The following is a 220,753-nucleotide window of genomic DNA, read 5'->3' on the forward strand; positions in this document are numbered from 1 at the left end:
AAGTTTCCCTTTCACCTATCAGTTCCTCAATGTATTCTCTAAAAAAGTCTCGCAAGGAAACTCCTCTTTGTCACCAAGAAATTCATTGAACTTTGTCCAATCCGTTTTCCTAGGATTCCGTTATTGTATTACAGACTGTTCGCCCACAATAGGCAGACTAAATTCTAAGTAACGGTGATTTAACAGTGAGACTTTATTTAACACAACTTTGGAGTGCAGACTGTTAGGTCAATTATTTCACTTCTTTTTGGCCCCACGAACATAGGGGTGAAACTTACATGCTCCAGGTTAATTTGACTAAGTTTCATGTTTGTAGACATAAGCGTAGTCTAAACCACCGCTAACTGGAAAGTCTGCTGCGTTCCATGTGGATCTCAGCTTGTTCTTACCTTGCGCCGAAAGTTGCGCTTTCTTGGGTCTAACTTCTCTGAATACCGCCACACTTGGTGTGTAGCATGGCCCATGTCCTCATTCCCAAGAAACTTTGCCTTCTTTCACAGTGCCTTCCGTTATCGTCGGTTGGGAGGTTAACGATGTCGGGGCTGTATGGATCTGTTTCCACATATCAGAATTAGACCAGCTGCGTCCACATCACCAACTTTCCTTTCTTCCGCTTTTCCTGGTAGTGGCGAAGGAGAAGGCTCTGACAGACAAGCCTGCAGTCCCTTCTTTTTTGCGGCTGAAGTTTCCTTCAACCGAGCCTTCCTCCCCCGTTTTTTGGAAGAGTTAGGTAACAGTGTTATCGGCAGGTCGGCCGCAGTCAGGTTTCCAATTCCTCTCATTAGGGGAGTTGCTGTACTATCCTTTCTGGCCGATCGCGCCGTAGACACCGGGCTTAGGTTTTCCATTGAAGTGGAAAGCCTGTCTTCCACAGATCTGGTGAGACTTCCAAAATCCGTGCCTCGGCCACGACCTGATTTCTCAAATTCGCGGGTGGATTCGAAGTCTATGACTTCTTACCGTTTGGAGAATTATAATCCTTTGTTTCCAACTTCATGTGTTTTTGGACACCCTTAATCTAGTAGTAAAGTACCACAGGCTCCCTTACCACCACAAGGTGTTGTCCGAGGGGGAGGAACAGCATCCCATTAATAGCCCTATTAGTGTTTTCGTGTTCCGCTGGCGTCGCTTCTTAAAGGACAAAATGCCGCTCTTGAGGCCCCGGGCTCCTTCACAAAGTTTTTTGTCTGTCAGCAGAAATTCAAATTTCTGCATTCTGTTGTCTGAATCCTTGAATTTCACCCCTTAAAGTAAACTTGACAGAGCATGACTAGATACCAAATACTGGCCTCATTACCCTGCCCCAGTGCCCAAATCAAGTCAAGTTTCAGCAACAACTGATGGTAACTCCACACCAACTGACTTGATGTAGCCTTGCTATTTAGTACTGATAACGCTGTTCGACTGTAGGAGCGGAGTTGAGTGAGACCCCGCCATTTTTTTGTCGGAAATATTCTTCTGCTGCCAATGAAATTGCAGACCAGTTTAGTATGTGATCAGTGGATGATAGGTAGGAATTTCAACATGGATGCATGGCCGTATGATTGGAGCCGAAATGTATCGTTAGCTGCTTTCCGTTTTTCCTTGAAATGAATGTACATGGAGGGGGGAAGCAGGGGTAGATTTAGGATACTTTAGCAGCCAACGTACTGTTCATTACTCCAGAACCGTGATCGGTTAGTCGACATATCGGTGTCCTAATTTCGATGGTTTACCTCCCCATTTCTCTTAGCTGAGGGCTTGCTGATTTGCTACAAATGGTATTTGGGATCTCTTTCTTTTAAGTTCACCCGTCCTCCTTCCGACCTTGTAACATGCGGGTAAGGACTATTCCTCCAAGCAGAAGAGAAATCAGATTGGCTATCAATGCACTCAAACGGAGTAAAGTCACTGGGCTTGACAATCTCTCATACGGAAATTTTGTGAATCCGAGATCTTTCCAGTGAGTGGAAGAAAAGAATGATCGTTAAGATTCTAAAGAAGGGGATTCATTTTTAATTCTAAAGAAGGGGGCACGTCTCGAGTGTGACTATTAGAGGAGTATGTGCGTTAAACTGAAAATTAACACTAATAAATCGAAGCTCCTCAGTCTGGCGGGTCATCGCCCTCGCCTATCTAAATTAATGGGTAGAGCATCGAAGGCATCGATCAATTTGTATATCAAGGAAGTGCGGCAGAAAGCAGACTTTCGCACCGAACTGGATGTAGGCCGACACATTAAAAGCGCTATATCCGCCTTCGCTGCCTTGTCTAAAATCTAGATGTGCGATTACCTTAACATAAAGATCAAGTTAAGACCGATCCATGCTAGTGTTCTTTCTATATTCTTATCTGGGAACAACACCATAAGCCTTCGTGAACACATGCCTGCATCGTATCATCGGAGTCTGCTGGCCTGATCCTTTTATAAACTAACTTGGTCGGTGCACAGGCCTGTGACTCATGCGTGATGTGATCAGAAAGCGAAAGTGACAATGGATAGGTCACATATTAAGGAGGGGAGCTTTGCTAGCTATGCATGCAGTGGAGTCTACTCTCCCAAGATGGCCGACGAGTGGGTCTTCCCAAGATCATTGACGCAGAACAAAAGAGGAGGAGTGCGGGCGTTTCGGGAAGATATGGGGTAGCTGAAGGGCATTTCAGATAACCGCGAGCGATGGCGCGTAGATGTGATTGACGCCCAACCATATACCCCATGAAGAGACCAATGGCAGCCATATATATATATATAGGGAAATTGTCACATTTTTATCGAAAAACATATCAATTAAAAAGATATAAAACCTGTTTAATCAAAGCATTTCTCCTTCCAGATAGTGGACTTATTTCAGAACCATCACTAAATCAGCACTCCCTCGACCCTGAATCAAAAATTACACTTGGTCCACTTTCACCTGGACGACTATCTCCGAACATCTTTCTCAACTTAAACATTGACCACTTAGGAATGGATCGTAATAATTTGACCTTAGAATGGTCAAGTTTTCCACCGACACATCCGCAAACGCTTCAACATCCTTCACAACAGATGCAATCGCATCAACAATCCCAGGACCAGAGCCTTCCTCAGAGTCAGATGAGTGGTCCAAATAGCTTAAACTTGGATAGTTCACCTTCTTCTTACGATGAAATAAAATTTCTGAATGTGGATCAGTTCAGCATGGACAACTTTAAACCTGATGGCATCCTCAACCTGGACCAGAGCATCCTGGATGAAAAACAACAGAGCCTAAGCTTGGATATGCCTTCCTTTTCCTTATCTGAGCCACCGAAGACACCGCCTCTGATGGATCTTGATAAGCCAATTATTAATATTAATGTTTCGGGAATTCTTGACTTAGATGATAAATTTTAGTAAAAATAGTTATTTACGATACGCAATCTTAGTTAGTAATTATTTTTTAGATTATTTTTATGTTATAAATGAAACACTCAAAGGTTTTGTTGCAATTGGAATGATTCAGTTACCATTGTTATGGTTTGCCGCAATATTGTTGTTTCTTCTAGTGAAATTGATATAGAAGCAAATTCCCTAACATATCCTTAATAAATTGTGCAATAATCAGTTATTAGCAGATATTATTTGAATAATAGATTGACGAATGTGTTTAATTGTGAACTCCCCTTTCTCCACTTTTGTGGAAAAGTCAAATAAGTGAATTTGTTTTGAACATGTTTATGTGATTCTGTCATATCGAATTAAATGGATACAGATAAAATAAAGTGAAGAATAAATTTATTAAATATAATATTGGATCGTTTCCTATGAAATGAATAACAATTCAATATGTAAACAGGACATATTTTTTGTTCGAAAGAGAGAAGAGAAAGTTGAGGCTATTTTGGCCTACTCTAGACCAAAAACGATATGGGATATGGCGCATTATTTTGGAGCAGTCAACTACTTCAGAGTGCCCATTGCGTCTACTGCTCAAGTTCAGGCATCATTGAACGATCAACTCGAAGGTGCGGAAAAGCGTGACAATTGAAAAATCGTTTGGTCTCCTAGAATCCTTTGAGTCTTCGAGGCAAGCATCGGCCGACGCTACAAACTTCAGTCGACACCGCTTGAACCACAATTGGCGGTTCGTTGGAGCAGTTAATCGACGGGAAAGCTATCCTCTAGGGTTCTTTTCTAGGAAATGACCCTCGGCAGAGCAGATCCTATTTGCCTCAAGCGCTTCGAGGTCGTCCACAATCCTATGAATTCCAATGTCTTGCCAGGTGTTCGCAAAGATGCACTTCGATGGTCGTTCGAGTGCGTTCCGTGTCAGAGGTCAAAATCCGCAGGTATACTCGTAACCAACCTCTTCACATTGAGGTTCTGGAGACATGTTTCAACCATACATACCTGGATATCATAGCGGAGTCCTTAGTGAAGAAATACAGATACTACTAGATAGATTTACGAGGAGACCACGGTTGCAGTAGCGTTCTTCTTTGAGTGGATAACTTTATTTGGGACACTTCTCACGATCACAACGGATCAAAGCCAGCAGTTCGAGTCAGCAGTTTTTACTTCCTTATCAAAACTGATTGGTGCAGAAAGGATTCGCACAACGCCACACCACCCAGAATCAAATGGAATGATAGTGTGCTACCACGGCCCTTTTTGTGGTATTAGACGCCATGGACTCAAATCCTACCAATTGTCCTTCTAGATCTCAGAAAACCGTACAAAGAGAATATCAAAGCTTCGCCTCCCTAACTCTTGCTAGGCACCTCTGTAAGAGTACCAGAAGAATTCTTCGTCCATCTAGACCTTCCAACATCGTCGAGATCTTTCCATTTCCATTCTATTTTCCAACAATTCCGGGTGTTGCAGGCGAGTGCAACAATACATGCGCATCCCCGTCGTGGAACCCTTGCTAGTACCCCTTGACACAGGTCTACACAGAGTATTTAGAAGGATGGACGACCACGGCAACTTCATCGACATCGAAGACAAACCTTCTCCAGTTTCAACAAAGTTGCTAGTTGCAGACTACGTGGCCGCTGGTTACCCCGTGCATCAACCAAAGGCAAACATCAGGCCAATTAACAAGGTTCATTTCCAGCTGCCCAAGCCTGTTTTACTTTACAAGTGGTTGATTTAAAAAGTTTACTGAGGGCAAATTCACCCTATCGAGTGAGCCACGTAGCCGACCTGGGACTTAAGTGGAGTGCGCTGAAGGGTACTGTGGAATCGGAGCCCAGGCAAAACATCCTTATGTTACCACTGGCGTTTGATTTTATTTTCTATTTCTATTTCTTGTCCCTACAATGTGGTCAATACCTGTTAGCTTCATTTTGGCTTCCTCGGTACTTTTACCTGTGGTAAGGGTAGTAGACATTTTACACTGATGGTAATAATTACAACCGTTCTCCTTGCGCGCTCCGCTTTTCCAAGTTCCGCTTGTATACGTTTGATTGCGGAGTTCACCGTACGCCAGTTTCTCTCTGATTTCAGCATTTCCCTGACGATTTTCTGCGGGCTTATGCTGATTTTCAGAGAGTCTTCCAGGCTCCACCTCTCTGAGCAAAATCGTGGACAGCGGAACATATCACACATATCACACATTCAAGACAAAAGGAAGAATCATCCAACCTGAATTGGTGCAGATGCTTCCTATAACCATATGCCCTGACAGGAGATATGGCAGATGGTAGGTAATCTCACTGTGTCGGCGCTGAATCCACTCCTCAATACGGGGAATCAAAGTGTGTGTCTAGCGACCCCTCTGCGAGTCATCCAACCGTTGCTGCCACTTTTTCATCGACTCTCGCCTTGCTTCCTTTCAGTATTTTTTATCCTTTTAAGGTGGATTTATTCTCCTTTTCTGGTACAGACAGCGTGCCTCACTTGCCAAAATATCCGTCGGGACCACTAAGCGCACTACGGCTTCCCCCAAAATAATGTCACGTATAATAGTGTAGAGCGAGCCACTCCGGCAAAAAGTAATTTGCGACTGTATCTTGGACCTCCAATGTTAGGTATTTGACGTTTTCTGACATGCATAGTCCAGGTGTCCTTTGAAATTGATTTTAGCGTCACTTATCACCCCTCGGTTATTGATAACTGAGAGATTAGATATCTGTCTGCTATTTGTAGTCTAGCTAAAAATTGATAAACAAGTAGCTTCCGCGTCTCGAGCCAGCTTCAAAACTTCAAAACAAAATGGATCGTTGAGTGGACTTGTCGAAATCAAAATTGCCGCTCCGATAGTCCATCCTTATATTCTATGATAGGGAGGAGTCTATTGTAGATGGCCCTTTTGAGCACCTTTCCTACCGTGTCGATAAGGCAAATCGGACGCATGACGATGGATGTCCTGCTTGCTTATTGAGCTTCGGGAGCAAAACTAGTTTTTGCCTCTACCACGAAGCGAGGAAAACTCCTTCTATCATGCATGTCTCAAACACGCTGATAAACCAGTCGGGTCTGGCCTTAACGGCAAGTTTAAGAGCTCTATTGGGAACAGCATCCAGACCGGGTGCTTTGTTATCACCAATTCTCCGGCAAATTTACGTAAGTTCCTCCTCAGTTACCGCAGGTATGGTGTAGGCGTCCAGTCCTCGCTTGTGTTGTTTGCGCTCCCCTTTATCCGGGGGAGGAGCGCCGTCACGATATCGAGCAGAAGATGCGGACAGGTCAATTGTGGTGTTCGCCCTCTCATCTTCTTCATAACTATCCTGTACGCTGTTCCCCAGGGGCTTTGGTCTGCCTCTGTGCAAAGTTCCTTGAAGCATTCTCGCTTGCTGGTCCATAATCCTATAAATCGTTGGCAGATCCCCCTAGCTCGAAAACACGCAGCCCGCAACTCTACGATCTCTTCTTTCCACCAATAGTTTGACGCCACAGCCTCGAGCAGGATACGACCCCCGATGTTCGTAGTTTGACTACCCCAATCCACAACCCACCTGCTATGATCTTGGGGTCTCGACTTCTTGCATCCAAGACCAGCATTCCTAGCACTCCCTCAAATTCTGCTATCGTCGCGCTTTATGGAGTATAACAACTGTATATGTAGATACCAGCTATTTTTACCCTATCATATTGCCGCGTTGCCAGTTATATTTCTACTTCAGGCACCACTCTCATTGCTGCGATAAGGCTCGCTGATTAACATAAGGCAGCTTCGATTCCCTTCTCATAGATGACGTGGGAAAGTAGGTCAGTTCCAGATCGGATTTGACCTTCTTGAGGGTATCGGCATATGTCATATCACCTTTTTTCGAGATGATAATCAATCCAGGGCGTAATCTTCTTTTACGTGTCGCATTTTTCTTTCCGCCAACCTTAATCCATGCTTCCTTAGTTCCCTTTTGGGGCTTTACTTCCCTTGGGTCGATTGGAGGGGGATTTTGTCCCGCTCCCGATTCGAAAGAATCGTTCGCACCCTCTCTACTTTTCTTTTCAAGCTTATAGCCCTTCTGTTTTTGATGGCCTGGTGCACATTGTATTTAATTCGGGCAACTCTATTATTTTCCCTCCGAGTAGGGCAAGCGATGATTCGTCTGTATTATGACACTGCTTCTTTGCTTGCTTTTCTCACTGGGCACTTCCGTATTTATTAATCTTCCGGGAGCTTCCCTGATTTCCTTCCTTCACCAACGTTGATTTCGGGGGAGATAGCAAGAGTGTCGAGCTTCTCCTAAATGGATCAAGCACTAGATCTTGCGACTCCGTCTGTGTGTCTGTTCGTTTCTCCCTTTGCCTGTCCGTCTGTCTGTCACAGGCATAGAGATAGAGATATCATACCGGCGGCAGATTCGCGGTCTGCAAGGAGGAAGTTTGCAGGTAATTTGGAATTCAAAAAGAAGTTTAATACATATATGTTTTTCAACCTGGAGAAGAACTCAAGAGGCACTTATGGCATCAGGATACTTACCGGGAGACAACACCCGGATTCCACCGGAACTAGTCGTTAGCTAGGCGAACTTCTGCGAGAAGAAGGCTCTATCACTTATTCTCAGCTACGATACCAACGGTCACCATGAGGTCTGGCGAAGCAGCGATATTAATCGAAGAGATGGATACCTTCTGGAATTGATCCTCAGAAATAAGATGATGTAGGGAACACCCAAACATTCGTGACCAGCATCAAACAAGAGGTATTAGACTAACTCTAGGGAACTCTAGGGAATACGGAAGAGACGCTTGGTCAGGAATTTGAAGGTGTTGGATGAGCCTTCTACCACAGAATAATCAAGTTCAACATTGAGGTCTACTCAGAAGTAAATAAAATAATAAGGAATCCCAGGAGAACAGACTGGGACTCCTATATAACACACCCGAGCCACAACATGGCTCATCTACAGGTTTCATCAGAGATACAAAAGGGCACTGACGGCGTATAGTAGCGCGACCAAAAAAACGAGACAGCTTCAAGGAATTCTGTGAAGGAATAGAACAAGCCACAGAGGCATCCAGGCTGTAGCTAAAGACAAGGCAATATCTTGTCTTGGGATATATACCAAGGTCATGGAGACAGGCAAGTGTGATCTTTATTCCGAAACCAGGTAAAAAGGATCCTTTTCATCCTAAATCTTTCAGACCAATTTGCCTGACATCGATTGTACTTAAGTCGGTGGAGAAGATTATTGACAAGAACTAACGTTCTAATACGCAATTCCCTACATTCAAGTCAGCACGTTTACCGACAGGCCAACCGAAACTGCTCTGTATCAGGTGACGGATTTATTACAGGATGCCATAGAAACAAAAGAAATAGCACTGTTTGCGTTTTGGGACAGCAATGGAGCATCCCATTATGCGATAACGCACGCAGAGATACGAGATGCCCTAATTCGCAAAGGAGTGGGAAATATCTGGCCTTCTGGATGGACAGAATGTAGAGAGTAGAGAGTAGGCAAATAGAAGTCCCGACAGGTCCAAACTCTATTGTCATGAACACTACTCAAGGTTGCCTACAAGGTCGAGTATTATCACCATTAAGGTGGAGCATAGTAGTTGATGAACACTTAGGAGAGCTAACAGACACTGGAATACAGGTCTAGGGTTACGCGGGCGATATTTTTTTAATCTGTTAGGGCAAAGAGTAACTGGTGCGGAAAGGCTGGGCTGCGCATAAATCCAGCTAAGGCCAATATAATACCATTCACTAGGAAGCACAAGCTTGATCGCCTAAGAACCATTGGATTATATGGCATTAAGGTGAAACGAATAACAGAAGGCAAATATTTGGGAATCGCACTCGATCAAAACTGGTTCTGGAAAACCCATGTTAAAAACATATGTCGAAAAACCAGAAGTGTTCTAATGACTTGCAGATCCGTACCAGAGGAAAAATGGAGATGCGCCCCGCAAAATGCTGCTGCTAAATATACAGTGAAATGGTAAGGCCAATGATTACCTATCGGGGCAGACAGAACGGAACTCAGCACAAAAGCCAGGGAGTTACACAAACTTCAAAGATTGGCTTGCGTGTGTATCAGCGGGGCAATGAGAACCTACCCAGCCTTGTATTTAGAGGTCCTTCTGGGATTGATTGAATGCGGGCAAGGAAGGCGATCTTCTGTACCTCCGAGAGCACCAGTGAGGCGGGAATTTACCCAATTCGAAGGAAAATTGATATTCTTTCTAGGCGGCATCCCGAATTACTGATATCAAGGGATAACATGGCAATGAGGTTTCAGTTCGATAAGATGTTTGAAAAACGTTAGAGCAACAGGGCAAACTTGGAGAGCATGACAATGACATACGGCGTAAACCAGCAATTGGTACACTGGTACACTGACTGATCCCTTACGGCAAAGGGAGCAGACGCTGAGGTCAATGATCCAAGGAAAGTGCACTTTGAACCAATGGGAAAGCAAACTAGCATATTTCAATCGGAAATAAAATCCATAGGTAGACGTGCTTCCTTCAACCTAAAAAGGAACTATATGAGGGAAAACATTGCTGTTCTAACCGACAGCCAAGCGGCTATCGAGGCACTTAGGTCTTATCAAGGGAAATTCCAAACTGGTATGGAAATTCCATAACAGGTTGAATCCACTCGGCTCGCTCAATAACGTCTGGCTACTCTGGTTTCCAGGCCTCATTTAATTAGAGGGCAATCAAGCAGCGGACGAGCTGGACAGGAAAGGAGTAGCTGTGCTGCTATACGAACCAGAGTCATTCTGCGGAGTTGGAAATGAATTCGTGGCTACAACATTGAAAAATGAAGAGCAACGACTAATGGAACTTTATTGGGCGAACTTATCAGAAATGGAACAGTCCAGGGTGCTCATGGAAGGATACGAGCATAAGCCTCGGAAGATTGATTAAACCTTACTAAGAAGAGCCACTGGATCACAGTGGGAATGCTAACTGGTTACTGCAGGCTAAACTATCACTTGGAAAAGCCTGGGATATCTACGGACACTGTCTTCCGAAGACTCTCTGTCGAAGAGTGATGAAACCTAGGACGCAGTGTGACGAGATATCATTGTGGCTAGTGGGGATACAAAAGGTAATTTTCAATTCGGGAGTCTTGATTCTATACAATTTATCCACCTGGACGAAATCTATGATTGAGAAAAATCGTGGCCCCAATTGAATGAGCCGACCCTGTAAAGACAGCCGACTTTCTTCCAGGAAACAAAACTTTAAAATAGCTTTCAAACTTTTCATTTCAAATATCAACTTTATTAGAGCATTATCTTCCCCATGAGTAATCATTTTCTCCCAAACTGATAAGACATGAGGTACACCATGTTCAATGTAATTTTCTTCGAAGCTTAATCTAAAAATTTTTCGAAAATTATTTATGTTCCTTAGTACCTACTCTTTCAGGAAAATTTGTTCATGGCTGGTTGCCTACCTGTCTGTCACAGGCACTTTCCTCAGAAACGGTAATCAATGGTCGATAAGTCGGCAGATTCTGACGTGTTGAATAGCGAGATCGCCCTACCATGCTCCAAGTCGCCCGCAGTATAATTTTCAAGTTGACTAGTGCAAGCCGTGAGACACTGTGGTGTATGGTCTGAATCTGTTGAAGAAATCTGTTTATTTTTTACCAGTGCGCCATTGTTTTCATTGATCCTCTTAGAACGGGCTGAGAATGCCGAAAAGACAGATCCTTTTGTTGACGTCATCCTTATATGAAGACGGGACCCACTTGGAGCATGTGCGACCCTACATCGAAAAAATTCTCACAAAGTGATTGCTTGTTTATTACTAGAAATTGACCTCATTATTATTTAATCCACTGCGACTGTGTAGTGAAACTGCAAATAAGACACATTTTTTACAAAATTTGTTAGGATTAATCGATGCCATAAATTAATGGCTTTCAACATGACAAAGTCTCTTGATAAAGTTGTGGTTAGAGCGCTGGGCTGTGATAGCGAAAGATAGCGGTTCAAATCTCACTGGTGGCAGAGGAATTTGGTTATCGTGACTGAATGTCGAATACCAGTCGACTCAACTGCAAATGAGTAGCGAAGTCAAATCAGGGTAATAATCTCAAGCGAGCGCAATGCTGACTATATTATCGTTGTAATGTACCCTTAAGCTGGAACTATAATTTTCGTATCATAGTGTCAAAATTTTAACGAACGTAAATTAGACATCTGCCAGAACTCATTCTCGTCCATAATTGCATTGATTCGTTTGAATGTTTGACATCTCACTCCTCACTTGCTTACACGACTTCGCAAAAACGAATTTCGAATGACATTTCCTGTGACATCTGCTTGACATTTCCTATGCTGAATTCGGTTGTTACCGAATTTTCTGTATTTAAACGGAGTTTAATGAAACTCTCGCAGGGAAACATTTTACGATGTACATCCAATATAGGCAGTTCTCATTGAAAGATTTCAAGTACGTTGCCGCATATGCTTATTATAGTTCCAGCTTTACGGTCTTGAATGAGGTGCTCTAATACACTTCCAAGGCTCTGATCCAATATGGATTGTTGCACGAACGATTATTATTATTAAAAACCTATTTTGGATAGAGTCACGAAGCTCTCAAGTGACCATCCAGTGCTGGACGGAATCGTAATCATAATTATGATTATTATCGGGAAGTGGGCATGATATAATCGTAATCATAGGTCATGATTATGGCGACTGTAATCACAAACAGTGCCAGTAAAAATGATAAAATTCACCGTTTTCCAAGAAATCGTAAAGTAATACATATGACGAATTCGAGAAATTGTATTTGGCTGAGATGATCGGATGGAACTATGGAACTAATAATGGTTATGGAGCTGGTGGTTAACACCTTTGCTCCCCTTGCCTGTGGGGCGGTTTGCCTAGCTCGTTTTGATTTGACATTGTTCTTTTTAGTTAGTTAGGGTTCTTAAGTCTGGTTGAATCGTTTCCAGGACCTCTTTCTCGCTTTCGACAGGATCTACTTTGACAATAGGAAGGCTAGCGGTATTCGCATTTTCTGGGAAAAGGTTCGTCACAATCACGTCTAGCAAGTTAGGGCAAGTAATTGATGGGGAGCGTTTGCCTTTGATTTTACACATAGCTGTTTTGTAGGCACCGCCCCAGGGGTCCCAATCAGCTTCCTTACACAGCCGGTTGAAGTTTTCGCTTCTACTTCTTACTATAGCCAAATGCAATTTTTTCCTCGCCTCATTTGTCATGTAGCTTCTCATATCTTGGTCGGTTTCTGTTTCATTGACTGCGTCTCCTCTCCTTGAGGCAGGCCCTGCGGCATTCTTCAATTTCAGGGTTCCACAAGAAGTTCGGTATTCGTTTCTGGAAACCAATACACCGTGACATGGACGCATCACATGCTCGTCGTAACTTTTCGTCAATCAGTCTGATCATTTGATTTTGTTTCTAGCGTTATGTTTTGCAGCAGGAATTCTTTGAAAGTTTCCTCGTCAAATTTATTGACCGTCCATTTTACAGCTGCCTTTGATTTTAGGGTGATGCTCGCTTTCATCCATCACTAGTCTCTCCACCACTAATTGGAACTCCTCTCTCGTAAGACTTGGTGTCGCGTAGCAGCTGTTAATGGATATACCACTTACCATTACTTGCATGAAGCTACTCTCGAAAATCTTCATTGTTCCTTCTATGGCACCATTTCCACGTGATCATATTGCCGTTTTTCCGCTTTTATCCGCAACCCAAATTGTACGGTGTAGATCCCTGTACTGTTCCCAGACAATGGCGACGTCAATTTTACTTTCAATTATCGTCTGAGAGAGCAGGTCCTGAGCTTCTTGACAATGGTTCAAATCTAATTGTAAGAACCTCATTTGCGCATAGTGTTGATTGCTGGTTTAAACACCATGTGTCCAAACTCTAGACACCTAAAGCATCTTTTCAGCGAAATCTGATCTCGTAGACGGTAGACGACCCAACTGATCGATAAAGTGTGAATGTCTAGAAGTAACATGCGAGGAAACTCATTAGCAGCGGGAAAATCAAAATTGGATGGATACTATACAGGGTACGAATGTGGATAGTCCCCACTAGCTGCTGCAGGTGTTTGTACTATGGCCACACGTCAGCAACTTGCATGGGACCGAACATGAGGACAGCATGCCGGAAATGCGGCCAGATAGGTCACCAAACGAAGACCTGCAATGAAAACGGAAGTTGCGTTTTCTGCAGGGGTCGTGGCGCGTCTGGTGAGGGCGTCGCACACACTGCAGGTACGAGACGGTGTCCGATCTTTAGGGCGAAACTGGAAAGGCTAGGGCGCGAATGGAGTGATTTGCATTTTACAGATTAACATGCACCGGAGGGCAACCGCTCACCAGTTGCTAGCGCAGTTCGCTACGGAGGTAAAGGCTGATCTAGTGCTAATCAGTGAGCAATACCGAAACAGGGACCCGGCTTCATGGCATCTCGGTTTATCGGGTACCGCTGCCATCTGGGTTCGGGACGACGTTCAACTTCGCTTTGTCTGGATTCGGTGTTTAGGGATAACAGTTTTTACCTCTGGAGGACACCATTTCAGGCACGGACGGGCAAATCCTAGGGTCCTTGAATAGGGCATGCTTTAGCCAGACTTCAGAGGAAATGGTGGCGAGAACCAGGCTTCTAGTTTTGAACACCGGATCCACGGCAACGTTTCGGCGCCCCGCGAAGGCATCATCGGTGGACGAGTAGCGAGTTCTAGAAGACTTCTCGACAAGTGATCACCAGTACATCGCGTTCGAAGTGGTTGACGCTACCTCACCTCTCACGCTACCTCAACGCACCCTTACTGAGTGGCAACTTTCTTAGGAAAATGAGCCAAGAGGCAGATGGGCTACGCGGCTCATCAACAATTTAGAGCCATGGCTGAACCGAACGCACGGTGAGATTGATTACTTTCTTATCCAACTTCTATGCGGGCATGGAGGTTTCCAGTCTTACCTGACAGAATTAGGAATTCGCGATCTCCTGATTTTAGTTCTGCAATGGAATGGCGGACGACGGTGAACACATACAAACACATGGGAGTTCTCTCTAGATAACATTGTCAAAGAAATGCTGAAGAGTGCTGAAGAAAATTGAACTCGACCGGCGAAGGGACCAGATGGCAAGGGGTTCCCTGAATTAACAACTCCCTTCCTCTCCTCCCCCTCCTGTTGGTGAAAGGGATTGCCTGACTTGAAGGCTCTCAAAACCGGGAGAGCGGGAGAGTTTGCCCCAAGTAATGTGTCAAACGATTCCAGGCTAGTTCTCTTATGACAGGGAAGTCTTTAGTTGGTAGTTTGACAGCGTACTGTTACAGGAGTCCAATACTGTGTGCGAAAACGCATCCACCTAACCTACCCCCCCCCCCCTCCTTAAAAAAAACAAAGAAATGAACGTCTATCATAGCCACAAAATATCAGTCTCCTGAACTGACGGTATACCTAGTTGGGACCGTAGAGCTTGCAAATTTCCTCCTTCGCAGGAATCTCGTCTATGTCCTTACATTCAATGATTACTTGATTTCTACTCGATTTGACTTTTGCCGTTTCCCCCGGTGGTGGCTCAATTTTCTTCTGTCGGTCTTTTGATTTTCCCCTGGTTTAAATTCAAGCAGCAAGTTGCCTTTCTATAGTCGTCTTATCCGGTTCACACTTTCACCTAGATCCGCCAACGAGGAGTCAGTCTTGACTTTGCGCAGAATGTCGGCGTATGAAATATCGGATTTTTTTTGTTAAGAAAAACGTATCGCGTCGGTTTCTTTTCTGCAGTTTCCTCCTGTGTTCAGCTTTAGTCCAAGTGGAACCTTCATGCTCTTAGCGTCTTTTGCCGCGGGAACTGCTTTACCTGGAGGTCGCAGCCGAAACTCCCTGGATTCAGCTGGGGGCAGAGTGCTGTATCGGGGCGATACTTGAAACCTGCTTCACTTCCCTTGCTACGCTGAGCAATGAGTATTGAACGTGCCCCAATCTAGCAAAATTCCGAATAGGGGAAATTTCTCTTGTTTGAAAACGTCGTGAAAAAAGTCTATACTGGGTTGTTCAATAAGAAACAAAATTTTATGGTTTGAAATACGCTTTATTATTCAGTATAGTCTCCGCGAACATTAATACACTTGTTCCAACGGAATTCCAATTTATGAATTCCATCCCTGAAGTGAAAATCTGGGAGCGCTGCAAAATACGCTTCCACAACTGTTATGATCTCATCATCATCAAGTCGCTAGGGGCCAAATTTGGTGGATACGGTGGATGCTCCAAAATTCGAACCTGAATTCATGGATTGTCAAAATGCTCTTGTGTCCTGAGAAAAAATAATTTTTTTTCTTCTGCAAATTGGTTTTTTTTTATTTTTTTCTTCAGCTGGTCTAAAAGGTTACAATAATATTCAGAATTTATTGTTTTATCTGTTTGCAAGTAATCCACAAACAAAATTCCTTTCGCATCCCAAAAACTGATGCTAACTCCTTCTTGGTCGATTTCTGAACACGAACTTGTTTCGGAGCCGATGAAGAAGGTTCACATCACTCTTTAGCCTCTTGTTTTGATTCAAGATCATGGTGATAGACCCAAGTCTCATCCATAGTGATGAATCGACGCACAAAATCCATATTATCCTTTCGAAAAAGCTCTAAATGTTCCTCAGAAAGTTGCATTCAAATGTGTTTTTGTTTCATTGTTAGTGAGTGCGGCACCCTTTGTGCACACAGCTTTCTGGAACCCAATACTTCAGTCAAAATATTGCTTATACTGTTCAATGAGATGCCTAGGGTTTCTTCTAAATCTCTTTCATTCATTCCGTGGTTTTCCAATACGATATCCTCTATTTTTTCTACGATTTCTAGAGTTGTTGCTGTTTTTGGAAGTCCTTTACGTAGATCGTCTTCAAGGTTTGTGCGACCACGTTTAAATTCAGCAATCCAACTTTCTACTGTACTAATTGAAGGCGAAGAGTCCATATACACTTTCAAAATTCTTTCGTGAATTTCCTTTGCTTTTAAACCTTCCAAAAATAAAAATTTAATGATTGCACGATACTTGATTTTTCCATTGTAAACAAATATTGTGACATATCGATACTAAATGGCTTGTAAACAAAGAATGAATTGACAGATTGAAATGAAACTCCCCATATGTTCATATGAAGGGTGTACCAGCTTAACAAAAAAAATTTTGGCTAGTAGCAACGCCCTCTCTTATCGAACTGCAAAATTTATTAAACAACCTGGTACAAGGGATCAAATTAAATCTCAAATGATACCCCTTCATCAAAGGATTATTCATTCAAATTACTGGCAACAATATTACAATACACCATTTATTTTCAGGAACAACGTCAAACGGGTGCTTTTCATTCCTTATGCATTAGCAAATTGTGATTACGATGAATACACCGAAAAAGTTGAAACCATCTTTGGAAAATGGGGTTTCCATGTAGACGGAATACACAAGTCACCAGATCAAATTGCAGCAGTTAAAAAAGCCCAAGCGATATTTATAGGTGAGGGGAATACGGCTTTGCTGCTACTGCAACTTTACGATGAAGAGATAGTTAAGGCAATTCGTAGACGAATCATAGATGATGGGATTCCCTATATTGGAAGTAGCGTTAGTCCCAACGTTACAGTATGTTCTTCCCAAACGGCGAATGCGATGGGAGTTGTTTGCCCAGGACCATTCGATGCACTGAAACTGGTACCATTTCTTATCAATCCACATTATCTAGAGCCAAATGCTAATTTAATTGATCGCCGTGAGACATTTGAGGTAAGAATCCTTGAGGCTTTGATGGTCAATGAACGTCCGTGTTTAGCACTGCGGGAGGGCGCTTGCTTAGTTATCGAAAGAAAAAATGCAACTTTATTTGGACCTGCTAATGCGATATTATTTAGAAAGTATGTAGTATATCTTTATTAAAGAACGTTAATGCTTGGACCAACTAAAAATATTTTTTTTTACAGAGGGGAAGAACCAACTGAATTTCCACCTGGGACGAATTTTGGATTTTTATTTGACGAATGTAAAGATGTGGCGGTGCCAATTTCGAAATTTTACAGCTGAATAGCCAAATTCATGCAGTCAAGGAGATCAGAACGTTTTTCCGCTGTTCTTTTTTTTTTTAATAAGAAAAGATATTTTTAATTCACCTGTCATCGCAACGGACAAAATTTTATAAATAAATAAAGTTAATAAAGTTGAAAGTTATTTAACCATAGAAGCTCAATCTAGGACATTTTTACCTATACGCAAACAAATATTTGCTCTCTTTCGCAAACTTCTTTCGATTTCCGTGATTGATCGAACCAAGTTAGTACCCGCCAAGAGCTTATGGGAGACGGCCATGTTTGCTTGGTAATAATAATCGTTGGCGCAACAATTCAATTGGATCAGGGCCTTGAAGTGTGTTAGAGCACTTCATTCAAGACCGTAATGGTACATTACAGGATTACAGTACCATGTAGGAGATAATGTGGTCAGCATTGTACTCGCCTGAGACTATTACTGATTTGACAGCTCACAGCTGGGTCGACTGGTATCCGACGTCAAATCACGATACAAATCCCATTGCCATCAGTGAGATTTGAACCGCGACCTTCCGTACGACAGCTTTGTGCTCTAATCACTCAGCTATCCAGACACACCGGTAAGTGCCTCCATATTGTAAATATCGTAATGCTGTAGGACAATTTGACCTATGTTAGGCTACTTGTAACTTTTGCGCTTGTTATAATTATTCACTCTCGATCAGACCGTGGCAGAGTTTGGATATGCAAAATACTAGTGAGATCTTCCCTTGTGTTTTAATCATCACCTCCATTGCCGAGTGGAGTCTGTGCGTAGTAACGGTCCTCGGTCATGGTTCTTTGAGCGGGATTTTTGTTGGCGGAATTTGCATGAGATTGCGAAATACCTGTAAGTTCCTAAAGTTTTTTTCTTGCAAAATTGTTGATCCTTTTGTTTTTTTTTCATTAAATTATCATTTGACGAATTTGGGTGCTTTCTGAATGTATAAGGGAATTCGTTCCTCAGGAGAAGGTGTGCCTCTTCTTTCTTGTTTGTCTCCCTGTGTGCTTACCGCAGGTTAAAACTACCAGTGTGAAAACTATATGAAAGGGAATGTAACGGACCTGTCTGGTGTCGGATCCTGCACTTGGCAACGGTGAAAATTTCAATTTGGTAACGGCCTAACTAATAGTAAGAAAAGAGAAGAGATCGCTGCGAAATGCGTATGTGTCCCCGGCGCCTCGTCCTCAAAACAAAGTGCCCAAAACGTGTTCCCACATGATGACCCTGGTCCAAAGGAAAGAGCACCCTGCATGCAAGCAATGTGAATCTCTCAATGACAAGATAACCAGCCTGGCTGAAAACGTGTTCCAGGTAGCTTGTGGAAAACTTGGCTAAAACAATTTTTGACCCCCATCAGCGGAAACGCGCCTGCAAAGGCCCCAGAAAAGAATTTGTACGATAAAAACACCAAATACAGACAGTATTCGGTTTCAATGGACCGAATCCAGACAAATCAGGACAAAAGGATCCGTTAGACCTATACACGCACGCAGAAGCCCTCAACATGTCGTCCGAGCGGCCCCCAATTGAACGTCACCTCGCCACCGAAACAGCTGTTCGTGTCAAGGCTAGCGTACTCCACTACGCCCGACGAAATTCTGGCCTATATCAGAAGCAAAAGCAACTCAACTTTGTCACCTCTTTCCTGTGTGAAGCTGACGAAGGATGGCTCTCCTCACCGAGTGATAGCTTCCTTCAAAGTGACATATCCCCATGACTTCGATGCTATCGTCCAATCCTGCTTTTGGCCACAGGGGGTCTTCGTTAAGCCTTATCAGAGGTCTAAGATTCGCGAAAATTTCCGGCTCGCCCGCCTGCCTCGCCGAACTTGAATGATTCCAATAACTATACGCTATTTTATCAAAATGTAAGGGGCCTAAGGACCAAGCTGTCGGATTTCAAACTGTCTGCCTTAGCATTCCAACATCATGTCATCTGCATTTCTGAAACCTGGCTGGATGACACGAATTTAGATTCTGAGCTCCTCGAAGGTTACTCTGTCTTTCGTTGTGACAGAGACTGCGTTGCGCTTGGCAAGACAACTGGCGGAGGTGCCCTAATAGCTGTTAAGTCCCCTCTCCGTGCCGAAATCATCTTTTCCTCCTCCTCCTCCTCCTACGATTCTGTTACCATACGTGTCCTTCCGCCAAACGTATGTCCCTTTATCATATCGTGTGTATATTGTCGCTGCCTAAGCCCGCCTTCTCTGTACGAGGATTTCTTCGACAGATTATCAGAGGCCCTAATCGTTTTGTTTCCCTTACTTCCTTTCATCCTCTGTGGTGACTTTAATCTTCCTATGCTCTCCTGGCCCGTTACACCTGGCCTTCCCTCCCTCCCTAATAACTCGACCCACCCTTCCCTTCCTCTATCCACTTTCATGTACACCTGTGGGGCCCTTCAATTTAACCTTTCCAGAAATCACTTAGATCGCACTCTTGACCTTGTCCTCTCTAACCTTCCTGTACGTTATCTTTCCCAATCCCTTCATGCTCCGTCTTACGTTGCCCCTGACGCCCATCATCCTGGTCTCGAGTTCGATGTTCAGATATCCCGACTCCATTCTCCTGTCGCTCGCAAGCCTACCAAGTTCAACTTCGAAGGTCTGAACTCAGCCCTGGCGTCAATCAACTGGGTCCCCCTGCTCTCTCCATTTACATGTGACCAAGCACTCAACACTTTCTATACCATTTTATCTGATCTTCTTCCTTGGTACGTTCCCTCCTCTCCTAAGTGCTTAAGCTCTAACCCCGTCTGGTTCACCACTGAAATTCACAAAAAACTACGTCAAAAACAGACTGCGAGAAAGAAGTTCCTGTCTTCTAGAAACGTTGCTGACTTAGTTTTTTTTCAAATCCCTTCGTTCCTCGCTCAAATCTTTAATACGTAAGTCGAGACACGAATATTTGTCCAGCGTGGAAGACTCATTAAAGCGCGGAAATCTGAAACCTTTCTGGTCCCACATTCGCAACTCCCGCTGCCCTGCCCAGTTATCCCCTCCGTCCATCCCCCCAACGATCTTGTGATTTACTCTGCCGCTACTTTTCGTCAGTCTATGTTCCTCCTCCTTCCTCCGAATCCCTCCCGACAGTAGATGTAGCCTGCCCCGCATCGCCTACCATTCCCCTACTTACCCCTATCCTTATCGAAGACCTCATTAGCGAACTTGATGCCAAGGTCGGACCTGGCTGCGATGGTCTTCCAAATCTCTTTTTGCTCAAAACTGGTAAGTCCATCTCCCTTCCCCTATCTCTTATTTTCAACAAAAGCCTTGAAGAGAATCATTTTCCCAGCTTGTGGAAAGAGGCTCTCATTATCCCCATTCACAAAAGTGGCGATCGTTCGCTTGCCGAGAATTACTGTCCCATTTCCCTCCTCTCCTCCTGTTCCAAAATTATGGAAAGATATGTCAGCGACTGGTTGTCCGCCCACTTTGGCCATCACACAGTGAAGGAACAGCACGGCTTCGTTAAACGTAGGTCCACTGCCTCCAACCTGCTTGACTTTACCAACTTTGTCGCCAAATGTCTAAATTCACGGCAAGAAGTGCATACCATTTACACTGACTTCGCGAAAGCCTTCGACACTGTAAATCACAAGATACTTCTATCCAAACTCTCGTCCCTAAACGTTCCCATACCACTTGTTTTATGGCTTGCCTCTTACCTTTCCAACCGATCCTGCCGCGTCTCTTTTAACGGCTGCACTTCCCGCTCCTTCTCCCCCTCTTCTGGCGTCCCACAGGGGTCTATTCTGGGTCCTTTGTTATTTTTATTTTTTATTAACAACCTTCCTCCCCTCCTTACTTGTCCCTGTTTGCTCTATGCAGACGACCTTAAGCTGTTTTCCGCTATATCGTCGCCTATGGACTGTGTTTCCCTTCAGAATAACCTGGACACTCTGGTTCGTTGGTGCTCGACTAATGGTTTAGCGCTAAACGTCAGAAAGTGTCACTCTATGTGCTACTCCCTAAAATCCTCACCCACTTCCTTCTCCTACTCGCTTAACGGACATTCCTTATCCTGCTTAAATTCCACTCAAGACCTCGGAGTCACTTTCGATAATAAGCTCCGCTTTGACACCCATTGCCTCGATGTCATCAATCGAGCAGCAAAATTGTCAGGCTTTATTCTTCGCTCCTCCTCTGATTTTGACTCCATCCAACCCTCCTTAGCTCTCTTCAATTCCCTCGTAAGGGACACCCTCGAGTATTGCTCCGTGATCTGGTCACCCACTCGTAACTGTGATTGTCTTGCCCTTGAAAATGTGCAACGTAAATTCACCCGTTCTCTCTTCTTTAAAAAGAGCTTCCCTCGTGTGGATTATCCCTCCCGCCTCCGCTTTCTAAACCTTCCCTTCCTACAACAGCGTAGATCCTATCTGGATCTATGCACATTCTTTAAACTTTCCTCGGGCCTGATGGACTGCTCCGCCGCTGACGAGATCACCTGCCGTCCTGCGTCTTATAACACATGTAAAGCAGATATTTCAACGTGCCCTTCGCGGAGCTCGAAGTCTATTTTCATTCCCCGATTCCCAGGCTTTGCCGAAATTATAATGCAAAACAGCTTGGTCCTTTTAACTTCCCTACTTTAAGCAGTTTTAAACGTAGGATAAGGTTTTTGCTTTCTCCTCCTCCTCCTGAGGACAATAATTAATTGGAATTCTATCTGTTTGTTGCCCGTTAATTAAATAAATAAACTACAGCAAAGATGTTGTCAACGCCAAACCTGAGAGTTTCGTGAGAGTGTCGGTATTTTTCAAAACGGCGCAAGCTGCTAACCGCTTTATAACGAGAAGAGAGAATCATTCAAGCCCCAGAGTCCAACGTAAAAGTAACCAAAACTCAGACTTTCACAAGAACTGACAGTGAAAATAAGGTCAAAGTACCCACGAGCATTGTAAAATAACCTTCCTGAGAGAATCGCTGCCAGTTTCAGTTATAACTGAGAAAACCTATTTCAAAGTAAGTCCTTTTGAAATGAGGGAAACGCTGTGCTACAACTGTGGGCATTCAAGACATATTGCTAAGATGTGTGAAGCATCCAATAGTAAATGCTTAAACTGTGGGTCGTCCGAAGATTGCCATAGTGCAGCCTGCACAAAAAAAAATGTATCTTATGTGGAAGCCTGGAACATAATGCAAGGAACACGACCGACGCCATGCAGGTCTTGTTGGGTGTTCCTCCTCTTGATCTGGAGGTAGTCTGGCATGCCATGGCCTACAGGATCAGGAGGGGCGTATCTTTGCTGCAAACAGACTTAGTTAGTGCTGATCAGGCGGAGGGACTAGGACCGCTTGCTGTCAAAAAGCTATTGAACGAGAGTGTAACATCTAAGTGGCAGCTTAGATGGAATGAATGTGGGAAAGGTCGGGTCACGTATGAGTAGGTTAGAAACGTGTCTGCCAGAGAAAGTTCCGTCGTGGATTTCGGGCTTGAGATGGGCTTCCTCATGACGGGGCATGGTAGCTTGAATGAGTTTCTCTTCAAGCGGAACTTTGCCCCCAGTCAGGGTTGTGTTCTATGTGGTGCAGACTCAAAGGACTGGTTACATGTCCTCTGTGTCTTTTTTTTTTTTTTTTTTTTTTTATGGATGGAGGTGGAAATCTTAGAAAGACATTGCCGCGCCAGGTTGCAGCAGCGTGTGGGATTCTCACCCACTAAAACCGCCCCCACTTTCTCCTTTTTCCTTCCCCGCGGGACCGCCGCAAAGCATTACTTCCGTTCTTCGCGTCCTCCTTGCGCGCTCCGCCCTTTCAAGTTCTTCTTGTATTCGTTTGATGGCGGTGTTCACCGCACACCAGTTTCCCTCCGATTTCAACATTTCCCCGACGATGTTCTGCAGGCTTAGAGTGGTTTTCAGGGAGTCTTCCAGACTCCTCCTTTCTGAGAGAAATCGTGAACAGTGGAACATAACATGCTCCGGGTCCTCAGGTGTGCAACCACATTCAGGACACAAGGGAGAGTCATCCAGCCTGAATTGGTGCAGGTACTTCCTGTAACCGCCATGTCCTGACAAGAATTGCGTCAGATGGTAGTTAATCTCACCGTGTCTTCGCTGGATCCACTCTTCAATACGGGGAATCAAAGTATGGGTCCAGTGATCCCTCTGCGAGTCATCCCACCGTTTCTGCCACTTCTCCAGCGACTCTCGCCTTGCCGCCTTTCGGCATTCTGCATCCTTTTCAAGAGGATTCATTTTCCTTGTCTCGTACAGGCAGCGTGTCTCACTTGCCAGAATGTCTATCGGGATCATTCCCGCAATAACACACGCTGCCTCGCCTGATATTGTTCTGAAGGCGCTGCACACCCTTAGCGCCACTAAGCGGTAAGTCATATTCACTCTCCTACGATTACTCTCACACGCTAGTGCTTCCTCCCAAACTGGTGCCGCGTATAATAGTGTGGAGCGAACCACTCCGGCCACAAGTAATCTGCGACTGTACCTTGGACCTCCAATGTTAGGCATCATCAGCGCTAATGATACGCTGGTATTTGCCGCTTTCTCACAAGCATAGTCCAGATGTCCCTTGAAATTGATTTTAGTGTCAATTATCACCCCTAGGTATTTGATAACCGGCTTCGAAGTGATGACGTGACCACCAACGCAAATATTAACCGTATTCCTCTTCCTACGATTGGTAATCAAGACCGCCTCCGTCTTTTGTTCCGCAAGGTCAAGCTGAACCATCTCCAGCCACGCTTTTATGGTGCTAATGGTTTCATTAGCGTACATTTCAACGTCTTCAGGTTCTCTCGCGACGACAACCACAGCTAGATCATCTGCGAAACCGATTATCGTGACCTCCTTTGGCACAGGAAGGACAAGGACCCCATTGTACATGACGTTCCACAGGAGAGGACCCAACACTGAGCCCTGTGGTACTCCTGCGGTGACGGTGTACTGATTGGATCCCTCATCCGTGTCGTACCACAGTGTCCTCTCCAAAAGGTATCTGTTGAGGAGCTTAGTCAAGTAACTAGGGACACCCGTTTTAGTTAGTGAACTTTTTATCCACTCCCAGCTTGCGGAATTGAACGCATTTTTGATGTCCAACGTCACTACGGCACAGCATTTTTTAGACGACATCGCGTCTCGAGCCAGCTTCAAAACAACGTCTACGGCGTCGATCGTTGAGTGGGCTTGACGAAATCCAAATTGTCGTTCCGATAGTCCATCCTTGTATTCGATGATAGGGAGCAGTCTGTTGTAGATGACCCTTTCGAGCATCTTTCCTGCCGTGTCGATAAGGCAAATCGGTCGGTATGATGATGGGTGTCCTGGGTGTTTATTCGGCTTCGGGAGCAAAACTAGTTTTTGCCTCTTCCGCCGGTCGAGGAAAACTCCTTCTATCATACATGTTTCAAACACGCTGATAAACCAGTCGGGTCTGGTCTTAACAGCGAGTTTAAGGGCTCTATTGGGAACAGCATCCAGACCGGGTGCTTTGTTGTCACCAATTCTCCGGCAAATTTGCGTAAGTTCCTCCTCAGTTACCGCAGGTATGGTGTAGACGTCGAGTGCTCGCTTGTGTTGTTTGCGCTCCCCTTTATCCGGAGGGAACAGCGCCGTCACGATATCGAGCAGAAGATGCGGGCAGGTCAATTGTGGTGTTCGCCCTCTCATTTTCTTCATAACTATCCTGTACGCTGTTCCCCAGGGGCTTTGGTCTGCCTCTGTGCAAAGCTCCTTGAAGCATTCTCGCTTGCTGGTCCGTATAGCCTGCTTAAGCTTACCTCGAAGGTTCACATATGCTAGCCGTTTCTCGTCGAAGTCTGGTCTTGCTTTAGATCGTTGGCAGATCCTTCTAGCACGAAAACATGCATCCCGTAACACCGCGATCTCTTCATTCCACCAATAGTTTGAGCGCCTTTTTGCGAGAACTCGTCCCCTCGGCATAGCAGCGTCGCATGCTCTTGTTATGAGTCCCATCATTTGCTCTACCTTTTCCGTAGGCGCACCACCGGGACTTTGGCCTCCCAATAGCATCTCTATGAATGCATCCTCCACAAGCCCTTTCACGGACCAGCCCCGGTTTCCAACCTCACGGGAACACGTATCGACGCATGGCCCATATTCGATCCGGAGGAAAATCGCCTGGTGGTCGCTGTGAGTATAATGCTCACTGACAAACCATGTCATTCTCCTCGCCAATGTGGTACTCACATATGTCAGATCGACTATTGAGCCCGACCCTGTCCCACGAAAAGTGGAAACGTTTCCCGTGTTGGCAAGCACCAAATCTAGCTCCGCGAAAGCCTCGAGCAGGATACGGCCCCTGGCGTTCGTAGTGCGACTGCCCCAATCAACGGCCCACGCGTTGAAATCACCAGCTATGATCTTAGGGTTTCGACTTCTTGCATCCGAGACTAGCGTACCTAGCAATCCTTCGAATTCTGTTATCGTCGCGCTTGGTGGAGCATAGCAACTATATATATAGATACCAGTTATTTTTGCCCTGACGAATCCAACTTGTCCATCCATCAGTGTCCGAATGGCTCAAGTGGTTAGAGCGCTGGGCTGTCGTAGCGGAAAGTCGCGGTTCAAATCTCGCTGGGGGCAGAGGAATTTGTTATCGTGATTGGATGTCGGACACCAGTCGACTCAGCTGTGAATGAGTACCTGAGTCAAATCAGGGTAATAATCTCGGGCGAGCGCAATGCTGACCACATTGCCTCCCACAGTGTACTGTGGTGTACCGTTACGGTCTTGAATGAAGTGCTCTAACACACTTCAAGGCCTTGATCCAATATGGATTGTTGCGCCAACGATTATTATTAATCCAACTTCTGGAAACTCCATCACTTCTTGAATGGCCTGATTTCCACACGCCCATATTGCCGCCTTGCTAGTTTTGTCTGCAACCGCAGCACCGCTCTTATTGTTGCGATAGGGCTCGCTGATTATGGCAGCTTCGATTCCCTTCTCATAGATGGTCTGCGAGAGAAGGTCTTGCGCTGCCTCGCAGTGGTTGAGGTTGATTTGTATCAACCTCATTTTTTTACTGCATTCAAGGCTCGCCTAAACACTGGGCATCTGCTGCTGCCTGCAACGTGCCGACAGTCGACGCCCTTTTTCTCTTTGCAGAGCATGCATTCAGGCTCAGCCTTGCATTCCCTGAACATATGGCCTTCTCTCCCACATTTTCTGCAACATTTTGACCTGTCACAGTCACCGGTGCATTTCGCCGCTATGTGGCCGAATTCCAGGCATCTAAAGCAGCGCTTAAGGGATACCTGCTCCCTGAGTCGGCAAACGACCCAACCCATTTTTACTTTCCCCGCCGCCAGCAGTTTGAACGCTGCTTCAGTTGATAAGCTTATGGTTGCCGTTTGCGTGCCTCCGTGTGCCTTCCTCAGTCCCCTGATTGCGGAATCTTGCAAGCCAAGTGGTCCGAACTACTTTTCTAAGGCGTCACGGATATCCTCCTTGGTCGTGATTTCGTCAATGTCCTTACATTCTATGACAAGCTCCTGCTTTCTGGCCCGTACTTGAGCTTCTTCTCCTAAGGACTTCTCCACCTTGCCGAGGAAATTTTCCACCGTTTTGCCCGGAGACTTCTTCAGCTCCAGCATCAAGTCTCCTTTCTGGGAGCGTCTGATTCGGCTGACGTTTTCTCCAAGGTCCATCAGCTCAGGATCGGATTTGACCTTCCTAAGGATATCGGCGTAAGTCATATCCCCTTTTTGGAGATGATGATTAATTCGGGCCGTAATCTTCTTTTCTGCGTCGTATTTTTCCTTCCGCCAACCTTGGTCCATGCTTCCTTGGTCCCTTTTGAAGGCTTTGCCTCCCTTGGGTCAATTGGAGCCGGCGCGGCAGTTTCCACGATGTTGGTAACTTTGTTTCCCTTGCCTTTTGCTGGTGAGAGGCCTTTTTGCCTTTTCGCGTCCTGTGAGGATCCGAAAGAATCGTTCGCGCACTCTCTACTCCTCTTTTCAAGTTTACCGCCTTTTGGATTTTGAGGGGGTGTCACTTGTGTTGCCTGGGTGACGCTTGATTTCTTCGAGGCGTTTTTTTCTTCCTTGGCACCATTGTATAGTACCCGAATGGTACGGACCATGTTTTTGATGGCCTAGTGCACGTTGTGTTTGTCCTTAATAAATTCAGACAACTCTACTATTTTACCTCCGAGTAGGGCAAACGATGATTCTTTCGGACTCTGACATAGTTCCTCCGCTTGGTTTTCACATTGGGCGCTTACGTACTTATTAGCCTTCCGAGAGCTTCCCTGATTTCCTTCCTTCATCAAGGTTTATTTCGGAGGAGATCGCACTATCGTCGAGCTTCTCTTAAATGGATCAACCACTAAGTCCTGCGACATGTTTCGACCAGGTGTAGTTATCCCGCTATGGGCTAATAACTGACCAGTTTGTGCCCCATCTTTTCTTGCGTTTTGAACAGGCGTTCTCGGGAGTGATGTACTCCTTTTAAATGCCTCTTTCTCCAGGCTACTTGTAGTATTTGATGCAACGGTGGCCAAGTAATCCACCACCGAGGCACTGCAGTCGAGGGATATCGACGGCCGGGAGCCTGCTTGCCCACTCCCAAAAGCCGCCGGTACTGGTGTTAGTGCGTGTTTGGTGTTAGTGTTATCTTGTGATGTCCTTTATGTTGTATTGTACGCAGAGCGGTAGTTAACTGGTGAAAGGTTTCGTTGCGGTTCTCCGCTTCGGGCTGATTCCAATTAACCCGTTGGGGAGTGCCGTCCCGACGTATTCGAGGAGGGCGATCACACCCGAGTCTGCAAGGGACTCATTTGAAGTGGCTCTTGCCACGAAGCCTCCCCGGAGGTTATTTGGTACCATGGGAACCGGAGTGGCCTTCTGAGAGCATATGCTCCAGGAGAATTTTCTGGGGCTCTGATTGTGGTCCCAAAATCAATCCGTGTCCGAAGAGGACCGTGGGGTTATGCCTACACGGCAGGTACTCATATTAAACCCCCAGGACTTTCATGATGAAGCGGGTAAGTCGCTTCCGAAATATATATTTATATTTAAAACCGAAAATTGTAGTTTGGAGGAAACTACCCCTTGTCTATTAACTATACATGTTTACAATAAATGGTAAAAATGTAAAAAAGTACTAAGAACTATCACGGAAAAAGTAAAGGAATTGTAGATACGGATTCCGCAAATACTAGTATTTCGGGAACAACTTCTTCGATTCCATGAAGAAATAGTGAAAAATGTTTAGTCAAGAACGGGAGTTTCTTTCGTTGTGCTTTTCATTTGCTCAAAATACACGCTATGTTCCACTATTTCCAAGCACTAGTGTTCATCATCATGCATTCATTAGAACGTGAGTATCTGCAAGATTCCCCCAATTATTCTAGTTAGCCTAAATCCACGGACCGGCTCCTCATTGGGTAGGTCATTAACCGACATAAATTATAAAGCTTGTCTCAATTGGAATATTGGCAGTTTCTGTAGGAAAGCTCACACTTGAATACGCGAGACATAGGAGCCATTTAATGACGTCAATGATCGACAAGTCGACAGCTCTGACGGGCTGAATAGCGAGACCGCTCCACCATGCCCCAAGTCGCCCACAGTAGAATTTTCAAGTTGGCTAGTGCAGGTCGTGGAGCCACTGCTTCGTCGGAATCTGTTCGAGAGACGCGTCTGAAGTTCAGTGACGTTAACCAAGAACCCAGAGGGGAATCTGTTTATTTTTTATCAGTGCACCATTGTTTCCTCTAGAACGGGCTGAGGATGCCGAAGAGACAGGTCCTTTTGTCGTCGTCCTCCCTGTACAAGGACGGGAGCTACTTGGAGCATGTGCGACCCTACATCGAAAAACTTCTCACAAAGTAATTGCTTATTTATTACAATGAATTGGCCTCATTATGACTTAATCTATTGTATCAATAGCGATAAGCGGCTCGGCGACTGTGTAGTGAAGCTGGAATGAGTGTTTCCTTGGGCATATTGGAACCAAGACGCTTCTGTTACTAAGTTTGCTAGGATTAATCGATGGCATAAATCAATCGCTTCAGCATTACAAAGTCCCTTGATAAAGTCATTTGTGCACGAGGTTCCGAGCGTGCAACACCTCAGTGAGGCGTATTGGCCCCCTGCCACGTTATTATGTTTAATGCCCAGATCACTGCGTTTTGTGCTGAAATGGGCGGTAAAGTTTACTCTTCACTTATCAAGTTCTTGGGAATATAAATAATTCGATACAGAATATTTGCTGAGAAGCCCTAAGCAATGGAATTTTCACCAGCAACAGGTCAAATTGCATTATAATATGTGGACTGAAAAGTTCTTGCATTTTAATTTTAAACTTTTAAATTAATTACCTTCTAATTACGGCGGCGAATCTTATTAGTTTGGAAGGGCAGTTACCTGAATCTGTGTTTAATAATAGCGTCCCATCTTCTCTCGAAATTTCTAAACTTTCCCAAGGGCCCAAGGTTGTCATTCGGTTTGCATGACAGAAGAGCTCAAGAATTTCCCGTTGAATGATATGACCTTCTTCGACTGTGCTGCGCTGCAACTGATGATCTTATGCACGACTTTTGTTTCCGGACACTACTTACCGCTTCCTTGATGTGTTCGTTGAATCTAATCATTATCAGGCGTTTAGTCTGTCCCATATAAATCTTATTGGAATCGCTGCGCGTTATTCGGTAGATACCGCTTTTTCCTCCACTGCCAAAGGCTTCTTGACGCTTTCCAATAAATTCCGCTAGTTGAAACTTTTTTTCCAATTCCTGATGTTGTTGAATAGGTAGGAATACGGGAAACTTAGCCCCCTCGTGGTGACTTCCTTATGCTGCGACAATGATGTTGCATAGGCATGCCTATTGTGTTGCTTGATTTTTCTTACGATCAGCTTCTCAATAGTCACACATTCTTAATAGTGGTGTCAATAATATGCTGTCGTTCCTCATTGAAGCCGTAATCCGAAAGAGGGTATGTGATCAGTCGATGAATTATGCAATTATAGGCTACCATTCTTTGGGAAAATGTGTGGTGTGAAGTTGCTGGTATCGTTCTTTCCGTTGCTGTTAGCTTACGGTATATTTCGACCTCAAGCTTCCCACTAGACTTGACGACATTCAGGTGTAGGAAGGGTGGAGCAATATCCTTTTCTACCTCTAGTGTAAACTCAATTTTATAATGAATCTTGTTTATGGAGGAGATGACCTTATCAATATCGTCTCTTCTAACAACCGCAGATACGTCGTCCAGATACCTAAACCTAAAGGCATTATTCCCCTCGACTCAATTTCTTCTTCGATTAATGACATGAACCTTTCAGTGAGTAACAGCGATAGGGGGTTCCCTATCGGTACCTCCGAAATAGTTTTGTAGAATCTGTCCCGAAACGTAAAATAGTTTTCATTCATGCAGAGCCTGGCAAGGTTTGAATAAATTCGAACTTTTCTTCTCCATTCTGGGCCAGGTCCAAACTGGCTCAGTCATCTTTCGAGTCCGAAAATTGACTCTTTCACTAGGGTGTTGGGAAACAAGGTCTTCACGTCGAAAGTTACAATAACCTCGTCCCCACTCATCCTCTCAATGCCTTGCAGCTTCTGTTTTAGTTCTTGGGAGTTTATTGAATACTTACTGCGCGTCGTCCCAAGGGTCTGACACTCATAGATCAACCACTTGGCGATGTTGTATATCGGTGAGTTTAAATCGGCAATGATTTGTTGCATTTCGTCCCTCTCCTTGTGGATGTTCGGTTGACATCTGATTCTTGGAATTAATTTTAGGCTGGAATACAAGTGGCAGACGAAAATCTAATATATTTTTCTTCTCTCCTTTCTTTTAAATATCCAAAAATATAAGGTAGTGGTTCATTGCACTCAACTCCCCCGTCTAACGGAATATTCCAGATTTGCTTTGTACTGAAGAACGATGTCATTGACATGGTCATAACATATTTGGCCCCAGTTGTAAAAACAGTCAGAATGGTTGTTCGACGATGATTGTAAACTAGCAGGGGTATAGAAGACTGTTGCATAGGCGGCAATGCTGCTCTCTGAAAGAACACTGAGAAGCAGCTTCATAGGCAGAAAAAGGAGGCCTGGGAGAACCAACAGGTCTATGAACTGGAAACGTACAAGGAGCAGCCGCAACAGTTGCAGAAGTTTTACCAAAAAGTCAGAACGTCGAGACAAAGAGGGAAACCTTGTATTTTAATGAGCTTTTCATGAATCAGAATATCGAAGAGTTCTGAGTCCCGCCAAATGAAGACGAAAGACTTATGCTGCCACCACCAGCCATGGAAGAAACAATCCGTGCAATTCATATTACGAAAGAGGTTTCACTCTAGACAAATCGTCAACAGGCTGGATTTTGACGCTGCGAAAAGCGATGGAAAAATTGTTGGAACCTGTTCATCAGGTGCACTATCTTTTCATTGGCTTCAAGACAGTCTATGATAGCCTATGTTAGACTCCCGCAACGGTAATCCGCCAGACTATCGACTAAACACCTCCCCCATCGTCAGATTGCTAGCCTGGAATTATTTGCCATATTACTTCTGGCTAGCCCCGAACTATCCTGCCTTGTGGAGCCTTCAGATCAGGGAATTCCTTTCACCGAAGAGAGGAAGAGGAAGGGAACTGTTAGTGCAAGGAACTCTCTGGCATCTGCTCCCTCCACCGGTCGAACTCTATCTTCTTTGCAACGAGAAGAAGCCGAACGTAATGCCCAACACGACTCCACCTGTCAGCGCTCCTCGACAATGTTGTCAGGAGAGAGATCCTCTGTAATTAAATAGAGCATCTGACGAATCTCATCCCATCTTCCACAAGAAAAAAAGATGTGATGGGCATCGTCCACAGCTTCATTGCAAAACACACAATCTGGAAAGGCACCATTCCAAAACGTATACGATAAAACTGAAAACCTCCATACCCATTTAGGAGCTGGGTAAGGAAATAGTCAGTCTCCCCATGTTTCCGATTCAGTCACACCCCTAAGCTGCTAATGAGTCGCACAATCCATTTGCCTCTAGTCTCATTTTGTCAAGAGAGAGTTGCCACTAATCTAGTGTACGTTGCCGTTTTTCATGGACAGCCACCTGCCTTGATTCTTTTCCCTTGCGGTTGCATATGGGTTTATGCTCCTTAGCAACACAGCCGGTTCAGAGACAGTGCGGTAGGCAGATTCTACTCGCAAAGCTCCCTGTCTTAGTACTTTTGCAAGACGCTTACGATATACCTTCTTGCCAAGAGCGTCAGCCCATACCTCTGCGCCGTAGAGGAGAACAGATTACAATGAAGTTGTCAGGAGACGTCGCCTGCTAAACATAGGGCCCCTAACATTTACCATTAGCCGACTTAAGGCTGAAAGTTCAGCTGTAGCCTTATCCGCTGCAGCTTTGACCTGCTCGAAAACGTTCATCTTGAATCAAGAGTCAGTCCAAGGTACTTTACCGTCAGTTTTGACTTGATTGTCGACTGGCCGATCGATATGAGATGCAGGGTCGGAATTCTCTTTTTAGTCACAATGACTTTTCGGTTTTTTCCTGTGCAAAGTTAAAACCGTGAGCAGTCATCCATCCGCTTACCCGTCGCATCAATGCGCCTGGTCGATAGTGCGTTAAAAAAAAACAAAACATCATCTATATAACCGACCAGGCATGACTCTTTTGGTATGTCAAATCTGAGCAGACTATCATGGGAAGCGTTGCAGGGGTTCGGCCCTAAGATGGATCCCTGCGCTACCGCCGATGTGACCTCCATTCTCCTCTGATCCTCTAGCGTCTTATAGGGGGCCCTTCCTCAGATAATCCCTTAATATCCGCAAGAGATATTTCGGTACGTGTTAAGTATTGTCTAGTGTGCCTAAAATATCTTTCCATCTTACGGAATTAGAGGCATTTCTGACGTTAACCGTTATGAGGAACACCGCCCGTCGAGTTCGGCAGCTGTGTGCCTGCGCTCGATGAACGGCATCCACGACTTACATGACACCATCAACCTCCTCACTCTAAAGCCAAACTGCCGCGGGGATAAGTCTCTGGTAACCCATGTCGCTTCAGCAAGTCTCTGATGAGCTTTTCGCGCAGCAGCAGTGTTAAGTATACAAAGTCGTTGGTATCAAGACGGCGACTTAGGATCGCCTTTCCCTTTGCTGATCAGTGCAAGCTTCGCCACCTTTCACTGAGTAGTAGGTCGGGTCGATTTTGGAGCCTCAGTTTGTATACCTCTGCTGAGATGCCATCGGGTCCTGGTGCCTTCTTGTTTTTCGTAGAGAGGACTGCCTGCTCCAATTCTTTTATAGAGAAAAGTGGGCAGTGCTCGGTGCTTTCCGCACAGCCGTCATCATCCTATACGGGGTGCGCAGGAAATAGTGCCCGTGCAATGCGGTCAATCTGCCCGCCCTTAAGTGAACAGGATTTTCGCAAGGTCCCGATTTTTCGGGTTACCAGCTTGTAACCGAGACATGGCAGTAGCGAGCTTTGTTCCTGTTTATTATGCTGCGGAGTCTTCTTTTGGCTAATCTGTACTCTGTGATTATGGTACATGCCTTCGCTCGGTCGTTTAGGCCTTACGTCAAGTGACGGTGTTTGTGGCACTCCTTCCTCTCTGCTCTGCAGTTTCTGCCATCCACCAATACATAGAAGACTTGCCACGTCTCGGTGTCCTCCTGGGTAGGCCGGCGTTATCAGGTCCTGGCCTATGACAGCATGGCCAGGATAAAAACGCGCAGTCATGAGAGAATTCGCTATGCTGGCTAAATTAACAAGACTGACCCAGATTAATGTGTGAGGCTAGTTAAAGAATCAGGATCACTTTCGAAACCAGTCATTATTAAAAACGGTCTAACCTGACTCCGGAAAATATTATTCGCCACATCATGAGGAGGATTGTAAAGGAGTTCATTGAAATTTGTCGAATCTATTTTCCTAGGATTCTGTCTTCATATTACAGTATGCCTGCCAAAGGTCAGATTCCAAGTGATCTGAGAGTGGGAGTCCGTCTAACATCCGCACAGCCTCTAAACAACTGGAACAACTTTGAAGTGCAGATTGTTAGGTCAATCATTTAACTTCTTCTTGGCTCCACTAACATAGGCGTGCATCCTACGTTAGTGGTCATCAGACCAGTTGATCAAATAGCTTCTCTCCTCTAGGATTACATTTGTTACTCCCCCAATAAATATGTTGAGCATTCGAATTACAACTCATTATGAGTTCAAGGTCACTTGATTTTACATACACTTCCAGGTCCCTAAATTCTTACGTCAGCGGAGGACATAAAGAATCGTAGCAAGCAAACAGAGGCAACCATGACTTTTCTCCTCTCGTCATTAACCTGGTATTGTAAGACGTCCTGGGAACAGAGTAGTTGCCTCTAATAATTTTGATATCAGGACGCAGACTCTCGATCTTGAGGATCTCTTATCGAAGAAGATTCTAGCCCCCTTTACTAATCGAATACCATAGATTTGGCTCTTAAACTGGCTGTGTCCAGTGTGGCTCTCACCAGGGTAACTAGCATGTTCTCATCTTCCGTTGTCCATCCAATTTCTCTGGATATCGTTACTCTTGGAGGTGACTTCTTTTGCAGTTTCTTCCGCTGTCGTCGGCTGTAAGCTCCCAGGTTCACGGTGCCCGGATCGGTTACCATATACTGGCATTGGACCAGTTGCGTTCACATCACCAACTTTCCTTTGTTCCGTTTTTCGTGATAGGGGAGGGATAGAAGCTTCTGACAGGCAGGATTTTGCTTGTAATCCCCTCTCTTTTACGGCTGAGGTTTCCCTCCACCAAGCCTTCCTCCCTTGTTTTTTGGGGACATTTACCCAAAGGTGCCATTAACAGGCTGTAATCAGGTTTCCAGTTCTTATAGTTATGCGAGTTACTCTATCCTCCTTGCTGATGTGCCGTAGGTACTAAGTGGAAGCTTTCCACAGATTTCTCCGTAGAGGAATCTTGTAAGGCCTCTAAACCGTGCCTCGGCCGCGACTTGCTTGCTCAATGAGGTTATATGTAGATGTAATTGTGAACCATATCAATGGCTACTTGGTCAATGCCTTAGATTATCAGTAGATAAGTATGTGAAAATCGTATTTATAATAAATTCTATTTATAAGAAAAAAGTGAATAACTTTGGCTTACCTGTTCGATTATTTTTAAATAATCTTTAATAACTCATTCGAAACCTTGGTCAAGATGAAAACAAGATAAAAGGAAAACCAGAGGGAAGGGGGACAGGAATGTTTAAGGAATGTTGATAACATAAATAATAGAGTCTATAAATATCATAAAAATTTACAATTTTTTGTTTTCAGTTATCGAAAATTTATTAGATATTGAAAAAATTTGATGAAGGGCAATATACATGTAATCATTTGGAGATCTTGATATTGTCAGTGTTTAACACCCAATACGGTACGAAAACAAAGAAATAATTCTAGGATTTGAGAGATATAAACAGTGAAAGATTGACTGCACTTTGCTCCGAATGTATTCTTCTTCTTCAGCCTCTGTCCAGTTCACAAGTGGATTCGTCTTGATGGATTGCCATTTTGTTCTGTCAGAGGCCTGATCTGGATGCAATTGCGAAGCGTTCAAATCCCCATCCACCGTGTCAAACCGCCGTTGTTTCGGGTGGGCTTTTAATCGTTTCCCATCGACTTCAATGTTTAGACCAATCTTGATACCCCACATGACTATATTTGGTGAAAAAAACTACTTTTGCATGTACGGAGACCTCCCTCTCCTTAAATTCGACATAGAATGACGTAACTCACTGTACGCGTGAGCGTTCACAGCTCCTACCTTTCCCCCCAATTTAGTGTCAATCGCTATAATCTTTTCCGAAAAATGAGTGTGCCAGACAGACAGATAGATGTATGGTTAGCCGATCCCGCAGGTGGGGCGGTTTTGTGGGCATGTGGGGACTAAGCCATACAGGAATGTATGATTCAGTCCACCAATGGGTTCGTATGGGAAAGCATAGACGGCATATACGTCTACAGCTGCTATACCCCCAGTAACGGCGAAAGAAGTACTGGAGATTTGCGGTAGGCTGGGAGACAACAAAGCGCCCGACCTCGACGGCATACCAAACAAAGCCCTTAAGCTGGCTGTTAAATCGAGGCCACACATATTCGTAGAGTTGTTCGTAGCATGCTTGGCGGATGGGATCTTTTCCGACACATGGAAAAAACAGAGGTTAGTATTGTCGCCTAAACCTGGTAAGCCTTCTTCCTACAGACCTATATGTCTATTGGACGCTATGGGGAAAATGTTGGAGCGAACAATCTACAATAAATTGCTCCCGGCTGTAGAAAGTCTGGGAGGTTTATCAGACCGATAATTTGACTTTCGTACGGCCAGCTCGTCAACGCCATCTGACTGGAAACCAAAGAATACATTGTCTCTTCGGGTGTTCCACAGGGCTCTGTTCTGGGATCGCTATTATGGAATATCATATTTAATGATGTCCTCAACGTCCCAGTTGCCAGGCCACGATAGTGAGCTACGCCGATGACATAGCGGTGATTGTTTTGCAAAAGATCTGGCGGATGTGGAATTATATTCATCCGGAGCAATCACGGCTATAAAGAAGTGGTTGAAAGATTGCAGGTATTGCACTCGAGGAGGATAAAACAGAGGCGGTGCTTATCACGAAGCGGGGTAAGGAAACCACTGTCCGTAACAGAATGGGGAAGCATATCACCACTTCAAATGATGGTAGATGCGAGGCTGAATTTCAAGCAGCACTTACAAAAGGTTTGCACCGAGGTGTCCATGGCCCTGGTAAAGATGATGCCAAATGTTAGGGGCCGCTGATGCACTCGTAGACTGATTATAGCTAGAGGGGTGCGCTCTATACTGCTTTACGCAGAGCCAATTTGATCAACTGCATTGCATACGGCATGCAATGCTCAAAAAATGAGCGCGGTTTATAGAAAGACCGCCTTAAGAGTGTGCTGTGGTTATAGAACCATTTTGTTTTTCCCTAGTTGAGGAGCGATGAATACTATCAAGTACTGCTTGCTGCTCATATCGGTAAACCAGACATGTTCCCGTGATCAACCCATGCTTGCATGCAAGGTTTTGATGAATCACCTTACATGCAGCATTATGCCTGTTCGTGTATTGCACCGGTGCCATTACAGTGCAGCTTTTTTTTTTTTTTTTTTTTTTTTTTTTTTTTTTTTTTTTTATGGATGGAGGTGGAAATCTTAGAAAGACGCTGCTGCGCCAGGTTGCAGCAGTGTGTGGGATTCACACCCACTAAAACCACCCCCACTCTTCCGCCCCTCCCCGCGGGACCACCGTGAAGTATTACTTCGCGGGGGAGGCTCTGGTTCGCTATACCAGCTCGTCCATGTCACGTCTCCGTCGCGCCGCCTTCCGAGCTCGATCCAACTCCAGGAGTTTTGCCTGCACCACGGCTACTGCCTCATTTACCGCCATCCAGTTTTCCTCCGACTTCAACATCTCTTCCACCAGGTTGGAGGGCTTGATGTCCGCCCCTAAGATGCTGTTCAACCTCCTTTTCTGCTGTAGAAATCTGGGACAATAGAACATAACGTGCTCCGGGTCCTCGAGTGTAGCACCGCATTCAGGACAGTTGGGAGACTCGTCCAACTCGAAGCGATGCAAGTACTTCCTATAGCCACCGTGTCCCGTAAGGAACTGTGTCAGGTGGTAATTCAATTCTCCGTGCTTTCGGTTAACCCATTTCTCGATGCACGGGATCAATGTATGGGTCCACCTGCCCTTGTCGGAGTTATCCCATCGTTGTTGCCACTTGCCACACAACTCTCTCCTGATGGCTTTTCGGAAATCCGCATTCACCTCGGCTGGATTTGCCTTCCGTTTTTCGTAGAGCCAGTGTGCCTCGCTCGCTAGAAGATCTATAGGGATCATTCCTGCGATAACACACACTGCCTCCGTCGACGCCGTCCTAAATGCGCTGCACACCCTTAGCGCAATTGGCCGGTATGCCGAACATATCTTCCTCCGGTTGACCGCGTGGTTCAACGCTCCCGCCCAGACAGGGGCCGCGTATAGCAGGATCGACCTCACCACTCCCGCGATGAGTAGCCTGCGACTATACTTCGGCCCTCCCACGTTAGGCATCATCCTTGCAAGGGATGAGCTGGCATTTGCTGCCTTTTCTCGCGCATAATCCAAGTGTCCCTTGAAACTCAGCTTGGCATCGATCATCACCCCCAGGTATTTGACAACCGATTTTGAGACGACCTCACGATTACCAACCTGGATGGTAACCGTGTTGTTCTTCCTACGGTTGGTAATGAGGACCGCCTCCGTCTTTTCGTCCGCCAGGTCCAGCTTGGCCATTCGTAACCATGACTTGATGGTATGAATGGCTTCATTTGCATAAAGCTCCACGTCCTCGGGATGCTTTGCAATTGCAATTACCGCCAAGTCGTCCGCAAAACCAATCAGCGTTGTCTCCTCCGGCACGCTAAGGCCAAGCACTCCGTCGTACATTATGTTCCACAGCAGCGGTCCCAATACAGAACCTTGAGGCACACCTGCTGTCACAATGTACTCCTTCGGCCCGTCGTCCGTCTCGTACCAGAGAAGTCTATCCGAAAAGTAACTCTCGATGAGCCGAGCCAAGTAGCTAGGAACACCCAGTTTGGCCAAAACGCCCTTAATCCAGCCCCAGTTGGCTGAGTTAAAAGCATTTTTGACGTCCAGCGTCACCAGAGCACAGCATTTGCCCATGGCCATCGCATTTCGAGCCAATTCCACGACCTTTGCTACTGCATCGACCGTAGAACGGGCTCGCCGAAACCCATATTGCCGCTCTGAAAGACCACCCGCAAGCTCGATGAACGGGAGCAGCCTGTTGTATATCACCCTCTCCAACATCTTCCCCATGGTGTCTAAGAGACAAATAGGGCGATATGAAGAGGGCACGCCGGGTGGTTTTCGAGGCTTCGGTAGCAACACCAGTTTCTGCCTCTTCCACTGGGCGGGAAACACTCCTTCCGCCATGCACGATTCGAATGTGCTTGCGAACCACCTTGGTCTGGCCTTGACCGCCACCTTCAGAGCCCTGTTCGGAATTCCGTCCAATCCCGGAGCCTTGCTGTCCCCAATACGTCTGCAGATTTCCCAAAGTTCCTCTTCGGTAACATCAGGGATCGAGAAGACGTCCTGCTGAGCTGCCAGTTGGGGTTCTCTTTCGTCCTGCTCCTGCTGCGGGAAAAGAGTTGCAATTATTTGCAACAAGAGCCGTGGGCATGTCACCTGAGGTGATTTTCGCCCGCGGATCTTCTTCATTACAATTTGGTAGGCTGTACCCCACGGATTCGTATTAGCCTCCATGCAGAGCTTCTGGTAGCATTCCCGCTTGCTTCTCCGAATGGCCTTCTTAAGGTTGCTTCGCAGATCCCTGTATTCTTCCTCACGCTCCTGGTGCTCCGGCCTTCCTCTTGTCCTGTGGGAAAGTCTCCTCGCTCGGAGACAAGAGGATCTCAAGGCAGCGATCTCCGTGTTCCACCAGTAGTTTGGCCTCTTGCCGTGGTGCAAACGTCGTCGTGGCATCGTAGCGTCGCATGCTTCGGTTACACGCTGAGACAGCTGTGTGACCCTTTCCACCGCTGTTCCATCCGGATCATGGGCTCCCTCCAATGCGGCCAGGAATATCTCCTCGTCGAAAGCTCCGATAGACCAGCCAACCGCCTTAGCCTTTCCACCTCCAGAGCGTCGTTGACTGCTTCCCCGGTTCCCAATGTGGAGGAAGATGGCCTGGTGGTCACTGTGGGTGTAGTGCTCACTCACTTGCCAAGCCATCCCCCTCACCAGTGAAGTGCTAACAAATGTCAGGTCAACGATCGAACCCGACCCTCTTCCTCGAAAGGTGGGCACGCATCCAACGTTGGCCAGCACGATGTCCAGCTCCGCAAATGACTCCAACAGAATTTGACCTCTGGTGTTCGTCGATCGGCTTCCCCAGTCCAGGGCCCACGCGTTGAAATCGCCCGCAATGATTTTAGGGCTGCGGTCTCTAGCATCCAACACCAGACTGTCTAACATCTCCTCATATTGTGCTAAGGTTGCACTAGGAGGAGCGTAGCAGCTGTAAATATGGACACCGTTGACCTTCGTCCTTATAAAACCGGCTGCCGGGGGGGCCATGACTTCCTGAATGGCCTGTCTTCCGCACGCCCAGATTGCGGCGTTGCCAGACGCATCCACCGCCCAAGTCGCACCGCCGTAGTTTCTGTATGGCTCGCAAATAACCGCGACATCGACATTCGACTCTCGAATGGTTTGCGAGAGCAGGTCCTGAGCTGCCTCACAGTGATTGAGATTGATTTGTATCAATCTCATTTTCCTGTGCGGTTCAGCTCCCTCCTATATACCGGACATCTGCTGCTTCCCGCAATATGCCGGCCGTCCACGCCCTCTTTCCCACTGCATAACATACACCGTGGATCTCCGGTGCAATCTTTGATGAGGTGGCCCTCTTCCCCACACTTCCTGCAACTCCTCGACCTATCATGCTGGCTAGTGCATGCCGCCGCAAAATGGCCGAAATCGAGGCATCTGAAGCATCTTTTTAGAGAGATTTGTTCCCTGAGCCTGCACACGACCCAACCTACTCTTACCTTGCCCGCGGTAATCAACTTAATAGCTGATTCCGCCGGCAAACTAATAATAGCGGTCTGTGTGCCACCATATGCCTTCTTCATCCTTTTTATGGCACTCTGGTCTATATCGCCGAGGTTGAACTGCTGCTTTAGCGCAGCACAGATGTCCTCCCGTGAGGTGACTTCATCTAGGTCCTTGCACTCAACCACTATCTCCTGTTTCCGAGCTCTTACCTCAGCTTCCTCTCCAAGTACACTTTCCACCTTCCCGCGGAAGTTATCGGCCGACTTGTCGGCGGATTTACTTAACTCCAGCATCAGATCCCCTTTCTGTGTTCGCCTAATACGGCTCACATTATCCCCCAAATCCTTCAATTCCGGGTCTGACTTCACCTTTCGCAGAATGTCGGCATAGGACATATTTCCCTTCTTGGAAATAATTATTATTTCCGGGCGGAGCTTCTTTTTGTCCTTTTTCCTCTTGTTGCTCACCTTAGTCCATTGTTCGGGCCTCCGGGCGTTGGTTTCTTCCACTTTTGTAGGTGTTGTGGCTGCAATCGTGAGATTACCGACTTTAGCGGGTACTCTCGCCGACTCCGCCTTCTTTGGTGAAGAGGCTTTTTTCTTCTTCGGGGCTTGCTGTGGTCCAAGAGGCTCGCTGGTACCGTCTCTAGCCCGTTTTCCTGTCTTCCCGCCTGCTTTATCACGGGGAGGCGTCACCTGCGTTTCCCTTGTGACCTTGCCAACTGACGCTTGGGAATTCTTTTCTTCGAGTGCCCTGATATAAGACAATTTAATGCCTCTTATCAAGGCTCGAATATTTTGATGGATATTCCGCCTCTCCTTGATGAACTCACACAGTTCATTTATTCGTTCCCCAAGTGTAACGAACGCCATTCCGGTATGTTCTCGTTTGCTTTCGCGCCTTGCGCCACAAGGAATGATCTCGATTAAGGGACTATTCGTATTTCTTTCAGAGTCCCGCGACGAATCTCGACTACCAAAAAGAACCATTGTTCTCGGTGGTGATCTCCCAAGCTTCGAACTCCTCCTAAAGGGATCCGGTGTGGACCTAATTTCCAATCCACCATTATCTCTTGTAGCATTAGATGCCACAGTAGCCAAGTTTCCCACTACTGAGGCACTGCGGTCGTTGGATATCGACGGCCGGGAGCCCGCTTGCTCACTCCCAAAAACCGCCGGCACTGGGTTTCCGAAGCCCTGCACCGTAAAAAAACTACTTTTCTCCTCTTCCATATTTGGTTTAATTTCTGGGTGTCCTTCCCATAGCCAATTTTTATCCACGGGTGGGCGTTTACTTCCCACCTACCCGGCCTGCGCATAAGCATGCCCATACACGCACATCTCCGGATGCGTGCATATGCATGCCCATGACACATTCGCCGAGCATTCCCTTATCCGCACGAAGGGACGCGCCTGATGGGAGATTTGGCAACTCCGCACAGGATTACAGTGCAGCTAGAAATGATCCAAATGGTCCAATGTCTCTAACGCCAAACCACACATTCTGCACTGGTCGTTCTCCAACCCCTCTTTCATTATGAGCTTTTTATATGCTCGGGTGGCGATCACGCCTTCCTGAATGGCACACATAAATCCCTCGTTTTCAGCAAAGAGCTCCCCAGCACACAGCCATCTGTTCGACAAATGCAAATAGATAAATGGCTGCCAAAAACAATTCACATGTTTACCGCGCATTGCCTTCGACTTCCATCCATCTATCCGCTCTCGGTCTGACTTCACCCCACTCCGAGGGTTGAAAGATCGATCCTTCAAGCTAAGTGCTTTCAAACGGTCGCATGCAAGGGACTCGCCTGCTCCTTGCTGTAAAAATAAGCGCGCAGCGAGTCGACTTGGCGATGATGTTGTGCCGCCACGTGAACCACGCCCCTACCTCCGATGTCACGATGGAGGTTCATCCGCTCCACGATAGAGTTTGGATGATGCATTCGGAATTTGGACTTTCCTGAGAAATACGATTTAAGTACCAGCTTTATACGTAGCAGGAATTCGAATAGTAGAGCATCCTTCATATCATCAACTCGAGTATGGGTTGCTTGGAAAATTCCTAGGTATTTGTAGAAGTCTGTCTCGGTCATAGCTTGGATGTGGAGGTTATCAATGCTATGTCCGGCATGCGGCTCGTGATGACCTATCCAAATTCCATCCGAACATCACGGCTGAACATGTCCACTATTCGTAGCAGACTTTTAAGGTGGTCGTCAGTACCAGCATACAGCTTGATGTCATCTAAGTACATCAAGTGTGTCAGCTCGCACTTAGCACGTAGGCTATATTTTATTGCAAAACCATGCCCTCTAGCATTATTCAGTAGCCAAGACTAAAAAAAATTCCCCTGGAGGATGGGCCTCCGTATATAGACATGTTCTGAAGCGTTAGCATCCTCAGATGTACGCAGTGATAAGGGGATATGCCACCCTTCCATGACTGTCGCCAAAAACTTTATTAGTTTTGATCGATTGCCATCGATTAGCCAGGTATACGGGGCGCTGTCGAAAGCCTTGGGATAATCGATATAGCAACTAAAGAGGTTTCTTTGGCTTCAAGTCGCTTGTCCTACCACTACCTAGTCAATAATGAGTTGCTCTTTGCAACCCCTTGACCCAATTCGGCAGTCCTTCTGCTCCTCGGGCAGAATGTTGTTGGTCTTAAGTTGCCCATTGACCCTTCTACTAATAATGGATTTTATGAATTTGTAGAGGGTAAGCGGTCTTGTGTCTGCGGGGTCCTGCACCGTGTCCTTTTTAGGGATAATGAAGCTAATTCCCGCAGTAAGGAAGGGTGGAAATTCTTCCGGCCGACTAATGACCTGATTTATGCTGCGTGCCAACAGACTGTGTATATTGGTATATTTCTTATATCAGAAATTCTGCACTCAAACCAGACCAGGGCCCCTCCAGTTTTTCGAGTTGTTTATGGCTCTTCGGTAACATTCCCAAATTTATACCGGGCGTATTGGCATGGCGGGTGCCTTCGGCGGTGATTCATTCAGTGTGCTGGGCGGGTAACCCCCAAAGTCCTAATATTCTTTCGCTTCCGTCATCGAAAACCGTGCTGTGTGGACGCTTTGTTAGGATTCGTTGAGTGATCTAAAAAAACTTCGCTGGTTCCTCGCGTAAGTTGCATTGTGGACACGTCCGGAGTGATTTTCGCCATACCGTCGTAACCGATTGCATATGACAGAAATTTTCTGCTTTAGTGTGTCCAAAATTTCAACTACGGGGACGGCATAGTTCCTGTAAACCTTCTGCACTTTATTTCTCACCCGTCTGCCGGCATTACCAGTGCTGATCTGAATCAGTCTAGCAATGTCCTGCCTTAGTGAGAGCCTGGGAATACCTGGTCTATGCAAAGGATCCATTCCCGAGAATTCTATACACGCTCTTTGGAATTCGTCACGAACCTCAGCTGGACAGTGGAGAAGAGTGCTTCGGGGAGTACTGAAACTGTTGCCTGTAGTGCGGCGTGAAGTTGCTGCTGCCGCCGCCTCTGCCCCCAACGACTTTTGGTCACCAGTTTTCGCGATGACCTCAAGTCGAACATGCGAAACAGCTGCAACATGCGGAGCAATGCTCCTGGTCGTCGTGGCAGCTAGGCGTCGAACCGCCCCACGACTAGCGGTTTCGACGCCGTGCTATTTATTACGGGAGCCGGATCCAGTCACCAAGTCAAACGACTACCGCCGGTTATCCGTATGGACTTCAAGTTTCTCCTTCTTCCCGTTAAATGGATTTGCATTTTATACCTAACTGCCAAGTGTGGGGATAGGTTCCTCAGTGAGTAATCTGCAAGACTGCAAAGTTCCTGCACTTTCCTCACCTACACCTTGAGACCCTGCGGTAGCGTACAGCATTCAGACTGAAGCTATGCATCTTTCCTCCTTTCCCAACCGGGCTTTGGAGTGGCTACATCGGAATTAGGATTATTTTAATATTATTTTTTATGAAAATATTGCGCTTGTCATCTATTTGTTAAAAGGATACTAATTAAGAGCGCGACACACAATCCCCTCTAACATATTTGATTGCCATTTAACCAAGTGTTTAGAGGGTCAAATTAAAACTAAAATGATGACCCTTCATCAAAGGATTATTCATTCAAACTACTTAAATAAACCATTTACTATATTTTCAGGAACAACGCCAAACACGTTCTCTTCATCCCTTATGCTTTGGCCAGTGGTGACCACGATGGATATACGAAAAAAGTTGAAACCATCCTTGGAAAATGGGGTTTCCAAGTAGACGGAATACACAAGTCACCAGATCAAATTGCATCAATTAAAAAAGCCCAAGCAATATTCATTGGTGGCGGCAATACGTTTTTGCTGCTAAAACATCTTTACGATAAGAAATTAGTCGAGGCAATCCGTAGTCGAATCATAGATGATGGCATTCCCTATATTGGAAGCAGTGCTGGAACCAATGTTGCAGCACGTTCCATCCAAACGACGAATGACATGCCAATTATTTGTCCAGGATCGTTTGATGCATTGAAACTTGTACCATTTCATATCAATCCACACTATCTAGACCCAGACACTAACTCAACTCATCGCGGTGAGACACGTGAGGAGAGAATCCTTGAGTTCCTGATGGTCAATGAACGTCCGTGTTTAGCACTGCGGGAAGGTACCTGCTTAATTATCGAAGGAAAAGATGCAACTTTAGTTGGACCTGCTAATGCGATATTATTTAGAAAGTATGTATCTTTATTAAGGAACGTTAATATCTAAATCAATAAAAAAAATCTTTTTTACAGAGGAAAAGAACCAACCGAATTTCCACCTGGAACGAATTTTGGATTCTTATTTGACGAATGTAAAGACTAGATCATTTCAGTATTGAATGGTGGAATAAAGTTAACAAAGCGATTCAATATACTCCACATTGTATTATTAATTTCAGTGATAGTGATGCCCTATCATGCGTTCTCTTTAACCTCGCCCTTGAGAAAGTGATCCGTGATGCTGAGGTAAATGCAAGACATACGATCCTCTTTAAGTCCACCCAACTACTGGCCTATGCTGACGATATCGACATCATGGGAAGAACCACCCGAGACGTACAAACTACCTTCATCCAGATCGAGCAGGCGGAAATCGGCGCGAGATCTTGGGCTGCACATAAATGAAGGCAACACAAAATATATGGTGGCAACGTCAGCACCGAAAACCAACCGACCAACAACATCAAACCGCACTGGTCAAACGGGAAGAATAAAGATAGGAGAATACAACTTTGAGACCGTTGATAATTTCTCCTATCTAGGGTCGAAAATCATAACCGATAACAGCTACGATGATGAAATTCACGCACGGTTGTTGTCAGCCAACAGAGCCTATTTCAGCTTACAAAAACTGTTCCGCTCTTATGGTACAAGACAATGATCTTGCCAGTCCTCATATATTCCTCGGAGACTTGGGTTCTTAGCAAGAAGAATTGCGAACTCCTGGGCGCGTTCGAGAGAAGAATCCTCTGAAGAATTTTTGGCCCCTTACATGAGGATGGACAATTCCGTAGTCTACATAACGACGAAATCTATGAGCGATACCATGTCAGGTTGTGGGTAAAATCAGGCTCAATAGGTTACGGTGGGTGGGTCACTTAATCCGTACGGATGAGAATGATCTAGCTCGGAAAGTCTATAAGGGCAATATCTTTGGTAGAAAAAAAAGACGAGGCAGACCCTGCTTGAAATGGAGCGATGGCATAGGTCAGGACGCCAGACAGCTTTTAGGGATATCGAATTGGTGGACCTCGGCGCAAAACCGGGATGTCTGGAGCTCCTTATTAAGGCAGGCCTAGACCGGATACCGGTTGTTGCACCATTGATGATGATGATGCCTAGGCATACAAAACCGGTTGCTTTTCGGCCCACTCGAAATCAATTAACATCAGAAACAACTGTTACGCAAGATTATGATTCGCGAAAGAGCACGTTGAATGTTCGACCACCGTATATTATGGTTCAACTAATCAAAAATCATGTTGTTTTCAACAGAAGAATTTCGTTATATTCGACTACCTTTTGGTGAAGGTGAGGACGTGAAACACCAAGTCCCGCGTTCGAACATGGTGGTGGATCTATTATGGAGGGTCTTGTTTCTTCGTGATATAGGTTTTACAAAAAACCTTACTACAATCGATTCACTGTCTGTTTGTCTGTCTATCTATCGGTAACACTCACTTTTCTCCAAAACAGCTATGCCAATTCAAACGCATACAGTGAGTGGTGTAAATTTACGTGTACTTTAAAGGGAGACTGCCTATACATGGAAAGAGGGATGTACAATTTTTTTTTCACCGTATATAATCATGTGAACCACTGAAAGGCCCCGATGAGTACTTTACGCATCTAATTCTATATAAGGTATGCTACAAAATCATATACCAGGTGTACAAGCTTAAATCCGCTGTTCGCTTACAGATGGCATCAGTGAGTGTATGAAACTGCTATGAGCATGCCATATTTTTTTTAGTACGACATTTGTCAACAATTGTCAGTTCATATCATCATCAATTTCATGCAAAAGCATATTTTTTCTCTTCAATAATCATGTCCCGTTTTATTCCCGAAAAAAAGCATTAGCGGGAAGCTCTACTTTTTTGCTTCAATTTGAAGAAATCAATCATAAGCTTGTGGAGGCCTACGGCGACAATGCTCTATCGGAAACAATGTACCGAAACTGGTTCCGCCGATTCAAAGATAGCGATTTCGATCTGAGCGACAAGGAGCCTGAAAATTGGCCCAGGAAAGTTAAGGACCACGAATTGAAATGCTTTCCAAGCAATCAGGTGTTTCTCAACAAACCGTTTTCCATGCGCCTACATGCAATGGATAAGGAAAATGGGTGCCGGTGAATTGAACGATAGGCAGATGCCAAAACTTTCTTTGTTAACAGCTGACCGTGCCGTATTTTTGGGATACGCTAAGCTGATACTACTACAAACAAATAACTTGGTTGGCGCAATGTCTGGTACCCGGGGATAGGTCGCACATTAAGTAGGGACGACAATCACGTTACTGGCTAAGCCATGCAGTGGAATCCGCTCTCCCAAGAGCGTTGGTGCTCAGAGATGGCGGCGAAGAAGATGGGGCGGCAACCCTATCGGCCAAACCAAAACCAAGTGACCGAGGAGAACCTCCATAGTGGTGGCACCGGGAGACGCTGTAATCACTTTGGTATGCTGGCCGTGATTCAGTAGGCGAATGCTCCAAAGGCCTAATCAGGGCGATCAGACCCGAGTCTGCACGGGGACTCATCTGAAGTGGCAAATTGGTCACGAAACCTTACCAGGGGTATACTGGTATCATGGGAACCGGGAAAGCCCCTGGACTCACATACTTCGGGTGAACTCCTGTTGTATGTGAGGACAGCTCGGTTATTTGCAGTTGGCCCCCTAGTGGGAGTTTCATGGTGGCTGTGGTTGTGCTCAAGCAAGAAGAGACCTTCGGACCTCGACGTGGTGTTACGTATCAACACGGGTGCCGTACTCCATAGTTCGGTAGAAATTTAGGTAATTCTTGCATCCACCAGTATGAATGCTAAGCCATGCACTTGGTATAGATTGGTACCGTTGTTGCTTGGCTCAGCGGGGCTATGATTGTGGTCACAAAATCAATCCGTGTCTTAAGAGGACCGTAGGATTAAGTCTCACGACAGGTACCTACGTTAAACACCATGGACTTAACTTCCAAGATCGTTGGAGATTGGGTTACTCGAAGAGTACTTGCGCGGAACAATAGAAGAGGAGCGCGGGCATTCCGGAAGGTCGTGGGGGGAGCTAAATCGCATTTCAGATAACCGCGAACGATAGCGCCTAGGTCTGGTTGATGTGCTGTACCCCATGAAGGAACAAATGGCAGCCATATAATACCTCAGTAATTTTTTTCGGTTTTCAGTACTTTTTTAGATGGACTTGTTGTGTGCTTGCTTGTTTTTACTGTGAAATGGCTTTTTAAGATAAACTTGCGCAATGATGTTAACCAAGACACAAAAAGACGAACTTCTGAAAGTATAGCCAGTGATGGTGGTGTCCAACTTTCAAGAAACTTGGCTTAAGTATTACCAATAACAAATTCATCATGAACATCACTACGATTCCAACCTGGAAGAAGGCTTCGCAGGTAGCCCCCTTCCTTCTAAATGAATTTTACCCCTAATAATTCCTTGTGATGCTCCACCTATCCAGAGTGTACGTGGACGGGCAGTTACCCTTCAAGATCAAGACCGACGCTTATCTAGCCTAAGACCCCCGCACTTGAACAGATGACGGCCAGTCTCCCTCCAAGGGAGGACCCGCTTTTACCTTGGTTTAGTACCCCAAACTCAGACCATACTGGTTAGTGGCACGGAGGAACGGCGTTCCAGGGGAAGCCCAAAGGAGCGGGGACGATTGGAGCGACATATGCTGCATCTACTCCGGGAAAACATCGGGCGGGTCGGAAACACGTGTTTGAGATAATCTTTGGGTGTGCTCTATGTAAATCATTAAGTATTCTGAGCAAGTTATCTTGTAAATTCCGCTCTATTTTGTTTTTTATTTTGGCTCCTTGGTAGATTGTAGTTTAGTAGTTTGCTCATCAGGTGTGGCTATTATATGGTTCCCTTTTTTTGTCTTCTCTCCTTGTTTAGTAGTGTTATGACCATCCTGTGGCCCATTACATTGAACCCTGTTATTTTCTGGTAGAAATCAAGGGTTACCAGTGGCATACGGTCTGTTGAGTACTTGTCGCTTTCGGTCATATTCTGTGAAAAGTGGAGGAATCTTTTGAAAAACTTTAAGCGCTCATATCTCCGCTAATATTGAGAATTTCGAGAAAAGGAGCTTAATTCGTGATCACTAGTATAACAGGAGGAGATTTAGACCTTGAAAATCGTATATGGGTTGAGGGGCCTATGTGGTGGGAAAATGGCCGAAAAGTGGAGGAATCTTTCTTCTATCTTTTTGGATTATCTTAAAGTCCAGGATGGGAAGTTCCCTTTCCTTTTCCGCTTCCATTAACTGTATGTTCCTGTGTGCCTTGTTTCATTTTTGAAGAACCTCATCTATCTTCAAGCACTTGCTTTGCGGTTGCTCGGCTCTAGCTAAAGTCAGGCTATGGACACTGGGTAAATCATTCTTTGGGGACCTCAGAGAGATTTCTAGCTGCAAGGTGAGAGAGCTGCTCTCCTTCGTGGATGCTACGGGCTGGCTCTGAAGATCTGAGCCGACTGGACTCTGCCTCTCTGCTCTCATAACAGCAGTCACGGTCTCAGGAGTTTGTGGCATCGAAACGGCGAACCACAGCGCTAATTGTGCTGCTCGGCGCGGCCACTGATACCTACCTAGCATTGATGCTGGATCAATTAACGTTCTTATGCGATTTTTGTCCCGTTGGTAACTAGCCACGGAATTAAAACTCAATTCAAGTCGGAATATAAAATTATATACAAATATATTTTCTCGTTTTAGTATTAATTCCATTCACAACATTTCCTTTTCTCTTAAACATACAAATGAAGCACTACCTGATAAAATGTCAACTAACCTGAATCATTAGGAATGACCAACGAATAATAGCCGCCCTTAATTAATGACAATAGTATTTGGCAATAAACAGTGTAACAATTTCAGTTCTTCGATTCACGATAGCAATACGTTAACTATCAGCTAAACAATTTTACAAAAATGACATAGAAAGGAACTTTAGAAAAATAAATAAATAGGCAAATAAAAAACACTAACAATCGATGATGATGGAGAGTTAAAACAAATATAACTCGCTTGCTTGCAGCAGTCAAAAGTAACCATTCAATTTCTATACAAATGAAATGGTTGTATTAACATTTTAATATTCATAATTAAAAAAAATAGTTGCCTTAACAGTAGTTGAGCATTATTTATATCAATTGACTGTATCACTTATTTTGTCTCTAAACCTAATGATAGCGTCACCAATTTGTTTTCTAGAGGCTAAATGAATGCAGTTCTCATTCGTTCTTCTTAAACTATCATCACCATTGAATTCATGTAAGGGACACTTGGGTATCATGGCATCTTTATTCTCGAAATATCTCCGGATTGCTTCTCCGAATCGAAGATTCGGCTCCACGGCACGTAAAATGTGAACAGGAAGCTGTGCCGCTACGAACATGTCTAGTACGTTGTTGATGTTTTTGTCGGATCTGTGTTGTAAACTGTCGATGTCGTTGTCGTTACGTACAATTGGAATTATACTTTCGAGTTTCTTTCGAGCTTTAATTGGGAAGAGGAGATAAGTTTTGAGCTTTGTCTGATAATATATGTGGATACCATACCTTCAACATAATCACGACTGTAGAAAGAAACTACGTCATAGTTTGTGCTATCGAAATAGCCAGCAGCTTGGCTTACATCACAGTTATCGCACTCTTTGCAGAAATGCGCAAAGTTACAGGGATACATCATAAAACCGATTGGTGAGTAAATTTGAAATCCTTGAATTGTATTCATTCGAACCTGAAAAAATAAGGGAAAATATTTAAAACTTTCAGAGCCATCATTCGTAAACATACATGCAATGTATACATTTTCTTCGAAAAATCGATACATACATCATATCAAAATTGAGTTTACTGATCATGATTGCTGTTAGTTCTTTTTACTGAGCCATGAACCGCATATGGCTTTGCAAGAGAAAGTGTAGTGTCCGCGTCTGTGCGACAGGTGCGTGTGTGTGTGTGTGTCTGGTGGGGGAGAAGCTACAGCTTCTGGGCACTCAGGCCCATTGTACTCGCCACCCCCGTCTAACGCAATATTCCGGATTCGTTAACGTATCGCAGGATTTCCGCTAGTGGATGTGATACTACCCGTCGCAATTGGAGAACATCGGCACCAAAGATCTGATGCCTGATGCGTCCATAGGCGGGGCATTCACATAGGAAATGCTCCGTGAATTCCGCTTCCTCATTACAGGAGGGACCCGTATCATCTTCGGTAATTCCTATTCTGAACATATGCCCAACTAGTGAATTATGGCCTGTCAGAATGCCCACAATACACCTGCAGGTCCTCCTGCTTTTCGACAGGATAAACTTTGCGGTACGTATGTTGGGTTCTGGCAGGAAAAGTTTGGTGTGTCGAGCAGCATTTAGACTCTGCCACCTGTCATTATGGGAAACTTGTTCCCAGTTTTTGAAAACAGATTTAGCCAATGCTACTGATGCCCCAATTGCTGGCTCCGGTCCCGGCATAGGGGAGATTGACCCCTCTTTCGCTAAAGCGTCCGAGATTTCATTTCCCTCTATGCCACAGTGACCAGGTACCCAGAGTAGTTCCACCGTATTGAATCTAGACATAGAGTTCAAACGGTTTCTGCATTCCTGAAAGATTTTCGAGGTGATCAAAGGACTGCTCAATGCCCTCAGTGCAGCTTGACTGTCACTGCAGATTGCGATGCCCCTGCCCTTCAACTGCTCGTCAATCACCCCGTTTGCCACTCTTAGGATCGCATAAACTTCGGCTTGAAAAACCGTTGCATATTGTCCCAAAGGCAAAGCCCACTTCTCGTTTTTATTCGAGAGGTAGACTCCGGCTCCAGAACCCTCTTCTGTTTTTGAGCCATTGGTGTAGAAGACTTTCGTATATCCCGCCACGCATTCCTCTGGGTCTTCCCAGTCCTCTCTACGCTTCAGGGTAACTACATATCTTCTACCAAACAGATGTATGGTGACACGAGAATCGGAAGGCATTGTAAGAATTGGATTTAGTCCTCCCAGTAACTCTTCCAATGCTCTGTGCCCCCCACATCCGTTGTTTTCCCATAGATCTAATCCAATTAGCCTATGAGCTGCTCTCATTGCAGTGCTTTGAATAAATATATCCGGCGGCTGCAAATTGAGTAGTGCATTCAGAGCTGCGCCGAATGTCGTGCTCATGGCACCAATGATATCCAGACAAACAGTTCTTTGCAGTGCGTCTAGTTTACGGTGAAAACCTTTTTGTCTCACCTTAACCCACCAGACTACGGATGCATATACGAACATCGGCCTAATGATGGCAACGTATATCCACATTACCACATGAGGCCTGAGTCCCTATGTCGAGGCAAAGGTCCGTCTACACAGCCCATAAGCTGTGAGAGCTCGTTTCATCTTTACCTCTACATGTTTGTTCCAAAGAAGTTTTTTATCTAGAGTGACCCCCAGATATTTCACTTCTTCGGAGAGTTGAAGGGTAGTACCCCTCATCTCAGGGAGGCAAAGTCCATCCAGTTTTCTCCTTTTTGTGAATAAAACCATTGTGCTTTTATTTGGATTAACTGACAAACCATGTCTAAGGCACCAGCTGTCTATCAAATCAACGGCACGCTGTATATTCCTACACACCGTTCCAAGATCCCGATCAACAACAAGTACAGCCACGTCATCAGCATAAGCTTGAGCGTGTATTGGCAAATTTTGCACTTCGCATAGCAGTGAGTCGATCAGCATACTCCACAGAAGCGGCGAAAGCACACCTCCTTGGGGGCAGCCCCTCGTTGCTTCCGTAGTCAGGTAGCGATTGACCCCTACCTCAGCGCACAGCAATCTTTGCGTTAGCATAGCATGGATCCACTTAATTAAAGCATCATCAACACCATGCGCTCTGGCGGCATCACAAAGTTTTTGAAAGGCGCACAGTCAAAAGCCCCTTCAATGTCCACGAACACCCCCATCGCGTACTCAACATTCAAAGTTGCATCCTCTATCTTTGTGACCAAAGAATGAAGAGCAGACTCACAGGACTTTCCACGTTGGTAAGCATGTTGGTTTTCACTAAGTGGGTGTGACCTAAGTGCGTTTCCACGAATGTGACGCTCCACCAGTCTCTCCAAACCTTTCAGCAAGAATGAAGTCAAGCTGATCTGTCTGAAGTTCTTTGGATTAGAATAGTCATCTTTCCCAGGTTTCGGTATGAAAACTACCTTAACCTGTTGCCAAGAAGAAGACACGTAGCCCAGAGCAAGACATCCTCGAAAAATATTTCTTAGAGGTCACTCTAAATGCTCCATACCCTCCTTTAGCATTGCCGGATAGATGCCATCCATGCCAGGTGCTTCGAAATGTTCAAAGGACAGTATGGCAGCTCTCACCTTTTCATGGGTAACAACCGCTTTCGCAGTGTTCCAGTTCCCCTTGCAACACTTGCGTGTTGAAGGGGTTGCAAGAACTGTCAACTCTCCCCCTACCACTTCTCTCACCCGTTCTCCCGGGTGGTGTACTTCCAGGAGGGTCTGTACTGAGTCCAGTCTGGAGCTCGTGAAAGTACCGTCGGGTTTTCTAAGAGAATCCAACTTGGCCGACTCATCCTTTTTGAGGACTCTGCACAGCCTTGAAGTCTCCCTTTCGCCTTCCAGTTCCTCACAGTACGCTCTAAAGGAGTTTCGTTTCGAGCACCTCACGAGCCTCTTATATTCACGTTGTGAGTTCCTGAAATTTAACCAGTCTTCGTTCTTGTTACTTTTGCAAGCACGATTTAGAAGTGAGCGATGCGACAGGTGCAGTCTTTCCTTCGCCGTTTTCAGAGACAACCAAAAAGCGAATGCATCCGCTGATATACAATATTCTCCTCTTTTCTTGTCCTTATATATTTTTGGTTCAAGAGCCATGGGTTCGTTTTAACAGAATCTGTGATATTGGATCAGTCAAGGGGGCTAGGATCTTCTTCGACGAAAGATCTTCGAGACCGAGGGCCTGCGTTCTGATGTCAAAAATTAGAGGCAACCACGCTGCGACAATTCTGTTCCCTCTGGGCCTCTCCAGTTCTTCGAGCTGTTTATGGCTTGACGAACTTCCTCTTCGGTAACATCCGCAAAATTCATGCCAAGTGTATTGGCATGAAGGGTGCCTTCGGCGGTGATCCAGTCAGCATACTCAACATGCTGGGCGGATAACCCCCAAAGACCACCCCAATACTCTTTCGCTTCCGTCATTGAAAACTATACTGTCTGGACGCTCTGTTGGGATTCGTTGAGAGAACTGAAAAAGTTCCGCTGGTTCCTCGCGTATGTTGCATTCTGGGCACGTCTGGAATAACTTTCGCCATACCGTCGTAACCGAATGCTTATGACAGAAAGTTTCTGCTTTAGTCTGTCCAGAATTTTAACTAAGGGTGTCTCACTGGGGATGACATAGTTCCGGTAAACTCTCTGCACTTTATTCTTCACCCGTCTGGTGGCATTGCCAGTGCTGATCTGAATCAGTCTAGCAATGTCCTGTCTTAGTGAGTCCCGCCGACGTTTCAGATGAATGGTGAATCTCTTTGTTATTATTATTATATTCTTTACCCATATACAACAACACCTGCAACGTGTCTGCTTGTGACTATACGAGGTCTGATCAAAAAGTTCCAGGACTTTTCAAATTGCGTTAACGTTGCCAGCTGGTTCAACACTCATTTTTTAGCGGGAACTTTCTTGAATAATCTCCAATTTGTTTTGTTACTCTAACCTTTTCCAAACTGATTGTTCATTTGTTTTAGTAAAATGTGTTTTTCGTGTTCGCCGTTTTTTTTTTCATGGACGTGAAGGAGGAGCAATGTGTTTGCGTGAAATTATTCGTTAAATTGGACAAATCGTTGATGGAAACTTTTCAAATGCTGCAGCAAGTCTTTGATGATGAAGTTATGAGTCGTCCACCGCATCACCATTGGTTTAAATGGTTCAAGGAAGACAGAACATCAACGGAACATAACCCTCGTTCAGGAAGGTCTGAAACCTCAATTGACGACTTTCATGTCGCCAAATTGAATATCTTTGTGCATTCCAATTGTCGTTTGACGATTTGAGAGATGGTAGATGAGTGCGACATCTTATTTGGGTCATATCAAGAGATTTTGATCCAGAAATTGGAGATTCCGCGACAAATGACTGACAGAGGATCAAAAAGCGCATCGCCTAGAGGTTTGTCAGGAGCTCTTCGAAATGACCAATGCTAATGGAAACTTTTTGAAAATCATCATTGCATGTGATGAGTTTTGGGTTTATTGCTACGACGTGGACCAACCAAGGTGCAGTCATCTTAGTGGAAGTCAAAAAATTCACCAAGACCAAAAAAGCTCACCAGGTAAGATCAATCGTTAACTTCATGCTCACTGGTTTCTTCGATTCGAAGGGTGTCATTCACCATGAATTTCTCTAACAATGTAAGACAATCAATCGTTATCGATACCTCCAAACACTGACAACTTTACGCGAAAGGAATTGTCGGAAGAGACCAAAGTTGTGGGCAACAGGGGAGTGGTTTTTCCACCACAAGTTTATTTGTCAAAAGCTTGATGACAACGCTTCTCCATTCTCCCCCTATTCTCCTGACCTGATTCCTTGTCGCTTCTGGCTGGTTCCAAAACTTAATCATCCAATGAAAGGACAACGATTTCAGACGATAAAGGAGATCAAGGAAAAAACGCACGCTGCAACAACTGAAAACCATGCATGAAATAGAGTTTTCCAGATACATGAAACAGTGGAAACACTGGTGGGAGATGTGCATTCGCTCCCAAGGGTAGTATTTTGAAGGGGATAAATTAGAACGCGGGCCGCGCAGAGACCTACCAAGAACTCCCTCGATCGGAGAAGCGACTTCACACACGGAACAAGGAAACCTAAGAGAAACAACAGGTTTTTTTGAACTCGAAAAGTACAGGAAGCAACCGCACTAGGCGCGAAAGTTTTACCAACAAGTCAGCAGGACGAAGCCTTATACACGTCAATGTTCATCTTGCCGAGACTAAGAGGGAAATCTGATTTCCGACAGAATGGACATATCAGAGCGATGGATTGAGTACTTTGATGAACTACTGAACAACCAGAACACCGGCGATTTGGAGGTCCCGCCAACCGAAGACGACGGACAAATACTGCCACCACTAAGTATAGAAGAAACAGTCCGTGCAATTTATCAGCTTAAAAATCATAAGTCGCCAGGAGCCGATGGAATTACAGTCGAACTGGCTAAATATGGAGGCGATTAATTGCACCAAGTGGTTCATCAATTTGTTCTCAAGGTGTGGGACAACGAATCAATGCCTGACGACTGGCAACGAGGCGTTATCTGTCTCATACATAAAAAGGGGGATATCACGTAGTGCAGCAATTATAGATGTATCACGTTGCTGAGTACCATCTACAAGATATTCTCCGCTATCTTGCTAGACTGGATAGCCCCATACGCCCAGAACATCATTGGCCCATACCAAAGAGGCTTCACTCCAGGCAAATCAGCAACAGATCAGATTTTCTCTCTGTGGCAAGCGATGGGCAAACTGTTGGAATATGGACAACAGTTGCACCATCTATTCATCGACTTTAAAGCCGCCTATGATAGTATAGCCAGGGTAAAACTGTACACGACCATGAGAGAATTCAATATCCCGATGAAATTGATAAGACTGGCTAGGCTGACCCTGACCAATGTGCGAGGCCAGATTAAAGCAGCAGGATCACTCTCAAGACCATTCGACATCAACAACGGTCTACGACAAGGGGATGCCCTATCATGCGTCCTCTTCAACCTGGCCCTCGAGAAAGTGATCCGTGATGCTGAGGTAAATGCAAGAGGTACGATCCTCTTCAAGTCCACCCAACTACTGGCCTATGCTGACGATATCGACATCATGGGAAGAACCACCCGAGATGTACAAACTGCCTTCATCCAGATCGAGCAGGCGGTAATTGGCGCGAAATCTTGGGCTGCACATCAATGAAGGCAAGACAAAATATATGGTGGCAACTTCAGCACCGAAGACGAATCAACCAACAACATCAAACCGCACTGGCCAAACACGAAGAAGAATAAGGATAAGAGAATACAACTTTGAGACCGTTGCCAATTTCTCCTATCTAGGGTCGAAAATTACAACCGATAACAGCTACGATGATGAAATCCGCGCACGGTTGTTGTCAGCCAACAGAGCCTATTTCAGCTTACAAAGACTGTTCCGTTCGAAACGTCTCACCATAGGATCGAAGCTCTGACTGTACAAGACTATGATCTTGCCAGTCGTCATGTATTCCTCGGAAACTTTGGTTTTTAGCAAGAAAAATTGCGAACTCGTGGCCGCGTTCGAGAGAAGAATCCTCCGAATGATTTTTGGCCCCCTACATGAGGATGGACGATTCCGTAGCTTACATAACAACGAAGTCTGTGAGCGATACCACGACCGTCTGTTTGAGGATAAAATCCGGTTCAATAGGTTGCGGTGGGCTGATCACTTAATGTATGGATGAGTATAATCCAGCCTGAAAAGTATATAAGGACAATATCTATGGTAGAAAGAGAAGACGAGGCAGACGCTGCCTAAGATGGAGTGATGGCGTAGGCCAGGACGCCAGACAGCTTTAGGGATATCGAATTGGTGGACCTCGGCGCAAAACCGGAATGTCTGGAGTTCCTTATTAAGGCAGGCCTAGACCGGATACCGGTTGTTGCGCCGTTGATGATGATGAAGACCGGCTAATTGGAGGAGTAGCTGATGAACTGAACCAGGTCGTCATTCTATAAGTGAGTATCGCAGCGTAAAGTGATTTCTTCAACGAGTGTTCGGAAAGTGAGGGAAATGATTCATATTCAAGTCTTAAATTTGTAAGCGATTATCGGAAGGAAATTGTCAATTACAAAATCGTAAGTTTGTACTGTATAAATGAAAAATAATTTTCATTTCGCTGTGTTGCATTTCAGTTTCATTTTTATAGCCGGTGATTGGGGAACATCAGATGTGATCTGAGGGAGGCCGCTGGGAGGGATTACGTGTGCTACGATTCTATGTGTCAGTATTGACTTCTTTGTTTTTTGTTAATTTTTCTGGTAATGGAAAGAGCTCGGCGTACGGAATTTAGCGGAAATTAAAAGTAAAAAGTTTGCTTAATTCTTCCACACTCGAGAGTGTACAGCTAGGAGAGATTGTGCTTCGCTTGCTTGTGTGATGTGCTGTTCCGTGGCCAGGACAATCCGGCCTCGACTTCGTCCAGGCCCAAGACAGGTAGATTCGTCGAAAGCTTATTTTCAATTTGTTGCTAATCCAATCATGTGTATTTACTTAGGACGGACACAAGTAGTGCAACCAAGCTACCTGCGAGTACTCAACGAATCCCCGCCGCACCGCGTGAATAGGCCCTGAGATATTGGCACCCTTAGATGAGGGCACTGATAAGATGATATGCCACCCTTCCGTGACTGTCGTCAAAAATTTTATTAGTTTCGGGTCAACGCGATATCGATTCAGATATAGGATATCGATTACCCAGGTATGCGGTACGCTGTCGAAACCCTTGGCATAATCGATATAGCAACTAAAGAGTTTTCTTTGGCCTCTAGTTGCTTGTACTACAACTACCGAGTCGATAATGAGTTACCCTTTGCAACCGCTTGAACCGACTCGCCGGCCCTTCTGCTCCTCGTGGTTGGTCTCGAGGTGGGCATTGACCATTCCACTAATGATAGACGTTATGAATTTGTAGAGGGTTGGTAAACAAGTAGTCGATCTTGTGTCTGCGGAATCCTGTACCTTGTCCTTTTTAGAGATAAGGAATATAATTCCCGCAGTGAGGAAGGGTGGAAATTCTTCCGGCCGACTAATGACCTGATTTATGCTATGTGCCAATCGACTGTGTATACTGGTAAATTTCTTACACCAGAGATTCTGCACCCGATCCAGACCAGGGGCCATCCAGTTCTTCGAGTTGTTTATGGCTCTTCTTCGGTAACTTGCGCAATATATACATGCCAGGCGTAGTGGCATGGCGGGTGCCTTCGGCGGTGAGCCATTCAACATGCCGGGCGGAAAATGCAAGCCAATATTCTCTCGCTTCCGTCATCGAAAACTGCACTGTCTGCAGTGACTTTCGCCATACCGTCGTAATCGATTGCATATGACAGAAAGTTTCTGCTTTAGTGTGCACAGTTTCTGCAAAGTCTCTGCGCTTTATTTTTCACCCGTCTGCTGGCATTTCCAGAGCTGAATTGAGTCAGCCTAGCATTGTTCTGCTTTTGTGAGTTCCGCCGACGTTCTCTTCGGTCACTCAAACCAATAACGCGAAAGCGAATCTTCTGAGCATGCAATCTGACAACCGGAACTATACGACAATAGACAAGTGATTGTAGTTGCAGCAGCGACATATCAGCACACAGTCGGGACGCAATATTATCATTGATTTGAGATAGAATTCTCGAAGTTACTGGAGATGCATAAAGACCCGGTCGATGCAAAGGATCCATCTCTGAGAATTCTGTATATGCTCTTTGGGATTCATCCCGAAACTCAGCGGAGATTTCAACTAGATGGTGAAGGAGAATGCATCGGCGAGTACCTGCAATGCAGTGTGGTGTTGTTGCCGCCTCTGCTCCCAACGACTCTGGGTCACCAGTCACCTCGATGACCTCAAGTCGAACACGTTCCTGATGATGGCCGGAATTTTGTCGCTACAAGTAATAAAGCGGTACTAATCGGGGACTCGCTGCACAGCAACGTGCGCGAATTGCGGGAAACGTTCGCGAATCTCTGGTGCAACAAGGGGCGGTAAGATGTTATACCTGCCCTCGCCGCTATCTCATAGTAGGAGCGGATGATAAAGAGGTTCATTTCTTCAGTCCACTTCATCCGCTGCTAAAATGGTCGCCACAGATTGTGGCCAAACAGCTGCAGTAGGCGGAGCAATGCCCTGGTCATCGTGGTGGCTAGACGTCGAAACGCTCACAATTAGCGGCTTCGACGCCGCGCTGCTCATTACGGGAGTCCGACCCAGTCACCAAGTCGAAGTTGAACCAAGACGACTCCTAAGTTTTACCATGAATTTTAACTATAATAGTTAACTCACTTTCAGGACCCCCTTCTTCTCTCCGCCCCCTTAACCGCGCGGTCAAACCGTCGTTTTTTAAGGGTTTGTGTAAAAAAAACCTTATTAAAATCGGATTACTGTCTGTCTGTCCGTCTGTCTGTCACACGAATTTTCTCGAAGACGATTGTAGCGGTTGACACCAAATTTGGTGGAAGGGTGGGAACTGTGAACGCTCACGCGTATAGTGAGTTCATAATTCTACGCCGAATTTATCGGCGGGTCCCCATACATGCAAAAGGGGGTGTAAATTTTGTTTTCATCAAATATAGTCATCAATAGTATTTTGTTTTCATCAAATATAGTCATCAATAGTATCAAATGAAATAGTGTCAAATGTTTATAGGGATCGAAGTGCTCAAAACACCACCCCACATTCCTGAAGTTGGTTAGCACAGAGGCGTGCAAATATGTACATGTCGATAGAGAACTTTGATGGAGCTTCAATGTTTGTTGGCGGACCTTCACGGTCAATTTCGCCATTTTTAAGGTTTTGTGTAAAACAAAACCTTATTAGAATCGAGACGGTGTCTGTCTGTCTGTCTGTCACATCCGATTTATTCGGAAACGGCTGGACCGATTGTCACGAAAATTGATGAGAGTAGGTAATCTGTTGTTCCCTTTACATGCAGTAAGTGGCGCCATTTTGTATTAAATTTAAGGGGGGGCTCCCCATACATGTGAATGGAGGGTGCAAATTTTTTTTCACAGAATGTAGCTATGTGGGGTATCAAATGAAAGGTCTCAATTAGTACTTTTCGAAACTGGTTCAATATTTGATATTGGGTGAAACAGGGGAGTGAGGGTTCAAAATATGACCCCCAAAAAGTGTAACAGGTCTCGTTCTCAGAACCTATCCAACCGAAAAATCTGAAAAAAATCTCAATAGTGCATCTCTACGAAATTTTGTAGCTGTATACGGGTAGAAAAATGTGCGTTGAAATTTCTTAGATAAGATGAACACAAAACCTTTATACCCGAAGCACGAGCTTCCGGTATTCCGACTTGTTTTTTACTAAGCCATGGACCGCATATGGCTTTGCAAGAGAAAGTGTAGTGTCCGCGTCTGTGCGACAGGTGCAGTCTTTCCTTCGCCGTTTTCAGAGACAACCAAAAAGGGAATGCATCCGCTAATATACAATATTCTCTTCTTTTCTTGTCCTTATATATTTTTGGTTCAAGAGCCATGGGTTCGTTTTAACAGAATCTGTGGTATTGGATTAGTCAAGGGGGCTAGGACCTTCTTCGACGAAAAATCTTCGACACCGAGGGCCTGCGTTCTGATGTCGAAAATTAGAGGCAACCACGCTGAGACAATTCTGTTCCCAGGACCTTGTTGTGATCAACTTGCAATACCAGGTTAATGGTAAGAGGAGAAACGTTATAGTTGCCCCCTGCCTACTTCCCCTATAATTCTCTAGGCATTACACCGACGCAAGAACTAAGGGATCTGGTAGTGTATGCAGAATCAAGTGGCCTTGAACTTTTAATAGGTTGTGATACGAACGCCCAGCATATTAGTTGGGGCAGTAGCAAATGGAATTCTAGAGGAGAGATGGTGTTTGATTTTATCACTTCAGCTGGTTTGATGACCGCGAACGTAGGGTCATGGGGCCAAGAAGAGGTGAAGTAATTGACCTAACAATCTGCACTTCAAAGTTGTTATAGTTGAAGTCTCACTCTCAAATCACCGCTACTTGGAATTTAGTCTAACTATTGCAGGCGAACAGCCTGTAATACAAAGACGGAATCCTAGGAAAATGGATTGGACGAAGTTCAATGAACTTCTTGGCGACAAAGTTCCTAGGTTACTAAGGACTCCTTTGGCGATAGAAGATCAATTGAAAATTCTGAATTGGCCACTTTTAAAGTGCTTTGAAGAGGCTTGTCCTATTTCCCGAGGCCAACGTGGTAAAACGATTCCATGGTGGAACCGAGAACTGCAGAGACTCAGGAAATCAACCAGACTTCTGAATCGTGCTTCCAAAAGCAATAAAGATGAAGACTGGCTAAACTTCCGAAACTCACAGCGTGAATATAAGAAGCTCGTAAAACGCTCGGAACGAGACTCTTTTATAGCATACTGTGAGGAACTGGCAGGTGAGAGAGAAACTTCCAGTCCTTAATAAGGATGAGTCGGCCAAGTTGGACTCTCTAAGAAAACTGGATGGTACTTTCACGAACTCCAGAGTTGAGTCTATACAGACTCTCGTGGAAATACACCACCCGAGAGAACAGCTCTCAGAAGTGGGAAGAACTGAATTGGCAGTTTCTGCAAACCATTCAACACGAAGGTGGATTGGGACACTGCGAGAGCGGTTGTTACCAATGAAAAAGCGAGAGTTGCTATACTATCATTTGAACACTTCAAAGCACCTGGCATGGATGACATCTACCAAGCGATGCTAGAGGAGGATATAGAGCACTTAGAGCAACTTCTAAGAAATATTTTTCGAGAATGTCTTGCTCTGGCAGAAGGTAAAGTTAGTCTTCATACCAAAGCCTGGGAAAGATGACTATTCAAAGAACTTCAGGCAAATCAACTTAACGTCATTTTCATTGAATGTCTGGAGAGACTGGTTCAGCGTCAAATTCACGAGAAGGCGTTAAAGCCCTAAATGAAAACATGCTTACCAACGTGAAAAGTCCTGTGAGTCTGCTCTTCATTCTTTGGTTTCAAAGATAGAGGATGCAACTCTGAAGGGTGAGTACGCGATGAGGGTGTTCGTGGACATTTAAGGGGCTTTTGACTGTGTGCCCTTCCAAAAGTTCTGTGATGCCGCCAGAGAGCATGGTTTTGACGAAACTCTAATAAAGTGGATCTACGCTATGCTAACGCAGAGATTGTTGTGTACTGAAGTGGGTGTTGATCGCTACTTAACAACGGCAGTGTGCTGTATAAATGAAAAATAATTCTCAGTTTGCTGGGTTGCAATTTCAGTTTCATTTTTAAAGCCGATGATTGGGGAACATCAGATGTGATCTGAGGAAGGCCATTGAAAGGGATTGCGTGCGCTACGATTTCATGTGTCAGTATTGACCTCGTCTTTTTTTTGCTTTTTAGCGGAAATTAAAAGTAAAAAGTTCGCTTAGTTCTTCCACACTAGCGAGTGTGCAGCTGGAAAAGGTTGTGTGTGATCTTCTGTTGCGTACTCAGGATCATCAAATACTTGGGCGTGGTGGTAGACAGGAAGCTCAGCTATAAGCAACACGTACACTATGTTTGTGATAAATCATCCACTGCTAGTATGGCCCTGGCGAGGATGATGCCGAACGTAGGAGTGCCACGGCATACCTCTAGGTTAGTTATAGCCAGGGTGGTCACCTCAATCATGCTCTATGCGACCCCAGTTTGGAGGGAGGCATTGCGGAACTCAGTTAACACTAACAAACTGAGTGCAGTCTACAGAAGGACAGCCCTGAGGGTATGCTCTGCCTTCAGGACTGTCTCGGATGATGCAGCATTCGTCATCTCTGGAATGGTGCCGATTGATATCTTGGCAGATGAGATGGCGAATATATACAATGCGAAGCCAATCTCTTCTTTATCGCAGAGGAAGAACGCTGAGAGGGAGAGATCCATAAATAGATGGCAAGAGCGTTGGGAACGCTCGGGAAAGGGTCGGTGGACTCACAGGCTCATTCCTGCCATCAACGAATGGTTGGAGAGCCGACACGATGAGATTAATTATAATCTCACCCAGTTTCTCACGGGGCATGGAGGATATTGCCAATACCTGTACAGGTTTAAATTGGAGACCTCACCCGACTGTCCAAATTGCGAAGGAGTCCCAGAGAACCCAGAGCATGTATTCTTCCACTGTCCTAGATTTGTGGAAGAAAGGAGGAATCTACAGGAGACTCTAGGAGAGGTGCTGGTACCAGAAAATCTGGTGCCGAAAATGGTAGCACATCAACAAAATTGGGATGCGGTCAACTCCATGATCGCATCTATCCAAACCGAAGTGCGAAAGGCAGAGGAGAGGAGAAGAGCGCGGTCGCAAAAGCCGCGTATAGTAGAAATGTGACTACGCTAGAATGAGCTGACTTCGGCCCGTGATGTAATACCTAATGGTGGTTCCGCGGGGCAGGGAGGGAATCGGGGGGTTGATTTTAGTGGGTAAAAATCCCACACGTTGGCGTGTCCAGACCAGTGTCTTTTGAAGATTTCCACCTCCTGAAAAAAAAAAAACAATCCGCCCGTGGCTTCGTCCAGGACCAAGACGGGTAGGTGTTCGACGAAAGCTTATCTTCAATTTATTCCTAATCCAATCATGTCTATTTACTTAGGACAGATACAAGTAGTGAAACCAAACTACCTACCTAAAGGTTAGTCCCGCTAACCCCATGCAACTATGTTGCTAGTTAGACTGTTTCGCGTCCGCCATGACCCGGAACGGAAGCATCCTACGAGAGTGTAACCACAGCGTGTCAGATTGAAATTTCCAAATCGAATTATTAACAAGTTTAGATGGATTCAAGATTTATTTTTTTTTCTCTCATTTGATTACTGAACATTTCCCATTCGCAAGTTGTAGAGATCACCAGAGCTCTGAATGATGTATTTATTTTACATTTTTATTATTTACTTTTTTTTCCCGGAATGATTCCTTTTATTTTATGACTTATCACAATTTCGGCGGATCGCGGATTCTACCTAATACTAGCACTAAGTGCCATGCATTTGGGCTCGGACGATCCTACCTATTTAAAAAATAAAGGGGGCGCTGGTGGTAGGTTAGTGGGAGAATCCGTCGAAAACACTCCACAACATCGAGCACGTATGCAGGTGTATTTCTGCATGGTTTGAACCAGACTGTGTGAGAGTCCCAGGACATCAATGGAAGTCGTGAATTGCTACCTATTATGGGAAGTACAACGACGGCAAATTTCTTTAATTTCCCAAGCCGGTGGCTCATAGTTCACCTTCTTCTCCACGTATTTCCGATTGATGTTGCTCGATGCCATTATGAGATCACCCAACGAATCCCAATAGAGCGTCCAGATAGTTGTTTTCGGTAATAGAAGCGAAAGAAATTGGGGGTTGTCCGCCCAGTATGCTTAGTGAATTACCTACCGCCTTGTCACTACGCCTGTCATGAATTTTGCGAGTGCTACCGAAGAGGAGGTTCGACGAGCCATAAACAGCTCGAAGAACTCAAGGGGTCCAGGTTTGGATCGGGTGCAGAATTTCTGTGTTTAAACCAGTGCCAGTATCTACATAGCATAAATCAGGTCATTAATCTACCGGAAGAATTTCCACCCTTCCTCACTGCGGGAATTACCTACCTTGGCCTTAAAAAGGGCATGATGCAGGGCGCCACAGATACAAGACCGATCATTTGCTTACCAACCCGCTACAAATTCATAACGTTCATTATTAGTGGAAGGATCAATGCACGAGACCAACAACATTCTGTTCGAGGATCAGAAGGGCTGTCGAATCGGTTCAGAGGTTGCAAAGAATAACTAATTATCACCTCGGTAGTTGTAGGACAAGCAACTACAGGCCAAAGAAACCTCTTTAGTTGCTATATCGATTATGCCAAGGCTTTCCGACAGCATACCGCATACCTGGCTAATCGATGTCCTACATCTGTATCGCCTTGATCCGAAACTAATAAAATTTTTGGCGACAGTCATGGAAGGGTGGAATACCATCTTATCAGTGCGCTCATCTAAGGGTGCCAATATCTCAGAGTCAATTCAATTAAAGGGAGGCATCTTCCAGGGGCCGACTAGCAATAACGTGAAAACGAATCTTTTGACAGTGCAATTTAACACAATACACAAGTGATTGAATTTTCAGCAGCAACAGATTAGGACACATTGATTTGAGATAGAATTCTTGGAATTTCTGGAGATGCATAAAGACTGAGAATACCTGGTCTATGCAAAAGATCCATTTCCGAAAATTCTATGCACGCTCTTTAGAACTCGTCCTGAACCTCAGCGGAGACTCCTCAGATGCCTGCAGTGCGGCATGGTGTTGTTGATGGCGCCGCCTCTGCTCCCAACGACCCTAAGTCACCAGTTTCCGTGATAAGCTCAAGTGGAACACGTTTCCTGATGACGGCCGGGATTGTGTCGCTGCGAGTAATGGAGGGGTTGCACAGTCGTGTGCGCGTATTGTGAGAAGCGCTCGACGAATCTCTGGTACAACAAGGGACAATAAAGTGTTATACCTGCCTCGCCGTTATTTCGTAGTAGGAGCGGATGATAAAGAGGTTCATATGCTCAGTCCATTTCATCTGCCGCCTACGCGAACCTGCTGAAGTAGTCGCCACAGATTGTGACGGAACAGCTGTAGCAGGATAAGCGATACTCCCAGTCATTGTGGTGCCTAGACGTCAAACCGCCCCACGATTAGCGGTTTCGACGCCGTGCTGCCCTTTAGAGGAGCCCGGCCAGTCACCAAGTCAGACGACTCTAGCCGGGTATCTGTATTGGACCTCAAATTTCTCCGTCTCCTCATTTTGGGGTTTCGATTTTATACCAACGGCTAGTTGTGGTGATAGTGTGGCGCGGCAGGATTCGCAGCATTCGAAATTTATTTCGAATGTTACGAATGCGAACGAAGTTCCGGGATCAGTCGCCGAAACCCCTAGGTTTCATCTGGGGGCGGAGTGATGTGGCGAATGTTTGCGACTTATTTACTCAATCTTGGTGACAGTCTGCTGCTTGGCCTGGTGGGCTTGCAAGACAGCCACGGCTTCATCTACTTTGGCCTTCAGCGACGAAAGATCCTCCAACATGTGCAAAAGTTCGGCATTCTCGATCTCCAAAAGCATTCCAGTGATCTTGCCAGCCATATTTGGATGCATACGTTCAATCAGTGGGAACAATTGTTCGCCGAGGATTTGCTTCTGATCGGCTTGCGAGGCGTTTGCTAACAAACTTGCAATCAATGGTTCTGGACCTTTAGGATGCAATGGTTGCGACTATGGCTGATTCTGGACCGTTTGCACTGGTGGATTGCGCATGTTTGATGTCCTATTATATTCTCGCGTTTTCTTCTCATGTAGAGTTCAAAAGCGTCAAATTTAATACAAAATTGTCCCAAGGACAAATGCAATCACATCAACACGGAAAATGTTAGATAAATTCGAACAGATTCAAGTGAAATCCGAACTCTCTGCGCTATAAAAAATCAACAATGAGCCCCCGATCTTGTTTGAAAATTGACGATAAGTCTTAGATTGACGGTGAAAGTTTAGGGCAAGCCCAGCCCGAAAGACGGGGGCGGATAGCTTCTGAGAATTTTTGAAAACTACGAAATTGAATGGCGAGCGCGCGTAAGGCTATGAGGGACGAACAACGGCGACTGCGACAGTTGAGAAATTGGCACCGCAGTGACGGCAAAAACATTCGATTAATAAGTGCATTATGCTTGTCTCTGTGTAGTATTTAACGTTTGTCAGCTCGCGTGACGACCTCTCTCTCAACCTGATACAATTATTTTTTCTTTCTTGTTGGTTTTTAATATAATTCATTTCCAATTTATTATTTTTTATATGAAACAAAGAATGTTTTGAAACTGTTACGAAATATGTTTGAATTTAATTGGTTTCCCGGTTCTGCCTTGCTGCATCGATTGCTTTGATTTCGTCCAGAGAGATATTGAGAGAGAAATATTTAGGATCCGTGTGGAAGGGCGACAGATTGGCGACGCAAATAGGAAAGCACGTTCTTGAAATTGAAATCCTTATCCAGTAATTTTGTTGACAAATTTTAACTTGGGGCGGCTTCAACTACTGGCGGGAGGGTGGTTAGCAGCCCTTTTGATGCTAAACACCCTCCGACCCTTCATATATTGCACACTTTTTACAAAATTCACAATCCCAACTGGATAACAAATGATACACACGCGGGGACGCTACTCGAGGAACCTACTTTTTTGTTACTGAAATCCATAGAGAAAAATTGAAAAAAAAAACTGAATAAAAAACGAAAATGTAATTCAAAAAATTGAAAAAAATTTATTCCTGATGACAAATGCAATGTTTTTTTGAAAATGCATCAGATGAAAATAATCTTGGAAAAAGGCGGAAAATTTGAATTCGCAAAACTTTTAGAGAAACAACGGGAGCTTCAGAAGATCCTTGCTTAGATCCTGGTTTTAAACGCCAACGGACTACTGCATACCACCCGCAATCCAATGGGATGCTAGAACGTTGGCACCGGACGCTGAAAGCCGCAATTATGGCACGTGACGATCCGTCCTGGTCCAAAGTCTTGCCTCTCGTCCTACTCGGCCTACGTACAACTCGACGAGAGGAATTTGCTGCCAGCCCCGCAGAGCTGGTATACGGGGAGAACCCAAGACTCCCAAGCGATCCGGTCTTCCACAAGAGATCGGGTCTCACGGAGTCGGGGTTGGTGCGTCTGCTGAGGGACAATCTCCGACGCATCAAAGCGCCACCACCCACTCGACACTCGTCCGTACCTGCTTGTTCGCCCAAGGAACTGGACACATGCACGCACGTGCTGATCAGGACGGATGCCGTCCGGAAGCCGCTGCAGCCTCCATATGAGGGCCCGTACCGCGTTCTCGAGCGGGGAGAACATTTCTTCCAGCTCGAGATCGGTGGACGCAAAAAACCCCTAGGTTTCATCTGGGGGCGGAGTGATGTGGCGCGGCAGGATTCGCAGCATTCGAAATTTATTTCGAATGTTGCGAATGCGAACGAATAGATGGCGCGGATCTATCCACTTTGCGGAGCTCGCCACGGGAGTGGAGGACCGGCGAGAAAAGTGTGCCATGAGTTAGGGGCAGAAAACAAACACATGAAGCGAGACCTTCTTCTGCCTCTAACGAGCATACAGTCACAGTCACACAAATTATTTAATAAAGTCACACAAATTATTTAAAAAAGTCTAATGGTTAAATATATCGAGTATTGATTGTAAAAACCCAGTCTATGTTCCGGTGTACCTAAAAGTGTGGTTTGCAAAGAAATTAATATTAAAGTTAAAATAGCTTCCTCAGTGAGTAATCTACAAGACTGACGCTTTCTTCTCCTACCCCCTGAGACGCGCTGAGTACTTACTTTTATTTTGTTTATGCCATTTTATAATATTTTCACTTGAATATTTTCTTTTCCTTTTTTTCCTGTTCTGTTATTTTTTTATCGAATGACTATTTTATTATTTATTAATGAATATAAGTTTTATTAAGAATTTTACATAATTATCTCGTCAATTTGAAGACTCCTTCTTCCCTCCGCACCCTTAACCGGGCGATCGAGCCGTGTTTTATTTAGTTTTATTTTCAAGTTTACCTTGCCAAATACCAAACCTAGGTGCACGCGAATTCCCGTGTTTTAGTTTATTTTTCTGGATCGGACCCACGCTTTAGAAAGAACATGTGAATTTTGTGCAATGACACGAGAGGGATTGAAGTACTCAAGGGACCAACTCACATTCCTGAGCCTGGCTAACACAGAGGCGTGCAAGTACGCGTCAACGGAGCACTTTGATGGAGCTTCAATATTTGTGAGGGACCTTCACGGTCAATTTCGCTATCTTTTTAGGTTTTTTGGGATAGCCATCCTCTCTTGGTCGTCTCCGGTCACTTAGGATGGTCTTTTGACCATCGACGAAACATTTTTGTCATTACACGATTTATCATCGTTGAATTATAAGAAGAAATCACATCCTCACATTCTGTAACATGTGAAAGGCTTTACATTCATATTAAACTCATGTAAAGGGGCACCATCGAGTTCATATTTCTAAAGCATTTAATCAAATTTGTGCTACTTTAATAGACACTTGCACAATATCGAATAACGCAACACATCTCTACACAACAATACCAAATCCATTGTATTCTGAATTCAACCTAATATCCAATTCTGTTCGACGGACTACGAAAGAGGGATTACATGACTCTTCAACTTACCCTATTGAGAAAATCAGCTTTAATTGACATCGAGTTCGATCCTAACATAACGAGACTATCCAATCCGATTTTACGCAATGCAAGGTCGATGACGGCTAAACTGAGTATTTGATTTTTTCCATACATAGAGTTTATCATAATATCATCTGCTTCAGGACGTTGGCTATATATAGCCGGTAATCGGATGGACACCCAGGCAATTCGAGAGCCATCAGCTTTAAACTTTTTGGAGAGCTCCAATGCTAAATTTTTCAAATCATTGAATTTATCCTCATTTCCTTTGCTTGGAGAGTCCAATCCGTAAAGGAATATCTGAAAGGGGAAATATTTTAGTGTGTTGAAATAAGAAGTTTGTGACGATTAGGGTACATTACCATCATTAGAAAGGTATTGTCCTGGTTCTCCATACAAATCCTTTCATATCGTTTCACAAATTCCAAAGACTCTGAAACTTGATGCTCAAATATGGGCAACAGAATAGCTACCCGCGTACTTTCAGTAACATAAGGCGATGGGACGATTTCTACTCGGCCGAGAGGTTTAACAACTTCAAAACTGAAAGTTGAACGTACATTTTACAAAAATCAAAAGTGTCAAATGAGGGAGTGAACTACCTTTTAATTTCTGCTTGATTCTTCTTTGTATCTATGAACTGCAAATGTAGCTGATAGTCCATGCCCCGGGTCGGGTCGAATCTTTTGTAAGCAGTGTGCAGTGTATCGAATTTCAAGTCGGGGTACTTATATTTGGCATATGTTAAACTTTTATTCAATATCTTCCGAAAATCTTCATAATCTATTCGAGATAATGGTGTGACAACAGATTTATAGTTTGGCATGAAAATATGTGTTAAGTTTATGTAATTCCATGGAAGAAGATCATGCCGAGTTTCTGGTTTGCTGGCGGTTGGCACCCCCAAAGGCCAACGAATCTCCAAAATGTTATTCGATACTGTTCCATTGGAAATGCCATATGTACTTCGCTCCAGCAATAGGCTTTGGTTTTTCAATGAATCAAGATTGATCTGAAAAGGAAAATACGGAATTTATTATTTAAATAAAATATTTTCAATTCGATTTTTAAATTGAATATTTTTAATTGAAATAATAAATAATTGAGCAAAATGTCAAGATCGTTGAGGGCTGAAAAGATATTGATTGAATTCAAAGACTCTTCGAATTTGTGCGATTTTCTTTTCTTTTGATCAGTGAATACCTTTCAATGATATTATATTTTGTTCTCCATTTATTTGCCGAATAACCAAGGATAATTGACTAATTATAGAATCAAATAGCAATTGAGCACTCCATAATTACTTCCAAGTTCAACTGATACTTAACATACAACCATTTGGCTAACATCTAAACAAAAAACAGACAAGAACGTACTCTTGCTTGAAATAGGTCAGACCAATAAATCCGTCTTCATAACAGCAAATACCAATGTTACGTTCATCTACAAATATAGACGAGATCAAGCCTTCAACTATGAACTAAATTTAATCTTTAATACGTGTGTATACTTATCACCCTTCTAGTGGTAAATTAAACACTTTCATGGAAAAGTGCGGGATTATATTTTATCCAGAATTATATAAACTCACAGGCAGGGAGGCGAAAAAAGCGCTGGCCTATTTCTAGCAATAAAGCGCTTTTATGGTTTCCTTATTTTTCGGCCTTGAATTTTGTACTTTAAATTGGAAGAGCACTTTTTTCGAAAATACAAAATTATATTGCGACGGAATCATGAAACCGCTTGTACATTACAACAAAAAATATTTTCCCCATCTGGAATAATAATAATAATAAAGCCGGTCCCAAGCCCGGTTGTGAAAGGAGAAGGGATGGATAGCTTCAGGCTGTACGCCACCGCAGCGTCTCAGGGGGTAGGTGAGGCAAGTGCAGGAACTTTGCAGTCTTGCAGATTACTCACTAACGAAGCTATCTCAACACCTGGCAGCTAGGGATAAAATGCACCACTAAAAATGAGAAGAAGGAGAAATTTAAGGTCCGGTACGGATAACCGGCGGGAGTCGTCTGACTTGGTGACTGGGTCGGGCTCTCGTAATGGACAGCACGGCGTTGAAACCGCTAGTCGTGGGGCGGTTCGACGTCTAGGCGCCACGACGACCAGGAGCACAGCTCCGCCTGCTGCAGCTGTTTCGCCACAATCTGTGGCGATCACTTCAGCAGGTTCGCGTAGGAAGCGGATGAAATGGACTGAAGAAATGAACCTCTTCATCATCCGCTCCTACTTCGAAATAACGGCGGAGGCGGGTACAACATCTTACCGCCCCTTGTTGCACCAGAGATTCGTCGAGCGTTTCCCGCAATTCGCGCACGTGACTGTGCAGCGAGTCGCAGACCAGTACCGCTTTATTACTCGCAGCGACACAATCCCGGCCACCATCAGGGAACGTGTTCGACTTGAAGTCATCGGGGAAACTGGTGACCGAGAGTCGATGGGGGCAGAGGCGGCGGCATCAACAACACCACGCCGCACTGCAGGCAACAGGTTCAGTACTCGCCGAAGCACTCTTCTCGACCGTCCAGCTGAGGTTTCCGCTGAGGTTCGGGACGAATTCCAAAGAGCGTGTATAGAATTCTCGGATATGGATCCTTTGCATAGACCAGGCATTCCCAGGCTCTATGCATCTCCAGCAACTCCGGGAATTCTATCTCAAATCAATGAGATTGCATCTCGACTGTGTGCTGATATGTCGCTGCTGCAACTACAATCACTTGTGTATTGTGGTGCAGTTGCGGCTATCAGATTGCACGGTCAGAAGATTCGCTTTCGTGTTATTGGTTTGAGTGACAAAAGAAATCCACCATGGAAAATTCGTTTGGAACGTCGGCGGGACTCACTAAGGCAGGACATTGCTAGACTGATTCAGATCAGCACTGACAATGCCAGCCGACGGGTGAGAAATAAAGTGCAGAGGGTTTACCGGAACTATGCCATCTCCTGTGAGACACCCGTAGTTGAAATTCTGGACACACTAAAACAGAAACTTTCTGTCATATGTAGTCGGTTACGACGGTATGGCGAAAGTTATTCCAGACGTGTCCAGAATGCAACATACGCGAGGAACCAGCGGAGCTTTTTCAGATCTCTCAACGAATCCCAACAGAGAGCCCAGACAATACAGTTCTCGGTGACGGAAGCGAAAGAGTATTGGGGTGGACTTTGGGGGTTACCTGCCCAGCATGCTGAGTGGATCACCGCCGCAGGCACCCGCCATGTCAATACACCTGGCATCAATTTCGCGGATGTTACCGAAGAGGAAGTTCGACGAGCCATAAACAGCTCGAAGAACTGGAGGGGCCCAGGTCTGGATCGGGTGCAGAATTTCTGGTATAAGAAATTTACCAGTGTACACAGTCGGTTGGCACGCAGTATAAATGGGGTCATGAGTCGGCCGGAGGAATTTCCACCTTTCCTCACTGCGGGGAGGAGGGAGGATTACCTACCTGATCCCTAAGAAGGACACGGTGCAGGACCCCGCAGACACAAGACCGATCACTTGCTTACCATCCCTCTACAAATTCATCACGCCCATTATTAGTGGAAGGATCAATGCGCACCTCGAGACCAACAACATTCTGTCCGAGGAGCAGAAGGGCTGCCGAGTTGGGTCAAGGGGTTGCAAAGAGCAACTCATTATCGACTCGGTAGTTGTAGGACAAGCAACTAGAGGCCAAAGAAACCTCTTCAGTTGCTATATCGATTATGCCAAGGCTTTTGATAGCGTTCCGCATACCTGGCTAATCGACATCCTACATCTGTATCGCATTGATCCGAAACTAATAAAGTTTTTGGTGACACTCATGGAAGGGTGGCATACCACCTTATCAGTCCGTACATCTGAGGGTACTAATACTTCAGAGCCCATCCGTATACGGAGGGGCATCTTCCAGGGGGATTCGTTGAGTCGTTCGTTTCGTTGGTTTTGTATGGCACTGAACCCCCTTTCATGGCTACTGAATGATGCTAGAGGGCATGGTTTTGCAATAAAGTATGGCCTACGTGCTAAGTGCGAACTGACACACTTGATGTACCTAGATGACATCAAGCTGTATGCTGGTACTGACAACCATCTTAGAAGTCTGTTGCAAATAATAGACATGTTTAGCCATGATATTCGGATGGAGTTTGGATTAGACAAGTGTCGAATCCAAGCCATCCGCAAAGGTCATCACGAGCCGCATGCCGGACATAGCATTGGTGACCTCCACATCGAAGCTATGACCGAGACAGACTTCCACAAGTACCTAGGAATTCTGCAAGGAACCCATGCTCGAGTTGGTGATCTGAAAGAAGCTCTGCTGTCCGAATTCCTGCGACGTGTAAAGCTGTTGCTGAAATCGCTTCTCTCGGGGAAGAATAAAATGAGCGCGTTGAATGTATTCGCTATCCCTTCACTCGCTTATGCATTCGGAATATTGCCGTGGACGAAGACCGACCTGGAAAACGTCCAGCGGCGGATACGGACAACTATGTCCAAATTCCGAATGCATCACCCAAAGTCTGCCGTGGAGCGGATGAACCTGCCTCGTGACATCGGAGGTAGGGGCGTGGTTGACGTGGCGGCACAACATCATCGCCAAGCCGACTCGCTGCGCGCTTATTTTTACAGCAAATAGCAGGCGAGTCCCTTGCATGCGGCTGTCTGTAAGGCAGACTGTGGACTGACTCCACTTAACTTGAAGGATTGATTTTTCAATCCTCTGAGTGGGGTGAAGTCGGACCAAGAGCGGATCGATGAATGGAAGTCAAAGGCAATGCACGGTAAACACGTGAATTGTCTTTGGCAGCCATTTGTCGATTTGCATCTGTCGAACAGATGGCTGTGTGCTGGGGAGCTCTTTGCTGAGACGGAGGGGTTCATGTGTGCCATTCAGGATGGCGTGGTCGTCACCCGAGCTTATAAAAAGCTCATCATGAAAGAACGGGTGGAGAACGACCAGTGCAGAATGTGTGGTTCGGCTTTAGAGACGTTGGACCATCTCATTTCTGGCTGTACTGTTATGGCACCGGTGCAATACATCACCAGGCATAATGCTGTATGTAAGGTTATCCATCAAAACCTTGCATATAAGCATGGGCTGATCACGGGAACATGTCCGGTTTACCGATATGAGCCGCAAGCAGTACTTGATAGTTCTGCTTACAGCATGTATTGGGACCGGTAAGTTCTGAGTGATCGCCATACCGCACACAACAAGCCTGACGTACTGTTAGTTGACAAGACGGGTCGCTGCGCGTATATTATTGATGGTGCTATCCCCCATAATAGCAACATTGAACGGAAATACGTGGAGAAGAAGGTGAACTATGAGCCATTGGCTCGGGAAATCAAAGAAATTTGGCGTCTCGAGCGGGTGGTTGTAGTTCCCATAATATTGTCAGCTACAGGTATTGTACCTAAATCCCTCACGGCTTCCCTTGATGTCCTGGGACTTTCACACAGTCTGGTTCAAACCATGCAGAAGTACACCATTCTGCATACGTGCTCGATGTTGCGGGGAGTACTCGACGGATTCTCCCACTGACCTACCACCGGTCACCACCACCAGCGCCCCTTTAGTTTTTATGTAGGTAGGATCGTCCGAGCCTAAATGCTTGGCACTTAGTGCTAGTATTAGGTAAAATCCGGCATCTGCCGAGATTGTGATAACTCGGAAATAATAATAATAATCGTTGGCGCAACAATCCATATTGGATCAGGGCCTTGAAGTGTGTTAGGGCACTTCATTCAAGACAGGATTTATTTATTTATTTAATAAGGACAATACACACAATACAAATTCTTTATTAAATATTGGCCTCAGAGGGAGGAGCAAGTGAATGTCTTATTTTACGCTTAAAACTAGAGAAGGAAATAGAGTCCAAGGACCCAAGCTGTAGGGCGTTGTAGGATCGGCATAGCCTCGGGATCGGAGAGTGGAAGTAAATCTCAAGCTCCGCGAAGGGTCCATCAAAAAGTCCGCACTAAATGTGTTATGAGACGAGCCGATACGGAAAGTAATATCCGAGTTGGCAGAGCAGCCCATCAGACAATTGCAGAGTTTGAAAAGAGTACACATATCAGGGAAGATACGGGAGGGAAGTCTAGTAATGAAAATTTAGAGAGGAGAATGTTATGGTCAACGGTATGAAAGGTTTTGAAGAAATCGGTGTAAATAGCATGTACAAAGTTAGCAAAGACCAGAAGGTTTGAAGCCGTAGATCTATATTTTACGAAACCATGCTGCTCTTTGACAATGACTGGTGACCGAAGTGCACGGTTCCCCAGTCGTTGACGTATCTTTCCAGGATTTCGGAGCAAGAGAAGAGAAATGGGGCGGTAGTTCACAGTAAGAGAAGCGTCTCCGCTCTTGAGGATAGGGATGATAAGGGCCTCTTTCCAGAGATGGGAAAAGTAGCAATTTCCAAGCCTTTTGTTGTAGATTATACTCAGGGGGAGGGAAATGTGTTTTCTACAGTTAAGGAGGAAGTGGTTAGGAAGCGCATCGAGGCCAGGTCCGACATTGGGGTCAAGATTACCAATGAAAAACTCAACCAAGGAAGGCGTAAGGTAAGGAATGGCCGGAGATTCGGAACAGTATGCAGTTATGAGAGGTGCAGAGGGTGGAGGGCTCGAGGGAGAAAATACTGAAGAGAAGGTCGCAGGATTGTGGTGGGAAGTTGCTAGTGGAGCCAGCAAAACTGATAGAAGAAGAGAGAGATTGAATGGGATTATGAGAGTTGCGAGTATGAGACCAAAAGGGTTTTATGTTACCGCGGGCAAGGGTGGCTTCGACGCTCAATATGTACCTTTTACGCACTATTCTAACCATTGACCTCACAGTAGAGTGTATAGCCTTAAAATGAGCAAGGTCGGCGTCATTCTTAGAAGCCCGACACTTCTTCCGTAGTGTATGTTTCAGACGAATGTTAATAAGAATTTCGTTGTGAATCCAGTTGGGTACGAACATAGGCAGGGAGGGGGAGAAGGGACATAACAGAAGAGGAAATTGGGCAGGATATTGTAAAAAGTGTTTAGAGCTTGATCACACGATGAGTTGTTTAATATATATATCCAGTTGAAAGACGTTAAAGCTGAGTTCAGACCGTCAAAATTGGCTTTGCGGAAGTTGAACTTAGTAGAATTACGCTTGGCTTTGGGTTTTGAACGAGGGAGCTCTGCTTCAAATTCAACCGCGGGGTGGTGAGCGTCAGTTTTGAAGTTTTGAAGAGCAACACAGTCAAAAGGGAAGCCAGAGGAGGAGAAGACAAGTTTGGCGGGAAGTGTATCTTTTATTGCAATTAGTTCCTGCCACAGTGGAAAATGGAGTACCTTTAATGAGCTCGGAGTTTAATATGGCATCGTCCAGCCAGGTTTCGGAGATACAGATGGCATGATGTTGCTGAGCCAGCCTAGATACTAACGTTTTGATAAAACGGACGGACAGTAAACATGGATCCAGTTTTATAGCTCGGCGAGACAAGCGAGTTGCGCCGAAATTTACCCGCAAATTGGGGCGCTTGTATGGCTTGATGAATACACCTTCAGGCCAGAAAGAAGGGTTGCCGAGGACGTCAACTTCGTGTGGATAATTCACCTTGAAAGATGCAATCACCCGGTCGGTGTTATTCTCTTTTGTCAGTTTGACGCAGGACAGAGGAGAAAGTAAACCAGCTTTGCTCTTTATATACACTAGAACATCGGTCGTAGAAGTTGCGTACGCTAGCCTGGAGATAAAGAGCTGTTTAGGACGCCACCTCTAGCTTGGGGCCACTGGTATGGGTGGATGAAGCGCCAGGATAAATGGCAGCGGCGGGAAGTGGAGCTTCGTTGGCGACAGGAACGATGTCGAAAAGTGGAGCGATTGGGCCGATTCGTGACTTGCTGAGGTGGCTACGGATTTTGTCCCGTTATAGGCGCGATGGAGCGAGACAGGATCGACAGGAGTGGAAACAAACCTGATGTAGGGAGGGATTGCAGACGAAATCAACTCAGATTGAGAGGCCTGGTGCATAGACTAATAATAGTGGAGAGAGAACCCCTCCCTGTGGGCAGCCTCTAAGACATCCTGCTTAAATAAATTAGCAGCGGTTCCACGCTGTCTTGCCGCATCACAAATCTAACAAGCAGCTGAATCAGGCTTTAGAGCTCGGTCGAGGAGCACTCTTGTCGTTCTCCTCCGTTTCGCCAAATCCGGTGTGTGATGTTTTACCCTTCTTTGACATCATGAGTGAGCCTTTGAAAGCTTTTCTCATGGTGGTATGATCATCCGGATGGTTTTCCCAGTTTCAGCAATGAATTTGATGCGTCTTTGATGGATCGTAACTCATGGATCAGGGCGTTGAAGTGTGTTAGAACACTTCATTCAAGACTGTAACGATACACTACAATACAGTGTAGGAGGCAATGTGGTCAGCATTGCGTTCGCCCGTGATTATTGTCCTGATTTGACTCAGATACTCATTCATAGCTGAGTCGACTGGTGTCCAACATCCAGTCACGATAGCAAATTCCCTGCCACTAATGAGATAAAGTCGAGATAAAACTCTTTTAGAGTTGTTTTTTAATATAATCAATTCTGCTGCAAAAAGTGTTAAAAAAGGATCAGGAAATGTGATTCTTTAGATGGGATAGATTGTTATCATCTTTTGCTTTTACCTATATACCTTATATTGTGTAAAAAAAAAAAAAACTACTAAAATCGGTTTACTGTCTGTCTGTCTGCAATTCGCATTTTGGAGATGATTGTGGCAATTGATGCTAAATTTGGTGCAGAGGTGGGAACTGTGAACGCTCACGCAAAAAGTGAGTTACTTCATTGTGCGTTGAATTTAAGCGAACGTCCCTCCGTCCAACATGCTAAAGGGGGAGTGTAAATTTTTTTCACCAAATATAGTCATGTGGGGTATCAAATAAAAGGTATCGGTTAGTACTTTCCGAAGCCGGTCTCAGCTTTGACATTTGTTGGAAAGGTGGGGAGCGCGGGGGGTTGAAAGTGATCATTTCTTTCACAGATCCATTCTCGGAAAATACCCAAACGTTCTGTACGTTGGAAAAAGGACAATTTTTCAATTTTTTTTTGTATAAGATATGGGTAATGCGTATTAAATGAAAATATCGCTATATTATAAAATAACATGTTAAGAATATTTGCTGAAAATTTCCGCGAAAAATATTAAAATTTAAATCGTTGGTAGCAAATCTCCCGAGACATCTCCAAAAAAACATGGATCGCTGCATTGTCCTGCCTAAAGCCGATAGACTATCATCAAAAATCGCCGAAAATTGTGTGTTTTTCTTTAATCCTTGATATATAGTTTTTAACCTGCTTATTCAGAATAATTTTATATAGTATCGTCCTCATGAATGATAGAGATCCCATCTGCAGGCAAGTGTTCAGATCAGATTTGATTAAACATTGTTCCAAATCGGTTCAATTATGTTAAATTTAGATAGACATAAGCTTCGATCTGCTATGAAAATCGATCACAATAGATTCAAGATGAACTTTAAAGAGTATTTTTAGTTTTATTCGAGCTTATTCAATTGATTAATGAACTGGTAATTTTATTGAGGGGATTTTAATATAGTTTGCGAATGAATTGATGTTGAATATCGAACAGAATGTTATTAATTGAAAGACATACGAGTATGAATTCAAAGATTGTCATTTGATCTCTAACCTCCTTAAAGACAGAAGTAGAAAGTGGAACAAGGCCATTTACATTAACTAGGCGAGAAGCATTGCTTTTCCAAACAGATTGAATGAATCCTGTAGATTTCATAGTTTTGCGTGAAGTTAAAAGGACCTTAAACCTTATACATCCAGATTCAATTTACTCATCATATGGTATCCAGGCTGCTGCCTTAATCAATCAATTTTTGAAGGTTTTATGTAAAACACAACCTGATTAAAATAGGTTTACTATCTGTCTGTCTGTCTGTCACGCGCATTTTTATAATTAACGACTATAGCGGTTGACACCAAATTTGGTGGAAAGGGACTGTGAACCCCCACGCATACAGTGAGCTACATCATTCTACGTCAAATTCAAAGGGGGTGGGGGTGTTTTTTTTTCACCAAATATAGTCATGTTGGGTATCAAATGAAAGGTCTCGATTAGTTATTTTTGAAGCCGGTCTCAGTTTTGATATTTGTTGGAAAGGTTTGGTACCGATATCTGCCCAAATACAGCTAATAATAGTATATTACCATAATTTTTAAGGTTTTGTTTGCAAAACAAAAAATCGATTCAATGTCTGTCTGTCTGTCCATCTGTTTGTTTGTCTGTCACACGCACTTTGCTCAGAAACGGCTACACCGGTTGACACGAAATTTGGTGAGCAGATGGGAATTGTGAACGCCCAGACATGCAATGAATATATTTAAAAGGGGGGTGTAGAATTTTTTTCACCGAATATAGTCATCTTGGGTATCAAATGAAAGGTCTCGATTAGCACTTTTCGAGGCTCACACCTGGCCCCATCGGATTATCACCTCTTTGCCTCTTTGGGCCACGCACTTTCTGAGAAGCGTTTCGATTTGCGGAAATGGCTCACTGAGTGGTTCACCTCTAAAGACAGCCAATTCTACTGGCGTGGTATTCACAAATTACCAGAAAGGTGGAAACAAAGTGTAGAAAGCGATGGGAAATATTTTGAATAAAATAACTATTACGGTTCCCTTGGAATTATGTATTTTATTCTCAACAAAAAACCGGAAATTAATTAGGAGTACACCAAAGCCTCGAGATTCCATCAGGCATTCGATACAGCCAAATGGCGAAACCGATCATGAAGAGCCGACCCCGCTTGTGAACGGAAAAAAGGCTGAAGGAAAGGAAGAAAATTGGAAATTGATCGGCAACATTGAAATTGGGAACCACAAATAAAATATAAAAAAAATTGTGTTAACTAATTACTCATCCACCGTAAATTGTGTGGACAATCCAAACCGGTCAATGATCAGTTGACCAATTTAGTCATACGAGGGGGACCCATAAGTTCCGGGAATTACACTGTTGTGGGGAAGGAGAGTGGGGGACCCTATTGTTTGACCACATGTCCGTTAGTGTTACGCCACCTGCGTCAGTGTGTGAAGTTGTGTCGCTGTGAGTGCATCGGTTTGCCTGTGAGATTTTTTTTAGTAAAACAACTTTTTACATTTCGGTGAAAACGTAATGGCAGATTGGCTGTGAAATTTTGTTTTCTGTTGGGGAAATCGGGCGCGGAAACTATTGTAATGCTTAAGACTGCTTATGGGGATGCTGCCTTAAGTAAAACCAGAGTTTACGATTGGTTTTCACGTTTTAAAAATGGAGAAATGTCTATTGAAGACCAACTTCGTTCAGGACGCCCCTCAATGTCAAGAACTGATGAAAACGTCGACAAAATCAATGCCCTCGTTCGTGAAGAATGTCGCCGAACCATTGATCAATTCTGTGAGATGTCGGAAATGTCATGGAGTTCAATTCAGAGAATTTTATTCGAAGATTAGCACATGAGAAGGGTTGCAGCCAGATTCGTCCCGCGCTTTCTCACAGACGAGCAAAGGGAGCGTCGACTTCAGGCATGTTTTGAGCTTCAAAATCAGCTCGAAGAGGGCTCTGAATTTTTTCCAAGGTGATTACTGGTGATGAATCGTGGTGCTTTAAAAGTTAAGAACAACAATGTTCACTGTTACAACACTTCATTTTATTTTATTAAAAACAATGGAACTGCAATGCTTCAACAAAAGGTGAATTTCATAAAAACTTTTTATAGAATCCTTCCACTATATCCAAGGACATAACTGGTGCTCGTTATTTTTATTAATCTAATTGATATAATCACGTCTTGTCTCTCTTTCCGTATTTACTTTTTTTTCATTTACATCTGACATTTCTCGTCACCTATTCTGCTCTTCACTCTTGTAGCTAGGTCTGAACTGAGCGGAGAGCGCCGATGACGTCATCTGTCCGCTGGTATTCGCAACATTCGAAATAAATTTCGCATGCCGCGAATCCTGCCGCGCCACATCACTCTGCCCCCAGATGAAACCGATGGGTTTCAGCGACCGAAGCCGGAACTGCATTCCCCATCAGTCCTTGAAGCGAACGCGCCGTTGTTTAGGGGTGCACTTGGGCTTCAGCCTGGACAAGGAGACCGCCTTTTTGTGTCCACCGATCTCGAGCTGGAAAAAATGTTCTCCCCGCTCGAGAACGCGGTATGGGGGTTCATAAGGAGGCTGCAGCGGCTTCCGGACGGCATCCGTCCTGTGTGTACACGTGTCCAGTTCCTTGGGCGCACAGACAGATGCGGACGAGTGTTGGGTGGGAGGAGTGGCCTTGATGCGTCGGAGATTGTCTCTCAGCAGACGCACCAACCCCGACTCTGGGAGACCCGATCGCATCAACCGCCTCCTCAGCAGACGCCGCCATTTGCTTTATTTAATTTATTATTTATAATTTCATTGAAATTTTTCTAAAGGTGGTAAGAATAAATTTCGAATGCTGCGAATCCTGCCGCGCCAGAGTGCTATGGATACAACCCCGAAACAAGGCAGCAATCAAGCCAGTGGAAGACAGCTGGCTCTCCTCGTCCCAAAAAAGCTCGCCAAGTGAAGTCAAACATCAAGACAATAAATTGTTTAGGATAAGTGAGGGATCCTAAGTCCAGAACCACTTGTTGTTGGACCGCACCAAATGGAGAGCAATTTACTCCCACGTCTGTTTGGTCCGCGGATCCCTCGTTTGGGGCATGGCACCCGAGCATTACAAAAATTATAGGACAAACGGTTTCGTCCAGGGCAGAGGCAACTTTTCAGACGCTGCCTCACCTCTGCCCTGGGAGCAGCGTGACCGTGAGTGGCATCAGATGGAAAACGCTCCTTTATATATTCAGGAAAACACGCCATAATAATAATTCGCACCCTTGGGAGCAGCGCGACCGTGAGTGGCATCAGATGGAAAACGCTCCTTTATATATTCAGAAAAACACGCCATAATAATAATTCGCACCCTTGGCGTGTTTTCCTGAATATATAAAGGAGCGTTTTCCATCTGATGCCACTCACGGTCACGCTGCTCCCAGGGCAGAGGTGAGGCAGCGTCTGAAGAGTTGCCTCTGCCCTGGACGAAACCGTTTGTCCTACAATTTTTTTTTTTATCAAGACAATGCTCATTTGTTTCTTCGATTGCAGAGGTGTTGTGCACGCGGAGTTCGTTCCCCCGGGTCAAACTGTCAACCGGAAGTTCTACTTGGAGGTTTTGAAAAGATTGAGAGAGAGTATCCGGAAGAAAAAGACAGATCTTTGGCGCACAGGCGACTAGTTCTTCCATCATGACAACGCCGGCGCGCCCACACCGCCCTTTCCGTGAAGCAATTTTTGACCAAAAACGGCATGAAACCGATTGTCCACTCCCCCATACTCACCGGATCTAGCCCCCTGTGACTTCGTTTTGTTCCCCAGACTCAAAAGGAGTATGAAAGGAAAGCTGTTCGAGAAACGCTTCAAATACAATGTTCGAAAAATGCGTTCTTTGAAAATACTGGGACCGGACTTCTTTCGAGATTCAACCAAACTCACGGTTGGGTGAGAACGAGATGGTATAATAAACAAAACGAAAGATTAGTGTTAATTGATTAATTTTATTGCCCGCACAAAGCAGGATGAGAAGAAAAGAAACGAAAAAACGAAACGAGAACGTGAAAATAGTAAAAAAGCGAATTGCGCGTGAAAGATGATAATAAACGTCAAGCGGAGATGTAGACAAAGAACCGCTGTAAATCTACACAAACAGTCAGCGCTGACGCAGAGATGAGATGAGATGAGAAGCGGTAGATTTGAACAAAAGCGTTTTGCCACTGTGGAGGAGGTAAAACCCAAATTACTGGAAGGCTTAAAGCACATCCCGATGAATGAATTTAAAAAATGTCTTGAACAATGGAATAATTGTTTGGAGAAGTGTGTTGTAGTCAAAGGCGAATACTTTGAAGGTGATCAAAATTTGGCGTAAAAATATTGAGAAATAAAGAAATTATGACGAAATTTCCCGTTTTTTTTTTTTTGGGTCCCCCCTCGTATATTCTCTACAGAAAACTCTTTCCCAATTCTAATCTAATTCTGAAGAAAATGAAGTTTTGTTGAATTACTATTGACAAACCAACACTTTGCAACTGATAGATTAAATATCTCATTATTTCCACCAAAAGATACATAATTCAGATTGAACGAAATATGAGTGTGATTTCACGCAAGCATTGCAACGTTAGGTGTGTATGTAACATTTCTAAATTAAAAGGTTTACTTACTCTTGAAAAATGTGCATGCAGTGTATAAAAGTCGTCGACATTAGTAACTGGATATAATATAACAGCATCACGAAAATTTGCTTCCCTCGTTAGCACGTTTAGATCTTTAAATAATTTTGTATTTTCCAGCTTATATGATGGAATTTTTACAGCCTGTGAAAAGAAAAAAGTTTGTTAGAAGAGTAGACTATGGACCAACTGGGCAAGTAGTTCTGCTTTCAAATCTTATTCTATATTAGAAGATATTTATAGCCATTAATCATTCAAGTTGTTAGGTAGAATACTACCTCTGCATTTCTCTGTATGCACCACAGCCGTAGCATGCGCTTGAGGTACACCAATTAAAGTGGTCAAGATTTTGGTCTGATCTGATACTGAAGAAACTAATATAACAAACGAGGGGCTGTAGAATAGCATACCATATTGTACGTGTACTATATTATGGCATTAATTAACAATATTCCTACTGGCAGTCTTACTATCAACAACCTAAATAAATTTTGTACCAATCCCCTCGCTATTAGCGGAAGAATGTTCGAAAGTAAAGATGCTATCTTCAGGAAACTTTTAAGAATTGTTCTACGTCACTTTGAACATAGCGCCAGCTCATGTTATCCCAGATACCGTGGCGTTCTTAATTGTTACATGTTCAGATGATCACCATCCATATGAACTTGAGGCTTTTGTCTTTAGTTTTTGCCATCAAAAGTCTGAAATCTTGCAAGCCAGAAACTGAAAGATTTAAGTTAACACAATATTCAGATATTCATTAGGTTCCTCTGGTTTTCGTACGCGCTCTCGGAATAAGATAAGTTACTCAAAGTCATTATAAATCTTAATTCTTTCAAAGGAGAGCTTCAGATTGCCGCAACATCTGCGAATACTTTTCATCATTTAGATGCGAATTTTGGAACTGTAGAATATTTATTCAGGAACGCCTCTGAATTTATTGAAGCTTTTCAATAACTACTTTAATTGGACAAAATTGATCGAACACGATGGTGGTTGCTTTCCGCGGGAATATCTAATTTTGTGCAGACTGATTGTCTTAAACTGTTTGCTGAGAGCTTTTCATATGAGGTTGATGACCTATAACGAAAGTTGCTGATGCTATTCTGTACGCAAATTGACAATTTTGCATAAATGATCTGTTTATTAACGTTGAATTGCTTTTACAATCCGTTTACTGTCGAAGTTGATGCACGTGTTAGAACTTAATATGCATACCTGCTTATTGTTGGCTTCGAGTTACAGATGTCCCAGGCTAGACAGTATGTAATTGTTAACAACCTGCATTGTTATGTATATGCGCCTTTGCAGCATACCAACATTCGATATGTGAGGTACAAAAAGTTCTCAATTAGATAAATGGTTGTCATGGAAAACTCTCAGCCGATCCTAGAAGAAATTAACATTGAAAAAGTGATAGTTGTCCTTCAAACATTTTGAACTCAGGCCTCATATCGAGTGGGGGTGGAAGTTGATAGTTGACTTCAAGTAATTCACTTATCAATATCTTTCAAACACTTCAGAAAAGTTGCAGTTCTTTTTCTGTTTTCTGGGTGTTGGGTGATAGGCAGCCGATGGAAGGTTTAACTGTTTAAAGGTGCAATCGTTATCAAGTAGGCGCTAACATACCGCTGATATTTAAGCCGATTATTTTTTTAGATCACAGCTTAATAAACAGAAAGTGCTATTGCAGCGGTTTGGAAACCATCGCAGAATGGCTAAACAGTGTGGCGGCATATCCGAGACAAGAACCATCGACTGCATTGCCGACATTGAGAACACCTCCGCCAGCGCACTGAACTGCCCCCGATACATCTGGCGGCCGGGCACGAGGCCTAAAGTTTCAGAGTCAGCATCCAAACCAGTGTTTAACTTTGGGAGCATATCAACCACTTAACCAAGTGAAACTACAACCACCACTCCTGCAATTTCGGCTGCCTCCTCAAGCAGTGGCTTTAGTTTATCTACACATCCAAAAGCTACTTTTGGATCCACACAACCAAGCGTAGGACTTATTTTTTCCTCATATCCGGCGCCTGCAGTAGTCAACCCGACAGTTTCCGTGACAACATCAACAGCTCCGATGTCTGCTGGTGGATTCACCTTTGGCTGACAAAATACTGTCGCTGACAAAGTCGTTTCTGTTCCAACCTTCACATCAACCGGCGACAACTAGGCAACGACCAACACAAATCATCAATTTAATTAGCCAGTACCATTATATGATATTGTTCAATCAAAATTTAAAATATTTAGTAAATGTGTAAATAAAAGTGTACAATCGCTGCAAGAGCTGATGCGAGTTTTTTGAAAGAGAAAGGTTCCGTTCTGGTCTCCACTCGGGTTGCCCTCAGTGTGACTGTGTTGTTTCATTGCTTCGGAGGGGCGTGATTAAATCCCTTTTTTATTTTTTCCCTCTCCTGTTTTTTCGATTTTCGCTCAGGCCATCTGGTTCCGCTCTGGTGTTCAACCTCCGCTTCGCTCACTAGCGCTACATGTCTCGTGAAGACAAAACCGTGGGAGACGCTATCCCCCAGTGGCAGCGGTCGCAGTTAGGGTGTCCCTTTTTGACGGAGAAATCCGGCGGCACGGTTCCGCCAATTGGAGGCACAATTTGCTGCTGCAGGCGTCACAACGGTTGTTACGCGTTTTAATCACGCACTCATCATTCTTCACGAAGGAAACCATCGAACTAGCCGCGGGCGTGTTGGAACACGACTACTACGACCGGCTAAAGGAGCAGTTCATACGGCGGTTCTCAGTGAGTGAGGAAGAAAAGCTGAATCCCTTGTTGACCGAGCTGACACTGAGAGACTCTACCTCCAGCCAGCTACTTCAAGAATTGAGGGAGCTGGGTGGGGATAAGGTCGGCCGACAAAGTCCACGAGGCGTATGAGCGCCCCGTAGTCGCGGAAGTCTCTAGAGACACACGTCGACACGTAGAAGATCTTAAGTCAATGGTAACTACACATGCGCACGCAGTTACCAAGCACATCGGCATCCTCATCAGCCCTGACAATTTGTTGGTACCACCCTAAATTCGGATTTCAAGCGACGACAGAATACAATACCAACACATTTATCAAGTCGGGAAACCGGAAGCTGGGCACCTCAGGTATGAAAGGTTTTGTGTATTTCTTTTATAAAGACATTTAAGTGTGCATTTGTCCCATTAGTACGTAGCACGTAATAGATGCATATATTATGTGAGAATATCCACTTTCAGTCTTGAATTTGCAAAGAAACGACAACTTTGACCTTTTATAACTTTGTTAGCAATAGTGCGATTTCCACCAAACTCAGGTAAGATCATGCTCTATGTTATATCCTACATTGTTGCAAAATTTCGTGGTGCTAGAATGAATTTAGGGGGGCGGTCTTCGAACCAATTACTAAAAATTATAGTGATATACTATTTATTTGAGCAGATATCGGTATGTAGTGTATTTCGAAGCCTAGGCACCATATAGTGGCAGCTTCTTGATTTTTTTCAAATTGTTGGGTTGGGCAGGGGGGTGGGTTGCTTGAAAATGGGTCCGTTAAAGAAATGATCACTTTCGACCCCCCACACTCCCTGCCTCTCCAACAAATATCAAAACAGGCTTTGGAAAGTACCAACCAAGACCTTTCATTTGATACCCCACATGACTATACTTGGCGAAAAAATAATTTACACCCCCCTTTTGCATATTTGGGGCCCCTCTTAACTTCAATGTGGAATTATGTAACTTCACAGCGTTCACAGTTCCCACCTTTCCAATTTGGTGCGAATCGCCACAACCGTCTCTGAGAAAAATGCGTGCAACGGACAGACAGACAGTAAACCGATTTTAATAAGGTTTTGTTTTACACAAAACCCTAAAAACTAGACTCGCTGGGTGCCTCGGTGGCGGCAACTCGAAGCGCAGAACCACGTCACCTTACAACTTGCGACCCTCTGAGTAGACATTGCTTTCTGGTCGACACGGGCGCGGAGGTGTCGGTTCTCCCCGTACCCCGTCCAAACACGTTAAAATCGCAAAACTTGCGACTAGCTGCTGCGAACTCCTCTCCCATCTGCACTTACAGTTACAGGCGGGTGGTCTCGGATTGCACCGAACGTTCTCGTGGCCATTCGTTTTGACGGACATTAGCAACCCCATTTTAGCCGCAAACTTCCTGTGTCACATTGGCTGTTGCTAGACTTGCAGAAGGAAGCCTCAATAGATCCCAAAACCTTTTTAAAGTCGTCAGGAAAAAATACACTTGCGGAAACGACATCCTTTCCATTGTTTTGAAGTAGTTTCTCCCAGCCGATTAAGCACAATGTGATCTTCTCAAAGGTGCGTCCCCTATCACCACAGAGGCTAGTTGTTGTAAAGAAAGAATTCGATGATATCAGCTGTTGGTCATCTCCCCTCTATATGGTCCCTAAGCCAAACGGCGAATGGAGGTCTTGCGGAGATTACAGGCGTCTGAATGCTGTGACAATTCCCAACCCTACCCACTCATCCATGACTTTGTGCATTCATTGATAAACTGCCGTGTTTTTAGGACCTCGGATCTAGGTCCGACGTGCCACTAAATCCCTAGACTTTTAGACTCCCGAAGACATATCGAAAACGGCTATCTGCACCCCTCTCGAATTCTTTGAGTTTACCAGGATGACATTTGGCTTGTACAACGCTGCGCAGACATTTCAGAGATTCATCCACTTTGTCCTACGAAACTTAAACTTCTGTTTTGTCTACATGGATGATGTTTCCGTCGCCTTTTCCTCGGAATCTGAGCATTTGGACCATTTCGAGTGCATGTGTCAACGTCTCGTTGAGACTGGGCTCGTTCTTAACTCGTCACCTCTGACAGAATTCAACCAGACCCAGACAAGGTTGAAGTGATCAAAGACTTTTCCTTGCCAACCACGGTGGAGGATCTGCGAAGATTCTCAGGCATATTAAACTTCTATTGTCGTTTCCTGCCCAAGGCCGTTCATCGCCAAGCGATTCCCAACGTTTACTTGTCTAGGCCCAAAATGGAAGACACCCGCGAGGTTGCGCCGTCCAGCCGTTTGAAACTATCAAACAACATCTTGTTGACCTTACACTACTGGCATTTCCTCAGCCAGATGCATCTCTAGCCGTATTGTCGATGCCTCAGACACAGCGATAGGCGCCGTACTTCACCAACAGTGGACCAAACCTGGCAATCGTTGAGCTTCAGCAGAGCTCAGCGTAATTACAGAGCCTTCTATCGTCAGTTACTCACCCCCATTATATACTTCCGCTTCCCTCTTGAGGGCAGGCCGTGCACCGTGTTCACGGAGTACAAGCCCCTTATTTTTGCACTTAAACAAAACTTCAGCAACTGAGCTTCATGAGCCAGTTTACTTCCGACATTTAATACGTGCCTGGAAAAGACAACGTCGTTGCGGCAGCATTGTCACGAATCTCGAAGGCCACAGTCCCCGCTGCGGTCGATTGTACGGCAATCGCCGAGGCACAAAAAGATGACGCAGAACTTTAGAGCCTGACATATTGTCCTGGAGTATGCACAACTTGCCGAGATAAATATTCCTAACCAACGAATAAGGATAAGGATAAAGGTTTGATTTTGCAGGATTAGTCCAGCCACTAACGCAGAAATTGTGGTATTGCCTCCAAAAACTTCCAATAAACATGGATTAACGTGAAAATTTGGGATAAAATTCGTCTAACTTTCTACTTTAAAAGTTATGTGTATATGCTTATGGGAAAACATACCTGCAACCGGTTCAGGAAACTTATTTCATTTATGTCATTTATTTGTGTTACTAATCTTTCGTATAATAAACCCCCTTCAAAGTGTCTGCGCCTCTAGTGGAGAGTTAGTGCCCACCTTATCATAATCTCTCATATTTTGAAGCGTTTATATATATACGTATTGATAAAGAGGGAAATCTGATTTCCGACAGAATGGGCATATTGGAGCGATGGGTTGAGTACTTTGATGAACTATTGAGCAACCAGAATATCGGCGAGTTGGAGGTCCCGATGATGGACAAATACTACCACCACCAAGTATAGGAGAAACAGTCCGTGCAATTCATCGGCTTAAAAATCATAAGTCGTCAGGAGCCGATGGAATTACAGCCGAATGGAGTTAAATATGGAGGCGACCAGTTATCTATAAAATATTCTCCGCTAGACCGGTACCCATACGCCAGAACATCATTGGCCTATACCAAAGAGGTTTCACTCCAGGCAAATCTGCAACAGATTTTCTCTCTGCGGCAAGCGATGGAAAAACTGTTGGAATATGGGCACCAGTTGCACCATCTTTTCATCAACTTTAAAGCCGCCTATGATAGCATAGCCAGGGTAAAACTATACACGGCCATGAGAGAATTCGGTATCCCGACGAAATTGGTAAGATTGACTAGGCTGACCCTGACCAATGTGCGAGGCCAGATAAAAGCAGCAGGATCACTCTCAAGACCATTCGATATCAACAACGGTCTACGACAAAGGGATGCCCTATCATGCGTCCTCTTTAAGGGGGTCACCCCATATGAAGTCCATTTTTTTTCGCTTTTTGTAGAAATTTTTTGTGAAAAACTGGACAAAGATACAAATATGAATTTTTCACAATATATTTATTAATATCTTGAGTATGCCTAAGAATTTTTCCAGCCCGATAGCTTAGTTCATTATTGAAATACAAGGCAATTTAGACACCCATCTCCAAAAAAGGTGTTTTTCTGCTGCCACGCCAGAGGGCGCTGTGATCATCTTAAGGAAAAAAAACAGTCCGCAACTGGGATTATTAAAAAATATTAAAAGCTAAATTTTTGGCGGCGTTTTGAACTTTTTTTGTGATTTTGATGTTTTTTTAAGACCACTTTAATGAATAAAAAAAAAACTACCCAATGAATCGCAATTATCATATAATAGTTTGCGGGCCGTAGAAATATGTTTTGAATAAGTGGTGAAAATTTCAAAGAATTTCGTTGGATAGATTTTAGGCTATGGTGGCAACAGATTTTCAATATGCAGTTTTGAGAAAAACGCATTTAAAAATTAGAATGCGATTTTCAATCATAAAATCTTAACTGACCATTAAACTGCTATATCTAGTCCATAAACCCTAGCTTTCTTGAAGAAACACATGTAAAGCCTTGGCTTGAATTGTTATGATTTTGGCGAAGTCATTCGAACGTCATTTGAACCGATAAATACATACTTTATTACGGCGATCGACATAAACCTGGCAAATGACATTTTACCTGTTTAACACTGTAATTTCCGAACGACTCCGAATATCAAAAAACACTTTGAACATCTAGATACAATTAATGTTAGAAAAATTGATTCCTCGGATTCGACACACGGGATAACACCCTTAAAGTAGAGAAGTTAAAAGGATCAAGCTGTTGTGAGTCGTAATAAAGGTGTGTAAAGGTGTAATCGTTATCAAATAGGTGCTAATATACCGCCGATATTTAAGGCGGTTAATTTTTTCAGACGACAGTTGAATGGACTGAAGGTGCTATTGCAGCGGCCTGAGGACAATAGTGGAATGACTGAATGGGTGGAGCGAAGATCGAATGCGGGTGTATAAATATTTGATGTATTTCTAGTTATTCCAAAGTCAATGGATCAATGATTTAGGGAGTTTGAGCTATGTGAGATTGGTTCGAGCAAATATCAAATTCACTGTTTTTCTACCATGAGTAACAAGGTATTGTCCTTGAGTATGCGCAACTTGCCAGAATAAATTTTCCCAAAGAAGAAAAAGGGAATGGATAAAGGTCTGATTTCGCAGTACTAATCCAGTTACTGACGCTGACGCGGTATTACATCCAAAATCTCCTGTCAACAAGGATTTACATGAAAATTTGAGAATAAACTTATCTAACCCTCTACTCACATTAGGAGGTTTTCAGAATCAACTTTTTTAATTACATAGAACGTTAACTTAGCTATGCCAGAATATGCTGCAAAAATTTAAAACATAATTGGTCTTCCTTTAGCTTTTATGAGCGCCCAGGATGTGATTGATTATGATTTTGTGTTCATCTTATGTGAGGAACTTTCTATGCACGATTTTCCATTCGTATAAAAAAATGGAAAATATTCTTTCATTAATCGCTAAACTGGAAATATATATATATCTGCACATATATCAAACCTAAGCGTCTCAAATCAGTAGGGTGCCATGAATTACGTAGTCAGACCTGCAACATAGTTTTGTGAACTGTGGCACGTTTCGAAGCACCTGAAACAGTCATCGCCCAGGCCACCCCTGGATAGGGTTTTGCTATAGGCCGACAACTTACCTATCTAGAAACTACTCCATGTCAAGAGACCTGGAACATTTGCCTTGGACGACCACCAAGCAAACGTCTAATGGATTATTCTTTTGCATCATGGAATGTACGCTCAATGAGCAAACCAGGGGCCGTCAAAGTCTTCCTTCAGCAGGTCAAGGTTTACAAATTGAGTATAATTGCAGTCCAGGAAACAAACTGGATTGGTAGCGAAATAAGCGATATGAATTCGCACACAATATTCAAAAGTGGAAAACCGTCGGATCACAAGGAGTTTGGAGTTGTATTTATAATGAGCAAACAGCTTAAGCCGTACGTCATCAACTTCAAACATATCAACGAAAAGTTGTGTGCGATTCGTATCAGGACTCGTTTTTTCAACCACTGGCTCATCAATGTGTACGGAAGATGCAGTGAAAAACGAGTTTTATGCATGCTTGGAGAAACTGTTTGGCTCACTTTCAACAAACGATGACAAAATACTGTTGGTGGATTTCAATGCGAAAATTGGAAACGAAAGCCGACATCAAGGAACCATTTGAGTGAACAGCTTCCATAAGAAGTGCAATCATAACGGTCGGTGCGATTAATTGATTTTGCCAGCAGTAGAAATCTTGTCGTAAGCTCCACATGTTTCCCGCACCGGCGCGTTCACAAACAAACCTGGAAATCACCGGCGCGTATACCGTCAATCAAATTGACCACGTCTTCATTGGTAAAAGATGGGCGTCCAGTGTATTGGATTCACGGTTTTATCGAGGAACAAACTGCGATTCAGAACATCGCTTAGTGAAGGCAACATATCGGTGCAGAATCTCTTGAGTGCACCAATCGGGAATCAACTCTACCAAAATCCTCACAGCTGATGAACTCCTGAACGATGCTACAGCACAGGCATATATAGCCGCCCTGGAGGAAAAGCTATCACCTATGCTACACGACATCAGCAGCACATAGGTTCTTGGGAGAACTGTGGGATACAAATCCTGGCGAACGCGAATTTGACTGGTCTGACGATGAATGCAGAATATTACTCCATGCAAAGAACCAAGCCCTACAGACAATATATCCAACGTGCAACCACAGCCAAAAAAGAAAATTATAACGAGCTACACCGAATTTCAAATAGAATAACTAGAAGTATGAAACGATGGTCAAATTTGTATAGATTCCAGGGCGAAACGTGGATTGGGACCCACGATGGAGCATGCAACCTGGGAAATGCTTGCTGAACCAACACCAACAGCTCTGCTACCAAACCTTACCTCACCTCAACGGTTACTACTGGGAGCTCTTTCTTACACCATATATTATAGCGGCCATCCAGTAAACCATGTGCTCGGAGTAGGTTTCTTAGTCAGCCAAAAAATGAAATCTGCTGTTATCGGCTTTGGAAATATAAGCGAAAGGCTATGCACTCTGCGTTTGTGAGGTAAGTTTAGAAATATAAGCCTCATAAACGTTCACGCCCCTACAGAGGAGACTGCAGAGTCGGAGAAGGATACCTTCTACGGGGCAGTAGAACGAACCCTCGAAGCCTGTCCCAGATATGATATCAAAATCATACTTGGGCATTTTAACAGCCAAGTAGGAACGAAGCCCGTATTCAGGCGATACGTTGGCTCCCATAGCTTACATAGGGATACCAATGATAACGGACTGCGGATTATTCAGTTAGCAGTGTCACACGAAATGATTGTTGAATGTGCCTGGTTTGCGCGTAAAGCGGTCCACAAACAAACGTGGGCCTCTCCATCCGGGACCACTTTCAACCAAATTGACCACGTGTTGATCGAACTCCGCCACCTCTCAGCCTTGATGAATGTCAGAACATATAGGGGGGGGGGGGGGGGGGGGGGGGCAATATAGACTCGGATCACTATCTCGTTGGCATGGTGCTCCGAACTCGAATAACAACACCACCCAGAATCCCCTCTGACAATCAGATGAGGGTTAACATTGAAGCCATCCACAACACAGCCCTCCGCAATACCTATAAAGGGAAATGGATGTCGCAATAACCGCAGTCAACAGAGATCCTGAAGATGAAGCATCAACAAATGATCTTCATAATCACCTGAAAAAGATTATCATAAATACGACCACAAACATACTTGGCCCCAGCCGCAAAAAGAGTCGCAACGGCTGGTTTGGTTTGACGATGAATGTAAGTTACCAACGAAACGGAAGAATGCTGCATACGCAGTAATGTTGCATTCGCAAAAAACGCAGGCACGTATAGACTTATCACGAACTCCGCCGAGCGGAGAAGTGACTTCACAGACGAAAAAAGGAAGCCTTGGAGAACCAACAGGTCTGTGAACTCGACAAGTACAGGGACCAACCGCACCAGGCGCGCAAGTTTTACCAATAAGTCAGCAGGATGAAGCCTTATATTCCTCAATCCTCATCCTGCCGAGACAAAGAGAGAAATCTGATTTCCGATAGAATGAACATATTAGAGCGATGGGTTGAGTACTTTGATGAGCTACTGAACAATCAGAACATCGGCGAGTTGGAGGTCCCGCCAATTGAAGACGACGGACAAACACTGCCACCACCAAGTTTAGGAGATCATCGACTTAAAAATCATAAGTCGCCAGGAGCCGATGGAATTACAACCGAAATGGTTAAATATGGAGGCGACAAATTACACCAAGTGGTTCATCAACTTATGCTCAAGGTGTGGGACAGCGAATCAATGCCTGACGACTGGCAAAGAGGCATTTTCTGTCTCATATATGAAAAGAGAGATAACACACAGTGCAGCAATTAAAGAAGTATCACGTTACTGAGTACAATCTATAAGATATTCTCCGTTATCGTCCTAAGCCGGATAGACCCATACGCCCAGAACATCATTGGCCTTTACCAAAGAGGCTTCACTCCAGGCAAATCAGAAACAGATCATATTTTTTCTCTGCGGCAAGCGATGGAAAAACTGTTGGAATATGGACATCTGTTGCACCATCTCTTCATCGACTTTAAAGCCGCCTATGACAGCATCCTCTTTACGTCCACCCAACTACTAGCCTATGCTGACGATATCGACATCATGGGAAGAACCACCCGAGACGTAAAAACTGCCTTCATCCAGATCGAGCAGGCGGCAACTGGCGCGAGATCCTTGGGCTGCACATCAATGAAGGCAAAACAAAATATATGGTGGCAACGTCAGCACCAAAAACCAACCAACCATCAACATCAAACCGCACTGGTCAAATGGGAAAAATAAAGATAGGAGAATACAACTTTGAGACCGTTGATAATTTCTCCTATCTAGGGTCGAAAATCACAACCGATAACAGCTACGATGATGAAATCCGCCCACGGTTTTTGGCAGCCAACAGAGCCTATTTCAGCTTACAAAGACTGTTCCGCTCGAAACGTCTCACCATAGGGTCAAAGCTCTTACTGTACAAGACAATGGTCTTGCCAGTCCTCATGTATTCCTCGGAAACTTGGGTTCTTAGAAAGAAAAATTGCGAACTCTTGGCCGCGTTCGAGAGAAGAATCCTTCGAAGAATTTTTGGCCCCCTACATGAGGATGGACGATTCTGTAGCCTACATAACGACAAAATCTATGAGCGATACCATGACCGTCAGGTTGTGGATAAAATCCGACTGAATAGGTTACGGTGGGCGGGTCACTTAATCCGTATGGATGAAGATGATCCCACCCGTATGGTAGGAAAAGAAGACGAGGCAGACCCTGCGTAAGATGGAGCGATGGCGTGGGCCAGGACGCCAGACAGCTTTTAGGGATATCGAATTGGTGGACCTCGGCGCAAAACCGGGATGTCTGGAGTTCCTTATTAAGGCAGGCCTAGACCGGATACCGGTTGTTGCGCCGTTGATGATGATGATAAGTTCATCCTAGCACCACGATCTTGCAGTAATATAGACTATTATATAGAACATGATCCTACTAAGTTTGGTGGAAATCGCACTATTGCTAACAAAGTTATAATAGGTCAAATTGCAAATTAAATATGAATGTCAATATCACCCGAAAGTGGATACTCTCACATAGTATAAGCATATATTACGTGCTATGTACTAATGGGGCAAATGCACACTCAAATGCCTTTATATATATAAGAAACACACAAACCCTTTTATACCTGAAGCGTCTAGCTTCCAGTTGCCTAACTTGTTTTATGTTATTTTCAGGTTTAACTCGCGCGTCTTTATTGCGTTAGATGCACACGAATCCCCATGGTTGAATATTTTTCAGGATCCCACGCACCGGCAAGGATACGCGAATTTTTGCGAAATGATACGTGAAGGATCGAAGTTTTCGAACAACCTCCCCGCATTCCTGAGCCTGGCTAGCACACCAATTATTTAGGCTTTTGGGATAGCTCTCCACCCTTGGTCTTCTCCGGCTACTAAGGATGGTCGTTTGACCAAAGAATATTCTATTTTGTTAGCTAACTGCACTTTATATTTCTTCATGAATCAGCGCAGCTTGAATGAAATGACGTTCTATAACAGTGATGGACTTATCAATAAACAACTCAAATCTAAAAATTGACCGCAATTTCGTTCTGTCTGTCGTCATCCATGATTCTGAGTACTGACCAACTATAAAAGACAATGAATGGCGCCCCGCTGTGAAAGGAGATGAAAATGTCGCGTTCGACCAGTGACGTAACACACCATGATCGTATGCGAAATTAGGTAATCCACAATCGATATGGGTTGAACCGACCGTGAAGAGGCGTCATGGATAATATGGATTGGGAAACTCACTTGCCAAGATTAGCCTCAACGTCGAAGTCGATTGGAAATTATCAAACTCAGTCTCTGTCTAAAGCGACATCCTGTCTTTTTGAACGTCCGTCACAAGGATCATATCCAAAACTTGTTTGTCTATAGTAAGTGACTCCTTAAAATTAGTGCGGTGTGTCATCAAATAGAGGGGGTACCCAGAACCACTTAGTCCTCAATCTTTAATGAATTTATTTTGAATTGTCATTCGAAATTTGGATGGAGTAAATTTTTATTTTAAAGTGATTATGTTCAAGTATTCACTGACCACATTTTTTGGTTAATCTTCAATCGTTTGTTGAAATTCAAAGGACGCGCAAGTGCATTATCACATTTATAATATTTTTGTGTGTTTGTTGAATCAAACGATATTCATTCACGTCATTTGCACTAGAGCTTTTACTCCTACTGCGAAATCTATTAATAACTCTTCATATGTTTGGTTTATCCTCTTTAATTTTCCTCGTTATACATGTTACCTGCATTGAATTAATTATTTTCTCTGAGCCGCTGTCAAGAGAGGTAGGTGATTACTTCATGCTTCGTTCGACACCAGCTGCTAGCATTCTGTTGTCATGTCTTCCAATGCTACTACCAAATTAGTAACGACATTGTCGTCATTCTGCCAATTTTCGATAGAAGTAAGAAAGAAAATTAAAAGACGGTGATGCTTGGCGTTGAGGTTCGTTCTGATGATATCCCTGATCATACCAACGAACATTTTTCTGAATTTCTGTGGTGGCATCTAGATAACTTGGTCTTCTTAAAAAGTAACGTTGAAGTAATAGCAGATTTTCCGGTACAGCTTGCTGGTCGGTTTCAGTTGCATAGTGATAAGGCGGACAAATTAAAAATTTCAAAAACTTCGTAAATCAATTTCTTTCATTGTTAAGTGACATCAAAGGCTGATTCAAATTCCAAAAGTTGCTACCCAGTAGATAAAAACGTCGGTCCATTGCCAATAAAATCAACACCTAATTTTATTGACCGATTAGCTTCGCATGCTGAAATTTAAATGTCTGATTAAAGTACTCATGGCGCATGCAATCGGCCACACACGCTTTGCATACACCATCTATTATTTCGGATTAATTTTGCTTTCATAAAATCCCCATTCGTTTGTAAGCTCATAAATTTGCACTGTTCTTTGGAATCAGTGACTTTAATTTCTTCACAGGAATATTGATTAGTCGAGGCCGAGTTCGCCCCTGCTTTTGATCAATGCAATTCCATATTGGAAAAGCCTCCAAGCGAATGCCGAACATATCAATGGAGGATTTATTTTTGAGCAAGTCTGGCAGATAACACGTGATTGAAAGCGATAGTGGGAATATAAAAATAAATTTTTAGAAAAAATCGGTCGAAAGCTTCCTTCGGCGGCAACTGACGTCAAAACCCGCAGCAGATAGCAGAATATCTTAACTAAAACTTATTTCCTACATTTGTTTGCGTTATTCACTGGATAATTAGAATTCTATATAATTATTATCTTCCTATGCTGTTCGATATAAGCACATATATAAGATACTCCTGAAGCAGATTGGGTATCTACATTACGCGCCACACTATTACCAGTACCCACTCATACGATTTATGTACTTTGGAGCACTGAATCTGATTCACATTCAGACTTATCGCGAATTCAATGTAGATTCGTTCGTTGCTCACCAAAAATTAGATTAGCGTCAATTAGAAAAGCACATGTTATCAGATCTTAGTGCATTATCTTAGCCCCATGCTGCAGAGTACTTGACAGCAATCTAATTACCCTTCAGATTTTAGAGATGTGCAAACAGAGTGAAGCATTGGCGGTGATGACTTCAAAAAGACAAATTAATCGTTTATCTTTGAGACTGCAGTGGAACAGTTGTGTGTAAATGTCCGCCCAGTTGGAGAGCGTAACTTTTATGAAAAGTAAATAAGATACTAGCAATTCACGGACTTACAAACAGATAACAGCAGATAAAATTGCAGTGGACTTATAAGATCTATTTTCAACAATAAAGCTATTATAGTTGCATGCAACCCTTGTGCAAACAGCTAAGATTCACAAACACTTTATTCCAAAACTGAAGAAGGAAATGGTTCATCGGAACGGAAATAGATAAATCACCTACGAAACTCTCTTATATCAATGATAAATCGAGATGCGAAATCAGAGGTTCAAGATTCTCAGATCTGTATCTGAAATGCAAGAAATATAAAACAAGTATGGAAGTGGATCCCGAAATACATGGTGTTGATAGTAGGAATGATACATAATCACCACGAATGGATGTGGGAGTAAAGATACTGAGTTCTTGGGTGTTGGTGCATCTCAACACGTTTCATTCTGAGATAAAGATAAGTTCTCCATAAAAATCGAGCTGCATAGGTAGGTTCCGTAATGTTACTATGCGAACTTGTAATGACAAACTCAGAATAGTTGTTTAGGATATGCGGGATCCTAAGTCCACATCCACATGATGGGGGACCGGACCAAATGAATGCTTGAGTGCTATGCCCCAAACTAAGGATCCATGGACTATAAAACGTGGGATTAAGTGGCTCCTCATTTGATCCAGTCCACCATCATGTGGATGTGGACTTAGGACCCGCATATCCTAAAGTCTAGCTTAGACTAAAACAACTGGCGTTTTAGTCCAATATAATTCGCAACCTTGTCGTGTTTTTGCGATGATACAAGGGAGCGTTTTTCCACCTGTTGGCACTTTCGGTCACGCTGCTCCCAGGGCAGAGGTGAGGCAGCGTCTGATGAGTTGCCTCTGCCCTGGATGAAACCGTCAGTCATTTTTTGGTTTTTTAAACTCAGGATAGTTGATTGTTGTGTTCAGAGGACTCTTCACCCCCACATTCCCGAGGCATTGGCCAGCATAGAGGCAAACAAGCACATGTCGACGGAACACTTCGATGGAGCTTCAATATTTGTGGGCAGACCTTCACGACCAATTTGGCCGTCTTTTTATATTGTCCAATCCTCGCTGCATAGTATGCCCATCTTATCCAAATCACATAACACTAATACTCGGCTGGATGTAACCATATCCCTCATGCTTTAACTTCAATAGCTTGGCCCTATGCAGAACAACTGTGTCCCCACGTTAGGCGCCAACTGTGTTACGATAAAAGTACGGCGTTGCATCCCATTGGCACCAATACCCTTAACAAGTTTGCCAGTCGTGAACATCGACTGCGTGAGATAACATGTGGAACCATGCGGCACCTGCTGGAGCTAACCCGAATGCTAGCAGTTCGACGAAATGAAGGCCAATGAGAAGGCCAGAGATTTTATCACGTGTCTTCAATAGTCAAAAAAACTGAACAGACCCGGGGTAAACTATTCTAATAGAGACGTGAAGTCTCGAGGCGGGTTGATACCACCGAAAATTTCAATCTCAACTAATGACTGAACGCCTACTCATCGTCAGAGAACTAGCCTTCCGTTTATCATATTACTTCGGGCTAATCTCCGAAATCTCCCGCGTTGCGGAGCTTTCAAATCAGGAAATTCCTTTCACCAACGGGAGGGGAAAGGAAGAAGGGAACTGTCAGTTCAAGGAACACCCTGCCATCCGGCTGCTCCACCGGTCAAACTCTATCTTCTTTGCAACGAGAAGGACTCCGACGCGAAGGTTACGTCTTGAATGCTTCCCTCGCAGTTTGGGCGCCGGAACGTTGGTGTGGATCCGGTGTTGGACGGAGATGGACGGGGAAGTACTAGCCTTGGTCCAATTCTGACACCTACGCGCCGATAGGTCCCCGTCTTCCTTTCCTCTTCATCAGTGGCCAGATGACATTGCGGCCCTGCGGCGGCCCATCCCAACTTAAACGTTTGCCCCATGCCGCTTCAAATATAAAGAGGGGAACCCTATGTACATGGGACAACTTACGCTTTCCTAGGGATGGCTAAAGCAAAAACACCTTAGGTTCGATAGTTCCATTCTTCCCAGCAAACAATTGCCATTTGAAATGTTGTTCACTACCATTCTTTTTGTATCTTAATCCAACATCTATTTACTGCTAGTGTTTTATGAGTGGACATATTTTACGATTAGGAAGATAGTTCCGTAGATCTTATTACACTTTAGAAAAACTTAGCGATTAACTTATTAGAATCTTATTACTAGAAATATTTGCTTTTTGTTTTTATAGAGCCAAGAACTAATAAAACTAAGTAAAATACAATTGATGATGTCCAATCAAACAAAGCTCCTGGCCTGGACGGAGTGATGAATAGGGCGTTTATGCTTGCCGTGAAATCCAGATCGGACTTGCTAGCTGAGCTGTTCGAAGAGTACATATTCGAGGGGATATTTCATCTGGCTAAGTCTGGTAAACCTCCAGCTGAACCATCCTCACCTATATGTTTTCTGGAACCTTCCGGGAAAATGTTAGAAATGGTAATCTATAATGGATTACACCCTCTTTTTGAGAGCCAAGGAGGCCTTTTTGATCGACAGTTTGGATTCCGTAAAGCCAGATTAATTATTGATACCATGGCTTGACCGAAGCTGCAATTCATGGAAAGGGTGGTACTAGCAAATATTGCGTTGTAGTAACACTAAATGTGAAGAATGCATTCAGTTTGGCCAGGCCAATTGGAATCCCTAGCGAAGATTGGTGTTCCCGCCTATCTTGCGGCTATCGATGGCCCCAGGAGTACGTTGCTTCAACGGGTGTCCGCAGGGCTCCATATTAGACCCTCTACTGTGGAACATTATGTACAACGATATATTTAATCTCGGGAGGAAGCTAGGGTGGTGCTAACGACATAGCACCGGTTGTTGTCGCAAAGCCTCTCGAAGATGCTGAGTTATATCCAGGCGAGGCAATCAGTGATGTAAAGAGTTGGCTAGAGAGTTCTGGTCTGACACTTGCGGAGAAAAAAATGGAAGCGCTTTTCATCACAAAGCGCCAGAAGAGAAATTACGCCTGTTTATGAATCGGGAATCATATCATCACTTTTAAGCCGACCATCAAATACTCGGAAGTGATGATAGACAGAAAGCTCAATTATAAGCAACAGGTGCAGTATGTTTGCGACAAATCACCCACTGGCCCTGACAAAAATGGTACCGAAAGTGGGAGCTCAACAGTATACCTCTATACTAGGGTAGTAAGCTCAATCATCAGATGTCAGTTAAATTAAATGCTGTCTACAGTGGGACACCCCTAAGGTATGGTCTGCCTTCAGGACCGTGTCAGATGATCCAGCGTTCGTCATATCGGAGCTGATGCCGATTAACATCTTGGCAGATGAGATGGCGAAAATATACAATGCGAAGCCAACCTCTCCCTTATCGCAGCCGAAGAACGCTGAGAGGGAAAGATCCGTAAATAAATGGCAAGAGCGGTGGGAACGCTCAGGAAGGGGTCGCTGGACTCACAGAATCAGCCCTGCCATTAAGAGTGGTTGGAGAGATCGCACGATGAAATTAATTGTAATCTTGCCCAGTTTCTCACGGGGCGCGAAGGTTATCGTCAGTAAATGCACAGATTTAAACTGAACATCTCTCCCGATTGTCCAAATTACGATGGAGTCCCAGAGCATGTATTCTCCCACTGTCCAAGAGAGGAGAAATCTAGGGGCGACTCTAGGAGAGATGCTGGTACCAGAAAATCTGGTGCCGAGAATGGTAGCACATCAAGAGGATTGGGATCCGGTCAACTGCATGATCACTTCTATCCAGAACAAACTGTGAAAGACAGAGGAGAGGAGTAAGCGCGGTTACATACGCCGCGTAGAGAAGAAGAGTAACGAAGTTAGAGTGACCTGACTCCACCTCGTGATGTAATACCTTTTGGTGATTCCGGAGGCAGGGGAGAGTCGGAGGTGGTTAAGAAGAAGCCCACAGACTGGCGTGTCCCGATCAGGAGGAAGGACTTCTAGTCAGTAAACAACTCAACAGTATTCTCGACGAATAAATCACGAAGGCTAAATTAGCGGTGGCAAAAGTTCAACAATATTCCATCTTCGATTCGCTCCTATAACTCATGCTCATCTACAATGCAATCTGCAAACGAACCCAGTTTAATTTGAATGAGTGGAACTGATATTCTAATTCTGCAAAGAAATCTTGCTCTGGCGGACTGAGTAGATTATGTGCAACTTGATTGGCCTAAAATCATTTGTTTTCTGGAATTGGATTATTGTACGAGCAATCAACATTTGACACAGAATAATTAAAAATTAACGCTTGTTCTTTATAGGACGTATTTCCGTTAAAAATTCCATTTTTAAAATCAAGTTGAATAGGAGAAAGAGCTACTGCTGCCAATAATCATATCCAGACCAAATGATGTCAATGATACTAGCGTTCATTCAACAATTCATTCTAATTTTAAATGCTATAAATTCTGTTGCTCTGTACATTCCAACAATAACAGAGTGGATTGAGAATTCGCATTCTTTTTATTTTCAGCGTGGTCGTTTACAATTGGTTTGTGGTCGATTACACAAGCAGAATCGAGCCCACCTTTAACGAGAAACTTCTGTTTCAACATGGTTGCTAATGTGATATTCTGTAAAGTCTTCAAGTGCAGCAAATAAGAGCATTATCGCGAGTGTTTCAAAAATGGGGAAAGGAAACATTTAGATTCAACGAATCGCTCGACTCAACAATTCACTTTAACTTATTCCATGCAAGCAATTTGGCTCCGTTGCCTGCAAGACGCCGTGACGTTAAATTGCACATTCTAGTATGCAATCAGCGTCATTCGATCAAAATATGATATTCTTGTAACAATTTGTAGCCACAACCGCAAAACTCCCTGTGTGCATCTATGCGTAGATTTCGTGTAAAAAATAGAACATTCACTCATCCGTGCGGGTTTTGTGTTTATCTCATCACTTCCTCCGTTCCGGATTAACGTTAAAACTTTTCAAACTCAGTTGATTCATAACCAAAAGCTGGCTACCATTGTAACAAAACACCCGCATGTACTTCACATTTGTGCATTCCTTGCAAAGTAATTGAAAGAGCAATATCGCCCATAAATTAGTTTGTAAGTCATATCCGACACATGTATGTATGTACGGCCGTTAATAAATGGACTCGTGTATCATCACTCCGGAGCGATATGGACGATAGTTGAGAATAATTCATTCATAAATCCAACGTAGTCTTTGCACGTTTTACGGCATAAATAGAACTTGAGATTATTTAATATTCCTCCAAGTTTTCATGATCAATGTGCTTATAATTGGGTTGACGCGTGGTACGTGACTTAATTGATAGAACGGCAAATCTAGTACCAATCTTGAATTGAATTATCGCCTCCTCCTAAATGAATGTGGATTGATTTTCATGTACTTTGCTTTGCGAGATAACCAATGAACAACATAAAAAATCTTACACCTGAAAATAATTAATAAAGATTCAATTTGTCGCGTGTATCGAACAGTTGCGTTATCGATAAAGTCTACTTATCAAATTTGCAAGGTTTTCTTAAAGACAAAGAGGAGAAAGGGGGGGTTTCCCTTTGACTATTTTGACCTATTATAACATTGTTAGTCATAGTACAATTTTCACCAAACTTGGTAGGATCAAGCTCTATATTATAGGCTGTAGCTAGAATGAACTTAAGGGGGGTCTGCAGCCAGTTACTGAAAGTTATAGCAATATACTATTATTAATTTTATTTGAAGGGATATCGGCATGGAAAGCATTTCGGAGCCTAGCCACCATATATGTTAGTGGTGGCCTCCTGATTTTTTTTTTCAGATTTATCGGTTGGGCAGTTTCTGAGAATGGCCCCGTTAAATCAATGATCACTTTCCACTCGCCAACTCCCCGCCTTTCCAACAAATGTCAAAACTAAGACCAGCTTTGGAAAGTACTAATCGAGACTTTTCATTTGATGTCCCACATGCCTATATTCGGTGCCTTCGAGCCCTTTTGCATTTTGCAATTCAACGCAACAGGATGTAACTCACTGTAAGTGTGAGCGCTCACAGTTACCATCTTTCTACCAAATTTGGTGTCAATCGCTATAACCGTCTCTGAGAAAAATGCGGGTGAGTGACAGACAGACAGACAGACGGACAGGCAGACAGACGGACAGACCTGTGAGGAGTTGCCAGATCTCCCATCAGGCGCGACCCCAGGTGGCGGATAGGGGCATACCTATTGATGTGTAAATATGTGTTCATGCACTTTTCTTTTCTGACTGTGTATGGGCTAGTGTTTGCTCATCTCTGGTGCGCGGACCAAAATGGCTATGGGAAGGATACCCAGAACATAAAACCACCATGGAAGACGAGAGGAGGAGTAAACTTACGGTGCAGGGGCTCGGAACCCCAGTACCGGCGGCTTCTGGGAGTGAACAAGCGGGCTCCCGGTCGTCGATATCCCTCGCCCGCAGTGCCTCGGTGGTGGACAACTTGGCCACCTTGGCATATAATGTTACAAGTGATTTGGATCTGGAGAAGGAAGTGTTCAAACGAAGTACGACCTTACCGAGAACACCAATAACAAGACCAAACAAAGATGAACTGAAGGCAAATTCTTGGACGATAAAAACCGTGATAACACCCACCAACAGCAGGAGGTGCTCCAGGAACAAGGAAGAGACCCATTCAAAAGAAGTTCATCAACAATGCCAAAGACGATGAAGGACAAAGTACAGGCAAGGTCAATAAACGCCAAAAGTGAAGGACCGTGTAAAAGGGGTAACCCTGGCGGGACTTATAGGGAACAGAGTCCCGATCTGGAGGAATTACCCTTCACCCAGCTTGGGGCAAAAATAGTTGAGCTGTCCGAGTTTATCAAAGACAAGCACAACGTGCACCAAGCCATAAAGAATATGGTGAGGGCTATTAGAGTGCTCTACAAGAGATCACAGATGGAGGAAAAGAATAATAAGGACACGCCGAACCCCGCTGTACCAACAATATCACAAGCGACCCAAGTGATGCCTAACCGTACTACCATCGAATTCCAGCGAAATAAGCGAGTACGTGAAAAAGAGGGGGATCCTGTAAATAATCAGCAGGCGCCTAAGAGAAAAAAAGGCGGACAGGACATCCTGAAAACCAACACCAACAGGTCAGAAGGAGGAGACCGTACAGCGAATCTAGGAAACTCGACCAGCGTTGCGAAGCCCAAGACCAGCGAAAACGATGGATGGACTAAAGTTACCAACAAAAAAGCGGAACGCAAAGCAAAAGTGCGAACTCGTCCAGATGTAATTGTTATCTCCAATAAGGGAAATCTGTCCTACGCGGAGATACTCAAAAAGGTCAAAGCGGATCCCGACCTAAAAGATCTGAGCGGAAATGTAAACCGAATCCGAAGAACCCAGAAAGGGGATCTCATGTTCGAGCTAAAAAGATCCAGTGTGGGCAAAACTGATGACTTTCGCACTCAAGTGAAAAACTCGCTTGGGGAGAAAGCCGCAGTGCGTGCCCAAAAACATGAGATCTATATACAATGTAAGGATCTCGATGAAGTAACATCGAAAGAAGAAATTTGTACTGCTCTGAAGGAGCAATTCAAGTTGAAAGAACTCACCCAGGAGTCAGTTGTGGGCTTGCGAAAAGCCTATGGTGGTACTCAAACGGCCACAATACGAGTACCAGCGGAGGCAGCACAGATGTTGTTGGCTGCCGGAAGGGTTCGGATTGGATCAGTTGTCTGCCGTTTAAGGGAACAAATTTCACTGAAGAGGTGCTTTAACTGCCTTATGTTTGGGCACTTCGCGAAGGCATGCACCAGCAGCATTGATCGATCCGATCGATGCAGAAGGTGTGGGGAGAAAGGACATATTGCCAGAGAGTGCAATAGGGACCCCAAATGCCTATTGTGCGAAGTAAAAGAGGGACAGGATAACCGTCATATTGCCGGAAGTGGTAAACGTCCGGAATTTAGGAAGGCGCTCACTGCAATAAGAAAATGAGGTTTATCCAAATAAACCTCAATCATTGCAGGGTCGCTCAGGATTTACTTGAGCAGGCCACGTTCGAATCTGAGATGGAAATCGCCATCATAACCGAACCGTATAGACACCACCGTCACGGTAGCATATGGGTTAAAGATTCGACTGGTGAAGCGGCGATATGGACTTGCGGTCGACAGGCCATACAATGTACTGCAAGTCAGGCAGGCAGTGGCTTCGTGTGGGCGAAAATAAGTGGTGTATATGTATACAGCTGCTACGCCCCGCCAAGTTTTACACTGTCTGAATTCAAGCAAATGCTTGATAATCTTGTTCTCGACGCGAGGGGACGTAGTCCAAAGGTGATTACTGGTGATTTCAATGCTTGGGCCTTAGAGTGGGGTAGTAGGGAATCAAATGCTAGGGGGCGCAGTTTATTAGAAGCTTTTGCGCAGATGGACATAATTTTGGCTAACGAAGGTGCTGTAAACACCTTCCAGAAAGGGGGGTCAGGTTCGGTTGACCTTTGTCAGACCTTCGCTGGCGCGTGGTATGTCCTGGTGCGTCAGTGAACGCTACACCCACAGCGATCACCAGGCAATCTTCTTTGAGACATGTGTCGAGACACAGGCCAAAAAGCTATCATGCCCGAAACCGAGAAAGATTTCAGGCTGGTCTGCAAAATCTTTGGATGAGGAGACCTTCATACAGGTGTGGTTAGATCAGCCTGATAAAGCAGGCACCTCTACGGAAAGAGCCGTCCATCTGGCTCAATGCATTGCCAAAGCGTGTGACGCGTCCATGCCTAGAAGGTGTTCATTCCCCAGTAGAAGACCAAACTACTGGTGGAATGATGAACTGACCGGCCTTCGATCAGCCTGCCATCGAGCCAGAAGAGTGACTCAGAGGGCGGTAGGTAGAGTCGAACAGGGGCAAAAAGAGCGCGCCTATAAGGCAGCCCGCAAAACCCTCAAGCTCGCCATCCAGCGAAGCAAGAGGAAATGCTTTAAGGAGCTCTGCTCAGAAGCGGACGTAAACCCGTGTGGGAGTGCCTACAGAATCGTGATGGGACGATTCAGAGGCCGTTCATATCCGCAGATCACGTGCCCCACCCTCTTGTTAAAAATCATCCAGGGGTTATTCCCCCAGCAAGAGGAGAGCACCGACACATTCCAACCACCTCTGAATGTGGCGGCAACTGCGCCAGCCATCAGAGACGAGCTGTTGGATATCTGCGGTAGAATAGGAGACAATAAAGCGCCGGGTCTGGACGGAGTACCGAATAAGGCCCTTAAGCTTGCCGTGAAATCCAGACCGGACATGTTCGCTGAGTTGTTTGAAGTGTGTATGTCCGAGGGGATATTTCCAGTGGCATGGAAGCGGCAGAAGTTGGTACTTCTGCCTAAACCAGGTAAACCTCCAGGTGAACCATTCTCATATCGACCCATATGTCTCCTGGACACGGTGGGGAAAATGCTAGAGTGGGTAATTTACAATAGATTACTCCCGGTTGTTGAGAGCCAAGGCGGCCTTTCGGATAGGCAGTACGGGTTCCATAAAGCCAGATCAACCGTTGAACCCATCAAATTGGTTACTGGCTTGGCCGAAGATGCAATTCACGGAAAGGGTAGTACCAGCAAATATTGCGTGGTAGTAACCCTGGATGTGAAAAATGCATTCAATTCGGCCAATTGGAATCTAATACGGAAATCTTTAGCGAAGGTTGGTATTCCCGCCTATCTCGCTGCTATCGCCGATAGCTATTTAACTGAAAGGAGGCTCTGGTATGACACCGATTACGGACCCCAGGAGTACGTTGTTTACGCGGGAGTCCAGCAGGACTCCGTATTGGGCCCACTACTGTGGAACATCATGTACAACGATGTATTTAATCTTCCCCTTCCAGGGGAAGCCACAGCAGTGGGTTACGCTGACTACATAGTGCTGGTTGTTGTCGCAAAGCATCTCGAAGATGCTGAGTTATACTCAAGTGAGGCAATCGGTGCTGTTAAAAGTTGGCTAAAGAGCTCTGGTCTGACACTTGCGGAGGAAAAAACGGAAGCGGTCCTCATCACTAAGCGCCGGAAGAGAAATTACGCCTGTATTAGAATCGGGAATCATGTCATCACTTCCAAGCCGACCATCAAATACTTGGGAGTGGTGATAGACAGGAAGCTTAGCTATAAGCAACATGTGCGGTATGTTTGCGACAAATCATCCACTGCAAGTATGGCCCTGGCAAGGATGATGCCGAACATTGGAGGGCCACGGCATACCTCTAGGTTGCTTATAGCCAGGGTGGTGACCTCGATCATGCTCTATGCAACCCCAGTTTGGAGGGAGGCGTTGTGGATGTCAGGGAATGCTACCAAACTGAGTTCAGTCTACAGGAGGACAGCCCTGAGGGTATGCTCTGCCTTCAGGACTGTCTCAGATGATGCAGCATTCGTCATCTCTGGAATGATGCCGATTGACATCTTGGCAAATGAGATGGCGAACATATACAATGCAAAGCCAACCTCTTCCTCATCGCGGACGAAGAAGACTGAAAGGGAGAGATCCATAAATAGATGGCAAGAGCGGTGGGAACGCTCGGGAAAGGGCCGGTGGACGCACAGGCTCATTCCTGCCATCAAGGAGTGGTTGGAGAGACGACACAGTGAGATTAATTATAATCTCACCCAGTTTCTCACGGGACATGGAGGATATCTCCAATATCTTCACAGGTTTCACGATTGTCCAAATTGCAATTGAGTCCCAGAGGACCCAGAGCATGTATTCTTCCACTGTCCGAGATTTGTGGAAGAAAGGAGGAATCTAGAGGAGACTCTAGGGGAGGTGCTGGTACCAGAAAATCTGGTGCCGAAAATGCTAGCACATCAAGAGAATTGGGATGCGGTAAACTCCATGATCGCATCTATCCAAAATAAACTGCGAAAAGCAGAGGAGAGGAGAAAAACGCGGTCACATGTGCCTCGTATAGAAGAAAGGTGACAAAGCTAGAGTGAGCTGACTCCGCCCCGTGATGTAATACCTTATGGTGGTTCCGCGGGGCAGGGAGGGAGTCGGGGGTGGTTTTAGTGGGTAAAAATCCCACACGCTGGTGTGTCCAGACCAGTGTCTTTTTGAAGATTTCCACCTCCTCAACACAAAAGAAAGGCAAACAGACGGACAGGCAGACAGACGGGCAGACAGACAGACAGTAAACCGATTTTAATAACGTTTTGTGTTTACACAAAACCTTAATAAAGAACGTACGGGAGTGGGAGCTAAAAATATGACCCTCAAAAAGTGCAAAAGGTCTCGTTATCAGAACCTATCCAATATTAAATCTGAAAAAAAATCACACTGATGTATCTAAACGAAATCTAGGCCTCAAAAGACATCCTTTCACGATATACGATATTTACACAAATAAAGTTAATAATAGTATATTAGCATGTTTTAGAAATTTAGCCGGAAACCCCCCTTTTTTGGGAGTAGGGTAGGTGAATGCGTTTACGTACAGAGTGTTATACTCCGGTAATAGTACGCTGTCGGACTACTAACTGTCATCAGAGAACTAGCCTCGAACCGTTTGACGCATTACTTCGGGCTAGCCCTCCCACTCTCCCGGCTTTGGGAGCCTTAAAGTCAGGGAATTCCTTTCACCAACGGGAGGGGAGGGGAGGAAGGGAGTTGCCAGTTCAGCGAACCCTTTCTCGTCCGATTCCTCCGCCGGTTAGGATGTAGCGGCTTTACAGCGGTAACAAGTTGTCAACCAATAGTATGATTTCATGCAGCGGAGATTTGGCACCGCATAGAAGTTACCGACCATGGCAATTTCATTTTCTTGTACACTTTGTGAATGCAAGTCCTGAGTCCTTTGCGTGGAACAAAACCTTATTAAAATCGATCTAACGTCTGTCTGTCTATCGCACCCGATTTACTCGGAAACCGCTGAACCAATTGTTACGGAATTTGGTGATAAAATGTGGTTTCTAAATCCCTTTACATACAGCAAGTGATGCCATTTTGTGCTAAGTTTGAGGGAGCCTCCCCATACATGCAAAACTGGGGTGTAATTTTTTTTTCACGGAGTATGGCCATGTGGGGTATCAAATGGAAGGGCTCGATTAGTGCTTTTAGAAACTGAGCTTATATCTGATATTGCGTGCAACATAGACGAGCGCGGGCTCAAAATGTGTGCCCTAAAAAAAAAAGAAACAGATCTCGTTCTCAAAACCTATTGAGTCTGGAAAAATTCACAGTGATGTATCTATAGAGAATCTAGGATCCAACATATACCCCGTTCCAATATCTGCACAAATAAAGTTAATAATAGTATATTAACATATTTTAGAAATTTACCCAAAATACACCCTTAGCTGTATCCTGGAAGAACAAAATTTATTGATATAAATGTATGTAAATTTAATGCACTCTAAAGAAGCGAGCCTACTGGGAGCGACACGAAATGACACGATGGTTTTGCTAAAGGCCACTGGGAATTACACGACACGACAGTTTTGCTAACACCCAAAGATTTTGTGTGAAACATACATTTGTCTGACGCAAAGCCGTCCCACCTCTCGCAAGAGAAAAAGGTGTGTTTAGCGTCGTCCGCCACTTCATTGCAAAAAACACAATCAGGAGATCGCGCTTTCCCAATCCTGTGCAAGTAAGACTGAAAACTTCCATGCCCGCTTAGAAGTTGGGTAAGGAAGAAATATTAGCGAAAAAGCAAGGATAACCTAGTCATGCAGTGAGTTGTAACAAATGCAGTTGGTCTTATGAATGAATAAAATAAACGAAACAAATAATCTGGTGCTATTGTCATTCTGTTACAACGATGAATCACGGACGCTTCCTTCAGGAGAGAAAACAATGCTGCTATCCGTTCATGTAATTAAAACATTTCGATCGATAGCACCCCGCTCGCCTAAATCTTGGTCTGAATAATCAACACTGTCACTCCTTCCTGAATCATAACGGTCGACTTCAGCGGTAGCAATTTCGTCTGCAATTCGTTTATAAGTATTTTCGTCTTCAAAAAGTCAAAGTCAAAAATTCAACCCAGTCGTCTCGTAATATTTTTGTTTGTTTGTCCCAATGTTTTTTTATTGAAAAATATACAAAAATGTTTCATAAAATATTCGTCCAAAAATATCATGAAAATATTGGCGCCCAAAATATCAGACAAGATGGCGATACTAATATATTGATTTCTACAACAAAACGCTGCTGAAAACGTATATGTAAAACAGATACAGTATACATATAATGCACATAATTATTAAGGGCCTTTTACTTGGTGGTCCTGAAAAAAGGTATTTAAGGTTACTTGACAAAATACATAGAAAGAAGTCGGAAAATCGGAAGCTCGACACTTCAGCATGGTAGATTTTCTGTTTACTTTGTGAGGATATTTGAGTACAAAACTGCTCCATTTGCGTCGGGCTGTTCGCTTTAGTGTGATTTTGATGTTCATTGTTTTGGATTGCCAAAAATTTGTAAAACAGGGAAAGGGTAAGTAAGTAAGCAAAAGTAATTTTGAGGCTCAATTTTTTTGGAATGGGTAGTTTCTGAGAATGGGGCCGCAAAATAAGTAATCATTTTCCAGTTTCGGAGAATACTAACCGAAATCTTTCATTTGATACCCCACTTGACTATATTTGGGGAAAAAAAGTTTTGCATGTATGTGGACCTCCTTACCCACGGCATACGAAGGGATTCACATTTCCCACCCTTCTACCAAATTTCGTATCAATGGAGATAGCAGTTTCGGAAAAATAGTGTGTCACAGACAGACAGGCATCTCACTCGAAAAGAAAGGCCGCGCAGAAACAGGAAATGCAAAAACTTTTATACTACGACTTCAACAATGCGTAATATCAGAGAAAATCCACCGCCGGAAAACCTGCCGAAAATTGAAAATGTCCACGACCCTCGTCAAAAAGGAGAAAAATCCAAAATGGTCGCATTTCTGTGGGCGATATCTCGTTCGAAAGGGGATACGGCCAAGAATCAGGAGATGCAAGAATTTTTTCATTACAACGCCGGAAACGCGGCAAGTTCACCGCGGGAGAGCCTGGAAAAAATCGAAGGAAATTCAAAATTTCCACGACTCCCGCGCATCGTAAAAATGGATAAAAATAGAAAATCGTCCAATTTCTGTGGGCGATATTTCGTCCGGAAGAAGATGCGCTCCAGAATCAGGAAATGTAAGATTTTTTTCACTACGACGTCGGAAAGGCAAAATATCGCGGAAAATTCACCGCCGGAGAGCCTGGTGAAAATCGAAGGAAATTGGAAAAGTTCACGACGACAACGGTCGTCAAAATGACCAAAAATCCATAATCGTCGGATTTCTGTGGGCGATATCTCGCTCGAAAGGGGAAGCGGCCCAGAATCAGGAAATGCAAGAACTTTTTCACTACAACGCCGGAAACGCAAGATATCGCGGAAAATCCTCCGCCGGAGAGCGTGGCCAAAATCTAAGAAAATTGAAGATATCCACGACCCTCGAGTCGTCAAAATCACCAAAAAACCCGAAATCGTCGGAATTCTGTGGACGGTATCTGACTCGAAAGGGAAGGCGGCCCAGAATCAGGAAATGCAAGAACTTTTCCACTACGACGTCGGAAACGCGAGATATCGCGGAAAATTTATCGCCGGAGAGCTTGATGAATATCGAAGAAAATTGAAATTTTCGATGACCCTTGGGAAGAAAGAAAATTTCCACAACCCTGGGTCGTCAAAATGAGCAAAAATGGAAAATAGCCGGATTTATGTGGGCGATATCTCATTCGAAAGAGAAGGCGGCCAGGAATCAAGAAATGCAAGAACTTTTTCTATACAACGCCGGAAACCCAAGATATCGCGGAAAATCCTCCACCGGAGCGCCTGGTGAAAATCGAAACTTTCCACGACCCTCGAGTCGTAAAAATAGGCAACAATCTAAAGTCGTCGGATTTCTGTAGGCGTCATTTCGTTCGGATGGAGAGACGGCCCGGAATCAGGAAAAGCAAGAATCTTTCCTCTACGACGTCGGAAACGCAAGATATCGTGGAAAATTCACCCCAGGAGAGCCTGGTGAAAATCGAAGAAAATTGAAAATTTCCACGACCCTCGTTAAAATGAACAAAAATCCAAAATCGTCGCATTTCTGTGGGCGATATCTCGTTTGAAAGAGGAGGCGGCCCAGAATCAGGAAATACAAGAACTTTTACACTACGGCATCGGGAACGAGAGATATCGTGGAACATCCATAGCAGGAAAACTTGCTGAAAATCGACGAACATTCAAAATTCTCGCGATCCTCGGATCATAAAAATAGCCAAAAATGCAAAATCGTCAGATTTTCATGAGCGATATCTCATTCGAAAGGAAAGTCGGCCCAGAATCAGGAAATGCAATAATTTTTACACTACGAAGTCGCGAAGGCGAGATATCGCAGGAAATCCACCGCCTGAAGCCGGGTGGAAATCGAAGAAAATTGAAAATTTACACCACCCCCGGGTCGTCAAAATGACCAAAAATCCAAAATCGTCCGATTTCTATGAGTGATATCTCGTTCGGAAGGAGAGGCGGTCCAGAATCAGCAATTGCAAGAACTTTTTCACTATAACGCCGGAAACGGAAGATATCGCGGAAAATTCAGCGCCGGAGAGCCCGGTGAAAATCGAAGGAAATTGAAAATTTCAACAACCCACGAGTCGGAAAAATAGGCAAGCCTCCAAAATCGTCGGATTTCCTTGGGCGATATCTCGCTTGAAAGGGCAGGTGGCCCAATATCAGACAATGCAAGAAATTTTACAATGCAACGTTGGCACGGCGATATCGCGGAAAATCCACCGTCGCAGGATCTGGTGGAAATCGAAGAAAATTGGAAGTTTCCGGGAACCTCGGGTCTTCCGGGTCTTTCTTAAGAGTGCTTTGAAGTTTTTATGACTAACATTTCTAGCTGATGAAAAGTGAGCGAATAAAGTTTCAACTCCCTTAAAAAAAGTGCTGAACAGATTGACTCACTTTGCGAAGGGTGTATTTGTGAGAAAACAGGTTGAAATCTTGATTTTCAATTTATTATACTGCTTCCATTCCACAGTCCTGCCATAACAAATTTTTAGGTTCCTCGTATTACCGTCTAGTAGCTTGTATCTATAATGCATGATGCTATTTGAAACAACCAAAGCTAACCAAGAACCAGCTCAGAGACACGAATCAACAATTTCAAGCTTAGAGCACAAAATACAGCAATTATACATAATTATAATTAAAAGTGAACTAACACGAAAGAGCTGCCTCTAAGCAATTTAATTTAAAAAAAAAATGCTTTTAAGGAAAAGTAAGTAAAGTAATTTTCATCTCGATATATGTGTTAGTCAAGTTCGAAACCGCGAACATCAACTATAAAAACATTTAATGTAAAAGATTCACAAGGTCACTTAGTGTTCGCTGCACAACAGATCAAAGTTCCGCACATATTCAATGATAGTGACACAAATCTAACGTAGAAATGAAAATTGCCTGCAAAGTGCAGAAAGTGTGTATCTTTCTGTTATTCTGACACAGATTTCTCAAATCCGCAAATTGAAACTGTGTTGAAGCCGAGAACCGAGCGTTTTGATCTGCTACACATATGACTTGTGTACCTACATAAATTGAATTAACACAATTGACAATATGAAAACCGCAAGCATTTAATCTTCACGTAAAGTGCTAAAAAGAATTGGTTTTCACGTAACACTCTCAGAGCCATATTCTGCTTTATTGCACACACTATCGCCAACAAAGTATCTAGAAGTGAAAGATAGTTACTTTAGTGGGAAAACGCATTACTTTTCCTATGCAATTTGGTTTAACCTGCTAAGATAATTTCTAGTGAAATTCTGAGAGATTCATGTTGGAGATATTTCGGCACCAGAACAATTCAGAGATGCCTTGATGTCAGGTATTGATAAACTTTTTCGACTTTTAGCGGAACAAGTGTTAATTTTAGCAGTTTTCGTCTATTGGGTGGCTTCCCAGAGCAGTATCACATCGATTTCATATTGCTATCATTTTATTAGTTGTGAAATAGAATCTTTTCAGCAGGTTGAACACAAGCCAGAACTGTCATACTTGAAACTCAGAAAATGTTAGGCGATTACAATTTGTGGTTTGTGGTCTGCGAAATGGCGTAATTATTATTTGATAAGCTTATATAGAATCCAAGAGGTGACATCCAAAAACTCGAAAAAGTTCCCTTTTAGTAATTTAACCTTTTTGTTCTTAATTTTATGAACGAACTCTTTACTTGTCTCAATCTAGACTAGTTGCGTCAACTATATAATCAACTGTGTACGCGGCCGGTCAATGCGTCAGCACAGGCGAATTCACCACCACCGCCCCCAGCTGAAACCGTGCGGGTTCAGCAGAGCAACCCAACCACGTGATCCCGCCAGTGGGGTCACTCGAATGTCGAGCGGCTTCCGAAGAGCGTCCATCCGAATGAGGTCTGTGAGCACGTCCCGAGGTTTCTAGGGGTGTCGACCACCGTTGTCGTGTGTCGGGAAGGTGGAGTCGGCCGCAGCTTCGAAACCGTGTCTCTGAGCGACGCAGATGCCATAGAGTTCTTTAAAGGAATTCCATTAAACTTTCCCGGATTGCCTTCCGCAGTTCTCATCGACTAGTTTTGTACCTTGCCTTCCTCTGTGCAATTTCCTGCTCATCATTTGCGCCTTGGCAGTTTCTTCTCTCTTGCAGGCATATGGCACGCAGTCGTCTAATTTCGTCATTCCACCACGGTTTCGGTAATCTGTGAGCGTTATTTCTGCGCCTTAGCATAGAGGCATCACAGAGTGCGACTATGTTTCTGTTGTTGTGGAACTATTCCCAAATATCTCAGTGAACATTTCCACGTTAAACATCTTTGAACTCCACTACTTCGTTCGACATGACTTTATTTTTTTGGATGCTCCATTCTCCTGTTCTCCACTGCACTACACTTTTTGAGTCAAGAGTCAACCCGAGCGGTAAAGTACCTCGGGTTGGCTCTTGACTCAAAGATGAGCTTTTCTGAGCAAATCCAAGCAGCAGCGAACAAGGCTCCGGCTGGAGTTTCGGCGTTAAGTAGGCTAATGGCAAACATTGGGGGTCCTACGTCTAGTAGGCGACGTCTCCTGATGAGCTCAACGCAGTCTGCCCTGCTCTACGGCGCAGAAGTATGGGCTGGCGCTCTTAACAAGGAGGTATATCGTAGACGCCTCGCGCAAGTACAAAGACGGGGAGCTTTACGGGTGGCGTCTGCGTACCGCTCAGTCTCTGAATCGGCCGTGATGGTGATCGCGGGAGTTATCCCCGTTGCCCTTCTTGCTAGGGAACGTCAGGCCATATACAAGCGCAAGGGAGATGAGCCAAGGGAGGTGGTTGCTCGCGAAGAACGGCAACACACTCTAGACCAGTGGCAGCTCTCTTGGCAAAATGAAACTAGAAGCAGATGGACTTCGCGGCTCATCGGCAACTTAGGTGCGTGGCTGAATCGGAAGCATGGTGAGACTGACTATTTCCTTACCCAATTTTTAAGTGGGCATGGAAATTTTCAGTCTTACATGCACAAGATTGGAAAGGCGCGTTCTCCGCATTGTGTGTTTTGCAATGGAGTTGTGGACGATGCCCACCACACTTTTTTTTCTTGTGGAAGGTGGGATGGCGTTCGTCAGCAGCTCTATTTAAACACAGAGGATCTCTCTCCAGACAACATTGTGGAAGAGATGCTGAGGACTGCTGACAGGTGGAATCGTGTTGCCCATTACGTTCGGGCCCTTCTCGTTGCTAAGAAGATAGAACTCGACCGGTGGAGGAGTCGGATGGCAGGGGGTTCCTTGAACTGACAGTTCCCTTCCTCCTCTCCCCTCCCGTTGGTGAAAGGAATTCCCTGATTTGAAGGCTCCGCAAGGCGGGAGAGTTCGGGGGCTGGCCCGAAGTAATGTGACAAACGGTTCCAGGCTAGCTCTCTGACGATGGGGAGGTGTTTAGTTGGTAGTAGTCCGACGACGTACCGAATCGGGAGTCCAACACTGTGTGCGTAAATGTATACACCTACCCTACCCCAAAAAAAAAAAAAAAAAAAAACTGCACTACACACAAACCTGATGGTCGCTATGTGTTTAGTGTTCACTAACTCGCCAAGTAATGTCCCTCATCAAGGCACTGCTTAAAAAGATGCCACTACCGCTGAACCCATCCTCCCTTTCGGGAAAGTATAGGTACTTCCGATATTAGCAAGAACAATGTCTAGCAAGGAAAACTTCCAGCAATATGAGTCCTCTGTTGTTAGAAACCTTGCTTCTCCATTCGATACACCATGCGTTCAAGTCTCCCGCGATGACATTGGGGATCGTACATCTGCGTCTAACGCCATTTCATCTAACATTCGCTTGTTGCACTTTGGGGAACGTAGCAACTATAGAGATGAACACCGTTAATTTTAGCTCTTCGTGATAATTACGGCTGGTACACCAAAGCGGGGGGATTCACTCTCGACAGAGGGTCTCGGTACATGATTGCGGAGTAATGTCAGTCAGAGATATTGCTTCAGGCCACCGCGTACCCCTGTCGATGATTGTCAGGCAATATTTGTACCCGTGCGAGTCAGTAATTGTTGAGGATCGCTTGGTGATGAGCGGCCTTGAGCAAGAAACGGGCTAATCATATGGCCGAGAAAATTTACGTGATTCGGTAGAAATCTGCATTTTTCAACGTTTAGAACAAGTGCGGTCTCAAGGAGACATTGCAAAATCCACTCGAGATGGTCCAAGTGCTCAGATTCGGACGAAGAAGCGGCCAAAACATCATCGTCAAGTCTGCGCGGCGTTGCACCTGCCGAAAGTCATCCTAGTGAACTCGAAGAGTCCGAAAGGTACACAGACACCCGTTTTCAGAATGTCTTCGGGAGCGATAGGGATTTGGCGCCTTGATCAGATCCAAGGTCGTAAGTGCGTGCCCGAAATCATAGATGAGTGGAGTGGGGTATCGGTCGGGAATTGTCTGAGCATTCAGACGCCTGTAATCTCCGGCTGGCCGCCATTCGCCATTTGACCTAGCCACCAAATTAAGTGGAGAGGACCAACAACTATTGGAAGGTCTGCAAATAACTTGTTTCATTAAATCCCCGAACTCTTACCTTGCAACAGCTAGCTTCCGGGGTGATAGAGGACGCACCTTTGAGAAGATTGGGGAGCCGGTAGTGTTGATGTGGTGCTGCACATCGTGATTAACCGGCTGGAAGAAACTACTTTCAATAGTGATATTGCGGTATTTTCGGAGGAGTGTGCGAATGCGATGGTCGCCCTCGAGAATAATTAAAAGATTGCCGTTTGTGCAGGTGGAAATTTTCCCATATTTGCTGGTGGGAGAGGAGCTCGCTGACAGCTAGTCGTAGGTTCTGCGGTCGGAGAACCGACATCTCAGCGCCCGTGTCGACCAGAAAACAACGCCTGCTCAGGGGATCGAAAATTTTAAGGCGACGTGGTACTGCGCTTCGAGTAGCCGTCTCCGAGGCACCCAGCGAACCTAGTTTCTTGTTTCATTAAAAGTGCATCCGGTGGTACATTTAGTTACTTGAACTCCTGATTTACGGTGATATCAGCAAATCGTCGAGGCCGATGAGGGTCCAGGTCGTGCGACTACCTGAACGCCCCTTTCGGGAAGCAGAGCTTGACCGTGATTGGGATCGAGATCTACCCCCCGAACGCAAAGTACCTACCGTCGCTGTGAGCTTGGTAACCGAGTCTGCAAGTCTTGTCTTTGAGCTCGTCAACCCCCCGAGCCGCGTCTCGGGAAACCTCCCCGACCGCGGGGCGTAGGTGCACTTCGTGTTCTTTGTCAGCCGTGGTGGACAACGCCCCCAACGACCCCGAGTTCGCGCAGGCCAAGATGGCGCGAGTGAGCCGTTGTAGCAAGAGGGACTTCAGCAACTCAGAATCGACCTTATTCCCACCCAGCTGCTTCATTTCACGAAGCCACTAGGTACGGTCACGTAGCGTCAGCTCATTCAGCAAGTGAATAAGCTTCGCTTCCTCACTTAATGAAAGTCGCCGTATCAGCTTCTCCTTTAGACGGATGTAGGAGCAGTCCTCCAGCACGTTTGTGATGAGTCCAATGATCTCCTCGTCGAGACCGAGGAAGGCGCGGCTGAAACGCGTGGCGTCCGTTGTGCCGCCAGCCAGCGCAAACTGCGCATTCAATTGGCAGAACCACGCCGTCGAATTACGCCGCCAAAAGAGGTTCACCCTGATCGACACCGCTGCCAACGAGTTCCGCCCATCGCTGTTTTTTCTTCACGCGACATGATTAATTAATAAGAGAGAGAGAGCGGAGCAGAGGCGGAACACCGGAATGGAAAAACAGAAGAAAAGGGTCTAGTGGATTTGCCACTGCCGGTATCTTGATTCGCGAATACTAGGGGGCGACTGGCGTTAGTTGAATTAAGACGGTCTCAGCTTTCTGATGATACAATTTTTTCCGTAAGTTGATCAGCCATTGTAGCTTCTAAGGTGCTTGCAGGACTCTTTAGAAATCGCCAAACTTCTACTCCGCTTGAGCAGGATCCCAACCAACGATCAAGAATGCTATCTGGATTCGAATACAACTATGATACAAACAAGAGTAGTAATATCTGCTAGAGGCTTTAAGTAGCTGATCTGTACCTTTACCCTATTTGAATGATTTTTAGATTTAGGAGAAATAATTAGCACCTGCGTAGAAATGGGAGTGTGGTGACTATTAGATATTTTATCTATAATCGGATTTCATTGCCTTGACTAGCGGAATTAGCAAGAGCTATGTCTAGAACCGAGCCCGATTGATTAGGCATAGACGTTGGAATTTTTTTTTGAGAATTGCGCATCAACTTGATGACGGACCGGACCAAATGGAGAGCAACTTACTCCCTCTTTTTTTGCTCCACGGACAATAGAGGACCGAATTGAGGGTCTGGCCATAGTTGAGCAGCTCATAGTGGATGACTCCCTTCCAATCCCACCAAACACACAGCAAAACCTTCCTGGCCGTCAATCCGGGCTTGGCGATGGTTTGGGCCGGGTCGCCGTGCTTCGAACACGATCTTTTTCGCTTGAGATTTTCGTACGTGATCCACTTTTCATCACCAGTCACCATCCGCTTCAAAAATGGGTCGAATTCGTTCCGTTTCAGCAGTGCATCGCAGGCGTTGATTCGGTCCAAGAGATTTTTTCCGTCAACTCGTGTGGCACCCAAACATCCAGCTTTTAATAGTTGTTAGTTAGCTTAAGTACTGAGGAAGAGAGTAAGTGGCTCTCGAAGTACGTACTTACTAACTATTAAAATATATTGCAGTAGGAGGAAGCTACCTAGTTTTATTTTTATCCAACTTTTGTTGGAATCCAATCTTCTGCAAATGGTCCCGAACGATTTTTTGGTCCTTACCCAGTTTCTGGCCAATCGAGCGAATGCTCACATGCCGGTCTACTTGGATGATTTCGACGTTTTTATCGGTTCCTACGATGATTGGCCTACCAGTACGGGGTGTGACATCCACTACACCAGAACGAAATCGATCAAACCAACGCTGTGCTGTGCGAACCGTTACAGTATCGGACCCACAAACTTTACAAATTTTTTTGGCCGCCTTCGTTGCATTTTTACCTCTCAGGTAGTAAAAATGTAAAATATGACGAATTTCTTGTTTGATGGACTCCATCTTTGACGCACTATAACTTGGGACTGAAACGTACGATCATAAAACTGTCAAAGAGACACCTGTAGCCCAGATTTTCGTCTTCAAATCGTCGTATAGTATGACCCGATGCGATAAGTACAACACAAAATATGTTGAAGTGTCGCCATCTATTGACAAAATACAACATTACTTTTTCCTCAACCTAATATTAGCAGCCAAATCATTTTCAGTTCCTCAGACTACTGTATAAAGGAAAGTCAAGACTTAATCTATGAGTGTAAAGATTCCCCTAGGTCCAAAGCGGTATGTTTTTACGGAAGACGAAATAAAGGAACTGTGTGGCTATGTATTAGAAATGGAGAGTCGATGTTACGCATTAACAACCAAAGATCTAAAGGCCTTAGCTTCAATCTAGCAAATGGAAAAGTAAACCCCATCCGTTTAACACTCAAAAACAAGAAGCTAGCAAAGACTGGATTTAAGGTTTCTTGAAAGGGCACCCTGAGTTGGCAATAAGAAAACCCGAGAGCACTTCAGTTGCGCGCGCTGGTGGTTTCAACAGAGAAGTTGTTGATCAATTTTACAATTTCTTGGGTGGCATCTATGACGAACACCACCCGACGTCAGACCGCATCTATAACTGCGACCAAACTGGTATTTCAGTTTTACCCAAAACAAAATAAAATAGCATAACGAAACGAGATCGAAAACAAGTAGGGGCCTTAACTTTTGCAGGAATAGGTGCAGCTTCAGCGCCAGTGGGCAATATACGCCCCCTAAGATGGTGTTCCCTAGAAAGAGGATGGGCCCTTAGTTAATACTCAACGTAGCCCCTGGAAATTCAATGGGGCCACAATAGATTGATTTTTTTGGCTTCTACTAGATGATCATAGCACCCACACAAAAAATATTGACTAAATAAATGAAGTTCGGTTTCACGGGGTTATAATATTATGTTTGCCCCGCATACTACTCACCGTCTTCAGGTCGCTAATATAAAAAACATTATGAAACCATTGAGTGATATTATGATCGCCAAATTATGGTCTGACTTCGTAGTAATCTAGGGATGGTTGTTATAATGCGGTAAATTGCGTAAATTTTTGGAAAAACCTTCGTAGAAACATGTACCATGGCTAGAGATGTGAATGGCTTCAGACAATGCGGAATTTGGCCTTATGATCCAACGGTTTTCTGGGGAAGCGACTTTGCTCCTTCCTTGATGACCAATATCCCCCCACTCAACCATTAACCACAGCAACTGCAGCAATAAACAACGAATCTGCTACTGCTAGAGCGTCATCTGAACTTACAATGTCGAATATAACACAGACACGATCAGTGAACCGGCGTCAGCGGTTTCAGCTTTCCATAATGTCGTTATTATGTTCTGGGTGACCTAGCAAAATAGCGTCTTCAGTTGGGGGAACCTTCCACTCGCCTATATTTTGGTTGCTGAGCTACTCAACCTATATTTCCAATATGCCCATTCTGTCGGAAATCAGATTTCTCTCTTTGTCTCGGCAGGGTGAGCATCAAGATGTGTAAGACTTCATCCTGGTGACTTGCTGGTGAAACTTCCGTGCTTGGTGCGGCTGCTCCTTGTACTTTCCGAGTTCACAGATTTGTTGGTTCTCCCAAGCTTCCTTTTTCCGTCTGTGAAGTCGTCTCTGCGCGTGCCCGCGCGGTGTGCAGCATTCTTCCCTTTCGTTGCTAACTTACATTCATCGTCAAACCAACCGTTCCGACTCATTTTGCAGCTGGGACCAAGTATGTTTGGCGCCGTTCTTCGCGTTTATTGCGGCATCCATTTCCTTCTTATAGGTGTTTCGGAGGATTGTGTTGTCGATGGCTTCAGTGTTAACTCTCACCTGATTGTCAGAGGGGATTCTGGGTGGTGTTGTAATTCGAGCTTGGAGCACCATGCCAACGAGATAGTCATACGAGTCTATATTGGCCCCCCTATATGTTCTGACATTCATCAAGGCTGAGAGGTGGCGGCGTTCGATCAACATGTGGTCAATTTGGTTGAAAGTGGTCCCGTCTGGAGAGGCCCACATATGTTTGTGGACCACTTTCCGCGCAAACCAGGTACTTTCAACAACCATTTCGTGTGACCCTGCTAATTGAATAGTCCGCAGTCCGTTATCATTTGTTTTTTCGTGTAAGCTATGGGAGCCAACGTATCACCTGAATACGGACTCCTTCCCTACTTGGCTGTTAAAATCCCCAAGTATGATTTTGATATCATATCTGGGACAGGCTTCTAGGTTTCGTTCTACTGCCTCGTAGAAGGTATCCTTCTCCGACTCTGCAGTCTCCTCTGTAGGGGCGTGAACGTTTATGAGGCTTATATTTCTAAACTTGCCTCGCAAGCGCAGAGTGCATAGCCGTTCGCTTATGTTTTCAAAGCCGTTCAACACGTAGTCAATTTGGTTGAAAGTGGTCCTGTCTGGAGAGGACCGCTTTCCGCGCAAACCAGGTACTTCCAACAACCATTTCGTATGACACTGAGTAATCCGCAGTCATTTATATTTTTATATAAGCTAGGGAGACAACAAATTGCCCGAATACGATCTCCGTCCCTAATTGGCTGTTAAAATCCGCAAGTATGATTTTGATATCATATCTGGAACAGGCTTCGAGGGTTCGTTCCAGTGCCTCGTAGAAGGTATCCTTCTCCGGCTCTGCAGTCTCCTCTATAGGGACGTGAATGTTAATGAGGCCTATATTTCAAAATTTGCCTTGCAAGTGCAGAGTGCATAGCCGTTTGACTATGTTTTCAAAGCCGATTACAGCAGGTTTCATTTTTTGACTGACTAAGAAACCTACTCCGAGCACATGATTTCCTGGATGGCCACTGTGTAGTGGCTCTTCTCCAGGCAACCGGTCTCTATTGAACGCATCTCCTGCAGCGCTGTTATATCAGCCCTATATTGGGACAGGGTATCGGCTCCATCTCTGTACAGGGAGCACACGTTCCATAAGAAAATGCGTAAATCGTTATTCCGTTTTCGTTGCCGGGTTCCTCGTTGCGTTATCAATCCAGTCCGAGGCGCCTTTTATGGCTTCCTAACAAGTTGTTTTCCGTGTAGGGTTGTCAGCCTTACTTAACCCTCAACCTGGAGGACCACTTGGTACAATTTGTCCCGTTTTTAGGCGCGGGAGACTTGCCTTCATCCTTCTTCGTCTGCACATTTTCGTTAAGAAAGAGCTCTCACTTGATGGTGGAAATACGTTGGTGTTGGTGTTGGTTTAGCAGGCGTTTCCCAGGTTTTATGCCTAGACCAGACATCGTTGGGGGTTGATGATGATCACTTGCATTTCATTCTTTGCAGAATCGAGAATTTGGCAAGTATTGCAAAAAATGGCGGCCTGGTCTGATTATGCTTCAGGTTAAAGTTGCATAATTAGGCAAGTCCTCACACGACCTCCGCGTGGTGGCCGCTGGAAACCGTCTTCGGGCGGGCCAAGAGTGTGTAGGGCCGGGCTGGGAGTAGACTCATCCAACTGACGAGGATCTGCTTGTCTGCTGGTCATGTGTTAGGGGCAAGTAGATCTGGCGGGGGGATGGACTGAAGCAACAGCCCGGGGATCGTCCTCCCTGCACCGGAGAAGGTGCTAATAGGACCCCAAGCCAAGGTGGAACAGCATACGCCGAGGGCTGCGTGCCCAATGGGGAGCTTGGTCTTAAGTATGCGAACTCTGAATACCTTGGGCACCTTCAGTTTCAAATAAGACCCTTACCCTGGTGGCCGGGCCAGCCAGGGTGGACATTCTTCCCGGACTACTCGTGGGACCAAGACATGGACTCAATTAATAAAAAAACCAAAGCGACGATAGAAGAGGAGGCGATGATGCCAGGCGCATCATCGGAGGACGAGCTGCTAGCCTCCAGCCAGGAGACAGTGGCCGTCGAGAGCAGTACACTCGGTGCCAGCCGTAGCACCGTTGTGCTGAAACCAACCGCAGGGACCTCCCGGAGCGAGGCGTCAGACGGACTAGTGGCTTCCAGCCTGGAACCCACTGCCGTCAGGCTGGGTGTAGCGAGTACCAGACATAGTACTCCTGACCCGAAGCCCTCAACGTCGGGGGATCCCTCGAAAGCGAAAACCGACAAGAATGCCGGTCGCCGGGAACCGGCTAAGAAGCGAAGGTCCACGGGTGTCCTGCTCAAGAGCCAGTACCAGAAGGCCATGCATATTCTCGGCAAGATTGCCAAGAATAAGGAGGCCGGTACTGTCGACGAGCGGGATGAAAAAGACCTCGCTAAATACCAGGCGATTGTTGATGAATACAACAGCAAACGCCGGGCTGACGAGCAGAAGGCGAAGCCCATCGCTCTAAAACGCAACCGATCTCAAGACGAGGTCGAACAAGATAAGAAGCGGAGCAGAGTGGGCAAGAGCGCAGACGCCAAGCAACATACGGAGGAAATTGTACAGCAACCGTCAGCCGGCGGGCCACGTACTGCGAAGCCCTTCAGCGATGTGGCCAGGAGTCACTTACGTGTGGCGCTGGCGGATGGCAATTCTGCTAGCGGCAAACTAACGCTGGAGGTGTGGACCAGTGTTGAGGCTAGGCTGTCGGGCATGGTCTATGAACATCTCGTGGAAACCGGAGGCAAACACCCGGGGCTCACTCCCCACTTTGATTCATCTCAGGTGGTCCGTGGGTTCCACGTAATAGCTTGCATGGACCAGTTCTCTAAGGACTTTCTCGGCTCGTACGTCGCTAAGATCAGCGACGCTTGGGAGGGCGTTAAGCTCAAGATTATACCTTACGACGAGATTCCCAGGAGACCGGTCGCTCGCATTTGGTTGCCGAAGATCCGCATGGAGAAGGACAAGCTGGTCCATTTCCTGCGCCTTCACAACCCCGGGATCCCCATGGACGACTGGGTTGTTATAAAGGAGGAGGAACCTCAGATAAACAGCCAGCCCGTTCTACTCCGCATAAACGAGGAGTGCCTGGAGCCACTAAAAAAGGCTGATTATAAAGTGTGGTTCGGAGTCAGGAATGCCAAAGTAAAAGTGTTCCGCTCTGCAAAACCGGACGATGACCTTGACCCAATCGACGCCGCCAACGAGCTGTTGGAGGAGATGACGATCGACGGTCCGACGGGGGCTGACAAACCCCCCACGCAAGCAGATCATGCTGAGGGTAACGCAGATAAATCTGCAGCACTCGAAGTGTGCCTCGGCTAATCTGCTCGTCTTTCTCTTAGAGGAAGACATCGACATCGCATTAATACAGGAGCCCTGGGTCGGAAGCGACCGAACCATCAAAGGGCTCCAAAGCAAATATTTTAATTTATTCCACAGCACCGGAGACGCTGATCAGGCTAAACCTAGAGCATGTATTCTTGCGAGGAAGAGTCTGCACGCTTTCCTGTGCCCGGACCTGAGCTCCAGTGACCTAGTTGTTGTCAGGTGGGGGCAGAGAACGTGTATATTTCCTCGGCGTACATGGCTCACGACCGATCAGCTCCGCCACAAGAACTACAACATCTGACGAACACCATAACACCAAAGAAAGCCAACCTGCTGATAGGCTGCGACGCAAATGCAAGGCATACGCTTTGGGGCAGCTCCGAAATCAACGAAAGAGGTGAGTCATTCTTTGATTTTATTATTACTTCAAATCTATCGGTGTGTAACAGGGGCAGTACACCAACCTTTCATTTCCCCTGCTCGGAGAACTGTGACGGTTGGGAGGAGGTCCTTGATATCACCCTAATAACCGACAACGGGATTCTTAGGGTGGAGGACTGGAGAGTGTCTGACCAGAGATCCTTCTCTGACCACAGTTGGATACTCTTCAGTCTAGATCTCGCCGCAGAGGTCTCCAAGCCCTTTAGAGACCCCAGGAGGATCGACTGGAGAAAGTTTGGTCAGGTAATTAAGAACAAACTCTCCGGTGCGCAAATTGGTAGGATTGGCACGACAGACGAACTGCAGTCAAAGGTCGGGGCTCTGGAGAAGGCTTTTGATACCGCCTTCAAAGTCTCGTGCCCTGCTAAGTACAGCAAAAAGACCCTGCCACCGTGGTGGAACGAAGATCTCTCTAGTCTCAGGAAACTGACCAGAGAAATCTTCAACATCTGCTACAGGCAAAAATACTGGCAGCCATACAAGGACTGCCTGAAGAAGTACAAGTCGGCTATCAGGACCGCCAAGAGGCGGTCTTGGCTAGACTATTGTCAGAACATTGAAAGCACTAGTGAATCCGCGAGGCTCAATAAGATTCTGTCCAAGGAACATAAGAGTCCATCCTTCCTTGAAAAGTCGGAAGGCTCCTGGACGGAATCTTCTAGTGAAACCTTGGAGCTGCTGGTGCAAACGCACTTTCCCTCCAGCGAAGAGGAATGTGAGTCAGAACCTCGCTTGGAGGGTTTGCGGCAACCCCAGCTGTGTGAGATTATCAAATCGGTAATTACCGGGGATAGGATCGGCTGGGCTATAAACACCTTCTCCGCATACAAATCTCCAGGCCCAGATGGCATAATGCCAGTCATGTTACAGAAGCAGCAAGAAAGGGTTGTGCCGTGGCTTGTTGAGATTTACCGAAGCTGCATCACTTTAGGATACGTACCGCAGTCCTGGAGGCGCGCACGGGTGGTTTTCATACCGAAAGCGGGCAGGCGAGGTCATGAGTCCGCGAAGGACTTTCGGCCAATCAGCCTGACCTCTTTCGTGCTGAAGACCCTAGAACGCGTCCTGGACATTCACTTAAGGACGATTATGGAGAGAACGCCTTTCTCTAAGTCCCAGCATGCCTACCTCAAAGGAAAATCCACAGAAACCGCCCTCCACGAGGTAATTGGCACGGTTGAGCGGTCGCTGCAGTACAAGCAGTATACCCTTGCTGCCTTCTTGGATATAGAAGGAGCTTTCAACAACGTCAGTACCAACGCCATCAAGGAAGCCTTGACCGGTATTGGACTGGAGGGGTATCTCACGCATTGGATTATATCCATGCTGAGTACCAGGATAATCCAGTCCGATCTGGGAGGCAACCACTTGACCAGAGCTGTGAACAGAGGCACTCCCCAGGGTGGTGGGTACGTACATTGGACAGCAGCGGGGTGAAGGTGGTGGCGTATGCCGACGACTTGGTGATATTAGTATCAGGGATGTTTCTGTCCATTATGAGCGACATCATGGAAGGAGCGTTGCGAAAGGTGTGCCTGTGGGCCGCAAGATGCGGACTCAGCATAAACCCAACCAAAACGCAACTGATGCTATTCACCACCAAGACAAGGATACCTGAATTCCATCTACCACGGCTGAATGAACAAAGATTGGTCCTTTCCTGTAATGTAAAGTATCTGGGTGTAATCCTGGATCCTAAGCTAAATTGGAGATTGAACATAGAACTGAGGGTTAAGAAGGCCTGTATAGCCTTCTATGCCTGTAAGAGAACCTTTGCAAAGAAATGGGGTCTCCGGCCGAGGATGGTTCTCTGGATGTACACCGCTGTAGTGCGTCCGATCCTGACGTACGGATCCATTGTATGGTGCCAGGCTTTGAAGAAGAAATACAATAGAACGAAGCCTAATAGAATTCAAAGAACCGCGTGTGCAGGTGCTACGGGGGCTCTGCAGTCCTGCCCGGCAGATGCTCTCAATGTACTCCTGCATCTCCTCCCCCTTGACCTCCACATCAAATATGTTGCAGCGTGCAGTGCCGTCAGACTACGTGAGTCCGGATGTTGGACAGCGAAGTCCTACGGCCACAGCAACATTCTAGATGAAATACCTCGAGAAATCTGGGCATCCCCCACGGACTATGTCACACGCAAGCTGAACTTCACGAGAAACTTTGCTGTGGACCTTCCAACCAGGGCAAAGTGGAAGACCGGCGGCGTGTTGCAAGACTATGACATGGTATTCTTTACGGACGGATCAAAGATGGCTTATGGAGTCGGCGCGGGGGTTTTCTCGAATACACACGGTGTATCCAAGTCGTATGGTCTCCCAGGTTTCGCCAGTGTATTCCAGGCGGAAGTACTGGCGATATTGGAAGTCTGTCGATGGCTGGAGCGTGATTCGAGCCCCAAGCGTAACATAGCCATTCTGACCGACAGCCAAGCGGCCATCAAGGCCTTGTGCTCAACGACGACATCTTCCCGGTTGGTGGGGCAGTGCAGAGACACGCTCAACCATCTGGGCGGCACGCTCAAGATCACTCTCCTCTGGGTTCCCGGGCATAGGAACATAGAGAGGAATGAGCGGGCTGACGGATTGGCCAGGCAAGGCTCTGCTCTTGGCAGTCCCTCAGGGAATACAGTCGGTGTTCCACTGGCGGCTGTCGGGGGCCGAGTCTACTCGCACTACCTAGCAGCCGCGGGCCTGAGATGGCGAAGGCTTACAAGCTGTGCCAAATCAAGGAGAATTTGGCCCACTTACAACATAGCCCGATCACGAGAGCTCCTGTGTCAGACGCGTGCAAATGCATTCAAGATTACGGCGGTCTGTACGGGCAATGGCCCATAGGGGACCATGTCGCTAGGCTCGGCTTACCCTACAACTCGCATTGCCGAAGCTGCGGAGAAGGAAGGGAAACCCTCATGCATTTTCTCTGCGATTGCCCGGCTCTGGCTCGAGTCAGGCTGCGGACACTGGATAAACCATTCTTTGGGGACCTCAGTGAGATTTCTAGCTGCAGGGTCGGAGAGCTGCTTTCCTTCGTGAATGCTACGGACTGGCTCTGAAGATCCGAGCCAGCTGGACTCTGCTTTCCTGTTCCTATAACAACAGTCACGGTCTTAGGAGTTTGTGGCATCAAACCGGCGCACCAAAGCGCTAATTGGGCTCCTCGGAGCGGCCACTGATACCTACCTACCTACCCATTGCAAAAAATGCACTACTTAAAATTAATTTGTCACCAAAGTTTCAAATAAGATTCTTTTCAGTTAAGCATGAAAAACGCTGGTAGGAAAGACCTTCAATTGAAGCCATTAAATCATTTTCCAAGAATATCTTAGTTACGTTCACTCGCCGAAAGCACAAAAAACCTCATTGAACACATAAAAAGTAACGATTTCAACCATAAAATCTCCCATTAGCCATATGCTTTCCTCATATTCCTAAAATATATTCTTGGGGGTCTATTTCACATGTTGCAAACTCATATTTCTGCGAACTCACCTGAAACTGATCTTGGCATTCGACAATCTTGCTGGAATATTTGACGCATTTTCCAATGTTCACACTGTGAAAATTCGTGACGGCATTTCGCACGCACCAATCTAAATTTGACCGGATCTTGCGAATTACACTACTACTCAGCAGGATTCCAGCATCTAAATCACAATAATTTCGATCATTCTCTATTCCGAAACCATCCAAATCGACATTATCACACCTACGCCCCATATACACATCAAACGTACTACTTATATGATATAGGAGCGTTTTCAATCTACGCGCATCTACATACACTGTATCAGGCACAATATAAAAATAATCATATTCGTCCAGATAATTATCTGCAATGTATTTGAGTATATGAAATGGTCGAAGATTTTCGCGAGTGTCTGTAAATCCGACAATGTTTTTTAACTTGAAATTCGACTTGACGTTGTCAGCATTTATGAAAAATTTTATTTTATTTACTAAATGTGCAGAAGTACGATTGAAGGCAGTCGCTAGTGTATTGATATTGTCCTGGGTGGTCATCACTCCGATGAAAATCTTTTCCCGGATACCCAGCTCCGAGGAATAGTAGCGCGGCCGTATCACATTTTTCACCTGGAAAAGGAAAAATAAATAAATGTTAATTTCACAATTAATGATTAAATGGAAGAATTCATCTTAAAGTCTAAAAGATACAAAAATTTTCTTTGAATAAATACTTTTTTATGGAGCTCAAGAATTCCAGAATTACTGAATTTACATAAAATGTATTTTATTTATAGATGCCAGGAAATAACCTGGAGATACTTCAATAATTTGTCGATATATTCCCCAATCTCGGAGTTATTATTTTTAATTTTAATCTTCTTTTTCTTCAGCCATTGTCCCGTCCATAAGCGGGGTCGGCTGGGTGCAATCTCGAGGCTTTTAAATCCCCATCCAGCGTATCAAGCCACCACTGTTTCGGCCTGGCTTTTGGAGGTTTACCATCGACTTCGATGTTCAGATCAAACTTGGCAAGTGAATTCTCGTTATTGCGAATTGCGTGACCATCGAAGACGCCTCTCTCGTAATTTTTCCACGATCGATGCAACCCCATAACCATTGCGGATATCCTCATTTCGGATGTGATCAAAACGTGTCACGCCACTAGTCCAACGCAACATTTTCGTCTCTATTACTGCAAGGCGCCGTTCGTTGTCTTTTATAGTCGGCCAACACTCAGAACCATAGAGAGCGACTGGACGGACGACATTGCGGTAAATTTTAGATTTGAGACGTTCATTGGTACGTCGATCCCAAAGAACACCAGTTGTGGAACGCCACTTCATCCAGGTTGCGTTAATGCGTGAAGCAATTTCATAACGCAGTTCTCCATTGGTTGATAGCGTTGACCCGAGGTATTTAGTTTTGGGCAGATCACTGCTGATGACAGTAATTGTGCCTGTTTCATGGGGATCGGTCGTCAAAAATTCAGTTTTGTTTAAATTCAATCTGAGACCGTGTTGCATGAGGCGATCATTCCATTTTTGAACAAGTTGCTCGAGATCATTTTTGCTATCAGATGCTAGGAAAACATCATCTGCATAAAGCAGTGTGTAGGGCGCTGGACGTTGGATATCCTGTGTGACGGTGTCCATAACAAGGACAAACAGGAGTGGTGAGAGGGCGCTTCCTTCATGAACACCAACAGAGACACGAAGCGGTTTTGATACATCCGCCATACTTCGAACTTTACTTTTCGGATCGTGGTAGAGCAATTGAACCCAGCGCACGAGTTCTTCTGGCACTAAGTGTTGTCGTAAAGCATACCAGATGAGTTCGTGTGGTACACGGTCAAACGCTTTCTCTAGATCCAGAAAGGCAACGTAAAGAGGGCGATGCTTCTCACCATGTTTCTCCATGAGTAACCGCGCAGCGTGTATTGCGTCAGTAGTTCCGCAGTTTTTGACAAATCCGGCTTGATTCACGGTTATTTCAACGATTTCTCGAATACGGTTGTCAAGAATGCGTTCAAAAATCTTCATGGTATGGGAAAGTAACCGGATCGGACAATAATTTGAAGATTCTGCTGAACTACCTTTCTTTTTCCATATTGAAACTGTGGTACTTTCTTGCCAGTCAGATGGTGTTCTTCCTTCCTGAATAATCCGATTAAAGAATTCACTGAGCCACAGTGTTGGGTCCCAGCTATTCGCTTTCCAGAGCTCAGTTGCGATGTCGTCAGATCCTGTGGCTTTCCCCGATTTCATTCGTCTTATTGTCTCCTCGACTTTAGTTGCACTAACAGTCAGTCCTGGGGGTTTAACGTGAGTACCTGTAATGGAGACTTAATCCCACGGTTTTCTTAAGACACAGATTGATTTTGTGACCACAATCAGAGGCCCGCGGAAGCAAGCTACGACGGTACGAGTCTATACCAAGTGCATGGTTCAGCATTCATACTGGTGGATGCAAGATATACTTAAATCTCTACCGAACTAAGGAGTTCGGCACCCGTGTTGAAACGCAACACCACGCCGAGGTCCGAAGGTCTCTTCTCGCTTGAGCATAACCACAACCCCCATGAAACTCCCACTAGGGGGGCGAACCGCAAACAACCCAGCTGTACTCACATACAACAGGAATTCTCAGCAAGTATGTGAGACCAGGGGCTTTCCCGGTTCCCATGGTACCAGTATACCCCTAGTAAGGTTTCGTGACCAATTGCTACTTTAGATGAGTTCCCATGCAGACTCGGGTCTGATCAGCCTGATTAGGCCTTTAGGGCATTCGCCTACTGCATCACGGCCGGCAAGCCAATGCGATACAGCATCTCCCGGTGCCACCACTATAGAGGTTCTCCTCGGCCACTTGGTTTTGGTTCAGCCGACAGGGTTGCCGCCCCGTCTTCCTCACCGCCACCTCTGAGCACCAGTTGCGCTGACAGATGGAACTGGTCCAAATGTCGGCAATGATTGTGGAAGTGGAGGATGAGCAAATTCTTCAGTTGAAATCTTCTCGAAGTATTTTCACTATCTATTCTTTGCGGCTCGACCGTTGGTAAGCAAAGTACCGTTCTTGTCATTAATGCAACAGAAGTGTTTGATATCCTGTGTACGTTCGTTACGGCTTTTAGCAAGTCGATACAGATAACTCTCGCCATTCCGAGTGTCCAGTTTATCCTAAAGATTTTTGTAATGGTTCGCTTGGTTGAAAGCGACCGCTTAGCATTCTTATAAATTTGCCAATTGGCCTGTGTTTTATCGTCGGGAAATTTGTGGTAGAGGCGTTTCTTTTCACGGACCTTCATTTCAACATCGTCATTCCAAAGCCAAGTATCTCGGTTGATATACCGCCTACCCGGCTTGGTGACCTCGAGGGTTGCAGAGGCCGCTTTGTGGATCGTGTCTTTCATTTGGTTCCACGATTTTTCCACATTCGTAACGGTCGGTAATCGTGTGAGTGAGATCGTTTCTTCTTCTTCTCACCAAATCGCCACCATTTAATGCGCCGCGGGCCAGTGCGTTCCTACGCTATTTCATCGTCGGCTTAATTCGCAGGACAGCAATCAACGGTCGATGTTGAGGTGCGATGGTCTCATAGGGAACGGTTTTGCAATCAGTGGCAGTGGTAAAATGTCGGCGTCTTATGAGAATATAGCTGATTTGCGTTTTACTGTTCCCACTATAAAATGTAGGAAGATGAGACAATCGTTTGATGAACCATGTATTCATAAGTGCAAGGTCATGGGTGTCTGCAAAATCGATTATACGCTCGTCAAGCTCATTGCGTGCTCCGAACCCCTTTCCCCCATGGCACTTGCAACCACCTGCCTTTTCACCCACATAACCATTAAGGTCGCCGGCAATGATAATATAGTCGTCAGCAGGCAGGTGACAAGTCTTTTCATCGTGAAGTTGCCAGAAGGCATCTTTCTCGGCATCAGGTCGACCTGTCTGTGTTACGTACGCGGTGAAGAAGTGAATAGTGCGATCAGCTGATATAATGGTGGGCTTCATCAGCCGATCATCAAATCGTTCGACTTCTTTAATGGCATCACGGAAACCCTCTGGGATGACAATCCAGCACCATATTGAGTGTGTGGGTTACCAAAATAGAGAAGTTTATAGCCATTTTTACCGCGTTTAATGTCGCAGCTTTTGGCACCAGACAATCGGGTTTCTTGCAGAGCACAGATACCAATGCGCCTTTTCCGAAGGGCTCTTGCGAGTTCCTCGGTCTTTCCAGTTAAGGTACCAACATTTAGCGTGCAGACACGTATTTGTTTTATTCGTTGTGTTCGGACTAGCTTGCTTACGTCCTGACGCCGTCCATGCGTCAAGAACCCTTGCCCATTTCTTGACAGGACCGGGCCCGTCCTGCCGCGTCGACTGAGGTGGACGCCCTAGCATTTCTTCGAGGTTTGTGACTCAATCCGATCATCATGTTTGTAACGACATTGTATGCATTTTCTTGGTCGGCCTGTTGCGGGACCTGTCACCAAGAGAGATCAGGTAGGATTTAGCATAGTGGAAGGACTTCAACTGTACTCTGTTTATCTCTTTTCCTGATCTCAACATTTTATTTTTGTTTTACTAAGGATAGTACAAAGTACATTGCCTCAAACCTTCCTCCTTTACCTGGGCTTGAGACCAGCATACTATGTTAATAGTATGGCGGAGTTATTTTTATTTTTAATAAATGTGAATATCTTTCAGATGCCACGATTCTGGCACTTAGGTCACGTTGAGATACCGAATCATCTTGCCTTACACTTAAATCCTCTCCTCAACTCAAGAAGTCGTTCAAGCAAACAATTTTAATAACCATTCATGAAAACGAATTTGTTGAATAAATCATTACAATTAGATTGCATCAGTCTCATCGTTACGGATAATTTCTTGGGCGTTCCTGCTACAATTTAGCGAGCATCATTTATTTTTTCATAGCTACCAATTATAGCCGTAGCCATAGCCGGGTCATTTTGAAGCTGTGCCTCAAATCTTGGCAAGTGGGAAATTTCAAACACTATCATTATCTTATCTTCCAATAAATGATGCTCGCTCGCTTATGTAGATACATATGAACGAATAAGATACATCTGCACAACACATGTTGATGTTCGTTTTAAGATGTTCTTAAAAGCCATTGAGATGTAGAAACCACCACTTATGTTAATACCCAAGTGCCACTAGAAGTCCCTGGACTAGGAGCGACTCCCAGAAAGTGCATCTGCATCATGCAGGAGGTTAATTTCCCTCTTAATTTTTTTCCAGTTAAATCTTCAGGCACCCACACATTGAATTATTGATGGATATAAAGCGATTCCGCATTCTTTTCTGTTTATTTTGAGCAACAATTTCTCTTAAAATTCTAACGCAAAGCAACAGAGTTCGCCTTCTGCAAAGCACAATCTGCGGGAAACATATTTTAGTTGGTCAAAAACCAATCGACCTACATTTATCCCAGCAGATTCAAGACTTCGATGTTTATGCACCAGTAATCAACGTTAAACTTTCACATCCGCTAGACGTTCTTAGAACGATTTCAAGAGTCAGACATCAATAGCGAACCGTTCAAATCTCTTTCCCCTAATTTCAGATGTACGAGGAGCATTCTATCTATTCAGCGCTCGACTAGCGCTCCGGCCATAAATCTACTTGACCAGCCTCTGTCTCGGGAATTATAGACGGGGATATTGCGAACACAAGGCCTTATCAAGTCTTATCTGGCGCGAGTACGCAGATGATAATTTGCATATGTGCTTCCTGAGTTATTCAATCAGAAGATCATAGGCTAGATAACGGAATGAGATATTCAGAACTAAATATGGACTATATTCGCGATTAGGTTAACTTAGTTCGCGTCATGAAGAATGTAGATAAAGCAACACGAAGATGACATATAAGTTCACATTTAAATCAAACCATGGGGACCGAATGATTAGTGCAATCATTTGAAATTCTATACATTTGCATTGACCCATTCAAAGAATATAGTTCCAGGGAAAAGGTAGACTCCGTCAGAGATCAATGAAGGGAAGGGAACTATGGGAATTCACTGGAGAATTCGAAAGCACTCTTGTTATGATTTCGCCAAGGAGCCTCCCCTCAGGCACCAGCTTGGGGTAGCCTGTAGTAGTTCACTACACTAAGGGTCCAAAACCCGCGAGTTTGAGCATCAAGCTGGAACTGGTGAAAAGAATCACGTAAGTAGAACTGAAAATTTAAACAGGTCGGGAAACCGGAAGGTGGAGCCTAGGCACCATATACTGGCAGGCTCTTGATTTTTTTGATATTTTTCGGTTCAGTAGTTTCTGAGAATGAGTCCGTGGAAGAAATGATCACTTTGAACCCCCGCCTTTCCAAAAAATGTCAAAACTAAGACCGGCTTCGGAAAGTACTAACCGAGACCTTTCATTTGATACCCCACATGACATTTGGTGAAAGAAAAAATGTACACCCCCTTTTTCATGTGTGGGGAAGGAAGGATCCCCCGCCAAAATATCGGACAATGCTGGAGTAAAAGGAGCCAACAGCCAAAGGGATACGAGCCCAAGTTGGACTTTGGCTAAACCAAGGAAGGAGCGGGGTGAACGTAATCGTTAACAAGCGCTGATAATAACAGCAAAAGAGGGTATGTCCTATGCTGATATTTTACGAAGAGTTAAGGCTGATCCTACGCTGAAGGAGCTTAGCGACAATGTAACACGAATTAGGCGAACACAAAAAGGAGGATTGCTATTCGAACTATCGAAGGAAAAGAAGGATCACGCCGACCATCAAAAGAATATAGAGGCTTCACTCGTCGAGCAAGCGACCATCCGTGTAAGTCGGTCAATGGTAGCGAAGGTACGAAGGAGGAAATTTGTGCAGTGCTCAAACACCAACTGAAACTGGAGAACGTGCAGGAAACACATCATGAGCCTAAGGAGAGCGTACGGTGGAACGCAGACAGCGATCCTGACTATGTCTATGACCTCAGCTACAAAAGCACTGTCTGCGGGTAAAATCCACATCGGTTGGGTCGTGTGTAGGCTACGTGAGCAAATTCCACTAAAAAAGTGTTTTAAATGCCTCGGATTCGGACGTATGGCGAAGGATTGCACTAGCATCATTGATAGATCCAAACTGTGTCGAAGATGTGGGGAGGAAAATCATTTGGCGAAAGACTGCAGTAAAAACCCTCATAACGGGTAGCACCAGGTGCCCAGCCAGATAGGTTTAAGTACACTACCTAAATGAGAGTCATTCAGCTGACCTGCTAGCACAGAAAGTATATGAAGAGGAAATCGATGTTGCTATTGTCTGCGAGCAATACAAAAGCCTCCATCATGGCGTCTGGGAAACTCTCATAGGTGGAAAGGCTGCGTTATGGGCTTGCGGCAATCGAGCCTTAATGTAAGCAATGAAGCACCGCGAACACGATTTTGTAAGGGTTAGGATTGATGACCTCTACATATACAGCTGTTATGCCGCCCCAAGTATGACAATACCAGAGTATTGCAACATGTTAGATAGACTGGCGAGAGACGCCAAAGATCGCAACCCCAAAATTATTGTTGGCGACTTCAACGCTTGAGCAATGGAGTGGGGAAGCCAGAAAACAAATGAAAGGGGAAGAATTCTACTCGAGGCTTTCTCCTGCCTAAACGTCATCCTGGCATACATAGGAAGCGTAAACACCTTTAGACGTGGAGAGCTAGGCTCCGTTGTAGATCTTACTTTTGTAAGTGATTCGTTGGTCAAGCATCTACACTGGCATGTAAACGAAGAATACACGCATAGCGACCACCAGGCGATATATATTACTATTGGAAAGGGACCGAGAACAATAAATCCTCACCTGAAAAAAGCAGAAACAGGTTGGTCATCAAGAGCACTTGATGAGGATAGTACACTATTTCTGGAGGTATGGCAGTGGAACACCGAGTTTATTGGAACAGCCATAGAAAAAGCATCGTAGCTGTCCCAACAGATATACCGAGCATGTGACGCTTCCATGCCAAGACGTGCACACTCTCGGAAGCGTAACCCTAACTACTGGTGGAACGCTGAAATAGCGAAGTGTCACGCGGAATGCTTGAAGGCCAGAAGGCGGAAGAAACATGCCAGAGTATTAGCAATGGTAACTCGAATATAAACAGGCACGAAAAAAGTTGCAATGGGCCGTCACGAAAAGTAAAAATTATTGCTTCAAGCGACTCTGTGATGAGGCAGACTCAGATCCATGGGCAGGAGCGTATAAGTCCGTTATGTCAGCAATAAAAGGCAAAAGGTCCCCTCCTATTATGTGCCCTAGCTTATTGTAGGAGATAGTTTCGACATTGTTCCCCCAACACCCGGAAACAATCTTCCTAATGATAACAATGAGCGCTGAAGACCTCCCTCCAGTAACCACAGACGAAGTCTTGGACGCAGTGAAAAGGATCCGGGATACCCCAGCCCCCGGCATTGATCAAATCCCCAACAAACTAGCCAGAAAAGTCTACGATGAAGGGAAATACTGTGCACAGGTGACTCTTGACATCAAGCGTGCGTTCAATTCTGCCATATCATCGAAGCGCTCATCGCGGGACAAATGCCACAATATATATTAAATATTATCTTTGATTACTTCCGACAGCGGAAGCTACTATATGATACGGACGAAGGATCTAAGATGTATTTAATAACTAGAGGAGTTCAGCAGGAGTCTGCTCTGGGCCCTCTGCTATGTAACTTAATGTATAATGGCGTTTTACGGCTTCCAGTAGCTAAACAAGCCGTTGTCGTCGGATTCGCAGATGACGTTGGAGTGGTCATAATATCCAATCACCCCGACGAAGTACAGCTATATGCGAACGAGACTATACGGACGATCAAGTCTTAGCTTAAAGACCACGGATTGGAGCTTGCCGAACACAAGACGAAGTTAGTGCACTTTACAAAGCGGCGGAAACGGAAAACTGTTGAAATTTGCATCGGGACACACGTCGTTAGCTCTCAGCCATCGCTGAAATACCTGAGAGTAACATTCGACTCCAAGCTAAGCTTTAAACCCCCCTTAAAGTTTACTGGGCAGATAACGGCGACGATCAGCTCAATACTGGCAAGGATGCTTCCAAATGTAGGCGGCCCGAAACACAGTCGACGATTACTCTTCTCGCGAGTCGTCAGCTCTGTACTTTTATACGGGGCATCAGTGTGGGCGTCGACGATGAAAATCACAGACAGCGTCAAGCTGCATATTGGTTAAGCGCTCTCCGAACATGTTGCGCCTACCGAACAACATTTTATGAGGCAGCATACGTGATTGCGGGGATGATCCCGGTGGATATTCTAACCGATGAGGAAAGTCGTCTGTACGAGAATCAAGAAACGAGCCTAAACAAGCAAAGTGAACGTATGCGGCCATTGGCTGCGTGGAAAACAGCCATGGCCGGTGGACACACAGGGTTATTCTAGACATTAGTATGTGGACTATGCGGAACCACGATGAGACGAGTTACGATCTGACTCATTTCTTAACCGGACACGGTGGATACAGGAATTACGTCTATAGGTTCGGTCTAGAAAATGCAGATGACGTCTTCTTCACCTGCCCAAGTTTTAAAAGCTCAAGGAGAAAGCTTGAAACAGAGCTATATACCCGTTTAGCGCTGGAACATCTGGGCGTAGGGACAAATTAAGGAGGAGGAGTAGGTTTCCTCATGTTTTGAAGTAACCTTTGCAAGAAGTGGGTGTTTCGAAGTTGCTTGGGTTCTCCTAGTTCCTATTCAGGAATCTATTGCATACCACAAGATACTTCCAGTTACATAAATCAGATTTCCAGAACCCAACATGGTGCATGGGAAAATGATTGGTTAACGACAAGTGGATGTAACCACTCGAGAGTCAGTTAAAAACATCTGCGGCGAGAAAACAGTCCAACAACCAAAGGATCATAAACATCTTTCGAAAGGCCGCAATGTTATTTTTATTTAGGAATAACGTTTTCTAGCTAATCATTTATCACTTGCATCACATCGGCAACTGCTGAGATTCTAAATACAAGCTACAATCTCTGGAAATCCAAAAAGTATAATTGAATGATTAAGTGACGGAGGGGAATTCCGCTGGTTATGGTAATAAAAGGGGTTCCATAGTCATGTGCAAAAATTCAACGGAGAAAGAAGACTGTACAAAGGAAATTCAACTCTTAGTACGTTCTCTGAAATTTTATGGAGACGGAAAAGTCTCGCACATTTTTGACCGCGGCCGGAGTTACGCGAGCAAAATTCTGCGCGTAAGGACTGGTGTTAGTGCCGTGTATGTGATGCAATGCATTGGTATACGCTCACGTGGTTACAAGCACATGGCTGGAAGTTACTGTGAGCACGTAGCCGCATCTATCATAACAACAGACATTGCCCAGCTACTTATTGCTTCTCACATCCTAGCGGGAACTAAAGAAAGAGATTCCTTAAAGATTCATTTCGGATTAATGGCAATGGATCTTAATATAAGCATCGAGCGAATGATGCTTCAAAATTCCTAGATGGGAAGCTTGACGGAAGCAAAGACGGGCAACATTCTCGGCAATAGATCCATGTTCCCCGTCCTAGGATGCGAGTAGACAATAAGTAGAAGCAAAAGAAATGTTTCTCCAATTTTTTTTTTGTTCAATTTCATTTGTAAAGATGTCAACTATTAAATCAGATTGCTGCACGTAAGCACATTAAATGGATGTATGCAGTAGACACGTTTCAAATCAAGGTAGGGTAGGTAGGTATCAGTGGCCGCTCCGAGGAGCCCAATTAGCGCTTTGGTGCGCCGTTTTGATGCCACAAACTCCTAAGACCGTGACTGTTGTTATAGGAACAGGGAAGCGGAGTCCAGCTGGCTCGGATCCTCAGAGCCAGCCCGTAGCATTCACGAAGGAAAGCAGCTCTCCGACCCTGTAACTAGAAATCTCACTGAGGTCCCCAAAGAATGGTTTACCCAGTGTCCGCAGCCTGACTCGAGCCAGAGCCGGGCAATCGCAGAGAAAGTGCATGAGGGTTTCCCTTCCTTCTCCGCAGCTTCGGCAATGCGAGTTGTAGGGTAAGCCGAGCCTAGCGGCATGGTCCCCTATGGGCCAGTGCCCCGTGCAGACCGCCGTAATCTTGAATGCATTTGCACGCGTCTGGCACAGGAGCTCTCGTGATCGGGCTATGTTATAAGCGGGCCAAATTCTCCTTGATTTGGCACAGCTTGTAAGCCTTCGCCATCTCAGGCCCGCGGCTGCTAGGTAGTGCGAGTAGACTCGGCCCCCGACAGCCGCCAGCGGAACACCGACTGTGTTCCCCGAGGGACTGCCAAGAGCAGAGCCTTGCCTGGCCAATCCGTCAGCCCGCTCATTCCCTTCTATGTTCCTATGCCCGGGAACCCAGAGGAGAGTGATCTTGAGCGTGCCGCCCAGATGGTTGAGCGTGTCTCTGCACTGCCCCACCAACCGGGAAGATGTCGTCGTTGAGTACAAGGCCTTGATGGCCGCTTGGCTGTCGGTCAGAATGGCTATGTTACGCTTGGGACTCGAATCACGCTCCAGCCATCGACAGACTTCCAATATCGCCAGTACTTCCGCCTGGAATACACTGGCGAAACCTGGGAGACCATACGACTTGGATACACCGTGTGTATTCGAGAAAACCCCCGCGCCGACTCCATAGGCCATCTTTGATCCGTCCGTCGTTTCAAATCAAATTAATCAGAAATTATTAAAATGAGATGTGTATGATCGTATCTAATCTACATGCCCTCCTTAAAAGAAACGCTTGATTTTCATTAACTAGCGTTAAATACGATAAATTTCTAAGTACATCTCAAATTCCAATTAAATTTTTAATTTTCTGCAAACGATTCGATTCGATAATGATCGGAAGTAAATCAAGCTCAACTGTGAACCCAATATTTTATCGATAGATACTTGACGATAGCTACTTAGAAATTCCGACCTACAAATAACGCAAAAAAGCCAAAGTCTACCAGAACGATTCAAACATTTATAGTTTCTATTATTCTGAATAATAACCAAATCTAATTTATCACTGCCCGACATATTTGATAATTCTATAGGAAAGAAATGAAATGTACACACATAAATATAAAATTAGAAAATTATTTTCATGTTTTACATGTGTCAAATACAGCTTACCCTCCAATATAAATCTTTTTGCATGGAAAATTTGCTTAAGGGGGTCATCCGGTGTTAAGGCCGTTTTTTTCGCTTTTTTGAAAATTTTTTTATGAAGAACTGGATAAAGATACAAATGCTAATTTTTCACCATATATTTATTAATATCTTAAGCATGCGTAGTAATTTTTCCAGCCCGATAGCATAGTTCGTTATTGAAATACAGAGCAACTTACACAGCCATCTCAAAAAAAGGTGTTTTTCTGATGTCACGCTGTGCGGACTTAACTACATTCAGAAAAACGCATTTAAAAAGTAGAATGCGATTTTTAACCATAAAATCTTAACTTGACCGTTAATCTGCTATATCTCATCATCCATAAATCTTAGGTTTCTTGAAGAATGCCTCGGCTTCAATTTTTATGATCTTAGCAAAGAGGGATGACCCCCTTAAACTGCATTTCAGTTAATATGTTTTTGGAATGACTTTATTTTATTAAGATTTGGCAAATTTCCAGGAACTATCTGTTAGTTTGTTTGGTGCGAAATATTGCTGCTTTTAGCTATTAAATTTCTGCTTATTGATCAATATGAACACGGATCCACTCGAGACGAAGATAGATTTTCATGTTTTGAGGTTGGAGGTTGCAAAACAATAGCGTCAACATAGTCATAGTGGAATCGCTTATTGGAAAAGCTATAAAGATTTTGAAGTAATTTAATGATCATATTATTGGAGCTCAGTGTTAGAATTGCAGAAATGAACACTATCAATGAGTTCAAAATGGTATTATGGAATATTTTCCTTATTTTTAAAAGGCTGACATTGGCGAATGAATTTATCCGGGTTTCATCTGATACCGCTGAGCATAACTCCAAGCTAGTGCATCCTAGCTTGGGGTTATGCCTATTGAAATAATCGTGCTTTGCCATGGGCAAAAAGTAATAAGTGCCTGCTTCTATGGGTTTCGCTAAACATTTGATCTAGGTAGGGACTTCATAACAAGGAGATGTACGATTTTAGGAAATTGGGTTTGTATTAAATTTTTTTTTGTATTAAGACACATGAAACAGGCACTGTCACTGTCAGCGGCAGCGACCTTTCCAGAACTGACCGATTTCAATATCTCGAGTAACAATGTTATCATCATCATCATCATCAACGACGCAACAACCGGTATGTGGTCTAGGCCTGCCTTAATGAGGAACTCTAGACATCTCGATTTTGCGCGGAGGTCCACCAATTCGATATCCCTAAAAGCTGTCTGACGACCTGACCTACGCCATCGCTCAATCTTGGGCAAGGTCTGCCTCGTCTTATTTTTCTACCATAGATATTGCCCTTATAGACTTTCCGGGTGGGATCATCCTCATTCATACTAAGTGACCCGCCCACCGTAACCTATTGAGCCGGATTTTATCCACAACCTGACGGTCGTGGTATCGCTCATAGATTTCGTCGTTATGTAGGCTACGGAATCGTCCATCCCCATGTAGTGGGCCAAAAATTTTTCAGAGGATTATTCTTTGGAACGCGGCCAAGAGTTGGCAATTCTTCTTGCTAAGAACCCAAGTCTCCGAGGAATACATGAGGGCTGACAAGATCATTGTCTTGTACAGTAAGAGCTATGACCCTATGACGTTTCGAGCGAAACAGTTTTTGTAGGCTAAAATAGGCTCTGTTGGTTGACAACAACCGTGCACGGATTTCCTCATCGTAGCTATTATCGGTTGTGATTTTCGACCCTAGATAGGAGAAATTATCAACGGTGTCAAAGTTGTATTCTCCTATCTTTATTCTTCCCGTTTGACCAGTGCGGTTTGATGTTGTTGGTTGGTTGGTTTTCGGTGCTGACTTTTCCACCATATACTTTGTTTTGCCTTCATTGATATGCAGCCCAAGATCTCGCGCCGCATGCTTGATCTGGATGAAAGCAGTTTGTACATCTCGGGTGGTTCTTCCCATAATGTCGATATCGTCAGTCTTATCAATTTCGTCGAGGTACCGAATTCTCTCATGGCCGTGTACAGTTTTACCCTGGCTAAGTTATCATAGACGGTTTTAAAGTCGAGGAGTAGATGGTGCAACTGGTGTCCATATTCCAACAGTTTCTCCATCGCTTGCCGCAGAGAGAAAATCTGATCTGTTGCTGATTTGCTTGATGTGAAGTCGCTTTGGTATGGGCGTATGGGCTGCACTGTGTGATATCTCCCTTTTTATGTATGAGACAGATAATGCCTCTTAGCCAGTCGTCAGGCATTGATTCGCTGTTTCACATCTTGAGCACAAGTTGATGAACCCCTTGGTGTAATTGGTCGCCTCCCTCCCATTCTGTCGGAAATCAGATTTCCCTCTTTCAATCGAGGTGTACAAGGGTCTTTCTCTCGAAGTGTATAAGGCTTCATCATACTGACTTGTTAGTAAAACTTCCGCGCCTGGTGCGGTTGCTCCCTGAATTTTTCTAGTTCACAGACTTGTTGGTTCTGCCAGGCTTGCTTTTTATGTTTGTGAAGTCGCTTCTCTGTTCGACGGAGTTCTTGGTTCACGCGTGCCCGCGTTCTTTGAGAATGCAAAATTACCCGGTATTCGGCATTCTTCCGTTACAAACCATTGTCAATATTTTTTGTAAGAATTTCAAATGTGCTCAACTAAAAGTTGGATAGGCAAATTGGGAAAGTTATATATGCTATTACCAGCAGCTTTGCTGTGACCGGGTATGGGCCACAGTTTCGACTTTATTTGACAGATGACAGACTGGACCAATTGGAAAGCGACTTTCTACCACTTTGCTGGTCCAGGGACTACTTTTTTTTGGGCTAACATCCAAAGTTAAAAAATACAGACGACTATAGTTTCGTCCAGGGTTAAGCAGCGTCTGGTGAGTTGTCTCGGGGCTGGACAAGACCGTAATCGTCCAAATCACAGTTAAGCAGTATAGATGAGCGTGATCAATTAAAGCCTATCTTGTGCTAATTGTTTACAGAAGAAACCTTCTCTACCTCTGAATAAAGGCCATTTTCAACGATTGGTTTGGTCTAATCCAATTTTCGGAGCTGGCTGAATAGTTAATAGGCAGCAAAATTGGTGCTCCTTTTTGAATATTTTAGTAAATAGTTCCTGTTGATTGATTCTCTTATTCGTTGGAACTTGCGCTAATATTATAGTCTCCATCAATTAATAGAAATTGTGCACTTGAATAAGTGTCTTTATTTTATGTAACTGTAAACTAAGAACTTTTATGAGAAAAAAACCAAGTTTGATTCAAATCATGATTTTTATAAAAAATCACTTGATATGAATCATGATTCAAATCAATCAACCCTGCTCCCAACTTTACCACCAAATTTCGTGGACTTGTGTAAACACAAAACCTTATAAGTTGAAAAATGAGAACTAGGTTTTTTTCCTTATCCTGTAAACATTTTTATTTTTTCCCCGCATACGATCGTTTCGGAGACCACGTGCCTCCTTCTTCAGTGCTAGTACCTAATTAGGATAAGGAAAAAAACCTAGTTCTCATTTTTCAACTTATATACCAACTGTAAACAAGTCGGGAAACCGGAAGCTTGACGCTTCAGATATAAGAGGTTTTGTGTTTCCCTATGTGAGGAGTATAACGTAATTCTCCATTGGCTTATAGCATTGACCCGAGATATTGAAATCGTTCAGTTCTGGGCAGGTTACTTCCATTGCCAGAACTCAGCGATTTAAATATCTCGAGTCAACGCTATCAGCCATTGGAGAACTGCGTAATGAAATTGTTTCACGCATTAATGCAACCTGGATGAAGTGGCATTCCTCAACTGGTGTTCTTTGTGATCGACGTATCAGCGCACATCCCAAATATAAAATTTACTGCAATGTCGTCCGTCTGCCACTCTCTATAGTTCTGAGTGTTGGCCGACTATAAAGGACAATGAACGGCGTCTTGCGGTAATGGGGACGAACATGTTGCATTGCACTGGTGGCGTGACACGTTTTGATTACGTCTGAAATGAGAATATCCGCGATCGATATGGGTTTGCATCGACCGTGGGAAAACTGCAAGAGAGGCGTTTTCGATGGTGTGGTCAAGTAATTCACGCTAACGAGAACTGAACAACCAGCATTGATCAGAACATCGAAAGCAATGGTAAGCAACCAAAAAACCAGCCAAAACAACGGTGGCTTGATACGCTGGATGGGGATTTAAAGATCTCGCGATTACATCCTGATCAGGCATTTGATAAAATAAAATGACGAAACCGATCAACACGAGCCGATCCCGCTTGTGAACTGAAGGTGACGAGTGCACGACAGCTCCGTGTAATATAGCTAAAAATTCCATTGCCCTCTATTTTCTAGAAACCGATTTAAATAAATCATTTGATGGAAAGCCCTGTGTTGATAATGGTCAACCTCATACGCTTCACGCTCTGAGTTTAATATTATTAGCGAATGAAAACAATTTAACCAACATCAAATATAAACAAGTCGGGAAACCGGAAGCTAGACGCTTCAGGTATGAAAGGTTTTGTGTATTTCTTTTATAAAGAAATTTGGGTGTGCATTTGTCCCATTAGAATGTAGCATGTAAAATATGCGTATATTATGTGAAAATAGCCACTTTCAAGTGATATTGACATTCAAAGTCTCGAATTTGCAGAGAAGCGACAGCTTTGACTTAGTATTACTTTGTTAGTAATAGTGCGATTTGCACCAAATTTGGCAGGAGCATGCTCTAAGCTCTAGCCTATATTGTTGCAAAATTTTGTGATTCTAGGGTGAACTTAAGGGGGGTTTTCCTGTCAATTACTAAAAATTATAGTAATGTACTATTATTAACTTTATTTGAACAGGTATCGGTATGGAGGGTATTTCGGAGCCTAGGCACAATATAGTGAGAGCCCCCTGATTTTTGTCAAATTTTTCGGTTGGGTAGTTTCTGAGAATGAGTTCGTTAAAAAAATGACCACTTTCAACCCCCCGCACTCCCCACCTTTTCAACAAATGTCAAAACTAAGACTGGCTTCGAAAAGTACTAATCGAAACCTTTAATTTGATACCCCACATGACTATATTTGATGAAAAAAAAATGTACACCCTCCCTTTGCATGTATGGGGACCCCCCCTTAAATTGGACGTAAAAGGATGTAACTCACTATATGCGTGAGCGTTTACAGTTCCCACCTTTCTACCAAATGTGGTGCCAATTGCTATAACCGTCTCCGAGAAAAATGCGTGTGACGGACAGACAGACAGACAGACAGACAGACAGTAAACCGATTTTAATAAGGTTTTGTTTTAAACGTGCGGAGACAACCATTGTGAGCTTTGGCGTTTGGTTTCAAATTCGTATTCGAAAAACCAGTTCTTATCGCCTGTAATAACTCGATCAAGCAGCGTGGGATGGTTTTCCACTTGTTCCAAACAGTCCTCTGCGGCGCTCATTCGATGCTGCTTTTGCTCCTCAGAAAGGTTCTTTGGAGCCATCTTCGCGCACAACTTTTTCATCCCGAAATCGCATATTAAAATTTGTCTGACTGTTTCACAGTTCATACTGCGCATTCGCGTCAGTCCGCACCTCGACTGGATTCCCACTCCGCGCCTCGTCTTCCACGCTTTCACGCCCCTCCTTAAACTCTTTATGCAATCGAAACAGCACGACTAAGAGCACTATCACCATGCACTTTTACAATTTTAGCGTACGTTTCCGAAACTGTTTCGCCCGATCTGGCGCAAAATTTTATCGCAACGCGTTGCTCTAGATTTCGTTTCTCCATTTTCGTGACGAGCCCCACCAACACATGTCTACTTAACACGACAAAGCAGGCGAACTAAATGGCGATGGTGAATATATCAATGGAGAGGGGAAGGATGCCGGGGAAGAGGAAGGGAATTTGAAGTTTGCAGGTTTACCACAAGCGCGGCAATAAAATCAGTCTCATTACTTAATTGTCTAGCCTCGTATGCACTCTTATGTTGATATATCGAGGCCTCATCCTTTTCTTTTTCTTCAGCCTTTGTTTGGCATGCGAACGGCAAGCCATTCAAGCAGTCGGTTTTGTAAGGGCAAAAGTCAACGGCATCTATATTTACAGTTGCTAAGCTTCTTCTAGTGCAACATTGGCGCATTAGACGAACACCAGGGGTCAAATCCTGCTTGAAAACTTCTCAGAGCTGAACATCGTATTAACGAATGCTGGATGCGCGCCTACCTTCCGAGGTAGAGGGCTAGGCTCGATCGTCGATCTGGCCTACCTCAGTTCCTCGTTGTTGGTCTGCCGATTGATTGAACACTACACTTACAGTGACCAACAGGCCACCTTTCTCGACATCAGGAACGGGGAGGCGACAGTCGAATGAGCAACAGAAGCACAAAAACTAGAATAACTAGAAACTTTCCTGGCAAGATTAGAAGGAGGTCATGTCCCGAAGGAGACTGCGCTGGAAAAAGTGAACTAGCTATGTCAGCGGGTAATTGAGGCATGCGACTCTACAATGCTGCGGCGGAAGTTCCACAACAATAGGAAACCAAACTACTGATGGAATCAAGAAATCGCGCTGTCGAGGGCATCGTGTCTGCGAGCGAGGAGGCTTTACCAAAAGGCAAAAGAGAAGCCAGAACATCGGCAGTCAGAAAAGAATACTGCGATCTTCAAAGTAGCCTTAAGAAGGCTACATGAGAAAGTTAGCAGAATTGTTACAAGCAGTTGTGCTTTCAGCAAATACGTACCCATGGGGAGCTGCGTACAAGGTTGTAATGGACAAGATTCATGGGCAAAAATAATCCCAAGTGACGTGCCCGCGACTCTTGTTCAAAATAATGGGCAGCCTTTTCCCGCAACAGAAAGAAAGTGGACCTCAACCAACGGTGCAACAGGACATCTTCACAATCCCTAGGGTGACCGAGGAGGAACTACGAGGGATTTGTGGTTTCCGTGTTCGTTAGAGTTCCGAAGAAAGCCCTGAAGTTGGCTGTTAAATTCAAGGCGGCATGATTCATAAGCACATTTGAATCGTGCATGGCGGAAGGAATGGAGAAGGCAGAGGTTGGTTGTGCTACCGACATCCCAAAAACCACCTGGCGCACCCTCTTCATATCGCCCTATCTGCCTTTAAGACACTTTGGGGAAGACGCTGAAGAGAGTGATGTACAACAGGCTGCTTCCTTTCGTTGAGCTAGCGGGTGGTCTATCCGAGCGGCAGTACGAATTTCGCAGAGCACGGTCCACTGTCGACGCAATAGCAACGATAGTAGACCTGGCCCGGAAGGCAGCGTCCGGTGGTAAGTGCTGCGCAGTGCTGATGCTGGATGTTAGGAATGCCTTTAACTCAGCCAACTGGGGTTGGATTAAGGATACCCTGGCTAAATTGGATGTCCCTGGTTACTTAGCTCGGATAATCGAGAGACATCTTTCCGAAAGACTTTTTTGATACGAGACGGACGACGAGCCGAAGGAATATGTTGTGATCGCAGTTGTTCATAACATGGAACATAATGTATGCCGAAGTGCTCAGCCTTCGCGTGTCAAAGAAGGCAACGTTCGATTGGTTTTGCAGACGACCTGGCGGTGGTACTAGTTGCGAAACACCCCGAGGACATGGAATTGTATCGAATTAAAACCATTCATGCCATCAACGCATGGTTCCAAATGGTAAAACTGGACCTAGCGGAAGATAAGACGAAGGCAGTCCTTATTACCAATCGCAAGAGAGGTAGCAAAGGCTAGCTCATCTTTAACAAGGATGATGCCTAATATTGAAGGGCCAAAATCAAGTCCACGGCTGCTTATCGCAGGGGTGGTCAAATCCATCCTACTATACGTGGCCCTTGTCTGGGCATGCGCACTGTATAACACAGTGAACCAGGGAAGAGTAATTTCGACATACCGGCCAATCGCGCTAAGGGTATGCAGTACATATAGGACCGTATCCGATGAGGCAGTGTGTGTAATCGCGGGAATGATTCCTTAGGATCTTCTAGCGAATGAGGCACACTGTCTCCACCGGAGATGGAAAGTGAATCCGGCCGAAGTGACTGTGGGCTTCCGGAAAGCTATTAAGAAGGAGCTGTACAGGAGATGGCAGCAACGGTGGGATAATTCCGAGAAAAGCCGCTGGACCCATACACTGATTCCGTGTATTGAGAGATGGGTCGAGCGGAAGCATGGAGATCGAGGACCCAGATCAAACACGACAGTAAACCGATTTTAAAAAGATTTTATTTTATACAAAGCTTGATTGGTACCTGTTTTAGTTGGAAGCGGTATATTATTCCCCATAAAATCAACAACTAATCGACCCTTGAAAATCAATATTAATCAAGTTGTTGTTTTGCGCGAGCGGTCTTTCCACGTTATTACACCGGAAGAATACGTGGAAAGTGGCTGCAATTATTGTTCATCATTGGAGTTATCATTGAATCAATGCAATTTTACTTTATCTATGTTAGTAATTACTAAAACTGATACATATAATTATCTAAACACCAAAATCGAAGTAATAACTGCAATGGTAGATTCTGAATTAAGAAAAATACCTCTGGAATGCTGGACCGTATAGACATTTACTATAGAATTTTATAAGATATATTAGCGTTAATGGATTTGTCGGACAATTATCCTTGAAATGTTCCTTCAAGGACTTTGTAACAATCGCAAAACGACGCAACATAAACAATCATGTATAACTTGAAGAATTTTAAAACAGCGTCTACTACTCTGAAAAACAAGATATGGTTCTGCTGTAAAACGTGATATGCTTTTATCTACAACATTTGTTCAAACAGGTATCTTTTAATATCAATAAAGAAATATAAATAAATAAAATCTGCAGATTTGGTTGATGCTCTCACAAAACTTGAAAATAAAAAACAAAATAAAAAGAAGTCGCTTCTAGTAGGCGTTCCAGTCGTTCAAATTCAAATTGATCCTCATGGAAATCTCATTCACGTAACTGATTTTTATGAAACTTGATCCATAAATCATTCCAAGTCTCGTTGAGTTATAGGCATATGTATATTGTGATGAATGACATATGTACATTGCTGAATACTACAATGAATCACGTAAAGCGGAATAGCCCTGCGGCACTTCATTGAAATTATTGTGAGACACAAAGCTTATCATCTTTGAAGGAAATTCCCTCTCATATGTTTCATAGTGGCTATTCTTCGGATATCAGATAAGATACAATGATCTAACTCGCACGCCCGGAAATATATAAGTACACGCATATGTGTATGTAGGCAAATTTGGAAAAATGAGATAACATCTAAGTGCAAATTTGTCAACTTTGTAGAATGAATCCAGTTTGGACATTTTGCCCATAGATAACATTTTTGGCGGAATTTTGATTTTTAATGAGAAGAAGACTTTCATAATCACCGAATTGAGTTGGCGGACAAGCGCACATTTCGCCTAATTTGGATTTGATTCAAGTTGCATAATAAAAGTGGAAAAGTCAGTAGCTTTTCCTCTTTAAGAAATGAAGTGGATATTTTTAGACCTTGCAAGGTGCCTCTGATGCTTCCCTACTTTTAGATAAAATTCGATATATGACAACTGAAATAGATGCAGATATTTATTTATTAAACCGACAAAGAACGGAGTATTGCCTTCAGAAGAAGGAACCCAGAATCTTAACCTGTGCTTAAAACCGCTGAAAGAGGCAACTCATCAGATGCTACCTCACCTCTGCCCTGAGAGCAGCGCGACCGAAACGACTCGCAGATGCTATACGCTCCCCGTAGCCGTCTTCATCCCTCTTTTTGAGCCTTGGGTGTTAAACTCAAAAAGAGGAGTCCGTGGACCATAAAGAGTAGGAATAAGTTGCCCTCCATTTTGGTCTGGTCCGACATCAAGTGAATGCGGACTTAGGGACTCCCAAATTTAAAAACAAGTCGGGAAACCGGAAGCTGGACGCTTCAGGTACGAAAGGTTTTGTGTGTTTCTTAGTACGTAGCACGTAATATATCCATATATTATGTGAGAATATCCACTTTCGACATTCATAGTCTTCAATTTTCAAAGAAACAACAAATTTGAGGTATTATAACTTTATTAGTAATAGTGCAATTTCCACCAAACTTGATGAGATCATGCTCCATATTACAGCCTATATTACTGCAATTTCATGGTACTAGGATGAACTTAAGGGGGGTTTCTAACCAATTACAAAAAATTGTAGTAATATACTATTATTAACTTTATTTAAACAGATATCGGCATGGAAGTTATTTCGGAGCCCAGGCACCATATAGTGGCAACCTCCTGATTTTTTTCAGATTTTTCGGTTTGGTAGTTTCTGAGAATGGCCCCCTTAAAGAAGTGATCTCTTTTAACCCCTCGCGCTCCCCACCCTTCCAACGAATGTCAAAACTAAGCTCGGATTTGAAAAGTACCTTCAATTTGTGATACCCCACATGACTATATTTCATGAAAAAAAATTGTACACCCCCCTTTTGCATGTATGGGGACCCCCCCTTAAATTCGACTTAAAAGGATGTAATTCACTGTATGCGTGAGCGTTCACAGGTCCCACCTTTCTACCAAATTTGGTGTCAATCGCTATAACCGTCTCCGAGAAAAATGCGTGTGACGGACAGACAGACAGACAGACAGACAGTTCCAAGGTGGTTCTCGGAAACATTTACCACGTGCCTCAAAGATGGGATTTTCCCGGAAGAGTGGCGGAAACAGAAGCTTGTGCTAATCCCGAAGCCAAATAAACCTTTGGGTGATTCTTCGTCTTATAGGCCTATATGCCTGCTAAACAGCATCGGCAAACTTTTCGAACGGGTGATCTTTAATAGGCTTGCACCAATCACAGAAAAGGAGAGTGGTCTCTCAGACAGGCAGTTCGGATTCCGAAAGGCAAGATCTACTGTCAATGCCATCAGCACGGTGACGAAAATTGCGGAAAAGGCAATGGAGGCCAATAAATCTTGCGCGGTAGTTACTCTCGATGTGAAGAATGCCTTTAATACAGCAAAATGGAACAAAATAATTGCGGCTTTAACCAAATTGGGCGCTCCTAAATATCTGGTGCACATAGTCATGGAATTTCTCCGGGAGAGGATATTGTGTTACGATTCGGACGATGGACTTAAAACGTATACAACAACCTGCGGGGTTCCACAAGGATCAGTCCTCGGTCCTCTCCTGTGGATAATAATGTATGACGGAATTCTAAAGTTGCAACTACCCAAAGGAGTGACAATCATTGGCTTCGCAGACGATATCGGAGTAACTATCGTCGCACAAGACATTGATGAAATCGAGGTACTCACAAACGAGGCAATTTTTGAAATCAGGTCTTGGCTAGAGGAAGCTGGTCTGACACTCGCAGAGCATAAAACCGAGGTAGTTTTGATTACAAAGCGAAGGAAGCAGACGTTGATAAAGATCAGGATTGGCGAACACATAATACAGTCGCAGCCAACGCTTAAATACCTAGGAGTTATGGTTGACCAAAGACTGAAATTCAAGTCTCATCTTGAAAATTTAGCAACCAAGGCTTCCGGAGTGGCTACATTGTCGGCAAGAATGTTACCAAATATAGGTGGTCCTAGGCAAAGCCGTCGGCTCCTGATCTCGAGAGTTGTTAGCTCCATCTTGCTTTATGCAGCTCCAGTCTGGGCATCGCCTTTGAAGGTGGAAGCAAACAGAAGAAAAATCGCGTACGTACGTCATGCCCTTACCGTACAACTTCAGATGAAGCAGCTTGTGTGATAGCCGGCATGATCCCCATCGACATCTTGGCGAATGAGGGTCGACGCCTCTATGACCCATTATATGCAATCGGTGAGTCTTATACCAATCGTCGGCAATTGGCATGAAGTGATTCTATTTTGGAATGGCAGGTGGGATGGGAATGGGAATGGGATGATTCACCTAAAGGACGCTGGACACACAGGATTATTCCAGATGTCTCTAAATGGATCAAGCGAAGACACGGTGAGGTTAGTTACCACCTAACTCAATTCCTAAGCGGACACGGAGGGTATCGTGCATACCTTTATCGCTCGGGCGTGACGACCCCCATATTGCCTAACATGCGTGATAATTCCGGAAGGTGCGTGTTGTTTTTAACTGCCCGCGGTTCGCTGCACACAGAGCGGAGGCGGAAATTAACGTCGAGGCACGGTTGACACCCGAGAATATCGTGGACTACATGCTGGCCTCTGAAACATCTTGGAGGGCGGTTGAAAAATTAATGAAGGCGATCCACAATCTGCTGAGGAGGGAGGAGCTCCGGAGGAAAGTGACAAATAACGACAGAAGCCACAGTTCATAACTGATCCTGCCCCGCGATGTAATACCGAAATGGCAGTCCCGCGGGGTAAGCGAAGGAGAAGGAGGTGGTTTTAGTGAGTAAAAGTCTCACATAACCGTATGACAGGAGCCAGCGGTAGGTTTTGAACCTTTCCACCTTCCAACGTATAAAAAAAAGACAGACAGACAGACAGTAAACCGATTTTAATAAGGTTTAGTGTTTACACAAAACAAAATAAGGTTTTGTGTTTACACAAAACCTTAAAAAGGGTTAAAGAGAGTTGGGTGGAGTCAAAATCAGAGGTTGGGCGAAGTACAAACCCCAGCAATTTCGTAGCCCAAGTGATGACTTTGAGGCAATGGGTGTCAAAGCGGAGTTTATTGTCGAAAGTGTAGTTCTGATTTGATAGGGAATATCCGTCAAGAGATTAGGAAAAGGAAGTGTGTGAAAGTTTGAGCGAATAGGACATAGAGTAACACTTTCTAATGTTTAGCGCGAAGCAATTAGCAGAGCACCAGCGAACCAGATTATCTAGATTTACTAGAAGGGAATACATTCCAAGTAAGGAGAGGCGAAGGTTGCTTATAAAGAGTCTAGAGTAGAGCCCTAGAATAAAAATAATAAAGGATCCGAAATAGAGCCCTGTGAAGGAGCATACATTCCAAGGAGAAGGGAAGGTCGCTATAAAGAATAAAAATTATAAAGGGTCCAGAATAGAGCACTGTAGAGCGCCTAAGGAGAGGAAAGAGGGGAGATCGCTTATAAAGAATAAAAATAATAAAGGGCCCAGAATAGAGCCCCGTGGAGCGCATAAAGAGGGGAAATAGGAATGGAAGGTGCAGCCATCAAAAGCGATGCGGCAGAATCAGTTGAAAATGGAAGAGACAAGCAATGATACAAATGATATGGGAACGCTGAAAGAGATGAGTTTGGACAAAAGTATCTTGTGATTTACAGTGTCGAAGGATTTATCGAATTCAGCGCAGATAATATGGATTTCCTGCCGTGAATTTAGACTTTTGATCACGAAGTTGGTGGGGGATCGAGCGATCATCTCCTCCAGAAGAACTGGAACATTTAACGACTACCATAGAAACAAAGAAGGCCAACCTGTTGATAGGCTGCGACGCCAATGCAAGGCATACGCTTTGGGGCAGCTCGGAAATCATCGAAAATAGTAAATCATTCTTTATTACTGATATAAATCTATTGGTGTGTAACAGAGGCGGTAGACCAACCTTCCATTTTCTCAGCACAGAAAACTGTGACGAACTGAACTGTTGGGAGAAGGTCCTTAATATCACCCTACTAACCAAAAATGGGGTTTTAGGATGGAGAACTGGAGATTGTGTGATTAGAGATCCTTCTCAGATCATAGTTGGATACTTTTCAGTCTGAATCTCGCCGCAAAGGTCTGCAAACCTTCCAGAGACAAAAAAGCATTGATTGGAGGCAGTTTGGTTAAGAACAAACTCTCCGGTGCGGAAATTGGCAAGATTGGCACGACAGACGAACTGGAGTTAAAGCTCAGGGCTCTGGCAAAGGCATTCGATACCGCCTTTAAATGCTTGTGCCCTGATAAATTCAGCAAAAAAGCACTGCCACCGTGGTGGAATGAAGATCTGTCCAGCCTCTGCTACAAGCATAAATATACAAGAACTGCCTGAATAAGTACAAGTTGGCCATCAATACCGCTAAGAAGTGTCTTGATTGGACTATTGTTAGAACATTGAAAGCACCAGCGAATCCGCAAGGCTCAGTAAGATTTTGTCCAAGGAACAAAAGAACCAATCGTTTCTTAAAAAGTCGGAGGGCTCCTGGATAGAATCTTCTGGTGAAACCTTGGAGCTGCTTAGTTCAGACTTACTTTCCCGCCAGCGAGGAGGACTGTGAATCAGAGCTTTACTTGGGGGGTTTGTAGCCACCTCAACCGTGCGAGACTATCAAATCGGCAATTACTGAGGATAGCATCGGGGTTACACAAAAGTAACAGAAACGGGTTGTGCCGTGACTTGCCAAGATTTACCGGAGCTGTATCTTTTTGGGATACGTACCGGAGTCTTGGAGAGGCCCACGACTGGTTTTCATACCGAAAGCGGACAGGCGCAGTTTTGAGTCTTCGAAGGACTTTCAAGAAATCACCCTCACCCCGTCCGTTTTGAAGACCATAGAGCGCGTCCTGGACATCCACTTAAGAGCGATTATGGAGAAAATGTCTTTCTCTATGCCCCAGCATGCCCACCTCAAAGGGAAATCCACAGAAACCATTCTCCACGAATCTGGGAGGCAACCACTTGACTACAGCTGTGAACACAAGCACGCCCCAGGTGGCGCCATCTCTGCGGTACTCTGGTTAATAGTGATGGACGAAATTCTGCGAATATTGGAGAGCAGCGGAGTGTAGGTGGTGCCGTATGCTGACAACTTGATAACAATGATATCAGGAGACGTTGCCCTCCATTACGAATGACATCATGGGAGGCATAAACCCAACCAAAACGGAACTGATGGTATTCACCACCAAGACAAGAGTACTTAAATTCCACCTACCACGGCTGAATGAATAAAGATTGGTTCTTTACTCCAATGTAAAGTATCTGGGTGTAATCCTGCATAGCCTTCTATGCCTGCAAGAAAACCTTGGCAAAGAAATGGGGTCTCTCGCCGAGGGTGGTTCTCTGAATGTACACCACTGTGGTGCGTGCAATCCTAACGTATGGCTCTATCGTATGGCGGCAGGCTTTGAGCAAACAGTACAATAGAACGAAACTTAATATGATTCAAAAACCGCGTGTGCATGTGCTACTGGGGCTCTGCAGTCTTGTCCGACAAATGTCCTCAATGTACTCGCTACGTTCTAATGTGCATTGCTGTTAGACTACATGAGTCTGGATGCTGGACAGGAAAACCCAACGATCTCAGTAACATCCTAGAGGAAGTACCATTCTCACGGACTATACCAAGCGCAAGCTGAACTTCACGAGAAACTCTGCTGTGGACTTTTCAGTGGATATGGAAATATGTCGATGGATAGAGCATGATCTGAGCCCCAAGCGTAATATAGCCATTCTGACCAACAGCCAAGCGGCCATTAAGGTCTTGTACTCAGCGACGACTTCCTCCAGGCTGGTGGGGCAGTGCAGAAACGCTGAACAGCCTGGGCCGGAGCGTGCCGCTCAAGGTCACCCTCCTTTGGGTTCCCGGGCATAGGAACATAGAGAGGAATGAGCGAGCTGACAGATTGGACAGGCGGGGCTTTGGTTTTGGCAGTCCTTCGGCGGATACAGTCGGTGTGTCGCTGGCGACCGTCAAGGGCGGAATCTACTCACGCTACTTAACAGCGGTTTATACTGAGCACTGGTCCATCGGAAACCAAGGCGCCAGGCTCGACATACCCTACAATTCGCATTGCCTAGGCTACGGAGAAAAGGGGGAAACCCGCAGGCACTTCCTTTACGATTGCCCAGCTCTAGCTAGAATAAGGCTATGAACACTAGGACCTCAGAGTGATTTCTAGCTGCAGAGTGGAAAAACTGCTTTCCTGTGTGAATGTTACTGGCTGGCGCTGAAGATCTGAGCGAGCTGGACTCTGTCACCTTGCTCGCGAATCAGCAGTCATGGTCTTAGGAGTTTGTGACATCAAAACGGCGCACCACAGCGCCAATTGGGCTCCTGATACCTACCATGCCCAATTTGTATAACATCTTATTATCATTCTGCTAAGGGAAGTTGCATTACGTTCTTAAAAACTATTGTGTCCCCTTTACTAATGATAGTGTACCTATTAACTATAGTATGTTAAGCATGCTTGTTCCCTGCTTCCAAGTATTTCAACTTTGCATCTGATATTAAGTATTATCCCAGGTGCTACGTACTTTGCACAAGTGCCGCGCATTATACCAGATCGTGTATGGAGGTTTCGACACACTCCCCACAGAAGCTGTAGGCAGTGTCCGTAGATATCCCTAGCTTCCCTAGGTAATAGTTTAGTCGGTAGTAACCAGCAAATATTCCCACTATAATATGGCGTCCCTGCTCCCTTGTTGGCTAGTTCGTTCGCTGCCTCATTGCCTTTCAACCCAAGTGGCGTCCTTGCTCCCTTGTTGGCCAGTTCGTCCGCTGCCTGATTGCCTTCCAACCCAACATGGCCTGGAATCCAGAGTATCTAGACCTTATTGTGCGAGCCAAGCGTATTCAGTCTTTCAAGGCATTCTCATACCAGTTAAGAGTCCACCTGGTTGGACCTAAGTGCCTTGATCGCCGCTTGGCTGTCAGTCACAATAGCAATGTGCTGCTCCCTGTAGTTCATTTGGGGATTAAAGGAGGCACATCTGTCTATGGCGTATATTTTCGGCTGGAAAAAAATACTTCTGGGTTAATTTCACTCCAAAAATTTATTATAATGATAATAATTTATTTTTATAACACACGAACATCCCTATCAAAGATATCGCATTATAGCTTTATTCGCGGATAATTATCTTGAAATGTCTTCGGTTTCTTTTATACTAAAGTAGGGTACCTTTCAATGATCCATGGAATTAATTTTTTCGCAAATATTATGAAGTTCGAACTCTATTTTCATTTATCATCAATATTGCAATTATTCCATTTTTCACAATTATAATCACTTCACCTGACCTTCTATCAAAGACCAGTAAATCGATTAGATGTTAACGCTTGCAAAATCAAATACACATTCAATATTCGTTTTAATGCGTTCTCAACTTTATCGTTCCAGATTAATAATCTATTCCCATTAGCGGAACGGGTGGGCTAGTTTTATTCAACGCAACAATTGAATACATTCTACTGTGACGAGTAATCAATAACTAGTCGACCCTTGTCATCACTTCGTCACACTTCAATGTGTTATGTTCAATCCTAGGCTGTTATTGATTGATAATAAATCAGATTATTTTTCAATTATTTGCATAATTTGTGTACATGACAAAACTGCTTCTAATTTAGGAACCGAATTGTACTGTATTTGCATAGCAACATCCAATCAAAGCTTGTTGCAAAAGTGCTGAAGAAACCTTTAACATGACTGTCAGAAAGCTATTTGAAGTCTCCAACGTGCGCTTGCTACCTAACGGAAACAGGTGTGCCAGTAGGTGTGTTCGCAAGAGATAAACGAAAAAATAGAGAAATTGACGAGGGAGAACCTTCGAGAATTAAAACAAATCGAAAATCAGAAGCTCCGCGCTTCAGGTGAAAGGTTTTGTATATCTCTTATGGAAGAATATTTGATTGCACATTTCATTTGTACGTAGCATATCAAATTATCCACTTTAGTATAATCCGTGAAGGAAATGGTCACTTTCTCCCCTTTAAAACTGGCTTTGACACAACCCCCTTTTGCATCTATGGGGATCCTCCTTAAGGAGGTCATCCCCTGTGAATGCCGTTTTTTCCTTAGTTTTGTGATTTTTGTGTAAAACAAAACCTTATTAAAATCGATTCACTGTCTGTCTGTCTGACTGTCGCACTCACTTTTCTCCAAAAGGCTAAACCGATCCGAACGAAATTTGTCGACTATGAAATCCCACGCATACAGAGAGCGACATAAACTTAGGTGGAATTTAAAGAGGGCTCCCCATCCATGTAAAGGGGGGATTTCAATTGGATATAGTCGTGCAGGGTATCAAATGAAAGGTCTCGATTAGTACTTTCCGCAACTAATATTAGTTTTGGCATGATTTGTAAATCGCGGGAGTAAGAAGTCAAAATGTACGCACTTAAAGGGAAACAGGGCTCATTTTCGGAAACTACCCAACCCAAAAATCCGAAAAAATCAGGGTGGTGCGCTTAGATGAAATCTAGGCCTCAAAATATGTCCCATTCCGATATCTGCTCAAATAAACTTACTAATAGTATATTACCAACTTTTAGAATTGACTTAAAAACTCCCCTTAAATTCATCCTAGGAGTACTAAATTTTGCATACACATGCCAAGTTTCATGAAAATCCGACTATTATTGTCAAAGTTATAGCAGTTCATTCATTTCATTTGCTAATAATATTAAACTCAGAGTGTGAAGCGTATGAGAATGACTATTATCAATACAGGGCTTTTCATCAAATGATTTATTTAAATCACTTTCTAAAAACTAGAGGGCAATGGAATTTTTAACTATGTGACACGGAGCTGTCATGCACTCGTCGCTTCTTTTTCTTCAGCATTTATCCCATTCACAAGCGGGGTCGGCTTGTCCAGCGTATCCAGCCACGGTTGTTTCGGCCGGTTGCTTACCGTTGACTTCGATAGTCAAACCAATATTGACAAGTGAATTCTCGTTAGTGCGAATTACGTGACCATACCCTCGAAAACGTATCGCACGCAGTTTTTCCAAGGTCGGTGCAACCCCGTATCAATCGCGTATCCTCATTTCGGACGTGATCAAAACGTGTCACACCACCAGTGCAATGCAACATCTTCGTCTCCATTACCGCAACACGCCGTTCATTGTTTCCCGACTTGTTTACCTTTATTTTCTTGATTTATTTTTTTTTTTTTATTATTTTAATTATCATTTGTTATTTGTAACCTACAATATATGGGATCATGAAGTATAACTAGGTTTCCTTAATCTGAGAGCTCCCTTTCGCTCTCCTCCTCCTTGACCTCGCAAAACTCACACATTTAGCGACATTCTCTTAAATAGTGGCCTGAGGGGAGGGAACCTCATGGGCCGCGCCTCATTCAAAAGCTAAGACAGAGGAATCAATGATTGAGGCTTTGATCCGTCGTGGATCTTTCACCCCTCGACCTCGGCACTCCGGTCCAGAGGTTTACGGCTCCACGAGCGCAGTGGAGCCTTGTTTGTTTGATGATTTTCAGATTCGGTGCGAACCCACGCAGACACATTAATTTTGTATAATCACACGTGAGGGATCGAAGCACTCAAAGAATAATCACCTCCCACATTCCCAAGCCTGGCTAGCACAAGGCGTGCAAGAACTTGTCAACCGAGTGCTTTGGTGGAGCTTCAGTATTTGCGTATTTCACTGTCCACTTAGCCAATTAGGTTTTGGGATGGCTCTTCCCTGTAGGCGACTCAGGATGGTCATTTGATCATCTAAATCTCCTAAGTTCATTACATGGGTATTTATGTGCTTCTTGCTGTGACAAAGAAAATATTCAAGAAAACCTGGAACCCGTCAAAGGCCACCTCGCAAGTTTCATCGACAGAGAACACGTTGATTTCCGCTCTGAATTCTCCTGTAATTTCCACATCACCATCCTGTGGCTAATTCTAAGACAGTGTAAGCAGTTTAAATGAACGCAATACATGTTTTTCACCCACTTGAAAAAACTAGAAATCGAAGCGACATATGATGGCGCAAAATGTCACGTGCTACATCGAGGTAAAATCTCAGAGAAATTAATTCAAAAGTGATCCGACTGCATTCTGTCGACGATATTATTCCTCCCTTCCCAATGGTCACTCCTTCATTGACTACCACATCTTTCCTCAAACACTTCGAGTACGTTGATGGCATCTGTTTGCTCTCACTTGAATAATTATGGATTTGGAAAAGCAAGCAAAGTCGGTCATCAACAAAACCAAAGTCTTCAGTTTGACTGATCAGAGAAGTTTTCCGTTTTAAACTTTTTCTATTTGGCAAACATTGGGGACGTCGGTCAATTTGTCTATCTGGAAATAAAGAGACCTCAAAACCAACATCAAATTAAAGTTGTTCCACGCCAATGTATTCCCGGGGCTGCTATTCCCTTATAGCATATGTTGTCATCTGTTTACTTTGACCCTGGCCTTCTGGCCCAATCTACCGTTATATGTGATTTTTAAATAATAACATCACGATTAGCCTCTTGGCGGTCAAGTGGTAGGATACGTCGCAGGGTGAAACGTGGATTGGTTCCCACGATGGAGGATAAAACCTGCGAGACGCCTGCTAAACCAACACCAATAGCTCTACTACCAAACCCTATCTCCACCTCCACGCAGTGATGACTGGGAGTTCTTTCTAAGTAAAAAAACTGCAGACGGAGAAGGATGAAGACGAGCGCGCCGCGCCTAAAAACCGGACAAGTTGTACCAACTGGTCCTCCCGGTTGGGGGCTGGGTAGGATTCACTACGCTACATGGAAAACCGAAGTTATGAAATTACGGAAGGAGCCTAGGGCAGGATGGATTTTACAACGACGAACCCGGTCCGGCCCGGGGCAACGTAGACTCGTATCACTATCTCGGTGGCATAGTGCTCCGAGCTCGAATTACGACACCACCTACAATGCCCTCTGACAATCAGATGAGAGTTAATACTGAAGCCATTCACAACACAGCCCTTCGCAACACCTATAAGGGCGAAATGGATGCCGCAATAACCGCAGTCAACAGAGATCCTGGAGAAGAAGCATCAAAAAATGATCTTGACAATCACCTGAAGAGCGTCATCATTGATGCGGCCACAAACATACTAGGCCCGACAGAATGGGCATATTGGAGCGATGGGTTGAGTATTTTGAAAAGCCGCTCAACAACCGAAATATCGCCGAGTTGGAGGCCAAATGCTGCCCCCACCAAACATGGAAGAAAAAATCCGTGCAATTCATCGGCTTAAAAATCATAAGTCGCCAAGAGCTGATGGAATTACAACTGAATTGGTTTGAAGACGATCAACTACACAACTGATGGTCAAGGTGTGGGACAGCGAATCTGTCTCATACATAAAAAGGGAGATAGCACGCAGTGCAGCAATTATAGACCTATCATGTTAACGCTGCTTGCTAGGCCAGATAGCGTCATAAGCCCAGAACATAATTGGTCCATACCAAAGAGGCTTCACTCCAGGCAAATCAGCAACAGATCAGATTTTCTCTCTGCGGCACGCGATGGAAAAACTGTTGGAATATGGACAACAGTTGCACCATCTGTTCATCGACTTTAAAGCCGCCTATGATAGCGTAGCCAGGGTAAAACTGTACACGGCCATGAGAGAATTCGGTATCCCGACGAAATCAATAAAACTGACTTCAACATCAACAACGGTCTAAGACAAGGGGATGTCCTATCATGCGTTCTCTTCAACCTAACCCTCGAGAAAGTGATTCGCGATGCGGATGTCAATGCGCGAGGCACCATCCTCTTAAAGTCCACCCAACTACTGGCCTAAGCTGACGATATTGACATTATGGTAGGACTAACCCGAGATGTAATCTACATTCATTCAGATGGAGCAGGCGGTAATCGGCGCATGATCTCGGGTTGCACATTAATGAAGGCAAGACAAGTACATGGTGGTAATTTCAGCGCCAAAAACCAAAGAACGAACAAAATCGAATCGCATTGGTCAAACGAAAGCAATAAAGATAGGAGACTACACGTACACCTCCAATTCAAAATATTCCCTGATATAAAAATGTATTTCCAAACTCCAACTCTGCCGTTCATATGAGTTCACCTTATATGTTGATGACGTCATACCTTCTGGTGTGACAGACAGACGGAGATCGAAACGATTCTAATAAGGTTTTGTTTCACACAAAACCTTAAAAAAGTCTTTGTAATCATGTTTGAAAAATATCCTTCTATTTTGTTATAGACGGAAAACGTAAAATGCGGCTTAAAGTGATAGATATTTATGGGCAATTCCAATTGTTCTTTTGTTATCGAAGCATTATTCACGCTTCGGATAGGCATGGACTCCGGAAAACCTGTCGAAAGGTAAGGGCAATTCAGAGGCAGATGCATGAAACAGACGGGATAAAAACTACAATACCCAAGTTCAGAATGAAGGACATTTCAATATTGCAGTGTTGTGAATCAACGGAGACGTCCTATTCAGAGAACCAACAAAGTGCAGTCTAGGAAAGGCTATGCAAAGGCGACATTTGAGGGAGGGAAAGCGAAAAGTCATTGTGTCAGCGTGGCGGTGGAGCAAACTTCACGCAGTCAAATAGTGTTTAGCGTTAAGCCGGAAAGTTCATACCCCGCTGAAGTACCGACTCCCCTGTGCGTTGAGAATTGGGACCTCACTCAAAGTTGTTCCTGCTTGTCGCAAATCAAAGTTGTTCCTGCTTGTCGCAAAAAGTAATAAAAGAGATAAAGGTGTGTGGAGTAGCAATCTGCAATTCTCGAATTTTCTTTTGCTTTGGAAAACGCTACTTTGCCTCGGAAGCGAACCAGCTACAATTTTTTGCTATCTTCAATGGTTTAACCTTGGATTCTGGAATGCGCGAAGGCATCTCGTCGACTGTACTAAGGCTACCCAGAATGTCGGCTTACTCCAACTTCAGTGGCAATTCCACTGGTATAGGCTGCATATTCTTGGGTTAAGTGAGGTAAAATAATGTGGCTCCAGAGGGAACTGTTCCCCGTCTCGCTTCACTTTATTTCTGGTAAATCCACAGGAAGTAATAGTAGAGTGTTACGTATCAACAGAGGCTTCCAAAAGAGAAGAAAAGGAACCCTTCTATGAGTAACTCAATACGGCCCAGAAGAGGCGTCCTAAAAGTGATATTTAGAGATTACCTCAATGCCAAACTGGATTCTCACTTAATGGAGAAAACACAGTGTTGGGGAACGTACTGACAATGATGCGGATTGGGTGGATCATATCATCCATTCGACAGAGAACTATCTTTCTGACCGGATTGCAGATATATAACAGCTCGGTGGAGAATATTGATAAGCATTGGGCCGCCTTCAAAAATGTTTTTTTCTCTGGCGCAAGTCAAGTTGTTGGTCACTTTCGGAGTGCTCTCATTGCTGCTACAAGTGGAGCGATGTGAATCGCTCAACATCCGATACCATACCAAATCTTGAAAAATGCAGTCTAGTGTGCACACTGACAAAAGCGAGTTTATTATTACGCTGATCAAGAACACAGAAACCGGGACGAGCAACAATGATTTCATTACTGTACACTTTTCGATGTTACGGGGAAGGACAATAACACTAAGCTTCATCCAAGATAAAGAGTAGTTGGAGGAATGAAAACAGGACTTCACCTTACCTGCCGCTACAGATTGGCAAGCCCGTATGCTACAAATTGGTGACCTCGGACGCAGGTTCCCGAACGTACGTCCCACCAAAAATCCATTTATCGTGGAGGACGCACCAACTTGTTTTGTGCCCCGCAACTTCGTAGCTGCATATTTTGCAATGCCTAATGGCCATGGCGGAAAGCTACAAGTTTTCCGATGCACAGCGTTCGCCTGCCGACTCACAATTCAGTGAGGTTAGCAGCCTTTCTTCATTTCGGTTACCACCGTTTTGGAAAGCGCGCCCGCTTTGTGGTTTGCGCGCGTCGAGGCGCAATTTCGTTCGAACCGCGTCGTCAAAAACGGCATTATGTTCGACAAAGTTATTGGTGAAATCGATCCGGATATCCTGAGTCAGGTCGCGGATATCATCGAGTCACCACCGGAAAATGTCTGACCACCAAACGACGAATCATTAATGTCTACTCAGTCTCGGAAGAGGTAGCAATTAGAGAGCTGCTAACGAAATTGGAACTAAGAGACCAGAAGCCTTCGCAACTTCTCCGCGTAATGAGATTAAAGGGTGGGAGCGAAGTTGCAGACAGCATCCTCAAGCCACTTTGGCTACAGCGTCTGTGGGCCAGTGTCCAGGCCATACTGAGCATTTCGGAGACAACCGATTTATAGCGCTTGTCCGAAATGGCAAATAGAATTTTAGAAGAGCATACACTGTCGTAATCACCGAAAGAGAAGAATGATCGACAAATGTGTATGAGTCTTTTCAGATTACAGACTTAATAACCTTCACCGACGGGTCAGTCATGAAGGGCGGATCGAGCGCAGGGGTGTTCTCGGGGAATCCGATTATAGAACTGGACCGACCTCTCGGAAAAATGACGACCATATTCCAGATGGAGATATATGCCATTTCATTGGCAACAGAAGATTGTCTGCGGCAAAAATGGAGGGGTCGCACCATTCGAATCTGTTCCGACAGACGGGCGGGATCATCAGCGCTAAATAGCAACGACATATCAAGCCAGTTGGTGTGGAGTTATCATCAGGTGCTACTGAAACTTGGCCGACTGGACGAAACATTCCTGATGTAGGTGTTGGGGCACTATAACATCGCTGATAATGAGGAGGCTGACAGACTGGCTCGCCGAGGGTCTGGACCCATAATGGTGGGGCCAGAACCAGCTCTTGGAATCCGACCATTTACTGTCAAGTGTACTCTGAAAGGTAAAATTGTAAGGATTCACGCAACCGAGTGGAGAAAGTTGGACTCTTGCCAGCAGGCGAAAATACTTGTGAAAGAGCCTAGGACCACTAGAGCGGCATTTTTGTTGTCTCTCAAGAAGTGGAACATGAAAACCCTAGTAGGGCTTTTAACGGGACACTGCTCCTTAAACCACCATGTGGGAAAGATTAGGGTAGTGATTTCGACTATATGCAGCCAATGTGAGGAGGAAGGAGAGACAGCATAAAAAGTGCAGCTGCCCGGCCTCCTCATATCTCAGACGAAGACACCTTGGCAAGGTTTTCTTCAATGAAGAATCTGCACACTCTCTGCCTCTGGAGAATGTGCTCAGAATCGCTAAAGCCTGCGAACGCTGTAGGCGGGAAGCCATTGAATAGGCGATATACGAGGATAGAACAATGGGCCTAACAATGGCGTGAGTGCTCGGAGCTGTGGCTCCTATCAGTAAACTAAACTAAACTAACTACAAAAATTTTGCCAGTCCTCATGTATTCCTCGGAGACTTGGGTTCTTAGCAAAAAAAATTGCGAAATCTTGGCCGCGTTTGAGCGAAGAATCCTTCGAGGATGGACGATTCCGTAACCTACATAACGACGAAATCTATGAGCGATACCATGATCGTCCGGTTGTGGATAAAATCCGGCTCAATAGGTTACGGTGGGCGAGTCACTTAATCCGAATGGATGAGGATGATCCCACCCGGAAAGTCTATAAGGGCAATATCTATGGTAGAAAAAGAAAACGAGGAAGACCTTGCCTGAGATGGACTGATGGCGTAGTTCAGGACGCCAAACAGCTTTTAGGGATATCGAATTAGTAGACCTCGACGCAAAACCGAGGTGTCTGGAGTTTCTTACTAAGGTAGGCCTGGACCGGATACCGATTGTTGTGCCGTTGATGATGATGAAAGCTTTTCTATTTGACAAATATTGAAGACATCGATCAATTTGTCTATCTGGAAATTGATTAGCCTCTACTGGGTTTGGTATTCATTTGCTTTCCCGCCACTCCTTTCCGGCCTCTTCGTCCACTTACACTTCGATGATAATAAAGGGCCTTGTTACTTCAAAGTACCTCAACAGCGCAAAATTTAGGTTCTTTTTAATTGAACACTTGTCCCTTTTTTGAATCACCCCAGTGTCACTATGATAGCAAATATATTCGTGGCCAGATTTTTATATGCATTCATTGTAACATTGAGAAATTGGACCCGATGGTATTCCAGCAGAGGTGTACAAACTGGTATTCCAACACCGGCCAGACCTACTGCTCGGCGCATTCAACGCTTGCCTGAAAGAGGGCATTTTCCCTGCTCGTTGGAAAGTTGCGCTGATCCCTAAAGGGAAAGGCGATCCCGAACTGCCGTCTTCATACCGCCCACTATGTATGCTTGATACTGCTGGGAAATTGCTCGAAAAGCTCATCAGAAATAGACTCGCTGAAGCGATACGCGCTGCCGGAGATTTATCTCCCCGGCAGTTTGGTTTTAGGGCAGGGAGATCGACAATTGATGCTGTCATGCAGGTCGTGGACGCCGTTCGACGAGCAGAGACACATAGCCGCCGAACTCGACGGGTGGTGCTCCTCGTAACGCTTGACGTCAGAAACGCCTTCAATTCCGTAAGATGGAAAGACATTCTAGGCACACTAGACAATACCTTCAACGTGCCGAACTATCTCTTACGGATTTTGAGGGACTATCTGAGGAACCGCTCTCTGCTCTATGAAACACTAGAGGGTCAAAGGTGGATGGAGGTCACGTCAGGGGGTAGCACAGGGATCCATCCTAGGGCCGGATCTCTGGAACGCTACCTATGACAGTCTGCTTAAACTAGACATGCCAGAAGAGTCGCGCCTGGTCGGCTACGCAGATGATGTCGCAGCGCTTGTTGCTGGACGCACTGTCAAATATTCGCAAAGCAGACTCGGCATATTGATGCGACGGGTAAGCGGATGAATGCACTAGAAAAAACCGAAGTAGTCATCTTGACTAAGAAGAGAATTCCGACCCTGCGTCCCATATCATTCGGCGAGTCGATAATCGAGTCAAAATCAGCGGTAAAGTACCTCGGGTTGACTCTTGACTCAAAGATGAGCTTTTCTGAGCAAATCCAAGCAGCAGCAAACAAGGCTCCGACTGGAGTTTCGGCGTTAAGTAGGCTAATGGCAAACATTGGGGGTCCTACGTCTAGTAGGCGACGTCCCCTAATGAGCTCAACGCAGTCTGCCTTGCTCTACGGTGCAGAGGTTTGGGCTGGCGCTCTTAACAAGGAGGTATATCGTAGAGGCCTCGCGCAAGTACAGAGACGGGGAGCTTTACGGGTGGCGTCTGCGTACCGCACAGTTTCTGAACCGGCCGTGATGGTGATCGCGGGAGTTATCCCCATTGCCCTTCTTGCTAGGGAGCCTCAGGCAAGCGCAAGGGAGCTGAGCCAAGGGAGGTGGTTGCTCGCGAAGAACGGCAACACACTCTAGACCAGTGGCAGCTCTCTTGGCAAAATGAAACTAGAGGCAGATGGACTGCGCGGCGCATCGGCAACTTAGGTGCGTGGCTGAATCGGAAGCATGGTGAGACTGACTATTTCCTTACCCAATTTTTAAGTGGGCATGGAAGTTTTCAGTCTTACCTGCACAAGATTGAAAAGGCGCGTTCTCCGCATTGTGTGTTTTGCAATGGAGTTGTGGACGATGCCCACCACACTTTTTTTTCTTGTGGAAGGTGGGATGGGGTTCGTCAGCAGCTCTATTTAAACACAGGGGATCTCTCTCCAGACAACGTTGTGGAAGAGATGCTGAGGACTGCTGCCTGCCCATTACGTTCGGGCCCTTCTCGTTGCAAAGAAGATAGAACTCGACCGGTGGAGGAGCCGGATGGCAGGGGGCTCCTTGAACTGACAGTTCCCTTCCTTCTCTCCCCTCCCGTTGGTGAAAGGAATTCCCTGATTTGAAGGCTCCGCAAGGCGGGAGAGTTCGGGGGCTGGCCCGAAGTAATGTGACAAACGGTTCCAGGCTAGCTCTCTTACAAAAAAAAAAAACATTGAGAAATGGCACAACCAGATGCGCACAGAAATCGATGATCGTCAATTTTTGAACAGACTGTATCACCGAAAAGAGGGATCTAGAATATCCCAACTTTCTTCTGGCCCGGAGATCGTGAATGCATAGAAGAATCATCAAATGTGATCGCGCAGAATCGCGGAAAGGCGACACGCAGACTACAATCATCAACTGTTGGCCGAGGTGAGGACAAGGAGAGCGGAATTGGGATAGATTAACAAACGTGTCTGCTCATGGAGAAAGGGGTGTTAAAGCTTTCATTCAAAATTCCACAGGATGGACGGTGGAAGCAGATTACTTCGGCAAAGCAGAGGAACACAAGGCTAAGTTTTGGACGTTTAGCTGTGGTTGCTTAGGTGGTGGAGATGGAACAAGCCCTCTAGAGGGATATTATGCGGATAATTATGCACTTATATTATCTTCCACAATCTAAAAATAACGAGGAGGTACCTATGGAAGCAGTTCTATTTCTGAATCGACTGTCTGCTCCCTGACAAGTGCAACCACGGCTATTTCCTCGCTTCTTATAGTCGCGGAATCGTTGGGAAGATTTCCTTTGCTTGAAAAGATACGTTTTCGAAACGATTTTGGTTGCAGTCACGTTTCTGAATGTGCTTCAAGCTAGCTCTTCCCTATTGACTGCAATCTCAGAGCAATCATGCAGGTAAAGTCAGGGATCATTGCCTTACTCGCCATCTTCGCTTCAAAGTTTTGGAAACCACAGAAATAGGCAAAGGCTGAATCGTATTTATTTCATTTTTATTGAAAGGGTTAGCAATTTTTCCTGTTTTTCATATTGCATATGATAGTGATCACGCAACGCACCAGATTCTTGGATAAAATCCCAACCCACACATTTCTAATTTCCTCCACGAGGAGCATCCCCCGCTGCACTGAATACAGTCTGAAATCAAATAATATCACTTACCGGCTTCTTAGCCGCCAGCGGCTTGTTGATCAGATTCAAGTGGGGCTCGAAATCTTCGCCAAATTTGTCTGCAAGACTTTCGGTGGCCTCGGGGCACTCATCGCGCACCAATTCCCACGCATTTTCCGGAATGTAAAAACTCAAGATCAGGCCCACCAAGAAGCCCAGGACGAAATAGTGATTTCGACTGAGCGACTTCCTCATGTTTTCTCATAAATACCAATAGGACACGAGCACTACACCAAGGACACTAGAATCGGGTACAGAGCGGCGTTTCCAAAGCAATTTCATCTGTTTATGCAGTTGTCCAGGAGGGAAAGGGATTCGCGGCTGTCAGGCACGGGCGGCCGTCACATCATTCGCGGTAAGCACACTCCAAACTGCACTGCACGCTAAGCGCTCCACTTATACCGCCCCGTTCTTGAAAGAGCCATTGAAAGTGCGAATTCTTGGAAGAAATCCCGACTGACCAACGGAGCAATCTCACTTCCACGCCACTTCGAATCACACTGATCTTTGCAACTGTCAAATGACTGCCGACCGGGTTTCTTTCAGGGTAAAGTTGGATGTGAGTATTAAGAGGGGAAAACTGTTGGAATTGTTATTGGTGAAACAAATGTATCTTTGGATTAAGCCCATGAGACATGAATAGGGAAACCCAGCGCGGTAAGCTGTTGGTTCCAATCAGGGAAATAGCTACATCCCCGGAATATCAACTCCATTTTCTACATTGCACCCAACCCTGCAACTCAACGAATGTTCCAAATGTTTCGTCAAAGATATGTCACCCACAGTGCTTTTGACATTAGTCACCCAGAAACATTTCAACTTTGTCGTCGCGGTCGTACTTTCTTTTTATTTAGAGTAATTTTTAAGCAAAGTGGTTGGAAAACGTTCATTCAGTTTTCACCATTCCCAATTTCGTTCCTGTTTAGTCAAATTGTGAAGATCGCGAGTCGTGCACGTCGACATTACGCTAGGAAAATGGACAGCAAAGGGCGTAACGTAATTGTTTGTGATAATGGAACCGGTGTACGTATACTTCGCAATCTGTGCGATAAATTTCAATTAAATTCACACTTGATGAACCAAGATCGGGACCAGGAAGTCCCGACAGTCATTGCCAAATTATTGATTTCCGTGAGACAGATTTGAGCCGGGCGCGAGATAGACCGCGAACCTGGAACAACCGTCGGACGGTCGTTCAGTGGGTTGGGCACTGTTGGGGAGAGTTTTCCATGGCATGGCTATTCTGCTGATAAGAATGAATGGGGTTGAATCATACGCTAAAGCAGAAACAGCAAGTCAAGCAGATAAATGTGAAGTGGCGGCTGTCGATGGGCTTGAAAGCGATAATATCGTGAAGAGGTCCGAGGGAGGAGTGGCGCCTTTGAGGTTAAACTCTTGCCAAATCGAGATAGGCCGAGCTCCACGGACAGTGATGAATCAACCGCAGCAGATACACCTCGCACATGAAGAGAACGTAAAGCGGACAAACATTTCGATTTGCTTGGAGCGCCGGCGTTTTTCTTCATTTCTTTTGAGGTTTTTTGTGAATGGTGCTTCTGAAATGCTTCCGGCAAATTGCTCAGGCTAATCCGCAATTATTTGTGTGTCTTCGAATACTACATCTAAAGAAAACAATGCAGACGCGCTCTATTAACTGCTAGTTTACGTTGATCGGAAGATCTGCTAATCACGGAGCAATTCCGATAACTATTCTTGAATTCTACAAATGATACCCCAATTCCCTTTTGGGCAGCTGCTGGTGAGAAAACGTTTATCTGCCACACAACTGACCAAGTTTTTTGGGAGTAGGGTAGGTGAATGCAACAGTACGCTGTCGGATTACCAACTAAACACCTTCCTGTCATCAGAGAACTAGCCTGGAACCGTTTGATACATTACTTCGGGCTAGTCCTGTCCCTCTCCCGGCTTTGGGAGCCTTGAAGTCAGAGAATCCACTTCACCAACGGGAGGGAAGGAAGGGAGTTGTTAGTTTAGGGAACACCTTGCCATCCGGTCCCTCAGCCGGTCGAGTTTAATCTTCAACAATTCCTGCTGCCAGCGCTCTTCAGCATCTCTGTGGCAATGTTGTCTGGAGAGAGCTTCCCTTCTTCCTTTTCTTCAGCCTTTGTCCCGTTCAAAAGCGGGGTCGGCTCGTCGTGATCGGCTTCGCCATTTGGCTCTATCGAATACCTGATCTGGGTGCAATCTCGAGGCTTTCAAATCCCCATCCAGCGTATCAAGCCACCGTTGCTTAGGTCTGCCTTTTGGTCGTTTACCATCGACTTCGATGTTCAGACCAATCTTGGCAAGTGAATTCTCGTTTGCACGAATTGCGTGACCATACCATCGAAGACGCCTCTCTCGCAACTTTTCCACGATCGGTGCAACCCCATAACGATCGCGGATATCCTCATTTCGGATGTGATCTAAACGTGTGACGCCACTAGTCCAACGTAGCATCTTCGTCTCCATTACCGCAAGACGCCGTTCATTGTCTTTTATGGTCGGCCAACACTCAGAACCATAGAGAGCGACTGGACGGACGACATTGCGGTAAATTTTAGATTTGAGACGTTCGTTGATACGTCGATCGCAAAGGACACCAGTTGTAGAACGCCACTTCATCCAGGTTGCGTTAATGCGTGAAGCAATTTCATAACGCAGTTCTCCATTGGCTGATAGCGTTGACCCGAGGTATTTAAATCGCTCAATTCTGGGCAGATCACTGCCGCTGACAGTGATTGTGCCTGTTTCATGGGGATCGGTCGTCAAAAATTCAGTTTTGTTTACATTCCATCTGAGACCGTATTGCATGAGGCGATCATTCCATTTTTGAACAAGTTGCTCGAGATCATTTTTGCTATCAGATGCTAGGAAAACATCATCTGCATAAAGCAATGTGTAGGACGCTGGACGTTGGATATCCCGTGTGACGGTGTCCATAACAAGGACAAAGAGGAGTGGTGAGAGGGCACTTCCTTAATGAACACCAACAGAGACACGAAGCGGTTTTGATACACCCGCCATACTTTGAACTTTACTTTTCGGATCGTGGTAGAGCAATTGAACCCAGCGCACGAGTTCTTCTGGCACGAAGTGTTGTCGTAAAGCATACCAGATGAGTTCGTGTGGTACACGGTCAAACGCTTTCTCTAGATCCAGAAAGGCAATGTAAAGAGGGCGATGCTTCTCACGGTGTTTCTCCATGAGTAACCGCGCAGCGTGTATTGCGTCAGTAGTTCCGCAGTTCTTGACAAATCCGGCTTGATTCACGGTTATTTCAACGATTTCGCGAATACGGTTGTCAAGAATGCGTTCAAAAATCTTCATAGTATGGGAAAGTAATCGGATCGGACGGTAATTTGAACATTCTGCTGGGCTACCTTTCTTTTTCCATATTGGAACAGTGGTGTTCTTCCTTCCTGAATAACCCGGTTAAAGAATTCACTGAGCCACAGTGTTGGGTCCCAGCTCTTCGCTTTCCAAAGCTCAGATGCGATGTCGTCAGGTCCTGTTGCTTTCCCAGATTTCATTTGTTTTATTGCCTCCTCGACTTCAGTTGCACTGACTGGTGGAACTGCTCCAAATGTCGGCAATGATTGTGGAAGTGGAGGATGAGCAAATTCTTCAGTTGAAATCTGCTCGAAGTATTCTCGCCATCTATCCATTGCGGCTCGACGGTTGGTAAGCAAAGTACCGTTTTTGTCATTAACACAACAGAAGTGTTCGATATCCTGTGTGCGTTCATCACGGCTTTTAGCAAGTCGATACAGATCTCTCTCACCATCCCGAGTGTCCAGTTTATCGTAAAGATTTTTGAAATGGTTTGCTCGGGTGACAGCGACCGCTTTCTTTGCTTCCCGGTTGGCATTCTTATAAATTTGCCAATTAGCAGGCGTTTTATCGTCGAGAAATTTGTGGTAGAGGCGTTTCTTTTCACGGACCTTCATTTCAACATCATCATTCCAAAGCCAAGTATCTCGGTTGATGTACCGCTTACCCGGCTTGGTGACCCCGAGGATTGCAGAGGCCGCTTTGTGGATCGTGTCTTTCATTTGGCTCCATGATTCTTCCACACTCGTAATGGTTGGCAATCGTATGAGTGAGACCGTTTCTTCTTTCTTCTCACCAAATCGCCACCATTTAATGCGCGGCGGGCCAGTGCGTTACTCACGCTGTTTTATCAGTGGCTTAATTCGCAGGACGGCAATCAAGGTGCGATGGTCTCATAGGGAACGACTTTGCAATCAGTGACAGTGGTAAAATGTTGGCGTCTTATGAGAATATAGTCGATTTGCGTTTTATTGTTTCCACTATAAAATGTGGGAAGATGAGACAATCGTTTGATGAACCATGTATTCATAAGTACAAAGTCATGGGTGTCTGCAAAATCGATTATACGCTCGCCACCTTCATTGCGCGCTCCGAACCCCTTTCCTCCATGGCACCTGTTACCGTCTGCCTTTTCACCCACATGATCATTAAGGTCACCAGCTATGATTATGTAATCGTCAGCAGGCACGTGACAAGTCTTTTCATCGAGAAGTTGCCAGAAGGCATCTTTCTCGGCATCAGGTAGACCTGTCTGTGGTGCATACGCAATGAAAAAGTGAATAGTGCGATCAGCTGATATAATGGTGAGCTTCATCAGCCGATCATCAAATCGTGCGACTTCTTTAATGGCATCACGGAAACCCTCTGAGATGGCAATGCCAAGACCATATTGAGTCTGTGGGTTACCAAAATAGAGAAGTTTGTAACCATTTTTACCGCATTCGCGTTCAATGTCGCAGCTTTTGGCACCAGACCATCGGGTTTCTTGCAGAGCGCAGATGTCAATGCACCTTTTCCGAAGGGCTCTTGCGAGTTCCTCCGTCTTTCCAGTTAAAGTACCAACATTTAGCGTGCAGACACGTATTTGTTTTGTTCGTTGTGTGCGGACTAACTTGCTTACGTCCTGACGCCGTCCATGCGTCAAGAACCCTTGCCCATTTCTCGACAGGACCGGGACCCGTCCTGCTGCGTTGACTGAGGTGGACGCCCTAGCATTTCTCCGAGGCTTGTGACTCAATCCGATCATCATGTTTGTAACGACATTGTATGCATTTTCTTGGTCGACCTGTCGCGGGGCCTGTCACCAAGAGAGATAAGGTAGGATTTAGCATAGTAGAATAACTCCAACTATACTCGATTTATCTCTTTCCCTGATCTCAGCATTTTATTTTTGTTTTACTGAGGATAGTACCGAGTACGTTGCCTCAAACCCTCCTTTACCTGGGCTTGAGATCATCATACTATGTTAATAGCATGGCGGAGAGAGAAAGCTCCCCTGTGCCTGCATATAGCTGCTGACGAATGCCGTCCCACCTGTCGTGAGAGAAAAAGGTGTGTTCCGCGTCGTCCGCCACTCCATTGCAGAACACACAATCAGGAGATCGCGCCTTCCCAATCCTGTGCAGGTAAGACTGAAAACCTCCATGCCCACTTAGAAGTTGGGTAAACGAAGTTAAGCCCATGGTGTTCAACGTAGGTACCTGTAGTGGAGACTTAATCCTACGGTCCTCTTCAGACACGGATTGATTTTGTGACTACAATCAGAGCTCCGCCGGAGCAAGCTTTGACGGTACCAGTCTATACCAAGTGCCTTCATACTGGTGGATGCAAGACCTACCTAAATCTCTACCGAACTAAGGAGTACGGCATCCGGGTTGAAACACAACACCGCGCTGATACCCGAAGTTCTCTGTTCGCTTGAACCCAACCACAACCCTCATGAAGCTCCCACTAGGGGGCCAACCGCAAACAGCCGAGCTGTACTCACATACCACAGGAATTCTCCCGAAGTATGTGAGTCCAGGGGCTATCCCGGTTGCCATGGCACCAGTATACCCCTGGTAAAGTTTCGTGACCAATTGCCACTTCAGATGAGTCCCCGTGCAGATTCGGGTCTGATCGCCCTGATTAGGCCTTTGGAGCATTCGCCTACTGCATCACGGCCGGCAAGCCAAAGTGAATACATCGTCTCCCGGTGCCACCACTATGGAGGTTCTCCTCACCGCCATCTGTTCTAGGGAACAAAAAAGTCACAGGGTGATATCATCATCAACGGCGCAACAACCGGTATCCGGTCTAGGCCTGCCTTAATAAGGAACTCCAAATATCTCGGTTTTGCGCCGAGGTCCACCAATTCGATATCCCTAAAAGCTGTCTGGCGTCCTGACCTACGCCATCGCTCCATCTTAGGCAGGGTCTGCCTCGTCTTCTTTTTCTACCATAGATATTGTCCTTATAGACTTTCCGGGTGGGATCATCCTCATCCATACGAATTAAGTGACCCGCCCACCGTAACCTATTGAGCCGGATTTTATCCACAACCGGACGGTCATGGTATCGCTCATAGATTTCGTCATTGTGTATGCTACGGAATCGTCCATCCTCATGTAGGGGGCCAAAAATTCTTCGAAGGATTCTTCTCTCGAACGCGGCCAAGAGTTCGCAATTTTTTTTGCTAAGAACCCAAGTCTCCGAGGAATACATGAGGACTGGCAAGATCATTGTCTTGTACATTAAGAGCTTTGACCCTATGGTGAGACGTTTCGAGCGGAACAGTCTTTGTAAGCTGAAATAGGCTCTGTTGGCTGACAACAACCGTGCGCGGATTTCATCATCGTAGTTGTTATCGGTTGTGATTTTCGACCCTAGATAGGAGAAATGGTCAACGGTCTCAAAGTTGTATTCTCCTATCTTTATTCTTCCCGTTTGACCAGGGCGGTTTGATGTTGTTGGTTGAGTCGTCTCCGGTGCTGACGTTGCCACCATATATTTTGTCTTGACTTCATTAATGTGCAGCCCAAGATCTCGCCTCAATCGCCGCCTGCTCGATCTGGATGAAGGCAGTTTGTACGTCTCGGGTGGTTCTTCCCATGATGTCGATATCGTCAGCATAGGCCAGTAGTTTGGTGGACTTGAAGAGGATCGTACCTCTTGCATTTACCTCAGCATCACGGATCACTTTCTCGAGGGCCAGGTTAAAGAGAACGCATGATAGCGCATCCCCTTGTCGTAGACCGTTGTTGATGTCGAATGGTCTTGAGAGTGATCCTGCTGCTTTTATCTGGCCTTGCACATTGGTCAGGGTCAGCCTAGTCAGTCTTATTAGTTTCGTCGGGATACCGAATTCTCTCATGGCCGTGTACAGTTTTATCCTGGCTATGCTATCATAGGTGGCTTTAAAGTCGATGAACAGATGGTGCAACTGTTGTCCATATTCCAACAGTTTTTCCATCGCTTGCCGCAGAAAAAAAAACTGATCTGTTGCTGATTTGCTGGAGTGAAGACTCTTTGGTATGGGCCAATGATGTTCTGGGCGTATGGGGCTATCCGGCCTAGCAAGATAGTGGAGAATATCTTATAGATGGTACTCAGCAACGTGATACCTCTATAATTGCTGCACTGTGTGATATCTCCCTTTTTATGTACAGATAATGCCTCGTTGCCAGTCGTTAGGCATTGATTCGTTGTCCGATACTTTGAGCATAAGTTGATGAACCACTTGGTGTAAATGGTCGCTTTCATATTTAACCAATTCGGCTGAAAATCCAGCGGCTCCTGGCGACTTATGGTTTTTAAGCCGGTGGATTGTGCGGACTGTTTTCTCTATGCTATGCAGCATTTGTTCTTCGTCTTCAGATGGCGGGACCTCCAACTCGTCGATATTTTAGTTGTTGAGCAGTTCATGAAAATACTTAACCCATCGCTCCATTCTGTCGGAAATCAGATTTCCCTCTTTGTCTCGTCAGAATGAGCATCGAGGTGTTTAGGGCTTCATCCTGCTGACTTGTTGGTAAAAATTCCTGCATAATCCGCAGTCCGTTATCATTGGTATGTAAGCTATGGGAGCCGACGTATCGCCTGAATATGGACTCCGTTCCTACTTGACTGTTGAAATCTCCAAGTATGATTTCGATATCTTATTTGGGACAGGCGAGGGCGAAGGTCCGCTCAACTGCCTCCTAGAAGGTACCTTTTTCCGACTCTGCAGTCTCCTCTGTAGGGGAGTGGACATTTGTGAGGTTTATATTTCTAAATTCGCCTTGCAAACGCAGAGTGCATAGTCTTCAGCTTATATTTTCAAAGCCGTTTCATTTTTTGGCTGACTAAGAAACTATTTCCGAGCACATGGCTTACTGGATGGCCACTATAATATATGGTGTAGTGGCTCTTCTCCAGGAAACTGGTCCCTGTCCATCGCATCTCTTATAACGCTGTTATATCAGCCTTATATTGGGACATGGTATCGGCTAGCCGCTCAGCAGCATTCGGTCTGTACAGGGAGCGCACATACCATGAGAAAATGCGCAAATCGTTATTCCATTGTCGTTGGGTTCGTCGTTTTAAATTCCATCCTGTCCGAGGCTTCTTTTGTGGCTTCGTAACATCGGTTTTTCGTGTAGAGTTGTCAACCCTACCTAACCCCCAATCTCGAGCACCAGTTGGTACAATTTGTCCCGTATTTAGGCGCGGGAGATTTGCCTTCATCCTTCTCCGTCTGTGGTTTTTCATTAAGAAAGAACTCCCAGCGATCACCACGTGGAGGTGGAGGTATGGTTTGGTAGTAGAGCTGTTGGTGTTGGTTCAGTAGGCGTTTGCCAGGTTTTATGCTCCATCGTGGGTACCAATCCACGTTTCGCCCAGGAACCTATTCTACCCTTTGAGAAAAATATATAGCCCTTAGTAAAATAAAACCTGTCGTTAATTCATTTTCTTTCTATAAGTTTGTACTCCCTGTTTTATGTATTTATGTTCGTTCCGACATTTTACTTCTGTCGATATATATTCATTTCATTCATGTCATATTCCAATTAAACGACTCCGACTCCGTATACGTTACTCTTGTCAATAATTTGAAATTATTCTATGAATACCCCGCTAAAACGCACTTGAGCCACTGTTTAGAACGATGCGATGCTAGCTTTGTTGATCAATTCTTTGCTTTCATTGCCCTCGGGATGATATTCACATCTTTAAAACGATCGAGACGCAAACAACTAGGAGGTTTTAAGAGACTTAACAGTTCGATATAAAAATACCATTTCCTAAATACAAAAAAAAAACTTTATATGGCTGCTGGCTAAAATTTAGCCCCAGACAAGGCATTTTCTGTTGCCTGATTCAAAACTAAGCACTGAACCCGCGGAACACTGAAGTCCTCAATGCTCTCACAATTTCCGGGAGATTATCCATGAAAACACTTACATGTGTTAATTCTCCACCTAAATATTTCAATCCTAGATTTTGGCGGACGCGAAGCAGCCACGCTAGCAATACCATTGCATGGTGTCATCGGGACTAATCTGTTACTCGGGAGTCCTTCTGTGTTAATTTATTCGGCGATCGATGCGCGGTATCCCGTTCTCACTATTGCGGCTGTGAAAAATGAATGAGCATGTGTGGATTATTTAGGAGTAGATGGGAGATATGCTTCCTTCGAGCAAGTACACGTCCTGGTCCTGGACATAGCCGAGGGCGGATTGTCTTTGGCAAGGAACAACCGAGCAGCCGCGCACTCTCGATTGTGGAAACACCAAGCGGATGCTTCAACTTTACGCTAACTCCGTGCGCGCAGCTCTTTCCACCAACAGGAAAAATAAGAAAGAAGTCACTCTTTTGTTGAAATTTCGTTGACACTGTGTGTCTACGAAATCAAGGCCTGAATGTGAACGATTTCCCTCATTTTCTTTCACATTTTATTTTCACCAGATTATCGAGTTTACACAGACGCGCACTCTTTCGTTGGAATTTGACTTGGTCGGTTCAAGGCGCTTTTCCAAATGAAAGTTGTCGGAAAGTTCATCAGCCGTTCCTTCAATGAACCGGCCTACGATTCCGCTAATCTCTAAAATTGACAATTTCTATATAAATGCATAAATGAGTTTTTTTAGGGAGAGGTAACAGGTGATAGGTTTTATGGATAGATGAAATGAAATGAGTAATTCTTTCTTTGATTTTAAATGATTAATGTGAATGAATATTGTGGATGGGAAAAAATAAATTGTGAGAAGTATATTAGGAAAGGTAAATGGTGTTAAAAACCTAAGAAAAAGGGAAGAAAATTGCCTATTACGGATGCATTCCCTTTTCGATTGTCCCTGAAGAAGGCGAAGGAAAGACTTCACTCGCAGCACAGACGCGAATACTACAGAACCCACTACCTTGGACATACACGATCTGTATGGGTATAACGCAAAATAAAACAACAGGAGAGGATTTGTTTAAGGATTGAGGGTTCCTAAGTTCGCATCCAGTTGATGTTGGACCGTACCAAATGAGGGAATAGTTTACTTCCTCATTTTTGGCCCACGGACCCATCGAGAGCCCAAGCTTCAAAAAGTAATAATTCCTAAACAAAATATTTTAACTCTGCTTTGGCTTAAAATATTGGCTGATTTACGTTCAATATAATTCGCAGTCATGTTGTGTTTTGCGAATTATATAAAGGGGAATTTAATATTAGCGAGCCGTTCCCAAGGGCAAAGTTGAGACAGTGTTTGACGAGTTGCCTCTGCCCTGGTGCGAAACAGTAAAGTCGTCTTCGCTTATAACAGGGGAGGTGAAAATTTTTTCTTTTTACTTGAACCTAGGTACGCTCATGTAAAAGTGCCATTTAGTACCTATTTGACACATTTTTTAATACCATAATTTTCCGGCTTCCACCAACACTGCTCTGATTGACTGATTCTGCACGTTTCCAAAAACTTTGTGATGCCGCTAGAGAGCGTGATGTCAATTATACTTTAGTTAAGTGAATCTTTGAATCAGCGATTGCCGTATAATCGACCGCGGCGGGGATTGTGACCTCTGAGATTCACAACAAAACGTCCGCAACGACGTTATTTTTTCCATACACGTGTTGGATGTCGAAAGTAAACTGGCTGATGAAGCTCAGCTGCCGAAGTTGGCGAGGAGGCGTGTTGTCGGGTATTTGTTTAAGTGCGAAAGTAAAGAGCTCGTGGTCCGTGAACACTGTGGACCGCCTGCCCTCAAGGGAGAAGCGAAAGTATTTAATGGTATGGTTCACATATTACCGCCACGTCCACATTCGATTCTCGAATGGTTTGCGAGAGTAAGCCTTAAGCTGTTTCACAGTGGTTGAGGTTAATTTGTATCGACTTCAAGCCCTACAATTCAGCCCGCCACCACCTACAACGTGCTGGTCGTCCACTTCCTTTCCTGTACTTTCTCGACCTATTGTACTCACTAGTACATGATGCTCCAAAGTGACCGAAATCGAGGCATCTGAAACATCTCTTGAGAGATGTTTGCTTGGGTACTGCCGGCGCTGTTTGGTTGCCATTTACCCCTTGGTGGTGTATAGTGCCATCGTTCGCAATTACCTGAAATGCGTTTTGCAATGAGGTTTTGTATACCGATTTCTTAAAACAGCAGGATTCTGGGACATGGAGCTGCTTTCGAATAAGCAGAAGAGGTGGGCTGCTCTTTTAATTACCTCAAAAATCGTTTAAATTCCATACCTAGATTCAATACGGTGGAAATGGCGTAACGCGAGATAAAATCTCCGATGCCTTAGCGAATGGGGTTCAATTTTTTCCATGCTATGACCGGAGTCAGCCAGTGAAGAGTAAATATCATTGGCTAATGCTGTTATCAGGAAATGAGAACAAGATTTCCACAAGGACAGATGGTAGAGCCTACTAGACGCACCAAACTTTCTTTGTTAGAATCAAACAAAGATACTGAGAAGTTTATTTGACTATGTCCAGTCCACCAATTGTGGACTATATGCAGTATTGCATTCAAGCAGTCAGATACTGTTCCCGCAAGCTTCTTTTTCTTCAAGCCTTTGTCGCGTTCACAAGCGGGGTCGATAATTTTTACGGGTAGACCGTCCGCAAATGCTTGTGTGAAGACCTGTGTGTCCTTCAGGAGCCATAGCAAGGTGTGCATAACCAGGAGCCTTAACGGGAGGGAGATACCCTCCCTGTGGGCAATCCCTAAGACATCCTGCCTCAGTAGACTTCTGTCCGACCAATATGTGAAGAATCCAACTGGTTAACAGCGGATCGATTCTATGCTGAGAGAGACTCTTTGTACGGATTCCAACTAGCGGCTGGATCATACTTTAGAGCTCGATTGTCCTTGTCTTTTTCAATTTCGCCAAATCCGAGTTCAACCAAGGTGTTTTACCCTTCTTTAGAGTCTGGAGTGAACAGCTCTCTTCAAAAACTTCTCTCATGAATGTTTGGTTCCGTACATCGTTCAATTTATCTTACAAAATGGTGTACTTCGACGTGGATTCATACCTATTACGAAGTCAATGCGTCTTTTCTAGTTCCAGTTCTAATGAATGTTCCACTGAGAACAAAAGAGAAATAAGTAGAGCACCATAGATCCCCCTATCTCCCTGTTTACTTTTTATGGTCAGTTTAATTGTTGTGGTGGGATGACATAGATCGTTAACCAAGATAGCTACGAGGTCTCTTAAAAGCACTATTCAAGAGCGAGGTCTATCACCTCACTTCCATTGGCCTCCAACAAGTCAGCATGTCAAAACTTTAACCCTCTAATTTCCCACCTACAGCCCATGGTTCCTGTATTATATGCCTTGCAGCTACTGATCCAAAGACTGATAAGTGCAATCGCCGCTTTACAATGGTGCAAATGCTAAGCCCTTTGTCTGATTCCTTAAGAGGACAAATGCGCATTGTCATCCCACTAAATTCCGCTTAAATAATGCCAACCATTGTTATCAAATAGTGAGAGTGAGTTTTTTTAACTCAAAATACATTATCAAATGTTTGTGGTACGTGGTGATTTGATACGATAAGCGTCGATTTACGATCGAATAATACGGGAAAAGTATTCCAAACTTCGTATAAACTAAGTAGCGTGCTATCGAAATATTATGCAGGGTTATGAAGAAAGTTTATGAAATTACTATTTGTTGTTTGTGTGTGTGGTGGCGGAGAAGCTACAGCTTCTGAGCACTCAGACCGTGTTGGTGCATTGTACTCGCCACCCCCGTCTAACGGAATATTCCGGATTCGTTAACGTATCGCAAGATTTCCGTTAGTGGATATGATGTTACCCGTCGCAACTAGAGAACATTGGCACCAAAGATCTGATGCGTATATAGGCGGGGCGTTCACATAGGATATGCTCCGTGGATTGCGCTTCCTCATTACAGGAGGGAGATCCTGAACATATGCCCAACTAGTGAATTATGGCCTGCCAGAATGCCCACAATACTCCTGCAAGTCCTTCTGCTTTTTGACAGGATACAATTCGCGGTACGCATGTTCGGTTTTGGCAGGAAAAGTTTGGTGGGTCTAGTACCATTTAGGCTCTGCCACCTGCCATTATGGGAAGCTTGTTTCAGTTTTTGAAGATAGGCATGGGGGAGATTGACCCCTCTTTCCGCATACGAGATTTAATTGAGTTTTTGCAGTTCCCGGTTCCACCAAGGAACCGTTTTACCGCTTTGGCCTCGAGAAATAGGACAAGCCTGTTCATAGCACTCTAAAAGGGTGCAGTTTAGAGTTTTCAATTCACCTTACAGCGCCAAAGGAGGGAACTGTACTTTATTGCTAAGAAGTTCATTGAACTTTGTCCAATCCGTTTTCCTAGAGTTCCGTCTTTGTATTGCAAACTGTTCGCCCGCAATAGTCAGATTGAATTCTAGGTATCGGTGATCTGACAGTGAGACCTTGTCTAGCACTCGCCAGTGTTTAATCAACTCTAACACTTTTGAGGTATAGATTGTTAGGTCAATTACTTCGCTTCTTCTCGGTATCACGAACGTAGGGGCGCACCCTACGTTTGCAGTCATAAGACCAACTGAAGTGATGAATTCAACTAGCTTCTGTCCTCTTGGATTGCATTTGCTACTGCCCCACAAATATGTTGAGCATTCGCATCGCAACCTATTAAGAGTTCGAGATCATTTGATTCTGCATAAGCCACCAGATCCCTCGGCTCTTGCGTCGGTGGAGGATACAAAGAATCATAGGGTAAATAAGCGGAGACAACTATGATGTTTCTCCCTCGCCATTTATCTGATATTGTATGATGACCGTAGCTAAATCCTGGGAACAGAATTGTCTCAGAACGCAAGCTCTCGGTCTTAAAGATCTTTCCTGGTAGAATAAGGAGCTACCTTTACTGATCCAATGCCACAGATTCTGTTAAATCAAACCCACGACTCTTACGCCAGAAAGATATAGGGGAAATCCTGCAGCTTTGTCAATCTCGGTGCCAATAGATAGGAGGAGGCTTTGGCATGCTGCAGGTTGATTTGAACAACACCCTCAAAGGCATGATTTTTTAATTGCATGCAGGGCATATCTTGCAATCCCAAAAGCAATATTATAATAGCTCGCAGTTTGTAGTTTTGATGTGTAAAGCCGAGCGGTACGCCATTATCTTTGCGTAACCTGCAATGTCTTCAAGTACTAGTCTGCGCCCAATCGGCAAGTAATTCGCTATCTTGTAGTATATTTTTGTCAAAATTCCAGCCCAATCGAACTCGTAGTTTTGTTTTGACTGCGGGTGAGTCCGCGGATTTTAGAAAAATGGAAAAAGAGGAATATCAGTTGGCTATTCAATTCATGTTTCTGGAAAGGAAATCGCACAGCGAAATCAAAGAGCGTTTGGATTCTATGTACGGTGAATCTGCTCCCACGAGGGCGACCGTAATAAATTGGTTTAACGAGTGGTCGCACGTCGGTTTTTGATAAACCACGCCTATGTGTCATGAAAAAGGCTACCACGGAAGATAATGTGACAAAAATCCAGTATCTCGTATTGACAGACCGCTGATTGAAGGTGCGTGAGATAGCTTAGACAGCATGCATCTCAAAAGATCGCGTGGGTCATATCCTGCATGAAATTTTATGCATGAGAAATCTGCCGGCGAGATCGGTGTCGCGTTAGCTTACTCCGGACAACAAGCGCAACCGTGAGACCACTTCAGAGCAATGTTTGACCGCTGTTTAAGCGCAATCCCATGGAATTTCTGCGTCGTTTCATAACCATCGACGAAACATGGGTCCACTGGTATATCAGACGCCAAGGAACAGTGGAAACAGTGGACTGCATCCGGCGAATGTGCTCCGAAGAATGCGAAGACTGCCCTGTTGGCGGAAAGATGAAGACCACCGTTTTCTGGGATTCACAAAGTGTGATTTGAATCGACAACTTGTAGAAGGACAAAATGGTCACAGAGCTCTATTATGCCGAATTATTGCTCCGACTCGACGCCAAATTGCAGAAAAAAGTCCTATTTGACGCACCTGCTCACACCTGCGCCGCTACCACGTCCCAATTGGGCTACTAACTGCTACCCATCCACCATATTCTCCAGGTTTGACCCCGTGCGATTTCTTTTTGTTTCCAAACGTTAAAAAGTCCTTCGCCGGGCAAAAATTTGAGTCGAATGAAGAGGTCATCGCCGCCTATTTAGGTGTTCTTGAGAAAACATATTTTTCAGACGGGTTAAAACAATTGGAGCTTCGTTGGGTCAAGTATATCGAGCTAGGACGAGACTATGGTGAGAAATAAATCGTCATTTTTTAAAAATGTTCGTTTTCCTTTTGTAGGCTAAGTACATATCGGGCCATCCTCGTATTTTTGTAAAAGGATAAGTTGAAAGATGATACGAATTTTATGCGAAAAATTACTATCGAACGATAAATAAACAAGTCGGGAAACTGGAAGCTTGAACCTTCAGGTTTAAAAGGTTTTGTGTTTCCCTATGCGAGGAGCATAACGTAGTTCTCCATCGGCTTATAGCATTGACCCGCAATATTGAAATCGCTCAGTTCTGGGCAGGTTACTGCTATTGCCAGAACTCAGCGATTTAAATATCTCGAGTCAATGCTATCAGCCAATGGAGAACTGCGTAATGAAATTATTTCACGCATTAATGCAACCTGGATGAAGTGGCATTCCCCAACTGGTGTTCTTTGTGATCGGCGTATCAGCGCACGTCCCAAATCTAAAGTTTACTGCAATATCGTCCATCTGCCGCTCTCTATAGTTCTGAGTGTTGGCCGATTATAAAGGGCAATGAACGGCGTCTTGCGGTAATGGGGCCGAAGATGTTGCATTGCACTGGTGGCGTGACACGTTTTGATTGCGTCTGAAATGAGAATATCCGCGATCGATATGGGTTTGCACCGATCGTGGAAAAACTGCAAGAGAGGCATTTTCGATGGTGTGGTCACGTAATTCACACTAACGAGAATTCAACAACCAATATTGGTCAGAACATCGAAAGCAATGGTAAACAACCAAAAAGCCGGCCAAGACAATGGTGGCTTGATACACTGGATGGGGATTTAAAGGTCTCGAGATTACATCCTGATCAGGCATTTGATAAAATAAAATGACGAAACCGATCACCACGAGCCGACCCCGTTTGTAAACTGAAGGCTGAAGAAAAAGAAAAAGATGTGAGGTGCGGCGAGTGCACGACAGTTCCGTGTCATATAGCTAAAAATTCCATTGCCCTCTATTTTCTAGAAAGCGATTTAAATAAATCGTTTGACGGAAACCCCTGTATTGATAATAGTCAACCTCATACGCTTCACACTCTGGGTTTAATTTTATTAGCAAATGCCAACAATTTAACCAACATCAAATATAAAAAAGGGCTAGGGAGAATTAGATTCTTCTTGAATGGAATTATAATATTTCACTCGAATTTCAATTATTCTCGTTAATTATGACGTCAGCATCTTATTTGTATGGCTTTGGATGCAGATAATTTGCGCGAAATCGCTAATTTTGAACTGCTATAACTTTGGCGTTAATGGCCGGATTTCCATTCCGCGTATATACGAAATATTGTCCTCTATGCTGGTACAACATTCGGAAGTCCTAGGATGAATTTAAGGGGGGTGTTTCAGTAAATTTCTAAAAGTTGGTAATATACTATTAGTATTTGAGCAGATACCGGAATGGGACATATTTTGAGGCCTAAATTTCATCTATTTGCACGATCCTGATTTTTAGGTTGGGTAGTTTCCAAAAATGAGTCCTATCTCACTCTAAGTGCGTACATTTTGACTCCTCATTCGCACACTTTGCAATTCACGACTAAACTAGTTGCGGAAAGTACTAATCGAGACCTTTCCTTTGATACCCTACACGACTATATCCGGTGAAAAATTTGTTTGAATCCCCCCTTTGCATGTATGGGGAGCCTCCTTTTAAACTCCACCTAAATTTATGCCACCCGCTGTATGCGTGGGATTTCATAGTTCCCATCTGTCCACTAAATTTCGTTCGGATCGGTTTAGTCGTTTTGGAGAAAAGTGCGTGTGACAGACAGATAGACAAACAGTGAATCGATTTTAATACAGTCTGTTACATAAGAGCGTGGTCACTGTTAAATAATAACAACAATTGATTTTTCGAAAATTCGCAAATTTATTGATAATTTGGTCGTCAATACTCAATGCAAATACCTCAGTAGCAAGTCCAATCTCCTGCATTGTCAATTATGGCCTGGCACCGTCGGAGCATACCTTCCACTAGTTTTTCTGCATATTGTACCGGAAAAGACCTCCAAATTTTCCGAATTTGTCGAGAAAGTTGATCTAAATTACATGGCTTGCGTCTGCGAAGCTGCATTTTCATCAGAGTCCACACATTTTCCATGGGATTTGCATCCGGTCACTGAGATGGCCAATCTAATGTGACAACTCCGTTTGGCGCCTTCCACTCGCTACACGCTCGACTCCGATGTTTCGTAGTCCTCTTGAAGGATCCAGCTTTCATTTTTCTTGATATACCATTGCTTAGCAGATGGCAACAAAGCCTTTTGATATATTTTATTCATTTTTTCGGCATTTAAATTCTCGGTAAATAGGAACAAAGTACCGAAACCCCCAAACATGGACCTTGACGGGGTGTTTAACAGTCCTACTGGTGGAGGTTGTCCAGGCGTGTTTGATGCTCGGTAATGCCCAGAAGGAGGATTCATCAGAAAAAATTAAGTTGCTCCAATCGCGGTCCAAGTTTTCCTTCGCCAATTCCACTCGTTTTTCAACGTGTTTTGCACTCAATATTGGTTTTTCCAAAGTACTGCGATATTTCAGTTTATTGGCAAGCAAGTGCCTGCGAATCGTTTCGTAAGATATGTCAACACCTTTTGCTTTCAATTTCACAGCAGCTCCACGTAAAGTCAAAGTTGGATCTTTCGAGAACAATGCGAGAATCTTTTTTTTCGTCTTTTTTTGAGACTTTGCTTGCACTTCCGCGATCAGGAAAATCATCAACGTTGCCGACCTTGTTATAGCGATTTATCCACTTGCTAACGAACTGCTTCGACTTTCCCATATATTTCGCAGCAGCAGTTTGCGTTAATTTGGATCCTTTTTCATGCAAACATAGAAAAATTGCCTCAAAGCGAAAGGCGTAAACAGCACTCATTTCGAAAAACCACTCAATTGAAAACTAAATTTGACAGGGAGCTGACTTTTTACAAAAAGCATGAAAGACTGAGGTGCCCTCTATGTCATATGTTTTGTTTTACACAAAACCTTAAAAATCGTCTGCCACTTTTTTATCTGGTTGAAAAATTGGTTTAATTGTGTTGGGTAGCATAATTGATTTTTTGTTCCTCGAACGTCAGAAAGGAGTGAAGAAATTGAGTGAATTTCACGACTTCTTTTTAGAGCCTGCAATAATTTGGGAATATACTGTTGCAAAAGGATAATTCGAAAAATGATAATAATTCTGTGCGAAAAAATTACTTTTAAACAAAATTTTGTTTTTGTTTTGTTTCAGTTTGTCAAATGCGGATATGCCGGCAGTAATTTTCCCGCACATATATTCCCCTCGATGGTTGGCCGACCTATAATAAGAGCTGTAAATAAAATTGGTGATATAGAAGTTAAGGTAAATATTTCCCATTGAAAATAATTGAAAAATTTCTCGTTAGATACATATATCTCTGTTTAATTTGTATTGTATATTTTATTGATTTCAAAACAATTATATATTCCAGGATTTACATGTTGATGTAAGTCTTTGCAAAAGAAATCGTCGAATATGGTTTCTTATCACAACGAAATTTTCTCCATTTTGTTAGATTTATTCCTAACTTTTTTGTGTTATTTTTTTTCTCAAGATTTATCCCACCCTAACACACGCTAGAATTCTGATTTCAACTGTTAACTGAGATCCCCATTTTATCGATTTAATTTCCGATCGCTCGCTAAAATTTAACTGAATGGCAAATATGCTCTTTGAAAATTTTAATATTTTGCTTAGTGAAATTGTCTAATCGGATATGAATAGAAGTTTGGAAAGATTGGTGTCGAATAACTATTGATAACGAAGTGATCTCTATGATCGTTATTTCAGCAGCATTCCTAATGTTTGCCTCGATATTTGCCGTTGAATTCCCACTTTTGAATGCCTCCTTGTCCACAAATATTTTTCAATAGCTCTAGCTCTAAAGCACGAGATATTACTCATTGCTTGGATATGTAAACAATACGTTGATCGGCTACAAAACTAGAAAATGCAAAGGACGCAATTGCATAAATGATCAACTCTCGAATGGAGTGGAAATTTTGTCATAATAGATGGAAATTATTTACAATCATTTTGCTTATAATCGTGATTACTTAGCTTGAAAAAAATGCCCTCATTGCAATTCATGCCGGTCAATGGCTTTTGTTTTTATATCCACAAAACTCTGGAGAAACAGATTTCACCACTTCATATAAGCTCCCATTTGCATGATATCAAAATCAATTGAAATTCCTGTTTTTTATTGAAATTGATTCAAACTTTCCATTTTGTAAATTTTTTGTCGAAAGCACTTAATCCGTTTCATCTGTCACGCTGAAACGTAGAGGTTGTACAATATCATATTTGTGGACAATTTCAGAAGTTAGAAAGAGTCTTAATAGCTGTTATCGTTATGATTACCGAATCAATTATATTTTAAATGTGTTTGTTCTTTCCGTTTGATTCGCTATTGATTGAAAAGCAAACAAGAATATTTAATATCATGATTTGTGTCGCAGGATTTAATGGTTGGTGATGAAGCTTCACAATTGCGATCGTTACTTGAGGTTTCCTATCCCATGGAAAACGGAGTAGTACGGAACTGGGAGGATATGTGTCATGTGTGGGATTACACATTTGGTCCGAAAAAAATGAACATTGATCCAACAAATACGAAAATTCTATTAACAGAACCTCCAATGAATCCAACAAAGAATCGAGAAAAAATGATAGAAGTAAGTACCATGAAAAGATCAGTCAATTTACCTTGTAATATTAGGTTGGGGAAAAGGTAATGTCGTATCTTGTCAATAGATGGCGACACTTGAACATATCTTGTGTTGTGCGCATCGCATCGGGTCATACTATACAGCGATTTGAAGACGACAATCTGGGTTACAGGTGTCTCTTTGACAGTTTTATGATCGTACGTTTCAGTGTCAAATTATAGCGCGTCAAAAATGGCGTCCACCAAGCAAGAAATTCGTCATATTTTACATTTTTACTACCTGAGAGGTAAAAATACAATGAAGGCGGCCGAAAAAAAATTTGTCAAATTTATGGGTCCGATACTGTAACGATTCGCACAGCACAGCATTGGTTCGATCGATTTTGTTCTGGTGCAGTGGATGTCGAACATACACCCCGTACTGGTAGGACCATCGTCGTAGAAACCGATCAAATCGTCGAAATCATCCGAGTAGACCGGCATGTGAGCATTCGCTCGATTGGCCAGGAACTGGGTAAGGACCATAAAACCGTTTGGAACCATTTGCAGAAGATTGGATTCCAAAAAAAGCTGGATGTTTGGATGCCACACGAGTTGACGGAAAAAAAATCTCTTGGACCGAATCAACGCCTGCAATGCACTACTGAAACGGAACGAATTCGACCCATTTTTGAAGCGAATGGTGACTGGTGATGAAAAGTGGATCACGTACAAAAATCTCAAGCGAAAAAAATCGTGGTCGAAGCGCGGCGACCCGGCCCAAACCATCGCCAAGCCCGGATTGACGGCCAGGAAGGTTTTGTTGTGTGTTTGGTGGAGTCATCCACTATGAGCTGCTCAACTATGGCCAGACCCTCAATTTGGTCTTCTACTGTGAGCAACTCGACCGTTTGAAGCAGGCGATTGACTAGAAGCCGCCAGGATTGGTCAATAGGAATGGTGTTCTGTTCCACCAAGACAACTCTCGTCCTCACACATCTTTGATGACCCGCCAGAAGCTACGGGAGCTCGGATGGGATGTCCTATCGCACCCACTGTATAGTCCGGACCTGGCACCAAGTGATTACCATCTATTCCGGTCCATGCAAAACGCTCTTGGTGCTACTAATAAGTTCGCCTCAAAATTGGCTGTCTGATTTTTTTTGCAAATAAGGGGGGGGGGGGGGGGGTTATGAGAGAGGGATAATGGCAACAAGTTTGCGAACAAAACGGTGTATATTTGACTTAAATCGGATAATTCTAAGTATGTTAAATAAAGCGTTAAAATTCGATCACAAATACGACATTACTTTTTCCCCAACCTAATATTCGATAAACTACGAACAATCTCTACAGCATGATTCACATTACAATCCACTTTCAGGTGATGTTTGAAAAATACGGTTTTGATTCTGCATACATAGCAATCCAAGCGGTGCTCACACTTTACGCTCAGGGTCTTATATCTGGTGTTGTAATCGATTCAGGTGATGGTGTCACACATATATGTCCAGTTTACGAAGAATTCTCTCTACCACATTTAACAAGGAGGCTGGATATTGCGGGGCGGGATATTACACGATATCTCATTAAAGTAAGAAAGTGTCCCTTAGCGGCGTTATTAAGTTTTTCATGTTATTCTCTACTAACTTTAGCTGCTGCTTTTACGTGGATACGCGTTCAATCATTCTGCGGATTTTGAGACGGTGCGAATGATGAAGGAGAAACTTTGCTATATTGGTTACGACATTGAGATGGAACAACGCTTAGCGCTAGAAACTACAGTTTTAGTAGAAACATATACGGTAAGTTTTGTGGCATGTATAGTTAATACTCCAATGAAAAGCATCTAATATCCTACTTAAGACAAAGATTTTCATATTTTTAAGTAATCACAAATATTCTTGAGATATAGATTTAAAACTAACGATTAGAATTCGAGATGAAATCAGTTGAATCCTCATGAAATCATTAGGGATTAGGGCAGAGACAATTTCATCAGACGCTGCCTCGCATCCCTGCCCCGCGGAACAGTGCTTCTGCTCCGTCTCTCTCGATAAAAACTCCACAAAATTATAACGAACAAAAATTGTAATATGCTCTATCGAATGCTGGTTAATTGAAAAAACTACATTAATGCATTTAAACTTAGTAGAAGATAACAAACGTACAATGGCAGAATATTTTCTGAGTGATGAGACGAAGACCAATTTGTTCGGATCATATGACAAAGCAATAGCCATGCATGCGGGGAAAATCATCAAATTCAATGTTTAGGACTGCCAACCCAGAATATTATCCCCATCTAGTTTCTGGATTGACTCGCTTGGTGACGCGTCTTTGGAATGGCTTCAATCATCGATCCTTTTTTCGCTACTTCTGTGAAGCTGTAAATTAGTTGGTACCTGGGGATATTCTGTGGAACTGGTTTCCAATTAGATAGGTTAGTCGCCCAAATAGATATGTTGGTTCACGAATGTGAAAACCATGCTGTTCAGGCCTAATCTCTTCTATTCAGTTTTTAGTTTAGGAACTCAACCATCTACTTAATGTCGGGCTGCGCTAGTTTGACAAACAACTAACTTCTCCTGTTTAGTATACGGAACATCCTTTTCTTCAATACTTTCAAAAATGCTTTGTTTTTTGGCTTAGTCAGTTTTGATCGGAAGGTAGAGACAATCTCGTCAGACGCTGCCTTAGCGGCTCTACCCTGCCGAGCAGCATGTTCGACAGCGGCTACAGGTGGCATTTAACCCGGCAAGGATATGAATTATATCAATCGAAACCGCCTAGTTTGCACCTAAAATAATTTCAGCTGATACAATAAATTTTTTTGTTTATGAATGAGTTATTCTGAGCCCGCCATCTACTTAATGGATTGAGGAAATTTTGAGTTTGTATCCTCTCGATTACGAATACGCACGTATATAAATTGATCGTACCTATATTTCCGATTTACCTCATGTACAAAAGCATACATATGTACATATATAGTACGTATATTGAATAACGATGGTTTAATTTACAAACCCATATATCTATCTAAATTAGACACTACCCGCAAACTTCATTAGCGCGTATATGTATAAATATATGCCCGGGTGCAGCAGTGTGTGGGATACTCACACACTAAAACTACCCGCACTTATCCGCCCATATTCGCGCGGGACCACCGCGAAGTATTATTTCGCGAGGAGGGCTCTGGTTTACACCAGCACAACTAAGTTACGCGTCCGTCGTACTTTCTGGGCTCGTTCCAGTTCCTACAGCTTTTCCTATATCCCAGTTACTGTTGCGTTTATCGCACCAGCTGTGGACCTTACGTCACCTTTATCCGCGAAATTATGGGGTCCGATAACTGCGTTAGAGGGCGTCATTTAACCTCCCTCTTTAATTTGCGGATCTCGGGCAATGAAACATAACATACTCCAAGTCCTCGGGTAGCTGCGCATTCGGGACAGTCTGAGGACTTATTCAATCCGAAGCGATGCAAGTACTTCCTATATCCACTGTGTCTTGTAAGGAACTTCGTTAGGTAGAGGTTCGCTTCTCCATGGTTGCGCACAACCCATCTCTCAATACATGGGATCAGTGTGTGGGTCCAGCGGTCTTTTTCGGAATTATCCCACCGTTGCTGGCATCTCCTGTACAGCTCCTTCCTAGTGGCCTTTTGGAAACTCACAATCACTTCGCCCGGATTCGCCCTCCTCCGATAGAGACAATGTGCCTCATTAGCTAGAAGATCCAAGGGAATCATCCCCGCGATTACATACATTGCCTCACCAGATATGCACTGCACACCCTCAGCACGATTGGTCGATATGCTGAACTTACCTCTCCCTGGTTCACTGTGTTATCCAGTGCGCACGTCCATACAAGAGCCGCGTATGGCAGGATGGATTTCCCCTTCATGTAAAGAGACACACAGACCACATATTCGCACTAAATATCATGACAACCGGTTCAGCCGATTCCAACTAAATCGGATGTGACAGACAAACAGAAAGGCATTGAGTCGATTTGTATAAGGTTTTGTTTCACACTAAACTTTAAAAAAACTAAATTTCTTAAAGTGCATCGAAGCTAAACACGGTAGTTTTCCTTAAGTTGTTACCTATTGGAAAGGTCAGAACATAGTGAAATAAAAATAATAATGATGGTTAGCGCAACAACCTATACTAAAATGGTTTTCATTCATTTAAGGGGGTTTGGGGGGGTGTGTAATGTCCGTAGTTTCGCAACATCCGCGTTATTCCTTGAAAAAAATACACCCCCTTTCAGATGTATGGGGAGCAACCCGTGATTTGTAAGTGGTTCAGTAGCTTCAAACGGGGCTATACATGTACGAAGGTTTCTGAAGGTTCTGGACGGTCAGCTGAGGTTACAATTTCAAAAAACCTCGACGAAATTCTTCACATCATTTTAAATGACTCAATAGGGAAAGTGTGTAAGATAGCTAACTTCTTTAAGATGCCAAAAAAATGTAAATCAACATCTTGCGCGATGGCTGCTGCTGATGAAAAAAAAAATCACCCCCCCCCCCCCCCCCCCTCCTTGCATGTTTGGCGACCACCCCCTTAAATTCAATGTAGAATGATGTAACTCACAGTATACGTGAGCGTTCACAGTTCCCCCCTTTCCATCGAATTTGGTGTCAATCGGTATAACTGAAATTTTTGTTTAAGAATCCACTTAATGGCGGACCGGACCAGACGGACCATACATGATTTCACGGTTGTGGTCCACGGAACCCTCATCCTTAGGCAAGCACCCAAGTTGCCTAATTTATGACTTGCGGTTTCATCCAGGGCAGAGACAACTCATCAGACGCTGCCTCACCTCTGCCCTGGGAGCATCGTGACCGAAGTGGTTACAAGGTGGCATTTGCTCACTTTTATTAATTCATGTGCTACTTCCATATAGCAATACAGAAAGAACGCTAGTGCAGAATAGTCTCAACTTGATTTTGGTGTTGAGATAACTGCATTTCCAGATTTTCGGCAAGACAGCGAAAACGGATCTGGCGCTGTTAATGCACCGAGCAACATCCTGTTCAACGCCACCGTCGACAGAAACGATGCTTCCTATATATACAAATTGATAGACGCCTTCGATGCTCTGCTTATTAATGCAGATAGGAAGAGTGTGATGACTCGTAAGACTGAGAACTTTGATTTTGTTGGTGTTTATCTTCAGTCCAACTCTATTTGCCAAATCCACAGCCATTTGGCTAAAGTCCATGAATCGATGAGAGAGCAAATAGATGTCTTCAGCGCAGTCGATTTGTTTGTGGAAAGATGCCATGGTGGGACATGGTCTCGGATTCCTAAGATTTGCTTACGAGTGGAAGTAGCAGATCTACAGTAACCGCAGGTGCAGCGATCAATAATTCTGCGGGGGGACCATCAAGCCCAATGCCTTTACTCCGTTTGAATGTATTGATGGCCGAGATCATTCTTCCTCTGATTGGAGGAACAGTCCATTTCCGTATGTTACGGTGATTCCATCCACAAGAGGATCTTCATCGGATGATAATTAGTTAAGAATCGTGGTGAAATGGTTTTTCCACCTCTTCAACTGCTCGTCATTATGGATGAGGAGTCGATCGTCAACATCCTTCACAGGACCATCGAAAGATTTGCGACCACTTTGCAAGTTTTTTCCTGACTAGGTATGCACTTTTGAAATCATTGCGTACTGCAATGTTCCTCGATACAAACCCTCTAAAAATCAGTGCGGTGGTCGAGGTGATTGGGCGTCAGCCTCTCGATCTCATTAAGTGAATGCGGACTCAGGACTCCCAGCATCCTCAACAAAAAGATGACTTTCAGCTTTACGCTAACTTTCAGGCATCGCTGATCTTCACAACTCACGAACCGAGAAAGTCCCTGGAGAATTGGTCGTCGCAAGTTATAACGTGGAACCCATGGACCACCTAAGAGGAATCAAAACAGGGGATGGATCCCATGGGCTCGCCTTCGGTGTCGAGGAAATGCTTAATGATCATTTCCGAAAGCCTGGCCTAACACTGGTACACACCTCTGGCGTTAGTTTGCCCCTAGCGGAATTGCCATCCGCCAGCGCCACATGTAAGTGGCTCCTAGCCACGTCGCTGGCTGTTGCTACGTACCTTTCTTCAGAGGTTGCTTAGCATCCGAGCTTTTGCCTACTCTGCTCCGCTTGTTTTTGTCGTCTTGAGATCGATTGCGTTTGAGAAGGGTGGGCTTTGCCTTCTGCTATTCTTCAACAATCGCCTGGTATTTAGCGATGTCCCTTTCATTCCGCTCATCGGCAGTACCGGCCTCCTTATTTTTAGCGATCTTGCTGAGAATATACATGGCTTTCTGGTACTAGCTATTGAGCAGGACTGCAGTGGATTTTCGTTTCGTTGCCGATTTGCGTTGACTGACGCTCTTGTCGATCGTCGTTTTTAAGGAGTCTCCCGATATCGACAATTTCGGGTTAGGAGGACTATGGCGGGAACTCGCTACACCCAGCGTGATGGCAGTGGATTCCAAGCTGGAAACCACTAGTCCGTCTGCCGCCCCGCACAGAGGTGCTACGGCTGGCACCGATTGTACTGTACGATGATGCGCCTGGCATCACCATCTCTTCCTTTCGTGGGTTTGTTATTTTTATTTTTGTTAATTGAGTCCACGACTTGGTCCTCCAATAGTGCGGGGAGAATGTCCACCCTGGCTAGCTAACCCAAAAAAGAGGAGTCCGTGGATTACAAAAGAGGAAGTAAGTTGCTTCCCAAGTGGTCCGGTCCGTCATCAAGTGGGTGTGGACTCAGGACTTCCAGTAACCTTAACAAAGAAGTTCACAGTTCCCACCTTCTCACCAAATTTCGTGTCAATCGGTAAAGTCGTTTCTGAGAAAAGTGCGTGTGACAAACAGAACCTTAAAAAATGTATATTTCAGTAATCCAAACTCATCTTGTTTCCCTCAATGTTCTCATGACTTTTTCTGCTTATTAGCTTCCAGATGGTCGTGTAATAAAAGTAGGCGGTGAACGTTTTGAGGCGCCCGAAGCATTATTCCAACCACATTTGATAAACGTTGAAGGTCAAGGAATCGCCGAACTAGTATTCAATACAATTCAAGCTGCGGATATTGACATGAGGCCAGAATTGTACAAACACATTGTTTTGTCGGGCGGCTCAACAATGTACCCCGGACTTCCGAGTCGACTAGAACGAGAAATAAAACAATTATACCTGGAACGAGTGCTGAAGAACGACATTGATAAATTATCGGTAATTGGTGGTTCAGTTTGAAGCCTATGGTAATCATTCTAATGGTTTACTTTTATAATAGAAATTCAAAATCCGAATTGAAGATCCCCCACGGCGGAAGGATATGGTATTCATTGGTGGTGCAGTTCTAGCGGAAGTAACAAAAGATCGTGATGCATTTTGGATGTCGAAACAGGAGTACCAGGAACAGGGTCTGAAAGTTTTGCAAAAACTTACGGCGCGTGCTCAATCATAAAACGTTTAACTAGGCTTTAAACAAATAAGTAAAAATTCAATAAGGTTTTAGCATTGTAACTATTGTGATTGCGAACGCAAAATCATAAAAAAAAAACAAAGAAAGAAACATGTGGGTGAGATGATGAGATGATTGAATAGAGGAAGGGACGACAAGCCCCGAGAACAATTTTAGTACCATTTATAGAAGGCCGAGGAGTCGTTTGATGTCGCTTGAGAAGAAGACAAAGTAGATTAAACGAATTCATATTTGCTAAGGAGATAAATGTGAGCTAAACTTCCAACATCATAAATATAAACCCAAAGCGAAACGAGGTTGACCGGCGGATACTACGTCCACAGGTTGATTTTCCCAAGAATGATGTATAAATTTTTTCTAATAAGTAAAATTATAGTAGGATCAACTGTTATCAATTGCATTTGACAATTATTAAGTGAAAGTAATGATTATTCAGTTTTTATAAATATGTTATGTGAAATCGCCTTTATTTCAATTTTATTACTTTTAATTAAATTATGCGAACATCTAAGTTAGAGAGTTAGAGTAACTAAATAACCGATAAATGAAAATGTGCAAGTGGAAGACGTGGCGATGTGGCGATGTATAAAACTGTAAAGTGCGAGATATGTTCGGTCTAAAGGTTATTGGAAGCATTGAGTTTCAACATTTACATATTAAGCAGAATTCAGTAGTGGTACCAATCACTTTACAATAAAGAAAAATAGAGAATGTTATTTAGAGCAGACAGAGATGAAGCATTTATAAGATAAAAGATGAGTTTAACTTAATTTTGTTTGTACTAATTGTTTAAAATATTGATTTTCCGTTCTTTAGGGCTAAAGTCATTATTACTGCGTAAGAGATATTCATATGTTTATAAACTTTACATTTTTACTTGTTTCACAAAATTCAAGTGCGAAAGCAAAAGTATTTTTTATTTTATATTGATTAAATCCACTGTTTTTATATTATTTCCAGATTTGTTTTTTTTTTGTACTCTGATCCTTTTCCTTTGAACTCCCCCCTTATCCAAGAACCTAGAAATTCCTGTAAAACTCCCAATCTCCGCCCATAATCCCTTTCCACACAAACGTTGCCAATAACTGATTTCAACTAACAGAAAAGATTGAAGTCTGGTATGCAGTCTATCCCAATATCTATTGCTCTATAGGGTTTGGTTTTTCACGATATCATCACCAAAATCATTAGTTCGTGCACTACCTGGTGTGAAAGGGATAAAAATTCTTTACTCGTTCAGACACTATCATTTCCACTGAAGGAACTTTAAATTCTTTTTCGTTATCCATCTGCCTTTTTGACTACTTTCTTAAATTGATAGTATTAGGTGCCAACATTTGGGTAGAAAACCAAATAACTGACCGTCATTGCGTTCTAACTATTCTCCAGATACCTCGCGAGTCCATCTTAAGCTTTTCCAAAAACGTTAAACATGTTAAATCCGAAGTTAAAATCAGCCAAATTCACAATAATAACAGATAAAAGTTTTGTTTTCAAATGCTCGTATCTACTGACTTGATTTGCCCATTTTAGTGGCAAAATTCATAAGTTTTGCAGCCGCTTTGCAAGGACCCATCATTCTCATTTCACGGCATTATGTTCTGCTTTTGTTTTGATATTTAATGCGCTTTATCATTTTGGTTTCTTTATAAACAAATAAGACACAAGAAAGAAACGTTCTACATTAGCTTCAGATAATAACAAAACTCCGAAACAAATGAACAACATAAGGGGATTGCTGTATTTATACCTTTAGCTAGAAAATCGATTTGTTATTTATGAAATATTTAAACTTAACTGCCACTAATACAACTGTAAAGGTATCTTCAAATGAGATACCGACTCTGTACTTAAATTAGGGAGAAAACAACAACAGTGCATCTGAATATTAGCTTCCGTTTGATAGAAAAGTTATTATATAAATAAAAAAAAAACGGTTTTAAATTGGTATGAAAGAAACTGGAATTCAGTCAAATTAAAAATTAATAAATAGATTCTGTGGAAGAATATAAAGTTGATTCATGTATTTATTTATACTTTAAGGAAGAGAGCTTAATTGAGGCGGCCGGGCCGGTCTGATAATGCTTCAGATTAAAGTTACATAATTCGGGAAGTCCTCACAGAACCTTTGCTGGAAACCGTCTTTGGACGGGCCGGGCTGGGAGTAGGCTCACCCAATTGACGAGGATCTGTTAGCTTGCTGATCATGTGTTAGGGGCAAGTGGATTTGGCGGGGAGAAGGAGCGAAGCAACAACCCGGGGATCACCTTCCCTCCACTGGAGAAGGGGCTAATAGGACTTCAAGCCAAGGTGGAACAGCATACTCCGAAGGCTGCGTGGCCAATGTGGAGCTAAGTCTTTATATGCGAAATCTGAATACTTTGGACACCTTTAGTTTCGAATAAGACTAAAATTCTTCCCGAACTACTCGTAGGACCAAGACATTGACTCAATTAATAAAAATAAAAATAACAAGCCAACGAGAGAGAAAGAGGTGGTGATGCCAAGCGCATGATCGGAGGAGGAGCTGCTGGCATCCAGCCAGAAGGCCGTAACCGTCGAGAGCAGTAAAATCGGTGCCAGCCGTAGCACCGCTGTGCTAAAACCAACCGCAGGGATCTACCGAAACGAGGCGGCAGACGGACTAGTGATTTCCAGCTTGGAATCCACTGCCATCAAGCTGACTGTAGCGACTTCCCACCATAGTCGTCCTAATCCGAAATCGTCGACATCGAGGGACCCCTCAAAAACGAAGATCGACAAGAACATTGCTCAACGGAAACAGGCTATGAAGCGAAGGTCCACTGCAGTCCTGCTCAATAACCAATACCAGAAAGCCATGTATATTCTCAGCAAGATTGCTAAGAATAAAAAGGCCGGTACTGTCAACGAGCGGGATGAAAAGGACTTCGTTAAATACCAGGCGATTGTTGAGCAAATGCCTGGCAGACGAGCAGAAGGCGAAGCTCACCGTTCTCATAAGCGCAATCGATCATCTTGAGATCAAACAAAAACACAAGCGGAGCCGTGTGGGCAAGAGCTCCGACGCTAAGCAACCTCAGGAGAAAGATAAGCCACAGCAGCTAGCCGATGAACTACGAAACCCCTCAGCGATGTGGCCAGGAGCCATTTACATGTGACGCTGGCGGATGGCAATTCTGCTAGCGACGAATTAGCGCCGGAGGTGTGGACCAGCGTTGAGGCCAGGTTGTTGGAGATGATCATTGACCATCTCTTTGACGACAAAGGCGAACATACGGGATCCATCCCCTGCTTTGATTCTCAGGTGGTCCGTGGGTTCCACGTTATAGCTTGCAATTCTCCAGGGACTTTCTCGGTTCGTGAGTCGTGAAGATCAGAGATGCCTGAGAGAACGTAAAGCTCAAAGTCATCTTTTTGTTGAGTATGCTGGGAGCCCCGAGTCTGCATCCACTTGATGACGGACCGGAGCACTTGGGAAGCAATTTACTTCCTCTCTTGTGGTTCACGGACTCCTCTTTTTAGATAAAAGACCCAAAAAAAAAATCTTGACTGACGGTTTCGTTCAGGGCAGAGGGAACTCATCAGACGCTGCCTCGCGTCTGCCCTGGGAGCAGCGTGACCGAAAATGCCGGGTGGTCCAATTTTGAACTCAAGACGGATTTGACTTCAATATAATTTGCACTCATGTCGTGTTTGCGATTATATATAAATGGAGTGATTACCACCTATCGCCAGTTTCGGTTACGCTGCTCCCAGGGCAGCGGTTAGGCAGCACCTGATGAACCGTTAGTCAAGATCAAATACCCAGAAAACGCAGGAAACCGATCTCTCGCATCTGATTGCCAAAGATCCACATGAATAAAAGGACAAACTCGTACAATCCCTGCGCCTTCAAAACCCCAGAATTCCTATGGACAATTGGGTAGTTATCAATGAGGAGGGCTCCCAGGTAAACAGTCAACTTTTCCTACTCCATATAAACGGAAAGAGCCTGGAGGCACTGGAAAAGGTAGACTATAAAGTGCGATTCCAAGTCAGGAACGCAAAGGAGAAAGTGTCCCGCACTGTAAACCCCACGACCACCTCGATCCAATCGACCTGTTGGAAGAGGTGAGAGATCATGCTGAGGATAACGCAGATAAATCTGCAACACTCGAAGTGAGCCTCGGCTAATCTGCTTGTCTTCCTCCTAGAGGAAGACATCGACTTCGGAGGCGGTCGACTCATCAAAGGGCTCCAAAGCAAATATAATCTATTCCACAGCACAGGGGACGCTGATCAGGACAGACCAAGAGCATGTGTCCTTGCAAGGAAGATGGATCCCAAACTACGGACACTGGGTAAATCATTATTTGGGGACCTCAGAGAGATTTCTAGCTGCAGGGTGATAGAGCTGCTTTCCTTTGTGACTGCTACGGGTTGGCTCTGTGGCCCAAAGCCGGTTGAACTCTACCTCTCTGCTCTCATAACTTTCACTTTTGTGTTCCTGACTTCGAACTGCATGCTGCATGGGTTTATGAAACGCCTTGAGTCTACGCCCCCCTGTACAAACTTCAATTGGTCGTGCCGCAGCTTTCAATAAACCAGTCGTTGCAGTACCTAAAGGTACCAGATGTGTTGGGGCAATAATTTCTGGCGAATGTGACAATGGCACTCGCGGTGTCAACTGCAGGCGATAGAACCCCGCCTTTTTTCATTTATCCACGAGCAAAATTCCAGGATACGTTTTTGCTACATGGCACTGCGAATGCAAGAGGAGTGCAAGAGGGTCGGAATGGCAGACTAATGACACGTTCTTCGAATGGCTGCAGCGCTCAAATATAACGCGATCCGATCCAGCACTGAAAAAACTTTGCTCATCAGGGCTAATCGCGAATTTCACACACCAGCCATCGCATGCAGCCTATCGCTCACCAACAGGCTGGTTCATCAAATACTCCTCAAGAGGCTGATCCATCGTATGCCGATCAAGTTTTGACCAATTAGTTTCAATTAAAGACATTCGGCCATTTCCCAAAGCTCAACTACGGAAACCATCGAATCGAGACCGGAAGTGACGTACAGCTGCACATCTTACGGATTCGGTGATGCTGGAGTCCATACGAGCTGAGGAAGCCGCTGCAGGTCGAAAAAAAAACTACCGCCGAAGCCAAGAAAAAATTAGCAACTGAAAAAAGAGAAGAAAGAAAGGCAGCATAACAGGAGAAACTTTTAGAAAAAGAGAAGCAAAAGGAAATAAAAAATACGGCAATGTGCAAACGGGGTCGTCGTAGAGCTAACCAAGAACACTCCGACGACGACAAAGGCACCAAAAAGTCATTCGCAAGTACAAAACCAGGCGTAACTGCTGAAAAATGACTTTTTCCAACAGTTTCACTTTTTGTGTATCATTTGCTACTTTGTTATTTTCGTACCTGAATAGCGACAATGGATATCCTTTATCTTTTGTGTTCCTATTTTTTTTTTATTATTTGCAGTATTCATACTCTTGAAATAAAGGTTGCAAGGTTTGCAAGAATAAATATTCACACCAACGAAAAGAAAAAAGTTTTTATTATTTCAGGGCATGTGAAATTTTGTACAATAGCGTATGAGGGACTTAAGTGTTCCAAAGAGCACCCCCACTTCCATAATCGCGAGGATGGCTAAGCGGGTGTCAATGGAGCTTTTCATATTTGTGGGCGGTTCTTTGTGCTAAATTTTGCCACCTTTTTTTGTTTTTTCCAAATAGCCCGAAATAATAAAATCACGCGCTAATGTCCGCTAAGAGTCATAACTTGAGTTCTCCAATTGCGGTGAAAATAACAAACCTTAAAAATCTTGCTGCTGTTGGAAAAAATATATCAATTTTCACCAACAAAAAAAATTCCTTCAAAAATATATCATCACAAAAGATTCCATCAAGAAAAACAAAGAGATTGTTGTTGTTTTTTTATTCCAAAAAAGTAGAAAATTAGTAGGTTTCCAGAGGGTCAGCATCCACGGTGGAAACCGAGACTTTGACTTTGTTACTTAAAGAACTTTCAAGTTTACTTTTGAACACTTTCAAATATCCTCGTTCCGAGTTACTATGATTGCACAAAATCACTGAAATATTTCGCTGTGTACAGTCCAGGACTTCATGGTGAGACATTTCCCCTGTAAGGAACAAGTCAGCCGCCGCTGGCTTCAATACAGAGGCACCGGAGCCAGCACAGACTGCTACTGTTTTTATATTCGTCTCTAAATTGCTGTCAACCCCGATGGCAACATGTACATTTTTTATGCCGGTGTGCTCCTTTATCCGCTTAATAGCATCGGCCAGGGTTAGATTGCCATGAATTGTCAAGAAACGACCTAAACCGTTCTCTTCATTTTCAACGTCGGGCTGTAAGTTAGTTAGGCAGGTTAATGAATTTGGGTGAAACAAGTTTTGCTTTTTAATACAAACCGTTATTGGGGTGGTTGATGCATGAGGCAGTGAGTCACAAAGCCAATCGCATATGCCACCTCGAATGCTGTCCCACGATGTATGTGGAGAGTAAAGTGCAATACGTTTTTCAAGGCAAGTGGCAACTAATCGTTCCTTCCACGTCCTGAAGTAGGGAAAAAATTACACTTTGTCTTCAGTATAGTTTCGTCATCGATAATAATAGATTCTCCATTCGAACTCATCCACTTACTTCTGTGTAATTCGCTTCAATGATGCAAATATTGGAGGGTGGTACGAAATGACCAGATCAGCTTTCTGCCCGATTGCTTCCTCCAGGACTTTCTCCGTCAAATCGTTTGTAAGGAACACATTTTCTACTGACCTAAATTTGGATAATAGCGATTAATGGGATACACACATATTATTGAAAAACTACCCTTAACTCACTTTGGGGCGGAAGGCTCAATCAATAAACCTACATTGTCCCAGCTACCGGCCAGCTTCAGAGGAGCGAACTCCTCAAGCTTACTTACAACTTCCTGTAAGCCTAGGCCAGACATTGCCCTAAAAGCAGTTTTCCGGAAAATTGCTTTAGTGCTGTAAAGCGGGTCGTGCACAATCCTGCGAAGCGAGATGACGGCAGAGGTTAACAACATCGCTTAATTGTCAATCCACCGGTAAAATGACTTTTTTCGTATTCGGCAACGTTAAAAATTGTCAGGAAAAGATGGCACTGTAGCATCTTATAAGACGGAATGAAAATGAGTGGAGTGAAAATAAGGTAAAAACCAGCACCGGTTAGGTTTGTTTCTTCGCTGAAAATTGTTACACAGCTCCACCTGGTAGGCAAACGAAACCGACGTTTAAAATCCTTTGGTAGTTTTCCCGGTAGGCATCTTAGTGGAGCACATATGTAGACCGTCAATGTGGCCATGGGAAGTATATAGGTCCCAGGGCTAAACGTGGATTTGCACCCGCGATGGAGTATAAAACCTGGGAAACGCCTGCTGAACCAAGTTACGAAGCCACGGAAGAAGCATCGAACGGTGGCGAACTCGGGAAGGAAAACGGAACAGCGATTTGCGCATTTTCTCATGGAACGTGCGCTCCCTGTGCAGACCGAAGCTGCTCAGCAGTTACCCCCGGGATCGGTTTGCTGGAGAAGAGCCACTACACCATATATTATAGCGGCCATCCAGTGCTCGGAATAGGTGTCTTAGTCAGCCAAAAACTGAAACCTGCTGTTATCGGCTTCGAAAACATAAGCAAAAGGTTATGCACTCTGCGTTTGCCTGGGAAATTTAGAAATATAAACCTTATTAACGTTCACGCCCCTGCAGAGAAGACTGCAGAATCGGAGAAGGATACTATGTGATATTCGAAGAAAGCTTCACTTTTTTCTTGGCTACTTTTGGAGACGGCGGGCCTGCCTACCCAGACGTTAGCTGCTCCATAAGTTTTCCATTTTACCTAATACTAGCACTAAGTGCCAAGCATTTAGGCTCGGACGATCCTACCTGCTTAAAAACTAAAGGTGCGCTGGTGATGGTGGCCGGTGGTAGGTTAATGGGAGAATCCGTCGAGAACTCCCCGCAACATCGAACATGTATGCAGAATGGTGTACTTCTGCATGGTTTGAATCAGACTGTGCGAAAGTCCCAGGACATCAAAGGAAGCCGTGAGGGATTTAGATATAATACTTGTAGCTGACAATATTATGGGAACTACAACCACCCGCTCGAGACGCCAAATTTCTTTGATTTCCCGAGCCAATGGCTCGTAGTTCACCTTCTTCTCCACGTATTTCCGTTCGATGTTGCTGTAATGGGGGATAGCAACATCAATAATATACGCGGAGCGACTCGTCTTGTCAACTAACAGTACGTCAGGCTTGTTGTGCGGAATATGACGATCAGTCAGAACTTGCCAGTCTCAATACATGCTGTCAGCAGAACTATCAAGTACTTCTTGCGGCTCATATCGGTAAACCGGACATGTCCCCATCATCAGCTCATTCTTGTATGCAAGGTTTTGATGGATAACCTTACATAGAGCATTATGCCTGGTGATGTATTACACCGGTGCCATAACAGCACAGCCAGAAATGAGATGGTCAAACGTCTCTAACGCCGAACCACACATTCTGCACTGGCCGTTCTCCACCCGTTCTTTCATAATTAGTTTTTTATAAGCTCGGGTGGCGACCACGCCATCCTGAATGGCACACATGAACCCCTCCGTCGCAGCAAAGAGCTCCCCAGCACACAGCCATCTGTTGGACAAATGCATATCGACAAATGGCTGCCAAAGACAATTCACGTGTTTACCGTGCATTGCCTTCGAATTCCATTCATCGATCCGCTCGTCCGTCCGATCGCCACGTCAACCACGCCCCTACCTTCGATGTCACGAGGCAGGTTCATCCGCTCCACGGCAGACTTTGGATGATGCATTCAGAATTTGGAGATAGTTGTCCGTATCCGCCGCTGGACGGTAATCCCCGCAGTGAGGAAGGGTGGAAATTCCTCCGGTCGACTCATGACCTCATTTATACTGCGTGCCAACCAACTGTGTACGCTGGTAATTTTTTTATACCAGAAATTCTGCACCCGATCCAGACCTGGGCCCCTCCAGTTCTTCGAGCTGTTTATGGCTCGTCGAACTTCCTCTTTGGTAACATCCGCAAAATTCATGTCAGGCGTATTGGCATGGCGGGCGCCTTCGGCGGTGATCCCCTCAGCATGCTGGCCGGGTAGCCCCCAAAGTCCACCCCAATACTCTTTCGCTTCCATCATCGAAAACTGTACTGTCTGGACGCTCTGTTGGGACTCGTTGAGAGATCTGAAAAAGCTCCGCTGGTTCCTCGCGTATGTTGCATTCTGGACACGTCTGGAATGACTTTCACCATTCCGTTGTAACCGACTGCATATGCCAGAAAGTTTCTGCTTTAGTGTACCAGTACTGATCTGAATCAGTCTAGCAATGTCCTGTCTTAGTGAGTTCCGCCGACGTTCCAGACGAATTTTCCATGGTGGATCTCTTTGGTCACTCAAACCAATAACACGAAAGCGAATCTTCTGACCGTGCAATCTGATAGCCGCAACTGCACCACAATACACAAGTGATTGTAGTTGCAGCAGCGACATATCAGCACACAGTCGACATGCAATCTCATCAATGATTTGAGATAGAATTCCCGGAGTTGCTGGAGATGCATAGAGCCTGGGAATACCTGGTTTTTGCAAAGGATCCATTTCCGAGAATTCTATACACGCTCCCGAAGTATGTGAGTCCAGGCGCTATTCCGGTTCCCATGGTACCAGTATTCCCTTGGTAAGGTTTCGTGACCAATTGCCACTTCAGATGATTATGATTACCCTGATTAGGCCTTTGGAGCATTTGCCTACTGCATCGGCAAGCCAATGCGATACAGCGTCTCCCGGTGCCACCAATATGGAGGTTTTCCTCGCCACTTGGTTTTGGTTCAGCCGACAGGGTTGCCGCCCGTCTTCCTCATCGCCATCTCTGAGCGCTAAGGGTAAGGAAGTAATCATCAATCAATCAATCATCATCTCACCGTGCGTTCTGTTCAGCCACGGGTCTAAATTGTCGATGAGCAGCGCAGTCCATTTGCCCGAGTTGTTACTCGGTAAGGGTGCGTTGAGGTTCTTCATGGGCAACCACCTCTCTGAAGTTTTCGTCCTTACGGCAGCGGGGATCACCCCCGCGATCACCATCACAGCCAGTTCGGAGACAGTGCGATAAGCAGACGCCACTCGCAAAGTTCCCCGCTTTTGCACTTGAGCAGGACCAAGGGCATCAGATCACACCTCCGTGCCATAGAACAGAACCGACTGCGTTGGTCCCATAAGGGGACGTCTCCTAGTAGCTATAAAGCCCCGCACAATCGCCAATAGCCGACTCAAACCCGCGACTCCAGCTGCAGTCCTGTTCGTTTTGATTTGCTCGTAGAAGCTCATCTTCGAGTCGAACATTAAACCAAGGTATTTAACTGCTGGTTTTGACTCTATAGTCAACTCGCCTATCAATATGGGACGCAGGGTTGGGATTCGCTCTCTCTTCGGTTTTTTCCAGCGCAAGGCTGAAACCGTGAGCAGTCATCCATCCGCTTACCCATCGCATTAATATGTCAAGTCTGCTTTGCGCCTGTTCAACAATGCATCCGGCAACAAGTGCCTGAACGTCTTCTGCATAACCGACCAGGCGTGACTCTTCGGGCATACAGAGTCTCAGAAAACTATTGTAGGAAGGGTTCCAGAGGTCCGGTCCTAGGATGGATGCCTGTGCTACTCCCGACATGATTTCCATCCTCCTCTGGCTCTCTATTGTCTCATAGAGCAGGGTCTTTCAGATAATTTCTCAATATTCGCAAGAGATAACTAACGGTGGGGATAAATTGCTTTAGTGAGTCTGCTCCTGATGAGCTTCTCGAGGACTTTCCCGGGCGTGTCAAGCATACATACGGTCGGTATGCAAGCGGGAGCTCCGGGTCTCCTTTACCCTTGCTGATCAGCGCGAGTGTTGCCACTTTCCAGCAGCAAGGAAAAATGCTCTCCTTCAAGCAAGCGTCGAACGCCTCAAGCAGCAAGTTTGCGCGTGGGTGGAACACTAGTTTGTAAACTTCCGCCCGGATGTCATCAGGACCTGGCGCCTTCTTGTTTTTCATAGTGAGAACCGCTTCTTCGAGCTTCCTCATTGTGAAAAGGGGGCAATCGTCCACCAAAGGGTGGACGGTAGCACGGAAAGCCGTGCTATTGACATCAACCCATACAGGATTTCTGGGGAACAATGCCCGCATCTGGTGAGTACTTAGTATGCAGGGTCCCAGCAGAGCCCCCATTTTTCGGGTGACTATCGTAGCGGAAGGTCGCGGTTCAAATCTCACTGGTGGCAGAGAGATTTGTTATTCTGACTGGATATCGGATACTATTCGACCCAGCTGTGAATGAGTACCTGAGTCAAATCAGGGTAATATTCTCGGGCGAGTGCAATACTGACCAAATTGCCTCCTATAGGGTACAGTAATCCTGTAGTGTACCGTTGCGGTCTTGAATGAAGTGCTCTAACACACTTCAAGACCCTGATCAAAGATGGATTGTTGCACCAACGATTATTATTATTATACCTACCCGGGGATTGGATACCTCTGGACATTCACGCTTTATCGCCTCTTCCACTCCGACCCTTTCTGTGAGGCAGTGAAGATCCCGGATTTCTAGAGAGCACATGGGCTCTAGGCTGGAAACAAGAGACTTCTACTCCTCTGGCTCCTCCTTGACCGTTTCGCAGAACGTATTCTTGCTAGTCGTCTTCGGGCCCAGTTCGACGAAGGCTCCGCCACTTCTCGTTTTTCGTATGGAAGTGACCTCTGCTGTTGTATTCGGGTTTCATCCAGTAGCGAATTTCACTAAGGACTTCCGCAAATGTCTTACCTTCCGTCGGCTTAAGGAGCGGAGCCGACGGTCTAGTCGTTCTTCGTTTCCTCGTCTTTTCTTCTCCTGGATTTTGGTTTCCAGCCTTCTTATCTTTGGACAGATGGGTCTCTGGCGTTGTTTCCTTTTTTCCTTTTTCGCCTCCTTTTTTTGGTCCCTGGAAATTACTTTGATAAACTCTCCTTCAGGCACGCCATCTTCCTTCAGTTTTTCCCCAGTTCGCTTTGCAGTGGGCTATCTGCGATCCGTTTGACGCAAGCAGCGTTCTCAGTGGGGAGTGCGGCTTTTTCTGCTCTCCAATCGTCTTTCGCTGCTCTCCCCATTCGCCTATAGAAGGAGATGCGGGCCTTTGCTGACGTTCCACTGGGGAAACGTTGCCGACCGCATAGCTAGGACGGTCGACTGCACTTGCACTCGGTTTGTGCCCGAAACCATCTGCTCAGGACAAGCGATTTTGACTGGGTTTTTTTCGGAACAGGGGCACTACAGGGTATTGGAGTTGGCATCTCCGCAAGGTCGGTCGTGCCACTTGATAAGGCTTCCTCTTTATGTGGGCGCTCCGGTGTCACATCGGGTATGTCAGCCCTCGCTACCCCTTTCGCTGATCGCTGCGCTTAACGACACATTTTTATGCTGCGCCCAAACGCACGCCACCCTATCGACGTCCACAGAGAGCTGTTGACGGCTCCGGAGACTCCCAGTGTGTCCCAACGTGTACCGTTCATTCACGGTTCGCTCTTTATCGAGAAGTTTTCTCGAGGCTACTACCTAGGATGCAGGTATACTGCCAGCTAGGGGGTCAGAACTACTTACTCGGTCCCTTGGGGAACAACTTTGCGCCTTTTACCTAGCAATGTATTATATTAGAATTCCTTGCAAATGAAACTCCTTTTTATTTATTTTACACACAAATGCTTTGGTTATTGCTGTATTTCTTTTTCTTTTGTCACAAAGATACCATTTACAATATATTTTAAGTCAATGAATATTTAATCATAAATACAATTGAACTTGCTCTACAACTACTCTTATCATAAATCTAAAATACAATAAAACTAAAATGAAAAAATCTTCTGCTTTGTATTCATCAACTCCCTTATAAACTCTAATTTAGGATCTGCGTAAAATATATATCTTTAAGTTAAGTCTTTAATAAATTAAACAAATGAACTTCACTTTCAACAGAAACTTAAAAATAATAATAATAATTAAAAATAAAAAAAGATTTAAAATAACAGTTCGTTGTTCTAAACTCGTTTATAAATGTTTTGTCTTTTGTTTTATCAAAGTAAATCACAATAAGGAATCAACTAAAAGTATTAAGATTCTACAAAAATATTTAAAAAATCTGATTTCAACTAAGTAGTATTCATGTAAGGTTTCTAGTATGTAAGCAGTAGCTATCGAGGATCAGCAACTAACTACAGAATAAGCCACACTTCGGTATTAAAGGCCTGCGCATGTACAATGTTTAATTCAATGTCAAAATTGATTCGCTTTTATTTTTCTTATTTATTTATTTGTTCTTAGAAGGTAAGTAACTTATTTGACGTATTTATACCCAGATTTACTAAGAATAGGGCGCCCCTAAACACTGTTTTAGTGTTTTTTTGGGGACCAAATTCCCGAAATTTATATCCTTAAAACTCTGCCTCTTTTCGATGCTTTTTCAAATGCACGTTCTACACGTTAAGTAACTACTCGTATAAGTCATTCATATTGGAAAATTAGTTTACTGATATATAGGTATGTCCTCTTTAAATAGGCGTAAATGCTAACTACAACTAACAAGTGAAGGGTACGTGATCTGCGGGGATGAACGACCTTTGAATCGCCCCATCATAATTCAATAGGCGCTTCCCCACGGGTTTACATTCTGAACAGAGTTCCTTAAAGCATTCCCTCTTGCTGCTTTGGATGGCGAGCTTGAGGGCTTTGGGCGCGTCCTTATAGGCACGCTCTTTTTGCCCTTGGTCGATTCTGCCTACCGCCCTCTGAGCCGCTTTTCTGGCTCGGTGACAGGCTGATCGAAGGCTGGCCAGTTCAGTATTCCACAAATGTTTAGTCTTCTCCTGGGGAATGAGGACCTCCTAGGCATGGAAGTGTCACACGCTTTGGCAATGCATTGGGCCACATGGACACCTCTTTCCGTAGATGCGTTTGCTTTATTAAGTTGGTCTAGCCACCCGCCATGAAGATCTGTTCATCCACATCTTTCTCAGTTTCGGGCATGATGGTCTTCTGGCGTTCCTCCTGCTGCGATTTGTTGTGGAGCACCCTAATAGCTCTCTCCATATTTTTTTATGGCTTGATGCTCGTTGTGCTTATCCTTGTTGAACTCGGGCAACTCAGCTATTTTTACACCAAGCTGTGTCGAGGGCAATTCTAAATAGTGCTTCATATTTGACGTTCATTGACCTTCCCTCCGTTTTATCCTTTATGATGTTTGGCATTGGCCGAGATCTCAAAGTTGACGAGCTTCTTCTGAATATGTCCTTTTCCTGATCGTGGAGTAGCTCCTGCTGTCGTTCCTCTTGAACATGCGCGGTCGGTATTGTTGCGGTTTTTCTCGTCCAGCGATCTGCTTTCAACTCATCTTTCTTCGATTTTGTTTGGTGGGGAACGAACAAAGCCTTTCATATCTGAAGCGCCAAGCTTCCGGTTTTTCTTGTGGTGGGATGGGATCCGTCAGCAGCTCTAACACAGGAGATCGCTCTTCAGATGATATTGTCAGGGAGTCGTTGAATAGCGCTGACAGGTGGAGCTGTGTTGAACACAATGTTCTCGGGTCCTTCTCGTTGCAAACAAGATAGAGCTCGACCGGTGGAGGAGCCAGATGGCCGGAGGTTCCTTGAACTGACAGTTCCCTTCCTTCTCTCCCCTCCCGTTGGTGGAAGGAATTGGCTGATTTAAAGGCTCCGCAAGGCGGGAAAGGTCGGTGATGTGACAAACGGTTCCAGGCTAGCTCTCTGACGATGGGGAGGTGTTTAGTTGGTAGTCTGACGACGTACCATTGCGCAAGTTGTTACGCCGATACAATTTTCCTACCGCTTTGGAGGTGCTAATATTCCAATTTGAAATGAAAATTCTAAATTTCAAAATGTTCGGACTTCTGCCACCGAAAGGAAATTTATCCATGTGGCGCCTTGCTCTGCTTTGCCGCGCTATACGGCTGGGGAATTGTTTTTTTCGGGAAGAAGGAAAAAAGGAAGAAGAGAGGAGAGAAGGTAACAAGTGGGGAGTTAGTCGTGTATGTTTTTTTGAGGTTGGGATGTCGAAAGCTGTGATGATAGGAAGTAATTGGTCGCCAGGGGAGAAAATTGACGAATAGCAAGCTCCGTCGAATCAAAGCCACTTAAATGTGAAAAGTGGATCACGATTGTGTTGGATATATTCTGTTTTCGTATCGAGGGCGAAAGCAAACGTCGTCATTTCGATTCTTTTTCCCAGATTATTGGTGATAAGTTGTGCGTTACGAGCAAATAAATGCGTCTCACGTAGGAGAGCGCCTTTACTACTTTGAAAAATGTCCGGCAATTTCCAATGGTAACCTCATAAAAACCCGGAAATTCAACCCTCGTAAGAGATAAATCCGACATTTTTATTCTATGTGACAGCCTTTGTCGCCGTTAGGTTAGCCACCATTTTAGTGGTCGTGTCTAGTGCAGGCGTCGATGTATGCCTCACTAGCGCCTTGGCTGCTTGTTGCGAACCGTAAGGAGGCAGTACCTATGCAAGATGGGGTTACTGCCATGTCCGAGATAACAACGTCGTCTATCGAATCCACGGTGACTCTGATTGCTGTTGAGAGTGAAAGCACCATGTCGACGATCAGGTCAACCATATGAAGGATCAAGTTCATCGATCTCCTCGACATCTTATAGACCTATCTGTCTTCTGAAACAAATCGGAGAAAATCGCAGACAGCTTCAAGCTTCATATCGGTTAAGCGCTCTCCGAATATGTTGCGCCTGCCGAACAACATCTTATGAGGTGACATGCATGGGACCAGGCGTAGAATGGCCGGTGGATACACAGGCTTATCCCAGACATAAGTATGTGGAGTATGCGGAACCACGGTGAGGCGACTTACAGTCTGACTCAGTTGCTAACCGGACACGGCGTATACAGGAATTCCCTCTTTAGGTTAGGTCTAGATGAATCGCCCGATTGTCCTACGTATGAAGGTGCCCGCGCAAGATTTAAAAGCTCAAGGAGAAAGCTTGAAACAGAGCTAAATCCGGAAATCTTATAAGATACATGGTGCAATCAAATACAGCAAGGGACGCGGTAGTTGCAATGGTGATTTCCCCCAGTCAAAAAAAAAAGACAGACAGAGGGACAGACAAACAGACAGCTTAGACAAGGAGGTGTTTAAACCGAGCACATCGCTCCTTAGAACACCCATAGCAAACGCGCAGAAGGATATGCCCAAGGGGCAACGTTGGTCGTTAAAAGCCACAGTGACACCAATCGCATCCGAGCGTAAAGAGTTAGGGGAGGCTCCTCAGTATCGAGAACTGGATCCGTTTAGGAAAAGCTCAACGATTATGAGATCTCCTCAAATATCTAAGGCGGAAAAAGACCAACCGAACATCCAAGAATCAGGAGGTTCCCAAAAAACAAAAAGGCGTACCACCCGCTTTGATAAAGCGATAGGCTGGAAAATAGTGCCTAAAACATCAAGCGAGTCGATGTTTTAAAAGGTACACGATGGTTGAACTAAGGTTGGACCAAAGAAGCCAAAAAAGAAGGAGGAGAGAATGAGGATCCGTCCCGAGGCAATCATTATTTCAAGTACGGGTAGTATTAACAAGAGTGAAAGCTTGATCTCAGAGACTGACAAAGCTGAAGGTTTCCGCAGCCAAGTCAAAAATTTACTTGGGGAAAGTGCTGCCGTATATGCACAAAAGCTTGAGATCGCTATACAGTGCAAGAACCTAGATGAGGTCACTTTTAAGGCGGAAATCTGCACTGTCTCAGAGCAGTTCAAGTTGCAGGATTTGCAGGAGGCATCCATTGTAAGCCTTAAAAAGGCGTATGGAGGTACACAGACGGCGACCATCCGGCTGCCAGCAGAAGCAGTGTGCAAAGAGACAATGGAACCAAAGAATACATTGTTTCCACGGGTGTTCCATAGGGCTTTGTGCTGGGACCGCTATTGTAGAACATCATGTATAATATAATGTCCTCAATGTCCCAGCTGCTAGTGGGTTACGACGATGACATAGCGGTGATTGTTGTTGCAAAAGATCTGATGGATGTGGAATTGTATTCATCCGAAGTAATCACTGCTATAAAGAAGTGGCTGAAAGATGCAGGTTTTGCACTCGCGGAGGATAAAACAAAGGCGGTGTTTATCACGAAGCGGCGTAAGGAAACCACTGCCCATACCAGAATGGGGAAGCATGTCATCACTTCAAAGCCAGCAATTAAATACCTTGGAGTGATGATAGATGCGAGACTGAATTTCAAGCAGCACTTACAAAATGTTTGCACCAAAGCGTCCAATATTAGCATGGCCCTGGCAAGGATGATGCCAAATGTTGGAAGCCTGCGATGCACTCGTAGACTGCTTATAGTTAAAGTGGTGCCAATTTAGTCAACTGCATTGCATACCGCAGGTAAAGCTCAAAAGGTGAGCGCGGTGTATAAAAAGACCGCCCTAAGGATGTGCTGCGGTTATAGAACCATCTCGGACGAAGCGGTCTGTGCAGTAGTCGGAATGATGCCGATCGACATTTTGGCCGATAAGATGGCATGTATCTATGGTGGACCCGATTCTTCCTCTGAAAAATGCCGAAAGGGAGGAATCCTTAAGCTGGTGGCAGCAATGGTGGGAACAGGAAAAAAAGGGTCGATGGACCCACAAATTGATTCCCAGCATCAAAGTATGAACGCAGAGAACGCATGGTGAGTTTAACTATGATCTCGCGCAGTTTTTCACGAGACACGCTGGTTGCCGTAATTACCTCTATAGGTTTAAACTGGACAGACCACCCAAATGTCCCAGCTGCGACGGTATTCCAGAGCATCGGGAGCATGTTTTCTTCTATTGTCCTAGATTCGCTGAGGAAAAGCAGAGTCGAGGGGCGACATTGCTAGGAACACTAACACCGGAAAATATAATTTGAAAAATGCTTGCTTGTTGGGAGAGCTGGAATGCAGTGAACGACATGGTAGGGCGGATTCAGTGTAGATTAAGGAAGGCAGAGGACGGGAGAAAGGTGCAGTTGCGAATGGAGTTAGAGGGTGGTTTTAGTGGGTAAAAATCCCAGACGCTGGAACACCAGTGTCTTTGGAAGTTTTCCATCTCCGAAAAAAAAGACAGACAGACAGTAAACCGATTTGAAGAAGGTTTTGTTTCACATAGTCAGACCTCCTATGTTTATTTAGGGTTCCCGCATTATATTGAAAGCGGAACGGGTGGGACAATTAGGTTGAAGTGGGCCACTATAACATCTGCCCCCTCCCCTTAAAGAAGAAAGGAAGATGGTGCCGCTCGTTGGGTAGATGTCCGAATCGACTCAGAACTGATCCTTGACCGTCCATTCCTCGCGCGTTAGGTTTCTGTAAGTTTCTTTTAAGGTTCTTTATTAAGTTATTTGCCATTTTAGCTCCCTTTGGAATTGAAATTCTCGATGGTATCACTCCGCCTCGAGACTTTACGTCTCTAATTTGTTGACTCCTGAGGCACATGATAAAATCTCTGTGTCCTGACGCGGAGATAATATTTGAGAACCAAGAACCCCGGGTTAGCTCTAGCATGCGCCGTCCGGCTCCATATATTATCTCGCGCAATTGATGCTCATGACTGGCAAACCTGTTAGTGGAGTTTGGTTGGTTGACAGTCTTGGTGCCCGTATTGATGCCAAAGGGATGCAATGCTGGACTCTCACCGTAACAGAGTTGGCGTCCAACGCGGGGCCACAGTTGTTGCGGATGTAACAGAGTCCAACACTCTGTGCGGTCGTCAGGAAAGCGTTGAAAAATGTTCTGTTCATGGTTTTACCTAGTGATATAGTATATTATAATTCCTTGGAAATGAAACTCCTTTTTTTTTTATTTTACACACAAATGCCCCACCTGAGAGGAATCGAAGCAGGGGATGAGTCCCCTGTGTTTGCCTTCGGTGTCCAGGAGATGCTCAAAAGTCATCCTGGACAGCCTGGCCTCAGCACTGGTCCACACCTCTAGCGCTAGTAGAATTACCATCCGCCAGCGCCCCACGCAAGTGGCTCCTGGCCACGTCGCTGAATGGTTTCTCAGGTCGTGGCCCGTCAGCTGACTGTTGCTGCGCACTTTTCTTCGGATGTTGCTTAGCGTCTGAGCTCTTGCCCACTCTGCTCCGTTTGTGATCTTGCTCGACGTCGTCTTGAGATCGATTGCATTTCAGAGCGATGGGCTTCACCTTCTGCTCATCTGCCAGGCGTTTGCTATTGTATTCCTCAACAATCGCCTGGTATTTAGCGAGGCCTTTTTCATCCCGCTCGTCGACAGTACCGCCCTCCTTATTTTTAGCAATGTTGCTGAGAATATTCATGGCTTTCTGGTACTGGCTCTTGAGCAGGAGACCAGTGGACCTTCGCTTTTTAGTCAGTTTCCGGCGACCTACGTTCTTGTCGGTTTTCACTTTCAAGGAATCAACCGATTTCGAGGGTTTCGGGTTCGAAGTACTATGTCTGGTACGCGCGCCAGTTTGACGGCAGTAGATTCCCGGCCGTCCCTGCCGTTTGTTTCAGAACAGCGATGCTACGGTTGGCACTGAATGTGCTGCTCTCGACGGCTACTATCCCCTGGCTGGATGCCAGCAGCTCGTCCTCCGATGATGCGCCTGGCCTTCTATCGTCGTTTCTTGTATTTTTGAAATTGAATTAGGTGCCCAAGGTATTCCGCGGCAAGTAGCAGCAGTACTGTAATTGCATATAATGGGGCTGAGGCTCCAATAGTCTGCATTCCTCCGGCTTAAATTCAATTTTTATGAATGGAAACTTCGGAAATAATGCAAGTGACATTTCTAATTGGCACTTGCAATTCAATTACTGCCTTCCACAGTTCTCGCCTCACTCGTCAGATGCTGCCTCACCTCTGCCCTGGGAGCAGCGTGACCGTGAGTGACATCAGATGGAAAACGCTCCTTTATATGAATACTGGACGAAACCGTTTGTCCTATAATTTTTTAATGCTTGGGTGCCATGCCCTAAACGAGGGATCCACGGACCAGCTCAGGCTCAAACTATTGGTTTCTATTGGATATAATTCGCAACCTTGGCGTGTTTTTCCAAATATATTAAGGAGCGTTTTCCATCTGATGCCACTCACTGTCACGCTGCTCCCAGGGCAGAGGTGAGGCCGCGTCTGACTTATTGCCTCTCCCCTGGACGAAACCGTTTGTCCTATAATGAATTCATGTAAACTAATTACATTCTAAAGTAACACCCGAAAACGGAAAGTGCCGCCATATTGCAAATGGCGGAACAAACTCTCTCTCACGCGGCGTTCGATTTTCCGAACTATTCTGTGTGCCGTATTGCGCATCGGATCTGTTGTATATTGCCTCATACAAGTTCGTGTAATGAACTTCATTTGACAGCTCTCTCACTGCGGACGGAAGCAGTAACTTCGCTGTTGTGTTGGGCCTTCAGTCCATCACCATTCTCATCAGTCAATTTTTGATGGATTGATAGATGCCAGACTGACAAAATGCTGATCGTCTAAGGTCGGCCATTTT

The 220,753-nt window shown here is 44.5% G+C and overlaps 5 protein-coding genes across 9 annotated transcripts in view; 3 read left to right on the top strand and 2 right to left on the bottom strand.

Annotated features, from left to right (window-relative positions):
• The window catches only part of LOC119657292 (paired mesoderm homeobox protein 2), a 7,240-nt gene extending 3,489 nt beyond the window's left edge, over nt 1-3,751 (top strand). Inside the window, exon 3 of the mRNA XM_038064138.1 lies at nt 2,814-3,751. Within this exon, the coding sequence (XP_037920066.1) occupies nt 2,814-3,355 (542 nt within the window). The 3' untranslated portion in view covers nt 3,356-3,751. The remainder of the gene's footprint in view (nt 1-2,813) is intronic.
• Nucleotides 3,752-10,785: 7,034 nt separating this feature from the next.
• On the top strand, nt 10,786-45,911 carry LOC119657875 (probable alpha-aspartyl dipeptidase). Of its 4 annotated transcripts, none has more exons than XM_038065005.1 (3): nt 10,786-10,839; nt 16,691-17,257; nt 17,324-17,576. In XM_038065005.1, exons 1-3 carry the CDS (start codon nt 10,793-10,795, stop codon nt 17,421-17,423), a joined length of 714 nt encoding a protein of 237 aa, XP_037920933.1. In that variant the 5' UTR covers nt 10,786-10,792; the 3' UTR covers nt 17,424-17,576. The 4 variants fall into 4 exon arrangements, with proteins under 4 accessions (XP_037920933.1, XP_037920930.1, XP_037920932.1 ...); XM_038065002.1 differs by lacking the exon at nt 10,786-10,839 and adding an exon at nt 10,850-11,146; XM_038065004.1 differs by lacking the exons at nt 10,786-10,839; nt 16,691-17,257; nt 17,324-17,576 and adding exons at nt 11,033-11,146; nt 45,164-45,730; nt 45,791-45,911.
• A 4,534-nt stretch (nt 45,912-50,445) lies between these two features.
• On the bottom strand, nt 50,446-172,927 carry LOC119656829 (chondroitin sulfate glucuronyltransferase). The gene is made up of 8 exons (XM_038063475.1): nt 172,407-172,927; nt 131,845-132,447; nt 85,072-85,224; nt 71,384-71,793; nt 71,144-71,324; nt 70,770-71,081; nt 51,333-51,513; nt 50,446-51,270 (listed from the first exon to the last, which is right to left on the bottom strand). The coding sequence occupies exons 1-8, from the start codon at nt 172,608-172,610 to the stop codon at nt 50,921-50,923; spliced, it is 2,394 nt and encodes a 797-aa protein (XP_037919403.1). The 5' UTR covers nt 172,611-172,927; the 3' UTR covers nt 50,446-50,920.
• A 286-nt stretch (nt 172,928-173,213) lies between these two features.
• On the top strand, nt 173,214-201,134 carry LOC119657373 (actin-related protein 2). Of its 2 annotated transcripts, XM_038064257.1 has the most exons (8): nt 173,391-173,438; nt 191,226-191,336; nt 191,446-191,460; nt 192,476-192,691; nt 194,048-194,257; nt 194,319-194,468; nt 199,644-199,922; nt 199,984-201,134. In XM_038064257.1, the coding sequence occupies exons 1-8, from the start codon at nt 173,391-173,393 to the stop codon at nt 200,155-200,157; spliced, it is 1,203 nt and encodes a 400-aa protein (XP_037920185.1). In that variant the 3' UTR covers nt 200,158-201,134. The 2 variants fall into 2 exon arrangements, with proteins under 2 accessions (XP_037920186.1, XP_037920185.1); XM_038064258.1 differs by lacking the exon at nt 191,446-191,460 and having other exon boundaries at nt 173,214-173,438.
• Nucleotides 201,135-206,085: 4,951 nt separating this feature from the next.
• On the bottom strand, nt 206,086-207,232 carry LOC119657229 (NIF3-like protein 1). Its single transcript, XM_038064041.1, has 4 exons — nt 207,017-207,232; nt 206,820-206,951; nt 206,588-206,732; nt 206,086-206,524 (listed from the first exon to the last, which is right to left on the bottom strand). Exons 1-4 carry the CDS (start codon nt 207,223-207,225, stop codon nt 206,111-206,113), a joined length of 900 nt encoding a protein of 299 aa, XP_037919969.1. The 5' UTR covers nt 207,226-207,232; the 3' UTR covers nt 206,086-206,110.
• Nucleotides 207,233-220,753: the final 13,521 nt, after the last annotated feature.

This window comes from Hermetia illucens, chromosome 5 (assembly GCF_905115235.1).
Source record: "Hermetia illucens chromosome 5, iHerIll2.2.curated.20191125, whole genome shotgun sequence".
Taxonomy (NCBI): Eukaryota; Metazoa; Arthropoda; class Insecta; order Diptera; family Stratiomyidae; genus Hermetia; species Hermetia illucens.

Coding starts and splice junctions, on each gene's coding strand:
- LOC119657875 (XM_038065002.1), top strand. CDS start 11,049: ATGCCGAAAAGACAGATCCTTTTGTTGACGTCATCCTTATATGAAGAC. Junction 11,147..16,690: donor ATCGAAAAAATTCTCACAAA/GTGATTGCTTGT, acceptor ATTTATTTTCAG/GAACAACGTCAAACGGGTGC. Junction 17,258..17,323: donor AATGCGATATTATTTAGAAA/GTATGTAGTATA, acceptor TTTTTTTTACAG/AGGGGAAGAACCAACTGAAT.
- LOC119656829 (XM_038063475.1), bottom strand. CDS start 172,610: ATGAGGAAGTCGCTCAGTCGAAATCACTATTTCGTCCTGGGCTTCTTG. Junction 85,225..131,844: donor AATGCCAAGATCAGTTTCAG/GTGAGTTCGCAG, acceptor TTCTTTTCACAG/GCTGTAAAAATTCCATCATA. Junction 51,271..51,332: donor CAGTCGTGATTATGTTGAAG/GTATGGTATCCA, acceptor TCCCAATTAAAG/CTCGAAAGAAACTCGAAAGT.
- LOC119657373 (XM_038064257.1), top strand. CDS start 173,391: ATGGACAGCAAAGGGCGTAACGTAATTGTTTGTGATAATGGAACCGGT. Junction 173,439..191,225: donor TTTGTGATAATGGAACCGGT/GTACGTATACTT, acceptor GTTTTGTTTCAG/TTTGTCAAATGCGGATATGC. Junction 194,469..199,643: donor TTTTAGTAGAAACATATACG/GTAAGTTTTGTG, acceptor TCTGCTTATTAG/CTTCCAGATGGTCGTGTAAT.
- LOC119657229 (XM_038064041.1), bottom strand. CDS start 207,225: ATGTTGTTAACCTCTGCCGTCATCTCGCTTCGCAGGATTGTGCACGAC. Junction 206,952..207,016: donor ATTGAGCCTTCCGCCCCAAA/GTGAGTTAAGGG, acceptor ATCCAAATTTAG/GTCAGTAGAAAATGTGTTCC. Junction 206,733..206,819: donor TTGAAGCGAATTACACAGAA/GTAAGTGGATGA, acceptor TCCCTACTTCAG/GACGTGGAAGGAACGATTAG.